This window comes from Chenopodium album, chromosome 1 (genome assembly GCF_948465745.1).
Source record: "Chenopodium album chromosome 1, dcCheAlbu1.1, whole genome shotgun sequence".
NCBI classification, from domain to species: domain Eukaryota; kingdom Viridiplantae; phylum Streptophyta; class Magnoliopsida; order Caryophyllales; family Amaranthaceae; genus Chenopodium; species Chenopodium album.
The window spans coordinates 87,957,470-88,235,101 of record NC_137834.1 but is presented as its reverse complement, the minus strand read 5'-3'; the positions used below and the strand labels follow the sequence as shown (position 1 = coordinate 88,235,101).

General features: G+C 35.6%; 29 protein-coding genes, 1 long non-coding RNA gene, 4 other non-coding genes and 6 pseudogenes across 43 annotated transcripts; 16 read left to right on the top strand and 24 right to left on the bottom strand.

The window, feature by feature from the left end:
* Positions 1 to 1,670: 1,670 nt before the first annotated feature.
* On the bottom strand, positions 1,671 to 7,566 carry LOC145625200 (uncharacterized). 2 transcript variants are annotated; one of them, XM_081678277.1, is made up of 6 exons: positions 7,121 to 7,566; positions 6,641 to 6,773; positions 4,923 to 5,525; positions 4,276 to 4,762; positions 2,995 to 3,085; positions 1,671 to 2,064 (listed from the first exon to the last, which is right to left on the bottom strand). In XM_081678277.1, the coding sequence occupies exons 1-6, from the start codon at positions 7,148 to 7,150 to the stop codon at positions 1,861 to 1,863; spliced, it is 1,548 nt and encodes a 515-aa protein (XP_081534403.1). In that variant the 5' UTR covers positions 7,151 to 7,566; the 3' UTR covers positions 1,671 to 1,860. The 2 variants fall into 2 exon arrangements, with proteins under 2 accessions (XP_081534403.1, XP_081534407.1); XM_081678281.1 differs by having other exon boundaries at positions 2,995 to 3,076; positions 7,121 to 7,526.
* Positions 7,567 to 10,932: 3,366 nt separating this feature from the next.
* On the top strand, positions 10,933 to 21,418 carry LOC145625194 (vacuolar protein sorting-associated protein 26A-like). Its single transcript, XM_081678269.1, has 12 exons — positions 10,933 to 11,195; positions 11,358 to 11,398; positions 11,512 to 11,586; positions 11,824 to 11,898; positions 12,017 to 12,089; positions 12,241 to 12,285; positions 16,031 to 16,142; positions 18,422 to 18,488; positions 19,606 to 19,650; positions 19,918 to 19,973; positions 20,283 to 20,458; positions 20,881 to 21,418. The coding sequence occupies exons 2-12, from the start codon at positions 11,396 to 11,398 to the stop codon at positions 21,060 to 21,062; spliced, it is 909 nt and encodes a 302-aa protein (XP_081534395.1). The 5' UTR covers positions 10,933 to 11,195; positions 11,358 to 11,395; the 3' UTR covers positions 21,063 to 21,418.
* A 5,032-nt stretch (positions 21,419 to 26,450) lies between these two features.
* LOC145561640 (WD repeat-containing protein 26 homolog) lies at positions 26,451 to 32,594 on the top strand. The gene is made up of 6 exons (XM_081621865.1): positions 26,451 to 26,593; positions 26,723 to 26,793; positions 27,913 to 28,779; positions 30,304 to 30,405; positions 30,795 to 31,424; positions 32,195 to 32,594. The coding sequence occupies exons 3-6, from the start codon at positions 27,982 to 27,984 to the stop codon at positions 32,408 to 32,410; spliced, it is 1,746 nt and encodes a 581-aa protein (XP_081477991.1). The 5' UTR covers positions 26,451 to 26,593; positions 26,723 to 26,793; positions 27,913 to 27,981; the 3' UTR covers positions 32,411 to 32,594.
* A 1,243-nt stretch (positions 32,595 to 33,837) lies between these two features.
* Positions 33,838 to 35,856, bottom strand: LOC145561624 (oxygen-evolving enhancer protein 2, chloroplastic-like). The gene is made up of 4 exons (XM_081621864.1): positions 35,465 to 35,856; positions 34,709 to 34,941; positions 34,552 to 34,602; positions 33,838 to 34,224 (listed from the first exon to the last, which is right to left on the bottom strand). Exons 1-4 carry the CDS (start codon positions 35,742 to 35,744, stop codon positions 33,964 to 33,966), a joined length of 825 nt encoding a protein of 274 aa, XP_081477990.1. The 5' UTR covers positions 35,745 to 35,856; the 3' UTR covers positions 33,838 to 33,963.
* A 20,777-nt stretch (positions 35,857 to 56,633) lies between these two features.
* LOC145561608 (large ribosomal subunit protein bL27c-like) lies at positions 56,634 to 59,116 on the bottom strand. Its single transcript, XM_081621862.1, has 3 exons — positions 58,668 to 59,116; positions 57,201 to 57,302; positions 56,634 to 57,133 (listed from the first exon to the last, which is right to left on the bottom strand). Exons 1-3 carry the CDS (start codon positions 58,965 to 58,967, stop codon positions 56,951 to 56,953), a joined length of 585 nt encoding a protein of 194 aa, XP_081477988.1. The 5' UTR covers positions 58,968 to 59,116; the 3' UTR covers positions 56,634 to 56,950.
* An 8,531-nt stretch (positions 59,117 to 67,647) lies between these two features.
* LOC145638461 (acetolactate synthase 1, chloroplastic-like) lies at positions 67,648 to 69,612 on the top strand. The gene has a single exon (XM_081689428.1). The coding sequence runs from the start codon at positions 67,648 to 67,650 to the stop codon at positions 69,610 to 69,612; it is 1,965 nt and encodes a 654-aa protein (XP_081545554.1).
* Positions 69,613 to 71,353: 1,741 nt separating this feature from the next.
* On the top strand, positions 71,354 to 73,888 carry LOC145638450 (acetolactate synthase 2, chloroplastic-like; annotated as a pseudogene).
* Positions 73,889 to 78,069: 4,181 nt separating this feature from the next.
* LOC145625185 (tryptophan aminotransferase-related protein 1-like) lies at positions 78,070 to 81,941 on the bottom strand. Its single transcript, XM_081678263.1, has 5 exons — positions 81,816 to 81,941; positions 80,445 to 80,766; positions 79,282 to 79,565; positions 78,574 to 78,911; positions 78,070 to 78,273 (listed from the first exon to the last, which is right to left on the bottom strand). Exons 1-5 carry the CDS (start codon positions 81,917 to 81,919, stop codon positions 78,083 to 78,085), a joined length of 1,239 nt encoding a protein of 412 aa, XP_081534389.1. The 5' UTR covers positions 81,920 to 81,941; the 3' UTR covers positions 78,070 to 78,082.
* A 1,892-nt stretch (positions 81,942 to 83,833) lies between these two features.
* On the top strand, positions 83,834 to 85,301 carry LOC145638439 (arabinogalactan O-methyltransferase 1 pseudogene; annotated as a pseudogene).
* Positions 85,302 to 85,337: 36 nt separating this feature from the next.
* TRNAL-AAG (transfer RNA leucine (anticodon AAG)) lies at positions 85,338 to 85,418 on the bottom strand. The gene has a single exon. It is a non-coding gene; the product is annotated as a tRNA-Leu (tRNA).
* A 176-nt stretch (positions 85,419 to 85,594) lies between these two features.
* Positions 85,595 to 91,297, bottom strand: LOC145561592 (uncharacterized). Its single transcript, XM_081621861.1, has 7 exons — positions 91,142 to 91,297; positions 91,015 to 91,055; positions 88,527 to 88,584; positions 87,246 to 87,339; positions 86,667 to 86,751; positions 86,527 to 86,592; positions 85,595 to 85,938 (listed from the first exon to the last, which is right to left on the bottom strand). The coding sequence occupies exons 1-7, from the start codon at positions 91,221 to 91,223 to the stop codon at positions 85,825 to 85,827; spliced, it is 540 nt and encodes a 179-aa protein (XP_081477987.1). The 5' UTR covers positions 91,224 to 91,297; the 3' UTR covers positions 85,595 to 85,824.
* Positions 91,298 to 93,406: 2,109 nt separating this feature from the next.
* LOC145625177 (ribonucleoside-diphosphate reductase small chain-like) lies at positions 93,407 to 94,735 on the top strand. The gene has a single exon (XM_081678256.1). The coding sequence runs from the start codon at positions 93,523 to 93,525 to the stop codon at positions 94,522 to 94,524; it is 1,002 nt and encodes a 333-aa protein (XP_081534382.1). The 5' UTR covers positions 93,407 to 93,522; the 3' UTR covers positions 94,525 to 94,735.
* A 405-nt stretch (positions 94,736 to 95,140) lies between these two features.
* LOC145625170 (uncharacterized) lies at positions 95,141 to 99,566 on the bottom strand. Its single transcript, XM_081678250.1, has 9 exons — positions 99,306 to 99,566; positions 98,171 to 98,286; positions 97,947 to 98,000; positions 97,835 to 97,859; positions 97,546 to 97,668; positions 96,592 to 96,758; positions 96,363 to 96,432; positions 96,067 to 96,165; positions 95,141 to 95,433 (listed from the first exon to the last, which is right to left on the bottom strand). Exons 1-9 carry the CDS (start codon positions 99,516 to 99,518, stop codon positions 95,380 to 95,382), a joined length of 921 nt encoding a protein of 306 aa, XP_081534376.1. The 5' UTR covers positions 99,519 to 99,566; the 3' UTR covers positions 95,141 to 95,379.
* A 960-nt stretch (positions 99,567 to 100,526) lies between these two features.
* Positions 100,527 to 104,307, bottom strand: LOC145561576 (mitochondrial import receptor subunit TOM20-like). Its single transcript, XM_081621860.1, has 6 exons — positions 104,067 to 104,307; positions 103,858 to 103,936; positions 103,402 to 103,571; positions 103,251 to 103,298; positions 101,026 to 101,121; positions 100,527 to 100,947 (listed from the first exon to the last, which is right to left on the bottom strand). Exons 1-6 carry the CDS (start codon positions 104,160 to 104,162, stop codon positions 100,822 to 100,824), a joined length of 615 nt encoding a protein of 204 aa, XP_081477986.1. The 5' UTR covers positions 104,163 to 104,307; the 3' UTR covers positions 100,527 to 100,821.
* Positions 104,308 to 105,107: 800 nt separating this feature from the next.
* LOC145561530 (putative NOT transcription complex subunit VIP2) lies at positions 105,108 to 112,761 on the bottom strand. Of its 4 annotated transcripts, none has more exons than XM_081621857.1 (14): positions 112,573 to 112,715; positions 111,408 to 111,549; positions 110,699 to 110,807; positions 110,437 to 110,612; positions 109,940 to 110,324; positions 108,951 to 109,160; positions 108,778 to 108,876; positions 108,138 to 108,226; positions 107,872 to 108,057; positions 106,140 to 106,562; positions 105,880 to 105,932; positions 105,738 to 105,779; positions 105,443 to 105,587; positions 105,108 to 105,370 (listed from the first exon to the last, which is right to left on the bottom strand). In XM_081621857.1, exons 3-14 carry the CDS (start codon positions 110,799 to 110,801, stop codon positions 105,311 to 105,313), a joined length of 1,971 nt encoding a protein of 656 aa, XP_081477983.1. In that variant the 5' UTR covers positions 110,802 to 110,807; positions 111,408 to 111,549; positions 112,573 to 112,715; the 3' UTR covers positions 105,108 to 105,310. The 4 variants fall into 4 exon arrangements, with proteins under 4 accessions (XP_081477983.1, XP_081477985.1, XP_081477984.1 ...); XM_081621859.1 differs by having other exon boundaries at positions 111,419 to 111,549; XM_081621858.1 differs by having other exon boundaries at positions 111,408 to 111,573; positions 112,573 to 112,711.
* Positions 110,699 to 110,779, top strand: LOC145566682 (small nucleolar RNA snoR35). The gene has a single exon (XR_014095472.1). It is a non-coding gene; the product is annotated as a small nucleolar RNA snoR35 (small nucleolar RNA).
* A 4,444-nt stretch (positions 112,762 to 117,205) lies between the features above and the next one.
* Positions 117,206 to 120,830, top strand: LOC145561504 (B2 protein-like). Of its 2 annotated transcripts, none has more exons than XM_081621853.1 (6): positions 117,206 to 117,297; positions 118,669 to 119,227; positions 119,409 to 119,509; positions 119,694 to 119,777; positions 119,888 to 119,998; positions 120,447 to 120,830. In XM_081621853.1, exons 2-6 carry the CDS (start codon positions 118,678 to 118,680, stop codon positions 120,486 to 120,488), a joined length of 888 nt encoding a protein of 295 aa, XP_081477979.1. In that variant the 5' UTR covers positions 117,206 to 117,297; positions 118,669 to 118,677; the 3' UTR covers positions 120,489 to 120,830. The 2 variants fall into 2 exon arrangements, with proteins under 2 accessions (XP_081477979.1, XP_081477978.1); XM_081621852.1 differs by having other exon boundaries at positions 117,263 to 117,400.
* A 1,192-nt stretch (positions 120,831 to 122,022) lies between these two features.
* On the bottom strand, positions 122,023 to 124,742 carry LOC145625165 (transcription and mRNA export factor ENY2-like). Its single transcript, XM_081678243.1, has 5 exons — positions 124,588 to 124,742; positions 124,380 to 124,467; positions 124,078 to 124,172; positions 123,606 to 123,682; positions 122,023 to 122,385 (listed from the first exon to the last, which is right to left on the bottom strand). Coding segments are annotated over exons 1-5 (336 nt in total). The 5' UTR covers positions 124,590 to 124,742; the 3' UTR covers positions 122,023 to 122,311.
* A 1,734-nt stretch (positions 124,743 to 126,476) lies between these two features.
* LOC145625155 (B3 domain-containing protein Os01g0234100-like) lies at positions 126,477 to 129,010 on the bottom strand. Its single transcript, XM_081678235.1, has 5 exons — positions 128,933 to 129,010; positions 128,694 to 128,844; positions 128,362 to 128,568; positions 127,510 to 127,600; positions 126,477 to 127,427 (listed from the first exon to the last, which is right to left on the bottom strand). Exons 2-5 carry the CDS (start codon positions 128,835 to 128,837, stop codon positions 126,736 to 126,738), a joined length of 1,134 nt encoding a protein of 377 aa, XP_081534361.1. The 5' UTR covers positions 128,838 to 128,844; positions 128,933 to 129,010; the 3' UTR covers positions 126,477 to 126,735.
* Positions 129,011 to 129,101: 91 nt separating this feature from the next.
* On the bottom strand, positions 129,102 to 132,109 carry LOC145625161 (uncharacterized). The gene is made up of 4 exons (XR_014110489.1): positions 131,782 to 132,109; positions 130,753 to 130,787; positions 129,322 to 129,408; positions 129,102 to 129,164 (listed from the first exon to the last, which is right to left on the bottom strand). It is a non-coding gene; the product is annotated as an uncharacterized LOC145625161 (long non-coding RNA).
* Positions 132,110 to 134,197: 2,088 nt separating this feature from the next.
* On the top strand, positions 134,198 to 138,677 carry LOC145561478 (plastoglobule-localized metallopeptidase 48, chloroplastic-like). Of its 3 annotated transcripts, none has more exons than XR_014094030.1 (9): positions 134,198 to 134,593; positions 134,677 to 134,734; positions 134,957 to 135,024; positions 135,498 to 135,677; positions 135,822 to 135,918; positions 136,540 to 136,649; positions 136,824 to 136,957; positions 137,054 to 137,252; positions 138,143 to 138,677. XR_014094030.1 is itself a non-coding variant. In XM_081621851.1 (8 exons), exons 1-8 carry the CDS (start codon positions 134,363 to 134,365, stop codon positions 137,187 to 137,189), a joined length of 1,014 nt encoding a protein of 337 aa, XP_081477977.1. In that variant the 5' UTR covers positions 134,198 to 134,362; the 3' UTR covers positions 137,190 to 137,254. The 3 variants fall into 3 exon arrangements, 1 of the variants encoding a protein (XP_081477977.1); XR_014094024.1 differs by having other exon boundaries at positions 134,199 to 134,593; positions 138,146 to 138,677; XM_081621851.1 differs by lacking the exon at positions 138,143 to 138,677 and having other exon boundaries at positions 137,054 to 137,254.
* An 83-nt stretch (positions 138,678 to 138,760) lies between these two features.
* Positions 138,761 to 140,416, bottom strand: LOC145625149 (pentatricopeptide repeat-containing protein At5g66520 pseudogene; annotated as a pseudogene).
* An 871-nt stretch (positions 140,417 to 141,287) lies between these two features.
* LOC145638428 (high affinity nitrate transporter 2.5 pseudogene) lies at positions 141,288 to 143,397 on the bottom strand (annotated as a pseudogene).
* A 3,280-nt stretch (positions 143,398 to 146,677) lies between these two features.
* LOC145561461 (sulfite oxidase-like) lies at positions 146,678 to 152,397 on the top strand. Its single transcript, XM_081621850.1, has 12 exons — positions 146,678 to 146,859; positions 148,291 to 148,406; positions 148,482 to 148,544; positions 148,749 to 148,785; positions 148,931 to 149,012; positions 149,373 to 149,491; positions 149,643 to 149,738; positions 150,627 to 150,737; positions 150,831 to 150,932; positions 151,073 to 151,120; positions 151,458 to 151,673; positions 152,030 to 152,397. Exons 1-12 carry the CDS (start codon positions 146,785 to 146,787, stop codon positions 152,144 to 152,146), a joined length of 1,182 nt encoding a protein of 393 aa, XP_081477976.1. The 5' UTR covers positions 146,678 to 146,784; the 3' UTR covers positions 152,147 to 152,397.
* A 227-nt stretch (positions 152,398 to 152,624) lies between these two features.
* On the bottom strand, positions 152,625 to 152,698 carry TRNAV-AAC (transfer RNA valine (anticodon AAC)). The gene has a single exon. It is a non-coding gene; the product is annotated as a tRNA-Val (tRNA).
* Positions 152,699 to 152,904: 206 nt separating this feature from the next.
* On the top strand, positions 152,905 to 162,710 carry LOC145625142 (ATPase family AAA domain-containing protein FIGL1-like). The gene is made up of 14 exons (XM_081678224.1): positions 152,905 to 153,192; positions 154,709 to 154,844; positions 155,199 to 155,579; positions 155,704 to 155,942; positions 156,397 to 156,524; positions 156,597 to 156,715; positions 156,801 to 156,893; positions 159,036 to 159,137; positions 159,376 to 159,478; positions 159,883 to 159,966; positions 160,043 to 160,138; positions 160,224 to 160,351; positions 160,451 to 160,570; positions 161,306 to 162,710. Exons 1-13 carry the CDS (start codon positions 152,918 to 152,920, stop codon positions 160,550 to 160,552), a joined length of 1,986 nt encoding a protein of 661 aa, XP_081534350.1. The 5' UTR covers positions 152,905 to 152,917; the 3' UTR covers positions 160,553 to 160,570; positions 161,306 to 162,710.
* Positions 162,711 to 167,191: 4,481 nt separating this feature from the next.
* Positions 167,192 to 167,265, bottom strand: TRNAV-AAC (transfer RNA valine (anticodon AAC)). The gene has a single exon. It is a non-coding gene; the product is annotated as a tRNA-Val (tRNA).
* A 1,392-nt stretch (positions 167,266 to 168,657) lies between these two features.
* Positions 168,658 to 173,882, top strand: LOC145625131 (uncharacterized). 2 transcript variants are annotated; one of them, XM_081678217.1, is made up of 7 exons: positions 168,658 to 168,810; positions 169,058 to 169,120; positions 169,667 to 169,785; positions 170,134 to 170,282; positions 171,381 to 171,528; positions 171,659 to 171,818; positions 173,423 to 173,882. In XM_081678217.1, the coding sequence occupies exons 2-7, from the start codon at positions 169,108 to 169,110 to the stop codon at positions 173,512 to 173,514; spliced, it is 681 nt and encodes a 226-aa protein (XP_081534343.1). In that variant the 5' UTR covers positions 168,658 to 168,810; positions 169,058 to 169,107; the 3' UTR covers positions 173,515 to 173,882. The 2 variants fall into 2 exon arrangements, with proteins under 2 accessions (XP_081534343.1, XP_081534338.1); XM_081678212.1 differs by lacking the exon at positions 168,658 to 168,810 and having other exon boundaries at positions 169,081 to 169,120; positions 169,582 to 169,785.
* Positions 173,883 to 175,340: 1,458 nt separating this feature from the next.
* On the top strand, positions 175,341 to 179,136 carry LOC145561445 (cytochrome P450 89A2-like). Its single transcript, XM_081621849.1, has 2 exons — positions 175,341 to 175,539; positions 177,381 to 179,136. Exon 2 carries the CDS (start codon positions 177,409 to 177,411, stop codon positions 178,954 to 178,956), a length of 1,548 nt encoding a protein of 515 aa, XP_081477975.1. The 5' UTR covers positions 175,341 to 175,539; positions 177,381 to 177,408; the 3' UTR covers positions 178,957 to 179,136.
* Positions 179,137 to 179,463: 327 nt separating this feature from the next.
* Positions 179,464 to 181,165, bottom strand: LOC145561429 (cytochrome P450 89A2 pseudogene; annotated as a pseudogene).
* Positions 181,166 to 181,674: 509 nt separating this feature from the next.
* Positions 181,675 to 184,538, bottom strand: LOC145638417 (protein GAMETE EXPRESSED 1-like). The gene is made up of 7 exons (XM_081689388.1): positions 184,505 to 184,538; positions 183,858 to 184,413; positions 183,201 to 183,788; positions 182,693 to 182,819; positions 182,405 to 182,591; positions 182,163 to 182,310; positions 181,675 to 182,047 (listed from the first exon to the last, which is right to left on the bottom strand). Exons 1-7 carry the CDS (start codon positions 184,536 to 184,538, stop codon positions 181,774 to 181,776), a joined length of 1,914 nt encoding a protein of 637 aa, XP_081545514.1. The 3' UTR covers positions 181,675 to 181,773.
* Positions 184,539 to 206,562: 22,024 nt separating this feature from the next.
* LOC145561413 (serine/threonine-protein kinase BRI1-like 2 pseudogene) lies at positions 206,563 to 210,365 on the bottom strand (annotated as a pseudogene).
* Positions 210,366 to 215,390: 5,025 nt separating this feature from the next.
* Positions 215,391 to 228,841, bottom strand: LOC145625118 (uncharacterized). Its single transcript, XM_081678200.1, has 7 exons — positions 228,084 to 228,841; positions 218,567 to 218,710; positions 218,213 to 218,285; positions 217,005 to 217,110; positions 216,830 to 216,926; positions 215,848 to 215,943; positions 215,391 to 215,720 (listed from the first exon to the last, which is right to left on the bottom strand). The coding sequence occupies exons 1-7, from the start codon at positions 228,795 to 228,797 to the stop codon at positions 215,589 to 215,591; spliced, it is 1,362 nt and encodes a 453-aa protein (XP_081534326.1). The 5' UTR covers positions 228,798 to 228,841; the 3' UTR covers positions 215,391 to 215,588.
* A 1,639-nt stretch (positions 228,842 to 230,480) lies between these two features.
* Positions 230,481 to 235,307, top strand: LOC145625110 (uncharacterized). Its single transcript, XM_081678195.1, has 5 exons — positions 230,481 to 230,874; positions 232,139 to 233,075; positions 233,516 to 233,611; positions 234,353 to 234,489; positions 234,680 to 235,307. Exons 1-5 carry the CDS (start codon positions 230,591 to 230,593, stop codon positions 234,858 to 234,860), a joined length of 1,635 nt encoding a protein of 544 aa, XP_081534321.1. The 5' UTR covers positions 230,481 to 230,590; the 3' UTR covers positions 234,861 to 235,307.
* A 524-nt stretch (positions 235,308 to 235,831) lies between these two features.
* Positions 235,832 to 237,630, bottom strand: LOC145561392 (small ribosomal subunit protein bS21c-like). Of its 2 annotated transcripts, XR_014093953.1 has the most exons (3): positions 237,142 to 237,630; positions 236,035 to 236,209; positions 235,832 to 235,947 (listed from the first exon to the last, which is right to left on the bottom strand). XR_014093953.1 is itself a non-coding variant. In XM_081621848.1 (2 exons), the coding sequence occupies exons 1-2, from the start codon at positions 237,573 to 237,575 to the stop codon at positions 236,098 to 236,100; spliced, it is 546 nt and encodes a 181-aa protein (XP_081477974.1). In that variant the 5' UTR covers positions 237,576 to 237,629; the 3' UTR covers positions 235,832 to 236,097. The 2 variants fall into 2 exon arrangements, 1 of the variants encoding a protein (XP_081477974.1); XM_081621848.1 differs by having other exon boundaries at positions 235,832 to 236,209; positions 237,142 to 237,629.
* Positions 237,631 to 238,453: 823 nt separating this feature from the next.
* LOC145625104 (uncharacterized) lies at positions 238,454 to 242,068 on the bottom strand. Its single transcript, XM_081678188.1, has 5 exons — positions 241,921 to 242,068; positions 241,703 to 241,805; positions 239,891 to 239,969; positions 239,697 to 239,778; positions 238,454 to 238,949 (listed from the first exon to the last, which is right to left on the bottom strand). The coding sequence occupies exons 1-5, from the start codon at positions 241,951 to 241,953 to the stop codon at positions 238,809 to 238,811; spliced, it is 438 nt and encodes a 145-aa protein (XP_081534314.1). The 5' UTR covers positions 241,954 to 242,068; the 3' UTR covers positions 238,454 to 238,808.
* Positions 242,069 to 247,921: 5,853 nt separating this feature from the next.
* LOC145625099 (F-box/kelch-repeat protein At3g27150-like) lies at positions 247,922 to 250,789 on the top strand. Its single transcript, XM_081678183.1, has 2 exons — positions 247,922 to 248,394; positions 249,104 to 250,789. The coding sequence occupies exon 2, from the start codon at positions 249,129 to 249,131 to the stop codon at positions 250,470 to 250,472; it is 1,344 nt and encodes a 447-aa protein (XP_081534309.1). The 5' UTR covers positions 247,922 to 248,394; positions 249,104 to 249,128; the 3' UTR covers positions 250,473 to 250,789.
* Positions 250,790 to 252,018: 1,229 nt separating this feature from the next.
* Positions 252,019 to 254,561, top strand: LOC145625093 (SWI/SNF complex component SNF12 homolog). The gene is made up of 2 exons (XM_081678177.1): positions 252,019 to 254,195; positions 254,300 to 254,561. Exons 1-2 carry the CDS (start codon positions 252,616 to 252,618, stop codon positions 254,370 to 254,372), a joined length of 1,653 nt encoding a protein of 550 aa, XP_081534303.1. The 5' UTR covers positions 252,019 to 252,615; the 3' UTR covers positions 254,373 to 254,561.
* A 3,250-nt stretch (positions 254,562 to 257,811) lies between these two features.
* Positions 257,812 to 261,372, bottom strand: LOC145625090 (signal recognition particle subunit SRP54 2-like). Its single transcript, XM_081678173.1, has 6 exons — positions 261,142 to 261,372; positions 260,925 to 261,024; positions 259,989 to 260,142; positions 259,496 to 259,896; positions 259,085 to 259,360; positions 257,812 to 258,241 (listed from the first exon to the last, which is right to left on the bottom strand). Exons 1-6 carry the CDS (start codon positions 261,370 to 261,372, stop codon positions 258,036 to 258,038), a joined length of 1,368 nt encoding a protein of 455 aa, XP_081534299.1. The 3' UTR covers positions 257,812 to 258,035.
* Positions 261,373 to 276,412: 15,040 nt separating this feature from the next.
* LOC145638388 (uncharacterized) lies at positions 276,413 to 277,039 on the bottom strand. Its single transcript, XM_081689360.1, has one exon. The coding sequence runs from the start codon at positions 277,037 to 277,039 to the stop codon at positions 276,413 to 276,415; it is 627 nt and encodes a 208-aa protein (XP_081545486.1).
* Positions 277,040 to 277,632: the final 593 nt, after the last annotated feature.

The window sequence follows — 277,632 nt, the reverse complement described above, 5'->3', positions numbered from 1 at the left end:
TGTACATATTAAAATATTTACGAAAAATATACTATATAATTATAATTATAAAATGTATGGAAAATATATTATAAAATGTATGGAAAATATATTAAAAACTTGAAACCTCTAAACATTTTAAACACATATACTATTTATTATTATTATTATTATTATTTATTGATGATTATTATTATTATTTATTGATTATTATTATTAGTATTATTATTTCAATTATTATTGTTATAATTATTATTATTATTATTATTATTATTATTATTATTATTATTATTATTATTATTATTATTATTATTATTATTGTTGTTGTTGTTGTTGTTGTTGTTGTTGTTTTTGTTGTTGTTGTCGTTGTAATAAGAGCTTAAAAGAATGAAATTTGGCTTTATATCATTAGCAATATCATTAGACATAAATTAAGAGTTGAGCTGAACTGAACTGAACTGAATTTCAACGGAACAAAACAGGCCCTAAATACTTCATGAAATAGTCACGTTTTTCTTTCTTTTTATACTGTAACCTTAATTTGAATTTCTTAAAAAGTAAACTTTATTTATTCTAAGTAATGATTATGGTGTGAAATAATGTAATTAAGTTGTTTTTTTAAATGAGAGTGAGGGATACCTTAAGTGGTTAGAGCTTCTATCCCGATTACTGGAGATTTTGGGATCGATTCTTACTCCGCCCTTGTGACTCTCTAAACATAATAGTGTTAAATTAAAGTTGGATAAAATTTTCACTTTCTTATCTTCTACTCCGTATCATTTTGATATTTTATGTAATTTACAACTCCTAATTTGATCCACTTAATATTTGACAAACATTCCACTTTTTTTTTCCGATTATTTTAATGTTATCTGCTGAAAAATCTAATACGAGTATATCTTACTAAAATCATATATGTCCAACTCTAATATAAATATTATTTGTTGATGGATGGAGTATTTTTATTGACTTATGTAATCGTACATTTGTACATACATTGATTTAAGCAAGAAAAGAGATAAATAATGTTGCATAAACCTTAAGTTACTTATAATAGGTGGTAAGCATCATGAAGTCATGTGATTTGGCACATAAATGAATCGTGATAGGTGGTTTATTTGATACATATAAAAATAATACTCCGTAGTAATAATAATAATTTGTTATATACTATTTTTATCTTAATTCTTGAAATACTTATTTATACTATTTTTTGTGGCTTTGTTTATTGATCTCCTTGAACATATTGGACTTCGCTTTCTCATCATACATGTATAGCTTTTCCTGTGCTCTAAATACTGTCATGATTGTGATGGTCATACAGTTGTCAACTAACTAAACTACTAATTTGGTGAAATAAACTTGTGGTGCAATAAACTTGGTTTTATAGAGCCACAAACGATATTACAAACAGGTTTATGGGTTGTTGTCCACTCCAATACTGCATTTTCGTCCGGCATGAAATTGAGAACTTCTTGAAGAGGTACTGCCGGTTTTCTTTCCTAATCGCGTTTTTTTTTTTTTTTTTTTTTTTTTTTGGGGGGGGGGGGGGGGAGGGGGAGCAAGAAATGTAATTCGACAGCTGTTTAAAATGCAAAAGGTTTAGCACAATGTGTATCGGTGTATGAGTTGATTTGGTACGAGGATTTCTTCCAGTGATTTCCCTCCATTTCACAATAGTTTGAGCCGAATTCATCAGAATAGGCCTAATTTGCCTGAAATAGTTCATGCTCTTGTATAACAGAGAAAATTGATTACAATTTCGGCTGCTGAGTAAGGCTCCACCTAATACCTAATTTCAAGTGGAGAGAAACCCCAATCAAAATAGAGATAGTTACAAAAAATGATCAAGGAATAGAAGAGAATGGCAAGCACAGAACATTAACAACAGCAGCTCCAAGACGAAAATTTGGAAGGTATTCGGCCAGTCTGTCTGATATACTCGGCCTGCTGCTCAGCCTTTGTTGCTTGCTTATTCATCTTCATTTCAGCAGCTGCCCGCTTTTCTTCAGCCTTGTGCCTTGCAGTAGCAAGCTTGTTCATGAACTTATCTTGTGCTTTGGCTTTCATTCTTTCCACCTCAACCTGAACAGTTAATTTTGGTGATGAAATTAAGACGAGTATGGCAGATTGGCAGGACCTCAACTAATCTTGTACATTATAAACAATCAAAAGACTTAAGTACATAGTATAAATTCTAACGACGGTAACAAATGGAGTACTCTGTTCCGAGATAATTAAATTAAATTGTATACAAATACAGGAAGATAATTTTTGGGAATCGCAATGTATCACTCCGTATACATAACATATATATGGGGCGAAATAATTAGCTTCTAACGTTGTAAAGGTTATACCATGCTGCCCTCATAGAAACCTGGATATACAACAGAAGAGTCTCCTGAACCAAGATCCCAGGAGGGAAACTACTGCTTTAGTCCAATACTCCAATGCTTGTAATTTTGAGCAGTTTGCTCCTGTTTTTCTCCTTAAACCATCATTGTGTCTCTGCAGTCAAACAATAACCCCCCCGGCCCACACACACACCAACCAAAAAAATTCTATTGTTTCTTCTCATATGCTACTAACTCCTATATGAATTCATTTCAACAAGGTTAAGAATAAAAAAATGGGCTATCCCTCAACCTCACACTATATGCACCTGTTATCAAATATTATTATTCCTGATTTGTTATCTTCCATGGCAATATTGCAAGCTATAATTTATTTTATTTTTTAAACCAAAAAATACCTTTATGTGATTTTATTTTTTTTTCTCGTAGCAAATTTAAATAAATAAATTTGTTTCTAACTCCTTATACACGCACCATCCATGAGGACTTTAAATTGGTAATTCAATGGAGTACCAAGATATGGGATGACAGATACAAATCAAAGCTAACTGGTCCAGGGAAAGCTTATAATTCAATGCAGACAAAAATTGTTTACTCCATAATGAATAAAGCAAACAATAAACAATTGGTAAAATATAATAACAGCTAAATCTTAAAGTACCTCGTTTTTCCTCATCTCAGCCTCAGTTTTAGCTTTTTGATGATTTTCCCATGCTTGGATCTTCATTTCTTCACGTTCAAACCTGAATAATCTATAACTATGTTACTTTTTGTCCAGATAACACTCAGAAAGGTTTTTAAGATATATAATAAATAATCAAATTTGGTTCTGTAGACTTGGAGTAAGTTTATTTGCTTTTCAAGTGTAAACCAATGGAAGCCAGACCAAAAAAAATCTCTACTGGCCTTGCTTCATTCGGTGATGTCTTGCTAGTTACTAGCCCTAGGTGGCTAGGCTCTCCGTATTACAAGCTCAAAGAGACAGATTCACCATGGGGAAACCAAAGATCCTAGGTTCTAAACCTAAACATGTACTCCAACTACCCACTATACTTTTTTTGGAGGGAAGTTGGTCGTAGCCTAATTGGTATTCAGCATACACGGCCATCAGAGAGAGGGAGAGAGAGGGAGAGGGAGAGAGAGAGAGAGAGAGATTCACATTGAATCTTTTTTTCAGAAGTTCAAGACAACAGAAGTTCAGAGCCGCATACATTCAAGACAACATAAGTTCCCAAGGTCAGATGTTACGAAGTACGAGAAGTATAGCATGAATATCTAATATCTTCACATTGAATCTTTTTTTCCCATTGACTTCCCCAGTTAACAATTTTTATAGCACGTATTCTCCCACTCCAGACACCAGCTTTGGACTTTGGTGAGACCTCTAGCTGGGTTCTTTGGATAGTCATAATGCATTGAGCTTCCCTAATAGTTTCTTTCAGAAGGAACATAAACCAGGCAAGTGGAGACCTATGTCACCTACCCTAGACTTCTATACAGTGGATATATTACCTTAGATTATCATGAATTTCTAATTTCTAGATGGCTAGATTGGCTACTTGCAAAAAAGGCCAAACATTTAAAGATAAAGTGCAGTCTTCCCTTTTTCTTCTACAAATACCAGCTAGATACTTTTGATGGAATATTAAACTCAGAAGCAAGGGCAGAATCTGAACCATCCCACTGCACTTGAGTGGGATGATCCTAACTAAAGGAGAACAGTATTCAGCAATTACGTTGCACTACAATGGAATACAGTAATGGGGGAAGATCACTTATCAATTTAGCAGAGAGGGCTATATAGTATATACCACATAAACCACTAATAATTCTGGATGCATTAATCACCAACCAAAATAAACCTTCAAAGACACACAACATTGCAAGAAAAAATTGGATGGTTTCACAAATATATGAACGCAAAGATAAGAGAATACAGTACCTTGCTGTGTACTTTGCTTTCTCAGCCTCCTCCCAGGCTTCCGCTCTTGTCTCAACAACACTCTTGGACGCTTGTCCTCCAGCCATTGTGTTAGCTGAAGACGATGTTTCTTCATCATCTTTACCAGCCCATGCAGCTATATTCACCTTACCAAGCTGCATGCCAAGTTCCATTATTTCTTTTCTAGTTTTCATCTGCATCTCCTTCTCAGAAAGTTCCTTTCTCTGCTGGTTTAAACTGCCATTTATCATACTTGTCTGTGCTGCTGAAAGATTAGCTCTTTTAGGCGTTGATGACCTTGAAGAAGTAGGACTGTGCATCGGTGATTTTACCTTAACAGGAGTTCCAGTTCTAGAAGGTTCCTGGCTTGCTATTGGAGTCATCTCTGTACCCATATCCCTCATGGAAACAGATCTGGCAAATGACTGTGGAATCATGGCTGTTGATGTTTGTATTGATATAGATGAATCATGTTGACTGAGATGGACTACAAAAAAAAAAAGAGCAATGTGTTCATTTATACAAGTGCCGTTGATGGTAAGCCATAATATAGTTACAAAGTAAAGTTGTAAAACTAGTAAAACTGAGCTTGACAATTATACAGATAAAGGAGAAACAAAATATTGAAGCCTTTAGTTAACTCTTACTTTCAGGATCGCCGATAGAATTTTCAATCATATCTGCTGCTTTTCCATGTAAATCAGCATGTGAGTATGGTTCTGACCCCCAGTTCACCATTTTTTGGGTGGCATTTGATTTCTTAGCTAGATTTGAATCCATCCTCTTCATATCGGGCTCTTCAAAAGCAACTAATTTTTCATCTGGAACTTCATGAACTACTTTCGTAGCAGTTTTTCTACCTCCATGGCCGAAAATGTTAGTCTTCCTAGCCCCTTGCACACCATGTGACTGACCAGTCTTTGGTCTGTTTGAAGTAGGGCTTGCTATCCACTTCTGTGCATCATCCCATTTCGATGGTGGTGGCTTTGAGAATGGTGCAGCTGGCACTCTTGGTTGCCCACGTTCTGTCTTCTGAAACTCGAAAGCTGACGATACCACACCCAAGTTGTCATGCCCGTTTTCATAGTCTTCCTCAAACTCTTCATTCAACCCAATTCTTGAGCTGACAAAATTTTGATCTTTCAACTTACGATCTGGAATCATTTCTGAATCCCCAGTTGTTGAGGTCGAGCATTCAACAAATTCACGCACAACGTCCACATCCTTGTAACTTTCAGAATAATCAGTACCTAAACATATTTGTTAGAATATGAACTTATACCATCCCAAGTACTAATCTATGGCATGATAGACTATAGAGTATTAAAAGTCTAACCGTGTCAAGATGCACCTTTTTGCAACAAATTATTGTAGCATTGGTGTCAGCATGGACTAAAGATAATAAGATATGACAAACATTAATTCTACCTGTACTAATAATTCATCATACAACATCACGGTAATTACATGAACTCTGATTTTGTCATTGAATGTAAAATTTGATGAACAAGCTCCCATAGTCTTTAGGGGTGATTTAAATGGGTTTTTTTTTCAGTTGAGTGTGGTGTGATGAACAGGCTCCCATTGTCCCTAGGGATGATTTCATACTAAACTAATCAGAACGGCTGCCTCCTAGTGGAGAATAAAGAGAGAAAAAGAACCATATAGTAGTATATTACCCAGCAAGGCAACAAATTTAGTTAAATACTATCCTAAGCACAGAATGTAATGAAACAATCCCACTAATTAGTAAATGGAATTGATCAACTTTATATGAACCTTAAAGGCTTTATTGATGAGCTCATTGCATAAACAGGTAAAGGCGATTCATTAGCTTTAAAACTAGCTGCACAAAACCTTTATGGCTTTAACACAAAAGTAAAAAAATTTGCCTTTGACTACATCCAAACTACCAGCCCCCTTTATAGAAACTTCAGGAATCTCTTTTAGTTCTTTCTCTGATTTTGTTCATTAATCTTTTATAAATATATAAAATGATCACACATACGAGTTTATGACCTTTATATTAATAATTGCACCTTTACATTTCTAAATACATAGTATCATTCAACAATAATTCAAAAAAATAGTTATACATTAGATAACACACATAAAATCCAAATCATAACATGTCAATAAAATTATACATTATCCAATAAATAAAAAACTATTCATATCACAAAAACTTAATTTCCCAACTTGATTTTGTACAAAAACAACACAGTGAAAGCAAAGTAGACGTCGATTAGCTTAGTTGATTAAATTCTTAGCCGTAGTACCAAGACCTAGGATCAAATCCCGCCTTGGGGATTACGACATCAAAACCCTTAGAGACTTAGAAAATCAGACAGTGTAGCAATTATACCTGGATCATCTACACCAGAATGCTGAGATCTTAAAGAACAAGATGAATCCACTTCTCCAAGAAGTTCCCTCCTCTTCTTCTCTACTCCCATTAACATGCTCCTCAGTTTAGCTGGTGACAACCCTCCTCCTTTCTATACCCAGAAAACTCAATTTCAAAAATCAAACTAAATACAAATAAATTAAAAAGAAAATAAAAAATTAATCCAAATACCAATAAATTAAAAAGAAAATAAAAAATTAATCCAACCATAAATAGGAAATTTGTAGAAAACCCCAGAAAACTCATAATCAAAAGCAAAACATAAAACCCATAAATTTAATATTGTATTATAAAAAGTCAATTTAACCATGGAATAGTGCAGAAAAACCCAGAAAATTCAAAATTACAAATCAAACTTAAAACCCCAGAAAAGAAAACTATTAATCCAACAAAAAAAATGGGGAATTTGCAGAAATTAAAAAAGGGAAATCAGCTAACCTGAGGTCTTTCAATCCTTTCGTACTCCATTAGAAAAGAAGTTTCAAAGATGAAATTTTTTCGCTTTCAATCTTCCATAAAAGGAATTTTCTCTCTCCTCAGTCAAAGAAGAAATGTAGCTTTTGCTTCCATGAATGAAAATGGCGTGTGTAACGGACAAATTATCAGCAAAAAAAATGGAACTCAGATTTAGCAGACCCTTTTCTCTGTCTTCTAGTGTGAGCCCTGTTTGTTTACACTGTTTTGAGTAGACTGTAGACTAATAAAAAATTAATAATTTAATTTTGTCATTGCTTTAACTTTAATTTAATTTAATTAAAATTAATTTTGTGTACTTTAATTTTATGGAATTTGGATTTGATTTGAATAATTATGAATTTTGTGGACTTTGGATTCCGATTTATTAGCCGTTTTTGGTTTGTAATTAAGTGTTAAAATCCTGATTTTAATATCCACAAATGAAGTAAAGATAATGGATTATTGATTGTTAAAAAAAATATTGGATTATTGAGAAGGAAATGGGGACAATGTCCTAGTAATAAGACCCCATCTTGATTTTGGATGATTAATAAAAGCAATGCACATGGGGCATGGAAAGACCGAAAGATGATGAACATAATTTTTGATTAAAAGGGGCTTTTTTTTTTTTTTTTTCCTTGTCTCTTTTGGAGCTTGGTTATTGGATTGGCTTCAAGAGGACTCTGAATGTCTAATCTTGAACTATTTTATGTGTATACTTTTGGTCACAAAGTGTAGTTGATCGTGGGACGGATTTGAGTGGGGTTAAGTCAGGACATATTTTTAAAAATCGACAAAAGACATTAGGGGAAATATGATTGATATTTAAAGCAATTAGTAGTTCAGTCATATTGATCGTCTTTAATTTCAAATAACTTAAATGCAATATTATTGTTTACCACCATAAATACCACAGTTTATATCATTCTTGTAGACCATCATGGCATCATACAAGATTGTCATATAACAATTGACAAATAAACGGGAATGCAATCACTCAACTTAGTGCCAAGCTTGAACCGTGTAATGGAGTTGAACAACTCTATTTGGACTCTTTTCATCAAGGCGTCTCGGCCTTGGCGGACATTGATATTTTGTGATTGTATGTGATTAATAATATGATGCTGCCCGTTTTTTTCTCTCATCAAAAAGTTCACCATTTGATACGTTATTTAAATGTTTACTGGAACTCCAATGGGAAAAAAAAAATATATATTCTTTGCGAACTAGTCAAAAAAGAATAAATGATGTTGATTTCAAACATTGGGCATCACCTATAATGTTTTAATCGGCTAAATTAGTTGATTCATTTGTTCCTCGTATTGTCATAGGGCTCAATACATTGATGAACGAAAACTCGTCCCAAAGCAAAATACCGAGTAACGTACATCAAAGCCTAGTCTTGTCCATCTTATTTCAACATGAGTTGTGGTTAATAAGTTAAAATAAGGGGTCGTTTGGTTCACACAGGGTAAACAGAATGGAATGAACAATGGGAATGAAAGAGAATAGAATGAAAAACCATTCTAATTGCTATAATGGGCTTGTTTGACATCAGTTTTTTTTTTTAGTTTTCTGTTTTTTTGAAAACCAAAAACAGGAAACAACAAAAAGGTGTTTCCACTTTTCTGTTGTCGGTTTTCAAAATTATCATAATCTTAATAAGTTTATATAATTTTTTATTCATTATGGGACACATATCATATACTTTTAGAAACCAAAAAACAGAAAACCACAGCAATGTCAAACGAACCCTATGTTGTTTGTTTACAAAAAAAACAAAGAGAATCCAACCACCATTCTAAACACTACACCCCCCCACCACCACAAACACAACACTTTCCCTTTTCCAGCCACCCCACCCCACCACCACCTTCGCGCCCTCCCCGGCCCCAAATCGCCCGCTCTCTCCCCAAAAACCCATCTTCTTTCCCGAAAAAACCATCCCCACCAATGAAAAAAAAACCCTAAAATCCCCTCCACCTCCACGGAAAATAGTCGACCACCCCTTCCCCACCCTCGAAACTAGGGATGGCAACGGGTCGGACTCGGAGCGGATTATGCTAAATCCGACTCCGACCCGACAGGAAGTCGGAGGTTAAATCCGACATCCGACTCCGACTCCGGCATCCGACTCCGACATCCGACTCCGACTCCGACTCCAATATCCGACCTCCGACTCCGACTCCGATCCGACCTGACTCCGAGTTTTTTTTCATTATTCAATATACTTTGAGATGTTGGGCTATTTGGGCCATTACAACCCACAGCCAATGCCACCATGACCCACACAAAAATCCACTTTCTATTGGAGTCGGAGTCGGATAATCCGTTAAAGTCGGACATTTGTCGGAGTCGGATTTTTTTCTCGGATTTTTTATAGGATTCGACTCCGACCCTCCTCCGACTCGGAGTCGGATTATTTTAACGGAGTCGAACTCGGATTACTTTTTTCTCGGACTCGGAGCGGATATTTTACCTCGGATCGGGGCGGAGTAGGGTCGGATCCGGACTAGATTGCCATCCCTACTCGAAACCCTTGGGCGAGGGTTTTGAGGGTGGGAGGAGGGGTGGCTGACTGTTTTTCGTGGGGTGGAGGAGTTTTAAGGGTTTTTTCATGAATTAATTTTTGGAGGGATAGAGAGGAGGGGCGACGAGAGGTGGGGGAGGGGCGGCGAGGAGGATCGGTGACGATAGGTGGGGTGGCTCGGCTATGGGGTAATTGTGTGATGGGGGAATAATTTCGAGAGGAGTGGTTGACTGTTTTTCAGAGGTGTCGGTGGGCTGGGGAGGGGTGTCGGTGGGCAGGGAGAGGCGTGGGTAGGCGGGTGGTGGGCTAGGGAGTAGCGGTGGTGGGCGGCTGGGTGGTGGAGGTAGATTAGAAGGTTGTGGTTGGTGGTGAAGTGGTGGGTAAGGAAAGGGAATGCAAAAGGCTAGGGGGGTGGGGAATCAATTTAGGATAAAAATGGGTAAACTCAAAAATAAAATGGGGGAAAGGGAATGGCAAAAATGGACAAGCAAACAACAACAAAGGGAATGATACCCATTCCCTTTGATAATTAACCTCAACCAAATGACCCCTAAGAGTTAGTGATTCCACGGAGCCAAAGATAAGGGTTAATTAACGACCTGTTCTCTTCCGCTTAATTTCAGTTCAATTCACTTCAGTTCTTAATTTATTTTTCTCATAAACAATTCATTTTAATTCAGTTTAGTTCATTAAATTTATCAGTACATAATTTTAATTATTAATCTATATAAAATAATTTTTGTTATATAAGAAATGTTAATTAACTTAATCTAATTGTTATTGATTGATCTACAGTTCTACACTAAGGGTTTGTTTGGTTCACCTTATTTTTTCTTATCCGATGTGGTCTGGTATGGTCTGATCTAAACTAAATGACATATTTGACCAAATTTTGACCTTAAATATACAATAATCTATACAGAAAAATATATCGAGTGGAGTCTTGTTAGATTCGTAATAATGTGTATTTTATTAATATGTGATTTTCATAATCTTTTCATTACGAAATAAAAGATATTTAGCGATAAAAAACTGCACATAAAACGATGATTTGATGTGAACCTTATTTTTCTAATTTGATCTGATCATAACTTATTATTTTTTTTTCTGAAACAAGTAAAAAGTATGGTAAATTAATCAAGACTTAATTTTAAGTACTCATATTTAAAATCCTCCCATTTCATAAATCCGAAAATACAATGATACCAAACGCGCCCTTAATTACGAGTAACAAAATTGTATATTTGTATGTTGATGATGGAAATACATTTTGCACAAATGCTGACATCCGAAGAGAATTGGCCCCACTCCATAACATTGTTCGCCAACGCTGTGTTGTTGGGCTGTTGTTGCTGATTTCTTCTTCGCTCCATTCTCCAACTCGCTGGATCTCGCTTCGTCAACTCATTCATTCACTCACTCTCCGACTTCTTACATCTTCTCTACTCCCATTTTCTTCTAATTTAGGGTTTCTCCGCCTTTAATTTCCAGGCCAATTTCTACTTCTCTTCTACGATCGATCATCAGGTAAACGTCTATGATCTCCTCGATTTTCTCTGTTAATTCATGGATTTTTGCCTTAATTTATGCTTAATTCGTCTTTTTTTGCTTCATTGTTTTGTTGATTTTATCATGCAGCTGAATTTTGTGCTAATTGGTGGAATTTAATTCATGTCGTGACTTTTTCAGGGTTTGAGGTTAAGGAATTTGGGGGTATTCTGAAAAGCATGGTAAATTTCTGCCATTTTTTTTTACATATGTTTTTCAATTTGATGGGTTGTAATCTATATTAGTGATTGAAGATGACCAAATTAATGAAAATTGGGTGAATTTTGTTTTCTAGAATTACCTCCTGGGAGCTTTCAAGCCTGCTTGTCATATTTTGATTGCATTTGCAGACGAAAAGAATCGAAAGAAGGTAACATTCTCGTTGTTTCAGTTCGTGGTGGAATAAGTAGCTGTATGCTGGTTGTTGATTGAGTAGTGTTATTGTTGATTTTTCGCATTTTCGCCATTGCCATCATGGTGCCAATGTTTTGAAAAAAAAAAATGTAGATCATTAACTCGTCCAAATTTGGGAAATTGAATTATGATGTTATGTTGCGTTGGCATTTGGTTGCTAAAATGTAATCGCTTATGTATCTTCTTGAAATAGGTTCCAATCAAGAAAGAAAATGGTCAAACTGTTATGGTTCCGCTCTTTCAAAGTCAAGAGAATATCGTTGGCAAGGTAAGGGTGTCAATCCAATTCAATATTATGCTGACTGTGGTATGAAAAAAGACCTTGAGAGTTTATTTGTTTCGTTTTTATTCTATCATTTCTGATATCTGTTGTTGGGCCTTCGTAGATCTCTGTAGAGCCAGTTCAAGGGAAAAAAATTGAGCACAACGGCATAAAAGTTGAGCTTCTCGGCCAAATAGGTAGGTAATCGTTCTAGTTAACCTGGTTTATGATTGATTCTCATTATTTGTAAGGATTGTTCTCCCATTTTCTTGTTATACGTTTTGAAGCTCATAAATATTATTAATTGGCAGCAATTTTAACATTTTTATAATCCTTTTTCTTTTGCAGAGATGTATTTCGACAGGGGAAACTTTTACGACTTTACCTCTCTAGGTAGGTGTTTATTTGTCTATAAATTTTCCATCTACATTTTCCCACTACTCTAGTCAACTTCATTTACAAGGTGATCTTTTGAGCTTTATAACCTTGAGATAAGATGTATCTTATGAAACATTAAATACTTAGCTTAGTTTTGGAGTCTATTGACCGTAAGACTTCGTTTTCTGCAAAATTTATAAGCATTAAGTATCTTGCACCTGTTTTGTGTATAAAAGATACATGTCAACACTATACAAATAGGAGAGCAAGAATAAAAAATTTCAATGCCTCAGTCTTTAGCCTCAATGCCTCATCAATCATGTGTGGTCTTATTAGCTAAACGAAGGACTAGTAACTGATGCTGTTGTGCATTCACATGATCCATTGTACAAAATCTTCACAAAATATGATCGAAACACCTGGAGTGGCAAATTGGCAATCCAAGGATTGCTGCTTGAAAATCTGCCTGTGCCTCACTTTTTATGTACACCACCAATTAGCCTATAGAACCCACCTTAGTGATTCTGTTGTCCGTTTTCTCTTCAGTCCCCTCTTCCAAGCTTCTCTAACATCCTAGGAGATGTTTGTAGGCGAGAATTCTCGAGGTGTTGCTTTAAGTCATATACCATTTATTGCTGTAGTATACTTGTATGCCAAAGATGGGCCATTATGTAGAAAAGGGATTGCAGGCCTATGCATCCTTTTTTTAAGTGGAATGAGAGAGAAAAAGTAGTTAGATGAATTGTAGGAATATAGGATTTGTGAGAGAAGTTGATGTGATGGAGAGTGAAATGGTGGTAAGAGAATAGCTTGGATGCACATCATATGTGAATGTGTGTTTTTTTTTTTTTTTCTTTTTTTAAGAATAGGTTGCAGAAAGATAATTTTGAGACATCCCCAAATGGTTAAGGGAAGACAATTATAGGATGGAGGAAATATTTGACTTTTGAGGGTGTCTAAGATAGGAAAGATAAGGTTGTTGCCTCTTGTTTTCTCTCCAGTTTCTGTAAGATGACTTGATGACATGAATTTATTGAGTAATGATAAGAAAGAAACTCCCTAGCTGCAATTAGCAATGGCACACAAAGTCGCAACCATGAATGGGTGGTCAAACAAACCTTAAGCAACTACAAGTTAATAGAACATCAAACTTTGCTTTTTATTAGCATAATAATAGCATATTAGATGTTAACTACTAACAATAATTAAATTACCAAGGCTAAACAAGAAGAAAGGTAAAAACTTGGAGCCAAAATAATAATTTGGATGATCTTAAATCACATCACTTGAAAAAGGTCAGGAATGTATTTACGAAGCTCATCTTTCAGGATTATGATTAATTAGAGTGAGGAGGCTAATATGAATTCCATTATTCTTTTTGGGTCCTTGTCTTTGATAACAACCATCCCTTACCCATAAAAACAAAAGAAATGAAATTATGATTCTCCTTAATTGTTTCTAGATCTCTTTTTGGGATTCCATAGTCAAATGAACCTTAGAGGTTTTACTTTTTAGAAAAGGTTCGCTTAATTCTCTTTACTGTCCAGTGATTTTATAAGAGGTTTGCACTAATTATTCTTCTTTTTGACGCGTGTGGCTGAATTTGGAGAAGGCTATGGTAGATCTTCTTTGGCAGTTGGAAATTAGGAGAGAGATCATCATGTAATTATGTGATTTGGGGCCTATGTTGGCCGTGTATATTCCCTAACAACAAAAATTCATCTTGAAGCCAATATAATGGGTGTGAAGCAACTAAGTAAATATGGCACAAGGATATGCTTAGGAACAATATCTAATTTGCAGTTGTTTATGTCAAGAGAGGGAAGAACTTTTGGTCCTTGTGGCTTGTAAATGAAGAATGAAAGTTTGAATGGTTATAGTGTCATTTTCCATTTGCTACCCAGGGATTTCTTTTTCCAAGGCTCTTTTATAATGGGAGTCAATCATTGCACCAAGCACCAACTATCCTCTGTAGATTTTGTAGATAAAATTATAGATGACAGTTTGAGGGCATGTCTTTCTTGATTCTACCTTCCTTTAGTACATAGGTGAAAGCCTTTGGTCTTTATTAATGTACTGACTTTGGCTGCCTCTTTTCAGTATTTTACTCTCTTGGCTTTAGCTATAAAGATTCAAGTTTCCCTTTCTGCTGGTTTGTTTGTCTATTTTGCTTATAGCTGCCTACTTTGTTTGATTCCTTTGCCAACCGAAAGAGGCAAATTAATACATAAAAGTGGTAAATTTTGGCCTTATATGTAACACTGCGTTTTGCTATATCACCTGCTCACCTCATGGAAATAAACTCCAGGTGTATTCTTTGTCACATTGCATAGTTATATATGCGGTAGGAATGTAGGATTTGGGGCAACTTTGTTTGGAAGGGGAAGGGATTGTTTATTTCGTAAAGTGGTATGGGTTTAGAATCAAGAATGAGATTAGATTAGGGTGGTATGGGGTTGGAACTTGATGCTTAATACCATGTGCTTCGTTTTGTTCGGAAATGGACAATTTTCTTACCTGATAGTATGTTATGAGTCATACCCACCTCCATTTTTGGGTTTTAAGCCCCATGGCCCATACCTTGTGGATTTAAGTTATGGCTTTGAATTTTTGTAAAACAAACACAAGGTATGGGTTTTACTCATCCTAAACCCATACCTCATACTAAAATTACTTAAACCTCGGCCAGGTGCTTCTCTCTCTGTTGTCTCTCAATTGCTACAGGCTTTCTGCATGGCCTTTTTTTTTTTTTTTTTGGTTGGGTAAGATGGTAGTGTTTCTTATGATATCGTTAACGGGGAAATTTAAAGCATTAAAATCGGATCACTGGGGGCTCAAAAGTTTATTCATGCTATTTTTGGGCACCCCATTACAGAGATTTTGTTTGGTACTTTATTAAAATGTCTTCCATAAACTTTTGCCATCAGGAGCTCTTAATTCCTCTCTTCTGTGGTTCTGTCCCAATTTTTCTTTCCAGAGAGTCAGAAACCAAATGTATGTGTGAGGGCTTTTATATTGATAATACCTTTAGCTAAGCTACATGTATATGGGAGGGTTTTATTGAGACATATGACGCCACTTCTACATTGCAAGCTTGCTACTTATGGCATTTTTTTTTTTTTTTGAGTTAATAGGGCCAGAATGGTATACCCACCTTTCAATTTTGCTCCCCGGAGGTTTCCTGCATTGTGTTTGGAAGGCTTAAGGTTATGCTATTGGGTGTTGAATTGTTGATCCAGTTACTTTTTTTTAGTGGGGACAAAAATTGTTACAACTGAGCTGAAACAAACTGGCCACATTTTTGAAACTTGGGCAGATACAATTAAGCAGCGGACATATGAACTAATCAACAATACACTTTTTTTTGGTGTTCCAAACGACTCAACAATACACTTTTTTTGGTGTTCCAAACGACTCAACAATTCACTTTAGTTGTATAAGACAATGTTGTTTCAGTTTTAATTACATTCCATCACATAGAATTTAAAGATTTTTTTTTTTTTTTGGGCACCAAATATAGTGGGAGAGTCAACTTCGTTGCATGGGGTGATTCAGAGTTAATATTTGGTTTGTATCCGGAGCATACTGGAACACTTATGTATGGAAATTCCAGGATTGATGGTCATGTGATCTTGTCATTGTTTGTCTTATGTTTACATGTTGATGATTATTGAATAGGTTTTATTTCTGCTACCATATCTGTCAGAACCTGATTGGTGAGGAAAGTTTGCCTACTAACATATTGATGATTTTTTTGCAGTTCGTGAGTTGGATGTCCCTGGTGAAATATACGAAAGAAAAAATTATCCCTTTGAATTTTCCACTGTGGAAATGCCATATGAAACATATAATGGAGTGAATGTAAGACTTAGGTATGTTAATATTTTGTAGTACCTTTTTTATTGGGTGAAAAAAGCGGTTTGTTGTTATTCTAGTTGCCCAAAGAATATTTATATAATTTTAGCTGGAGCATATATCTTGCATTATATCCTTGCTATCATATTTCAGTACTACCCACTTCAACCTATTTCTACCTTGTATTGACTCTGCTGAATGAAGTTTTATTGTTGGTGAATGCAATTATTGGGCTTTCAAAGTGTGAACACAATTATTGGGCTTTGAAAGTATTGGGGGATGTTTTTGCTTCTTAGGTGTTTGTTTCGTGCTGTGGTTTTCTGCTGATTTTTTTCTTAGTAGTCCTTATAGGACTGTATAATTCTAGAGAATAAATTTTTTTGCTATCTTACCAAGAAATGTCTTGGTTTATTTATTTTATTTTTTTTTTTGGAAAAATTGACAGCATAAGTCCCCCATAAGGTCCCAAATAATTAACTCAGAATAGTTCCAAACTCCCAACTTGTGTGTGCGCTTTTCTTTTCTCTTTTCTTTTTTTTTTTTTTGGGGGGGGTGGGGGGGGGGGGGGAGGGGAGGGCCGGAGGGGTTGTCAAGTGTTTCCCTAAGCAGTTTTGCATTCCTGCTTGATTTTGTAACATGTTCAACAAGCAAAGAAAAAGGAAGGCGGTGCCAGCTGAAAGGCTAGAGAAAGGAAGAGAAACAGGATATCCCTCAACTACCACCTCATTTTGCATACCTTTGAACTTCAGGCTGATTATGCGCTGTTTGGCTCAATACAAAACAAAGAAAGAAATTAAAAAAGAGAAATAAAAGGAAACAGAAACCCTCTAATAATTCTTTTTATTTGGTCACTTCTTAATCAACCATTTTTTCTCATCCCCTCCTTCCCCAAAATCAGATCTTCTATTTTCATCTTCACTGCAGGACATCAACAATAACCTCCTTTGTCATCACCCTTTCTCATTCTGCCGTCTCCTCCTTCATTTTCTTAGAATATTATGCTTTCAATTTACCCTCACCAAGTCTGCATGCTTATGCTCTCAATTACATTGGTCTGCGGTTGAGTTGTTGTTGGGTTCACTGTTGTTTTTGGCCTTTATGGTTAGGAGTGCTGTGATTATTAGTGTTGGTTACAGTGGAATATATGGTTTGATGGAAGATGGTAGTGAGTCGGTTAGAGATATTGAAGGTTAGGACTTAAATTTTGGTGGTTGGTGTTGGCTTGAATTATGGTGGGTAGGCAAAGGGTGGTTGTTGGCTGGAGTTTTGGCAGCATGGGCGGTGGTGGGTAATTGTTGGTGTGAATGGGTAGGTGGTGAATTAAAGAAAAATGGGGTAATTCTCAAGTCCCAAGGAAGAGGCAGGGGATAAGAAATTAAGAATTCTAAAAAGGAAAGCGGGGAAAGGAAACTCTAAAACAGCCAGCCAAATACCCTCAAAGGGAATTTAGTACATAAATTGTCTTTTCCTTTCTTGATTTCCCCAAGGCTCAAACCAAACAGCCCCTAAGAGTTTTGTCTTCTCCTTTGTCTTGTAACAGCTTACCAAAAAAAAAAGGCTTTTAGCTAATGGAGGTGGTAAAGATAGTATGTAAGGAGCATCAATTCCAAGGGGTTGCCATCCATCTGCAGACTAATTCACTTACCATAGCTGGGACATACTGACCTTTGAGGCTCAAGAATTGGACTAATGAATAATGAATGATTCATAGAAGCATAAAAAGTTAGAATATATGCTTGGGTCAGCAACCCTTGAAAGAAAGGACTAGGAAAAAAAATTATACTGCTGTGTATCTCTATTTAAGCTTACAAAATGTATAAGACACTTTTACTCTGGCAATCTGGCTTCCTAAACATAAGGTTTATTGCTTTTAAGGTTTCTCTTTCGTACTTGGAAGAAGTAACATGTTTCTGTCTTTTTTTTTTTATTCAAATTGGTTGGTATGGCGTCATTTGTATGTTGTGATATACATCATGCTGTCAGAGCTAGGCATTTGACAGTGTTGTATAGCTTACAAACTTGACTCGTACCATGCCTTGGAAAATGTTGCTACAGCTCTTAAACAAAATGAACTTTCTGATTTGTTTTGTATGAATAACTTTGTTAGGATTTGTAAATTTGTAAAAGTTTTATCTGCTTTAACTTAGTTGCATGTTTCAACATTTTGAGAGATAATTGTTAACTTTTAACTTTGATATATATGATTAATGTGTTTTAAATAATTTGCCCTTTTTTTATAGGACATATTTGGCATTTGAGTGATAGCTAATAAAATGCTCTGATGTGCTTACTCCAGGTATGTTCTCAAAGTAACAATCAGCCGTGGTTATGCTGGAAGTATAGTAGAATACCATGACTTTGTGGTAACCTCCCTGTCCCCATTCTTTATTATGCATCCCTTTGTTTGCATGTCTGATTCTGCATAACTTTGAATACTTTTTGTCTTCAAGTTTGTACTGGGTATTCTCACTTTTCCAACAGTTGTTTTTCCTCTTTTTTTTAATTACAGAGTTAAAAGAAGTTTAACACTGTAGCCATCTGTATTCTGCTGCAAAGACAGCTTCAAACTAAAGCTTTGTTTCTTCCAACTTTAAAAACCAAGCTTCATAAAATAAAGGTCACATAATTAAAGCAAGGGACAATAAGCTCTGACAAAGGCTACCATTTTCACTGTACATTTGTTGAATTAACAATATTTGAGAATGTGCATTTATTTGAAAGTGCCTTATTAGTATAAAATAAAATAAAAAGTGTGATATTATCTATCATTACCCATGTTCAGTATTGTCTTTTTAAACATTTAAACTCATCTTTTCATCACATTTGTTGTGATGAAACCTAGTTCCCAATTGAAAATCAATATTTTTGATCTTCAGTAGAGTGGCTTTGCAACGAACTAGCGTGGTGTTGATAAATAAAATGGACGGAAGGTTGATTTGGATAAATAAAGCTCGGAGCTTTCGTACAATCGTCAATGGCTTTAGGCCATCACTCTCCAAGACTCTCTAAACCTAATACTTTCTGCCTGCCTTCTCTATCCTAAACTACTACTATTTATACTACTACTACAAAGCATAAGATGGCAACAATGCCTTAATTACTTCTAGTACTACTCTTGTCTTCTTCCTATTTTTGCACACTACAAACAAATGGCCTAAGGAGGCCTGTCTGCCCTGCTGCTCCTCTGCCCTCTGTCTCTCTCTGCTTGATGTTGTTGTTTGTCTCTGTTGTTGTTGTTGGTCTGCCCCTGCTGCTTGCTGTAGGTGGGTGTCACGGGTGGTGGTGGGAGTGGGTTCATTGCAGGCTTTATGGTGTGATTGGTGTCAACTGTAATTAGCTGACAAATTTCTGGTCTTGCAGTATTTTTGTTAGCACTGTATATTACTGATTATCACCCAAGAGTTTCAGGATTCTAGCTTACTGTTATTTTTTGGGTTTATAATTTTATAGCATGTAGTAATTGTGTTTATTATGGATCAGGTTCGCAACTATTCTCCACTACCATCAATTAACAATAGCATCAAGGTCAGTTGGATGTAATGTTTGTTATTTTCTGATAACCTGTCTATTATATTAAGATTATTCTGATAGAAGGCTCTGCTTGTCGTATACTCTTGTTCCTGAATTTCTGATGCAGCTCTTTATCTTTGTTACCTATTGCTTACTACTGTGTTTGTATTGAGTGTTAGCAATATATGAAGTACATTTTTCTTTTTTGGTATGCCCTTCAATACAAGTTTTTGATTATGCCTCTGTTGGTGCAATGACTTACTAATATTACATTTTGTGTAGATGGAAGTTGGAATTGAGGATTGCCTGCATATTGAGTTTGAATACAATAAAAGCAAGTAAGTCGACACTTCTCCAACCCCTTGGTTCAGCTTTGTAGCTGGTGCTTTTGAGAAGAAGAGAGATACCGTGTGAATTGGTGATGTTGATGGATCTAGTTTGTTTTGTGATTCAATCAACTTCCCTATATCTGCTCTGGTTGGGGCTGTTTAGCCTGTGTCTAAGATGAGTTACCTATTTGAGTTTGTCCACGGGAGGGGAGCAGGGGACCATTAGGACAAAACCATTTTGGTGTTATCCCATACATTAGCTATTTACATATGATTAATGAGTATTAATTTGAGTTTTACAACTTTACATGCTTTCAGGTATCATTTGACAGATGTCATCATAGGAAAAATATATTTTCTTCTTGTAAGAATCAAGATTAAAAACATGGATCTTGAGATCAGGCGTCGGGAGTCCACTGGTTCAGGTGCAAACACTCATGTCGAAACTGAGACACTTGCAAAATTTGAGTTGATGGATGGGGCTCCTGTCAGAGGTACCAAGAACTACTAATTGTCTTAAATAGTTTTTGGCTATCTTTTGTTTTCTTATTTGCTAAAACCATAGTTTTTTGGCAAGCTTATCTTCGTTGTGCAATGAATTTTTTGTGCATATGTTCAGTGTTGCCTACTGTTATTTGCAGTTTCTGAATAATCTGATCAGGGCAATAAAACCAGGGGCTGTGCAACTCTTTTTCCTTTTTTTTTTACCCCATGCGGGAGCTTAATTTTTGTGTACATGTTGATCTTAAAGATTACAATGCTAGACTTCTGGTCAGTGATGATTTAGGGTTTTTAAAGTAAAGTAGGCTCCTTCCATGCAGTTGATACAGCAATGACAAATGCTTTTGGGATCAGTTAGCCCCACTATTGCTAGCATTTTATGTGCTTTCTGACTCTGCTGTGGTTTCCTGTACAGGTGAATCAATTCCCATCAGACTGTTCCTTAGTCCATATGAGCTGACGCCTACACATCGCAACATCAATAACAAATTCAGTGTCAAATATTATCTTAACCTTGTTCTTGTTGATGAAGAGGATCGTCGGTATTTCAAGCAACAGGAAATTACATTATACCGCCTTGCTGAGAACTCTAGTTAGCTGTTCCTTTGGTTTAATCTATTTCCATGATAAGCTATAGGTTATTCACTTATTCTGGATGGGAAAGGAAGTAGCTATTCCAAAATCTGGCAGATTGGAGTAAATTTTTTTTTTTCCCCCTGGAAAGGGTTTGGTCTAAAGCTGTATCTTTGACTCTTCGTGGTATATTTTTCCTTTTTTTTTTTTTACCTCGGTTTCCATGATTCTGTTTATCTGGCTTGTACATCAGGTGTGGTTGATGATTTAATAGCATATGTTGTTTTGAAATTGTATTCCCTATTTTTTGGTTATGGATTTTGCATTTCTGAAAATGTATGTTGATGGCTTGATGCCCACTCTTATTTGGCTACTTGCTACATTGCTGTGATTCAATTGATTATTATGATCCACATTGATATCTTTGAAGAGGAATATGTTATGCCGTGTGGGAAAAGAAAGATATCAAACGTTGATCATACGTTGTTTTTAACTTGATATTAAGTGTCCAAGTTAATTTCTCTTGCTTAAAAACATACACGTTCTGATCATTTTTATGAAAGACTTCCTAGGAAGTGCAACTTTGCAAATGATAAGTTACTGAGTCTCATGAGTTAAAATAACCATACTTGTTAGGCCGATACCTTCTCCCCTCCACCTGTTTCCCTGATGAACAAGTCCGACAAACCCCAATGTTCCCCCGAAGAAAACCACCACATCATGTCGCTGCCTGTGCACGGTGATCTGATGACCGAACCCCAACTTGCATTCCCTATCTTTGGTCTTCTCAAGCATATGTAAATGATCAGCCATGAGTTCATGAGAAAGTTAAATTAAATTGTTACTGATTTTGATTTTGTTTGTTTAAATCTCAAGTTGGGATCATAATTATCTAATGGTCAGCAATTAATTTTTTTTTTTTTTTTGTTGTCAAATTTCCACTTTAATGGTCGACCTCTTAACTCTATCACGTGCTGCTTGAAGGAATGGAGGACAAACCATGTGAGAGAACTACCAATGCACTTTACTAGTTTCCTTTCTTTGAGAAAATTTCCCAATAAATTCCCTACCAAAAACTCAATAAAGTTATTTTTAAATGCTTGTTTAATTCATGTAACAATACATGAAATAATAGAAGTATGTATGAAGTGGAAGTATGAGAAGTTTGGTTAACAAAATCATGCGGAATACTTGTACCATGAGGTTTTACTTTCTTCAAAATAGTAATGATTACTTACCTAATCGAGTAATCGGTAAATAAAACTTTTCCAAAATAACGAAATAACTCTGTAATTACACTACTTTGAAAAAATAGAGAAGTTAATTTGCAAGTAAAGTTGTTGGAAAGAACCATTAAATATTCTAAATTGAATAAAAGATTTACACATTTTTTAAAAATTTTAATTTTTAATTTTTTATTTTTTTTTTACTTTGGTTAGCTTGCATGATTGTGTAAACCATAATTGCTTCAAACACCCTTTTCCTTCTTTGTGTCCATGGAAAAAATTGCACAATAAGTCACCATTGTCTCATCCTAATACCACTCCAACTAAGCACATTTGGATTGTGGACTTGTGGTGTATGCTAGCATGGAACCTCTTGAAAACGAATATGCATATTTGTAGACTATATATAGTGCACTCATAATAAACAATAATTACATGGATAATTCATAGATTTGCACTAAGGAGCATTTCTTTGTTTATGAGAACCATATGACTTATGCATCATTGCATCCCTTTGACATATAATCAAAATTGAAATTGTGCTTGGGCATTAATCAAGATTCAATTTAATTTCATAGTGCCGGGATGACATTGTGCAACTCATTAATGTGTTATTTGAATTGCGGGTCAAGTTTGATCCTATACCAATGTTGCTGATGATTCTCCAAATTCCCATCAATTAGTCTAAATAACCTAGTTCTTCTCTTAAATTGATTATTTTTTTTGTTGATCAAACATTTAGTCTTACCACACGATTTTTTGTTGAGCAAACATTCAGTCCTGCATGTCAAAAAAAACTCGTTTAATTATTTTTTCTATTAATCATTATTTATAGTTTAACACTTTCCATTATAAGTTGCTTGATTTGTGGAAACTCATATCAATTTTACTAAATTCATGGGAAACTTGACTTGTTAGTTTTTTTTTTTGGAAGCATGCAAACTTGTTAGTTGTTATATGTTTTTTTTTTATTCAAAAGAGGAAAATAATTCCAAACAGAACAGAAGAACAAAATAAACAGAAAACAAAAAAGCAAACCACCTTAAACATACTACCTACGGAGGGACAAAGCGCGGAAAAGCCACACCTCTAGTATCCTCCTCTAAAATATGACCTAACTCTACCGGAATTTCACTAAAATTTTCACTTTGAGAGTCTTGAACAACTCCGCGGTTGGCCAACCAATCCGCCGCTCTATTTCGTTCCCTATACACGTGAAACACTTTCACCATCCACCTTGGGTCATTGATTTATCTCTGGCAATAGCTTATATCATGGATATTCTCACCTCGAGGGACTTCTTGCTTATGTAAATCTTGAACACATGCTAAGTTGTCTAGCTGAACTTCCATCTTATCTATTTGCAAATTTTGGGCTAGTTCCAGCCACCTTGTCAAAGCCAACACCTCTGCCCTGAATGTTGTGTTGTACCCAAAGTTGGTATCTACTGCCGAAACACACTTCCCCCTATAATCTCTTATTATTGCTCCACCTCCTGCTGGGCTTGGGCACTCCTTTGCCGCACCATCACAATTCAGCACATACCACCCATAAGGTGGAGTTGTCCACCTTATGTCCTTCTGAACTTTGTTATTGCTGCTGACTTCCTCGTCCTCTAATACACCCCTCAATGCTCTTCGAGCCTCCTCATACCGCACATGAAGAAACGCCATGAAATCTATAGGTAGTTCCTCTCTCCTATTAAACACATAGCAATTTCGCCATCTCCATATCCACCACACCGACACACCGTAACACCAAAGTAAATCACCCAACTTTCCTCCTCTTCATGATCCGGATTTTTCATGTTGTTGGTGATCCATTCTTTGATATTACCTTGGTAAAACTGCTGCACTATGTTTGGCGTTAATGTTTTTCTCCACACAACCTTTGCTATCGGGCAGTCCCTTAGCGTATGAAGATTACTCTCCTCATGATTACCACAAATATAACATTTAGGGTTGTCAGTTAGCTTTCTTTTGAAGCGGTTTAAATTGCCTAGCAGCCTATCATGGCAAGCCAACCACAAAAAGGCTTTTATGCGCTGCTGAATTGGTGCCTTCCAAACCGCTTCCCAGCATTCTTCATCAATGACCTCTGTTTCATGTTTCATTATACGCATAGCAGAGCGAATGGTGAACCTACCTTTATTACCCTCTTTCCAATACACAAGATCTCCCAAACTTGAGTCCAAGCGAAGCTCATGATTTTGCACCAATTTCATCGTATCAGCATCAAGGTAAGGAGCAATCTCATTCCATTTCCAACCCAAATTCTCCTCCCACATTTCCCAAACTGTTGCTCCTAACACCTCTTCTGGAATCGGCTGATTTGCAAGTTCACTAAGAGGTCTATCTGAGCACCACCTATGATCCCAAAAAAGAGTTTTCTTCCCATCTCCAACCGCTATCCTCACTCCTTCACCAATTACCTTCGCATTTTCCGTTATGCCGCTCCACACATTCGACATTCCCACCTTAGGTTCAAACATATCTACATCGCAACGACCTTTGCAATATTTCGCCCTTAAAACCCTCGCCCACAAAGCATTAGGTTCTGCTAGAACTCTCCATCCTAGCTTAGTCAAAAACGCTGCATTAGCTTGCTTTGCCGAGTTGATTCCGATCCCCCCTTGACTCACCGGCTTCTGTAACATTTCCCAAGATAGAAGGTGCACCTTCCTTTGCTCATCATTCCCTCCCCACACAAACTGCCTTGTCTTTCTATCAATTCGATCACAGATACTCCGAGGAATCTTAGCTGTTTGCATAGAATACATTGCCATAGTGTTAAGGGTCGACTTGGCCAAAGTAATTCTGCCCACAAGTGAAAGATATTTCGATTTCCATCCCGCCAAACGCCTATCAATTTTCTCACACAGATGATTATAAGTCTCTTTGGTGACCCTACTTGTTAAAGTAGGCATCCCTAAATACATTCCAAAGTCTTCCGTCTTTTCCATCCGTAATGCAGTACTTATTTCATCTTGCTCCGATGGAGAAATATTCTTTGAGAAGTATACTCTGGATTTCGCTAAGCTCACCTTCTGTCCTGAAGCATTGCAAAAGCGATTCAAACAATCATGAATTATTATTGCTTGTTCTACACTTGCCTCAGCAAACAAAAAGATGTCGTCTGCAAAAAATAGGTTCGACAACAAAGGGCCATCCCTACTTGCTCTGATCGGTTTCCATCTTTCTTGGATGATAGCCTCCTCAATTGTTTGGTAAAATCTTTCCATACACATTACAAACAAGTATGGAGACAAAGGATCCCCTTGCCGAATTCCCCTACTTGGTTTGAATTTTCTTGAGGGTTCTCCATTCCAAAGAACTTGTAAGGAAGTCGAGGTTACACAGTCCATAATCAATTCAATCATGAAAATGGGTAAGTTCATTTGTAACATCGTATCTCTGATGAACGACCATCTCAATCTGTCATATGCTTTTTCAAAGTCTATTTTGATTGCCATCATTCCCTTCCTTCCTTGTTTCTTCCTCATTGTATGTATCACTTCTTGGACAATAACAATATTATCCGTTATTTTCCGACCCGGAACAAAACTTGCTTGTGTATTTGAAATTACACGCGGAAGGATCGGTTTAAGCCTATTAACAATAACCTTAGTTACAATCTTATAAGCCACATTGCACAATCCAAGCGGCCTAAACTGTGGATCATAATAATCAATTGAATCAATTTTTTGAATGATATTGTAAGTTAGCTTATAAATTGATAACATTAACTCATTATGGCATACAACTCCTTATGGTATTTTGGAGATACGATCCATTAACAAGAATCACAACTCGAATCAATTTTATTTTATCTTAAATCAATCCAATCAGATGTAAGCTAGTCTAAACTTGTATCAATCCTCAAGTTAGTCAACTTATATACCAATATGTCGCCATATGTTTGCTTGTATACCAAAATGTCGCAGGTAATAACTCATACACGAATATGTCACTAGGGTGTTAACTTTTATACCAATATGGTCAATTGACCTTAGGTAGATCCATGATTGGGTGTCTACGAAGTTTTTTTTTCTTTTCATTTTTTATTTATTATTATGATAATGTTGATTACTCCGCATTATTTAAAGTTAATTGTACTATATTTTTTTCTGCTAAAAAAAAAATAAGTTAATAAATTATTTTATTTATAAAAGATACTAGGTAAATAAAAAGGGGAAAAGAATGAAATCCAAACTTGTTTAGGAGTTTTAGCCCAGAAAATAGTAGTAGCATTTGCAATGCAAAACTAACCCTCATCTTCTCTACTGTCGTGTCTCTCTTTCTCTTTCCTCTTTCTCTCTCTTCTTTCAAGGTTTGTTGATTTTTCCAGTTCTATCTATTCACTTTTTAAATCTTTAACAATTTGATGTTTTTCACTTCCCGATTCTTTGTTCAATTTCCCATTTCAATTGATCCCTCAATTTTGTAATTCGATGATTAGGTGATTGTTGGATTCATTTCGCTGATTAATTGGGGACAATTTCTGAAGCCGACATCGATTGATTCTTTGCGGTTAGTGTTTTCAATTCTTGATTTTGATTGTATAAAATAATCCCCAAATTAGGGTTCTTGATTAGTAAAAGAACTTTAATTTCAGCTTTTTGGTATGATTCTTGAAGAAAAAATTTAATTGATTGATCGGTTTGTTTGATTGGAATATGGAAATTGTCTTTCATTTCAATACTCGTGTTCTTAATTGGTTGGTTTTAGTAGTTCTTGGTTGTGTAAAAAGCAGTCATTTGGGAATTTTTAGGAGCTCTTGTGATTATGATTAAGAATTTAAAATAAATAAATACAATAACTCAAAAAGACCTTAATCGATCACCCCATCAATTTCGAGCTTATTCAATTGACTCAAGCTTGTTAAGTCGGGTTCGATCAGGTCGGGTTTGTCCCTCGAATCCAGTTTCATTGATGGATGGAAGGAGATGAAAGCATATAATGAGAAATTAGTTTGCCATTTTGCTTGTAGTATATTGTTTATTATTTTAATTTCAGTTAATTAGAGTATATTCTTTCTATTAATCCAAATTCTTAGTTTGATGGGGGATGGTTTGTTTATAATTGTTTGTATTATTTGTTGAAGTGTGGCATGTATTGTTGCTATTCATGATTGTTTTTATTAAATTGATTGTTTTGCGGAACACACCTCTGAAAACGCACTGTGAATGTTCTTTTGTTTGTGGAGAATTTTATGAAATGTGCCATGAAGACCATGTTTTTATGCCTTTATCTCCTCTGTGCTGTCGAGAAACAATGTAGTTTAGTTTCTACTATTCAATATCTTGATTATATGTAGTATTATATATCCTTCATGGAAGATTTGTGTACTGGTTGCTGTTATAATAGGAAGATTCATGTGCTCAGCTCCACATGGTTGGTGATGGTGTCCATTGGTTTGCTCCGCTGTGGAGTGTGGACATTTCAGTGATGACTGTGACTTGTGGCTGTATTGATGCATTTATGTGTTATAGTAGCATTGATCGGCCATACAGAAATGATATATGTCATGTTCTCTTTTGTGTTTGCCCCTGACTTTACTCTTATCTTCTTTAAATATGTGGAAAGGGGGGAAGATAAACCAATGGTTTCTGATTCTTTTGGTAACAGTCCAAAGATGATGTTATGCAGGGGCTACAACAACTTTTGGTCAATATAGGTTGCCCTTTAGGTATATGTATGGGCTGACTTGTACTTTTCATGGGAGGTGTAGAGGATGGCCAACCACCCTCAAAGCGGCTGAGATTATCTTGTGCAGGATCAAGCAGTCTTTCAAGTAGCTTAAGAGCTGAAGAAACCGTAGCTACTGGCTCTTTGAGGGATTTGATGGCCCGACCTATACAATGCCAAGGGGAAGAAGAAGTGATTGGTTCAAGAGGGGTGATCAAAAGGCTAGAATTTGTTAGACTTATAGCTGGTGCTTTGTATGCTCTTGGTTATGAACGTACTGGTGCGTGTCTTGAGGAAGAATCTGGTATACCATTGCACTCTGCTGCAGTAAACTTGCTTATGCAGCATGTTCTTGATGGGAGGTGGGATGAAAGTGCCTCGATATTGCAAAGCATTGGTTTAGAGGATGAAACTATAATAAAATCAGCCAAATTTTTAATCTTGGAGCAGAAATTTTTCGAGCTTTTAGATGATGGAAAGACAATGGATGCTCTAAAGACGTTGAGGACGGAGATTTCACCTCTACATATCAAGACAAGCAGGCTACATGAACTTTCTTCTTGTATTCTTTATCTTCCGCAGAGTGAGAATGGATGTGCTCGCAAGGATTCGCTGAAAGGAAAATCTCGTTCAGAAGTTCTTACTGAACTACAGAAATTACTTCCTCCCACAATAATGGTTCCTTCCAGAAGGTTGGAATATCTAGTAGAACAAGCCTTGAATTTGCAGCGTGGGACCTGCATATATCACAACTCTTCTGACAGGGAGATGTCATTGTATGCTGATCATCACTGTGGAAGAGACAATATTCCTAGTCGTACTTTGCAGGTTCGTATCTATTTCTAAGTTCCTCCTTTTCGCTTAGCTCCCCCCTTTCCTGTCCTTTTTCTCTGTGAAATTGGGCTCTCTATGTACTAAATAGTCATTGCTTTGTGTTTTGTTTCTCTTTGGTTAGATAGTAAATTGGTATTTTGCCTCAAATTAGCCTACTTTAAGAGATATAGTTTGTGTGATTTACTTATCAAGCTGTCATGTTTACTTTGTCCTCATCACCCCTCTCATAAAGTCTCATACATCAACTTTCATAAACCTTTTCACTTCATTAATCTCCCAAGTAATCCAACGGAAAAGAAGAATTTAATTCTAATATTCTGGCAGTTGCATGGCTTTATTTATCAGGTTATGGACCTGATATCATTGAGTGTTATTGATCTTTTTATGAACTAATAATCAATGGACTCGCTAATATTTCTTAACCAGTTGATGGTTAGGTCCCCTTTAATTTCCTTCTCCATCTGCTATGTGTTAGCTTTCATTCAAAATTTTCCTCCCATTTTCTTCTAACCTAGCCGTAGCCAGGTGCTGTGTTACCTGTCTTCCATCCACCGGTAAATCTCTTCCAATTTTTTTTTCTCTTTGTAATTTTTTTTGCTGGTAATCTGGTATCAAGATCAAGACATATTGAGTTATTTTCTATTGTGGTGCCAGTCACATCTTGGTACTGATGTTTATCTGGGTGTGAACTTAAGTGAAAAATTTTGGGTTGTTACCTAGTTGAAGAGGTTTAGAGCTCCTGTGTAGAAGCTAGTTTGACTTTAATGCAGTCCTGTGACTTTTGTCTCGGAGCTTCAGCAGGGATTAGATTGGAGATAATCACAGTGAACAATGGGTTGTTGAAGTTTATATAAAGACTGGGACACAAATTCAAGTTTTTTTTTTGTTTGTTTGTTTGTTTTTTTCTTTTTTTTCTCTCTTTTCATTTAATCATTGATGAGGTGTAATGCATCTTATAGAGGATGCCTGTCGTATTTCTGAGATTCAAGGCTTACCTTTTTTTTTTTCTCAAACTTGAAATGTTATTGTTTGGTAGAGACATATAGTACTTGTCACTTTATGTTTTTCCCTTCCCTTGTTGCTCCAACCCAAATGCAGATCTACATATTTGGTTGACTAATATTATTATGGTTAATTCTTATTTGTTAAACATAGCTTCATGTTAATGTCCAACATACAAATGGCTCAGGTAAAAATGTAAAATTTGATTTTTTATTTTTTTAAAATTTTTTATTTTTAGAAAGAGGAGGATTTTTTGCATATATGTCATCTTATGTGATCAGCGGATCATACTTTATACTTGGTGTGGTCTCTTAGTTTCTGAATATATCACTGATCTGTTTGTGGTTTTGGATCCCCATCTTCTCCCCTGTCTGGGGTGTGTTCTTCTCTTATTATAGTTTGAGAGAATGACATTTTGGCACTCTTGTGATTTCTCATTCAGATGTGACTGATAGCCTTCTTTATCCAATGTCGTGATCTGAAATTTATGGATCTGTTTGACTGTTATATGAGCAGATTTTAGAAGGGCATCAAGATGAAGTATGGTGCTTGCAATTTTCTCATAAAGGGAAATATTTAGCATCAGCATCAAAGGATCGATCAGCTATAATATGGGAGGTAAGCTGCCTCTCTCTCTCTCTCTCCACTGTTATGGGCAAGGAGTTGGGTGTCAGATAGCCAAATGACTCAAACTTAATTTTTCTATGTGTAAGATGTGGGCTTTATCCTGTGAGTTACCAAAATGAATTCAAAAGGGGGTGATACCAAAACTAGCAAACAAGTCAAGCCTAAATGCTTGTGTATGTATGGTGTGAACACATGCAAAACTAAAATCTTTTAGAATCAGGAACTTGTTTTAGGAATGTGTAACCCCACAAATCCACAATAGGCTCCTTGTTTCTGATATTCTGTACCTTTGGATGTCTGACACTTACACCTATGCTTACAATTCATATTTCTGTGAGTCTTGTCTGCGTAACATAGGTAAGTATTATTAATTGACGCAGGTCGGCGTAAATGGTGAAGTTGCGCTTAAGCATCGATTATGTGGCCACCAAAGACCAGTTTCTCAAGTTTCGTGGAGCCCAGATGATCAGCAGCTTCTCACCTGTGGGGCAGAGGAGACGGTGCGGCGGTGGGATGTATTATCTGGTGAATGTCTTCAAGTCTATGAGAAGGCTGGGATTCCTGTTGTCTCCTGTGCATGGTCTCCTGATGGGGAGTCTGTCTTTGCTGGCTTTTCGGATAAAAGCATAGGCATGTGGGATCTGAATGGAAAAGAACTGGAGTGTTGGAAGGGACATCGAACAGTTAAAATTTCTGATCTGGAAATAACTCATGACGGAAAACAAATCATAAGTATATGCAGAGAAGCAGCGATTCTACTCTTGGACAGAGAAACACAATTTGAGAGGTTGATTGAGGAGGACCAAGTTATAACTTCATTTTCTCTCTCAAATGATGGGAAATTTATACTGGTTAATCTTCTTGACCAAGAAATCCATCTTTGGACCATAGATGGCGATATTAGGCTTGTAGCCAAGTACAAAGGCCATAAAAGGTCCAGGTTTGTGGTAAGGTCTTGCTTTGGTGGCCTAGAACAATCTTTCATAGCCAGTGGGAGCGAAGATTCACAGGTGTGCTCTCTTTTCTGCTGTTTTCTCTTTCTTTCTTTTTAATTTATTTTATTTTATTTTATTGAAGGTCTATTTATGATTGCCCACTCTGTAGTATTTCTACCATTCGTTATCCACAAAAGGGATACTGAATCCTGGTTAATTAAGAGATCGGTAAATTTTATTTTTCATTGAGCCTCTTTATTATAACCTTTACCTTGTCCTATAATAGTACTCCAAGCGTGCTGCTGATGCACTCAAAAGGTTGTGAAGTGATGCTGATGCTTATTTTGGTTAATGTGTCTTGCATAAGTAGCATTGTGAGAAATGTTATTCTTGTACTCGTTGAAATATCACAATTTAGCAAGAAGGTGCAGTTTTTGTACTGGCTCCATGATGTGTCTGCGAAGATTATAAGCATCATGTTTGCTTTATAAGATTGTGTTGTTTTGTCAAGTCAGGCTGCAATATCTCTCATATTCTTCGTAGTTGTGTGCTTTAGTTGTTTGTCCAGCTTGTGTTTTTGGCTGACTGAACATATTGGATTTGCTGATTTTCATAGTACTTCCATTCATGCTTTTGTTAAATTTGTTTCCCATGGCTCCTTCATAGATGGTTTTTGTCCCTATTCTGACCTCTATATAATTTACAATAATGAGGATGCTTATAGATATTATCAGAGGAAACTGTTCTATTGGGTATTATATACTTAGTAGTTGCTGTACTTTGAACTCCTATTTACTGCTTGATCTGATATAAGACGATATTAATATTTTGAAATATATCTGTAGGTTTTTATATGGCATCGAAGTTCAGGACAACTTGTAGATATATTGCCAGGTCACTCTGGAGTTGTCAACTGTGTTAGCTGGAATCCAGTGGACCACCACATGTTAGCTACAGCCAGTGATGACCGTACAATACGGATATGGGGCTTGAATGGAGCAAATATGAGGCGTAGTGTTTGTCAGAGCAATGGCACCCATCAATGCAATGGAAAATTATGAAAGCTTTCCTACATAGAGCCAATGGAAAACGAGGCACGTTACCTTTGAATTTATTTCTATTCTTGTAAATTTTCCTTTGACTTGTCTCAAGTGAATATTCATGGTGATAAAATGAGGATTATGTTGTTTTTATGACAATTGTTTTGATGTCTGGTTCATTTTGGATTCTGAAATCGTTTTTTCCCTTAATGTGCTGATAATTCTTTTAGTGAACAAATGGAAAAAAGATATAACACACAATTTCTGTTAGACTTCATTATCAATATTAATTTTAAAACCTCTGAAGTGTTTTAACTAGTTTTTTTAGATTTAAAAAAAAGGAATTTAGAACTGAAAAGGGCACACCTGTAGCTAAATTGGGTCTAGGATCAAATGTATTCATTATCTCTTTATATTAAAGGTCTTTCAGATGGATTGATCCATAGGATTTTTCTTAGCATTCTCTAATGGGAGATTGCACCGATTTGCAGGATTTCTGTTTCTCTGTTAGATTATTTATAATGCAGCTGGTTCTTGTAGATTTAGTCTATGACTCTATGTAGATGCGTAGGAACTCTGTTTCTTGCCTGCAGAATGCACAATGCCTGCCATTGTGTTGGGGGTAATTGAATGAGAATGGTGATGATGATGTTCAAATAATAGTCATTAGACTCATTACAGCTTTAACTTCTTGGTCTTCATGAAATTCTATATTGTGCTAACAAAAACTATGTACAAACCCTGCCAAAGTCATAAGCTTGGCCCTTGTGAAGTCTAGATATGTTCCATTTTTACAATTCGGAATTTGAAGGACTCATTGCCGTTCTGGGTACACCATTATACAACACCTCTCAACACTTTGTTACTCACACGAGTTGTGACAAATATCTGAGTTGCCATGGCTGTCAGGCACAGCAGTAAGAAGTATTAGTCAATGAGCATAGAGGTTACAAATAGGTGGTTCAACTCCGGTTTGGTTTAGGTTAGTTTTTTTTTTTTTTGAAAAGCGGTTTAGGTTAGTTTGTTTTGAATCATATTCGAGTGATGTGTCATTTAATTTCAGTTCGGGTTGGTTGGAGTCTATGTAGCTTAATATGATAATTACTTATAGGATTTATTGGTTACAATCATCGCATTAATTTTGGATCAATTTGAATCAATTGCAATTCTGGTTCTTAACTATAGTGATAGTTGTATGCCTTATGATCAAGGATATTTGAGATTTTTTGCGCATGAGTTTTCTCAATACTCGTATCTATTAATAGGTGCCGAGATGACTGAAATGGGTGCTTGCATCCTTCCTCGCTTCAAACCTTAAGTTTTAGAATTCTATGCCTATGTGCCTGTAAGAGCATGATTTCAGGAAGTTGTGGTGACTGAATGTGGGTGGTCTAAGAGAGGAGATGACAGAGAGAGATGTATCGTAAGCCATTATATGCTATTTGCAATTTGAAAATCCGGTGTTTATATATAGTACCTTCTCCCTAGGCAACATCAGCAAGAAAAAAACTAGAAAGCCCAAAATAAGTAGAGAAGTTGATTTACAATAGAAATCTCTGAATCAGTTACATTATTTAAGCAACACTGAAAGAACTGACAGCATTCTCAACAAACTTCTTAGCACCCTTGAACCATCTCTTGTCTCCAGCCTGAGCCTTGCAGATGTAAAGCTTACCATCCTTGACAGTGGCTGTAATTACTTGGTGTTTGCCACCCTCATCACCATCGGCTGTTCTTGTCAACACAGTGATGCTGTAGTATTGTTTCCCATCAACCACTGGGGTGCTGCTTTCAAGGACGTTTGCACTTGCAACAACACCTGAATCGAAACCACCCTGCACACAAAAAATTACCAAATAGTAATTAGAAATATGGTTCCTCCTTTTTGTCCATGAAAAACTAGGTTAGAACTCGAAAAACAGCCAAATTTTTTTCTGAGATTAATTTGTGTTGGGAAATAATTTTTTCAGTATGAAAACTTATTTTTAGCTCTTGTTATCTGGAAAATAACATGTTTAAGCACTCAAATTTCTGCATGCATGGAGAATACTTTGTAAACCTAAGGGTTCGATTATTGTGTACCACTGAGAACATGCCATTAAGATTTGTAGAAAAGAAAAATATGTTAAACAAGGCAGTAGTCTGCAATGATGAAGGATTACCTCAGAATCAGTCTGTCCGAAATAGGCTTGTTTGCCCAACAAGTAGTCCACCTGTAGTAACAAAACACATGAATTAAGTTTTCTTTTCAGAATCAGGTACAGAAATGGAACAATAGTGCTAGGAGGCTAATGTAATATTGCAAAAAGGTGAAATTACTTGGGAAAGGAATTGCTCAGGGGAACCATAGTCTGTGATGGATTTCTTGTCAGTGGGGGTGACCATGACAGCTAAATTGCTGGTGGCATCGAAGTTGTCCTCGAACCTCAAAATTTGTCCAGGGTACTCTACCTCTCTGCTCGGGTTCCATTTTGAAGGAACCAACAACTTGAATCCATCACCGTTGTAGGGCATGAATTCGGTGTTAGTCTTTGGCTTCCCGAATACATTGGCTGCAATTCAATATTGTTGACTAGTAAATCAGAAATCTGAAAAAAGCTGCTTGCAGTTTTACACTGAGCAGACTAAAAGGTGTAAGTTGTACATCTAAACTCTAAACTCTCTAGATGCCTCAGCAGACTAAATACTAGATTGTGGCTATGAATATTAAGCTGATTTTTTTAAGTTAATAACTCTTGTCTGTTATCAACTTGAGTTGTTTAATCCAGCTTTTCTGAGAACTTCAATTATATTTTTGTATAGCATATATAAACCTTCTTTATGAACACCTTCATGCTTAGCATGGGCGGATCTATGTGAGAAGGATTCGTCTCCAGATGACAATATAAACACCATTGATCTGTTACTGTAATACAATCAGAGGACTTTTCCTAAGTCATCATTCTTTTGTGTGTCAAGTATACCATTATAAAGTACCTAAATTCATCATTGATGTAAACTATATATAAAGTTGGAAAACTGAAAACGATTCAAAAGAAATCAGTTTTTTGTAGAGCACGCAAGTAAAGTAATTACCAGCTTCACCATAGGCTGCATCAGCAGGGGAAACCTTAGAGCCAACAGCAGCAGCACCAATAAGAGCAGTAAGGGCCAACCGCCTTGACACACCGTCGCTGACAGAAATAACCTCGTCTTCTTGATTCTGAGCCTTGCAGACGATCTGATTAGGCTTATTGCTTGCGACCTGGTATTGCTGCATGGCTCTGCCAGCAGCTAGACCAGTGTTGGCTGCATGGTGGTGTAAGAAGCATCCAGTAGTAGCCATTTTCTTCCATGTTATCGCGCACAGAGTCATGATTCACTAACAACTTACAACTCTTTCTCTCTCTTTGTTTTTGTTGCTCTTGTGAATTATTTGTGGGTGTGAAAGAAAGTATAAGGTTGTTATGTGATGCTGAAATTTGGAGGAAATGGTTTTAAGATATCAGAGTTGGATGATGTAAAGATTAGATTATGAGGGAAAGATAAGGTTGTTGAGGACTCTATTGGTTCCACGTTGGCTTCTAATGGCCCACTTTAAGGCATCTAGATGACTAGATCTTTCTTTGTCCCTCTCTTTCTCTGGCTCCTGATTTTCTGACCATATATACCGTCTACTTCTACTTCTACATGGGGGTAGTCCCTAGAAGTATAATTTCATCCAACGTGGAAAAGGGGTGTGAAATATGAAGAAAAATTTGCGAAATATTACTCCTGTTTCTAATTAGTTTATACCATTGTACTTTTGTGAGTAAAATTGTATAAACTTGTACGCAAATTATCACTAATATGTAAGACATAATGTAGACATGTGAGATCTTGTTGAATTTGTTTCAAGGTATTTTTTTAGAATATCATAGTACATTCATAATGTTTTTATAAATGGAATAGGAGGTGTTTATGTTTAAAGACATGGGTTGGAAACATGGAAAGGCAAATGAGGCAAATAAAAGGGGACTGATGGAATATCTATGATATTAGTGATGATATACGTAATATAATCAAAATTGGGATTTTTTTTTTTTTTTTTTTTTATTATTATTGTTGAGAAAGTCATAAAAAGCAAATGATCTTTAATTTTGATTATCATCCTAAAATCTTGACAAATCACTAAGGCAAGAGAGGCTGTAGAAACACCCCCCTACCGGCTACCACGCCCCTTTTTATTATCCCTTCTTTTGCACCCTCTTCTCCATCTTCTAAGCCTTTCTCTTTGGTTTCTCCTCCTCTCTCTTTGACGGGATGTAGATATAAGGAATTAGGATTTTGCAATCGGCGCTACTTCATTCGTAGTCTTTATCCTTGCTTTCACTTCTTTTCCCATAATAAGAAGCACAAACTTTTGAGAGAATAATCATACCATATTAACCATTCACTAGCGCGTGCAAGTTTCCTTACCTTAATTACCTCTCCGTTCTCTCATGTGCTAGGTAATGGGGGCTATTTTCAACTAATTAGAGAGAATAATTAACCAAGTAGGGAGAGCAAGTCTATTAAACACTTGGACATACTTAAAGATAAGTGAATTCAAAACCAAAATTTAGAACTCTTGTATATCTTCTTGAATATAAATCATTACCTCTTATCTTCAAGAACAAAAGCTTATAGTGAAAGTTCACTAAGGTATGTTAGAAATTTTTACCACCCATAATTTAATGTGTTTAATGTACACTAATTGAGTATATAATGGTTTTTTTTTTGTCAAATGACGTGATAAAACACATCTGTCAAACGACTTACACCGTATTCAATTCATATACCGTTTATAAAAAGTTTTATTTTTTAAAAATAATTTTAACTCTTTATACTTCATATTATTGTTCATGCTTCTTGAAGTATGAACTTTTGACAATTTTTCTTCACTTTGGCCACTTAAACTAATTGATGATAAAATTGACGGACCATTTTGCCGAAGAATTTGTATAGATTATACTGGCAAAATTAAAACAATAAAAAGAAAAATCAAGTTAAGACAATAAATAAATTTTATCTATACTTGACTATATCCAAATATGAACCACCATTTAAACCAATGAATTTTAGTATTTTACCAAGAAAAATAAAATAAAATCCATCCATACTTCATTTCACACAATTCACATATATGTCACCTATACTTTCCAGTATTTATTCAAAATTGATTTTCATTGGAGGTGGAGACTGGGCCATTTAAATTGGGTTAATTCAAATTGTGTCATTTTCGTTTTGGGTTCAAATTGGTTGAGGCCAAGTCAAAACATTTACTGTTTCATTGCCAATATGCTTATTTTGATTAAACTAATCACTATTTAAAACGATTTTTTTTTTTTTTTTTTTTTTTACCACTCTCAAAATTCACTTTTGTGTTTCACGATTAGGGATGTCAGTGGGGGGGGGTCAAGTAGGAGACCCGCCCCATCCCCGTCCCAATGGGGCGGGGATGGATCTCGGTTTGGCGGGTGGTGGGGCGGGGATGGGGATAAAATCCATACCCGCCATGGGTGATGGGGCGGGGGTGGATTTTAAGTTGTACCCGCCCCATCCTCGGCCCGCCCCACTTCGTACCCGCCCCATCCCCACCTCATACCCACATCTATATATCTTTTAAAACAAAATTACATACTTTTATTCTATTTATAAAATAATTACATGAAATACAATATTAATTATAATACTTTGTACGACACTTATTATATTATAACACAAAAATGTGTATAGAATGTTTTATTTTATAATTCATATTAATTATGTAAGATTGTGTATTTGAGATACGGATATTAGGTGGATCTTGGGTGGGGATTAGGTGGGTCTTTGGTGGGGATTAGGTGGGGATGGATATCCAAGTGGGGGGTGGGGCGGGGCGGGGATGGTTTTGGAGTTGTACCCGGTGGGGCGGGGATGGGGATGAAAATTGGACCCGCCGTGGGGATGGGGATGGGGATGAGATGAAAATATTAGGTGGGGATGGGGATGGGAAGGTCAACATCCGCCTCGCCCCATTGACATCCCTATTCACGATCTTTAAGAATAAATTAAAATAAACATTTACTGAGTTACTGTGTTAAGAATAATTAACATAGACGTAAAATGTATGTTAATTGAAGGCAGAATGTATGTTTTGTTATTTTGTAAGACGTTAAAAGTATTAAAACACAATTAAAAAATATATTTAAGCTAGTAAAGCACAAAGTAGGCTTTTCAAAGGTGGTTAAAAAAAATCTACGCTATTAAATAAAATTATTACTCCGTATTTGGTTTATTTCATTTGAGTCAAATCAGATCGAGTTAACTGGAAAAATTAGGCATTAAAGGACCGAATTGAGCTCGGAATTGACAAAAAAAATAATGTAAGTGCCTCGTTTTGCATAACAAAAATGTATCGATCAATGGACAGTTATTTTTTGTTGTAAAAACGAGGCACTTACGTTAATTTTTTTGCCAATCCCGAGCTCAATTTGGTCCCTCAAGAATTAATATGGTCCCTAAATCCTTAATTGAATATTTTTCGACATACAAACCGATGAAAATATTAAATTCGGTTGCAATTTGTAATTTATAAAAACTTTTACAATTTTTTTTTTTTTTTAAAAAGTTGCAATTTATTTATAATTCGTAAATTTTCCATTTATTTTTTAAAAGGATAAAATCAATGAAATAAGTTTCCTATCCTAAAATGAATTGGAAAAAAAAAAATTAAAAAGCAAAGATGAAATTAGGAAAGTTTATAAAAATTTGACGGTGTACGTGGAGCAAACTCATTGGCTCACACACGTCTACGCTTCCTACTTGACTTAGAATTATAATTTCACTAAAAAAAACTTTATAAAGCAAGCAGCTGTAATTCTTTAATACTTCTCTCAGATCTACAATTCTCGAAAAAATCCCTCTTTTTTCAGTCTTAATTTTCTCTCTCTTCAATTTCATCTTCATCAATGGATGCCCTAGATCAAGTTTTCGATCCTTTGAGAGATTTCGCCAAAGACAGCGTTCGTCTTGTTAAGCGTTGCCACAAACCCGATCAAAAAGGTATGTTAATTTAATTCAATTTTCTCTCTCTTCGGGTTTTTAGGGTTTTTTTGTTTTGGATCTTTTGATTGTGATTTTGATTTTGATTTTGAATTTGGGAATTGTAGAGTTTACGAAGGTGGCTTTCCGTACTGCTGTTGGATTCGTTGTAATGGGTTTCGTGGGATTCTTCGTCAAGCTCATCTTTATTCCGATTAACAACATTATTGTCGGATCTACTTAGATTGATTGGTATTTTTACTTTTCTTTTGTCAAAATTAGATTTTTGAGTTCAATTTTATTTTCTTGTTCAATGTGGTTGAATTTGATTGATTTCTACATAATCTGGGAAAATTTTCATGGATTTTGCAAGGTTTTATATTGTTGCTGTTGATTGTGAGAAATTAAATGAGAATTGGGAAAATTTGGAAATTTAGTAGTAACGAATAATGATGTTTGTGTTAAATCATTAGCTTTATGTTATGGATTTGTTTGATCGTGTTAGAACGTGGGTTTTGGGACGGATCAAGGCTGTTCTAGGAAATAATTACTGACCGAAAGCTTCCAAGATTTGTGATTACGCTATTGATTGATGTTTAGAAGTTAGAATTGTATTTTAAAAAGACTTAGCTTAACATGCATCAAAATTGAATGTTTGGCGGTATCAAAGTAAAGCATTGGGGTGCACTATTTCATGTACTCGTTGGGGTGAACTATGTCATCTACCCCATCAAAGACATTGTGTTGAATAATGTCATCTGCCTAATAAAAAGATTGGTTTCTTAGCTTGTGAGTTGAATTAGAACTTCCAAGGTATCTTGGATGTTATTGCTTTAATACTCGCGGATTAGCTTCTAATTTGGGTTGGGATGGATTTTGTTGATGTTTTTAGCTAGAGATGGATCCGTTAGAAAGCAGTAATGTTGTTTGTTTTGTGCTATATTATCTTTTATGAAGGTTTATGTTGATACATTTTACTCTATACGAAGGTTTTTGTTGATACATTATAAATAGGTTTTTGCTGATACATTATAAAAAGGTTTTTGCTGATACATTATCTGAATATGGTCATGATTTTCTCCCCTATTTTCTTTTCATTTATACAGAGTTTGGGAGGCTATTGACTCTGAGATATAACATTAAGAATTGAATTCATCTTAGGGTAGTTAAACATACACTCTCTTCTATCTATTGGTGATTTTGGCAAAACCAGATTTTAAACATGCACTCTGTTTTACCATTTTGGACATAAAAATTGTAACTTTTGCATGTAGAAAAGGTCATACTCATGTAGTTTGAGCACTTTAGCCTGATTACAATGAAGTGAAATATAGTACGAAAGAGCTTTCACAATTTTGCTTCTTTTATCCCCAGTGTTAATGTATTATTCGCATTCCAGGGAAACTGTACCTGGTTCATTTAACTGTTTTTCATGAAAGCAATTATATTATGAATAGCTGAGTTTAGTGTTTGAAAGATGTTAGAATATTACTCAACTTCACCAGATGATCCCACTCCATGCAATATACTTGTGTACTGCTTTTCATAAATCCAATATGAAAATGATCTCCGAGCCCTGGTAGTTTTACTGTCCTTTTACATAGGAAAAGATGTGTCTTTCCCCTAAGATCCCAACTCAGTTTACTAAAGCCTCTTTCAGGATTTTCATTGGTGTGACCTGGTTACATCTGAGTGAATTCTATGACCTGGTGTGAAGGGTCTTTGTAGCAATGAATTTTTTGTGTTGATGTTCATGTTTAAAATAGCTAAAATAGATCTACATGCATAAATACAATATATATATTTTTTTTAAAACTCTGTATTATACTGGTTGGTTTATTAACTCATCTGAGGTGTCTCTTCTACTTGGTCTTTGAACCATAAAATTCATTACTTAGTTGATTATGTGATTGTAAATTAACCCCTCTCTCTTGTGCAGGTTATCTTGCTGCAATTTTGTCTGTTAGAGAGCAACAAATGAAGAAAGAATGGACATCAAATGCTTCAAGATTTCTTTTGACGTATATGTTAATGTAGACTAAACAATTTCATTAAGTAGAACTCGTTTTACAGTCAGGATATATTATGTACTTTTGCAAGGCTATTCAGTTTCTCAATGCCAGTTCAATTTTTATGACCTACTTCTCTGTTGTTAGTATGTAGAGCTTCAAAAGTTGACCCGACCCGAAGTACCGACTCAAACCCGATTATTATCCGACCCATTTGAAACCGAAAAAATGGTGACCCAAACCCGACCTGAAACCAAACCTTGACCAGATTATGTAAGACTCGAACTCGAACATGAACTGACTTGGAGATGACCGACCCGAATGTAACCCTTAAATTATTGACTTGAACCGAACCTGACTTGAACCGAAATTGACCCAAACACGTTTTAACCCGTCAGAACCCGAATTTAACCCGAGTTGTTACTAACCTGACCTGAATTCAACACGATCCGTTCCTAGCTCGACCCGAATTTAACCTAACCTGTTACAAACCCGACCCAAAATCAGCCCTACTTGTTATTGACTTGACTCAAATTCAATCCGACTTGTTATTGACCTGACCCAAATCAATCCGACTTGTTATTGACCTGACTCGAATTTTACCAGACCTATTACTAACCCGACCAAAAAATTCAACCCGATCTGTTACTAACCCGACTCGAAAACAACACAACTTGTTATTGACTCGACCTAAATTCAACCAAAATTGCTCCTGACCTGATTTCAAATCACCTTAAATGCAATTTAGACCACCTTATTATTGTTGATCAAAGCATTTTGTATAGGGAGACCAAGTCGGTCCAGGCCGGGAAAAAAAAAGAGCATCATCCTCAAATTTAAGAGTTAAATATAGTAGGGAAATTCTCTCTGGTAATCACAAACATTTTTTATTTCTCAATGGTAAACTCTGAATTTTTTCGTTATCAATGGTAATCAATAATTTATATTATTAAGCAAATGGTAACATTAATGAAAATAAAACATCATTAAACAATTAACCAGGGTTAATATTGGTCAAATAACAATGAATTTACATTAGCACCCTTTAATTTTTTTTTTTAAAAAAAAACCCAAAACCCATCCCCACCCAACCAGGCCAATCCCATCCTTGCCGGCGTTCAGCCTCGGACGGCGGCGCCAAGCCTTCCCGACATACGGCGGCGGCCGTAAACCCCTAATTCCCTCCTCCCTCTCTATCCCTTCTTCTTCTCTCTCCTCCGCCACCAAAAAACCAGTTTGAGATGATGGGTTTTGATGATGAAAAACAACCTCTATCGCACTCAGTTCCCAGCCGCAAGTATTAATTTCAAACCACTAAAACCACTTCTCGGGGACACCAGAATCAGCCACCCTCCCTTGCCGGAATCAACCACCCTCCTTCCTTCCCCGATTCCCTCTAATCTCCTTCCCCGATTTTTGGTTGAAATTTCTAGGTTTTTGTAAGTGATTTTCGGGTCAAATTTGTCGAATGTGTTGATTTTGGGGTCGAACTTGTTGATTTTTTTGGTCGAATTTGTCAAATTAGTGGTTGAATATGTCGAATTAGTGATTGAATTTGGTTGATTATGAGGTCGAATTTGTTGATATTTGGGGTTTAATTTGTCAAATTAGTGGTCGAATTTGTGATCGAATTTGTCGGATTTATTGATTTTGGGGTTGAATTTGGTGATTTTTGGGGTCGAATTTGGGATCGCTGATCGAATTGTTGATTTTGGGTTGAATTTTTCAGGGGTTTGCTGTTGAATTTTTGGGTTTTGCGGTTCGAATGGAAGCAAGCTATCAGTAGAATTTCTGGGTTGGCCGGGATAGATTTTGCTAGGTGTCGCTGTCTGGAGGTGGGGGAGGTTGGTCACCGTCCGGAGATGGGGGAGGCTGGACGCCCACAGGGGGCGAAGGTGGTTGCAAAGGGAGTTGCAGCAGGGTGGAGGAAAGAGAAAGGAAGAAGAAAGAATTGGTTGGGGTACTTTTGTCTTTTTGTAGTCCAATAGTTTAATCATGGTTAAGGAATTATTAAATTGTTTAACTTAATTTACCATTGAGTTAATACTATTAATTTATGATTACGATTGATAATTAAAAAATTTAGACTTTACCATTGAGAAAAAATAAAATTTTGTGATCACCAAAGAGAATTCCCCAATATAGTATATATTTGTTGTATGGTCAAATGAGATAATTATCTTCCTAAATTATAGACCATAGTTCCCTATTATATGTCATATATATTATAGTCAAAGGAAGTAATTAGCTTGATAAAAATGATAATTATCCATTTATAGTTAGCTGAACCCGAACATGACCTGACTTGAATATGATCCGACCTGATTGTAACCTGCAAATTATTGACTTGACATAACCCGACTTGAATCCGAGAATGACCCGACTTGGAAATGACCCAACATGATTATAACCCGCAAATTATTGACTTGAATCGCACCCGACTTGAACCCGAGAAAAACCCGACTTGAAAATGACCTGACCTGATTATACTCCGCAAATTATTTAAATGAACTGAACCTGACTCAAACCCGAGAATGACCTGACCTGATTCGAACCCGCAAATTTTTGACTTGAAACGAACCCTAATCGAACTCGAGAATTACCCTAACCCATGAAAATCCGAATTAAACTCGACCTATTATTCACCCGACCCGAATGTAACCCGACCTGTTATTAATGTGACCTAAACCCGACCCAAACCAGATAAGAAGTATGACCCGAATCAAGCATGACCCAACCCAAACCTGATTCGCATAGGTTATGGAATTAATCCTAGTTGACCCGACCCGAGTTCACCCGACCCACTCATACTGACTCAAACCCGACCCATTTACCCGAATTAACAGCTCTACTCGAAACCTCCAAAATTTCTCAAAAAGCGTACCTTCAATTTTGGAATTTTTTGACTTTTTTTTCCATCAAGAAATGAAAATTGCCGAAATGTTTACCATTGTCCCTAATATCCTCTAGGAGTCCAATTGGCTGGGTGGAACCATCCAATTTGTCTTTAAACGACCAATTTACCGGTTTACAACTTGCATCGGTTCATATATGGATCCAAACGACATTATTTGACCTCGAGATGTATCCCCTAAAATCTCAATGCTTTCCGACACCGAGCCCCGAAACATTCAAAATTTCTCGAAAAGCGTGGATTAGCCATCGATTTTGGAATTTTATGAATTTTTTCGCCCAGACATAAAAAATTCTGAAATGTTTACCATGGCCCCAAACACCCTCCGCGAGTCCAACTGGATGGGTGGAACCATCCAATTTGCCTTTAAACGACTAATTTACCGATTTACAACATACACCGATTTCATTAATTCAAACCTAACACAAACATTTATGACAACAAATAAAGATCAAATATGGTTCCAAGCGACATTATATGACTCCGAGATGTATCCCCTAAAATCTGAAAGCAAATTCTCAAAAAGCGTGGATAATAAGCCTTCAATTTTTTAATTTTTTGACTTTTTTTCGCCTGAAAATTAAAATTACCGAAATGTTTACCATGGTCTCTAATACCCTCTGGGAGTCCAATTGGGTGGGTGGAACCATCCAATTTGCCTTTAAACGACCAATTTACCGGTTTACAACTTGCGTCGATTTCATTAAATCAAGACTACCACAAACATTTACGACAACATATAATGATCATATATGGTTCCAAACCGCATTATATGACCCCGAGATGTATCCCCTAAAATCTGAAGGCTTTTTGAAACCGAGCCCCGAAACCTCCAAAATATCTCAAAAGGTGTAGATATTAGCCTTCAATTTTATTATTTTTTTTTCGCCCGAAAATAAAAATTGGTGAAATGTTTACCATGGTCCCTAATACCCTCCGAGAGTCCAATTGGGTATGTGGAACCATCCTATTTGCCTTTAAATGATCAATTGATCGGTTTACAACTTGCACCGATTAAATTAACTCAAGCCTACTGTGAACATTTATGACAACATATAATGATCATATATGGTTCCAAACGACATATATGACCCCGAGATGTATCCCCTTAAACCTCAGAACTTTTCGACACCGGGCCTCGAAACATCCCAAATTTCTCAAAAAGCGTGGATTTCAATTTTGGAATAGTTATTTTTTTTCGCTCAGGAATAAAAATTGCCGAAATATTTACCATGGTTCCTAATTCCCGCCGGGAGTCCAATTGGGAGGGTGGAACCATCCAATTTGTCTTTAAACGACCAATTTACCGGTTTAAAACTTGCACCAATCTCATTAACTCAAGCCTACCACGAACATTTATAACAACAAATAATGATCATATATGGTTCCAAATGACATATGTGACCCCGAGATATATTCCCTAGAATTTCAAGACTTTTCGACACCAGGCCCCGAAACCTCCAAAATTTCTCAAAAAGTTTGTACATTAGCCTTCAATTTTGGAATTTTTTTGACTTTTTTTTTTCCCGGAAATAAAAATTGCCAAAATGTTTACCATAGTCCCTAATACCCTGTGGGAGTCCAATTGGTTGGGTGGAACCATCCAATTCGACTTTAAACGGCCAATTTAAAAACTTGCACCGATTTCATTAACTCAAGCCTATCACGTACATTTATGACAACATATAATGATCATATATAGTTCCAAACGGCATTATCTGACTCCAAGATGTATCCCCTAAAATCTCAAGCCTTTTTGACACCGGGCCTCGAAACCTCCAACATTTCTCAAAAAGAGTTGATATTAGCCTTCAATTTTGGGATTTTTTTACTATTTTTCGGCAGAAAATAAAAATTTCCGAAATGTTTACCATAGTCCCTAATACCTCTAGGGAGTACAATTGGGTGGTTGGAACCATCCAATTTACCTTTAAACGGCCAATTTACCGATTTACAACTTGCACCAATTTCATTAATTCAAGCCTACTACGAACATTTATTAAAACATGTAATGATCATATAAGGTTCCAAACAACATTATATGACCCCGAGATGTATCTCCTAAAATCTCAAGCCTTTCGACACCTGGCCCCAAAACCTCCAAAATTTCGTAAAAAGCGTGGATATTAGTCTTCAATATCGGAATTTTTTAACTTTTTTCGCTTGGATATTAAAATTGCCGAAATGTTTACCATGGTCCCTAATACCTACTAGGAGTCCAATTGGGTAGGTGGAACCATCCTATTTGCCTTTAAACGGCAAATTTACTGGTTTACAACTAGCACCTATTAAATATTCAAGCCTACTACGAACATTAATGACAACATATAATGATCATATATGGTTCCAAACGACATTGTATGACCCCGAGATGTATCTCCTAAAATCTCAAGCCTTTTCAACACCTGGCCCCGAAACCTCCAAATTTTCTCAAAAGCGTAGATATTAAATCTTTAATTTTGGAATTTTTCAACTTTTTTTCGCCCGGAAATAAAAATTGCTGAAATGTTTACCATGGTCCCTAATCTCCCCCGAGAGTCCAATTGGGTGGGTGGAACTATCCGATTTCCCATTAAACGACCTATTTACCGGTTTACAATTTGCATCGATTTCATTAAATCAAGCCTACCATGAACATTTTTGACAACATAAAATGATCATTTATGGTTCCAAACATCATTATATGACCCCGAGATGTATCCCCTATAATCTCATTTCTTTTTGACACCAGGCCCTGAAACCTTCGAAATTTCTAAAAAAACATGGATATTAGCCTTCAATTTTTGAATTTTTTTGACTTTTTTCGCTCGGAAATAAAAATTGCCGAAATATTGACTATGATCCATAAGACCCTCCCGGAGTCCAATTGGGTAGGTGGAACCATCCAATTTGCCTTTAAACGACCAATTTACCGATTTACAACTTGCACCGATTTCATAAATTCAAGCCTACCACAAACATTATGACAACATATAATGATCATATAAGGTTCCAAACGGCATTATATGACCCCAAGATGTATCTCCTAAAATCTCAAGTCTTTTTGACACCGGGCCTCGAAACCTCCAAAATTTCTTAAAAAGCGTTGATATTAGCTTCAATTTTGGAATTTTTTACTATTTTTCGGCCGAAAGTAAAAATTGCCGAAATGTTTACCATGGTCCCTAATAAATTTAGGGAGTACAATTGGGTGGTTGGAACCATCCAATTTACCTTTAAATAGCCAATTTACCGATTTACAACTTGCACTGATTTCATTAATTCAAGCCTATTACGAACATTTATTAAAACATATAATGATCATATAAGGTTCTAAACGACATTATATGACCCCGAGATGTATCTCCTAAAATCTCAAGCCTTTCAACACTTGGCCCTGAAACCTCCAAAATTTCTTAAAAAGCGTGGATATTAGTCTTCAATTTCGGAATTTTTTAACTTTTTTTCGCCCGGAAATTAAAATTGCCGGAATATTTACCATGGTCCCTAATACCCTCCAGGAGTCTAATTAATTAGGTGGAACTATCCTATTTGCCTTTAAACGACCAATTGACCGGTTTACAACTTGCACCGATTAAATATTCAAACCTACTACGAACATTTATGACAACATATAATGATCATATATGGTTCCAAACGACATTTTATGACCCTGAGATGTATCTCCTAAAATCTCAAGTCTTTTCGACACCTGACCCCGAAACCTCCAAAATTTCTCAAAAAGCGTGGATGTTAGTCTTCAATTTTTGAATTTTTTAACCTTTTTTTTGCCCGGAAATAAAAATTGCCGAAATGTTTACCATAGTCCCTAATATCTTCCGAGTGTCCAATTGGGTGGGTGGAACTATCCGATTTCCCATTAAACGACCTATTTATCGGTTAACAACTTGCACCGATTTCATTAACTCAATCTTACCATGAAAATTTATGACAACATAAAATGATCATTTATGGTTCCAAACATCATTATATGACCCCTAGATATATCCCCTATAATCTCGTTTCTTTTTTACACCAGGCCCCGAAACCTTCGAAATTTCTAAAAATACATGGATATTAGCCTTCAATTTTTGATTTTTTTTGACTTTTTTCGCTCGGAAATAAAAATTGTCGAAATATTTTCAATGATCCATGATACCCTCCTGGAGTCCAATTGGGTAGGTGGAACCATCCAATTTCCCTTTAAACGGCCAATTTACCGATTTACAACTTGCACCGATTTCATTAATTCAAGCCTACCACAAACATTATGACAACATATAATGATCATATAAGGTTCCAAACGGCATTATATGACCCCAAGATATATCTCCTAAAATCTCAAGCCTTTTTGACACCGGGCCTCGAAACCTCCAAAATTTGTCAAAAAGCGTTGATATTAGCCTTTAATTTTGGAATTTTTTACTATTTTTCGGCCGAAAATAAAAATTGCCGAAATGTTTACCATGGTCCCTAATACCTTTAAGGTGTACAATTGGGTGGTTGGAACTGTCCAATTTACCGATTTACAACTTGCACCGATTTCATTGATTCAAGCCTACTACAAACATTTATTAAAACATATATTGATCATATAAGGTTCTAAATGGCATTATATTACCCCGAGATGTATCTCCTAAAATCTCAAGCCTTTCGACACCAGGCCCCGAAACCTCCAAAATTTCTTAAAAAGCGTGGATAAGTCTTCAATTTCGGAATTTTTTAACTTTTTTTCGCCCGAAAATTAAAGTTGCCGAAATGTTTACCATGATCCCTAATACCCTCTAGGAGTCCAATTGGGTAGATGGAACCATCCTATTTGCCTTTAAACGGCCAATTGACCGATTTACAACTTGCATCGATTAAATATTCCAGCCTATTACGAACATTTATGACAACATATAATGATCATATATGGTTCCAAACGACATTGTATGACCCCGAGATATATCTCCTAAAATCTCAAGCCTTTTCGACAACTGGCCCCAAAACCTCAAAAATTTCTCAAAAAGCGTGGATATTAGTCTTCAATTTTGGAAATTTTTAACTTTTTTTTCGCCCGAAAATAAAAATTGCCGAAATGTTTATCATGGTCCATAATACCCTCAGAGAGTCCAATTGTGAGGGTGGAACTATCCTATTTCCCATTAAACGACCTATTTACCAGCTTACAACTTGCACTGATTTTATTAACTCAAGCCTACCATGACCATTTATGACAACATAAAATGATCATTTATGGTTCCAAACATCATTATATGACCCCGAGATTTATTCCTTATAATCTCATTTCTTTTAGACACCAGGCCCCGAAATCTTCGAAATTTCTAAAAAAACATGGATATTAAACTTCAATTTTTGAATTTTTTTGACTTTTTTTGCCCAGAAATATAAATTGCCGAAATATTTACAATGATCCATAATACCCTCCCGGAGCCCAATTGGGTAGGTTGAACCATCCAATTTGCCTTTAAACGACAAATTAACCGATATACAACTTGCACCGATTTCATTAATTCAAGTCTACCACGAACATTTATGACAACATATAATGATCATATATAGTTCCAAATGGCATTATCTGACTCCAAGATGTATCCCCTAAAATCTCAAGCCTTTTTGACACTGGGCTACGAAACATCCAAAATTTCTTAAAAAGTTGATATTAGCCTTCAATTTTGGAACTTTTTACTATTTTTCGCCTGAAAATTAAAATTGCCGAAATGTTTACCATGGTCCATAATACCTTTAGGGAGTACAATTGGGTGAGTTGAACCAACCAATTTACCGATTTACAACTTGCACTGATTTCATTAATTCAAGCCTACTACGAACATTTATTAAAACATATAATGATCATATAAGGTTCTAAACGGCATTATATGACCCCGAGATGTATCTCCTAAAATCTCAAGCATTTTCGACATTTGGCCCCGAAACCTCTAAAATTTTTCAAAAAGCGTGGATATTAGTCTTCAATTTTGGAATTTTTTAACTTTTTTTCGCCTGGAAATAAAAATTGCCGAAATGTTTACCATGGTCCCTAATACCCTCCGAGAGTCCAATTGGGTGGGTGGAACTATCCGATTTCCTATTAATCGGCCTATTTATCGGTTTACAACTTGCACTGATTTCATTAACTCAAGCCTACCATGAACATTTATGACAACATAAAATGATCATTTATGGTTCTAAACATCATTATATGACCCCGAGATGTATCCCTATAATCTCATTTATTTTTGACACTAGGCCCAGAAACCTTCGAAATTTCTAAAAAAAAACATGGATATTAGCCTTCAATTTTTGATTTTTTTTTTTACTTTTATCACTCGGAAATAAAAATTGCCGAAATATTGACCATGATCCATAATACTCTCCCGGATTCCAATTGGGTAGGTGGAACCATCCAATTTACTTTTAAACGACCAATTTACCGATTTACAACTTGCACCGATTTCATTAATTCAAGCCTACTACGAACATTTATTTAAACATATAATGAACATATAAGGTTCCAAACGGTATTATATGACCCCGAGATGTATTTTCTAAAATCTCAAGCCTTTCGACACTTGGCCCCGAAAGCTCCAAAATTTCTTAAAAAGCGTGGATATTAGTCTTCAATTTCGGAATTTTTTAACTTTTTTTCGCTCGGAAATTAAAATTGCCGAAATGTTTACCATGGTCCCTTATACCCTCTAGGAGTCCAATTGGGTAGGTGGAGCCATTCTATTTGCCTTTAAACGGCCAATTGACCGGTTTACAATTTGCACCGATTAAATATTCCAGCCTACTACGAACATTTATGACAACATATAATGATCATATATGGTTCCAAACGACATTGTATGACCCCGAGATGTATCTCCTAAAGTCTCAAGCCTTTTCGACACCTGGCTCTGAAACCTCAAAAATTTCTCAAAAAGCGTGGATATTAGTCTTCAATTTTGGAATTTTTTTAACTTTTTTTCGCCCGAAAAATAAAATTGTCGAAATGTTTACCATGATCCCTAATACCCTCCGAGATTCCAATTGGGTGGGTGGAACTATCCGATTTCCCATTAAACGACCTATTTACTGGTTTACAACTTGCACCGATTTCATGAACATTTATGACAACATAAAATGATCATTTATGGTTCCAAACATCATTATATGATCCCGAGATGTATCCCCTATAATCTCATTTCTTTTTGACACCAGACCCCGAAACCTTCGAAATTCCTAAAAAAACATGGATATTAGCCTTCAATTTTTGAATTTTTTTGACTTTTTTTGCTCAGAATTATAAATTGCTGAAATATTTACCATGATCTATAATAACCTCTCGGAGTCCAATTGGGTAGGTGGAACCATACAATATGCCTTTAAACGACCAATTTACCGACTTACAACTTGCACCGATTTCATTAATTCAAGCCTACCACGAACATTTATGACAACATATAATGATCATATATAGTTCCAAACGAAATTATCTGAATCCAAGATGTATCCCCTAAAATCTCAAACCTTTTTGACACCGGGCCTCGAAACCTCCAAAATTTCTCAAAAAGCTTTGATATTAGCCTTCAATTTTAGAATTTTTTTACTCTTTTTCGCCCGAAAATAAAAATTGCCGAAATGTTTATCATGGTCCCTAATACCTTTAGGGAGTACAATTGGGTGGTTGGAACCATCCAATTTACCTTTAAACGACCAATTTACCGATTTACAACTTGCACCGATTTCATTAATTCAAGCCTACTACGAACATTTATTTAAACATTTAATGGTCATATAAGGTTCCAAACGGAATTATATGACCCCGAGGTGTAACTCCTAAAATCTCAAGCCTTTCGACACCTGGCCCCGAAACCTCCAAAATTTCTTAAAAAGCGTGGATATTAGTCTTCAGTTTCGGAATTTTTTAACTTTTTTTCGCCCGGAAATTAAAATTGCCGAAATGTTTACTATGGTCCCTAATACCCTCTAGGAGTCCAATTGGGTAGGTGGAGTCATCCTATTTGCTTTTAAACGGCCAATTGACCGGTTTACAACTTGCACCGACTAAATATTCCAGCCTACTACGAACATTTATGACAACATATAATGATCATATATGGTTCCAAACGACATTGTATGACCCCGAGATGTATCTTCTAAAGTCTCAAGCCTTTTCGACACATGGCCCCGAAATTTCCAAAATTTCTCAAAAAGCGTGGATATTAGTCTTCAATTTTGGAATTTTTTTACTTTTTTTCGCCCGCAAATAAAAATTGCTGAAATGTTTACTATAGTCCCTAATACCCTCCGAGATTCCAATTAGGTGGGTGGAACTTTCCGATTTCCCATTAAACGGCCTATTTACCGGTTTACAACTTGCACCGATTTCATTAAATCAAGCCTACCATGAACATTTATGACAACATAAAATGATCATTTATGGTTCCAAACATCATTATATGACCCCAAGATGTATCCCCTATAATCTCATTTCTTTTTGACACCAGATCCTGAAACCTTCGAAATTTCTAAAAAAAACATGGGTATTAGCCTTCAATTTTTGAATTTTTTTGACTTTTTTTGCTCGGAAATAAAAATTGCCAAAATATTTACCATGAACCATAATACCCTCTCGAAATCCAATTGGGTAGGTGGAACCATCCAATTTGCCTTTAAACGACCAATTTACCGATTTATTACTTGCTTCGATATCATTAATTCAAGCCTACCACGAATATGACAACATATAATGATCATATATATTTCCAAACGGCATAATCTGACTCCAAGATGTAACCCCTAAAATCTCAAGCCTTTTTGACACCGGGGCTCGAAACCTCCAAAATTTCTCAAAAAGCTTTAATATTAGCCTTCAATTTTGGAATTTTTTACTATTTTTTCGCCCGAAAATAAAAATGTTTGAAATGTTTACCATGGTCCCTAATAACTTTAGGGAGTAAAATTGGGTAATTGGAACCATCCAATTTACCTTTAAACGACCAATTTACCGATTAATTACAACTTGCACCGATTTCATTAATTCAAGCCTACTACTAACATTTATTAAAACATATAATGATCATATAAGGTTCCAAACGGCATTATATGACCTCGAGATGTATCTCCTAAAATCTCAAGCCTTTCGACACCTGGCACCGAAACCTTCAAAATTTCTCAAAAAGCGTGGATATTAGTCTTCAATTTTGGAATTTTTTAACTTTTTTTTTCGCCCGAAAATAAAAATTGCCGAAATGTTTACCATGATCCCTAATACCCTCTAAGAGTCCAATTGGGTGGGTGGAACTATCCGATTTCCCATTAAACGACCTATTTACCGGTTTACAACTTGCACCGATTTCATTAACTCAAGGCTACCATGATCATTTATGACAACATAAAATGATCATTTATGGTTCCAAACATCATTATATGATTCCGAGATGTATCCCTTATAATCTTATTTCTTTTTGACACCAGGCCCCGAAACCTTCGAAATTTCTAAAAAAACATGGATATTAGCCTTCAATTTTTGAATTTTTTTTTTATTTTTTTCGCTCGAAAATAAAAATTGCCGAAATATTTACCATGATCTATAATACCCTCCAGGAGTCCAATTGGGTTGGTGGAACCAACTAATTTTCCTTTAAACGACCAATTTACTGATTTACAACTTGCACCGATTTCATTAATTCAAGCCTACCACGAACATTTTTGACAACATATATTGATCATATATGATTCTAAACGGAATTATATGACCCCGAGATGTATCCCCTAAAATCTTAAGGTTTTTCGACAACGGGCCTTGAAACCTCAAAATTTCTCAAAAAGCATGGATATTAGCCTTCAATTTTGGAATTTTTTTACCTTTTTTCGCCCGAAAATAAAAATTGACGAAATATTGTTATGGTCTCTAATATCCTCCGGGAGTCCCATTGGGTGGGTGGAACCATCCAATTTGCCTTTAATTGACAAATTTACCGATTTACAACTTGCATCGATTTCATTAACTCAAGTCTACCACAAACATTTATGACAACATATAATAATCATATATGGTTCCAAACGGAATTATATGACAACAAGTTGTATTCCTTAGAATTTCAAGACTTTTCGACACCGAGTTCCGAAACCTTCAAAATTTCGCAAAAATGCGTTTTTATTAGTCTTCCATTTTGGAATTTTTTGACTTTTTTCGCTCGGAAATAAAAATTGCCAAAATGTTTACCATGGCCCCTAATATCGTTCGGGAGTCCAATTGGCTGGGTGGAACCATCCAATTTGCCTTTAAACGATCAATTTACTGGTTTACAACTTGCACCGATTTCATTAACTCAATCCTACCACGAACATTTATGACAACATATAATGATCATATATGGTTCCAAACAGCATTATATGACCCCGAGATGTATCCCCTAAAATATTAAAGATTTCCAATACCTAGCCTCGAAACCTCCAAAATTTCTCAAAAAACGTGGATATCCTTAAATTTTGGAATTTTTTTTGACTTTTTTTCGCCTGTAAATAAAAATTGCCGAAATGTTTACCATGGTCCCTAATACAATTCGGGAGTCCAATTAGGTGGGTGGAACCATCCAATTTGCCTTTAAATGGCGAATTTACCGGTTTACAACTTACACCGATTTCATTAACTCAAGCATACCACGAACATTTATGATAACATATAATGATCATTTATGGTTTAAAACAGTATTATATGACCCCGAGATGTATCCCCTAAAATCTTAAAACTTTTCGACATCGGGGCCCGATACCTAAAAAATTTCTCAAAAAGCGTGGATATTAGCCTTCAATTTTGGAATTTTTTTGACTATTTTTGCCCGGAAATAAAAATTGCCGAAATATTTACCATGGTCCCTAATACCCTCCAGGAGTCCAATTGGGTGTGTGGAACCATTCAATTTGCTTTAAAACGACCAATTTACTGGTTTGCTACTTGCACCGATTTACCTGTTTACAACGACCAATTTAATTAACTTGCACCGAACCCGACTTGAATCGAAATTGACCCAAACCCATTTTGACCCGTCAAAAGCCGACTTGTTACTAACCTGACTTGAATTCAACCCCATCCGTTCCTAACCCCACCCGAATTTAACCCAGCCAGTTACAAACCCTACCCGAAATCAATCTGACTTGTTATTGACCTGACCCAAATTCAACCCGACTTGTTATTAACCTGACCCGAATTTTACCATACCTATTATTTACCCAACCCAAAAATTCAACCCGATCTGTTACTAACCCGACTCGAAATTTACACGACTTGTTATTGACCCGACCTAAATTCAACCCAAATTTTTCCTGACCCGATTTCAAATCACCTTAAATGCAATTTAGACCACCTTATTATTGTTGATCAAAGCATTTTGTCTTGAGAGACCAAGTCGGTCTAGGCCAACAAAAGAAAGGAGCATCATCCTCAAATTTAAGAGTTAAATATAGTATATATTTGTTGTATGGTCAAATGAGATAATTATCTTTCTAAATTATAGACTATTGTTCCCTAGTATATTGCCATATAGATTATAATCAAAGGAAATAATTAGCTTGATAAAAATGATAATTATCTATTTATAGTTAGTTGAACCCGAACATGACCTGACTTGGAAATGACCCGACCTGATTGTAACCTGCAAATTATTGACATGACATAACCCGACTTGAATCCGAGAATGACCTGACTTGGAAATGACCCAACCTGATTATAACCCGCAAATTATTGACTTGAACCGTACCCGACGTGAACCCGAGAATGACCCGACTTGAAAATGACTCGACCTGATTATAATCCGCAAATTATTGACTTGAACCGAACCCGACTCAAACCCGAGAATGACTCGACCTGATTCTAACCCGCAAATTAAACTCGACATATTGTTCACCCGACCCGAATGTAACCCGACCTGTTATTAACCGGACCCAAACCCGATAAGAAGTATGACCCGACATAACCCGACTCAAGCATGACCAAACCTAAACCCGACCCGCATAGGTTATGGAATTAATCTGAATTGACCCGACCCGAGTTAACCCAACCCACTCTTACTCGACCCGTTTATCCGAATTGACAGCTCTATTAGTATGTGACTTGTGTGTGCCTGGACTGCCCAGTTTCCTGTGATTTGCTGAGTTTGCATTACATGTTATTAACTTGGCTTAATTTTCTGGCGGGATCCTAAATTTGCTCAAGTGCTATTATCAATGTATGGCTAAGTGTTAAACTGGCTGGGGAATTATCTTTAACAGTTCTAACTTCAATAGTATCAATACATTGTGAGTTGAGACTTGAGAGGTCTTCAAGAACTAGCAGAATAAACGTAAAACTGAAATTATTAAAATGTGATACAATAAAAGTGCTATACATTTCAGTACTTTAGATCCAATGTTCCAAAAACCTCTTAATTGTCAGCCGCCTTCCGATTTAGAATTGGCAAATACTTAATTCTAACAGCTTTTAATCAAAGTAGTACATATCTGCATTTGTGAAAAAGATCTACAGTAGACATTGGAGGGTAAACTTTTAATGTGGTGACAAACTTGGTTACAACAACTAATTGAAAACCATGCCAAAAAGAGGGAAATAGGATGCAAAACCAAATTTTAAACCGTCTAAATAGGTCATCAGCAGACTGGATTATCATCAGCATTTTCAGAGGCAGCAGATGCCAGAATGAGCTGTGGTTCGATAGAATATCCTTCCCTTCTTGCCTTCCTCTTCTCACGCTGTAGCCTGAAAGCCTCTCTTTTCCTTGCTCTGTAACTGTTGGGGTTTTCAGGCTGTACTTCTCGTGGGTAAACACTCACCTGGCACAAACTTGATGTCAATTGTATGAATGCTACAGAATATACTTGAAAATTGCTGAAAACTAACCTTTTTCTTGTCAGGACCAAACTTCTCAAACTTCACTAATCCATCAATTAGAGCAAAGATTGTATGGTCCTTGCCGAGTCCAACATTCTTCCCCGGATGGAACTAGAATGAAAAAATAAAATCAATATTGTGGCACACGTATTTAAAAGTCTATATAATCAGCATAAAAATGGTTACAGTCGCACTCAATGACAGTATTTCCCTTATGATAGTTACTGGCTTACTGTTCATAAGGCTTCATCTTTCAGTTGTTTAAATGGTGTGCTAACGAGTTTAAAAATGCTAGTTGGGTGGAAAATGCACAAGATAGGATACAGTGCAAAAAATAGCACCGTGAATGCAATTTCACAATGCTTCCCAAACTAAGAACCTTCAAATTAACAATAAGAAAGTGTTCTTCACCTCACGACAGGACACCACTTACACAGCATTTTTTTTATGGGCAAATCAGTTAAATCCAACACATCGGTTCTTAAGCAGACTTTTCCCGTCTATTACAAATCACTAATGAACTCAAAATTATAGTCATTCATAGTTCAAACCAGCAAAAGATGCACCAAATCTCCTAATAAATTGGAATTTTCCCTCATTCTCTTAGGTTGTAAACTCATCAGTACACTCTCATGAACTCTCATGAAGTTATTGCAGAAAGATATCCAGAACCATCTTCCAAATTCTTATGTATAGAATGCCTTCTGCTCAGTGATTACAATACTCGGAAATGCTATAAGTTATGCCTATATGAACTTATGAAGTACATGGAATGTACTATAAGAACCTATGGAAAGACGACAAACTACTACTCATCTTCACCAAGACAACCCATAGAAAGATGAAGCATGACCACAAAATTTTACTGCAGGACGATTCGTGAATGTAGCATCATAGAAGCCATGGAAAAATAATAATCCACTCATCAACTACAGTAAAATCATTCTGCAAAGCTTAAGCTCTGCACTATCCAATTATCTCTACCATTTTCGCCACCAGGAACAAGGACACAAAACATGCAGTAAATTATTTGATGGAAATATTTTAAAAAACTATCACCTCTCTTTTCACAACCACTTGAATTAGATCAAACAATACAAATAAGCCATCACTAATTCACAATCATCAAGAGCAATCCTATTTCCAGAAATTTTCATACTAAGCAAGAATAACAACAATTATAATTCCATCTCACTACTATACTAACCTAATCATATAATTTCCAGAACAATTCAATAGCAAAATAAATAAATCAATTACTATCAACAGCAGAAAGATTTACAGATTAACAAATTCAAGTTTAAATGTGAAAATTGCAAATTAAATGAGCTCATATAAATTGATTAGCTATAGATTGCATCAAAATTTACACAAAAACAACTCGCAGAATCAAAATTGACCAATATTAATGACAATTCAACAAATTTCTTCCTCCAAAATTAATTAATTCAAAAAAATTAGGTCAAAACAATTCACCTTAGTTCCTCGCTGACGAATAATAATGGCGCCAGGTTTAGCAACTTGGTCGCCATAAATCTTGACACCGAGCCTCTGACCTTTAGAATCTCGACCATTCTTAGTACTTCCAGCTCCTTTTTTGTGAGCAGATTCAATCGTCAATGGAAATGGCAAAACTGAGAGAGGAGAATTTTTAGGAAGAGAAAGAGAAGAAGCTCCAAATTCGCCTTTAAGGAAGGATGATGAAGAGCTTGAAGTCAATGAAATTCCTCTAAATGAAGCGATTAGATTGAAGCTCATTGCAGTAGTGACCGCCATTGTTGAGGTGTTTGAAGCTCTAGAATTGAGGTTAATTTGGAGTGAATTTCATCAAAGAAGATGAACAGATGATGAGAGAGAAAGCGTTACCTTATCTTTGTGGCTCTTATTAGGGAGTGTAGTTTTGAAGGAGGCCCGTTTATTTGTGGGCTATTATTGCATCATTTTGTGGGAATGAAACTCATTGATCAAACATTCAAACTAGTACATGAATTCATAGATTAGAAATTTAGAATAATCTTTTTTAGCCATAAATTTTTTTTTGAATCACTTTTTAGTCATAAACTAGTGAGTAGTCCGGGTGTTGCACAAAATTACGCTCACATGACAACATTAATATTTCATGAATTTCAAAGTAGAGTCAAAACTCATTCTTGGTACTTTATTTACATCTTTATCAGTGTCTTATGGTTTCAAACCTCCTTATATGACCCCAAGATCCACCCAACACATTTAGTTAATTTTTTGAAAAATGTCAAAAATTGACCCGAAATCGTGTATTATAGCCTTCAATTTTGGAAATTTTTCGCTTTTTTGACCTGGAAATAAAAATTGTCGAGATGCTTAACATGAACTCTAATACACCCCAGGAGTCTATTTGGGTGGGTACAACCATCCAATATTCCCTTAAACAATCAATTTACCCGTTCGCAACTAGCACCGATTTCATAAACTCAAGCCTACCACGGACGTGTATGACAACATATAATGATCATATATAGTTTCAAACGACATTATATGACCCCGAGATGTATCCCTAAGGGTCTCAAGAGTTTTCGCCACCAGGAACCAAAACTGCAAATTTACTCAAAAGCATGGATTATAGCCTTCAATTTTGTAACTTTATGACCTTTTTTCGCCCGTAAATAAAAATTGCCGAGATGTTTACCATGGTCCCTAATACCCTCTAGGAGTCCGATTGAGTGGGTGGAACCAGCTAATATGCCCTTAAACGATCATTTTACCCATTCGCACCTTGAAGTGATTTCGTAAACTCAAGCCTACCGCGGACTTTAATGACAATATACAATGATCATGTATGGTTTCAAACGACATTATATGACCCCGAGATGTATCCCTAAGGGTCTCAAAAGTTTTCGCCACCGGGCACCAAAACCTCCCAAATTAACTCGAAAAGCATGGATTATATCCTTCAATTTTGAAATTTTATGACCTTTTTTCGCCCGGGAATAAAAATTGCCGAGATGTTTACCATGGGTCCTAATACCCTCCAGGAGTTCAATTGGGTCTGTGGAACCATCCAATATGCCCTTAAACGATCATTTTACCCGTCTGCAACTTGTAGTGATTTCGTAAACTCAAGCCTACCAAGGACATTTATGACAACATACAATGATCATGTATGGTTTCGAACGACATTATATGACCCCGATATGTATCCCTTAGGGGCAAAGGGTCTCAAGAGATTTCGTCACCGAGCCCCGAAAACTCTAAATTTACTCAAAAAACATGGATTATAGCTTTTAATTTTGTAATTTTATGACCTTTTTTCACCCGGAAATAAAAATTGTCGAGATGTTTACCATGGGCCCTAATACCCTTCGGGAGCCCAATTGGGCGGGTGGAACCATCCAATATGCCCTTAAACGATCATTTTACCCGTTCGCAACATGTAGTGCAGTGATTTCATAAACTCAAGCCTACCACGGACATTTATGACAATATACAATGATCATATATGGTTTCAAACGGCATTATATGACCCCTGAGATGTATCCCTTAGGATCTCAGGAGTTTTCGCCACTAAGCACCGAAACCTCCAAATTTACTCAAAAAGCATGGATTATAGCCTTCAATTTTGTAATTTTATGACCTTTTTATGCCCGAAAATAAAAATTGCCGAGATGTTTGTCATGGACCCCAATACCCTCCAAGAGTCCAATTGGGTGGGTGGAACCATCCAATATGCCCTAAAACGATCATTTTACCCGTTCACAACTTGTAGTGTAGTGATTTCATAAACTCAAGCCTACCACGGATGTTTATGACAATATACAATGATCATATATGGTTTCAAACGACATTATATGACCCCGAAATGTATCCCTTAGAGAATCAAGAGTTTTTGTCTTTTTTCCACCGGGCACCGAAACCTCCAAATTTACTCGATCAAAAAGCATGGATTATAGCCTTTAATTTTGTAATTTTATGAACTTTTTTCGCCTGAAAATATAAATTGCCAAGATGTTTACCATGGGCCCTAATACCCTCCGGGAGCCCAATTGGGTCGGTAGAACCATCCAATATGCCCTTAAACGGTCATTTTACCCGTTCGCAACTTATAGTGATTTCGTAAACTCAAGCCTACCACGGACGTTTATGAAAATATACAATTATCATATATTGTTTCAAACGGCATTATATGACCCCGAGATGTATTACTTAGGGTCTCAAGAGTTCTCGTCACCGGCCACGGAAACCTCCAAATTTACTCAAAAAGCATAAATTATAGCCTTCAATTTTGTAATTTTATGACCTTTTTCCGCCAGTAAATAAAAATTGCCGAGATATTTACCATGGGCCTAATACCCTCAGGAAGCCCAATTGGGTCGGTGGAACCATCCAATCTGCCCTTAACGGTCATTTTACCCGTTCGCAACTTGCATTGATTCGAAAACTCATGCCTACCACGACGTTTATGACAATATAAAAGGATTATTTATGGTTTCAAACGGCATTATATGACCCCGAGATGTATTCCCTTAGAGTCTCAAGAATTTTCGACACCAGGCCCCGAAACCTCCAAATTTACTCAAAAAGCATGGATTATAGCCTTCAATTTTGTAATTTTATGACCTTTTTCGCCCAAAAATAAAAATTGGCGAGATGTTTGCCATAGTCCCTAATACCCTCCGATCCGAGAGTCCAATTAGGTGGGTGGAACCATCCAATATGCCCTTAAACCGTCATTTTACCCGTTCGCAACTTGAAGTGATTTCGTAATTAAACTCAAGCCTACCACGAACGTTTATAAATATATTCAATGATCATATATGGTTTCAGACGAAATTATATGACCCTGAAATGTATCCCTTAGGAAATCAAGAGTTTTCGCCACCGGGTATCGAAACCTCCAAATTTACTCAAAAAGCATGGATTATAGCCTTCAATTTTGTAATTTTATGACCTTTTTTCGCCCGAAAATAAAAATTGTCGAGATGTTTGCCATGCTCCCTAATACCCTCCGGGAGTCCAATTGGGTGGGTAGAACTATCCAATATGCCCTTAAACGGTCATTTTACCCGTTCGCAACTTGAAGTGATTTCGTAAACTCAAGCATACCACGGACGTTTATGACAATATACAATGATCATATATGGTTTCAAACGACATTATATGACCCCGAGATGTATCCCTTAGGGTCTCAAAAGTTTTCGCCACCGGGTACCGAAACCTCCAAATTTACTCAAAAAGCATGGATTATGGCCTTCAATTTTGTAATTTTTTGACCTTTTTTCGCCCGGAAATAAAAATTGTCGAGATGTTTACCATGGGCCCTAATGCCCTCAAGGAGTCCAATTGGGTCGGTGGAACCATCCAATATGCCCTTAAACGGTCATTTTACCCGTTCACAACTTGTAGTGATTTCGTAAACTCAAGCCTACCACGGACTTTTATGACAATATATGATGATCATATATGGTTTCAAACGACATTATATGACCCCGAGATGTATCACTTAGGGTCTCAAAATTTTTCGCCACCGGGCACCGAAACCTCCAAATTTACTCAAAAAACATGGATTATGGTCTTCAATTTTGTAATTTTTAGACCTTTTTTCGCCCGGAAATAAAATTTGCCGAGATTTTTACCATGGGCCCTAATGCCCTCCAGGATTCCAATTGGGTCGGTGGAACCATCCAATATGCCCTTAAACGATCATTTTACCCGTTCACAACTTGTAGTGATTTCGTAAACTCAAGCCTACCACGGACGTTTATGACAATATATGATGATCATTTATGGTTTCAAACGGCATTATATGACCCCGAGATGTATCCCTTAGGGTCTCAAGAGTTTTCGCCACCGGGCACCGAAACCTCCAAATTTACTCAAAAAGCATGGATTATAGCCTTCAATTTTGTAATTTTATGACCCTTTTTTGCCCGCAAATAAAAATTGTCGAGATTTTTTACCATGGGCCCTAATAACTTCCGGGAGCCTAATTGGGTCGGTGGAACCATCCAATATGTCCTTAATTGGTCATTTTACCCGTTTGCAACTTATTGTGATTTCGTAAACTCTACCCTACCACGGACGTTTATGACAATATATTTAATGATCATATATGGTTTCAAATGATATTATATGACCCCAAGACGTATTACTTAGGGTCTTTAGAGTTTTTGCCACCGGGCACTGAAACCTCCAAATTTACTCAAAAAGCGTGGATTATAGCCTTCAATTTTGTAATTTTATGACCTTTTTTCGCCCAGAAATTAAAATAGCCGAGATGTTTACCATGGGCCCACTACAAGAAAATAACCTTTTCGTAGCGATTATTTTAACCTTTAGTATCAATTGTAATTGCAACAAAAAGCTTTCCCAACGAATGGTCATTCGATACAATATCCCCCGTTGCCTTAGCCTTTAGTAGTGGTTTTCAATATCGTTGGGGTTGGCCTCAATAATCGATACGAAAAAATACATCCAATCGTGGTGATTATTGTAGCGACTACAATCGCTATAAATGATTAACTCATTTTTTTCAAAAAAAAAAACATGCGTATGATCTTTACAAGATTCGAACATGCAACCTCAAACTCTTATATTAAATGTTTCACCAATAAGCTATGACATATTTTATGTATTCTTTGTCAAACAATATTTATACTTCGTATAACTAGTGTTGAAAAGGCTTTTCATATCGATTTTTAGGATTTAGTGGCGATTGTAAATGATACGATTTCTCAAAATTATATAAATGTGTAAAAATATTGTGGATATGTATTATTATATTTTCCGTATCGATTTTATGTGGGAAAACCATGGCGATTGTAAATATGATACGACATCCTTAATTAATTCACAAACATACTTGCATATTGTAGCGAATGTACAATCGCTACCAAATAATCGCTACGAAAAGAGATTTTTCTTGTAGTGGCCCTAATACCCTCCTGGAGTTCTATTGGGTCGGTGGAACCATCCAATATGCCCTTAAACGGTCGTATTATACCCGTTCGCAACTTGTAGTGATTTCGTAAACTCAAGCCTACCACGGACGTTTATGACAATATACGATGATCATTTATGGTTTCAAACGGCATTATGTGACCCCGAGATGTATCCCTTAGGGTCTCAAGAGTTTTCGCCACCGGATCCCTGAAACCTTTAAATTTACTCAAAAAGCGTGGATTATAGCGTTCAATTTTGTAATTTTATGACCTTTTTTCGGCCAGAAATAAAAATTGCCGAGATGTTTGGCGTGGTCCCTAATACCCTCCGAGAATCCAATTGGGTGGGTGGAACCATCTAATATGCCCTTAAACGGTCATTTTACTCGTTTTCGTACCCGCCTCATGTATTGGCTATATGCTTTCACGGGGCCTTTATATAGCCGAATAATGGTCATATATATGGGTCCACATAACATCATATGATTATGGGATTCTTCCCGTAGTGTTCCGTGAAATTCCGACACCAGCCCCTGACACCTTCTAAATCGCTTCGGTTTCGTGTATTATAGCTTTCATATTTGGCTCTCGTATATTATTTTTTTTCACCCGGCGAGATTATGCATCCAAGTACTTATTGTTTTTTTTTTTTCTAAGGATTTTGAATTTTAATATGGACATTGTCAAACCAAACTATATATATCAACTTATATCCCAAATTCAAAGTCATTAACAAAACATGCATCAATCTTCTTGATCATGGTTACTACACTCATACTCCGTATAATTAATTGGTTTCACCATGGTTGAATCAATTTTATAAATTACTCCGTATAAGATAGCTCTAGCTCTTCAATTTTACAATAATGAAAAAAAGAGTAAAGGTCTTTTTTTTCAAAAAAATAAATAATAGGGAATAAAGAGTCAATCTGTCAAAGTAATTTCAATACCCACCTTAAAATCATTAATAAGGACAACGTCTGCTTGTCATTTTTTTTTTTTGAATGAATGTGCGTGTGTGTGTTTTTTAAACTATGTGGTTTATAGTTCGTTATGTATATTTCTTTTTCATATTTGCAACATGTTTGATAATTGGCTTAGATAGTTGAGTAGTCGTCAATTTTGTTGTAAGTGGTATATGAATTGATGGTGTGGCATGCATGATTAGATGTTAGTAGCTGATGTGGCATCATAAATGTGTTTATGAAGTGACATGGCATCAACAAGTGTTTGTGAAGTGAAATGACTAATTTGGAGGAGTCTACGTGGCGCATTGACATTTTTATAAACGTCTTTTAATATATTAGTATAAATTTTGATTAACAATATCATTTATTATGTTTAGTTTTAAGATCAATGTAGTTAACTTGGTGAGGCTGATGTTACTTATTCAGAAGTAACTATTATGGTCCATTTTTAGGCGCGTTTCGACGCACGACAGGTTGCACGACAACAAGGGACGACACGCGAGAGCATAACTGATCTAGCGAAAGATAAGGATCGACTAGGTCTCATAAATATCTTTGCCCAGCAGCATCTTTATCCTATTTCAAACAGAATTCTGTTCAAGACTATCCTCACCAAGAAGATAAACTCAAGACTTAGTCCAAGCAACGGCTTCCGAAATTCAAGGAGAACGTTGGCTGCTTCCAACGGCTCTCCAGCTAGGTCTAGTTGTTCAGTATAAATAGCCTAGCAATTGTATTCGGTAGCTACACAACTCACTCGCATTCTACTTAGCTTCTAAAGCTCTCCCACTCATTGTGATCAACAGTTTTTTCATAGTGAATCGGTGGTCTTGCACCAACCTGCAGTTTTTCCCGCATTTGGGTTTTCTGCATCACCAAAACGCCTAGTCCTTTATCGTTTTTAATTCGTTCTTTACATAATATCCATAGTTAATCCTCTAGCCGTCGTACTTCGTAGCCTTAGGTCGCCCTTAGGCGAAATTTGGCATAAACAGTAAGTTGGTCAGGGGTTACTCAATTACTTAGGTATTACTTGATCAGTCAAGAGCTACCCAATCGATAAGTTTTTAGTATGTGTCAGCCGGTATCACACGATGTGGCCAGTCACACATAAAACACGCTGAATAATATAGGCATTATTAGGGACTTGAATTAAAAGTACTCCGTAATTAAGGGTTATTTAGAGAGTAATTTTTAAATTAAATTAGGGAAATTGTTAGGAATATAGGAAAATATATTATTGATGATATATTTTCCTAAGAATCCTAACAGAAATGTCACGTTATCAAGGGACAATTTATTGTATAGGTTGTTAACATGATCGAATTTGCTTGTTGGAAATAACGAGTCTAACAATTTTGCATAATGTGGGAAGAGTGTACGTGATGATGATGAAGAAATCAATGCCATAACTCTTACATAGTATTTGTATTTTATTGTACTTTTTTTTTTTTTTTGAAACGTTGTATTTTATTGTAATTTGCAGCTTTGCTTGTACTACTTCGTATGTTTTTAATGTTGTTGGAAAATCGACACAGATATGATCACATACTTGGTCTCTTAATATTAGAAATGAAATTAAATTATTGCTAACTTGCACGGCTCACCTAGAGCGTATGTAATGCCTTCATCTGAACTTGCCTGAACTTTATTTCGTACATTTGAGTTTTACCTTATGTTTAATAGAGCCTAATTAACCATGATAATACATAACTGTTATAGAAGAGGGATTGAGGGAACGCACCCCCTAAGCTAGTCACCTATATTATACATGAGGCTATATATGTCGTAGCTATATGATCCAATATCAAGAAAGTGCACTTTAATTAGTATACCGCTATAGTATATGACATACTACGCATATTTGAACTACACCTCTAAGATATCCGGGGGGGGGGGGGGGAATACTTCTAAAAAAAAATCTAATTGATAATAATATGTAGTTGAAGATTTTTATAATATAATCATGAAATTCACAAATTGTTATGCACGCTCAAATTAACCACAATACTTTGACTTTAACAATGTAATAGCTTTTATTATTAATATTAATAATATCTTTAGTAATTTTTTTAAGTAAAATTAAGTATCAAAACTATGAATTGAAATTAATCTGGTAACATTCAAAATAATTACATTTGCGTTCTGTAATAAGCACTAATTGAATACTTAAATTATGCAAATATGAGCTCGGGAGGTCATTATTGCATGTTAAGGTTGTTAGCATGAATTGCACGTTTGATACAATGAATTTAAGTGTTTTTCATAATGAGAGTTGAGTGTACCTAATGAAGAAATTTGTACTAATGTGTTTAAATTATTATAAGAAGCTAGCATGTTGGATGCATTCTATTCACGTATATTTGTTTGTACTTAATTTACGTTACATCACTACAAGATTACAATATATCTTAAGGAAAGCTATATTGTTCTAACAAAGGGGCAACTTAACATTGATGCTTAATGATCAATTATAAATAATCATACCAACTAGCAAACCTCCTACAAAATAAAGAAAAACTCGAACTTCCACACACCAAAAAAAAAAAAAAAAAAAAAAAAAAAAAATTGAAAATGACAATTGCTGCTTCTAATCTCCTCTTCTCAAAACCACTCTTAACTACTAATTCCTCATTAACCCTTAATAACTATCTTTCCAACAACAAAATTATCACATGTTCTTTACATAACCAAAAACCAAAGCAATATAAGGCCAATACAACCTCTAATTCCTCCATTACCATATCTTCACAAAACCCCATTACTCCTCAATATGACCCTAATGAGCCCCGTAAGACAGCCGACGTGCTAATTGAAGCTCTCGAGCGGGAAGGGGTGACCGATGTGTTTGCCTACCCAGGTGGGGCGTCAATAGAAATCCATCAAGCTTTGACTAAATCCAAAACCATCAATACAATCCTCCCTCGCCACGAGCAGGGAGGAATCTTAGCTAGTGTAGGCTATGCACGCGCCTCGGATAGACCAGGCGTGTGCATAACCACGTCTGGCCCCGGAGCAACTAATCTTGTCACTGGACTAGCTGATGCAATGGCGGACAGTGTCCCCGTTATTGCTATCACGGGTCAAGTGCCCCGTAAATTGATTGGCACTAATGCTTTCCAAGAGGTTCCAATAACAGATATTGCAAAAAGTATTACTAAGCATGTTTACCTTGTACTTGACTCGAATGACATACCTCGGATTGTCAATGAAGCCTTTATTATTGCAACCACGGGCCGCCCTGGACCCGTGTTGATCGACATTCCTAAGGATGTTCAACAAGAAATAATAGTCCCTCGATGGTTAGACCATTCTATTCCCCAAGGGTACATTTCTCGATTACCAAAACCGCCTAAAATCGAGGCGGTCCATAAAATCGTGGAAATGATTTTTGAGGCTAAGAAGCCGGTGTTGTACATAGGAGGGGGTTGTGTAAATGCAAGCGAGGAACTAAGGAGGTTTGTTGAATTAACCGGTATACCCGTTGCGAGTACATTGATGGGTTTAGGAGTTTTCTCGCCGTATGATAATAATGATAATAATTGTCATGAAATGTCACTAGGAATGCTAGGGATGCATGGTACAACATATGCCAATTACACAATTGATAAATCAGATTTGTTGTTGGCTTTTGGGGTAAGGTTTGATGACCGAGTGACGGGCAAAATCGAGGCGTTTGCAAGCCGAGCTAAGATTGTCCACATCGACATCGATGCTCGTGAGCTAGGAAAGAACAAGCAGCCCCATGTCTCGATGCACAATGACATAAAGATAGCATTACAAGTAATCAACTATATCTTGGCAAAAAGAGGGGAAACCTCGAAAAAGGACTATTTCTTAGAGTGGAGGAATGAGCTACGAAAACTAAAACTAAATAGCCATCCAACAAACAATAATGTTGTCTACGATGACACAATACAATCTCAGTATGCCATCGAGGTCCTAGACGAATTAACCAAAGGAAGCGCGATTATAACCACAGGAGTCGGACAACACCAAATATTTGTCGCGCATTATTACAAATTTAAGTCCCCTCGCCAATGGATAACCTCAGGAGGGATAGGCACAATGGGGTACGGCCTTCCAGCAGCAATGGGAGTCGCGGTTGCAAAATCGGGGAGCCTAGTAATAGACGTAGATGGGGATGGAAGTTTTCTAATGAACATCCAAGAGTTAGCCACTATAAGGGCTGAAAACTTGCCCGTTAAAATTATGATCCTTAACAATCAACACTTAGGTATGGTGGTTCAAGAGGAAGATATGTTTTACGAAGGGAATCGAGCACAATCATTTTTAGGGAACCCGAGAAAAGAGGGTTACTTGTTCCCTGACATGGTTAAATTTGCTGAGGCGTGTGACATTCCGGGTGAAAGGGTGAGCAAGAAGAGCGAGCTACGCGAAGCAATCGAAAGAATGGTGAAAACTCCAGGACCATACTTGCTTGATGTTGGTGTTGCACACCATGAACATCTCTTACCTATGATTCCTAGTGGTGCAACTTTTGCTGATACCATTACCAAGAAGGTAGTAAGAGACTAGGAGGAGCTAGCTTCATATATTTGAATAATAGTCTTGAGTAAAATTTACTACGATTACAAGTTCATTTACTGTTCACGTGGTCAAAATAAATAACTTCAACTGTAATTTCTGATTCTTATTAAAGAAACTAAATTGGATGAATTCATTTCAATGCAAATAATTTTCGTAGGATCTTCCTAACGAGCGCCCCGGGGCGTTAGATAAGGTTAAATTATATTGGTTGAAATAGTATTAAGTTAGGAATTCATGACAAAATCATGCGTCGTTCGGTGCAATTTATGTTAATTTTACTCTAATATTTGCACTTTAATTCTCTTATCTAACGCCCCGGGGGCGCTCATTAGCTTTTGCCATTTTCGTAATTAATTACGGAGTAGAACTTTCTATAATTTTTCATTAATATGTAGTTGAAGATATTACTTCCTCCATTTTCTTATTTGCAATATTGATTGTCACCGTAAATGAATGTTTGACATCACGAATTTTGACTGTTACTCCCTCCGTCCTCGATTGATAGTCATTTTTGAAAAATAATCACGGGAATTAAGGAGAATTAAAAAAAGTACATTAGAAAGGTAAATTTACATTGGGTATGCAAAAAAGTAGAGAGAGAAAGTAATTAAAGTACATGAAAAAGTAAAATTTACATGGAAAATTTAAATTTGCACAAATATTTTTGCAAATGTTAGAGAATTTTGGTAAAAAAAATAATATTAATGATACTTGAAAAAAGCAAATGTGACTAACATTTTGAGTCACCAAAAATGAAAAAAGTGACTATCAATCGGGGACGGAGGGAGTAATATTTTTATGTCTTTGAAGGGTTGACTTTTAATGTTAATACTAATTGTTAGTTATCAATTAATATTAATTATAAAATGTTAGAGATTATGAAAATATACATTGTACTCCATAATTAATCTAAAATTACGAGAATATAACAATTATTTTTCATATTTGTACATTTGTAAATGTATAAAGTGTTGCAGCTGAATAAACCAAAGATATATATAATAGTCAAAGATTGCATTAAAATTGTGCAGAAGTCAAATGAATTAAACGTATAGGAATGAACATGGCATGTAATTACATTTTATTCTTATTTTTGACAAGGTATGTAGACAATGGTTCAATGAATAAATGTTTTGTTAAAAAAAAAAAAAAAATATTGGATACATGTTTTGTACTTATAATATAATTGAAAATTAAGAAATCAAACAAATTAATTTCACTGAGAAGTTTATTACACGATATAAAGCAAAAATAACTACAAATGAGGTATATCACATGAATCTCTGTCGTAAATCCACGTGAATGGTGGTGTTCAATCTTGAATTAAAACATTATTACACCAATAATCTCCATTATTGGGAAATAATAAATCATCTTATGTTGGCAAATAAATTAAATAAATAGCTTACTACTTCAATCTCCATTATTGGGAAAATTATAAATCAACATTTTATTCCATAATACTTAGATATGAGAGTTTTTCGATGAAAAAGTTGAAACTGTGATATCTCCCACCATGCTAACTCTTACATATTTTCTAGAAACGCTAACGCCGAACTTAGAGCCATTTCTTGCTTGGATCTTCATCTTCCTTGTCAGTTGTTCAACATCTTCACACGTTTTACACTCCAACCACGCAAGTGTTACCATAAATTGGATCGGCTTGTAAATTTATGATCGGTATAAAGATCAAAATAAAAAAAATATATCATTGGTACATCAGAGTAAAATGAGTATTGATACACCTCCTCAACCAATGCAAGTATAATTGGGGAGATGTATTAATAATTTAATATTCTTATTAGTTACAACTTTAGATTTTTTTTTTGTTGAAGGGTTGACTTTTAATGTTAATACTAATTGTTAGTTATCAATTAATATTAATTATAAAATGTTAGGGATTATGAAAATATACCTTGTACTCCATAATTAATCTAAAATTACGTATCTTATGTAAGAATATAACAATTATTTTTCATACTTGTACATTTGTACCAAAGATATAATAGTCAAAGATTGCATTAAAATTGCGCAGAAATCAAATGAATTAAACGTATAGGAATGAACATTTGTAGGTTGGATTTAGCTAAGCTAGTACCATACACTTTCACATATTGACTAGTTTAGCTAGTTACAAATTTACAATAGTATATCCAGCTCCACTCAACAACTAACCACGTCAATGCTACCATTGCACCACATTAGTCAAGGACAACTTGTGTATAGCACAAAGGCTTTTCCTCTCTCTCTAATTGTTTGCTTTGGGAAGAAAGTTGATTGAAAGCACATGTGAGTGATTGATAAAAATTGATTGCATTTGTTTATGTAGAACTGAACCTATGCTGCACCAAAAATAATTATACTATATGTTGCACCAAAAATAATTATACTATATGTTCTTTGAATAACCCCAAACCAAGGCCATATAAGGCCACTACAACCTCTAACACCCCCATTAACATATCTCCACAAAACCCCATTACTCCTCCATTTGACCCTTATGAGCCTCGTAAGGCGGCCGACGTGCTAATTGAATCCCTCGAGCGGGAGGGGGTGACGGATGTGTTTGCCTACCCAGGTGGGGCGTCAATAGAAATCCATCAAGCTTTAACTAAATCCAAAACCATCAATACAATCCTCCCTCGCCACGAGCAGGGAGGAATCTTAGCTAGTGTAGGCTATGCACGCGCCTCGGATAGACCAGGCGTGTGCATAACCACGTCTGGCCCCGGAGCAACTAATCTCGTCACTGGACTAGCTGATGCAATGGCAGACAGTGTCCCCGTTGTTGCTATCACGGGTCAAGTGCCCCGTAAATTGATTGGCACTAATGCTTTCCAAGAGGTTCCAATAACAGATATTGAAAAAAGTATTACTAAGCATGTTTACCTTGTACTTGACTCGAATGACATACCTCGGGTTATCAATGAAGCCTTTATTATCGCCACAACGGGCCGCCCTGGACCCGTGTTGATCGACATTCCTAAGGATGTTCAACAAGAGATGATAGTCCCTCGATGGTTAGATAGTGACCATACTATTGCCCAAGGGTACATTACTCGATTACCAAAACCGCCTAAAATCGAGGCGGTCCATAAAATCGTGGAAATGATTTTTGAGGCTAAGAAGCCGGTGTTGTACATAGGAGGGGGTTGTGTAAATGCAAGCGAGGAGCTAAGAAGGTTTGTTGAATTAACCGGTATACCCGTTGCGAGTACATTGATGGGTTTAGGAGTTTTTTCGTCGTCTGAAAATAATAACAATAAACGTGAAATGTCACTAGGAATGCTAGGTATGCATGGTACAACATATGCTAATTATGCAATTGATAAATCAGATTTGTTGTTGGCTTTTGGGGTAAGGTTCGATGACCGAGTAACGGGCAAAATCGAAGCGTACGTTTGCAAGCCGAGCTAAGATTGTCCACATCGACATCGATGCTCATGAACTAGGAAAGAACAAGCACCCCCATGTCTCGATGCACAACGACGTAAAGATAGCATTACAACTAATCAACTATATCTTGGCACAAAGACAAGAATCCGCGAAAAAGGACCATTTCTTAGAGTGGAGGAATGAGCTTCGAAAACTACAACTAATTAACCATCCCACAAACAATAATGTTGTCGACAATGACACGATACAATCTCAGTATGCCATCGAGGTCCTAGACGAATTAACTAAAGGTAGCGCGATTATAACCACAGGAGTCGGACAACACCAAATGTTTGTAGCGCAATACTACAAATTTAAGTCCTCTCGTCAATGGATAACCTCAGGAGGGATAGGCACGATGGGGTACGGCCTTCCAGCAGCAATGGGAGTCGTGGTTGCAAAACCAGGGAGCCTAGTGATAGACGTCGATGGAGATGGAAGTTTCTTAATGAACATCCAAGAGTTAGCCACAATACGAGCTAAAAACTTGCCCGTTAAAATTATGATCCTTAACAATCAACACTTAGGCATGGTGGTTCAACATGAAGATATATATTTTGAAGGGAATGCATCACATACGTTTTTAGGGAACCCGAGTAACGAGGTTGATGTGTTCCCTAACATGGTTAAATTTGCTGAGGCATGTGATATTCCGGGTGAGAGGGTGAGCAAGAAGAGCGAGCTTCGCCAAGCAATCGAAAGAATGCTGAAAACTCTAGGACCATACTTGCTTGATGTTGGTGTTGCACACCAAGAACATGTCTTACCTATGATTCCTAGTGGTGCAACGTTTGCTGATACCATTACCGAGAAGGTAATAAGAGACTAGGATTACTTCGACCGTAGTTTCTGATTCATGTAAAAGAAATTAATTAGAATCTTGTTTAATTCTTTTCAATGTAAATAATTTTTGATGTAAAGATATTACTCCCTCCTTTTTCTTATTTGCAACATTCTGACCGGACATGTATGTTTGATAATACGCAATTTCGACATTGTATAACTAATCCAAAAATAGTTAAAAATATTGATAATACGCAATTTCGTATAATTAAAAATTTTAGTTGTCAATTAGTGTTGATTAATTATAAAATATTGATATAATGAAAATGTACATTGTATAACTAATCCAAAAATACACTATGTAAGTGAATGACATTAAAGTCAAAAGAACTAAATGAACTACGCAAAAGGTTAATTAAAGTGTTGCACTTAAATAAACGAAAGAAATTATGGTCAAAGATAGATATGCACTGAAAATAGGGCAAAAGTCAATTGAATTTAACGTTTAGGAATGGGTATAGTATGTAGTAACAATAGATACATGTTTTGTACTTATAATTTGCTTGAAAATTAAGGAATCACACAAAATAATTACATTGAGTAGTTTATTATACGATATGATTAACACACACACTTGCTAGTTGCTACAACTATTGTCACTCGATTGCAAAAATACTCCAACTAAGGATTATTACATGAATTTCTCTATATATATATCCACGTGAATGGTGCTGTTCAATCTCGAATCAAAACATTATTACTCCAATTATCCACGCTTTTTGAGGAAATTTTGAGGTTTCAGGGCCCGGTGAAGAAAAGCCTTAAGACCCTAAGGGATACATCTCGGGGTCATATAATGCCGTCTGAAACCATATATGATCACTATATGTTGTCATCAAAGTCCGTGGTAGGCTTGAGTTTACGAAATCACTACAAGTTGTGAATAGGTAAAATGACCATTTAAGGGCATATTGGGCGTTTCCACCGACCCAATTAGACTCCCAAAGGGTATTAGGGACCATGGTAAAAATCTCGGCAATTTTTATTTCTGGGTGAAAAAAGGTCAAAAAATTACAAAATTGAAAGGCTACAATCCAAGCTTTTTGAGGAATTTTTGAGGTTTCAGGGCCTGGTGGCGAAAGGCCTTGAGACCCTAAGGGATACATCTCGGGGTCATATAATGTCGTTTGAAACCATATATGATCATTATATGTTGTCATAAATGTCGGTGGTAGGCTTGAGTTTACGAAATCACTACAAGTTGTGAACAGGTAAAATGATCGTTTAAGGGCATATTGGGGGGTTCCATTGACCCAATTGGACCCCCAGAGGGTATTAAGGACCACATTTACATCTCGGAAATTTTATTTTTGGGAGAAAAAAGGTCAAAAAAATTACAAAATTGAAGACTATAATCCACGTTTTTGAGGTAATTTTGAGGTATCAGGGCCCGGTGGCGAAAAGCCTTGAGACCCCAAGGGATACATCTCGGGGTCATATAATACCGTTTGAAACCATATATGATCATTATATGATGTCATAAACGTCCGTGGTAGGCTTGAGTTTACTAAATCACTACAAGTAGTGAACGGGTAAAATGACTGTTTAAGGGCATATTGGATGGTTCCACCAAACCAATTGGACTCCCGGAAGGTATTAGATAGGGACCATGGTAAAAATCTCGGCATTTTTTATTTCTGGTAAGAGTAAAAAAAATTACAAAATTGAAGGTTATAATCCACGTTTTTGAGGAAATTTTGAGGTTTCGGAGCCCGGTGACGAAAAGCCTTAAGATCATAAAGGATACATCTCGGGGATATATAATGTTCTTTGAAACCATATTTGATCATTATATGTTGTCATAAACGTCCGTGGTAGACTTGAGTTTACGAAATCACTACAAGTTGTGAACGGGTAAAATGATCGTTTAAGGGCATATTGGGCGGTTCCACCGACCCAATTGGACTCCCGGAGGGTATTAGGGAACATGGTAAACATCTCGGCAATTTTTATTTTCGGTCGAAACAAGGTCAAAAAATTACAAAATTGAAGGGTATAATCCACCGTCCAATAATCTCCATTCTTGGGAAATAAATAAGGAAAATTTGATTTTTACCACCTTCAAATAACGACTTTATTGAATTTACCATCTCCAAAAACAAAAAGATTAACTTTACCACCTCATAAAAAAAATACCACCTAATCCTAACTCCGGTGACGGAAATATCTACACAAATTTAGTAGCAATAAGCCAATAATAACGTGGTACATTCCCATGATGTAATAATATAAGTACGGATTAGATGAGTGACAAATTAATCAAATCAAATTAATACAATATAGTATATGGATTTCTACGGCTAGCGCTATAAGACCTGAACTGCACATCAAACTTTAGTAATAGATGAGTGACAAATTAATCAAATTAATGCTTTAGCTAGTCCAAAATTAAGTATTATTATTAAGTATATATTTGAACTTAAACTTAGGATTAAGCGAACTTGCAAATTAAACTAAGTACATTAAGAACTATGCAAGTTACTCCAAATCAATACTTTAGCCCAAAATTACAGTTATTTAAAATTATGTATCTTAGGTAAGAATATAACAGTTATTTTTCATACTTGTACATTTATACCAAAGATATAATAGTCAAAGATTGCATTAAAATTGCGCAGAAATCAAATGAATTAAACTTATAGGAATGAACATTTGTAGGTTGGATTTAGCTAAGCTAGTACCATACACTTTCACATATTGACTAGTTTAGCTAGTTACAAATTTACAATAGTATATCCAGCTCCACTCAACAACTAACCACGTCAATGCTACCATTGCACCCCATTTAGCCAAGGACAACTTGTGTATAGCACAAAGGCTTTTCCTCTCTCTCTAATTGTTTGCTTTGGGAAGAAAGTTGATTGAAAGCACATGTGAGTGATTGATAAAAATTGATTGCATTTGTTTATGTAGAATCGAACCTTAATTAGCTTACTGTCAAAATATATATATATATATATATATATATATATATATATATATATATATATATATATATATATATATATATATATATATGCCACTTTCTCCTAAGCCTAAAACCTTCATAATTCTAGGACATTCTAGCCTCAATATGAAGAGTTCTACACTCACGTACAACAATTCCCTACAACATTCTACACATACACATCTCATAAGTATACACAATCACACTTTCGACACTACCAATGAAGTAGAATACACAAGAGCATACAAAAATTCTCCAAATAAAGAGTCTACAACATTGCAGATAGTATGATTACTTGATTTATTGATTAGTATCCATCTTTCATGCAGGCACCACCAACTGACATTTCTAGATCTCCTTCTATATAATAGTAACGTGACCATTAGCTTCACTGCGCCAAAATATAATGGTCACCAAAATTTAACCACTTTGGGTCCTAAATTGTTCCATTATTATGTCACTGTAAATTGGATATTTCACTGAAAATACATGGTGTTTTAAAAAAAAAAAACTTTATAGTCTAGGTGATTGTAGCCTTGATAGGCAATTAGTTGATAGCCGATTGATATAATTGGTTATATTAACTAGCTTGTTATATTAGTTGATTTGAATAATTGGTTGTATAAAAGTATTTAGTAAACAACTGTTAATTATTAACTGTTTTAGTGTATGTACTAGTATAATACGAGTAACTAAAAAGCTAATATTAATAAGCTCATTTAATCAAACATCTAATAGGAAGGAAGGTGGAGCCTATTAGCCAACTTTTTTTCGCCGATGATAGTTTGCTTTTTATTAAGATTGCATTAAAATTGTGCAGAAGTCAAATGAATTAAACATTTTATTTTTATTTTTTGACGAGGTATGTAGAACAATGAATAAATGTTTTGTTTGTCAAAAAAAAAAAAAAAAAAAAAAAAAAAAAAAAAAAAAGATATATACGTGTTTTGTACTTATAAAGTTATAATATAATTGAAAATTAAGAAATCAGACAAATTAATTTCATTGAGAAGTTTATTACACGATATAAAGCAAAAATAAATACAAATGAAATCTATCACATGAATCTCTTTCTAAATCCACGTGAATGGAGTTGTTCAATCTCGAATAAAACATTATTACATCAATAATCTCCATTATTGGGAAATAATAAATCATCTTATATTGGCAAATAAATTAAATAAATAGCTTACTACTCCAATTTCCATTATTGGGAAAATTATAAATCAACAATTACATAATACTTAGAGATGAGAGTCTTTCAATGAAGAGGTTGAAGCTGTGATCATCTCCCACCATACTTACTCTTACGTATCTTCTAGATACGCTAACGCCGAACTTAGAGCCATTTCTTGCTTGGATCTTCATCTTCATCGTAAGTTGTTCAGCATCTTCACCCGTTTTACACTCCAACCACGCAAATGCTACCATAAATTGGATCGGCTTGTAAATTTATGATCGGTATATAAATCAACATAAAAAAAAATGTCCTAGGTAAATCAGAGTAAAAAAGCATTGATACACCTCCTCAACCAATACAAGTGTAATTGTGGGGGCGTATCAACAATTTAATATTCTTAGAAATTACAACTTTAGAATGTACAAATTTAAATTATGCGTGATTTGAACCAAAAACCTAATCTATCTATAAGGTAATTTCAATTAAAGTGTAATTTAATATTCTTGCGAGACAATAATATAATTGAATTAATTAATTTAGATACCTGGAGTAGGATAAGTGAGCTTTCCCTTAAAGTTACAAAATTCCGGAGAAAAGTCTGGAAGGCTAACTACTTCACTGCGTTGGGCAATAGCTCTAAGCCTCTTCCAACGTAACGCCAAGATACGGTGGCCGTAATCGAAGAGCCCCTCGGCTTCAAATAGTACAGGCACCTTTGGAGGCTTCACAAGCATATAATCTACATCATGCTCATAACTATCCGCCACAAAATGGATGATTTTTGTAGCTCGAATAAACCCTTCTTGGCAACTTCCAATGCTCATCAAAAATAAGTGTTTGTGTATCTTTTTGGCAATCTCTTTGTCCTTTACAATGGCCCACCTTTTAACAAAATAATAACACCCTAAATAATTAGCTCTTTAAAATTACTGATTTAGACGGATTAAAACTTACTTTCACTAATTAGCTAAACTTATTTTTATTGAAATGGAAGTATGATTACTTTTTTTTTTTTTTTGAGGGCAATGGAAGTATAATTACTAATAAATACTCCATCCGTCCTATAATAGTTGACAAACTTAACTTTTTTAACTATTCATATATTAAACTTTTAACAACAGTTTAATCTATTAAACATAGCCTTACTCCTCCGTTCCACAATAATCCGGGATCCTTTAATCCTTTAGAGCGGTACTTACGTTCAATGATCCTGGGATCCGGAAGTACGCTTATTAGGAATGAAATGACTTACCCTACTCGCGATCCAGCATGACCGGTTGCCTTAGACAATGTAAAGAGCATAACATCATAGTCAGCTGGAGATGTTATGGGTGTATAGTGTGGCCAGTAGTAAGCAAGGTCATGTATCACCATCCCTTCTTCCCCCTTAAGTACCGGCTTTCGAGTTGTACCATCAGGGTTATTTGGAGATGTCACAATTTCAATGTATGGACCAGATTCAGATTGGAAAGTATTAGCATCTCCTTTCCATTGATAGAGTTCTGATCTCTCATGCTCTATCACATCTTTGTAAAACTGTCCAACAAAATGAGATAGGTCATATTTACTAATTATGATTTGGTCATTGGGTAATGTTGTTTGCAAATTAATTAAATGTATGCATGGGTAAAAGAGCTAACGACAAATCAATGGCTCCTACACCCGTGTGTATCATAGAATTTCCATAGAGCTGGCTAATTAGTTAGTTAATATATTTGGATCTGCTTATTGCTCGCGGTTAAACATAGCCGGCACTGGCTCATCATAACATTATGTAGCCGTCTAATTAGCTAGACGAGGATGGCTTGTTACTATTTTTGAGGTAACTTTAATGTATCATTTATTTCATTATAATTGGGAAAATTTGTCAATTACTACGCAAGTTAATACTACTTTGTAAATTACTACCGCAAATTAAAAAAGTTGTGAATTACTACTGCAAAAAAATTTAAGATGTTGCGATTACTACCAAACCTCCATTAAACCCAACTATGACGTCATTATATCACTTTAACTCATTGTTAAAGCCCTTAACCATGACGTCATTATATCCCTAATCCATTTTCTTTTTTTTTAGGGGGTGGTTAAAGCCCTTAACCATGGTCAAACACGGGTTAAAGGGATATAATGACGTCATAGTTGGGTTTAATGGGGGTTTGGTAGTAATCGCAACATCTTAAAAATTTTTGCGGTAATAATTCACAACTTTTTTAATTTGCGGTAGTAATTTACAAAGTGGTATTAACTTGCGGTAGTAATTGACAAATTATCCCTATAATTGCTCGCCTTAATAATATACAGTAACTTTAATTATTGTACAAGAAAAGGACAAATTAAAATAAAACAATGCTAGCAATCTAGCATGCATGTTGATTCAAGTTTTATAAAACAAAAATGTACAATAAAAAAATTTACCGAGTAATAGGGCTCAGCACAAACAACGGGTATGTGCTTCTTGTTACTAGTAGTCTCCTTGGCAGTACAAGCCAAGGCACGAAGCGCAGCGACGAACAGTTGAGATGATCCTGTTCCTCCGATGATATACCGGCCCTCGGTCACTGCATTTCCGACCAGTCGATGCACCCTATGGACGGCGTCTAGGAACTCCGGCATCTGGCAGAAAAAGTCAGCATCTTTAGGGTTTGGGAAGTAGCTTATTAGCTCTGATGCTTTGATATTCACCGAGCATTCATTGTCCACTTTCTTCCAAAATGTATAGAACATCTTAGGGTCACCACTGTATCAATTGAGACATATATACCTTGAATTAGATAACTCAACTTCAACAAATAAATCTACAAAATTGATTTTTCTTAATTTAAAGATGTATAGTAATTAAACTACTCTGTATCTATAATTCATTAGATAATACGGTGTAATTTGTTATAATGGCATGACCTCATCGGCTCATATTTTGAATAGGAGCTGATGATGTCATTTTTTAATTCATTACACTTCGTAATGATTTTCAAATTCTTTTACAATTGTAACAATAAACTACACGACCTCATTTGATCAACTCAAAGTTTAAGGATACGTACTAATCATGCACTTAAGCAACAAAATGAAATACGGAGTACTTCGTATTATGCAAATATGAGCAGTTGAGGTCATGTGATGCATTTATTGTTGTGGCTGCTTGAAATATGAGATTGATAGTTATGCATAATTACTAATTATTGAATAGTGTACGTAGTTATAACTGATTAGAAATTTATTATTATGGTTGTTACATAAATTTGCATGACTAAATGGCAAATAATTGATTGATTAATGTACGTAGTGATAAGAGATTTATTACGGAGTACTATTATGGTTGCGTTACATGAATTTGCATGACTAATGATTTTATGATTGATCTACCCATTAGTGTACGTAGTGATAAGAGATTTATTACGGAGTACTATTATGGTTGCATTACATGAATTTGCATGACTAATGATTTTATGATTGATCTATCCATTAGTGTACGTAGAGATAAGAAGTTCATTATGATGGCTATTACATGAATTTGCATGATGACTAAAGATTGATTAGTGTACGAAGTAGATAGTAAAATTAGAAACTTAACATCTCAATTAGGGATTAGGGTACGTTCTCTTTACAAAGAGCACATTGCACGTACTATAAATATACGACCTTCATATTATTTGCAACGATTACACATTTTTCCTCTCTACTTTATGTCAAATCGTTACAAATAATATGAAACGGATGTAGTATATAGAATATAGATGAATTTCAAATAAACACCGTAAGTAATATAGCAACCATATATGGGCTTACCGGTCAAGATCGATAACAACATCTCCGCCATTGGACAGGTTGTGATCCTTGGTTTGCACCATTATTTGCTTTGCTCCATCATTTAACAACTTTGTTGACTCCATAGTTATTATATATGGTGATTGGTGATTGCTTGCTCTATAAACAATCTCTTTCCCTCTCCTCTTACTCTCTCTCGATGCCTTGAGTTGGAGCTCATAATACTATCGATCTATTTTTTTTATTTATACTACTTATAATTTGTGACTAATAAATGACTAGTGACGTACTCACCATACATGATTGCAATTGTGATCCCAATTATTAGAGGGGCACCTTTCACTAGGGCTATTCAGTGGGCCGAGTTATTTTGAGTGATTAGTTATTAAACTTAAATAACTCGATTGACTTATAAAATGTTGCTGCATGATTATTAACTTTGACTAAGTGTTAAGTTAAGACTTAAGAGATAAAAATCTAAACCCCTTTGATATTTTAGGCCAAGATCCACTTTTAAATACAATAATAACTCGCCATACCTTAATACGAAATACAGAGTACATCCGTTGTGATTGTAAATATTATTTCTTAAAAAAAAAAAAATACTTACTCCCTTGAGTGCTTCATCTTGAATTCTTCACTATTCAAATACACCACTTTAAGCAATGTTAGTATTATATATTTATGCATAATGCATAATACTTCTATTAAACATAGACTACATAGTCATGTGAATTTGTTAAAACCTTCTCAAGTCTCAATGTCTTTTTTTTTTTTTTTTTTATATCAACTATTTATCAATTATTAGAGATATTAGTAGTCAAAATTTCGCATTGATAAATTAGTGCATACATTATGTGCATATAGAACTGGTATTAAATAATACAGAGTATTAAAAGTTGTTGAGTGGTACACCAAAGAATTATCAACACTGCAATGTATTTTGAGTAAAACCCTAACACTAACACAAGTTATGTTGTTAGGAATATAGGAAAATATATCAATAAGATCTGGAATATCACAATAATATATTTTCCTATATATATTTCTATTCCTAACACATGTTCATAATAATATCAGATCGTCATTTAATTTGTTATGTCGGTACAAGCAAACAAATATCAAGATTTCATAGCGTTGTATGGATTCACGTTGAATCAATATTTTCCTAATTAAATTATACCATTATTCACGTTTGTCGTTGACGTATGACATAGTAGGTTCATTATTCCAGCACGTTGAAAGATCTAGACACCAACTACGAGTAGCACACATTTATCAATAGCTTAGATCATTAGAGTAAGACTAGACATTTATCTATCTATATGTTTATGAGTATTACTTGTATTCGTAAGTCATAAACATTAAGTATCAATTGGTTGTTGGTGCAATGGCGATTGGGACTGCACTTGGTAGTGTAGTAGGAAGAACCGCGTGTTTAATTCCCCGCAACAATAATTAGGAAGATATTGGAATCTAATCACTCAGAGCTAATCATATATAACCCCAATTCCAAATTAGCTCAAAAGGATAAGGAGAGTTTCTTTTTTAACAATAAAGAGAGTTTAGAAGTAAGAGAGAACCTAAATTTTTACGTCTAAGCTCACCAACTTATCAGTAAATTAAAGAGTAAAAATATTTATTTCATCAAGTGTCTTCATAATTTGTAGGATGAACTAAAAAAAAAATGAGTAATTACCCTACAAAAGCGCATGAAATTTGAGCCATGAATTAAATTAAATCCAAACAAAAAATACAACATTTATAAAAACAATTAATTAATCATGACTATTATACGTGTTACCTAACCAAGCACCTTCCAACTCCGAACATCTAGACAAATGTAAATCTCGTTAACTAACAATCAAAAACATCTCCTTAGACATGAATGAATTACACCAAAAATATTACAAACAACAACAATCACTAATTATTCACCTCACTTTCATTTCGTACTATAAAATTTCTCATCTTCGTTGTAAATAAGTTATTTATCTTTCAACATAGGTCTCACAAATTAATTTTTTTTTAAATAAAAAATGAAGCCACGGCGATTACCACTAGACAGGCCATGGCTAGCGGTACCATTAGTGGTGGCAGTGATGATCGCCGTGGCATTTTTAGTCGTAAACTTCAAGGTGGTCACGACGAAGGCCGGGTTGTTCTGTGGGACGACATCAGCGATTGAGAGAAATGTTATACCAATACAACTTCATGCCGTGTTACATTATGCTACTACCCGTGACATACCACAACAGTCTACTGCTGAGATCCGGGTTAGCTTTGATGTGTTATTCTCTCTTTACCCTTGCAATTTCTTGATTTTTGGGCTGGGCCATGATTCGTTAATGTGGGCCTCATTTAACCCAAATGGGTTCACTATGTTCCTAGAAGAGGACCCTAATTGGATCAAGACGGTTCTAACCAAGGCCCCAAATATTAGGGTCTATCCAGTGGGCTATAAGACACATCTTTATGATGCTAAGAATTTGTTGGCCCATTATAAGGCTGAGCCCAATTGTTTACCCCCTAAGTTGCATCTTCAAGGTAACACCAAATGCAGGTTTGTCAATCTTATTAATCCTTAATCTTCATTAATTAATGCATGTTAATAATGCAATGTCATAATAGATGTATATGGATTTTGATTGATATTTGAAAATGGTTTAAATTATCGGAAAAGTTTAATTTGATGATGTATTTTCCAATTTAATGAATGTAGATGTATTACAACGTAGATCAAATCAAGAGTAAAACTTAGAGTTGGTTGAGCGCAGTTGTGGCTCTTATTTAATTAATATTATATTCTTTAATTAATACAGAGTACTCCGTATTAAAAAGTGTTCAATTTTTTTATTAGTGTATGGACCCACCTCAACATCAAGAGTTAGTTCTAATGGATTTTATTATGGATGCATGACCAGGTTAGTCCTAAGTGATCTACCAAATGAAGTGTATGACAAAGAGTGGGATGTGATAATGATAGATGGACCAAAGGGGTATCTACCGGACTTGCCGGGGCGGATGGCAGCAATCTACACGGCGGCAGTGATGGCGAGGATGAGGGCGAGGCCAGGGGTAACCCATGTAATATTGCATGATGTTAATAGGAAAGTAGAGAGAGTATATGCTCAAAGGTTTCTTTGTAGAAAGTATTTGGTAAAGGCTGTAGGTAGGCTTTGGCATTTTGTTATACCTCCTGCTTCTAAAGACCAGGATCTAACGCCTAATACATTTTTCTGTTGATCACATTTTTTTTTTATGTATCAATTGATTCAAACTCAATGGAAAAAAAATTATATCTTCCGAATTGATTAATCATTGTAGCCTCTTCAATTATAGGCCCTCTTAAGTTATAGGTCCCAAGTTATCGCCTTTTTAAACTAAACTCGTGAGTGGTGATTAGCTCTAATTGTACAAGCTAAGCAGTTTGTAAGCAAATGTAAATAGCCGCTCTCAAGTATGTACAGATGTGAACAAAGTGACAAAGAATAGAATAAGGAATAGTTAATGTGTGGGAAAAAGAAAAAAAAAAAAGAAATTTGTTGAGAGTGGGATTTGAACCCACGCCCTTTCGGACCAGAACCTTAATCTGGCGCCTTAGACCAACTCGGCCATCTCAACTTTGTTGTACTTTAATTGAAAACAAAGAATATATTCTGTTATTTGTTTTTTAAATTTTATATTTTTTTAATTTACTACTGTACTTTTTTGTAAAAAAAAATAAAAATATAACTCTAATTGAAGATTGGATTGGTCCTTTCTCATCACAAAATGAATAGATGCCATGTAACGCGAGATATTGAATCCGAGTATAAATTGGCTAATAAATGACAGGAGTAAGGGAAAAAAAAACTCTTATTAACACTTTGAAATTAAGTCCATTTGCAGCTAAAGAGATTTTTTTTTTTTTTTTTAATTTCCCTCAAAAAAAAAAGATTTTTTTTTTAATAATACAAATATACAAAGTGCAAGTTCCCAGTTCAGCTGAAAAAGAGTGTTGATGATATGGTAAATTCTCAAGCAACCATTAGTTTGCTCTTGCTATTGGCACATTTCTCTTTCTAACGACCTCCTGAATTTGTTCCACAGGCATGACAGATGCCCAGTTATCGAAATCTGAATTTTGCAGTTGCTCGTGTAACTGCAAACAAATTACACAGTAAAACACTTTAGAAAACGGTTGACATGAAATGGGGAGGGGGGGTCATGTAACTGCAAACAAATTACACAGTAAAACACTTCAGAAAACGGTTGACATGAAAGGGGGAGGGGGGGGGGGGGGGGGGGAGGTGCTCTAGCATACACAGCATGAGTGGAGATAAGGATATCAGATGATAAAAATATACTCATCAAAAATCATCAGAACTCGCATTAGTGACTAGTGAGTATGAAACACCAAGAGCCCAAGCCTATACGTTCTATAATTATGAGCTTACCTTCTAAAAGGAAAAGCTAATAAAAGTACACTGAGAAAGAGAACTGATAAAGATCTCTACTTCAAACATTGGTCAGTTAAATTATACGACTTGGTACTTCTAGGTGTTAGGTACTTAGCTGGGAGGGGGGATGATCCAGAAATTTGTACAACAGCAGTAAATATTTCAATAAAACTTGTCAAAAGCATATTCGCACTGAAGAAATTGAAGTTCTGTGATGATTTTAAAGAGGATTGCAGCTATTGTCAGAAACAGATTAGCCTCAATACAACCAAGGTGAAGAGAAAGTAAACCTTTCCAAGAATAGCCGACTGGTCGTCCGTGTGAAATTTACGCATATGCTTTAACATCTTTAGTTGCTGTAAGAAAAATTCACCAGACACCTTTCAGCAATAATTCCTCAAAGCCATTAAAAGTGTTAAGTGAACTCTACCTGTGCTTGTAGATCATGCTGGTTACGCATCTTTTTGGCAAATTCATCTGTTCCAAGCTCAGCTTCATCACAGGCTATCTCTTCCCTGCAATTTACACCTTATCAAATCTCCAAAATCAGATTCTTGGTACATAGATACTGTCACTGTCAGTAGGATGAGAACTAGCATAGAAGAAACAGCAAGGCGAGGAATAGAAAATTGCTAAACAGAGAATTGTATAATGTCCCTGACTTTGTTATATACATCAGCCACCACGAGAACAATGATAAGGAAAAAAAAAATTGGGGGGGGGAGAGCAATTAGACTCCTATGAGTTAGCAAAGAAGCAAATGTGCAAGCCTATAGCCACAAAATTATTTTATCATAGCTATTACTACAATCACAACAGGCTATAAACTTCACTAAGAGAAAGATACAACAGCAGATATGCAAGATTTTTTCGTTTTTCCCCTTTTCATCCTGCAGCATAAGACCCTAGCCCCTAGATCCTCACTCCAAGTAATTTCAAAAAAGAATAATTTAGCTTGCGCAAAGAACAGAAAGGGGAACAAAACAACTTAAAGAAAAAGAAAACTTACTTAGCCACAAATCCATAGAAGCGAATCATCAAGTCCCGGTCATTCTCATATGCCATATTCACTTTTCCCAGGCAGCCAATTCCAAAGCTAGGATCTGCAATATTGCCAAAAAGTCATGTCAAAGTACTTTTTATTCAAAAAATGATATATAATTCACAAGCGAGAGTCCAAAATACATCTGAGAGAAAGAGGGCAGGGATAAGTAATAAGCTTGTACTTTCCTAAGAACACATGACTGCTTGCATATCGTGGTCGTCAGTGCTCATATAATAAAGCCTAGAAGACAGATGCACATCAATCAAGGAGTTTGACAAATCAAAAGAATTTGGGGATATTGGAGAGTGAGCTGACATATAAAAATGTTTGAATCTCATGTAGTGGCCCAGCAGACTGAACCAGGTCGATCAAGAAGTTTGATAGTCCAAAAAGGATTTGAGGAAAAACATTTGATAGTTGAGCAATGCATCTGCTATGTTATGCTATGAGATGGATGACCATAGTCAATTACAATAAATTCAATTTTGCAGCTGATATGGATAATTCACGAGTAACCCAGCCCTTAACCTTGATCTGAAGGGCATGGATAAGTCTATAGTTAATCCACAAACTGCAAGAAATGAGGCTTAATTAGGTTCATTTCCAAAAAAAGCTTCAATGAAATTTGTGATAAGTCCATTAATTTTAAGCTTTGGGGAGAAACAAAATATCATAAACTACATTGGTACTTCAACCAACCCAAAAATTGAGCACGTAACTAAATGACTTTGTAACCTGGATACCACAGTACAATAATGCTTTCATTTTCCTCTTCAGAATTGGTTTTCCCATTTTGGTAGCAGTACATTAAGCTGAGTCCATAAATATAATTGTCCCATAAAACTTCGCCTTGATTCAGGATGCAAACACAGTCTAACAGATAATCCTATGCAAAAAAGCGCCTAACACTAGCAATAATAAATTTGCTTTGGCTGGAAGCTCAAAGCAAATAGCTTATTTAAAAAATGGCTAAGTGAAACAGCATACAGAAATCATAGCAATAGACCATTCTGATTATCTAATTTTAACATATATGGCTTCTCAACACCCAGTAGTAGATCCTTTCTCTTAACAGATCACTGCCAAGGTCAATGTATAGAACTAGCACAGTAGCGCAACTGCACAAGAGTGCAAATTTATTGACATAGTTAGTTCACCCCTCATAGGTTAACATCACAATTATGTGGGAAAGAATGCAAAAGGCTGGTGAAACCAACACAGAGTAAATGATTACAAAAAACTAACCAACACCCATTTCTAAGAATATCTCCTCTTGGATTGCAGTTGTCACAGCAACAGCTTCCTGCAGTATTTCAAATTAGATTATAGTTACACTCTACCAAGGGCCATGAAAACAGCAGGATCTGTATCTAGAAAAGGTGTTTTTATTACAAAAAAAGAAAGTTTTCAACCAACTTATCATTGTCAGTAAAACTTACCAACTAGCACAGCATGGGCATCAATTCAAAGTCCAGCAAATGCTTAGGCAATGCCCAAGATAAAAATCAGATTGAATTCACAGAGAAGGAAAACAGCATAAGCAAATGTCAAGACTCCAGCCATGTTAAAGCAATGAACCTCCTATTTCGAGGATACAAATCACCATCTAGAAGAACCTATGTCTTAAGCACAAAGCTTTCCATATTACAGAACCAAGTAATGGGCCGTTTTCTTTTATGACACTAGGTGTATACATTAACACTCCACTGAGTCACTGATGTCCCTAAAGCTCCCCACACATGGTACAAAAGGCGTCTTATGACACTAGACTTGAGGTTTTAAAATGACCTTAATGGATCTTATTATGAAGGATACAGATCTCAGCCATAAATTTCAACTAAAAATAAGTGAAAGCCTTTGAAAATTGGCACGAGTACATGACAGATAATGCCCTTATATGGACAGGTGCCCTTATATGGACAGGAATAAGGTTTTAATGCTCCCAATAAACTTACAAGTTATGCTGAAGGGGTCTTGTTCATTATTCACGTGTTATGATGTTAACAGAACCTAAACACACCCAAGCCACCTATAAGGTGCAGATGAACCACATGATCATTCGGGTCATAATTAGCATCAAACATAATATAGCCACAACACAATAGACCCAAAATTTCAGTAAATCACACCCAAGAAGCTTTATCAGGGTGGAAATTTTGAAACTATATTGTCTTAGATCTCTATAGGATACAAGGGGAACGATTACTTGCCAACAGAAGCAAGAATTCATACCCTACAAAAACGAATAGATATAGTCCAGCCTTCCTAATAGTCTTAAAAGGCCGTTGGCAACTTGGCAATATAATGCTGACATAAACCATGGGTGACAAAACACTGAAAAATGTCACAGTAAACTCCATTCGGATGCTATAAATCCACCCTATGAAAATTGTTTGTGACCACAAAATTTACTGTCATCATTCATCACCATGCAATTATGCAAGCTTCTTCTAATATAAGAAAGTCAAATCAACGATAGTTAGAAAACTATAAATACCTTCCACTTAATCTCATAAAAAAAGTAAAAAATAAAAAATCGTTCAAATAAATTACACTTATGGCGTAAATGACCTTGAAGCTATAAATCCCAAGTGAAGACCCTTTAAAGGCTGGAAGATGAATGTAGATGAAAGCTGATAAGAGGCTTTGAAGCTTTGTAGGATTATTTGATGAAAAACATACTGGCAAAGGCTTACTGTTCCTTTGTTTATAATCGAGGTTTAAATTGGCAAGAATCCTAAAAAAGAAGAGGAATTCCTTGAGCAGCCTCTGCGACTCTAATGGTAATATGTGATCATAATTACAATAAATTTGTATGTAAATTTCCAAGGGAAGTTCTATTTCAATACTCATGGTAATCTTAGTTCATACCGAAGTATCTCTTTTTCGTCACAACATACATTACCACTTGGGAGATGATATTGAATGGAGATGAAAACACATGAAGAAAAACATATGGGATATGCCAGGGTATGGAAATATGGGGCTGCACTACCATGGACATTGGCATGATATCTTCCTTGCCAATATAAATCTAAATCTGTTCTTACTACTTCCTTCATTACCACCTACCATACGGGTTATAAAAGTCACCAAGAGGCTATATTGTCAGTGTGTCACGCATAATCGAGAATGGCTCTGATAAAGCCTGTATCTACAACAAAATGACCCTTATCTACATTGTTGACAAAAAAAAACTTCATGCAGTGGCCCAATGTTCATAGAGTTCTTAGATAACCCAAAATCAAAGTCTACTGCTTCTGACAATAAACCTAAGCCATGCCAAGAAGGCAAGAAGTCCCATTTCGAACATCATGCAGTGAAAAACCTTAGCACCCTCGACAAAAACATAACACATGCCAATGGAAAATCTCAAATCTCAAGCAACTTCTAAATTTGCATGTGTAAATTACATACAATACTTAAATAGTGACTATCAATCACAAATAAGATATTCTTGTCCCAATAATTAAACAACTTCATCCCAATGTCACTAATCAGGCTGTTATATGACATTAAACCTGAAATTCATTGCCAAACATTCCCAGAAAAAACAAGTATTTGACCACAAACTCTTTAATAGAGCAATGCAAGGTATTCAAAATTCAGAAACCTCTAATTTCTGCTGTAGTCTACTATTATTGCAAAAAATCAACGATACCCATGATTCAAAAACCTTCAAATTATGCTTTAATACTACCATTAATGCATAAAATCGAGAAGAGAAAAGTACCTGATTATCTAAAACAGCTTCAGCTATGCGTTTCTTGACATCTGAGCATCAACAAATTGAACATGGAATTAGAAAATTAAAATTCAAACAAAAAATAGAGATAAATATTGGGGATAAATTAAATTACCAGGAAGAGAAGTGAGATAATCGAATCGATCGAAAAGGTAGAGTAATTGATCTCTGGATAACATTCCTGTGTTCTGCGCCATTCTTTCTTACTCCCCGATTTTGAGATTTTCCTTTCTCTTTTCTTTGCTTGACTTCACTAATGTAGTAATGTCACACATTTCTACCCTTATTTTTGTTTCTTTGTTTCTCAATAGTGAGGGGTATTATGGTTAATGTACTTATTGTAAGGTTCTTTCAAACCATACAAATATACAATCAAAAAATAAGGTTGGATTAGACATTTAGACCTTAACATCAAATATCATACCCAAATCCGTAAAATGTGACGAGCCTGACGGTCTTGTCAAGCCAAGGCAAACTTTCTAGGCTATTTCGAATCGAGTTCGAGTTGCTCACTCTTTTTTACGGATCGGATCGAGCGATGATGTTCTCTAAAACATATCGTGAGTATTTTTGTTTAATACGAGAAAAGGAATATCATTAAATTATTAATAATAGTCATACTCTATATTGCATCTACAACAATTGTCAAGCTTTGCGAAACATGTATGTATAAAATTAACTCAATTTTCATAATCAACACAATTATTTTGTTTAAGCATACTTTAGCAGTTTAGCACAATTAGTTCCAACTCCATGGCCCCGTTTGGTTTAATGTAAAACATTTTCAATGGAAAATTAGTTTTCATTGGAAACATATTTTCAAGGAAAAACACAATTGCAAATTAGTTTTCCTTTGTTTGGTTGCATACAAGATTAGTCCAAGAAAAATAAAAAATAAGAGTGGAAATGTAAGGATGAATGAGAGGGAAGTAAAAAAAGAGGTAAGGAGGAGAGAGGAAAATGTGGCTTCCCTTGTTTTTGGAAGGAAAATGTTTTCCATCATTAAGGATGAAATTTTCCACCCTTGAAAAATTGTTTTCCACTCCTTAACAAACCAAACAAAGGAAAATGGGAAAAAATGGAAAATTCATTTTCCATGAAAACATTTTACATCAAACCAAACAGGGCCCATGTTTCAAACTTGACACACTATAGTACGTGTTTACTATGTCTTTACAAAGTATTCACAATGGACAAATTAAAGTTAAGGTCCTTTACAACAAGATGAGAAGAAAATTGAAGAGATATCCTCGCAAACGAACAAATAGCTCTTATCATATTAGAAAAATCAGTGACTTTTGCAATTTCGCGTAGTTATTCACCAATCAAATAGTTTTAGAATATTTGGTCATGAACAAGATGAAATGTAATTCGAAGTAAAAAATACAAGTAAATAACAACCAAACAATAATAATGTCATTCCAATAGTTTTTGGTCATCCATTAATAATACTTTAAGGCATGACACAAATTGTGAATATTTAAAGATATGGACCAATAATACCATATGTAAATATGTTCCATGTACCAATGTGCCACGTCACAAACCTCATACAGGTTATCATAATATAAGGTTAATGATAAAAGAATAACACTAACATTATTACAATACTACTAATAACAATTATAATCGATTAATCGGTATATTTTATGACTAAATAATTTTTAGTCAATTTTTTTAAAAGAAAACATTTTTAGTCGTCCATTAATGATAATTTAAGACAACGTTAACGAATTATAGTTATTCAAACATATCGACCAATAAAACAACCCATGTGCCAACGTGCCATGTCATACTTCACACGACCTAAACCTCATACGAACACAATCCGTTCTCGCGTCATCCCATCAATCCCATGCTAGGCTACTAACAAGCACAATTGCATAATCCAAGACTCCACTAGACCACTACCACCTTATTGTAAAAAAAAACTTGCTGAAAACAAAACAAAACAAAAAAGGCTGTAAAACTTTAAATTTTATATTTTCAAACCCTAAAAAAAAGCGCTAAAAACAATATCCCGCCTTCCAATAAATATCAAACCAAACACAATTAATTACTTCCCTCCTTTATTTCAAAAAATATCCACCAATTTTTAAATTAATTTCGTGGACTTTCATCAAGCTTCTCGTGTACGCTTCCATTTCCCCAAATTTTCAAAAGGGTAAAATCGGAATTTCATATTATAACCAACCACAACCCCTTCAAATTCTTACACGTCACCAGAATATCACCTACCTTTATATGAAATCCCCAAAATACCCTCATCTTCTTCCCTCAGATTTATTCTCCCGCAAGCTTCCCACTCAAAATTTCAAAACTCCCCCCAAAATTTCAAATCCCTAATTTCCCCAATTTTTTCTATAAAAACCACTCTAAAATCCCCATTATTCTACATTCCCAATTCTCAAAACCCTAAAAAATCCCTCCAATTTCTCAATCAATCTTCAATTCTTCCCCAATTTCGTCAACTTCTTCTTCAAATAAACCCTAAAAATGCCGGCGAAAATCGAAGAAACCGACCCACTTCTCACAGAAAACCCAGATAGATTCTGTATGTTCCCAATTGAATACCCACAAATCTGGGAAATGTACAAAAAAGCTGAAGCTTCATTCTGGACTGCCGAAGAAGTCGATCTTTCGCAAGATGTTCGTCACTGGGAAACCATCTTAACCACCGACGAACAGCATTTCATCACCCACATCCTCGCCTTCTTCGCCGCATCAGACGGCATCGTTCTCGAGAATCTCGCCGGAAGATTCATGAAGGAGGTTCAGGTTGCTGAAGCTCGCGCTTTCTATGGCTTCCAAATCGCCATTGAAAACATTCACTCTGAAATGTACTCTCTTCTTTTAGAAACTTACATCAAAGATTCTAACCTTAAAACCCATCTTTTTCGTGCAATTGAAACTATCCCTTGTGTTAAGAAGAAGGCAGATTGGGCTCTTCGTTGGATTGATGGTGCTGAATCGTTTGCTGAGAGGTTGATTGCTTTTGCTTGTGTTGAAGGGATTTTCTTCTCTGGAAGTTTCTGCTCCATCTTCTGGCTCAAAAAGCGTGGGTTAATGCCGGGTTTAACCTTCTCAAACGAGCTGATATCGCGAGACGAAGGGCTTCACTGTGATTTTGCCTGCCTGCTATACAGCTTACTGAAGAAGAAGCTGAGTGTTGAGAAGGTGCAGGGGATAGTAAAGGATGCAGTCGAAATCGAGCGAGAGTTCGTAACCGATGCGCTTCCGGTGAAGCTAGTTGGGATGAACTGTGAGCTGATGAGCCAGTACATTGAGTTTGTTGCAGACAGGCTGTTGGCTGCACTTGGGTGTGAAAAGGTTTACGGAGTTCAGAACCCGTTCGATTGGATGGAGTTGATCTCTCTTCAAGGGAAGACTAATTTCTTTGAGAAGAGAGTTGGGGAGTATCAGAAAGCTTCTGTTATGTCTAGCTTGAATGGTGCTAATGGTGGAACTCATGTGTTCAAGATGGATGAAGACTTTTAGGTTTAATGATGGGAGTTAATTATTATGTGATGTTTATTTAGGTTAATTTTTATGATAATCTTTTAGAGTATGGTACTATTACTGCTACTAATTGGTGCTTTCCAATATATGTATAATATTATTAGTATTACGGAGTACAATGTTTGTAATTTTACTTGTTCTTTTGTATTAATTTTGATGCCTACTGAAATAAAATGATGTTTAGCTATGAGTAATTGGTGTGATTTGGTTTGTTTATTTAGCTGACTGCAGATCTGATGAGGGAATTTCATTCGTGTATCGATTTTTCCGAGTAAATGCTTCAACAATGTCTTGAGTGATGAATTATGATTGATGGAGTAATTTGAACGTATTGCACAAATTATGTCATTTGTTACATTGTATGGAAATATCATAGGATTACAACAATGTATGCCTTCTAGGCTTCTAGACATTGAGAAACAACCAGTTGAAGATTAAGATAGAAAGACGACTTTCTGCAGTAGGCGGTGTGAAAAAGAGAGCATTACTGCAAAGTGCAAACAGGACAGGGCTTGGATAAGACTTATTCAAGTACCAAGAAAACCTTAGACCAATTTGGCCAAGGTAAATTTACTTTTGCATTTGCAAAAATCTGTTGAAGTTAAGTTGCTGTATTCATAAGACAGATCCTCACTATACAGTATACCGGCATGTACAAATTTAAATTCGGCTGACGGAATTAGCTAATGCCTAAACTCAGATAGTACTCCGTACGAATGTTTATCATTATAACCATGGTGAACAAAATTTTTACACGAAAAAAAAAACAGTTTACTTCTGAATCTGTACAAAAGTTGTGAGCATTAATATGTTCAGATGCTTCAAGTAGCAGTGTCAGCCTCTAAGCACCTCCTCGTCTTCAGATACCATCCAAGGTTGTGGTGATCCCTGCAATCCATTAAACCAGTAAGTAAGAGTCTAGACCTTGATGAAAGACAATACAACCTTTCTTTGCTCCCAACTACAAGAATGCTTATGTGCTTTTGGGGTCCTAGCAGGTTTGACTTCCCAAAGCAACCTTAACATTCACAAGCATGCAGCAATTGACACAAACAGAAATTACACACTGATATACACGCATGGCTATGTGTTATGTCCATGTTCCATGATTCCGCAAGCTCATGTACTGGGACGAGACAATAGCAGATAATGATCAAAATCTTCAATTAGCCGCACATGTTATCCAGTAAGAGAGAATAAATATAGCTGAAACAAATATCAGCTGGGATTTATATAAATTATAATCACTGACAATCAAGAGTTTTAATTTGATACATGTCCTGAAAATTGAGAACGGTCCCCTGAGTTGATTTACCTATTTATTGTTAAAGATATAATTATAGCCTTATAGGAATCAACAAAAAGAGAAACACAGGATCACAAAATAAGTAAATAAATTCCCTGGAAACCTAAATCAAATTTCATCAACTGATGCAAAGATATTAAGATACCATTACGAATGCAAAATTAGGCTTGTTAACAAATGAAAGTACGTAGCTTGTTGCCACAAATTTAACATACCTTTCCCAAACGGATGATTTTTGGAACGCTGCCAGTCATGTCAACCACAGTAGATGGCTCAGCTATTCTAAGGCCAGCATCAACAATAAAATCAAGGCCCTGAGAAAGCACAAACAAAGGAGCTATTAGCGACACACGATATGACGATACTAATAGTGGCTCTTTTCCATACACCTCTGCAATCATACGTACTGCTATGTATTTATCATATATCCACTTCAGGACCCGGAAAAAAGTTTATTGCAACTTTTACTACAGCCTATATGAACTTTAATAAACTATATGAGAAATTATACCTCTTTTCCATACACCTCTGCAATCACAATGGGATCTAAAATCCACTGATCTTCTTTTGGAGCCTTAACACTGCAACAGGTATAATATGAGAACACAGACAGAAAGAATAACCAGGTCAGGGAAATCAAGATGCAGGAAGCCATTCAATTTTCTCGTAAGTATGGGTACACCAAAATCATCAGCACTCGTAATTTCAAAAGAGAAGAAATTTCAGAGGTCCAAACAAACCTGGTAGATATCAGAGGTGAATCTATTTTCTCAAGAATAGCCTTAGTTACAGGATCATCAGGTATACGAACACCTATGCTCTTCTTTGGTGTATATTTTATATTTCCCGGCTCATGATTGAGACATAGCTTCGGTAAATTTTTGCTTGCAGTTAAGATGAAAGTGTACTGCCACATGGAACATATCAGCCAAAAATGCAGACCTTTATGCAACAGAAGTTGAGGATGTTCAGACAGTGTTGGGCCAAAAGGGAAAGGAAATGAAATTTCTGAAACATATGAGTTAAGAATAGCTAAAACTTATTTGACATATGTAAGGTAACCCTTTGCTTTTTACCTATCATAAAGAGCAAACTTTTAAACTTAGAATCTTAAGAACTAAGCCTCATATAGACCGATAGTAATCATTATACTAGTTCATTTATGTTTGATGCTTTCAAATCTCCTACCTTTTGTTGTTTCATAAAGCCTTCTCCGATGAACTACCCTCAAAGTTGACTACAATGGCATTGACAGATAATAAGAAGGAAAAAATGAAAAGAAAAAGAATGCAGAATGGGAGGGATGAAAGAATAGGAATCAGAAATCAGGAATATGCTTCAAAATAGTATGATCTCCTGTGTCTCCAACAGCTTTCTCACATATGCATGCTATACAGACAACGTGGGCTGAAATTGTAACATACTGCACAAAGGCAGTTGTTATGTTATACTATTTGTATGTAGTATCAATGAGAGAGCTTAGTTGTTGGTGACCATACCCTCTCATCAGTCTCATGTTTAAAAAGTAAGAAAAGAAACAGAAACAGGGCATCCATATAGCATCGGTCATCAAACTGCAACCTTCAGGACGCTTTCTTAGGTTCACACCATACTCTAGCCTCTAAAGGAAAGATAATATATGGAAAGAGGAAAAACACCCAGTAGCAAAGATTAGTAAGTGACATCATACGTACAGGTCCAGGCAGGCATTGCTTCACAGCTCGAAAAATGTTAGGATGGCCAAGGCTATCACCACGAGGGAAGCCCATTGTATATACATCAATATCATGGAATGATCGACACAAAATGCTAAGTGGCTGCACGGACAACATAAGGTAAGTATCTTATGATCAAATTAATACACACACATACGTAAATCAATCCCAATTCTATAAAGCAACATTCAGCCCCAATGCAAATTAGCTATTTGCTGGACAGAGGACAATTAACACTTGTTCAGAAACTGTCACAAAAATGTCTCACCTTGGAAGTTTCAATATTCTTAATCCTGCAAAAGAAGCCAAATAAAGTCAATCAAAGAGGAAGAGATGTTGAGGAATTATCAACATTCAAATATAGAGGGGAAACGACATACCTCCTAAGACGCTCAATTGCAGAGGGATTATTCATATCACAGACAATTGCATACCTGAAATGTTTGAAAAGCACAAGACACATTAATGTAGAAGAAAAATAGGTACGTGCCATCAAATTCCAAACCGACATCACCTCTAGAACTACTAAATTCTTTAAGAAGCACATGCACAATAACAGTAAACCATCATTCTCAAAACACAAATGAGACGAAGAGCAGCATACACTGTGTCTGTGGGAATGACACCAACAGCTCCTTCCTTCAGCTGCTGAATAACAGGTTCCAGCTTCCAACTGTCTATTCCTGATGGATCAACTTCAACATAGAGCACGCCACCATCCTGGAAATTAGAAACTCTTTTCTTAATAAACATTTTAGTTGGAAGTACATCAAGGATTTGGCAATCTACCTAGAACAACATGGGGATCATGGAGGATAAAGATTTACTTCTCTCTTAAGTCTTAATTGCTATTGTCTAACAAATCCGTTCATATGCACAAGTCAAACAATTTGACACATATATCGTAGAGTAAAGGCACTAAGAGAGTGTATATATTAGGAGGAAAATATTTTCATTTATGTAAGAAAGGGAAGTCATATTTCCTTCTATTTGTTAATCCTTTCTTCTTCTTTCTCTCCTCTCACCCACCCTCCGTTTCCATAACAATTATAATCTATACTTCCTCCCCTAACTATTCTTGCAGGGAACCAAACAGAGGAAAAGTAATTTACAAGTGTTTTTTTCATGACAATTTGTTTCCATTGTAAATAATTCTTGTTCAAACCAAACGGAGCCTAACATTGTAAAACTTTAGCTTTAATATATAATGAGAATTATAGACAATTATCTCACCTTTTGCCAAAATTTCATTTTCTAGCGTCATAGAGTTAATCTCCTAGATTATGGTATTCAAAAGTTCAAAGCATATCAAGATATTAGATTTTGCATTTTACTTTTAGGCATTATTCAACTACGGTATGACTAATTGACTATATATCCACAATTTCAATTACAAATATTTAGAAATCAAATTTTATCAATAAACATAATCAAAACACAATTTTCAAGACTACAAATTCAATCATTACAACCGTATATTTCTTCAATTTAATCACGCTATTGTCAATTGACAAACGTTTCATCACTACCATGGAGATAAGTCAAGAATTTTCCTTCAATTTATTTCAAATTTTCAGAATTGCAACAAAGTCATTGTTATCTACAACACACAATTCAGATATTTTCGAGCACATAATTCCAAATTCAACACTTCAAAACAAAAATGAGAGCAAATTACAAAAACGATAAGAATTGAACTCCATAATCAAAGCCTAGAAGAAGAGAGAGAACAGGAGAACCTTCGAGAAGCGAGGAGTAGCGTATTTGAGACGCTTAGGGCTTCGTTTGACAGCTCTAACTTGGAAGCGGCAAGGAAGAGGTAGAAGTCGGCGGAAAGAGACATTTATGCAGCGGAGAGGAGAAAGAGAACGGCTGAAGGAGAGAGAAAGTGGTCGAGTAGAAGTGTAATCTCTTGAGAAATTAGCGCCGACTTTCATGGCGACTGCCGCCATTTTTGAGCTATCTCGAGCTCCTTGCGCCACGAAGTTAGTGAGAAAGAAAGGGGCAAAAAGTGGTAATTTTGGATTGTTCTAGTAGGAGGAGGAGAACAATAGAATATACGGAGTACTTAAATTCAATTGTAATGATAGTTGTAGTATGTTCTTTTATTTAAGTTGCTTATGGAATACGAAAATTGCTCTTTTCGTCTTTGAATAAAAGCTCTCATTTTTTTTACGGAGTAGCAAATTATGTATTCATCATAAATTACGACCCTGTTCACTTTATTTGATTTTTGCGGATTAAAATTAAGGTTTCAATAAACAATTCTTACTACTTTATGAAGTCTGAGTAACTAAGGCAATGCTTTGTATAAGAATGACCATACATGATTAGATACATACTTTGTAATCCGTATGATTTAAGTGGATTCATATTCATAACTTGTTTGGGAATTGTACTTGTCAAAAAAAAAAAATTGTTTGGGAATTGTAATATATGGTGATGTACAAAGTAGGAAAACTTACCCTTCACAATGATTAATTTTCACTTGGTTGAGGATATATGATGGGAACAAATTTATATTTCTGCAAAACTCACAATTGTTTCAACTCAATGTCGTGACTGGCATTTTAATTAGCAGTCAGTCAGTCACTAGATACACAAACCATGTCCTTTATACGTAGCATTTAAATAAATTATCCTGTTTTCCTTCTTTTGTTACTACTCCGTACATATTTTAAATAAACCAGGTCTCTTTCTCGAAAAAAAAAACAAAAAAAACCAGGTCTCTCTCCCTCTCCCACATCCTTTCATTCTACAATTGGGTAGACAATGGATGAGTGTGAGGTTGAGAGAAACGTCTTGAGTGTGCTCATGCAAAAACATGACATTACTAGAGTACCAGAATTTAAATTCTTTATCACTGTAGTTTACGAAGTAATTATTTAGCAAGCAAACAACTAAATAAGCTGGTGTGCAAGCTGATTAAACATTCAATAACACTGTAATCAAACAAACTGTGAAGCAAGTACTTATTTTGTATACTGATTAATGAAACATCGTACAATTTAGAATGGTCCGTATAACCAGTATAAATCAACGAAAATTCGACCTTGTAAGAAAACTCCAGTCACAAATAATTTTGAACTAAAGCTAACAAATATAGCTAAACTACAGCTAGACAATATATTTAATGACGACAAATGAACTGCAACCCTGAGAACTCTCAGGTGTATTCCACGCAAAAATCCAATCAATCTCAGCTGTCGGCCCCCAACTTCTTGACAAAACTTAGGCCACGCTAAAAAAAACAGATTACCTTGGCTGAGGAGGAACTTGGTTCTTCGCAAACCCTAACCACACCACAATACCAGCCGCAAGAATAACCCACCCCGCCACATCATATAAGAAATCATTGGATTTCTTCTTTTTGGTGGCACTCTGAGAAAGGAGAAATATCAATTAACAATTGGAAGATTAACACAGCAATAGTACACATCCAAAAACACAAAAAATTACCTTAGTGGAAGCAGAAGATGAAGCTCCGCCACCCATAGACTGTTGGCGTTGGCTAAACGCTTGTTGCTTGTGGATCTCAGCATGTAGCTCCGGAGCCTAAAGAAACGTTGTGCAATCCCATCAACAACATAATTCACAATAACTACATTATATAACAAGCAACATAATATAGATACACTTCCGTAGTTCTGTTCAACTAAATTATGAGAAAATAAGAGCAGAAAGGTACTCAAGTTTACTTCTACCGGTCTTTAATGAGATTACATTATTTTTACCAAACCTCATAATTATTCAATCCATATTGAATTAGTTCTATAAATTTAATGATTTTATCCATTTTTCCAATCAGTTCAGATCAGATAAGGTACTACTCCGGAGTACTATTTTAAAAAGTAAAATTCAAGTAAATAGAACACATCCCAAGAAGTAAAGCTGTGGAATTGCAGCATATCCAGCAGCTTTAAGAAACAGGCCACAATATCTCCTAAGCCTGCCAAAACATAACTTTCATTGTACCTTCATGCTTTCCGTACTTTTTCTTAAGTTAGTAAAAACATGATACTACAAAGTCTCCCCACATCACATCAACCATTTTTTTCACATCAACAGAACAGCAATTCCCACCATTAAAGTGGCCTCCATCTCAATACTCTCATCCTTTTATTCTGCCCCTACCCATTCTCAGTTATGAATTCTACGTTATTACCTGTTTAGTTCTATGTTATTAATCATTCTGATTGCACAACATTTATATCAAATAAATGCACAAGACAAATGGCCATTTGTTTCTTAATGAAATATTATTGATTTGAAATTATACATGGATATGGTTTTGTCTCATTGTGATAAACTTATCATAAAGGCTTCAATGGACAAGCTAAAAGTTCCAGGAGATTACAGAAGATATAGTACATAAAACAAACGGATTTTTTTACAAGTTTCTTATAGAAAGATTTTCAATAAATTACATTGAGGAAAACAAAAATATTATTAGCAGGACAACATCGACTTCAACATTAACCCAATGCCTCTGCAGGTCTCTTGTCAGGGTGGAACTGTGGAAGTAAGGACCTAAACACGACTGGACAATTTGGGAGATTTTGGAAATGGATATTATTTAGCCTTAAAACAGAAAAGGAAGTAGGTTGCAGTTGACCTTTGGAAAGCAACTTAATAGGATAAACCGATAAAATGTTCAGACACAGACTACATTTAGTCAAAAGCAAGCACGGAATATTCAAATTACCAAAAAATAATACCCAAAATACATACTTTCTCCATTTCTTTTAGTTGACATGTTTTGACTTTATGCACTATTCACACTACTAATGATTTTGCAAGTATCTAATTTCTATAATTTTTGCTAACATGTAACTTTAGATATTTGCAACAATACATATATAAATTTCAATTCCACTCCGGAGTAAAAAAAACACAATAGCTAAACCACAAATGAAAGTTTTTTTTTTATAGGATATCACCAAGGCCTAACCCTAGCAGCTCAAAGGAAATAAATACTTGATTTGAAAACATATTAAAAGTGGCTTGAGAGTCAACAAGTTCCTTCGAATACTCCCCATACATCATTAGAACACTTAACACCCACATAGAGCTAGTATCAGCTCTAAAACTTAACACTATTAGATAAGAATGTGAATATTAAAAAATTAAAGATTTAACAAAGCCACAACTCAAAAGTTATCGACTTGGAACACCAACAGTTTAAAAACACTAATAGGAAGAAAATCATTGTAAGGAAAAAAGTCAACTGGACAGGCCTTTTATTAAAAGCAATGGTGATAGAAGATAAGTTCAGCAAGCCTATACGCATGAATGCAAAATTTTGCAGATATTAAAAGAAATTCCAGTAATTCAACCAAGGTCTTAAGAATTAAATGGCACTAATTTATAACCCTTGATTTTGCACATACTAACTAATCGCTTCACAATTAATAATCCAAGCACTTAAACAAGGTCACATAGACAACCTAATCCAAACCATCAAAGATTTTAGTCACGATACATGACATTGGGTTCGTTTCTATGATTTCAAGTTACACAAGTCATTTTCGGGTTGAAATTCGTAACCTTAATTTGGGTTCAGGTTGGGTTACCTTTACCAGCCCTACTTTTACATAGAATCTTAAACAAGAAATCAAAGTTATTTTTCACCATCAAATATAATACAAAAAATAATTTCAATGAGCAAGATAAGAAAAATGTACCTTTGCAGAAACTTCCAAGGATTTCCTATACAAATCATTATTAGGATCCTAACAAAAAGAAAACATAATCTTTAGTGAAAGAATCTCACAACCAAAATCCAAATTCATAGAAACAAACCCATATCGAGTCGACGATAGTACAATGCTATACCTCATCAACAGCTTGTTGAAAGAAGTCAGCAGCCTTCTCAAAGTAAGGTCGAGCCTCATCAATGTCAGGAACCATAAAAGCATGTGTTGTATGAGCATTTGCCAAACACCACATTGTATCATGTTTTTTAGGATTAATCTCCAAAGCTTCCTCTAACCTCGACACCGCATCTACAATTCACCCAAAATCATCATAAAATTTTTACCCTTTTTTTAGGAAAAGACAAAATTTAATCCTTCACAAGAGCTCAAAAAATAAAAATAAATACCAATTAATTCAATAAACTATACAATAAGTTAAAATTCATATTATTTCAAACTGAATTCATAGCTGCATCCTAAATACTCACGAAAAAAGCCCCCAAAATCCCTCAGAAATTAATGAAAAACTGAATTAATTATTTTTTATATATAAAAAAATTCTGAAGTTTAAAAATCAGAAAGAAAATCAAAAAACCTGAAAGCATCTGCTTGGAGTCATCGGGAGTTTGAAATTGAGACAACTCAATCAAAGCTCCACCCCATCTCGTCAAATTCTGTAACAAAAAAATCAAAAACATAAAACATAAACAAATTCAGCAAAGAATAAAGATCTCAAAAATAAATTACTCGAATAAAATAAAATAAAATAAAAATAAATTGATTGAGAAGGGAACAATTGAATACATCAGCATCGAGAGGATTTTTAGTGTAGGCGGCTTCAGCGGATTTGCGAGCATGCTCGAAGAAGAGAAGACGATCGAAATCACTACCCATATCCATGACTTTGTCTGGTAATGGAGGTTTATTTTCTCTCTCCTGTTTTAGGGTTTGCGACTTTGAAGATTGGAATAAACGAGAAGAGAGAAGAAGAAAGAGGGAAAAACTTTAGGCGTAACTCGCAAGGGTTTTGTTGAGGGTTTTGGGTTTGGGAATTGGGACTTTGCTTTTGTTTATTTGGACTTGGTTCGTTTGTTACGGGGTTTAAAATTGCCTAAATTAGGTTAGTTCCCGTGTCATGCACGGTAATCTTTAATAATCTTTATTAAACCATCATTATAATTAGTTTATATATATATATTTGTGTTAAAGATATGTCAAACCTTTTTTTATTTTAAGTAATTAAATTTAATTACGAAATATAATGTTGGATAACGATTGGGAGTAGCTTGTACCAATACAACTCGATGCGATTATATTTATCTTTAAAAATATCTTATAAGAGTCATGGCATGCATGTCATACTCCAAATTATGTTCATGTCAATAGTAAAGATGTAATTTGCAATTGTATAAGCGAACATATTTCTCTACATGAGAGTCAACTCTTTTTCTCCTCGAGTCTTGGCATTTAGTCTTCGTTTGCTTAAGGTAGAAAATATTTACCTACAGAAGTGTTTTCTTGAATTTCCATTGTTTAGTTTGGTGTAGAGTAAGAACACAAACATCTTGAAAATCACAATTTCCATATGTTAAAAAAAATAATTTCCTTCGGTAAAAATTACCAAAACTACTTATTTATTCTACGCATCCCCGAGTTTTAAGAGAGATACTTAACATAAGGATGGTGAGAAAGATTCAAACAGTCATTACACAATGCAACCAATCATTTAAACAATAACTGATGTTCGACATACAACAATGAGTATGTATGTGACCGCATTTCCAACAACAGGATAGATCTGCATTTCTTCTATGCATAATTTTCTGAAACTGAAGATAACATGAGTAAATAAGAACTTTTTTTATAACTTTGGGATTCGATTACAATCTGATACAAGACTATTTGTTGAGGCCAAACTGAACTACAGCTGAAACAAGATCAGTTTTAAAATACTTTTAACTGTTAAATACAAGACTTGTAACAATGAACTATCTCATCTTCTAACAACTGTGCTAATAGTCAGGAGAATTTACATTCAACAAGTATAACTACTGCTGATGAAGGGTAGGTCTTTTCTCTATTAAGTCGTACTGAAGAACAAAGTTGTCCTGTAAATTGCAAGAAAACACATTAATACTCATTGTTATAACCAAAAATGGATTGTGATTATAAGACAGTACCTTTTTCTTTGTTTCCCATGTACTTGGATCGAAGGAGAGGTAAGACCCTCTCTCGTATGTAGGTGTCTTGACAAGAGGTTCCACACTGGAAAACCTTGATAACCACATCCGGAGCTCTTTATGATAGAACCATCCTCTTCTGCAACTGCAAACACAAGTAGAATTACCTTTCAGCAAAATCAGAAATTCAGGAAACATTGGATGAAAATTTGAAAAGGATACATAGCTTAAAACACGGAAGGGCTAGAGATTAAATGATGTGACACAAGGTCAGTCATTCGGTCAAAGAGCTTACAGTTCATTCGCTGCATATAACTGTGCTTCATCCTTCGGCATGCTGTGAAAAAAAATTGGAAGAAAAAAAAAAGGCACCATGGAGCAATGAGTTCAAGATGTAAAATCATAACAAAGGCATGACAAAAATAAGACAGCTCCACCTGTAAAAGATGTAGAACAAAGTCTCCATCTGAAACTTCATGAAGTAGAGATGCTGCACCAAAGCAAAAACTCACAATAAGTGAGCAAGTGACATGAGAAGTAGCAGGAATTACGTAATCATAGATTAAAAAATTAAAACCACATATACAACAACAACAACAAAAAATAATTTTTTTTGAAAAATCTAAAATATATTAATCAGACGAAACAGATTAATTCATCAGTAAACAAGAATAGCCCATCTCAAATAGCAGCTCACATTTAGGGATGGAGTGGATTCCACATTATAACAATCAGGAGTAACAAACTCTGGATCTCCCTTTACAGGTTTGTCAGACCAAGGGGAGCCAAACGTTTTGTGAAGGTCTTCAGAAGAGTTCAGATTCAAACCCAGCATTGTCAGGTCCATTCCCAGAGCAAGGGACGACAGATCAAGATCAGTCATCCTTACGATTTTCAACAAACCCAGCAATCCATATTTATCAGTCGCAGCTTGTGTAGCCTGATTAGACTTGATTCCCTGATCTCGAAACGTCGTGTCTGTCGTTGACATCTGCCGTAGATGGAACTGGGATGGACTTTGCTGTTGATATTGCTGCATTTTTTGGTCATATGAAGGCACACCGGACATTGCAGCTAAGTTGTTCATAGATCTCATGCCATTATCTGGAGGCCCGTTGCCCTGACAGAAATATTGAGACAAAGCACATTTGTCACTTTGTCAGATTGGGTGGAAAATCTCATCTGCAAAATCATTGAGTAAATTCTTTTCCCACTAGAACTTTTCCTTACAAAAATAAAATCATTGAGTGAATTCTTTTCCCACTTGATCTTTTCCTTACCCCCCCCCAAAAAAAAAAAACAAAAAAAACTACTCCCTCCGTTTTGAAATACTTGCTCCACTTTCCTTTTTCGTCTGTTTTTAAATACTTGCTTCATTTCCTTATTTGGAAAGTTTTTACAATATTAATTAATTTCTATTACTTAATAGACCCGCCATGATAATTTTTTTATTATTTTCATATTTTCTCTCCTCTAATTCTCTCCACTACTTTTGCTTTTTACAATTTTTTATTCTTCCACCTAACCTACTACCTTCATATTTTATTACTTTCTCCAATTTCTCCTAAAACTCCGCGCATGGAGAAATGGAGCAAGTATTTAAAAACAAAGGGAGTAATACGTATTATAACATTTATACAAGTTTCTCCTACACCCTTTGTACCCCTCAAATAAAGCAATCCTCTAAAACAAACACGCCCATAGTTTCAAAAAGGAAATCATCAAGACTTATTTTCCATGATACTACTAGATGAATCAACAATAACATCCCACGTTTTGCTTCAAATCATTGACTATCCCATCTACTATTCTAGTGTTCTTATGGTACCAACCTATAAATCTGTAACCATAACCACTATTGGCAATATGTTATCTACCTCATTAAATTTCACTAATATTTCTTTTTTTTTTTTTGAGGGAAAAAATTTAGCAATAATTAACAATACGTGTCTTGATCAGAGAAGATAAATGTTCCCTCCATTATTATTATTATTAATTTTCCATATTGATTTTCTCGTCTCGCATAATTTGACTATCAATATCTCTAAGTAAAAATTATAAAAAGTTGACATAAAAATTATATATTGACATTTGAGACAAATCACATAACAACATTTGAATTAGTAAGACTGTAAGAGAGTATGGTTAAAGTGAGAACTGTAAGTAGTACAGAAGTCTGAGGAAAAACTAAGGGAAAATATTTGAGGGAATACAAATCTTAAAATCATTAAATCTGCAATCTGAATTAACTTATGAAATCTAAGCAAGTGCCTTCAAGTACCTTCCAAGACACTTTAATGAGGTACAAGATGAAACAATAAGAACAGTAAGGAAATAATTTAGTATCTGACAACTTTGTGAGCAAGATACAGATTCTAGGGTGAAAACTAGTCTAGCAATGAAGTCTTTAATGCAACCAACAAGCAAACCTGTATATGATATGTCGAATTTGAAGATGAAAACATATCTGATCCGTGCAAATGCTGAAGGCCTTGATTATTTACAGTCACAAAAGAGTCGCTGCCACCACTGACTGACGGCATATGTTGTTGATGCTGCTGTGGGCGAGGTGATGGGTATGAACCACCCACAGTGAACCCAGAAGATCTTCCCATCTGGATATTACACCTTATGAGTGCAAGAAAAACTTATTAGGCAAAAAAAAGAGCCATTAAAGCGTTCACAAGATACATACTGAGAAATGCTGATTTTGCATCATAGACACACTGCTATCACGAAGTTGATCTTTTTGATGAAAGTCCATGCCATACTCAGAATTTTTTCCTGAAAAGAGTATTACCTTAATAAGATGTACAAAAAAGAGGTAATAATAATAATAATAATAATGGATTACAGACAACAGTTGCCAACACAATCACAGTTTCTGATAGCCTATCAACAAGCTTATCCTTTTTTCTTTTTTTTTTCTTTGAGGAAAAGCTTATCTTTAGCTTCCAGGTAATAATAATAGTATTGGACTCGTTTCTTTGAATAAGGCATGATTCAACTTTGACTTTTGGAGGACTGGGTGCGGTGGCAGTGACATTATTCAACAAGGAACTAAAAATTTACACCAAATAAATGATTTTTAACTTCTATAGTTCGACGCTTTGTTTGTTTCAAAACCCAATACAACAAATTAACTTTTTGGACAAAACTGACATTCCAAGAAACGAGTCCAATACTACTAATTGCATTCTCCAGCTCTAGGCTATGTCAACTCTTTAAAATGACAAAGATGCTAAAGAACACTTTTTAAGTGGACAAGGAAAAGAAACGGACAAAGGATACAATCCTTTTCAGTCCTTTCAGCACAAATAAAATTAAATACTAACCTTTTTGTCCCGGTAAAGCAGGAAAATCTTCACTCTGGATGCTAAATTCATGGTTCTGTTGACTTGCCGGACCACCAATACCTTGTTTTCTAATCGATCCTGTAATTATTTCTTGGAAGTCAAGCCAAATACCAAGCAAGAGCCAGAAATAACTTTCAAGACTCTCAGATTACCTATTTGTCCATGAGCCCCTCCAGCAGAATTAGGTCGACTTGTTAGCAGAGGAAAATCTTCCACACCAAAAGGTGAGTTACTATTGTTGTTCACTTCATTCAGCATTCCCATCGAGCTCAAATTATTAACAGCTTGGGCATGATTTTGAGATAAAGGACCTCCACCAGAAGCATAGGAGTTTCCAAGCATGGACATTACATGTGGTGATGCTGAAAGCAGATATGACTATTTTAATACCAATGCCAAATATACACAGCACTTAATGTAGATCCATTAACTATGATCCCCTAACTAAAGGAAAAATATTAGGGCTTGGAAGAGTTCGTGTTGATCTTACACTGCATTAGAGTTTTGGACCCAAAATAATTGAGGCTCTAATGAGACTCCATCACAAAACCAATGTCAAAGAATATAGTATATAATAACTCACCAGCTTCAACAAGTGTCAGCTAGAAGCCATCTATAACATCTATACCAGACATTCTTGTTTATATTATAAATGTATACAGCCAACATAGCTCATCAATGTGTTTGCTTTTGTGACAACAAAAATATCATTAATACATTGGTAAGATCAATGCCCTCGATTTTTCATAAGTTCAAAAGGTATTTAAATTATCTCAATGGTTCAAAAACCAAAACTTTCCTCAAGCCTCTAAAAACCATGCAAATATTTGTTCAATCGTTTCAAAGAGGTACTATAGTTTGCCTCTATGATCAAAACGTAGATCTAATGGTGAAGCACATTATCATAAACAACTTTACAAAAATATCATCAGTAAGGACAAAACTTATTAACTAATAGAACTGAGAGCCCTTTTTCAAGAGATGTCACTGTCACCAAAGTAACCTATATTCCAATGATACTAAGGATACATGACAGAATGTGACCAAGAAGACTAAAGCAAAAAGTGAGCTTGACTAAATATCAACTGGCAGCGTTGTGAATGCTTTCTTGATTAATAAGAACTTTAAATATTTATTATACCTTGTTGTTGAAGTCCACTATTCATTAATCTATTTGATCCTTGTAAACCTAAACTTCCAGAGCCGCTATTGGAACTCAAATTTAGACGAGATGCAAGACCAGGCATAGATAAAGTCCCACCAGAACTCCTACCAATGTAGCCAGATCCAGAGCCAGCCACATTTCCCATTGAAGTTGTTATTTGAGAACCTGCATTTCCCAGAAAAGGTGATAACCCAATGCCTGGAACACCACCACGGTTACCAATGGAAGCAGATGTTGGAAGTACCCCAGGAATCGAACCACCAACAGCATTTGTGCTATTATTATACACAGGACTTCCGATAACATTCATACCTCCTCTATTCGTAACTCCAGAATGGCCATGTGAGCTAACATGAGGAATCTGCATTGAGTAGTGACCATTACATTTCAAAACTCTCACTTCTAAGTTAAAGCAATCTTTTAGTTGGTTCGAATAACAGATGGTTCAGCTTTAAAAAAAAATATAAGAATACCTGAGAAAGACCCATAGGTAGATTATTAGACCCAAACCGTCCAGTAAGGAGGTTTCCAGTAGATTGTTGCATACTGCCTGGAGGTACATTTATTGTTTGATTCCTTGATGGAAGCGTACCAGCCATGTTAGGAACATTGTAGCTACCATGCATGTTGTGAAGCCCTTGAAGTGTTCCTGCAAGAAAAAACAATCCAATTGAACACATGAAGGCATGAACTGGGAAGAAACTCAAAAGCATGAAACTCGAAAGCTTTATTTACCAGTGTGATGAAAACCAGGGGAGCCAGCACCAGACTGGACAGAATAAGGTGAAGGAAAAGATCTTCCAGTGATATCTGGAATGTTTGAAGGTGATCCGTTCATAGATGACTGCAAATAGAACAATGCTACATTTTAACACCCCCGTAAATCAGGAAGAAGCTCACCAGGATAAGCAACAATACCAATCACCCAAATAACAAACTTCCTTGCCCACTGAGTGGGGTTGGACACAATCTACAGGGATTTATCGGCATTATCGCCATAAAAAGGGATTCAACAGAGAATGCTCCACTTAATCACAAACTCGAATTTCATGCTGGAAATAGACATCCTAAAAAATAGACATCTTAAAATAAACCTACTAAGGACGGGTATATCTATGTTATGATAAACATAATCTACATGAAATTAATTAAATCGTGAGATGCCCTTCTTGTACAAAAAAAGGAAATACAAAATGCATGCGACCCCATTGTCTAATTACTCTCGTGCATCATTCATCTCCCTTTCCCTTAATCAAAAATTTTAAGTTTCTTATAGCTCAGTACCTATGATGCCAGGTCCCAGGGCCTACAATCAAACTAAGCAATTCCAGTGCAAAGAAAAATTAAAGACATATCTACATACAATTTAAGAGGCAAGTCACCATAACCTAAATTTTTTTAAGCACAGCACAATGTCAAACAATAAATTTTATTTAATACATACATTCAGCAAACCTGACACTGTGAAATTTTATGTCATACAGGAAGCATTCCCAGCCTAGCAGCAATATCTCCTCGTTCAGCCTATTGCCAGTGAGAAAAAACTGGTTTCCACTTTCCAGATGCCTTTTCCCACACAGTAAGATCTATGATGTCATAAAGGAAATAAACTGGATGTATAATAGCCCATAGATCAGAGAAAGATAGATTAAAACAAAAGAGCAACCATGTTTAAGCAATCACATATTTTACAACATCAGGATCTTATTGCGCAGATGGTCTCAAGACTCTCAACAGTTTAAAATGTCTATAACTCTAAACCAAAAAACTTGAACATTCAAAAAAAAAAAAAAAAAAAAAAAAGACAAGTTAAGTAACAGAAATCACAACAACCCAACATGAATCCCATTGCAAGCAAGGTCTCAAGATCTTAGTATGTCCACAACCCAGCTCCCAATCACTTGAATCGAATAATACATTGATACGTGACATAGAAAAGAAAGACAGCAGCAACAACAACAATCACAACAACCCAACATGAATCCTAATGCAACTTTGCAAGTAGTCTCAAATGTTCAAATACTCTAAAACTGTACCTCTTAGAATTTCAACAAGCAAACCAAACAACCATGTATCAATGAAATTACATTGGTATTGAAACATTGCATCTAGACTATCAAAAAAACTAATAAAATTCAACATTCTAGCGCAAATGTGAGCAAAATTCTAGATAGAAAACACAGTCCCATACTACATAACCACATCTCTAGCCCAACTATTACAAAACAAAAAACTAGTTCAGGAAAAAAATTCCCATTTCTAGTGCTTCATGATCCATAAATAACATTAAGTTCGAAATTCCTCAACCCCATTAATATTCATATCACACAATTCTTATAAAATACTAAAAGATCATTTAGCTACCAACGAATTGTATGATAAAGAACGAATAATCGAACCAAAAAAAAACCCAGTTGAAGAATAACGACCTAAAATTTAAGAACAAAGGGAAAATCGAAAATTTTCAAAAACCCAGAAATCAAAACACCAAAACAACAAGTATAAATTCAATAAAACCCCAGAAAATCCAATACAAATTACAGAACAAAAATACAAGAATTATGCAAAATTTAGGTAAATAAACAAAGAATTAGAGCGTTGATGTAGACCTGGAAATCGGAGGAGAGAGAATCGAAAAATGGTGGAGGAGGTGGGAGAGTTGCGAGAGAAGCAGAAGGGTGGTTTTGGGAGGGAGGGTCAAAGAACATTTGACTAGAACAGTTTGTGAATGTATGAAGAAGGTGTGGGCCTATTGGTATAATTGTGTAGATAGTGATGACCGGCAGATGGAACTTGGAATATGAACCCACTCTCTATATCAAGGTTTCTATGAGAAATGCATTGAGATGAGATGGGGTTGGTTTTTTGGACGCATTCACGGCTCGATAAGAAAGGAGGGATCGAGTATCAACTGGTTTTGTGTGCGACATGTCACATGATATTTAGATGTGGTCACTTTTGAATAACTTTATATTTGCTCATTTGAATAAGATAACTCCATTTGTTTCAAGTAACCTCGATTCTATAATTCCGTACATTATATAGAATTCATCCTCCGTTCAAGTAGCTCTATTTGAACGTAAGCTTAGTCTACATTGGCCATTAATCAATTGATTGTCTTATATGTGAAGTGATCACACCGTCAACTAATGATGTGGCTGACCACATATAAGAATTTGTGATCGTTTGTCTATAGTGATTGAGTACATTGAATTCCTAAGGGTTCGTTTGGCATCGTTGTGGTTTTCTGTTTTTTTGTTTTTGGTTTTTTAAAAGTATACTATATATGTCACATAATGAATCAAAAATTATTTAGAATTATTAAAATCGTGATAATTTTGAAAACTGACAACAGAAAAGTGGAAACACCTTTTTCTTGTTTCCTGTTTTTGGTTTTTAGTTTTCAAAAAAACAGAAAACTGAAAACAAAAAACGATGCCAAACAAGCCCTAAATTAAAGATTTTTGGTATGTTGTTGATGAATCTTAAATGTGTTGGCTGTTTAAGACCATTATATTAAAGAATAATGGGTATTTAAGAATTTTAAATGGTTTGAAGTTGGGCAACATAGATCAAAATGACAAATATATGCGTATAAATCAAGAACTTTGGGGTTTGGACTCAGAGAGTTATTGCGTGATAAGAATGTGCCGTTATCACGTATTGTTGTGTCATTTCGATTACACTTTTTTTTTGTAAGAATTTTGGTGTGAAATTCATGTTTCCTGTGGATGTGAATATTTGACTTTTGTGTCGTTGTAAGAATGTAAGTATAACTATGACTTTTACTATAACTTTTAAAAGAAAATAGATAATTCATATTTTCATAGATTGAAGAGGCACAAAGATAAGGCAAAAGAATCACAACTGATTTATAAAGTTCAATGTATGATTCTACTAAAAATGATAGTGTACGAATTGATGGTAACACCTTCACCTCCTAATAAAAGGTGCAAGGTATTGTTATCATTAGGGGTCAAGGGGTAATATTGATGATACCTCTGCATGTTGTAGCTAGACTTTTGTAGGTTGAGCCTTGAGAGCGGACGACCAAGAGAACCTTGGTTTCTCATTCAACCATCTGATTAAAATAATAAAATTAAAAAATAAAAAATAAAAAATGCACCCTATAAGAAAGAAATGAGCAAGCTCTCGAAAACAAGATAAGTGTGCGGATATATCCATTTGTTCAAGCACTAAGATTGAAAGATCAAAGATGGGTGGACTAATAGAACTTGTTCATTTCTTCCATGGATTACACCATATATATACCTTTGAACACAAAATATATTACTTTTTACATAATGAATTTGTTTTGTTGTTCACTGTTGGAAATAAAGAAAGGGAATTCAAAGGTTAGATATGAGTGACATTGCCCAACTCGCCCGATCGGGCGCGAGAAGAGTCGTAAAGTCCGGAGTTCTGCTGCTCAACCGGGCGCGAGAAGATGCCTGCAAAAAGGGAGTGTCTACCCGACCGGGCGCAAGAGCAACCTAAGTTATAGCTGGGTGCTCGTCCGATCAGGTGAGCTCCGCCCGATCCGGCGCGAATTTGTCGGTTGGACTCCAACAGTCCCCTTGGATTCCTTTTCTTGATTAATTTCTTGTAACCCCCCATTTAAGAGGTTGATTATAGTGTTTTAATCACCATGATTATTCTGATATTATTTTCCTATTGATTAAAAAGATTCCTCCTTGGTCTTCCATCTTCTTCAATCCTCATTATAAATTGGAGGTCAATTTTCTGATTATATAAACAAGAAATACATATCGAACACAAGCTAACGCACATATATACTCAATATTGGACATAAGTTACTTGACTCTAACCTTCCACCCAAAAGTGCCTTTAAGTAGAAGTGGTGTGTAAAGTTAGGGATCGTGCCGACGAATACATGCAATTGAGCACCCCGGCTGCGTCGGAATTTCGTTTTTAAGCCAGTGAAATTGCTTCACGACACACCCTACTCTTCCTATTTTGTAGGATCATCTTTTCGATTTTACTTGTTACTTTTTATACTACTTGCTCTAGATTTCTCATTTATTTACAACATCCACGATAGATTCGTCTGAATCATGCAAATTTATGTACTTTTAGTACTCGTTTCTTCATATATAGCAATGTTTATGAAAATATTAAAAAGTAGATTACACTATATCAGCAAGATTGATGCAATTTTAGGGTCTGTTATTTTCAGCTTACTTTCAGTTCACTCAACTCCAATCAGTTTAGTTCAATTTCTAATTTTCTTCTCTCATAAACAATTCACTTCACTTTAGTTCATTTCAGTTCCAATTAATTCAGTTCAGTGAATCACAACAGGCCCTTAGTAAGTTCTTCAAACATATTCAATTTACATGATGTGTGACAATGTGAGTATAGTAGTTTATACACTAGATCTCCAAGATTGATGCCATCTTAGTAAGTTAATATAAGCCCATTTTTTAAATGGATATTAATAAAATTGTATTATAGCTAGACACCAAAAATTTCGGCTAAGGGCCTTTTATGATTATTTAATTGAATTGTTTATGAGAGAAGAAAATTAAAAACTGAACTGAAATTAAGCTGAAAAGAACATGCCCTAAGTTGTTTTTTTTAAAAAAAATGCTAATAGAATAAATTTTTCCCTATGAAGATAATGAATTTGTACTCTGTACAACATTTACCAAAAGAATTTATTCGTGATAGGTCGTGATCTATTTTTTATGTGAGATCATCTAACCGAACACTTGTATTGTTCGTCATACTAATTATTTTTTTTACCTAAATCTCTAAACTCTCTAATTAATTGACTTGTAACCATCAAATTAAAACTCTTTAATTTGTTTCAGATTAATTTCCCCTTACATTATTAACATCGACACCTTAATTCAAGACTTACTTATACGGGGTACTTTCTAACAACACTTAATGTTGCTAGCTATGAATGCAAATACATAAGAACCTTTAAGCTTTAATTTAATTATGAAGAATACGTTGTAAAAAAAAATTCATACATATTACATACGAGTACTAGTTTGTCAATTTATATTTTTCTGGTACATAATATGGTAAAATAAAATTTATCTGACAAACGTTTATTAAAATTAGTCGTAACCATAGTAGTTGAGACCAAAATTTATCACCACCAAAGATCTAAATGACCACCTCTATTTTGTTTTCTTGTTAGTTCATTAATATGAAACAAGCATTTAATGTAATTTGTACCCTTTGATTTCAATTGTCTTAACTTGTCATGGAGTGTTTCACGATATGGGCGTGAGAGCAATCCAAGTATCCAACAATAAGCTTACATGTATGCTTTTTTTTGGAGAAACATTTTTTGTTGCTTTGAATTAATTTCCACCACCTATCATGCACTTAACTTATCGATTTTCACGTGTATTCTAAACATTGCAATTACTTTCACCATTTAAGCAGTGAATCTACTTGGAGGTGAAAGGTATTGTTCATCCCTTTTTAACCTTATATCCATGTTGACCATGAATTATCTCCATTGACCATTGTAATAGGAAGACTGTGGATATGTGAGATATTGCTATATGTATCTCGTTAGTGTGTATCAACTATCAAGCCAACCTTGGTCTAGTGGAAAGGAGAGTACCTTTCAACCTTGAAATTGGGGGTTCAATCTCCACTAGTGACAATTTGGAGAAGTGAGATTCCCTTATCTTCCCCCACTCTTCCAAGTTGTCTAGCCCGCTAACCTGAGTCGGGAGGATATGTAAGAGGTTCTTACAGAGTGTAACAAAAGAGGTGTAGATCATAAGACTATAGTTTAATCACATATCAAAAAATCTAAAAACCAATTACCAAACACATACATATGAATATAATCTATTCCATGATTAGATCTAAGTTGTACATCTATTACATTACACAACACTTGATCAAATTATCATATATCATTCTAAATGTAAAGAGAGGTAAAGAGACACTAATGTGGAAAAGATTCGACTCAGATTATTACTCGTACGAATATACTCCATATTATCATTCTAGATGATGAGAGATTCAAAGGACAATAATGTGGATAAGATTCGACCCAATCCCGTATTTTGAATATTGCCCAAAAAAATTGACCAATTAATCCAAATTTTAATAAATTATTTACTACCTCCGTTACATATTAGTTGCAACTTTGGAATATTTTATATCTCACAAATAATCCCCAAGTTGCAACTAATATGTAACGGAGGTAGTATTTATTTTTTTTAAAAGTGAAAAAAAAAAGTAAAAGTAGTGGGGTTTGGGTAATAAAAATTCGATTAGTAACACTCTGTCACGTCTTCCGATTTCAGCTGCGGAGAAAGAGGGATAAAGCTTCACAGGTACTCTCTTTCTCTTCTCTCTCCTCTTCCTATTCATCCTTTTCTCCCCTTTCCCTCTCAATTTTGGGGATCCCAATTATCTAGGGCTCTTTTGATTTTCTGGGTATGTTCTATTTTCTCCCGATCTATTTAATCATTCCTTCATTTTCACTCTTTTTTTTTTTTTTGAATTTTTACTTCTTCTGTTTGATGCTTATTTTAGCTTATGTTCAGTTATGATTAAACTTCTGTTAATTACTATATTAGGGTTTAATTTATGTTTTCTTAGGTTATGATTGTTTAATTTGTTCTGGGGTTTGTTTAATTTTTGGTTTGATGTTGATATTATTTGATTGTCGGTGTGTTTGAATTATTTGGTCAATGAGATTTTTTTGTTAGTTTGAAATATGTATGAAATAATTTCTGGGTTCTACTGTATTGTAAATGGGTAATGCTGGGTTGGGGTGTTTTTGTTGCGTGATTGTGAAAATTGAAGAGTAATTAATTAATTATACATTCAGTATTCGTCTCGTTCGGATTTAATTGTCACGTTGCTAGTTCGAATTACACTATCCGCTTGAATTATTACTTTCGGATGGAGAAAGGGAGTATAATCAATATTTAGGAGATAATATATACAACTATACAAGTAGGAGATATTGTTGAAAATATTGATTGTTGTAGTACTTTTTTCTTTATGTATTGTTGTTTGGGTTCAAATCTTTAAAATAATAGCAACGATTAAAGTATGAAGTAGGTCTAGCTAAGCTTTTGTCATAGCATTAGTAGATACAAAAGTTATGCTGGTAGGATTTTTTCCTGCTTATTTTACAACATAGTGCTCCGCAAGGAAGATTTCGAGTCTGTAAATTAGATTAAGAAAGATAACAGCATTTTATAGGTTTTTAGTATGATCTATTAACTTAAAATCGGGTTGATTTGTATGTTCTTTCTGATCATAAATGTTTGACTTGAAGATTGTAATTAATCAACATTGATTTGGTTAGTCGTGTATTTTGACATAGAGAGTAAACATAATAGTAGAATTACTCGAGCATTTGCTATCAATCTTTGTTGCAATGCTTGTTCTTTTAGTAGGTAATCACGTGCTATTTGAACACTTGAACCACGTTATTGGAAAAGTGTTATAACCTTCTCATCACATATTTACAGCTTTAACTGTACACAAATTTCACTTCCTCAGTCTTCTCCTATATTCTTTGTTGGCTTTTGGATTCGCTGTAAGTTGTTAAGCTTCCGAAATTTAGGGTTTTCTTTTTTTAGGTTTCTATGTGATAGATTTTCACTTGATAGATCTCTTTATCACCATCTCATTTGCTGAGAAGTTACATATCAAAAGTCATAACACTAAGCTGTATAATGTGTTAACAGGATTGCAGGATGGACGGTTTGAACAGCTTTTGGCAACTAGGTGATGAGCTTCGTGGACAATCAAGAGTGTCAGAAGATCACAAATGGCTGATGGCAGCTTCAAAGTTAGCTGAGAAGACAAGATCCAAGGGGGAGCGCATGAATAATATTGATTTTTCCAAGGGAGCGGCGGATGTGAGGCCAAGGGGATTTGGGTTCCAAGAAGATAACAAATTTGAAAGTCTCAACTTTAACATGTTGAGCCTAGACTCTAAGGGGCCTGAAAATTTGAGCAAAAGCTCCTTTAGGAACAATGTTTACAATATGAATGCTGTTTATCAGAAGAGCAACACTAACATTGTTGAAAACATGCCCATTAACAAGTCTATCATCAACAATAACAGCAACAAGGAGCCCAGCAACAACAACAATAACAACAACAACAATGAAAGTGCAAACGATAAAAGGTTCAAGACCTTGCCTGCTGCAGAGACACTTCCTAGGAACGAGGTGCTTGGTGGATACATCTTTGTGTGTAACAATGATACCATGCAAGAGAATCTCAAGCGACAGCTATTTGGTATGATTTCTTTTTAACTCATGCTTGTGAATTTAGGATTTCAATTTAATCCTGGAATTTCAGTCAACTAGAAGTAGATATGGCTGGAAATAGTATGTCTACCTGCATTCAAATTTCATCATGACCAGTTGATTTCAATTTACAGTGATGAATGATTGCTGATTGTAGTTCCTTCATTCAGGTTTACCCCCAAGATACAGGGACTCTGTTCGCGCAATAACACCTGGTTTACCTCTATTTCTGTACAACTATACAACTCACCAGCTTCATGGCATATTTGAGGTTTATATTAAACCTTACTCTACTTCCTTTATTGTCCTTGACCTATATGAGCCACTAGATTTTAAAATTCGAGTTCTTTTCCCCCTGATAACAGTTGATTAAAATTATTAACAGACTACCTATGAGTTTGATATGGTAATTTGTGCAAAAACCATAGTTCCTTAATTGTGCAATGAATTTACAGGCATCTACTTTCGGGGGCTCAAATATAGATCCAACTGCATGGGAGGATAAGAAATGCAAAGGTGAATCAAGGTTTCCTGCGCAGGTAAAATGAAGATCATAATGCTTAGATTTCTCTTTCGATTTTTTTTTTTTTGAAGTGCATAATGTTTCCTAACATTTGCATTATGGTTACCTGTTCCCTCCAAATTTCAGGTGAGGATTCGTATTAGAAAGCTTTGCACAGCCCTGGAGGAAGATTCCTTTAGGCCTGTCCTGCACCACTATGATGGTCCCAAGTTCCGCCTCGAACTTTCAGTGTCAGAGGTAACATTACTCATTACTCATTTCATTGAGACATTATCCTAAAATTATTGGCTCTTAATTTCTTATCCTCTGTGTGGTTACTTATTCTTGCCATTCTGCAAGTCAAAATAAATTCACTTTATCACCTTTTTTCGTACAAAATCTACGGATAGGTGATAAATCAAAGTATTTTAAAGGCTTGACACCTTAGCACATCAACCTTGTCAGAAAGTTCCTGATCTCTTAATCCCTCTAAGTAAAAGGCATGTGTCAGTATTAATTCAATAAGGTAGTTTTACAGTATCAAGTGAAATGGGTGCTGTATTGTTAAGTTGTTTAGAAGTTATGTTTGTGGCCCAGGTGGTGGTTGTCTGAACACTGAAATAAACAGCATGTAAAATCGTTGGTGGTTGGTTGTTTAGACGACCCGTTTTTTTGACCCTTATATCTATTTGTCATTGTCTTGCAGACCCTGGAGCTGCTCGACCTTTGTGAACAAGCCGGAATGTAATCTGCTTTCTGCATAAACTGTTGTCTGTAGATTGCGCCAGCATATTGTAGATTTCACGTTGTATCTGTAATATGGTGAGCCAAATTTTCCGCAAAGCGCAAGCTTGGAAGATGTGTTCTGGCTTGGGTTTATTTATCAAAATGTAGGGAAGGTGTTTGAGTAAAATAAATGTATTTTAAGAGTTCGTGATCATATATTGTATGTTATTGCAGAGGAGTGATTCTAGCTTGTATGATTTGATGGCTGAATTTCAATGAAAATGAAAAATGAGACGAGAAAATCCATGTATCTGTATTTTGTGACTATAAATACTTAATCTACTATTCAGTGTGTTAAATGGAATATTGCAATGGGTGACTGACTGGCTGATGTCTTTTTCCATTTCTTCCTTCGGATCAACATATCCAAGCAAATTGGGAAGTACTATGTTTGTTCGGGTTGATTTGAAGATTATGTATGTAATATCATGTTATATTCTCAATAATAAGAACAAAATAAACTAGTAATTGTCTAGCTTTCACTTGCAAAATAAATCTTTGTAAAATAAGCAAACTTTTGAGACTTCTAAAATTAGCTATTGTCTAGTTCTCATTTAGGTAAAAGTAGGATCTTTTTGTAGCAAACAAAATTTGAGACTTCTAAAATTAGCTCTCTCTAAAATAAGTAATTTTGTGATTTCTTGGTTGACAAAACTTTTGGACTTTGCAATATTTGGATTGGTAACTTTCTAATCCAATTGAAGGATCATGGCATGTTTGCTAATTAGGTAAATGTCATGACAAATTAGAAGTGCGGGTTCTTAAGAAATGCATACATGACAAATTGTTTGATTGCCATAAAATAAACGTAATGGGTGAGTGGAAATTCCTCATGAAAAATGGCTCAGTTATTCATCCCTTGGCAGTTCATAATTCTCAAGAAATACTTCAAAGTAATGCTAAGTGCCATCCAAACATCATCAAGCTATATCCTAGAATGTTGACGAGGAAATAGCCTCCCTTAAAATGATTAATACCCATGTGAATTAGTGGTTTCTCCCTAATTTCACTTCCCTAATAATGCAAAATTGTGAATTAGTGGTTTCTCCCTAATTTCCACTCCCAAATAATGCAAAATATTGTTTGATTGAACATTAAAAATTTTGAATTTTACTTGTTTCCAAAAAAAAAATAAAATAAAATAAAATTTACAGATAGTTTCCCTACATAGAGTGATAGAGCAACTGATTTCCTCTAATTAGTGGTAAGTTAAAAATTTCATCTCCCTACATAGAAAAACCTAACTAATTTCCTCTAATTAGTGTTAAGTTAAAAGGTTCATTTTTTGCCAACCCAAACAAATCCGCTTATTTCTCTTTTCAAATGATTTTCAATTGCCATGTTTTTTTATGTCAACACAAGCATCAAGTATGGTTCTCAAATATTACAGAGACAATGGACGTTCATTGCAGTTGGTAAGACTTACGAACGCCCTTTTTCAATACACCAAGCATGTAGATTATCCCTTGCAAAACTTGGTAGGCAGAGAGCAAAAGGAGCACAAATTCTTTAATTCACAAGATATAACTATATAAGTTCTACAATTACAAGCATATAGATTGTCCCTTGCAAAATCTAACCCCTGATACAAATTCCGCGCATGTCCTTGCCCACATGAGGTAAGTACAGTCAGACAGGTAGCAATGCATTACTAACCTAGGTTGAAGCATTATAAAACACAGGAGTGACTCTCCCACCAAACTCTGTAGCTTTTGCTACACTAAGACTTGGTCAAGCAACATATTCTGAACCTCTTCTTTATCCTGATGGTAACAATCCCTCGCATCAAAGTGAAGCTGCATTTAGAAAAGCCCAAATTCGCTGCAACAACTCAGCTTTCACGGGATCAGGAATAGATGCTGCATGACAAGATCACAACACATTAAGTAAAAATGTTAGCAACTATGAGTAATGATTACAAACAAAATGCAGGTGTTGAACTACAGCAAATAAAATCGCTACAGGTGGAGAATCCGTCTGTTTAAAATTTCCAATCACTTTCTCAGATGTAAAAATACAAAATGTCAGATTGTCAGAAATATTAAATCACTACACAGCATGATTACAGGTTCTGCAACACAAAGACCAAAGAACAGTTCAAGTATTTAGGCTCTAATTGCTAATCATTCATCAATATGATGCACATGACTTGTCATTTATTAAGACCAAAAACAAAGTTAAGGTGGTGAACATCCTAGTATTACATAATATACACAGCTAAATATCATTTTCGCTGATTCTAGTTTAGGTTAGTGACAAAACAGAACTGTTACTTAAGTTATACTTCTGTTCCATAAACTTCATAGCACAGCTCATTTTGATTCTCCCTTTCAAAAAACATATAAATAAATCGTTGTTCCCCTGACAGCCTTGGAGTTGGAGGCACTCCTTCATTGTCTGATCTACTCCCCATTTTGTACAATAAAGATTTCTAAGTAGCAGGGCTTGAAAAAGGGAATCACCTTGTTTTCTTGTTCCCTTTATAGTTACTCTGTAGATCACTTATCAACACCAATTTTCCCAACAACTCCCCACCACCCCAAACCCTTCCAAATAAAAAGAGACGAGAGATTAGTGTGAAGATGATGCAATTCATTAAATTGCCAAAAGCTTCTTACTTGTTCTGATTTGAAAACATCTCATTTGTAATTAGATTGATAACAACCTCTATCTTAACAAAGTGCTGCTGCACATATCTGTCCCTCATCTACCCCACTCAATTTGCAAGTCTCTTTGGAGGCATTGGGGTAATGTTCATCTATGTAGAGAATAACTGCAAGCTAGAAATCCTCTACGGCTCTAACCCTGGCTCCACATACTACCAGTAGCTAAAAACCCATTAACACATTAGAGCTAAAACACCACATGCCTCACAACCCGCAAGACAGCCATGCTAATCATTTACCAATTCAAACCATTCTACAACATGCTGTCAACTAAAATTCTTCCAACAGTAGTAGGACTATGGAGTTTATTTAGTAGTATTACATGTCAAGAGTTAGCTTTGACATAAGAAAACACATACACAGCAAGAGAAGCAACACATGAAGCAAGATATGAGTGATATAATCATCAATACCTCTTCCTTTTGGAGTTATTAAATGTACTAGATCATCAACAGTTACATTATTCCTCCCTTTCTTCTTTATAAATGCCCTGAAAATAGAAGCAAATCTTAGAAACTCAAGCATGGCAAATCGCAAGATTACAAGACATTTGAATCAAAAGCTTCATAGTCAAACTGTACTATAAAGAACAACCTTGATCAAAACAAGATAGCTATAATTTTTGTCTCTCAACTTCAATTTTGGAAATAACACATAATTTCCTAACAAAAATACTACAATATGTCAATATTGACATGAATACACATAATATCCTCTTTCCCTTACAAAAAACTACAATATTGACAGAATTAAAGTATTCCCTCCGCCCAAAATTTAGTTGTCATGTTGCGGGTTCAAATTACACTATCAACGTGACTAATAATCCCGAAAACAGGAGTAGAGGATATGAACATCTATACTATAGAGGGTTCAAAGTCTTCAAACCTGCAGATCGATTTCATTTCATCCTTCCATCCACACTCAATGAGCCTTTCCCTCAACAAATCCATCAATCTCTCCTTTTCTCCACTCTCAATCAACTGTAAAGTCAATCAACCAAAAACCCATTTCAATAATCAACCAAATTAAAAATTATATTCAACAAAATCAAAATTCACAATTTTGGGGGTGCTCAAACAATGATTAAAATAAAAACCCCACAAATTTAACGATCTGCCAACAAACAATCAGCAAAAAAGTAAGATAATCTTTTCCAGAAACAGATTAGTGGGGTTGAAGAAATAGACCTTAATGTTGATTTTTTCTGAAAGGGAAAGTTCTTTTTCTTGTTCATCCCCTGCATCTGGTGTTGGTGGACGATTCACTGAATGCCTCCTAAATAATTTGAAAATAAATAAATTAAAACCCAGAAACTATAATACAAAAAGGGAATTATAACAGTGAAATACTAGGAGAAAAAGGTAAAGATGAGAGAGAAAATTGAACAAAGATTACATTGGTTAATCAAAATGAAGGAATTTGTTTGTTTTGTTAGCTCCAGTAATTTTCTAGAATTTTATTTTTAGTTAATTTGAAAACTAAATTTGAAGATTATACATATATATAGATATATGAATAAGACGACAAGGTGATGAAGGAAATTGGTATGGTATGCCGCCTTTGTTAGGGCTGATATTTCAATTTCTGAGCATTGAGTAAAAAATTGATATGGGATTTTTTTTTTTTTTTTGGTTTGAAATTATGTGTGGAATATTATGTGAGCCGTAATTAAGAATCCTGATTAGACATGTGGCGAGCGTATTAAATACATACCCTTTTAAAAATCTTCTAAAGAAAGCTCATAACAAACGCTCTCTCTCCCCCCCAAAAAACCCAACCGTCTTCTCAAAATCGCTCCGGCCATGAGGCTCGCCGGCGGGTGTGCGGCTCACCGCCCATGCCATTATGTTGGCGAGCCTCCGATCTACCTCCTTGAGGTGTTTTTTTTTTCTTTTTTCGCTTTGATTTTTTGTCCGGTCGACCTAGCTTTTTGCGCCGCTTCCCCTCTCCGGCCGCCGCTATTCCTCACCGGCCTTGTTGTCGGCTTGCCGCCGCTCTTATTCCCCGCTTCCCCGCCGTGTCTCTGCTCCACCGCCTTGGCCGTCGTCGTCACGACGTTTTGCAGGAGAACGGGGAGGGAGAGTTATCTCCCTCTAAGTCCCTCACGTAGGGCCGTTCTCAGTCTGGTGTTTCCAGCCGTCGTTGCCGCGGTTCAGGGTTGTGTGGGGTTTGGGCTTCTCGGGCGGGTTCCTGCGGGTCGGGCTTTCCTGTACGGTGGTTTGTGGGTTGGGTTGGTGAACCTCGGTGCTTGGATGGTGGTTCTCGGATTGGCTGCGGGGTCGTTTGCTAGGGTTTCGTTTGTAGTTCTCGTTTTTAATTTTCTGTCTGTTTCTTATTTTAGTCGTTGTGTGTGTTGTTCTTTAGGGTTTGTTATTTTTTCTTCTTGTGTGGTGCGTTTGTGTGCTATTGGGTGTGCAGATCGGTGTGCCGATCTTCTGGTGCATGTTTTGAACCGGGTTTTTTAGCTATGGGGCTTTGGTTTGATCTTCTGTTGGTTTGGGCTGAAGGGTTATGCTTCCAAGCTGGGGTCCGTGTTTGAATCAGAGATTGTATTGTCAATGGTGAAGTGCATGGCACCAAGTTTGATTTCTGGTCGAGGAGTACGGGATTCTGAGTCAATGAAGGTTCACGTCAGAAACTACAACATATTGCCAGACCCCCTTGCAAGAGGCTGCATAGGACAGCGTTAAATGAGCCAAGGGTATTTCAGAAAGTCATTTTGCACGTGCAATTGTAGTTTCCTTTATTTCGAACTTGTAATTGGTTCTTTTGTCTTTGTATTGTTCGATTACAATTTCTTATGTAAGTGCCGTATGACTTATTATTAATGAATTTTAATCTCCCCCTTCAAAAAAAAAAAAAAAAAAAAAAAAATACATACCCTTTTATATTTACAGTTTACACACTATCCTAATTCAACCCTCATATCATTTTGTTTAATTATATTATTAGAACCTCAAATTATCATTGACTCGTACCTTCTAATGTGAAATTTTGATCCTTTCACAACTCAACTTAGATAAAAATAAATAAATAAATTGGATCATACAATATCACAATACACGAAATCCAATCAAACAGAAAGATGAGGGAGAAAAGTGTTTTTTCCTTTACAAAAGTTTGATCGAAAATGCATCAAGGAAAACGGTTTTCATCCTCAAAAGCTAAGGTACGAGCTAACAATATGCTCCATATCTAGTCATGAATCACAGTGATTGTTACAAAATGAAGGTTAATGTTATAAACAAGATTTGATCCAAAAAGACACTAACTAAGTTGGTTAGCAAGGCAATAGGATGGAGGAAAAAGTATCCTACCAACCTACACTTGTAAACTTCCCTGTTCTACTTTGAATTGTGCTCTAGATGATCATGCTCACAATAGAGGAGCTACTGACTACTGTCAAAAATTTATCACACCAACATTTCACCATATGTTGGTATGGTATACAGATATGATCAGTGAATTTTAACTATACAAAAACAGCAGAAATTGCTCAACTTTGAGGGCAAAAAACTGCTTAATCAACTGATTCTCCTAGTGTTAATCACCACACTGGCACACAGCAGCAGGAATACCCTCAACCTTGGATTCCTTTTTCCATGAACTTGCCATTGCTATCTCCATGTCCATCTCAAAATCGATCTTCTCCATGGACTCTTTAAGCTGTCTGAGTTTATTATCAAGCGCTTTCATCCTCTCCCCAGCTAAAGACCGATTAATTATTTTTTCTTTCAACATGTTTGATACATTAACTGCTTCAGATTCCACAGAATGGCCAAGAAGTTTGTTGATCGAAGCAAGCAAGAACTCTACCTTCATGCCCAGCAACTCGAACCCTCTCAATTTTATCTCCCAACTCTGAAGATCTTCATGAGATGTAGGAGCTTCCTCATATGATCTGATGGCATCCGCTATGTTAACAGTCTCTAAAATAATCCCAACCACCAAATGGCAGTTCAGTCCCTTCAGAAAGTGCTCATGCAGAAAAGATTTTTGGTTGCAACAGAGCTCATAGTACTTCTTTCGTGAACTGTCAGTGAATTTGGAGTCTAAGATGAGGCCATCGACAATGATGCTAAAGTTCTTGAGGTCACTCACTCCTTCAAACTTGATGGAAGAATCTGATAAGCGGATCCCATCAAGCACTTCAGAGCCCAAATCAATGTCACTGCTGCTTAAATGGTCCACTGCAGTGTAGTTGTCTTCAGTTTGTACCATTTGACTATGGTCTTCTGCATTTAAATGGTTGTGAAGGTTTTGACTGTTAATATTATAATTTTGACACAGAAGCGGTCACAAGAACAAGCTATTTACCTGATTTCCGCTCTCCTACCCCTGAATCCAAGGTTAGGAGCCCTAAAGCGCCATCAACTTCACCAAAACTCTGTTCTCTTATTATATAAATCTGTAGAAGCATTGCAATGCATGTGATGATATGTAATGTAGCAAAATTTTGCATAGGGAAATGGGAAGGAACCTGGCTTTGCAATGTATGCATAGTAGACAAGGAACATAGAAAAGGCTTAGTGATTGTTTGGTTATCATAGAAATTTTTAGGATTGCACAAATTGTAGAGAATTTTTAGAGATTACTTGGTTGGCAAAAGACACAAGGGGATGCTTAATTGCTTACCCAGTTTCCTCAATATAAGTGTGATATTGCAATTTGCAAATTCCTAAGATGTGTAACAACTTATGCGTAACCAGAGAATTAACAGTCTGTTGGGCATAGCTAGACCAATCAAAGGCAGGCATAAGTCGCATAACTAAGCCTAAAGAAAACCCAGAATCTGTACTTAGTAGTACAACAAAACTATGAAGGGCATGAACTTCAGGATTTTAATTACCATCAAATTACGCTCTTGTTTGTGTTCAGTTCATTTTTATAGTTGCCCATGTGCTTTCATGTCATAACCATATTAGATACCAGAAACAGAATGTTCTAGCATGAACTATCAGCGAAGACTCAGTGTATTCCCAGTTAATCTCCTAGATATGCACATCACTCTCACAAACTTTGGGATTTCTGCTGCCTAGGTGTAAATTTAGGAAATTTTGATAAAAATTAGTGAGAGTGACATGCACATGTAGGAGGTAAACCTGCATTTTCTTGTCAATGCTCAAGTATTTCTGTACTTTTTAGAGAGTATATGTCTGACAAACTTGCCTTAAATTTTGTACGTTCAATCAGATGAAAGACCAACACATCGCCCTCAAGCAATTCATGATAGATAGAAAATCCCCTCCATCCACCACTAAGACCTGCTTTCCCAGCTAGATAAACTGTGTCGAATCCCTTTCCAGCTTCATCCACCAACACTACGGTACAGTCACGAATTGGCAGATGCTCATCACAGAATTTCCTCGGAAGACCCTATCCATCACAAAGCCAAGTAACATCAGATGCATACACATAAATACCTAACTCCAGATCAAGCCACAAATCTGTGAGCTTTTAGAATGGGGGAAATTCATGTATTACAAATTTCACTGGCTTACCAACCAAAACCCCCCAGTAACATGTGATTTCAACATTGTTTTGAGAAAGCTAGGAGATTCAGCTGACAGATTTGCTTGGACCTCTTCTGCTCGCTTCATGGAAGAGGACTTGTCATCCATTGATAAAGGAACACTTAAGTCCATTCTTTGACTGTCCATATGCAGCTACATTAATTTGCATACATATCTAGACATGATAGGCCATGCAAGGCATAACAAATATAGATGCATAAACTTACCTCTTTTTCACTCTTGAATGGTAAGTAGCCTTGACATTCTCATTGATAGATAAATCATTGCTTTTGATCCTCTTCTTCTTACTTCTTCAGTAACCCCAAATTGCAGCATCATTAATATGCATATATACTTTAGCATAAAAAAAGCTAGAAAATTAGTTGATAAACTTACAATTTTGGCGTTCTTGGATTACCAATAGCCTTCACAATGCTTTTGATTCTCTTCCGCTTAGTACTTCAGAAACATCCATTTTGCGCAAATTTATCAGGGAAAAAATTTACAAATAAAATTGATAGGCTAATTGAGCATACCATCTCCACAGTCACCAATTTTTTTTAGTTCAAATTGCCAAGTACGCATATAAAAGCTGGTTTTACATGAAGAACTTCACCTTCCTTTCTTTTGCGGTGGAGTAGAAGTTATGAGTTCTTCATCTTCTGAGGACTCATCATCACTTACAATCCTCGCTTGCTTGTGTCTTTTGGGATATATAAGTCAAGCAAAAGATCACACATATCAATAAACATGACCAATATCCAAACAAGCATACACTATCCATATAATGTAGCTATTGCTAAGTAAACATCAGCTGACCTTCCAAATTTTGTTCGATTTTTCGAAGACTTCAATACTACATTGTCTTCATAGAGTGAACAATCGTTAATCATCATCAACGACATGGGGCTTCAGCAATCATACATGACTTAATTAGCATTGTATAATTTAAACATGTCATCTAAGAATGTTTAAAAGTAATTAGCCTTAAACTTGATAAACATGAAACTTTGCAAATGCAATATGAAAACATTTTAACAAGTGCCTGTAAGGCTATAAAGCATTATTATACTTCCTCCATTCTATTTTACTTGTAATACAAAGAGTTTCACACTTACCAATACATTTTGATAAAAAAGTTATAAAAATAAGACTTTAACCGCACAAACTGAGACGAATCTTACAAGATTTCACATAACTATATTTTTTCTTCTATATAAATCACAATATAACATAATAAGAAAGAGTAAGAATAGTGCCAAAATCCTATTGTTAAAAGTAAAAGGAGGTTAAAGAAGTATAATAATTAGGAAAATGATATGTATAAGGAGATAAAAAAAAAGGAAATATTAAGAATAAATTTACATTAATCACACCAATTTGCGCGTCATTTTATCATGAATTCCCAACTTAATTCCATTTTAGGAAGTGAAATTTAAGTTCACCAATTCCTATGACTCTTTATTATAGGGTTTTCAATTTAATTTGATATTAGCCAAAAATAAATACTCCCTTCACTTTCTTTTGTTTTTTCAGCATTCCTGATTGGGAAATTTCAAAAATTTCATCGAAATATTCCTATCAATATCATATTTTTTGTAAGACATAAGTTTTTTAATTAATTTTTTAATTCCAATTACTCCCTCCAATCCTTATTGATGGTCTCTTATGGCCAAATTTAAGTCCCAAAATAAAAGTCTCATTTGTTTTTTCCAACCACTATTAGTACTCCTTATTAATGTTTACCAAAATTCCATCCAATTTGCAACAATATTTGTGCAAATTTAGCTTCCCTATATAAACTTTGCATTTCCATATAATTTTCCATGTAATTTTATTACCTTTCCAATGTACTTTTACTATTTCTTATTTAAGTTTTTTAATTCCCGTGAAATTCACTATAAAGGACTATCAATAACGGACAGAGGGAGTATTTATATAAAATGCACAAATAATAATGGTTTCCACTATTCAAAGTGTTTTAAATGCAATTAAGTGAAATCATGCGGAAAAATAAATTACTTGGGCCTTTTTTTATATATAATACCTTTCACATGGTACTGGATTCACTATAGATAATACCTGCAAACAAACAAAATTTAATAAAATTTAACATCCATCTATATATTCAAACCCCTAATAGTTCAATCCTTGCCATTTCTACCTAAACTCTTTAAATAAAATAAAAAATAAAAATAAAAAACATGCATTGGTCTAACATTACCGTCCCTTGATTTTTTTGAAAATTTGATATGTCTTGTGAATGCTAATGTATTACTTGGGATTGCATATATGTTGAGACACAATTTTAACTATCAATTAATAATAAAATTATACTCCGTATCAAATAATTATAAAAGTGAAAAACTATAATAAACAACATATTACGAATTTACGATTACATAGTAATATAACATTTATTAACAAATTTCTAAACGAAGGGTATTCACAATAACATTCTTTTTTTTGTTTTTTTTTTTTTTTTGACAGCCATGAAAAGGGAATTACCCCCTACAAACAATAGTATTCACAATAACATTCTAGTTCACTGATTGTCATAAAAAAATAAAAACAACATTCTATGCCCCGCTTTTAATGCGGAAATGTGGCCCACCACCCTCCACTCTCCCTCACCGCTATGGATTAGTTTTCGTAGCATACTAGCATAGCAAAGCACGCTGTTAATATGTGATAGTGGGAAGTTGACGAGTGTTTATTTTGATTCTGATTAAATTCATTCTCATAATCAAACTCAATCATCAAAATAGTAATAAAATTCGGAGTACAAAATAATTAAAAAATAGGAAAAAGTTCAGTTCTAGTGTAAACATTTAAGAAAACGCTTAATCTTCAAAAAAATTATTCCTTAACATACAAATTTCATGTTCAGAATACATCTTTTCAATCCATAAATATAAGTTTTAATCGGGTAAAATTTATAATATGTGACCAACAACACTATTTAATTGGTATAAATGATTACGGACTAGTAATAATAAAAAATCAGGTGAATTGAACAAACACGTACTCGGGTTTATTTTACCATCTAAGAATACACGGAGACGCATAAACTTACCGGGGGAGTAAGTTGATCATCTTCAAGCATAGCAAGTCTTTTCGCCACTAAGGCAGCCTTCGACTCCGTCTTTGATATTGCTGTTTTTTTTCTGCTTAAATAAAAAAAATAATAAAAAAAAAAGAAAAAAAAAGTAAAACAGATATTGCTAGCTACTTGAGTTTATCCAAACAAATGAAGGGAAAAAAAATAATGTAGTTGAATAATCTTCAACCCAGAAAAAACCCAGAAATGAAGGGGAGAGAAAATTAAAAATTCATTGTGGGTAGTAAATGATCTTACAGAAGAATTATCAGCACCCATTTTTATTTTTTTTTTTTTTTATCTTTGCTACTCTTCTTTTTTTTTTTTTTTTTTTTTGGAAGCATTGAAGGTATAAGAACAGTGGAAATGGAGGAGAGAGAAACAGAGGGATCTGATCTATGAAATGAGGGAAAATTTTTAAGGGTAATAAACTCTATAAGAGGAAAATAGCCGTTTATAGTTTTGAATTCAAGCTACTGTGTTTGTGTCATTTCTGTGATGTGATTGAATCTGAAATCTTTTTTTACCATTCTGGAGAAGGAAGGAGATGAATGGATTTATATTTTTTTTTTTATAATTTTTTGAAATGTTTCTTAAATCCTTAGGTAAGTTAAATAGAGAGTACAGAGACCTATATCACATGAGATAAAAAGAAAGCGGGGACGGGTTTATGAAAAGAGTTGTGGAACCGATAATTCTGATTATTTGGGTTGGGGTGTAATTACGTGAAAGAAAGTGAAGACGCGTATGTGAAAAAAGTTAGTTGAGGCGATTATTCCAATTATATGTTTTTATTTCCTAAATTGAATTTAGTTTATGAACGAACACAATGACGTTTAAGTGTTATTGTTGGTGTTCTACCTGATTTATCCAATACATTACCATTTGCGAATTTTGCATTGAATTTTATGTTAATATTACATTGCCTTTTTAACCCAATCCTCCTTCACTTTGTTTGAATGATTTGGTAATGACAATCCCCAAAGGTATAAGGTGTCATTTGTTTGCAATCTTGCATCAAAAACCACCATATGTACAATGGATAAGGTGACTACTCCAAGTGACCTTATAACAAAGAATTCAGAACATATATTTAGGTATTGCATGTATTGTTATGTTCATCTTATTCTTTATTTATTTATGCTTTAATAAAGTACATGAAAATAAATAGGCTATAATAAAGGTTGATAAGGGTTATATATGTTCACATTGCAATTAAAAATAAATAAATTTTAAGTATTTTTTTATATGTTAATAAAATAAAATAAGTTCAAATGATTGAAAATCAAGTGTAAGCACACAGCCTATCTTTAATTCACCCCAACTTCATTTTATAGATTATATCCGACAACGGTGAAACTTCGGTTTGCGGTGTATTTTTTAGCCCAAATCGATCGAAACCAAACCACATTAATTTATATTGAACAGAAATTATTTTTATTGAATTAAGTTTTTTTTTATTTTAATATTACATTTTAAAAAATGAAGTGAACATTAGTTATAATTTAAATAAGGGATATTATCAATGGTACACCCAAGGTTCGGGCTTTTATCAATGGTACACCAACTTAGTTTTTGTTTATCAGCGGTACACCCAAGGTTTCACACGATTATCAACTATATACTTAACGTTAAACAAACGTTAAGTAAAGGTTAAGTTGGGGTTTAATTCGATTTTTTTAACTTAAAAAATTCCCTCCCTTTTTTCCCCTCTTCATTATCCCTCCTTTATGTACTCTACCCTACCCACCCCTCTTCCTCTATATATAGTTTTCCTCCTTTTTGATTTTCCCTTTTCACACACAAACATACATATATCTACTCAAACACACCCAATTCGAATTATTGTGCAAAAAATACAACAATAAAGCAACAAATAATAATCTCAGGAACATTGTGCATAATTTAAACCATAATTCGCTAACAATTAACCAAAATTCAACCATTTAATTAAACAAAAAATTCATATACTACCAAAACTAAGCGAAAGTCAGAAAATCAAAGACTAAGATGAAAACTTACCTTAAGCGATCAACAATGAAGTGCAAAATTTGCTAGAATTTTGTTCAATTCGCCCGTCGATTATGGAACCTCACAGCAGAAGAAAAAAGGGAGAGAGTGATAAGGAAGAAGAAGATGAACGATCGTCTGACTTAGGAGTTTTTAATATAGGTAGTTGAGATTTAAAAGGAGCGATTTAATGTATTTGGAGTAGGGGGGCAAATTAATCATTTCATTTCAAGTGGATTAACCTAAAATTAACCTTTAATTAACGTTTGATTAACGTTAGGGTTACTGTAGATGAATGTATTAAACCAAGCCCGAACCTTGGGTATACCATTGATAATTTCCCTTTAAATAATAATGGGAACTAAAATTTAAGTCGAGCAAATAATGTGAACTAAGTTAACAGAAAACGAAGTGGCGGTAAAGCATAACCATAAATTTGTTCAATTCTCTCACACTCATTCATGGGGGGTGAAGAACTGAGTTAACTCGACTACAAAACTCAGTTCTTTCAATTTCTACTGTTTAATTTTCTTTGGGTTAACTAAAAATGGCGATTTCTTTTTCTCTCTCCTCATTATCATTCTCTTCTCATCCTTCCATCCGTTGTTTCCCCCCCAAATCAACCCCTAATTTCTCCAATTTTCGATTCCCGCCAATTATTGGAAACCCTAGGGTTCATGTTTCTGTTTGTACTGCATCTGCTACTTCTTCTTCATCTTCGAATCTTGTTTTTCGCAATCTTAATGCCGATGATTTCAGACATCCTCTTGATCAACGAGTAACTTTCTATCTCTATTATTTAGCTTCAATTATATATTGATTAAATTTTTGATTTATTTGTTTGATTGATTGTCAAATTAGAACACAGTGATTTTGAGAGCAATTCCTGGATTAGATGCAATCGGCAAAGCTTTATTAGGTATTTTTTTTGTACTAATTTTGGTCAATCAATTTAATTATTTTGTATACTCATTCTGAAATTAGTTGTTGAAATTTCCTAAAAAAAATAAAAAATTCTGGTTATATTGCAGAAGCCATAAACATGATGAGTAATGTTTACTGTCATTTTTAACTTCATAATTCGGACTCCGTTGGGATTAAGGTGATGATATTGTTGATATGTTTGTCTTTATAATGTCAGGATCAATTGCGGAGCAGGTTATGTTTCTTGAGAACATAGGTACTTCATTGCTTGTTTCCAAAAACCAGGTAATATTAATAACTTATCGAAATTGGAGTCGAATTCTGTTCATACTGTAATATTAATAATTTTATCATTTAGTTTGTAGGACTTAATTAATTAGTTTACACTTGCCTGCATCCATAATAGATTCTTGTACATTTGACGCGAGTCACATGTTTAGCACCTTGAAATTTCCGGCTGAGATGGAGACATACTTCGTATTTGATTATATGATGTAAAATCTGTTTTAGTTGATATGCATTGTGAAAGTTCAGCACCGATGATAATGTTTGACTATATTTTTAAATCTACACAACTATGTTACTCTTAGTTGAGGCTGGATAAAGGCATGCGTTAAGGTGTCAAGACTCGGTCAAATTTTTGAAATTTTGCAAAAGCAAAATGCTTAAACCTTTTTGTGATTGCTGAAGCTTGTGTTGCCTCAAACAATGTGGATTTAGCATAATTTAGACTCTGACATGCTATGCTTGCGTTTCAGCTTCCTGAACTGCACCAGTTGATGCTTGAGGCTGCTGAAATATTGAATGTTGAGCCTCCTGATTTGTATGTTCGTCAGAGTCCTACACCAAATGCATATACCTTAGCCATCAGTGGTAAAAGGCCATTTGTAGTTGTCCATACAAGTCTTATTGAACTTTTATCGCGAAAAGAGTTGCAGGTACTGATGTCGTCTTCTTTTCCTTGCTTTTCCTGCCTCGTTTCTCCCAGTATTTCTGTAAATATATCAGTTTTTATCGAGCATTGAGCCATCATTCAGATGAATTTGCTACTATCTTTCTTGACGTATTGTAAATGTCAATAGGCTGTCATGGCCCATGAGTTGGGTCATCTGAAATGTGACCATGGACTGTGGCTGACATATGCAAATATCCTCTCTCTTGGAGCATACGTCATACCTGGTAAGCTTAATGTGCATTTCTACTAGAGTTGCAGTGGCTGCATAGGTATACTGAAGATAAATTACATAGTTTTTTAGATAATAAAGATTGTTATCATTGTAGGATGGCTCGATTGAGCTAGTCAGAATCTTACATGTACTACTTAATTTCTCATAAATTTTTTGGCCTCATGTGTTTTGATTGTCACTATTAGTTGGAGTAGTAACATTTTCCAGTGTCTTAGAATGGTTGGACAGTGGGCTTGTAAGAATCCTGGCAGTCTGTATAGGTAAATGATGTAAGAATCCTGGAGATAAGGTTCTCAACATCTCAACTGTTTCGCTTGAATTATCACTTCCTGAGATTGATTAATTTTAGCTTGCTTCCAGGACTTGTTTTTAAAGTAAATAGCATCTGATATCTATCATCTTTGCATAGAACTGTAGTTTAAAATATAAAATAAACTTGGTTGCACTACAAATTGCAAAAATGCGACTCTTAAGGTTATTTTTAAATTTATACCACTAGAGAAAACTTGGTTTTGCGGAAATCTTGTCTGATTTCCTTATCTAGGAAATGCTAAAGTTTTAGTGTGAAAATTGCTACCCTAATGCAAGAATAAACCTCTTGTTTCATCTGTAGGTGTTGGTGGATTTATTGCTAGTAGCATAGAGGAACAGTTAACCCGTTGGCTCCGAGCAGCAGAGTTGACCTGTGATCGTGCAGCCCTTCTTGTTGCTCAAGATCCCAAGGTATGGTGATGTGAGTTATGTGACCTTTTTCAGCATGTTTTATACAAGTATTTTTTTTATCCTCCTTTTTTTTGGTTTCCCAATATTAGTGATTGTATATATTACCAAACTAATCTGCATTCTTTTCTCGCCTTCTGTTGGATCCCTTTAATATACTTGGTGGTATTACAAGAGATTGTCGTATCCGTCCTGATGAAGTTGTCTGGGGGATGCCCTTCCTTGGTGGATCAACTAAATGTGGATGCATTTTTGGAGCAAGCTCGTTCTTATGATAAAGCTTCTTCAAGTCCAATGGGGTGGTATATAAGGTAACGTACAGGCTTAGTATAATAAGTCGTGCACAGTCACCAACTTTTTTAGTTAGGATTCCAAAAGGATTAACAACCCCTTTATATCCTTTACAGTAATGCTCAAACAAGACAATTGTCACACCCTCTTCCAGTGCTACGTGCTCGTGAGATTGATGAGTGGTCAAGAAGTCGAGAATATAACTCTCTTATGAAACAGGCAATGCCGATGAACACCTTGCATAAGGCTTAGATTTTTGGGCAGGACAAATGGACAAATATCCAGTAATCAGTTTCTACTAGTTTCTTTCACACGGTTAGTAACTTGGTATCCTTTTTTTTTTTTTTTAATAATATATTCGGAAAAGTAGTAACTTAGGGCCTGTTCCGATTGGCTGAGCTGAGCTGAACTGAACTGAACTGAACTTATTAATTAGTGATTTTTAACTACGGATTAGTGATCTTTGATTATTTATTGATTATTTATTACTATACATATGTGTATATACAAATGTACATATTATTAATAATAATATTATTATTATTATTAATTATTGATTATTATTATTATTATTTATTGATTATTATTAGTATTATTATTATTATTATTATTATTATTGTTATTATTATTATTATTTATTGATTATTATTATTAGTATTATTATTTCAATTATTATTGTTATTTTTATTGTTATTATTATTATTTATTGATTATTATTATTATTATTATTATTTATTACTTATTGATTATTATTATTATTATTGTTAATATTATTATTATTATTATTATTATTATTATTATTATTATTATTATTGTTGTTGTTGTTGTTGTTGTTGTTGTTGTTGTCGTTGTAATAAGAGCTTAAAAAAATGAAATTTGGCTTTATATCATTAGCAATATCATTAAACGTAAATTAAGAGCTGAACTGAACTGAGCTGAACTGAACTGAACTGAACTGAACTTCAACGGAAGAGAACAGGCCCTTAGTATCTAATTGCTAATCTATTTTCATATCATGCATTGTAAATAATACTATAGAGTCAAAATGGCATTCAATACTGAACCACTTGCATATACTTTATTTTTTTCAGTAATTTACTCTGTCCATGAGTTCTCAGTGAAGTAGATCGGTACATATTAGTTGATTATGGAACCCTATTAACTAGTGACCATGCCCATGAAGATGTGCTAATATCATGTCTCAGCAGGTAAACCAAAGAAATTGGAGATTTACTGATTTACCTGCGGGAAGATTCATATTGCCATATAGAACAGCTGCTGCATGTCTTGGTTCAGTCTGATACACTACTTTACTACATGGTTGCTATGTACATGATATTGCAGCCACTACAGGATTCTTATAGGTAAGCACCTTGTATGCTGTAAAAAAGGAATATTGATGTAGTCTCTTGACTCTGCCATTATAGGTAAATACATGGTGCTAAGGACTAAGGACTAAGGACACATTTGTATGATAGTCCATATTTACTGTATATTCAGACAGTTCACACATATCAGTTTTGATTACTGCATTCAAAGGTTCATGTAATTATGTTAATATGTAAAATAGCTGCATTATATAACATAGGATATTTTGTTCTTCTGGTGATAATAATATAACGGATCAGCAAATGTCTGTTTATGGATTTTTACTGGGGTTGAATTCCTGAAACTTATCATTTCAATGCTTGTATACCGGGAACACATTCATGTATTTAAATTGTACTGTTTACTGAGATATTGGTAGTCTGCATGGAATTGATTTATGTTTTGCTATGAGTTTGATCAATTAGAATAAAAGAATTGAGAATAAAAGAACTATAGACATCCATCTTCTCCTTTCCTTATGTTAGTAATGTAAGTGCTACAAGTGATATCTTTGGTAGTAAGTACAACATTTTTCTGTCAATGAAGATAAGTTTCAAATGAAATGATGAATAAAAACTTGTATAAAGACCTTGAATATTTTACTTGTATTATATCACAAGCAAATTATAATGTACAAATCTGATGAACATTAAGCACCATCATCAACTGAACTCCAACCGGGTACTTTCTTCAAGTTTCCTTCCTTCATCACCTTTCTTTGACTCAATACATCTTCCCACCTACCATCCTCTGCATACATATTAGACAAAATAACACGAACTCCATGATTGTGAGGATCCAATTCTAAAATCTCATTTACTACTCTTTCAGCAACAACAATATTCCCACATTTCTTACAAGCACTCAACAAAGCTCCCCAAATCATCACATCTGCTTTCCATTTCATATCTCGTATCAATTGCTCTGCCTCAATTAACTTCCCTTCTCGACCAAGAAGATCAACCATACAGCTAAAGTGCTCTAGTTTCGGCTCAATATTGTAATCTTGTTTCATAGAACGGAAAAACTTTCGACCTTCTTCAAGGAAACCCCCATGGCAGCAAGCAGATAAAACTGCCACAAATGTAATGCCATTAGGCACGATTCCCTCGATTTTAAGCTTTCGGAAAAGCTCCAGTGCTGCTTCAGCGTGCCCATGAACAGCCAACCCATGAATCATAGCATTCCAAGTTGCAACATTCTTCTCCTGCATACTGTCAAACACTTCTCTAGCCTTACTCAAAGCTCCATTCTTTGCATACATGTGAACCAATGCAGTCCCAAGAATCACCCCCAATTCAACACCTTTTTCAATCATAAACACCTCAATCTTCTCCCCTATCATCAAGCACCCTTCTCGAGCACAGGCCGATAACACCGACGCCAAAGTCGCGCCATTCGGCTCAAGTCCATGATCAACCATTTGATTAAACAACACCAAAGCCTCATCTGAGTAGTCATTCTGAGCATACCCACAAATCATACTAGTCCAAATACTCAAATTTCTCTCAGAAATTTCATCAAACACTTGGCGTGCATCGCTCAAACTTCCTGAAACACTATACCCCCTCACTAACCCATTAACAGCATGCAATTCCAAATCCAACCCAAGTTTAATTACATGCGAATGAACCTGTTTACACCCATAAATCGATTTCATATTCGAACACGCCTTCAAAAGAAAAGGAAACGTATGTTTTCCGGGCAAAACATTCATCCTTCTCATTTGAACATACAATAACAGAGCATTTGAGGGATTTTCAGTACTAGCTTGAGCTCTGATCATGGTATTGTACATAAAATTATTGGGTTCTTGGGTGTAATTAAATAGCTTTACGGCGTAATTGATGTCGCCGGAATTCGATAAGGCGCAGAAGGAGAGCAACCGGCTGGCAGCGAAGGTGTCGTGAATACGAGCCGAGGTGATCATCTGAGCATGGACTTGTTTGAGTTGATGCATTGAAGTGCATCTGTCTGCTAGGATAGAGAGAGATGGAGGTGAGTTTTGGGAGAGAGAAGAGAAAGAAGAAGATGAGTTGGTGAAATGTTTGATGATGGAGGGTTTTGGCGGGAACATTGAATTTTGGTGGTTTTACTAGTTTGGGCATTGGGGTTGGATGTTCTAGAGAACAAAGATGGTATTCATGGGACGAGAGTATATCGAGCGGAAATGTCGTAATGAAATTGAAATAAATCTGTAGTCGAAAGAGACTTTATAACATGAAAATAAGTGCATAAAATGAGGACATCTTTTCATAATTTTAGGCGAAAGGAGATTACATAGACAATAGAATGTATTCTGGAATAGAAAGTTATATTCTACTAAATATGAAAATTGCCATTATGCTACATTACATGCAACTGTTTTGGTGCTTCCTATGTAGTGATTATTTTTTTTAAAAAAAAACATTTCTCAAGTCGATAACTAAAATGAGTTAATGATTGAACATTGCCACCTTTTTTAGTATCCTTAGTAAGTTCTGCTGCAATGCTTGATTTATATCATTGTACATAGATAAACTTGTTCTCATTGTACGTTTAATGGTATGCTTTTACAAACTTATTAGTTTAGATTTCCATGTATGTGTGAATGAGTAGATTTTAATCTCACATCCTAAGTCGTGTAAGAAGAAATACCTCAACTTCTTTTCTCTCTCTCTTTTTCTTTTTTTTTTTAGGTGGGGGGATGGAAGTCATGGAACTATGAATTTAGATATGAAAGTTGGAACAAAAAACAAGTGGATATATTTTCACACACATTATACATATTCTTGAACCTCGACGACTAGTTTAACATGTAATACAAACAAAAGGCTGGTGTAGAAGAAGGAAAATACAGGGGGGGGGGGGTGGGATTGGAGGAAAATATTGTGAACATGTTTTACAGTATTGCCAATCATAGAAATTTTACATATGTAATAAAGTAGTTATCTGAATCCAAAGATGTGATTCAAGATAAATTTTGATAAGTTAAGATGGCTGTTAAACACCATCTGGTGCGCTCATTTCAGCTTCTTTGGTTACAGACTTCCCTTTTGTACTTCGCTCATTCCTACAGCTCCCTGCGAATTTCATGCTCACATTATGAAGGCCTCTCTTCTGTTCCTCTGCATCCCATTCCCTCAGGTAGTAGCCTTCTTCTGTAAAGTTTGCTTTAGGACCACAAAAAACACCTCCCCATTGTGGGAAGTATATGGAAACTATGCCGAGGGAGCATGCTATGATCATAACACCCATGTATGTTATTCCTCGTTCTGTTGTGAATTGAGATCCTCTAAAGAAGATCACTTGAGTAAGGACTGCACCCACATTTCCGCCAGCACCAGTCATCCCCGAAACCACCCCCAAAGATCTGAAGAGTGACGTAGAGTAGTTAGGAATATACAATATATTTTTATGTAAGCTGTAAGCTTGACAACCATCTGACAAGTTTATGGTTTTCTAAGATTTTATGTATTTTTACAAGGTTTATTAGCATATATAGAATTTTTGAATCACTCTTTAAATGTCTAATTAATCATATGATCTGATGTAAATTAGAAGGTTAAACCTACCATCAAATCCAATATATTTGCTGAATCAAAATTTTGATTTCTAATTTACTCTAATGAAATAGTTGTATGTTATACTATTTTTATTTTACCTTGCATTCTAATATACTTTTACAGTTGTACATGTTATCTTTAATTTGGTTTCGTATGGCTGAATTTGGTAAATGCAATTGCAGGTTAAAGTGAAAGAAACATAACGATGTATTTACCTTCTGGAGACGAAAGGAACAACCCCAAAGGTAAGTCCTTCGGCTGCTTGAACAAATATAGAGAAGATAATCATCACTGCAATAGATGCAGCTAAAGTTTCAATCAGTCCCAAAGCAATGCACAATACACCACTTATCGTTTGGACAATCCACCAGCTCCACAACCTTCCCCTCATTCCATACTTTTTTGCCATGAAATCTGACAAGCCTCCACCTATAGGTCTGGAGAAAAGATTAACCATCCCAAAAGTGGCTGCAACAATTCCCGAAAGGTTAAGGTTAAGATTAAATCGGTCATAGAAGTAGTAAGCAACGATATTGTTTACAGCTAGCTCTACCCCAAAACAGAATCCATATCCTAGAGCAGTGATCCAGCTCCTGTAATTGGTAATTCCATGATACAAAACCTTTTTCGCGTTATCCTTGTGCATATTACCAGACTTCTGCAGCTGGTGGAAATTTCCATCAGGTAGATCTTGGCCGAGAAGCATTACTGCGAATGCTGAAGACATCTGAAAGAGGACAGGTATGAAGAATGCTATCCTCCAGGCTACAAAATTTGTGGCTCCTGTCTTAAGGATAGCAGTATAGACTAGCGGCATAACCAACTGGGCAACCCCTCCCCCGAGGTTGCCCCATCCGGCTGACTGCCCATTGGCTAGTCCAACTACTGTTGGAGAGAACATTGAGCTCATCCAGTATTGGGTTGAGACAAAAGTGGCTAAAGCAAAGCCTGTGAAAAATCACATAGCAAAAAAACCCGGTGCAGAATCTGCTACAGCAGACAGGTAAACTGCTGGTGCGGTGAGCAGGGTTAGGGTTGCAGAAGCTAGCCGTGGCCCAAACAAGTCACAGGCAGTACCCATGAGAACGCGTGCAAATATTGCTCCTGAAACTGACCCTACTCCTGCATTGCCAATATCATTTTGTGTGAGATTGAGGTTATCACGAATGATAGGAAGCAGAGGCGGGGCAGCAAAAGTTGACAGGAAGCAGGAGAAGAATTGTATCCAGCATAAATGAAAGGCCCGCATATGAGGCTTTGCCACAGATACGAGTGGAAAGACTGTGGCCTTGTTCTCTGCATCCACTGTAAGAGCAAACTTTTTTGTTTCGATCTCATCCACTCCATTCAAGGTTGGCATCGGATCACTCATATTAATTGCTCTACTATTATGCTACTATTGTGTTTAAACTTATATGTCACTTATTCTCTTCTATTGCACTGAAAAGATGTGTGATCTTGCAAATAAAAGGCTTCACCCTACCATGCTTATATACTGAAGCATACTGTCCTAGATTGACGCGGTCAGTAATACTAAACGATTATGTTGCTGTACTTTTTTTTGTATCAGCTGTTTCTCAGTCTGTCTCAATCATGTAAGCTGTGTTTATTAATGTACGATGTCAGCTCAATGAATATTCACTATCTCGCCAAGTCAACAGTTTAAGGTTACGAGAGTACAAGGAATCCGTATACTGTTGATTTTTTGACAGTAACATATCATCTATCACAGAATATTCTGCAAGTAAACTGTTCCTCAGTCTGAGACTTGGCGGATGGTGTATGCATGCCCTTTGCATAACTCTACGATTCTTTTCTTCTGTCTGACCGAGTACTAATTTGTTAGCATCTTGTTTATGCAATGTACAATGTAGTAATGGTGTTATTAGTTATAGATGATTAGTTTTGAGCGAGAGGTGCAAAGATTCAAATCTCAGCCCCTCTAATATTTTCGGTCAAGATCCTCCACTGCTTACTAAGTTTATTGTTTTTTTTTTTTTTTTTTTTTTGTTTTTGACGGGTACTAAGTTTATTGTTTGAAAACTATTGTTTTATACGATTGATGATCCCAATTTTTTGCTTGAGTCATGAGGGTATTATAGGCTTATACAGATATACTTAAGTATTTTAGAGGTATTACTTCGTATATTCTATGAATCCTATTACGGACTATGTAAAATAATTAATTTTGTAAATGCCATTTTATTCTTCTCAGTTTGTTTATATATGCTAGTGTTGCAAGTCAAAGGTGCCGTTTCATGTGAAACAAACGAAGATTGCGACTTATGATCTTTTCATGTATGAAAAGGGTTACCCATTGGCTACTATGAAAAATTGAAGATGGTACGGAGTACTTTGGTATGTACTTGTTTACTGTGACATGGCTGCCTATGAATAATAATAATAATAATGCTTCCTAGAATCCTAGTACTCAAGTTTTTTCGCCGACTCTGTGTAGTGAGCACATTTTGATTTTTGGAGTTAGTGCAATAACTTAACCCGTGTTCTCTTCACCCGAAATAAGGTGTTTTACACTGATTTATGTTGTGTTTGTTTTAGCCTAGTTTGAATCACTCTATGTATGGTTTTGATTTATCTCTTGGTTTTAATTAACTTTGAATGTAATTGTATGTTGAATGTTGATACATATACTTCGTATAAGAAATTATTGTTGAGGTATTGTTTGATTTGTTTAATTGTGTATTTTCTACAATTTGAATTAGTAAATGATTTCAGATAATTGGCAAATATGCAACACAATTAAGAAAAATTTCTAAAATCTTCTGATCGGATTTGATGAGATTTGAATTTATTAAAAATAATTACTCCATAGTATGTAATATAATGTCATTCATAGGTAAGGTGATGTTACTCTTACTTGTAATTAATGAAGGATTACATGTTTCTTGTTTATTTGGGCATCATCATTATACTTGGTGAACATAGTAATGTAATTCATATGCAATTGACTGATCTTGCTTTGTCATATCTATACATATTATGGAGAATTATTGCATGTAATGGTATAATCTTTGTAAGAAAATCCACTATTCCCCTTTCTTCTATAGTTCTATTCCATCACAATCAATTTACTTGCAAATAAGCACATACATTGGTTCTTGAACACTTGTTGCTAGATTAGGAATGCAAGTATAATAAATGTGAGATAATTACCCATGAGAAAAATTTGGACAAGTAAATATATAGATCCGGTACACCTAACTACCCAAGCGTGTTTGTTTGGTCATTTGATGATAAAATGAGCAATAATCATCGAAATGAGCAAACAATACCTTCGGGTGCACCGTGCACCATGATGTATATAACAATTTCAATGTGGTCTTGATAAGCTCTAAGGCCTAGAGAGTGCCTTGGGCCGAGGTAGGCTTAAGGACCTCAGTAGTATTCAATTATTTCATGGTTTATCATGATCTTTAATTGATGCACACTTGACAATTAATTATCATTATTTACACATTAGTATAAATTTTTCTCCACGTAATAAATGTTTGATGTTCGTATGAGTGATAATATTCATTATTTTTTCAAGTGCTACTCATATACAAATACTTGAATGTGTTAATTTTTCCCAATTCATAAAGATGTATTTACTTTCCTATTTGAATATTTTTAGCATTTACTTTTTCCACACAAATTAGAACAACTAAAATGTGAATGTTAATATCATGAGTATAAAAAAAATGCGAATAAAGTATAAGAGAGTGACCAGAGAGAGAACAAAAAATATTTATGTAGTTCTCTCTTAATTGTGATCATGTTTTGACTTTTACATTGCACACTGCATAATTTCAACCCTTTATATCTCCAATTTAAACAAATGTTAATTTTAATATCGTAAAAATATAAATTAAATAAATCTATTAAAATTTTACATGACTATATTTTGTACAAATATAATTTAACATTAAAAGGTGATAAAAAAAAAAAAGAAAACATGTTAAACTAAATGAGAATGGAGGAAGAAAATATAAACAAAACATTAAAGAAGGAATGAAAAACTTTTTTGTTTGGATAGCAAAGAAGGAAGGAAAAGAAGGGGAGGGAAAATGGAGGAAGGGAAGGGAAAAGAAAGGGAGGGGGAGGTGAACTCTATTTTCCCTCCAAATCTCTTCAATTTTGGAGAGATTATGCTTAATATAGAGAGAGGGAAAATGGATCCCTCTCTCTCCTTCCCCTTCCTTCTTCCAATCTTTTACCCAAACTAGAGATTTTGTCCCCCTCTATTTCTCTTCTCTTCTTTTCCTTCCATTTCTTCCTATCCAAATAAAGTGTTATAGAGTGAAATCAATTAAAGAAAAACGTTAAGAACAAACAAGACAATACTTATTTTATTTGGTGTTAATGAGAGCAGAGGACGAGTGAAGAGAATCGATCTCATGATTTCCTAAAACAGGACGAAAGCTTTAACTAAATGATGTATCCATTACTCTCAAAGTGTATACAAGTATATATCATTGATCCTTGCCAGGGAGGATCTTTGTTTCGACGGGCAAAGACCCGACCCCCTAAGTATTTTTGAGTTGTTGAGAATGATATGTGATAATGCATATGAAAATTAATGACATAAGATTCTTAAAAAAAAAAAAAAAAAACAAAACAAAACAAAAATTAACGACATAGGAATAGTGATTATTATTATATATATATATATATATATATATATATATATATATATATATATATATATATATTTTGAGCAAAAGTTAGGATCAAATCTTCTCGACCCCAACTTTTTGGCCTAAGCAAAGTTGACAGGCTTTCAGGCAACTCAGGCCCACTAGATATTACTAAATTCCAAAAAAAAAAACCAAAAAAGAATAATTTTCTGTTTCAAAAAAAAAAAAAAAAAGAATAATTTTCTCTCAATCTCATCCCAGAAACACCAGTCGAAAGAGTAATTGAGTCGCGCAAAAATGCCGGGGTTTCACGCGCCGTCCGATTACTCCAATGAACCATCTCGTCATCCTTCACTTAAAATCAATTCCAAGGCAATTTTCTCTCTTTTATTATTGATCATGATGTTAATTTGTTATGTATTCAGCAAGTTTGATTTTAATGATTATTTGTTATTTTACTCTGTTGAATTTTGCTGGAGTTTGAATTAATTCATTGATATTGCATTTTATAATTTTATTTTATTTTTGTTTGAAAATCATACTGTTCTATTTAAATGCACGAATGAATAAATGATTAACTGATTGAGTTTTTGGAAATTTGTTTAGCTGACGAATTAGTGATATTTTTTATTTGATTAGTTGATTTTACTTTGACGCAATTTGATTGATTATTATTGTTTGTCTGTTTTTTTTTTTTTTTTTTTTTGGGGGGGGGGGGGGGGGGGGGAGATTGTTATCGGCAATAAAACATCTAGAGTTAATTTGGTAATTGATTTTTTTTTTTTTTTTTGAGAATTGTTAATTGATTGTTAATAAAAAAATATTTGTGCTATGTTAAAAACAAAACTGTGCTAGCTTAAGTAAAATTGGAGTAATTTTGGAAATTGTTGGCAATAAAAATCTAGAATTAATATGGTAATTGATTGTTAATATTAAAATATTTATGCTATGTTAAAAACAAAACTGTGCTAGCTTAAGTAAAATTGGAGTAATTTTGGAAATTGTTTAAGTTAGAAATATATTTTTGATGAATTAAGTGATTTAACTGATCATATCATACTTGTATGTTAACTAAATTCAAATGTGGCCTGATGGTAGAACCATTGATAGTACTTCTGTTTTAGCAAAGAGTAAGTTGTCTAAATAGTAGATACCGCTTGATTATGCATGTTTCGGACCAACTTGGAGTCATACGTTGTGTTAACAACCTTAGAAGTTTAGAACTATACTAAATCTTGAAAGTAATCAAAGAAAGAAAATGATAGTAAAATTACTCAGTCTAGGAAATGTAGAAAACCCTTTCCTGGATTGAGAGTATATTGAAGATTGTTGATTGGCCAAATTCAGGCTAGGTTGTTGAAGGAAAGCAGGTCCGGGAAGACTTGTCAATAGTCATATTCATATGTTAATAGTATCAAGGATTATGTCCTTTGGCGATGATTTTTATGTAGTAGTACTCTCTACTCTCTAGATGGTTTAAAGAAATTACTGTATCAATGACTTACAGAATTTTGAAAAGAATTTGGCAATTTTGTGTGACTTGCACTTTTGGAGGTAACTTAACACGTATTCATCTTCAAGGAATCGAGGTTGTTTGTTTTTGCTTTTAGAGATGGCCTAAAATAAAGTCAATTGGGAGAGGATTAACATTCAATTTATTCCAGTGTGAAGGCTTTTTGCATGCTGCCATTAGCTCAAGAACCAGGCAATTTATTTCGGCTATGGATGTAATGTAGTATCACGTAACTAGCCTTGTTTTTATTGGCTAGTAAAATTGTAGTCAACATCTTTATTACTGTGCAGGAGCCTTTTAATGCTGAACCGCATCGATCAGGCCTCATATCCTCCTATGTGACTCCAGTGGATTTGTTCTACAAAAGAAATCATGGACCTATACCTATTATTGATGACATCGAAAGGTTATCCTTACTGCTATAATCTTTGCAATACTTGGTGATACTTCTGTACTGATGCAGTTGTATATTGTCTTGTAGGTATCGACTTTCTGTTACAGGCCTGATCAGCGTCCAAAGGGAGCTCTCCATGAGAGATATCCGGTAGGCAGGGGTTTGCAATATTTTGACTGCATTACTTTATAGAGAATATGTCATACGCGTTATATCTTCAATTTGCTTGACTGGTCGCAAATTAGAAATTTTATCTTGTAGTTGAACTGACATATGTGATCTACCTGATGGTTACCCTCTCTCCTTTCCCCTCCAGTTCGTTGTCATGTGCTCACATTGTTTCTTCTGTTTTAGGGACCTGCCCAAGTATACCGTAACAGCTACATTACAGGTTGGTTTTAAAATTTCAGTAATGAGAAATTAAGTGGGCTGTTGGTGTTTGATTTTGTGACGTGCCTTATTCTCCCAGAATAACTGTAACGTCCTTTTGTTCAACAATTAAAGCTGATGAGTATATTGATCTTTCAATGCTACAGTGTGCAGGAAACCGCAGAACAGCTATGAGCAAAACGAAAAAAGTGAGAGGAGTTGGATGGGGCATTGCTGCCTTAGGAAATGGTTTGTGCTTTTCACATTGAATCAAATGAAGTATTATTAATTTCAGTAATATTGGGGCAATTTCTGTTCCTTCATTATATGCTGTAAACTATCCATGCTTTTCTGTAGGACTTCATCAATTTGTAAAATTAGAGAAAGAAGCAAACACGAGTTTGGCTATATTGGATAAGCAGGCTTTCTATAATGCTTATTTTTATGGAGTATAGTTTGCTGAATATAGTCTGCAGACTACTGTCTTTTTTATGCCTGTTGAAGAACTTGGTGTATACTTGTTAGATATTTGCTTGCATAAACTGATGCTTAGAGAGTTCTGCTCAGTCCACCTTCCTAACCTTTTATTATTTTTTAACTTTAATTCAGCTGTATGGGGTGGAGCTAAACTAGCAGATGTGCTTGAACTTCTTGGTGTTCCTAAGCTAGCGAGTTCCACAGCAAGTGGGGGAAAACATGTTGAATTTGTCAGTGTTGACAGGTGCAAGGTAATGCTTCTTTCATTCTCTGTTTTGACTTTTGAGTGTACGTTTTTTTCATCATTCTTCAATAATTGGTGGGCTTTTTATTTATTTATTTATTTCTAATTTAAAAATCTCTTGATGGAGAGTTTCACCAGATCTATTTGTTATTGAGTAGGAAGAGAATGGCGGTCCTTATAAGGCATCAATTCCGTTGAGCCAGGCAACTAACCCTGAGGCCGATGTATTACTTGCCTATGAAATGAATGGAGAGGTAATTTTTCATCTAAGTTTTTACTGCCTCTCTTCTTCTTCAAAATCTGAATCTCTACCAAGCTTGCATCTAACGCAGGATTTTTCTAACACTCGTGATAGAATTCCAGCTTAATGACTTACTCATCAAAGAGAGTTTGTTGATTTGTTCATTGTATTATTTGTAGACTTCGATTATATTAGATTTTAGAACACAGAGTTAATCTATGTTATATTTTTCTACATATCTACTACGTATAAAGTAAACTGTCCCTGCTAGTTAATCTGCAGCTAATGGAGTCACTCTATGTTGTGCCTTCTAAGGTCCTATTCTATCTGACTTATTTTTGGCTCAAATAAGTTCACATAAATCTAGATAGTTCAGATCAGTTGAAACAAAAATAATCACCCCCCCCCCCCCCCACCCCAATGCAAAAAAAGAATTTAGATAAAATAAGTAAGTTCAAATAAGATAAGTTTAGGCAAGATGATTTGAATAGAATAAAGCATAAATGTAGAGATGTGGGCATGTTTTGACATAGGATGTTAATCAGGGCTCATTTTATTTTTGCTTTCCCCACTCCCTAGTTCCTGTGTTAAATCAGAGAAGAAAAAGGCTGATCAACTGCAGTAGAAAGCTCATAGGTATTGTGTTTGTAAAACTGATTTGAGCCTGATTTTCTTACTGTCTTCTCTTCTGTGTGGAGACATCAGGCATTGATAATTTGACTGCCTAGAATTTCCATCATCTTGAGAAAAAAGATAGTGAAAAGATGAGAAAAATGGTTGTGCTATTGATTTTCCAATCAAGCTTCATTCATGATCACAACTGATCACATGACCAGCATTAAGTGTATTTGAGTGCAGTATCAATCTAACTTGAGTTTATCTGTTTTTGATATGACCTTAGCCTCTTAACAGGGATCATGGTTATCCTTTACGTGTAATTGTCCCGGGTGTTATTGGTGCTCGTTCAGTTAAATGGCTGGATTCTGTCAATGTGATTGCTGAAGAATCTCAGGTTGGCTAATATAGAGTACTTGGTTTTTTTATAAGCTGTTACATATTTTCTCTTTAGGGGACTTAGTGGCCTATTTCATGTTGCTATCAACAGGGTTTCTTTACGCAAAAGGATTATAAAATGTTCCCTCCTACAGTTGATTGGGACAATATAAATTGGTCAACGAGGAGGCCTCAAATGGATTTTCCAGTTCAGGTATATGTATTCCTGAAAGCTGATGTCCACCTTACTCTGACATAACTTGTTCAGAAATACATTTGGGCAGAATGTGATTAGATTTCTGAACTTGAATTTGTGGGCATAATGAGAATTAACTGTTGCTTCTTTTTTTGCAGTCCGCCATCTGTTCCTTGGAAGACTCTAATGTTCTGAAGGATGGCAAGGTAGTTTTGCTACATTTCTTCCTTCTCACTCAATAATACTTCGTATTTGAAGAATGGGCAAAATATAATTACATATGCGCTTTGTTCAAACTACAATATCAACAATTTAGCACTTAACATTCTGGAGAGTGGAGACCCCATCCAATGGCAAAATATCTCGGAATGTTTGCACTCTTAAGATATATTTATAAATCAAATGCACAAATATAGAAAGGATTTTATGTTCTTATAAAATATCTCCTGAATTCCTCTTTGCTGAATTATGGCTTTCTTGGAATATCTCAACATTAGCAGTATCTGGTAATGGTATCTAAAACTTCTGATTATCTGGGTTTAGGTAACAGTCAAAGGATATGCACTATCTGGTGGAGGTCGTGGGATTGAAAGAGTAGATATATCCATAGATGGAGGTAAAACATGGGTAGAAGCCTCCAGATACCAGAAACCAGGTGTGCCGTATGTTGCAGATAGTTTCAACTGTGACAAGTGGGCGTGGGTATTCTTTGAGGCCGAAGTTGAGGTACAGCATAGAGCTGAGATAGTTGCAAAAGCGGTAAGGATGTGTTATACTACGTAGTACGTAATTACATTCCTTTGTCTCTTCTCTTGAAGATACTTTGGTCTTCTACTTTTTTTATTTATTTATTTTTAATTTATAAATTTTTATACAAACTGGCTTGATGTATTGTGGTCACTGAAATTTTTTTAATGAAAAAACTTTATAAGGTTGTCTCATGTGTAACTTTAAGTTTCTGTTTTCTGTCTATGTAGAACACTAGAACAGCAGCTTAACTGCTATTACTTCTGTAATATAAAATCTTTTGATTAAACTCATTTCATGTTCAATTATTGTTGTGAGTTTTTCTAATGGCGCTGTTTGTGCTTGATGTTTTCTTTGATTTGTGGTAGGTGGATATTGCTGCAAATGTGCAGCCCGAAAGTGTAGAAAGTATCTGGAATCTGAGAGGAATTTTGAACACATCATGGCATAGGGTTGATGTTAGAATTGGTCACTCAAGTATGTGATATCTCAAAGTCTACCTTATTGTATTTGGGTTGACAAAATTTTAACCATAAGTGGCAAGACGTCCAATTCTATTTCTGGACTTGGTGAATAACCTATAAGCTACTATGTATGGTTATTGTATGTACTGTATCACAGCTAGATTTTATGTTTTATGTGTGTAATGTTACTCATTAACTGCACAAGGCTAGTCTCTGGTGAGGCTCTTTTTTCGTGGTTTGAAGCTCTTTTAATCAATCGTTTGATTCGTTTCTGTTCCTTGTCTTGAACCTGTCACATACGGAGTAACTATTTTTAGCTTTTTTAAAAAATTACACCTTTCTCTTAAAATGATGAGGTACGTCACCTTAGTAGATCTGCCTATACAGTTATTAGAATGAACTAGTGATGTATACAATGGTTATTCAAGCTGTTTAGCTTATCAATTAGCGCATTAAGATTATCCCTTGTGCTCGTTAAAAAATATATATATATAAAAAATGGCTTCGCCCAGGTTCGAACTGGGGACCTTCAGTGTGTTAGACTGACGTGATAACCAACTACACCACGAAACCTCTTCTGAACAAAGTGCTCAAAATAAATTAATTATTCTTAAAATCTGCAATAACACCTACAAAAGAAAATAAGCGGGAAATGTGAAAATAAAAGCATACAAGTACTGTAATAAAAATTAAAAACCCTCCAAAATCAGGAAAACCTTCACAAAATCCTTCTCTCTTTCTTTCTCTCTCCTGAAAGTTACAGTAAGAGAGGAGGTTGAAAGAGGTGCAACAATGGCGAAACAAGAGGAGAGAGAAGAAAACCAGCAAAATTGGAGGAAAGAAGTCGATAACAACATCAACCGTCTTCAATCTCTACTCTTCGGCGCCGATTTCGCTTTAGAGAATCGCGATTATTCTTCCGCACAACTTCTCAGTCTTCGTCTCCTCGGTTTTCTCGATTCTCGCTCTCAAAACGACATCGATTCCTCGTTTATTCATCCTATTCGCCGCGATGCTTTGTCTAAGCTCGATGCTTCTCGCCGTCAACTCACTCCCGTTTACGACCGGTAACTCTCTCTCTCTCTCTTTCATGTTCTTCGGAGTTATTTATAATTTCTAGTTTTCCAGGTTTTTTTTTGTTGATTTTGGTGAATTTTTTGTTTGATGATGAATTTTTGATTCGAGATGATGCAGAAGTGCTGAATGATTTCGTTTTTCGAAAATTTTGGTGAAAAAATTGTACACATGTGCTTAATTTTGTTCGATTTTGCTGTTCATGAAATCGATTACTGTATTTTGATATTGAATGGAGCTGCAATTTGAGATAATTTGATTTTTATCCATTTTTCAAAATTATTGTTTTGTTTTTGAATTAGAGGAACTCTTTTGGTGTTAGGTTTTGTTTTAGAAGTTAAATCTCTATATTTTGATGATTGCGAACATTGTTTAATTGATTATAAGAGATGAAGCTCTAGTGGATTTCACTATTTAGGCTTTTGGAAGCAGGATTAGGACACATGTGAATTGCAATTTTGTTGATTGGATAAGTTAATGGTGTTTATTTGAAAAATTACTTATTTTTAAATTCTGTAACTAAACCAGAAGAACTTCACGTCATTGATTGGAGGAACTCTTTGTTGTCCGGGTTTTGTAAGGAAAACTAAGACATACTTTGTATGTTGTATTGCTATTTGTTGATTGTAGGAGTTTGTTGGCCAACACATATGATACATAGCAATGAATTTTTCTCTTAAATTGATTGCTAAGGTCATCTTATTCTTACAACCTCAAAAGAACTTAGTTTGAAATATGTCTAGGCATTAGATGCTCCAAGAACTATAAAGGAAAATAAAGCTTACGTCTTCCTTAAATAATTCAACATAACCCTATAGAGATGGATACTTGTGACACGACATGCCTTGCGCTATTTTTGTACTCTATATATAAGTGAAAAATACCTTGAAGGAAGATTGGAGAGTATAATTGTATCCATGAAAATGCTCACTGTATGTGGTCATAAAAGGGAAAGGATTGCATGTGAGGTCATAGAATGTTGTATTCTCTGTTTGCAGCTACAAGAGAGAAGCTATTAGTGTCAAAAAACGAGAAATGGGATTTATTAATGGCTTTCTGAATGACCTAGTCAGAGATTATATGTAGGAAACACTGGTTCCCTCAGAAGCCATTGTGTCCCAACCTATCAAGATGGTGGGGAACATATCTGCATTTCCTCTTTCTTACACATTTTCTGATGCTCTAACTGTTGACAACAACAACAAGCTATTTGTCAAAAAAAAAAAAAACAACAACAACAAGCTAGATGGCAATTATTTCTAATGTCCATAATGCAGACTCTACTCTTAACATATGATCCAATAAAGTGTTATGGAGATATTTCCCTTATCCTTGACAATAGTTGTGATTGATATGTAGGTTTAATGCTTTCTTTTCTTGGCAGAATCAATTTATTTGTAATTTTCTCTGTGCAGCAGTTATCTGTTATCCCGTGGAAGTTTGTGTTTCATCTCTACTGTTTCAATTTATTTTATTTTTAAGTTTTACTATGTGTCATTTGTGTAACAGCCAAGCATTTGAAGCAGCAGGCATACCTCCTGGAAAAATTTTCTCCATGAATGCAGACGTTGATGTCAAGATCAAGCAGTCAAAATATTTTCGTGCCCTTATTCAGCAGTCTTCCAAAGTAAATACAAGTGGATTGGTATGTTTGATCTACGGCCTTGAAAATTTCATCTTCTAGTGACTCACATGTTTACATTACTGGTTCATTTCAATTTGCAGATCCTCACATCTTCCGATTTTCATACGAATGTCTACGATACTAATTATACCTTACGTTTTCTTCATTTTGGTGAGGAGGGCAATTAATGTAGTATAAGCACCTTGATAGATCTTTAGAATCACAACTGATTGAATTTGACTAGTGCTGTTATGTGTCTTCTAATTGTGCAACTTTCCAAGGTTCCTAGTTAGTTATGTTCATTGTGTGGCTTCCTAGCCAGTAGGGAGCAGTACTTTTGATTTAAGTGCTCATTGCTATCTACACCTTGTGCAGGGAGGCCAAGGAGACCAATTTGAGAGACTGACTAGGAAGACCTCCAAAACTACTCTTGAGTCTGACTTGTCATCTTGGCATGGGAACAACATGATGGGTAGAAGTAATGTTGGTGTAAAAGGTCCTGTTACATCCAAAAATAATGGATCTGATGACTGCATTATTTTGGGCAAGGCATGTGCATCAAATAATCAAGTCAAAGGGAATTCTTCGTTTGCACACGCTGAAGAAGAAGAAAGAATGCTTGGAAACAATTTGGGAATAAAGCGTCCTCACATGGAATCAAGGTATCCTAGAAATGACATCGGATCAGCTTTGAGCAACAACGAAACTAACAGAGAAGTCTCTGGAAATGCGTTTGTGACTGCTAGAACCAAATTGGTATTTTCAATTACGTCTACATCTTGAAATTAGACTTCAGCCTTCTTAATATATCGGAAGCCTGGGACTTGTTCCAGTTTCCAAATTATCTTATTGAAATTTATATCTTGTTTTCCTATAACAGGAAATGGAAGTAAAGCAAAAGAAAGGGTTGGGTGGTTCACCAAGCTGTTCTGTCTCTCCCATTAGTGATTACAATTCCAACAGCCGGAGTTATAGTGGAAAATCATATGGTGTATCACGCCGTGGGGTCCGTGGTAATTTTATTCCCCCAATCAGATCCAATGGCAACAATAGCGGGAATATGACTGCACGAATTGGTGGCAAATGTGATGATGCTGTGGAGGATTCAACCAGAAAATGGTATGTCCTCACAAGTGTTTTATTAAACTTGGGTTGATAACCAGCTTTTCACAGTTTTTTGCTTTCATTTTAATTTTTGTTTTTGTGTTGTTTTTTTGTTGTTTGTTTTCCCTGTCATGCTTCGTTATAAGATTATACTAAAGTGGTAGCTCTTTTGACATTGGATTACACAGAAAGTTGTACTTTTGTAGTTGAAATTTGAGGATTTTTTTGGCTGACAAAAAACATAGGAATTGTTCCTGGAAAGTTCTGTGCACAAAATGAAGAAAATTAAATAACTTAATTCTACCCAGTTTAGTCTATTCCTCAAGGCCCACCAAATAGTTTTTTAGATGTCCTGGCATCCAGCCAAATGTCCACTAAGTAGAGCTTCCAACACTACACTTTCTGTAGTCAACTGGTGGAAGGTGATCAGATATTCATATTTGCTAACAGCTCATTTGTTTTGTGCTAGTTTGGAAATGTTATGTGGTCCTGATGGGGAGCTGCCGGAGAAGCTGAGAAATTTGGAGCCTCGTCTAATTGAACATGTTAGCAATGAGATTATGGACCGAGATCCCAATGTGCGCTGGGATGACATTGGTAATTTGCATTTGTTATATGCAATGCTCCTTTTTATGAATAAATCTAGCATTCATTGTCTTCTTGTTACAGCTGGTTTAGAGCATGCCAAGAAATGTGTGACAGAGATGGTGGTTTGGCCTCTATTGCGTCCAGACATTTTCAAAGGATGCCGTGCTCCAGGAAGAGGTCTTCTGCTCTTTGGTCCACCTGTAAGTACTGCAGCTCTTTACTTTTGAAGTGCAAGTGGCCTAAAAGGTACTGTTTCATGAATATTGTCTCATATATTTATTTCAGGGAACTGGTAAAACAATGATTGGAAAGGCTATAGCTGGAGAGGCTAAAGCGACATTTTTTTACATATCTGCCAGTTCACTGACTAGTAAGTGGGTAAGTTTAAAACCTTGGGTCCAAAGATTTTTGCATTGTTCACTCTGTTTTGTGTTTTCTGCTTGCTTTTAATTCTAAGTCATGTTCTCATAAAAAATACGGAGTTTTTCAGTTCAATTTGCTGCAGACTATACATTTCTCTTGCCACCTTAGAATTTTGTTGCCTTTTTCCTAGGTACTCCTTATCTACTCTCCTTATATATAAAACTTTATTCTCTGATGAATTTAAATTCATTTCATCTGATATGTAGAACTTAGTTTGTTCAAGGTTCAAGTGTGGCTTGTTAATCTGTGTGTGTTTTGAGATACCTGCTTGCTAATTGTGCATTCAATGACATATGAATCTCATGAAACATGGAAGGCATTTCCACTAATTTCTTGTTTTCCAGACTCCCTTCATTGGCACTTGACATAGTGAAGAAATGACCTTTGCATTAAGCTGTTAATTGACAGTATATTACTAATATGACTGGGGGGGGGGGGGGTGCTTGGATTGGGAGTGAAGAATTAACGGTGTTTAATAAGAGATAATAAAGAAAAGGAAGACAGGTGTAGTTTGCAGTTGTGGTTGAGAGGGGAGGATGGAGGTGGGCAGTGGGGGAATCATTACCTCTTATATATTACCGTCTAGTTTAAGCATCCCTTCCCCCCTCTCCCCGGGAAGGTTTCAATCAATCAATCAATCAATCAAAGCCTTAATCCCAAAAGTGGGGTCGGCTAACATGAACCAAATTTGATTATTCCGTGTAGTCATCAACATAAATCTTTCTCCTCCATCCCTTACGATCCAAAACTTCATCCTCACGTAAATCCATGCACTTCATATCCTTCCTCACTCCTTCCAACCAAGTCATCTTTGGTCTCCCTCTTCCTCGTTTAATCCCTCCATGGTCCCACTCTTCCACTCTTCGCACCGGTGCACCCTCGGGTCTCCGTCTTACATGTCCAAACCAACGCAGACGATTTTCCCTTAATTTATCTACAATGCCCGACACACCTACTTTCTTGCGAATAACCTCATTTCTGATTCTATCTCTTAAAGTGTTTCCACACATCCACCTTAACATGCGCATTTCCGTAACCTCCATCTTTTTAATATGCTCTTTCTTAGAAGCCCAACATTCTGTACCATAGAGCAACACTGGTCTTATGGCAGTCCTGTAGAATTTTCCCTTCAACTTTAAGGGAATGCTGCGGTCGCATAACACTCCCGTGGCCGCTCTCCATTTAAGCCACCCTGACTTAATCCTGTGGGTCACGTCTTGATCAATGTCACCATTCTTCTGGATGATCGACCCTAGGTACTTAAAACATTCACTCATGGTCAAATCCTTTCCATCCAAACTCACCACTTCATTGCTTGTCCCCCTCTGAGTGCCAAAACGACATACCAAATATTCAGTCTTACTCCGACTTAGCTTAAACCCTCTAGATTCCAACCTTTGCCTCCATTGCTCCAACTTGACATTAACCCCATCCTTAGTCTCATCCACCAAAACGATATCATCTGCGAACAGCATACACCATGGAACCTCATCTTGAATTGGTCTAGTTAATTCATCTAGAACCGTTGCAAAAAGAAAAGGGCTTAATGCAGACCCTTGATGCAATCCGATTGTAATAGGGAAATCTTTTGTCAACCCTCCGCATGTCCTCACATTTGTTGACACATCCCGATACATATCCTTAACTAGGTCTACATACCTTCGTGGGATACCTTTCTTCAACATTGCCCACCAAAGTATCTCTCTTGGCACCTTGTCATATGCCTTCTCTAAATCAATAAAGACCATATGAAGATCTTTCTTCTTTACCCTATAAAACTCCATCATTTGTCTTATCAAATGGATTGCCTCCATCATTTGTCTCCCCGGGAAGGTTTAAACCCTCAAAATAAAGATTATAATCGCTTCAACCCTCCTTTAACCACCACCACCTGTCTCCCCCTACCAATCTTCCTTGGCTTGATTCTCTCTTATTACCCCCACTTTAATTCGTTAATTCCTAATTCAAGCTTGCCTTAAAGATTCAGATTGAGACAATCTGCTATTATCTTCTGAATTTTATGTTCAAGAAGTGCAAACTGGCGTGTGATTCATTTTTATGTTAGAGCTAAGATCTTGATGTGTTGATAAAATGCAGATCGGGGAGGGTGAAAAGCTAGTGAGGGCTCTTTTTGGAGTTGCCAGTTGCCGTCAACCAGCAGTTATATTTGTTGATGAAATTGATTCCCTTCTGTCGCAGGTAATCTCTAAGCTTTAGCTTTGGAGGAAGAGGGATTTTATTGTTTTTATTGCTTCTATATGGACTTGACTGCAGAAGCAAATATTTGGGGTTTCAAATTAATAAAAAGGAGGCTTGAACAGAAAAATGTGACCACATTTTTTATTATATTTTTTGAAGATTAATTAATTCAGTTCCTGCATGAATCATAACTTTCTCTATTGCTGAGAAGTTTTATAAAAGTTTTTTTTTATGATAGCGCAAATCAGAAGGTGAGCATGAAGCAAGTAGGAGACTCAAGACTCAGTTTCTTATCGAGATGGAAGGCTTTGACAGTATAAGTGAACAGATTCTGCTTATAGGTGATTGTTCATATTTTTATGGCATATTATCAAAGTTGACTAGAAATGCTCTTTTATCGTACAACCTGCCACATTAGGTGGAGTAATCATTAGATAAACTGCTAAAGATTGCTATTATTTTAAAATTTACAGTAAATATATAGAGAGCTTTGACTTCAAGCAAAGATGTTTAACTTTATGACTATCATGTAAAAGTTGGGCTTCCCTAACCTCTTATTTTATTCTTGTGAAGTCTTTGCTGATGCCAATTTGTTTTCACTTGGATGCCAAGGTCTAGGCTGTTGCATCAGTATTTTCATGGGCATGGCATAGTGGCCTCTTTATGCTTAGGCATTGCACCCAATGGTCTTGTTCATGTTTTTGTTTGGGTATCAATTAACATGTAAATTATGTGTACTATGCAGGAGCTACAAATAGGCCCCAAGAGCTTGATGAAGCAGCAAGGAGGCGGCTTACAAAACGACTGTACATACCACTCCCTTCTGCAGGTCTGTGTCTCTGCCCTTTGCTTGTTTTTCCAGCAGATATCACTGATAGGTTAATAAAAATATTTTGAATGCACAGAAGCAAGAGCCTGGATAGTACGCAATCTCCTGGAAAAAGATGGGCTGTTTAGACTCTCAAAAGAGGATATGGACATGATCTGCAAATTGACTGAAGGTTTTTAGCTTACTTACTATTTACCAACTTTGCGATCACACATCATCTGTTTTGTTTTTACCATTTTTATCTCACCCCATCCCAGGTTACTCTGGATCGGATATGAAAAATCTTGTGAAGGATGCTTCCATGGGTCCACTTAGAGATGCTTTGAGGCAGGGCATAGAAATTACAAAGCTGGACAAAGAGGACATGAGGCCAGTAACTCTGCAGGTAAGCACGTCTTGCTTGAAATAGCTTATTCAATACTCATGTTACAGTTGGTAAGTTTTCTTTAGCTATCTAAGCGATGACTCTGCTTTTATTTTGTAGGATTTTAAAGATGCTTTGCAGGAGGTGAGGCCGTCAGTTTCACCTAATGAACTTGGTATATATGAAAACTGGAACAAACAGTTCGGAAGCTTGGCAGTCTAGTAGTAATCAAGATTCAAGGTTAAATTCCGATATTCGGTGAATTTGGAGCTTCAGATTTTCAGTTTGATTATGAGCATTTTCCCAATTTCCTTCAAAAAATATATGTAGAGAAGAGTATAGATTTAAAAGACAGTGAGTTGGCAAATTAGTACACATAGTTGTCTTGCATATTTCATAAGAGCGAGCTCGGAGTTTAGCTAAGTGATTAGATTTGCAGATATAAATTATGACGGTAATTAGCTGAATTTTATGGAAAATGCTATACATAGCCCTAAGGGCTACATATAAGCATTTAATTTACTCTTGAAAATTGTTTAAATTTAGAAAATCATGACAAAAACATACTAATTACACCGATCTGCGCGTGTTTTTGTCATGAATTCCTAACTTTATACATTTTTCAAGAGTAAATTCAATGCTTATATATAGCCCTAAGGGCTATGTATAGCATTACCCTAATTTTATTAGCTCTTGAAAACCTTGGCGGGAAATAAGCTTTTACTTTATTGGACATGTGTCACACATCCAATAGTTCTGATCTGAAACATCGCGTATTCCTGGCCGCTTATTCTCCGTCATAAATGTCATGTCAACCGTGTACTTTATTTGTTTGTTTTGGCTCCAAAGTTTCCTACAAAATTTAAGACATGTATATAAATTATACTCGTATCAGTCAATGAGTTTATATTATTTGTTTCTTTTCTACAAATGTACTTAATAACCTGAGCTTCCAACATTGATTTTGAACTACAGGCCAAAAGATTGTGAGCCTGCAGTAACTGTTCCTGTTGCTCCTTTAGTTCTCGGTGTTGCCCCTGTGCAAATCCAACCATCTGCAGTAAAGTAGCCCTGTAAGAAGATCACACGTCTTAAGTTTCAGCAAAGAAAAAAAAAATCAGTATTCATTTTTGAAAGAGCATATTATCAGAAAAGTATAAACCCTACAAGATGTATGTATTGGTAAATCTATGCTTATACACAATGAAATAGTACATGCTTCGCATATGTTAGGCCACATACTTGAGACAAGGCATTACACGTAGGAAAAGGATCCCTCCCGGAATCTCTTTGGAAACAATCGCTAAGAAGCCAGGAAAGCCTACTTCTCTTTTCCTCTGCAGCAAAAATCTCTGAGCACGAAAACAAACAAGGATCATCCAAGGCTTCCAAAGAAAACTCAGCAACCATAAGGCATAAGGTACGTACCATTTAAATTTGTGTTCTTTAAATCCTGCACAAGTACAACAACGATTCCCCATCTCCGACTTGATGGATCAAGGCCACTAACGGCAATCCTTATGAAGAAAACAAATAATCCTGCATTTATGTTTTATAAGAAGGTAAATAATGCTATATAAGATATACATATCATTTTGCTTCATATGAGAAAATTTTATTCTTATAATAAACCAAACATGGGATGTATATTGTATATATGAAAAAAGAGCTAATTATTACTAATAGCGTGAAATTAAAAAAAAAAAAAAAAAAAAAAAAAAACGTTCCTTTGTATCTGATCAAATGAAATGTGGTCGAGTAATATTAGCATCTTTGATTCCTTGACTGAGTAAATTTTGGTAGTTTATTTTATATAATTGTAGTCTTGTAGAATTAATTAACTACATAATATAGAAGGTATAAAGAATAATGTACTATATGTGGATATGCAACAACAATAAAATTATGTTTATTTGAAATAAACATGGCCTTCGTGGGTCCGCCACTGCATGTGAATTGCAATTTTGTTGATTGGATAAAATTAATTGTGTTTATTTGAAAATTGCTTTTTAATTTCAGTAACTAAACCATAAGAACTTCACGTCATTCATTGGAGGAACACTTGCTGTTTGGGTTTTTGTAAGGAAAACTAAGACGTACTTTGTATGTTGTAATGCAAATTATTGATTGTAGGAGTTTGTTGGCCAGCACATTTGATGCATAGCAAAATGATTTTGCTCTTAAATTGATTGCTAAGGTTATCTTACTCTTACAACCTCAAAAGAACTTAGACTGAAATATGTCTAGGCATTAGATGCTCTAACAACTAGCTATAAAGGAACATAAAGCTTACGTCTGCCTTAAATAATTCAACATAACCCTATAGAGATGGATAATTGTGACACGTCATGCCTTGTGCTATTATTGTACTCTATATATATAAGTGAAAGTACCTTTAACATATGATCCAATAAAGTGTTAGGGAGATATTCCCATCCTTGACGATAGTTGTGATTGATATGTAGGTGTAATGTGTGTAATGTGTAATGCTTCCTTTTTTTGAAAGAATTGATTTGTTTGTAATTCGCCCTTCTCATTGCAGCAGTTATCTTTTATCCTATGGAAGTTTGTGTTCATTTCTACTGTTTCAAAATTTTTGGAAAGTTTTACTGTGTGCCATTTTTGTAACAGCCAAGCATTTAAAGCAGCAGGAATGCCTCCTGGAAAAATTTTCTCCATGAATGCAGATGTTGATGTCAAGATCAAGTAGTCAAAATATTTTTGTGCCCTTGTTAGTAAATACGAGTGGATTGGTACGTGTGATCTAAGGCCTTGAAAATTTCAGCTTCTATTGACTCACATGTTTACGTTACACTGGTGCATTTCAATTTTCATATCCGTCCCATCTCCTGATTATTAATTTGAATGTCTGTGTCCCAATTATTAATGCTAATTATATCTAACTGTCACAACTCAAGCACCACACCCATAAAGACATTAGCAACGTCACTTGGGAGTTGCCCATAGGTTCTAGGAAGCACCTCTCCCCTATAGAGCTTTATTTAGCTATGGGGCTGTTTTCCTAGTGAACACCCAAATGATAGTAACGCACACAATAATGGGCCATTTGGGGGCCCAAATGAAGGCCAAACTGGCTGAAACTTGGGGGGGCCCGCCGTTTTTGGGTCCAATGAAGATGATGGTCGAGACGGATTTTGGAGATGGGACACATAACGTTCCAGATTGCACTACAAGGTTTGTGAGTCTTCTAGATGCTTCTAGAATCTTATATCTTGTATATTTTTTGTAAACTAGAGTAGCCTAGATCATTCCGAAATATTGCACATAGAGAGGAGTAGAGTAGAATGGTGTAGAACTCTCTAAATTAACCTTGTTCTAGGACCCTCCATTTGAGGAGGTTAGAACTTTCTAGGCTAGAAGTCTCTAGGCCTTGGGAAGCACTATAAATAGGAGCTTCCCCCTCATTTGTACATCGATCCACAAATTTGCAAAGTTCTCTCAAGCAATACAAAAGCATTCTTAAAGCAATCTTCCTTGTTCACTCTTGCTTGCTTACTTAGCCATTTTCTAACTTCACTCACATAACTTTGAGCGTCGTACTTAGCCTAGCTAAAATACAGACCAATTTGAGAGAATGACTAGGAAGACCTTGGCACGCATATGATAATAAAGAAAAAGAAGACGTACAATATATTTTTTTTTTTTTAAACATTAACACATACCATATATTATTACCTATTAACCAAAATACTCGTTTCATATAACGTAATGTACGGTGCTAATAAACTATACAATAGCACGTAGTAGTGCAATATCATTATTGTACCACTATATCCCTTATTTTGTTGTAACAAGCTAAAACATCTCAAAAAATAGCTAAACTAAAAAGAATAAATAAGACCTAATTATCCGACTTTTAAAGCCTTAGCAGCAATTTTCTTGTAAAAAAAAAAAAAAAAAAAAAAAAAAGCATAGAATCAATTTTCGAATATTTCAATTCGATCTTTTTAATCGTTGCATTATCATTGAATTCTTTAATTGCGATGCTTTGTGATTGGCCTCGAAAAATCGGGTTGAATATTATAAAACTCATGCCATTTATCACCAAAAACCAATCCGGAAATAATATAAGCATTCTCTTTCCTAAATTTATAGTACATTTTAATCTCATTTTTTAGCTTATGGTCATGTTTCAAGTGATGCGTAACCAAGCTTACCCTCATTTTGTGTCGTCAACAAAGGAATCTCATTAATTTTTTCTTGACCTTGGAGTACTCGTCTCAAATCTTGAATATACAACCTATATCGTGCTTCTCGATTCTCCAACGCAGAGATTAGATTAAATTTGAGAGACGTAGAAAGGTTAGGGGTGGTATGGGAGGACAAACCTTTGTAACTTGAGGTATTTGCCGCACCATTGATAGGGTTTCTTTCGAAAAGATTATTGAAGACTTGTCTAATCATATTGAAATTTTGGGAAGAATTTGTGTTATGAGTTTTAAGCAATTAGTGTTCTTGAATTAATAATCAATTCAAAAGGAAATGAATGTAAAATGTGAACTCTAAAAAGGTATATTTATAAAAGAAAATAAATGGCTAATTTAGGAGAAATCGTCAAGTTTTTGGAGGTAAAAAACAAAAAATTGTGGCAAGTAAGTCGGTTAACAAGAAATTGGAATAAAATTTTCTTGGTTTTCTTGACCTGTGCTCTTATTTGCCCTATGTTTTTTTGCTAATTATTTATCATTGAAGCATGGGAGATTTATCTATTCTAGCGTGTTTCAAAATTCATTATTGATATAATAAAAAAATGTTAAAAATTACTCTAAAAAGTTTGTTTGAAACTTGGCATTAATTAATGAGGATGATTAAGTGTGATTGAATGAATTATTCTATGTTTATACAATTTTTGTGAACTACTTAATTTTCTCATAGTTTTACACTGTGTTTGGATAGAACTTTTGGAAGGAAAAGGAGGGGAAGGAAGATGAAGGAAGGGGAAGTGAAGGAAGGGGAGGGGTGAAGAAAACAAAATCCCTCTTTTGGATAACGGGGAAAAGGAAGGTAAAGAGAGTGAGGGAATTTGCTTGTTCTTGTTAATTTTACTCATGGCTACATTAATGTGTTTGTTCTTGTTATAATATGAATTGAAGTTCTCAATTTTTCAAAATCAATAATTCACACATCAAAATTTCAAAATATAAAATTCTTACATATTAATTTTCCAAAATCAAAAATTCTGAAAATAAAATTTTCTTCCCTGTAAGTTTCCAAAGCAAAAAATGCCATGACCAAATAAATTGAACCTTCAAGAGGTATGATGAATTCCGTAAAACTTTTGGATGGAAAGTTTTCCCAAATGATGGTGGCTTGTTAAGACACTCTGATTAAATATGCCTAAGGCCTTAAAAATGCCATGACCAGCAATGTGATTAATCATCCTCTTACAAAGATATCATCTAATGTATCATTGGGCGCTATGTGCCTTGATAAGTAATATGCTCTGATTATTAAGAGTAATTTTAATGGTAAGCTAATTAACTTGTTAAGTCACATAAGATCATAAGTTAATCTGTTTTGTAGCTAATTTGTGCCCCAATGGTTAGCTAGTAGCTTGTGATTAAATTGAACCTCAATTTATTAATTAGTTTTTTACATTTAATTTTATTAATGTATCAACCTATCGTTTTGGCAAATTTATTTCTCAAGCACTAAGCTAATTTGCTTGACCAAGGTAATTTAATTTTTTAGCTCCAATGGTTAAGCTAATAGCTAGGGGTTTGTTTGGCATCAGTTTTGGTTTTCAGTTTCCTGTTTTTTTTAAAACAAAAAACCAAAAACAGGAAACAAGAAAAAGGTGTTTCCACTTTTCTGTTGTCAGTTTTCAAAATTATCATGATTTTAATAAGTTCAAAAAAATTTTGATTCATTATGGGGCATATATCATATACTTTAAAAAAAACAAAAAACCAAAAAACAGAAAACCACAGTAATGCCAAACGAACCCTAGGGAATTTAATTTTCTAAATTGCAAGTAAGTACCTATCTACAACCATTAGAATAAGACCCGTTAACAAAATTACCCTACAACATTGATAAGGAGATTCCAACCTTGAACAAGTTAACAGTAGCAATACACAAGGTGTTGGATAAAATAAAAAAAAACCAAGAGTATAATACTTGCGAGCAAAGCTTTAAACTTGCCTTAGTCGTGGCCGCATCCTTTCTCTTTTTCGACGGCGCGGTCGAAAAGGGGTAACGGGCACTGCCATAGCTGGAAGTAAAGGATGTACAACAATTTCTGCGGTTGAGACAAACCAATCGAGGAGGATAGATCAAATAAACGGATTTTGCAATTTTTGAGAATACTGTAATTGCGGCCATTAAGTTATCAGTCTGGTCGCGTCACAAATAATAATGAGGCTTTGTGCTACTATTCAAGATTAAACCTCATTTTTTAGGGAATTTCTCGTTAGGAACAAGATTTTTATCTTTATTACTTGTATATAAACTAAGAGGGAAGGGATGACTACAAAATTAGTGTCCAACTCTTAATATCTCCAAAATCAGATAATATTAATTATTCAAGCTTATATATAAGGGTAATTTTAACAATTTTTTTAAGTAGTAACTTTAATCCAATTAAGAATAACTTTTAATTTGTGACAGTTCTATTTATTTTGATGTGTATTTTCAAATGAACGGGGGTTATAAAAACTACTCCGTAATATGATATAATATTTAATACATTATAAGTGTTTTTATAGCTGTAAAATTTATGTTAAGAAAATGATAAGTTTTATAGTATACTATATGCCCGTGATTGATGTTAAGGATTGATCTTCTCAAAGTAAATATCTTCTATTGTTTTGTAGATAAAAACCAAAAACAGGGGAAAAATGGCTTCGCCCAGGCTCGAACTGGGGACCTTCAGTGTGTTAGACTGACGTGATAACCAACTACACCACGAAACCAATTCTGAACAAAGTGCTCAAAATACAAAACTTAATTAAACTTAACAGTAACACCTAAAAAAAAAATTAGCGGGAAGATAATTATATTTACAAATGCTTTCTTTTTTTTTTTTTTTTTTTTGAAGGAATACAAATGCTTTCTTTGAACCGGTGAAGTTGGGGTTTCTCCTGCGCAGCGTAGTGTCGGAAATTATTAGTTTCGCTTGTTCAATTCCACTGGTTTGTTAATCTACTGAACTTGAAATTGAATTGTCCCTAAATCAATCTAGTATTCTAGTGGAAGGAGATAGTATCCAAAAATGGAGGTCCATAAAAGGAAAAGATGATTACTATTTCCCAATAGAATAACAACTACTCGCTCCTTCCAATCGTTGGCAAGTGAACAAAGAAAGCATTACAAATGCGCAGAAGTCAACCACTATATTTGGGTAAGAAAATCAAGGGGACAAACTTTAAAATTTCAGATAATCATTGTTGAGCTTCTCAGATTCTCTCCCCTCCTCTCCAGTGTTTTAATGAGACAACACTAAGGGGCCGTTTTATTCACCCGGGGTAAACGGAATGGAATGAACAAAGGGAATGGAAGAGAATGGAATGAAAATACCCAATTTTCTCTATGTTGTTTGTTTTCAAAACCAAGGGAAACAAACCCATCATCCCACCACCACACAACCACCCCACAACCACTACACAACCACCTATTTCATTCACTTTCCACCTTTTCTAGCCAGCATTCGTCCACCAAACCACCAGCCGCACCTACACCGCCGGTCGCCTCACCTTCGCCGCCCTTCGCCGGCCTCGCGCAATGATCTCTTCCCCACAAACACCCCACGGGATGTTTTTGCGTGAGGAGAATAAAGTTTTTACGGGGAGGGGGAGAGTCGTCGGAGAGGCGGCGAATCGTGGGTAGGGCGGTGGTTGAGTTTTCTCTGTGGTGTGTGGAGGTAGGAAGGTGGTGATGTGGTGGTGGTTAGGGAATGGAATGGAAAAGTCTAGAGGGGTGGGGAATGAATTTAGAGGGATTTGGGATAATAAAGAGGGGAGAGGGAATGAAAGAAAGTGCAAAACAAACATCAACAAAGGGAATCGGGTCAGTTGGTTCCCATTCCTTTTCTTGATTACCCCCAAGACCCCAACCAAACGGCCCCTAAGCTTTATAATTGTACTCCGATCTTCTAACTTGGGTTAAATATGTCATCAAAATATGTAAGGAATGTCATGCTATAGAGATATATAGGGTACATAGAGTTAATAATGCCTATAGTTTTTTTGTGACACGTCATGCCTTGTGACCGTAATTGAATTCCATCATTTCTCACCCTCAAACATTCAACTTTCTTTGTCAAAAAAAAAAAAATAAATAATAAAATAAATAAAATTAAAACATTCAACTTTTAACACTCATCACTTTCCACGAATTTCTACCTCATCCATACTCCACATCAACATTCTACTTCTACACTTCTTGTCTCCAATTTCCCCAATTTCATTCTTTACTTTTTTTTTTCTTACAAATCACAACTTCGTCGTTACAGCTTACAGGTTTCTCCCTTCTTCTCTCCTTCTAGTCTGTTTGATTTTAATTAAATTTTAATCTTCAATTGATTCATCTTTTGCCACTCTTTAATCTGTGATAATTTAGCTATTTAGGGTTTCAATTATCTCAATCAAACTGAATTACATATTGTTGAGGTTTTAGGGTTTCCGTTTTATGCAATTAATTGAAGTTATCGATTGCTCTGAATTTGTAGTAATAAATTTCTTAACTTAATTGTTTAACTTTTTGCAGTGACATCAATAGTTGAATTGTGAACCAACTTTTCAAATTAGCAAACGATCATGGATGATTGGGGTATGATTTTGACGATTACTTTAATTCATTGATTGACTTTTATTTTCTCTTTCCGCTTCGAGTTTTGTAATGCTAATGATTTTGAGTATTGAACTGGTCTTGATTATTTAGCTAAACTTAATTTATTTATTTTTTTGGCTTAAGCTGTAATATCCTGTTTTTTCTGAATTTGTTACCAAAATCGTAGATTAAGTTATCTTCACTGTGGTTAAATTTAGGTGTGTAAAATTTTCCGAAACCCGATTTTGAACATTGCAGTTGAGCAATGCTTGTGTTATTAAGACCTTGCCTGAATTTTGGATAGTGATTAGGAGGGAAGCTTTTATCAGGGTAATTGATTGAAGGGTATATTTGATGAGGGTAATATAATCATTAGTTTTTGTATTATAATGTGAATTGGAGTATAACATAGAGTTACTTTACAGTATAAATTGTTGAAAAATGGGTTTTCAAATTTGCAGTAATAAGAAGGCATGATATTTCCTCTGTTGCTCGTGAAATATTTGTTGGATTTTTGGCTAAGTATAATGTATGATGTTGATTTAGAGGACGAAGCAGTGCCACAACTTCTCAAAAAGGATCTGCCAAAAAGTAGATGGGATGATGAAGATGTTGATGATGACGAAGTGAAGGAATCCTGGGAGGATGATGATGAATCTGCACCGGTATGTTCTGAATGGTGATGCCAATTTGTGCCAAATTTGAACTGTCTTCAATGGTGTCACCATTCCTTGTAAGCTTTTATCTGTATTTTTTTTTTTTTTTTTATGACCATTCGTCATATCTAATATTTTAGCAGATTTGTTATAAGGTTTAAACATGGTTTAATATTTCGCTTACATTGTTGTCTGCTGTATGATTATGACTAGTTTTCTGTTCTTAAATGGTTTATCTATCATCCTAGCTCGTGAGTATTGTCCTTTTATGCTCTGAGTCTTCTCATTTGATCTGTACCCTCCTGCTCTAATCATGGTTCAGTTTACTTTCCTGCACTCATGTGTGATGTTTCTCAGGCACCGACACCAGCACCAGCAACAGGAAAAACATCTGAAAAGCCTGCCAAGAAAGCTGGATCTAAGGAAACTGGGAAGACAGGAAAAGATGTAGAATTAGCTAAAGAAACACCATTGAATCCGGTAGCAGAGAAACTGCGCCAGCAAAGGTTAATTTCTGGATCATACCACAGTCAATTCTATATCAAGAGAAATGTTTAATTTGAGTCTTTGTTGCATTTTGAAACCTAAAGTTGTAGATGCGTTTAAGGATTCCAATAACGAACAAACTTAGATTGAGGAAGTGTTGGGACTAGTATTGATTTCTTGATTAGCTTAAGAAAAAGAATTTATTACTTTTTATTGGTTAAGTAGAACAAAAGAGAATATTAATGCATTTCAGCTGTGCCTAGGTTTACCCCTGTGACTTTATCATTAGCACTATGCTTATTCTTTTTACTAAAGGTATCATACATTATTGTACACAATAAATAATCATATTGGTCAAAACTTGAAAGACAGTGGTTAATCTAACACAAAATTAGAGTTTCAAACTTCCAATATGCTGAAGTTTGTACTCATACTAACTATTTTAGTCTGTGAAACAGTTTTTGGTATATCTTCCACCCTGGTAAGTTGGCCTATTGCATCAATATCTGTGTTGTTGTGTGTAACATTGTAATTGTTGAATTGAGAAATGTAAACATCTACTTCTTCTGCTCTTAAATAATCATAACATTTACAACAGGAAGAAAATGTATAATTTCAATATATACACACTTTTACAATTATAGTATTTCAAAAATATAATGATCATGAAACTCCAACTGTTATGTTGCAACTTTTAAGAATGTAGGAAGTTTATGGTAAAGGCGATAAAACACTGGTAAATCACCCCTTAAAGTTCAAGAACACAGAAGAGCCTTTTATGGCTGTCTAGATTAAGTTTTATTAGAAGAGGTCAGAAAACTTGATTTTGGAGAGATTTTTAGGGAATTTTTTTGGGGGCTTTTGTAGTGCTTGTTTTTCCTTTAGATTAGCACGCATGTGTATGCTACTGCCGTGCATTGTCTGTTGTTCACTTTCATTTGTACTATTGCAAAGATAAAAAAAGAATCGCTATTTTATCACTTTGATATCTTGTATGCATTTCTGCTTAGTATTGAAGGACTGCATATTAATTGTAGGTTCCTTAGCAGCTGAAGCTAGTCGAAGAGTTAGCTTTATTTTAATACTCTTGGTTTCATTTTATTCTTTGTGGTTTGCAGGCTAGTGGAGGAAGCGGATTTTAAGGCGACAACAGAGCTGTTTTCTAGAAAAGGTGATGGCAAGACTTTGGACAGTTTCATACCTAAGTCTGAAAGTGATTTTTTAGAATATGCTGAACTGATTTCTCATAAGCTTCGTCCATATGAGGTGTGCTCTTCTCATATCCATTTTTTACTTGTATTTTTTACATGATATTGTTTAGCTATTCACTCATATCTTCCTATTTCATCAATTATGATGGATCACTAACTTAAAATTGACCTCTTTCTCAATGCAGAAAAGTTACCACTATGTTGGGTTACTAAAAGCAGTAATGAGGCTGTCAACAGCCTCTTTAAAGGCTGCAAATGCAAAGGAAGTTGCCGCCTCAGTTACAGCAATTGCAAATGAAAAATTGAAGGCAGAGAAAGAGGCCAATGCCGGTAAAAAGAAAACAGGTATTCTTCTATATAAAAGCCGCGCATTCGTGGCCTATGTTGCCCAGAATGGTTTAGACTTTAGACGAGGAAGCAAGAACTGAACTTGCCAAGTATGCTGAATGGTTTAGATGAGGAAGCTAGCAATTAAACTTGTGAATTTTTTGGTGTTGGTCTAAGGTTTTTTTCATCCTTGGCCTTGACTAGACCTGGCAATCCTGACCCAGACCCGATGACCCGACCCGAATGACCCAACCCATGACCCGAAAATGACCCAAAAAATTGACCCGAAACCCGAAATTGACTCGACCCAACCCGAAAATGGAGTTGACCCGATCCTGACCTGACACCCGAAGTTGACCCGACCCGAAATTGACCCGACCCGAATTGTTTGACCCGAACAGACCCGATACCCGAAATTGACCCGAACGAACCCGATACCCGAAATGTCTTGAATTAAAATTACCTTACAATTGAACTTAAAATGTCTTGTACCAAAAATAACTTAAATTGTTCATCTTTAATCGTAGATAAGCTCATTAACTGAATTGGTAGTGTTTTTATAACAATAACAAAATATATACAGCTTATAAAATTATTGATTTGAGCTTGATTCACAAATAAAACAACCCGAACATGACCCGAACAGATTTGACCTGACCTGAATATGATCCGAACATACTTGACCCGAAATTGATCTGACCCGAACATACCCGACCCGAAATTGACCTGACCCAAACCGGACTTGATTCCTGACCCGAAGTTGACCCGAAACCCGAAATGACCCGACTCATACCCGACCCGAATGTTAGCTGACCCGAAATTACCCGACCCGAAAGTAACCCGACCCAGACTCGACCCGAATGACCCATTTGCCAGGTCTAGCCTTGACCTTCTCTTATGCTTATTTGTTGGTGAATCTCTCATAATCTACATCATTTTCACTTCATATTTGTCAATTTTGTGTTGCTTATTCCTTAGTTTAGATTAGATTTATGTACAGAAAATTTTTAGCCTACGTTTGCATCACTAAGAGGCAAAGATTAACTACCAGAATTAGATCTTGATGGGTTGCTTCTGAAGTGCAAGATGCTCTTTGTGCAGTACTGCAGTCACCTTCAGTTCTCCACGCCCATCATTTTCCATTAATGTATCTGTTGCTCATTTTCAGTTCATTATCTTGCGTTCCATTTGTTGTTACATGAGATTTATAATTTTTATCAGTAATCTTCAATATTTATTTTACTAAGGCCCTGTTTGATTCACCTTAAAAAAATAATATTAAGTAAAAATAATTTCAGTTCAGTAAAAATAAGTTCCGTTCAGTAAAATTAATTTCAGTTCAGTAAAAATAATTTCAGTTCAGTAAAAATAAGTTCAGTTCAGTAAAATTCAGTTTTCTTAAAGAAGAATTATAATAGAAAATCAGTAAAAATAATTTCAGTTCCAGTAAAATTAATTTAAGTTCAGTAAAAATAATTTCAGTTCAGTAAATATTAGTCCAGTTCAGTAAAAATAAGTTCAGTTCAGCAAAATTAAGGTAAATCAATAAGGGTCTAAGTTAAGGTCTATTTTATACCCGTTAATTTTCTTAAAGCAAACAACCTTTTGATTATGTCTTGCAGGCTTAAAGAAAAAGCAGCTTCTTGTTGATAAGCCTGATGATGATTTGGCTGTTGCTGGCTACGATGATAATGATGATTATGATTTCATGTGAGCACATAATGATTCATATATTCAAGCATTCAAGCTGAATCCTTTGATTGTTCGAGATTGTGAAAAAATTTCAAGTCCCTTCTCCACACCAACTTTGGTATACACTATTCGGTATATAGTTATGTAACTTACGTTATGTCTGGACTGGAGATGAAGACCGAAGAGATATCCTCAAGGATAGCGTCACATTGCCCAGTTGAATTCAGCTGGTGCTCCTCGTTTGGAACTGAATTTTTGTATGCTAGCATAATTATTCTGTAACGATTAGTTTATACATCGATTTTGTGCAAACCTGTATTTGATTGGTTCACACAAGTTGATTGCTACTTATAAATTATACGGAGTAATAACCAAGATCTCTGTCATTTCTACGCATATTGTTATTCATACAAACATCTAAACATTCCGCTTTTCTTTTCCAATGCATATACGTAGTACTTAATTTCAATTTTACACGACTTAATACATAGTCCAACTTAAAATGTGGAATAAGCATGGATTGAGCTCCTCCCAGGTTGACATTCTTGGGCAGTAAGAAAGACATATTTGTGGCGATAATGACAACAAACAGTAGTAATTACGTTTAAACCACAATAATTAAAATATATTAATGTTGCATTCAATTAAAATTATCCACTTCCTTTTCGTTTGTCGCAAGTAAGTTTGTTCAATTGTTTGTGTGGTTTAAATTTTTTTCAATTTATTTTTCTTCTTGGACTTCAGTTAAGGGCTTCCTGACGTTTGCTGTGATGTGTGGTAGAAACTACACAACTCCGTCCAAAATTAATTGTCGTATTATCCTTTTTTTTTTTTTTTTTTTTTTTTTTTTTTTTTTTTAATTTTTTTAATTTTTTTTGACATCATAATTGTCATATTATCATTTGTACCCTGTGTCTTCGTATTTTATATTTTAAAATTAAAACTTTTAAGGATTATGTTGTACATATAAAATAATTCAAATATTTTTGTTATTGCCTTACTTTGATTAAATATACTCCATCTGTTTTAATATGATAATCTCATATGAAATCAATCACGTAAAATAAAAAAAGGAGAATATTTGGAATCTAACAATAAAGTAAAACAATTTACAAATCAATTCACAGTCAATTAATTTAACCAAATACGGTATAATTAAATATGTATAAAACAAGAAATAAAAGTTAAGTTAAGAGTGGAATACATTTAATATGGATAGATTTTTTTAAGAAGTCGAAAATAGTATATGGGACTAAGAAATTGAAACGGAGGGATTATTTATCATGTACTATTTTGATAGTTAATAACTCAATTGTTTTGGTGTTTAGAGAGCCACAAGGGCGGGGGTGAGAATCGATCCCAAAATCTCCTGAAATCGGGAGGGAAGCTCTAACAATTTGAGCTATCCCTCACTCTCTCAGTTAACAACTCAATTGTGCTTTTACTATTAAATTAAAAAAATTAAAATGTGATAACAATGATATTAATGTTTATACTCTAATAAAAAAAATATGGTCTAACTTAATACTATCTCCGGATCATAATATATGCAACTTTAAAGTTTTTATTAAAAAAATTAAAGTGTGATAACAATGATATTAATGTTTATACTCTAATAAAAAAAAATGTGGTCTAACTTAATACTATCTCCGGATCATAATATATGCAACTTTAAAGTTTTTTATATCTCATAAATAATACCCTAAAGTTACATATAATACGATCTAGAGGTAGTATGTACTCCAAAGAAAATAGTCCGTTATTGTCTTGGTATGAAGATAAACTTGATTATTAATTCCGGATAAATATATCTTGAGTTTGTTTGGGCAGAAAGAAACCACCGGTATTATTCACACTCTTTTATAAACCTTTAAATCTTTTTGACACTATCAACCTTTAAATCAATTAAACCTGACTTTGCGTTTGTTCGTCCCGACTTTGAGAAAGTCAGACGACAATTCTTCTCCATCTTTCTCTCTCTTTCTCTGTGACTTTACGCGAAGGCTTGTTCAGCACGCCTCTGTTTTACATTCCTCCAAACTTAAAGGTAACCTTTTTCACCTCAACCTTAATTTCATTACTCAAGCTTCATTTTTCTGGTAATTTTCTAGTAAGTTTTATCTTAAATTAATTACTTTCATGATAGTTTTGATTATGATTATATGTAATTAAATTGTTTGATAGTGTCATAGTGACTGTTTTTTGAGGTGATTGTTTTTGGAAGGATTATAGAGGTGATTGAAATTTGAATTTATTATTGGTTAATTATGATTTGAATGATCTTTTCGTTCATTGTGAATTTGTGAAGTGATTATTTTGCTTAATTTGAGCTTATTATGGATTATTGTGAAAATTTTGTATTTAATATTTAATACTGCTTAGCTGCTAATTACGGAGACTGAGGATTAAAATTTACTTCGTATTTAATTACAGTAGAATATTTTATGGGTTTTATTGAGCAATTTGATTGATAAATTATTACGGAGTAATTTTTTATACTCGAGTGTTCCCTTCCAATCTTCCAACAATTCCATGTGTACGGCATACCAATTACCCATGTACTGTAGTGTGTAGGTGTTAATGTACCCAAGAATATTTTTTTATGGAGCTTTTCCTTATTTGGCGGTCCAAACTCCAATTAATGAAATAAATATTATAATCCGATACTTTGGGGCCCCTAAATATTTATTTATTTACCTCATTTTTTTTTTTTTTTTTTTTTTTTTTTTTTTTTTTTTTTTTTATTGAATTTGCTTTGAAAATTCATTTGCTAATATGGTACAGATATACTGTGTTGATTATTTGATCCTTATTTTTCTGGGTGAAATTATATGTTGTACCTTGTACTTGTTAGAGCATGTGCCCCTTAGAATGTGAGAAAGTGTAATCTTAAAGCTTTTTTTTTTTTTTTTTCTTTTTTTTTTAAGGAAAGTGTGATTTTGCACAACTAAGAACAGGAAGTAGGATAGCAGTTGTGCTTTAAAAAAAATAAAAGAAAGAAAAAATGTAGGATAGAAATAGAGGTGATCAACTTCGGCCTGGCTTGATCGGGTAGGCGCCACATTCAATAGAGTAATATTTCTATATGCTTGTACCTTCTTGTTAATTTTATTTCTTAGATGGTTCAATTACTGGTTTAATACGGATTGTATGTTTTTTTATACTCCGTAACTAACAACTTGGATGATGCGACGTCATTACTGTGAAGGCTTTGATATGAATTTTAAAGTCTAATTTGGTTTGGTATGAATTTTTATGTTTTATATATTGTATGGTCTAAACTCTAAATGTATTGTAATTGTCATCTTTATAATTTTGTCCAAGTAGTTCTGCTTTAGTCTAGAATGAACTATTTTGATTGTAATGAGATTTTGAAAATCAATACTCCATAATACGAAATATAAGTGATAAGAACAAAGCGAAGATAACAAAACTCTACTACAAAGTGTTTTAAATGTTAAGGTGCAAAAATCTACACATAACACTAAATAAAAAGAGAACCCCATGTACCATCTTAATTTTTTGATTGTATTTTATTTGGGTGGTGTTGGTTGTTGCTCTTGTTTGCCTCATCTAGAATTTTTTGGGGATAGTGTAGCTCAATTATTACGAATTGTTATTTTTAACTTATTTATTTTTTGTTGCAAAGAGTCATACAATTCAATGACTATCAACAAGTGGGGACTGAGCATAGTCATTTTTGTAAAAGTGATTTTCATTCACTAGAACTTTAGCTTTGCATGCTTTTCCTGGGCCAGAATTCCACTGACAGTATTCACATTCATTTTATAAACTCTGATAAAATCTGTGTCTTTTACTGTGTTGTACACTTTAGTTGTGCTTCTATAAAAATCTTTGATTATGAAAAACATCTCTAAATTGTAACAGATATTGAAGAGAGGAACATACTGCAAACATGGAGACATGGTTTTTGATCATTGTAACAGCTTGCATTGCAGCACTGCTTAAGGCTTTGGTTTCCTTGGTGGTGTCTAAATCTAAACCAAATATTCCTCCGGGACCTCGTGGTTTTCCCATCATTAGTCGTATCCAATGGCTAGGGAGATCATCCACAGATATGGAAGCAGCCCTCAGGAGACTTTGCTCCAAATTTGGGCCAATTGTCTCCCTGCCTATTGGTCGATATCCTGTCATCTTTATTTCCAGCCGTACTTTGGCTCACCAGGCCTTGGTTCATGATGGGGCTGTGTTTGCTGATCGTCCTAAGCCTCTGCCTACTAGTGAGATTATTACCAGTAACCAGCATAATGTCAGTTCAGCTAGTTATGGTCCGAATTGGAGACTATTCAGGAGAAATCTTACTGCTCAGATCCTTCATCCTTCCAAGGCTAAAGAATTTGGTCATGCCAGGAGTTGGACTCTTGAAATCCTGCTTAATAGTCTCAGGGCTTCCAGTGGACAAGATCATGCTGATGCTGTCAATGTGATGGATCATTTTCGCTTTGCCATGTTCTGCCTGCTTGTGTTCATGTGTTTTGGGGATAAGTTGGATGAATCCCAGATCAAAGAGATTGAAGAAATTCAGTACCGGTTATTGACATCCTTCAATCGCTTTGCAGTACTTAATTTATGGCCTTCAGTGACTCGGATTTTGCTCCGCAGTCGTTGGAATGAGCTTATCAACATGAGGAACAAACAGGAGGAGATTTTATTTCCTAAAATTAGAGCAAGGAAACGTCTGTTAGAAGAGGCAAAAATCCCTGATGATCAGAGCAAAAGATTGGTCACTTGTTACGTGGATAGCTTGTTGACACTGGAAGTCCCAGAGGGGGACAGCAAGAGAAAGCTGACTGAGGAGCAACTGGTGAGCTTTTGTTCTGAGTTCCTTAATGCCGGAACTGATACTACCTCAACAGCCTTGCAGTGGATTATGGCCAACCTTGTCAAATACCCGAAAATTCAGACTAAGCTTTTTGAGGAAATCAAAGGAGTTGTTGGAGAAGAAGCTGTAGAAATTGGAGAAGATGAACTGTCAAAGATGCCTTATCTTAAGGCTATAGTGTTAGAGGGACTGCGAAGGCATCCACCAGGTCACTTTGTTCTTCCACACACTGTAACCCAAGATGCAGAGTTGGGCGGATACACAGTACCTAAAAACGCAGTCATAAATTTTATGGTTGCTGATATTAATTTGGATCCTGAGGTCTGGGAGGATCCGATGCAATTCAAGCCTGAGAGATTCCTGACAGCAGAAGGGAGCTGCGAAGAATTTGATATTACAGGAAGTCGTGAAATAAAGATGATGCCTTTTGGTGCAGGCAGGCGGATTTGCCCAGGATTCGGCTTGGCTATGCTTCATCTGGAGTATTATGTGGCCAATTTAGTTTGGAACTTTGAATGGAATGCTGTGGACGGTGATGAGGTGGATTTATCTGAGAAGCAAGAGTTTACTACTGTGATGAAGCATCCACTCCAAGTCCATTTGTCTCCGAGGAAAAAGTAAATAAGCAGCCCTTCCTTTTATTTTTGATCTTGCTTGAACCCCATTTATTACCTATAATTTATATATTGCAGTTTGCAACTTTGCAGTTTTGCAGCATTGTAATTTTTCTTTATCTCAGCTGTCTTTGTATTCGAATATTGACATGTCTATGGAATATAAATAAATCATATTAATCTCTCAGATCATAGAACTTGCTGCTGCATCATTTTTCAGAAGAGATTGTCTGCAACTGTCAGTCTTAGATAATACTTCATTTATTACATACTTTCCTTCTTACCAGTGTTGGAAGTTGTTTTGTTTAATCTATCTGTCTACCTTCTCTAGTCCTTTTTTAACCTACACGCCTGTTGCAATGAAAAAACGAAGGGAGTACATTTACAGCAACTTTATATATTTTTTTAACTGAGATGCAAATAGAAAATTTGGGTTATTATATGTCAACCAAGTAGGTTCAGGTTGAACTAGTATAATACCATGTTGCTCTGAATCATAAATTCTAGATCAATGTAAACAAAGGGCTGCATTAATTTATTTTCTTGGAGAAATATGAGCATGAAGTGGATTCTTCATTACAATGGTAAACTCTTGCTTCTCAGATAAATCCACTTCACTTCCATCTACATCAGTCCATTCAAATTTCCATATCAGATTAGCTACAAAGTACTCCAAATGAAGCAGGGCTAATCCGAGGCCAGGACAAATCCTTCTTCCTGCACCAAAGGGCATCATCTTTATTTCGCGGCTTCCAAACCCTGTAATATAAAACTCTTCATGATCTATATCGCGGTCCATGACCATCCCCATGAATCTCTCAGGCTTAAACTGTAAGGGATCATCCCACACCTCAGAATCCTTGCCTATCTCAGCAACAGCAAAGTTTAAGGATGCATTTTTGGGTATTGTGTAACCACCTAATTCCACCTCTTGTGTCACCCCATGAGGCAAGACAAAGTGACCTGGGGGATGCCGTCTTAGTCCCTCTAATACTACAGCCTTGAGATAAGGCATCTTCGAAAGTGCAACTTCCGGAACTTCCTCTGCTTCTTCTCCTATGACTCCTCTGATTTCTTCAAAGAGCTTAGCTTGGATGTTTGGATGCCTTACAAGGTTTGCCATTATCCATTCCAAAGTCGTCGAGATTGTATCAGTTCCTGCATTAAGGAATTCAAAACAAAGAGACACTAATTCTTCTTCTGTCAGCCTTCTTGTTCCTGCTGTAGAGTTCTCATTACTAGATGGGATTTCTAGTTTCAGCAAAGTATCCACATAACAAGTACTTAGTGTTGTACTTTCGCTTTTATCATCTGCTGTTTCGGCACTCTGATGCTGTTCCTGCTGCTGCTGCCGGGCTCTGATGTAAGGGATAAGCACCTGTTCCTGTTTATACTTCAAGTTAAAGAACTCATTCCAGCGTTTTCGAAACAATATCCTTGTCAACCAAGCTTGCCTTAAATTAAGTACTCGAAAGCGAGAAAGCAAGGAAGTCAGTAGCTCCTGAAGTACAGCTTCAATCTCTTTGATCTGAGATTCTTCCATCTTATCCCCAAAACACATGACTACAAGTAAATGAAACATAGAAAACCGAAAGTGATCCATCACTTTCACCACACCCGAATCTGAGCCTGAGCTTGAGTCTGAGCCAGCACTAACCCTGAGACGATCAAGGAGGATGTCAAGGACCCACTTGCGAGCCAAACAGAAGTCCTTGACTCTTGAAGGGTGGAGGATATGAGTTGTGAGGTTGCGACGAAGGATGCGCCACAAAGGCCCATAACCTGCTAAGGTGATGGTGTGCTGGTTGCTGCTAAGTATCTTAGGAATAAGAAGTGGCTCAGGTCGATCAGCAAATAAGGCCCCCTTCTGAACTAGAGCTTGGTAGGCCAAAGCGCGATTAAATATGAATATCACAGGGCGTGCAGGATTTGATGAGAGTGTTACTATTGGACCGAACTTTGAGGTAAGTGTTCTAAGGGCTGTTTGTGATTCTGCAAATGATCTTCTTAGCCATATAATCATGGTAATAATTGGCACATATTGGGGTCCTGGAGGCCATTTTTTCGATTTCAGTTTCGGGTTTAAGGATAGGTAAGTGATTATTAAGGCTGTAATGCATGTTGTTATAGCAATCACAAACCATAGCTCCATTTTTGTTCTCTAGTTGTTTAGCTTTCTTGCATATTTGTTATGAAGCATCTTGTTCAAGGGTATATTTCTGATTTAGCAATTTTTTTTTAAAAAAGAAAAAAAAAATTCTATGTTTGTGTGCTGATATATGAGAAAAGTCATTGATGAAAAGTAAACCTTTCATATATTTGATTGAGTGGCTCTCCTTTCATTATATTCCTATCACCTAATTTAATTGCATCTAGCTTTTTGATATGCTTACTTTTTTTAAATTGATTTGGACAATGCTACATGGGTTTATTTGTTTTTTTTAATTTTTTTTTTTAAAAAAAAGTTACGCATTCAATTTCATTAAACAACATTGATCACAATAGTAGAGAAGTTGTTTTAAATTGACCTTTGGTCGGATGTACAAGTGTTATGTTCTACAAACTTACAAAGTATAACCTTAGTTGAGGGAAGATGTAGCTTTGACTCCATTGAAAATGGACAATGAAAATGCAACATTACAAAACCTATCTATGATAATCTTATGTAGTTCCATACATAGTTTATCAGCATGTTACCTATTTGTTATCTCTCAAGCATAAGCAACTAGTTACTTTGTTAGTTGTTACATCTATTGAACATTTTCATCATCCTTTGCTGTTACAAACAAAAAAAAATCAACAATTACTTTACACATGTAAATTATTATATCAAATGCTTGCGATTTCGGAGGTTATACTTTCGTTCAGCACAAATCACAACAGAGTTTTCTGACTTTCTTTCCTCTTCAACTGGTGGCATATAGTTTGGATCTTCATGAATGCTTGAATCTTCCGGCAATTCGGTCTCCACCCATGAAATCCAATCAACTTCACTATCCACTTCCTCATCATCTGAAGGATAATCTCTTACTTTTTGAATGTTGTTTACCTTTTCAATCAAAGTTGCTAACATATTGTGATTTAATGCTTCATAGTCCCTGCAAAAACCCATATTATTTAGTTTGTAAAACTACAAAGTCATCTTAAATATTTGTAGTAATTCAAAAAGAAAATACTCTAAGCTTGTTGTTTAAAAATATTTATTCTGTATACCTGTATGTAACAAATGCATACAAAAGCTGGATAACAGCATAAGCGCCAAGAAGTGATTTCACTATTGTTCTGAGTCGAGTTTTCTGTTCAATTTCGATAGATGTAAACTTTAGTATACCACACTCTATTGTAAATGCAGTGCATAGACCTGCACAATTAGTGATATATTGTTTCAAGTAAAATTAGCTTCTTCATATATACTTAAAAAATCACTTAATTTTCTGCAGGTAAGAAATACATGCCTAGGTAGAGACTGCATCTGACAGAGTAGGTCTGCTTTGTGCTGGTAAACATGTAGAAAACGACGATTAGGAGGGAGTAGATGAAGAAAGCTTTAATAAGCCTTGACTCAAGCAACATGGCATTGTGCAGGGCAAAGAGCTTATCAATGGCAGTAAACATATTTGCTTGTTTCGACTCAAAAGTTTCCTACAAAATTTAGGACAAACAGATAAATGATTTCAGTCCATAAGTTAATATTGTAAGGAGAAAGTTACTTTTCGTAAAATGTACTTAGGGTAAATAATAACCTGAGCTTCCAACATTGATTTTGAATTACTAGCCAAAAGATTGTGAGCCTGCAGTAGCTGTTCCTGCTGCTCCTTAAGTTCTTGGTGTTGCCCCTGCGCAAATCCTACTATCTGCTGTAAAGTAGCCCTGTAAAATATCAGAAGTCTGAAGTTTTAGCAAAGAAATATATATCAGAAGTCGCATTATTGGAGGGGGAATTTTATAAAGGGGGCACTAACCCTACAGTGTGTCTGTATTGCTGAATTCGTGCTCATACACGGTAAAACAGTATGTAATTTGTGTATGTTAGACAAAATACACACAATATGGAGTGCAAGCAACTATGCAATACAGCCTTTAGTGTTTCTATACATGATGCTATCAGGAAAAATTATACTTCGCAGTAAACAAAATTTACTTATGTGCTTGTGTGTGGATGAATTAGTCTAGACACAATGTGCAGATGAATAGTCCATAAATTTTGTGCAGATGAATTCCACATAATTTGTGCAGTGTATCACTTCTTACCTGCTCTCTTGAAGAGCATTAGACTGAAAATCAGTAAGAGACTGAAGACCCTGAAGAGCCTCTGATTGGCTTGCAAGAAGTTGCTGTTGCTTCTCTATCGAAAGTCCAGCCATATCAGCAATATCATCAGTTTTTCCCTGAAGGTTATGCAGCCTTAAAGACAACGCCTCTCCAAGACTAGTAACCTCCTTTTCAACTTCAGATGCCTTCTTCTGCAAACCTTCAATGTCCTGTCTAAGATGACTATAAGATTCTTCTACTCTTGCAATACTTTCTTCCATTTTCTCCTTCATTAGCCCTTGTCCTTCTAATAACTCTACTTGAGACAAGGCAATACCCCTCGCTTGCTCGTTAAGCTCCTTAGTGTGCTTCATGACAATGCCTAAGTCACCTAGCATGTTCTTAAGGTTATCTCCCACCTTTTGTGTTTGTTCATCAATCGACGTTATTGATTCTTGGATTTGATTCGAGTTATAGAGCAGAGTATCTGATTTTTCTTCAATAGTTTCTAGTTTTTCTTCTGTTGATAATGCTGAATTCTTCAAGTCATTCACCAAACTTTCAACTTGAAGCTTAAAAGCCTTAGACCTGCCAAAAACTGTAATTAGAAAAAATAAACACCACTAATGTGTAATAATTCGAGTATAATAACTTAACTGTAACTGATGGCAAATTGAGTTGGTCTCAAGGTAAAATTCCAAATAAGTCTTGTGATCATCATTGTTCAACTTTCGAAGACAATCAACCATGAAAACTTCCGCGTTACATGAAGGAAAAGGATCCCTCCCGGAATCTCTTTGGAAACAATCACTAAGAAGCCAAGCAAGCCTACTTCTCTTTTCCTCTGCTGCAAAAATCTCTGAACACGAAGAAAACAGATTCTTGTACGCGTAAAACCAACAAGGATTCGATCCTCCTAACTTCATCCTTGCATTTTCAATTAGTTCAACCGCCTTAGGATCATCCAAGGCTTCCAAAGAAAACTCAGCAACCATACCATTTATATTATTCGCGTTCTTTGAATATTGGTGATTATTACTAGAAGATGAGGAGGTTTTAGAGGAAGAAAACCAGCCCCATGAAAAAGAATGGCCTTTCGACGAAAATGTAAGAAACATTAGCAGGATATATACACAAATACGACGATTTCCCATCTTCAACTTCATGGGTATATCAAAATAACTGGCGACAACCTTATGATACAAATTTAATCCTGCATTTGTAATGATAAGTATCATAATTTCAATTTTATATATGCTGCATTTATGTTTCATATGAAAGAAATAATGCATTAGTGTACTTACCAAACGTTACAAGATATGCACTTTTATGCTTCATGTATCAAAGTTTTCTTAACCAAGCAAGTACTAATTAGCTTAAGGAAGCAATTTTATGCACGATTACTTTTTTGTAAAAAAAAAAAGTACTTACTATACAAAAACACAATATATAAAATATACAAGTATCCAAGACATTGATTTAAATATCGTCTACATTATCTATTCCTTAGGGCTCTTATATATCAAAACATATGCGAATTCTACGTATACTTTACATATGAATATAATGTAAGTCATAATACATCCCCTTAGTCTCCAGAATTTCAAACTATATCAATGACTAAAAACTGTGTGTTCATACAAGTTCGGTAAACTTTGTTACAATATTCTAATTCATGAATTTTCTTTTCGATGAAACTTACAATGGACAACATGTTTGTAAGGTACACAAAAGTTTTGAGTCACAAAAAAACAGAGTTTGCAATTAATCTTTAAACAGGTTAAAAACTCATGATTAAAAAAAAAAAAAAAAAGCAAATTTGTAACAAATATTCATGTGTACAATATACCAAGAAAATGAATGAATTAAACAAAGAGTGGATACCTGATAAAAGAAATTGCAGGGGAATATGAAAGAAAGTTGAAAGTAGACGTTGTATGTAACAAATTAACGGTGGCTTTTGATAGGGAGACTCTTGAAGAGGCGCGAGGATGTTTGGCGCGCGGGGTAGAAAGACACACAAGAGTCGTCAGTTATTTTGTAAGGGCATTCTTGTCACATTTTGTAGTTTTCTAATATGGCAAGGTAAAAAAGGGTCATTTTCAAGGTCAAGGTCATATCCGTTCTTTAATCGCAACTTATCTCTTTAGTTAAAATTTAATTACAACATTGTTTTCTTTTGACAGATTTTCTCAGTCTCTCTCTCTTCATCATATGCATTATGTATACGCCTCTTTTTTCTCTTTCTATACCTCTCCTCTCTTAAAATACTCTACAACTGTAAAAACATTAAGGAAATATTTTATGCCCTATATGTACGTGATGCTATGAAAGTGTTTGGAAACTATAATTATTTTGCTTTTTTTACAAGATTCAATTGGACTTTTTGTAATATCCACTTAACCAATTTTGACTAATGTTAGTAATTTATACGGAGTAGATAAGAAAAAATATAGTATTGTGGGTTTTTGTTAAAATCGTCTTAATGATTAGTTATATATTTAATTGTTATATTTATTAAATAATTAAATACATTATTGGTCAAATTTCTAAATCGACTTACAAGCCCAATCAAAATAAAACACTTAATAAAAACAAAGAGAGTGATACATTAACCTATTTTACACATCTATCCAAAAAAAAAAAAAAAGAAAAAAAAAAAGAAAAGAAAACATTAACATGTATGCCTTTTTAGACATTGCACTAGAATGGGGTGGGCTGGGGTGTGCAAAGGGTCTTTATTTCTAGATGGTCCAATAATTTGGCCCAGTCATTTTAATAAGAAAATGAATTCATTGTGCCCATCTTTTCTTTGGCTCATTCATAAATTTTTTTTTTTCGACAAAAGTAACTAACATTATAAATTAGAGTTTTTTTTTTTTTTTTTTTTTTTTTTTTTTTATGTAAACGGAATTTTATTGAATGTCACATTTTAAAAATTTAATCAATTAAGCTAATTAAACGTCATTGAACTACACATCTTTGGTACAATTGATCGCATTATGGTCGTTCTTCACACCTTCAAGTGTGGCGCAAGACATATTCGTCTCCAAATCAAGATAAAAAGTGATGATATTGAGAGAAAAGGAAAAAAAAACTTTGGTTTTGCCAAATGATTCGAATACTGTTTAAACTTACACTCCATATATATGACAGTATAAGAAGATTAAAAAGGAAAAGATACCCATTGAGCATTACGGAGTAATAACTTCTTTTTTTTTTTTTTTAAATAAAATAATTATAATTGAATAACCCATGTATTGATAATTGATGTACCAATACCATTATAAACAATATATTCAATCTTACAATAACCATTATAAAGAATTTGATTGTGCTTGACACTTTTTTTTTTTTTTTGAAAAAGAGATTATGCTTGACGATGTAATATGTTCATTTTAATTTAACAAGAGGCATGGACGAAAACGAGTAAATTGATAGTTTTTATTTTCACTGGTCAGAGATGTTGTTACTAATATCAAAACTGAAAAACAATTTAAGAATAACAATGTGATAAAGAAATTAGATATAAGGTATAAAGATGTGTGGGCTATTATTTATATTTTAAATTGTGAAAATACAAAAAGTGGATAAAGGCTATTATGCAATATATATATATATATATATATATATATATATATATATATATATATATATATATATATATATACATACGAAAAGGTGGATAAATTTTAATACTTAATAAATTATGTATTACAAAAAATATTATATTTTACATTTTTTACATATATATAATCACGTGTGTTGATACGGATTAAATATTAGAATACTAGAGAATATGTATTGTGATTTTGTTCGGGATTTTAGAACAAAATTAGGGATGAAATTGTTTCAAGGCGTACCAACTTTGTCAAATGAAAATCAAGATTAATACATCTATGCTACTTTGACAATAAAAAATGATGGTATTGTACCTCATGCAAACTAAAGGATGATAAAAATTGGTTTTGTGCTCCATTTATCAATTATGACTTCTCACAGCTGAAACATTAGAGAATTTGATAATCCAATTGTATTATATTTTAGAGAGAGAATAAAAATTTGACTTACTTTCGTCAGTTTTTTCAAGCGGTGATTATCCACATTATAGAAGGGATTCGGTTTAAGGAATTAGACTGATGAAGAGAATGAGGGTTGTTTTAAATGAAAGACAAAAATAATTAATACATAAGAAAGACCAGATATTATCACTGGTCAGAGATGTTGTTACTAATATTAAAAATGAAAAACAATTTGAGAATAACAATGTGATAAAAAAAATTAGGTATAAGGTATAAAAATGTGTAGGCTGTTATTTATATTTTAAATTGTGAAAATACAAAAAAAAAATCCAAAAAGCAAGATCAGGAAAGGCCCAATTGGACGAAAACGATGTAATATGTTCCATATTGGACACACAGAGGCATGGACGAAAACGATGTAATATGTTCCATCCACCCAATTGGACATCCAGAGGGTATTAGGGACCATGGTAAACATCTCGGTAATTTTTATTTTTGGGCGAAAAAAAGTCAAAAAATTCCAAAATTGAAGGCTGTTATCCACGTTTTTTGAGAAATTTTTGAGGTCACAGGGCCCGGTGGAGAAAAGTCTTGAGGCCCTAAAGGATATATCTAAGGGTCATATAATGACGTTTTGAACCATATATGACCATTATATATTGTCAAAAATGTTCGTGGTAGGCTTTAGTTCACGAAATCGGTGCAAGTTTGGATGGGTAAATTGATCGTTTTAAGGCAAATTGGATGGTTCCACCCAACCAATTGGACACCCAAAGGGTATTAGGGACCATGGTAAACATCTCGGAAATTTTTATTTCCGGGCGAATAAAGGTGAAAAAATTCCAAAATTGAAGGCTATTATCCACGCTTTTTGAATAATTTTTGAGGTCACGGGGCCCGGTGGCGAAAAGTCTTGAGACCCTATGGGATACATCTTAGGGTCATATAATGACGTTTGGAACCATATATAACCATTATATGTTGTCAAAAATGTCCATGGTAGTAGGCTTCAGTTTACGAAATCGGTGCAAGTTTGGAATGGGTTAATTGATCGTTTTAAGGCAAATTGGAAGGTTCCACCCACCCAATCGGACTCCCGGAGGGTATTAGGGATCATGGTAAACATCTCAGCAATTTTTATTTCCGGGCCAAAAAAGGTAAAAAAAATTCCAAAACTGAAGGCTATTATCAACGCGTTTTGAGGAATTTTTTAAATTACGGACCCAGTGGCGAAAAGTTTTGAGACCCTAGGGGATACATTTTAGGGTCATATAATGACGTTTAGAACCATATAAGACCATTTTATGTTGTCAAAAATGTCCGTGTGGTAGGCTTCAATTTACGAAATTGGTGCAAGTTTGGAACGGGTAAATTGATCGTTTTAAGGGAAATTGGATGGTTCAATTGGACTCCCGGAGGGTATTAGGGACCATGGTAAAAATCTCGGCAATTTTTATTTTCAGGCCAAAAAATTCCAAAATTGAAGGCTATTAACGACGCTTTTTGAGGAATTTTTTAGGTTATGGGGCCCGATGGAGAAAAGTCTTCAGACCCTAGGGGATACATCTTAGGGTCATATAATGACGTTTAGAACCATATAAGACCATTATATGTTGTCCAAAATGTTCGTGGTAGTAGGCTTCAGTTTACGAAATCGGTGCAAGTTTGGAACGGGAAAATTAATCGTTTTAAGGCAAATTGGATGGTTCAACCCACCCAATCGGACTCGTGGAGGGTATTAGGGACCATGGTAAACATCTCAGCAAATTTTAAATCCGGGGAAAAAAAAAGTCAACAAATTCCAAATTTGAAGGCTATTATCCACGTCTTTTGAAAAATAATCGAGGTCACGGGGCGTGGTGGCGAAAAGTGCTAAGACCCTAGGAGATACATATTAGGCTCATATAATGACGTTTGGAACCATGAATGACCATTATATGTTGTCAAAAATGTCTTTGATAGGCTTTAGTTCATGAAATCGGTGCAAGTTTGGAACGCCAAATTGATCGTTTTAAGGCAAATTGGGTGGTTCCACCCACCCAATTGGATTGCCGGAGGGAATTAGGGACCACGGTAAAAATCTCGGAAATTTTTATTTCCGGGCGAAAAATGGTCAAAAAATTCCAAAATTGAAGGCTATTATCCACGCTTTTTGAGGAATTTTTTAATTTCCGAGGCCCAGTGGCAAAAAGTCTTGAGACCCTAAGGGATACATCTTAGGGTCATATAATGATGTTTGGAACCATATAAGACCATTATATGTTCTCAAAAACGTTCGTGTGGTAGGTTTCAGTTTACAAAATCGATGCAAGTTTGGAACGAGAAAATTGATCGTTTTAAGGCAAATTGGATGGTTCCAACCACCCAATCGGACTCCCGGAGGGTATTAGGGGCCATGGTAGACATCTCAGCAATTTTTATTTTCGGGCTAAAAAAGGTCAAAAAATTTCAAAATTGAAGGCTATTATCCACGTTTTTTGAAAATTTTTTGAGGCTATGGGGCCCAGTGGCGAAAAGTCTTGATACCCTAGGGGATAAATCGTAGGGTCGTATAATGAAGTTTGGAACCATATATGACCATTATATGTTGTCAAAAATGTCTGTGGTAGGCTTCAGTTCATGAAATCGGTGCAAGTTTGGAACGGGTAAATTGATCGTTTTAGTGCAAATTGGATGGTTCCACCCACCCAATTGGACTACAAGAAGGTATTAGGAACCGTGATAAACATCTCAACAATTTTTATTTCCAGACGGAAAAAAGTCAAAAAATTCCAAAATTGAAGGCTATTATCCACGCTTTTTGAGGATATTTTGAAGTCACGGGGCCCAGTGGAGAAAAGTCTTAAGACCTTAGGGAATACATCTTAGGGTCATATAATGACGTTTGGAACCATATATAACCTTTATATATTGTCATAAATGTCCGTGGCAGGTTTCAGTTCACGAAATTCGTGAAAGTTTAAAACGGGTAAATTGATCGTTTTAAGGCAAATTGGATAGTTCCACCCACCCAATTGGACTACAAGAGGGTATTAGGAACCATGATAAACCTCTCGACAATTTTTATTTCCGGGCGAAAAAAGGTCAAAAAACTCCAAAATTAAAGTCTATTTTATCCATGCTTTTGAGGATTTTTTGAGGTTTAGGGGCCCGGAGGCGAAAAGTCTTGAGAACCTAGGGAATACATCTTAGGGTCATATAATGACGTTTGGAAACATATATGACCATTATATGTTGTCAAAAATGTCCGTGGTAGACTTCAATTCACGAAATCGGTTCAAGTTTGGAACGGAAAAATTGATTGTTGTAAGGCAAATTGGATGGTTCCACCCATACAATTGGACTCCCGGAGTGTATTAGGAACCATGGTAAACATTTTGGCAATTTTTATTTTTGGGCCAAAAAAGGTCAAAAATTTCCAAAATTAAATAATCCACGTTTTTTGAGGATTTTTTTGAGGTCACATGGCCCGGTCGCGAAAAGTCTTGAGACCCTAAGGGATACATATTAGGGTCATATAATGACGTTTGGAACCATATATGACCATTATATGTTGTCAAAAATGTCCGTGGTGGCTTCATTTCACGAAATCGATGCAAGTTTGGAACGGGTAAATTGATCGTTTTAAGGCAAATTAGATTGTTCTACCCACCCAATTTGACTCCCGTAGGGTATTAGGGACCATGGTAAACATCTCGACAATTTTTATTTTCGGGCGTAAAAAGGTCAAAAAATTCCAAAATTGAAGGCTTATTAACCACGCTTTTTGAGGATTTTTTGTGGTTACGGGGCCTGGTGGCGAAAAGTCTAGAGACCCTAGGGGATACATATTAGGGTCATATAATGACGTTTAGAACCATATATGACTGTTAAATGTTGTCAAAAATGTCTTTGGTAGGCTTTAGTTTACGAAATCGGTACAAATTTGGAACAGGTAAATTGATTGTTTTAAGGCAAATTGAATTATTCCACCCACCCAATTGGACTCCCGGAGGGTATTAGGGACCATGGTAAACATCTCGACAATTTTTATTTCCGAGCGAAAAAAGGTCAAAAAAATTCCAAAATTGAAGGCTATTATCAATGTTTTTTGAAGAATTTTTGAGGTCATGGGGCCCGGTGGCGAAAAGTCTTGAGACTCTATGGGATTAATATTAGGGTCATATAATGACGTTTGGAACTATATATGAGCTTTATATATTGTCAAAAATGTCCGTGGTTGGCTTTAGTTCAGGAAATCGGTGAAAGTTTAGAACGGGTAAATTGATTTTTTTTTAGGGCAAATTGGATGGTTTCACCCACCCAATTGGAATCCCAGAGGGCATTAGGGACCATGGTAAACATCTCAGCAATTTTTATTTCCGGGCCAAAAAAGGTCAAAAAATTCCAAAATTGAAGGTTATTATCCACGTTTTTTTAAAATTTTTGAGGTCACGGGGCGTGGTGGCGAAAAGTCTTGAGACCCTAGGAGATACATGTTAGGATCATATAATGACGATTGGAACCATTTATGACCATTATATGTTGTCAAAAATGTCTGTGGTAGGTTTCAATTCATTAAATCGGTGCAAGTTTGGAGCGTGTAAATTGATCGTTTTAAGGCAAATTGGATAGTTCCACCCACTCAATTGTTATCTTGGAGGGTATTAGGGACCATGGCAAAAATCTCGGCAATTTTTATTTCCGGGCCAATAAAGGTCAAAAAATTCCAAATTGAAGGCTTTTTGAGGAATTTTTTAGGTTATGAGGCCCGGTGGCTAAAAGTCTTGAGACCCTAGGGGATGCATCTTAGGGTCATATAATGATGTTTGGAACCATATAAGACCATTATATGTTGTCAAAAATGTCCGTGGTAGTAGGCTTCAGTTTACGAAATTGGTGCAAGTTTTGAACGGGTAAATTGATTGTTTTAAGGCAAATTAGATGGTTCCACCAACCCAATCAGACTCCCGGAGGGTATTAAGGACCATGGTAAATATCTCAGCAATTTTTATTCCCGGGCCAAAAAAGGTAAAAAAATTCCAAAATAGAAGACTATATTATCCACGCTTTTTTGAGGATTTTTTGAGGTTATGGGGCCCAGTGGCGAAAAGTCTTGAGACCTTAGGGGATACATCGTAGGGTCATATAATGACGTTTGGAACCATATATGACCATTATATGTTGTCAAAAATGTCCGTGGTAGGCTTCAGTTCATGAAATCGGTGCAAGTTTGGAACGGGTAAATTGATCGTTTTAAGTCAAATTGGATGGTTGCACCCACCCAATTGGACTCCTGGAGGATATTAGAGACCACTGTAATAATCTCGAAATTTTTTATTTCCAGTCGAAAATTGGTTAAAAAATTCCAAAATTGAAGGCTATTATCCACGCTTTTTGAGGAATTTTTTAAGTTCCGAGGCCCAGTGGCGAAAATTCCTGTGACCCTAAGGGATACATTTTAGGGTAATATAATGACGTTTGGAACCATATAAGACCATTATATGTTGTAAAAAATGTCCGTGTGGTAGGCTTTAGTTTACAAAATCGATGCAAGTTTGGAACGAGAAAATTGATCGTTTTAAGGCAAATTGGATGGTTCCACCCACCCAATCGGACTCCCGGATGGTATTAGGGGCCATAGTAAACATTTCAGCAATTTTTATTTTCGGGCCAAAAAAGGTAAAAAAATTCCAAAATTTGAAGGCTTTATCCACGCTTTTCGAGAATTTTTTAAGGTTACGGGGCCCGGTGGCGAAGAGTCTTGAGACCCTAGGGGATAAATCGTAGGGTCGTATAATGAAGTTTGGAACCATATATGACCATTATATGTTGTAAAAAATGTCCGTGGTAGGCTTCAGTTCATGAAATCGGTGCAAGTTTGGAACGGGTAAATTGATCGTTTTAATATAAATTTGATGGTTCCACCCACTCAATTACACTACCGGAGTGTATTAGGAACCATGGTAAACATCTCGACAAATTTTATTTCCAGGCGAAAAAAAATCAAGAAATTCCAAAATTGAAGACTTTTTGAGGTCCGGGCCCTAGTGGCGAAAAGTCTTTAGACCCTATGGGATACATATTAGGGTCATATAATGACGTTTGGAACCATATATAACCTTTATATATTGTAAAAAATGTCCGTGGTAGGCTTCAGTTCACGAAATTGGTAAAAGTTTAAAACGGGAAAATTGATCGTTGTAAGGCAATTTGGATGGTTCCACCCACCCCATTGGACTACAAGAGGGTATTAGGAACCATATTTAACATCTAGACAATTTTTATTTCCGGACGAACAAAGGTCAAAAAATTCCAAAATTAAAGACTATTTATCCATGCTTTTTGAGGATTTTTTGAGGTTACGGGACCCGGTGGCGAAAAGTCTTGAGACCCTAGGGAATACATCTTAGGGTCATATAATGACGTTTGGAACCATATATGACCATTATATGTTGTCAAAAATGTCCGTGGTAGACTTCAATTCACGAAATCGGTGTAAGTTTGGAACGAAAAAATTGATCGTTTTAAGGCAAATTGGATGGTTCCACCCACCCAATTGGACTCCCGGAGTGTATTAGGAACCATGGTAAACATTTTGGCAATTTTAATTTTCGGGGGAAAAAAGGTCTAGAATTTCCAAAATTAAAGGCTATTATCTAATGCATGGTTCGTGCAGGCGGTGCACGATCCACATGGTGCATCTCTTCCAAAAAAAAGCGGAAAGAACCATAGAAATATAAAGAACATTTAGTTTAAGTGAAAAGAACATACTATAGAATTGTAAAAAACATCGTATAGAAATGTAAAGAACATTCAATTAATAAAGTGCAAAGAACATGTTATAAAATTGTAAAGAACATAACATCTAGTTAAATAATGTTCTTTATCTTCATGTTCTTTGATTTTCAGAATAATGTAATTTATTTGTGACATATGTTAATTGTTTATTTTGAATGTTCTTTGAATTTTATCTTTAGATTATGGTGATTGAATAAAAATAATATTCATTACATTATATTATCATTAGAGGTGATAAAAAATTCGGGTCGTACTGGGCCTTAACATAATATCTCGTGTCCTAAAAACCCGGAAAATGTAGTGGGCTTTTCGGGTTTTTATCGAGCCGAGCTTAGATTTTTAACTAAAAATGCATTTTTAGGCTTGTCTAACCCACCTTATTTTCGGGCCAGGCCGGGCCGAAGTTGATCACCTCTAATTATTATGTTTTAAATTAATATTACAAATGTTCTTTAGATGTATATAAAGAACATGAAGTTGGATGTTTTTTTTTTTACAAAATAGTTATATGTTCTTTATAAAACAACTATATATTCATTACAATACAGCTAGAGGTGTCCACCGTGCGAGTCGTGCGAGCTGGGTTAGGGTTAGGTGGGTCGCGGGTTGGGGTTTCATGACACACGACACGACACACGTTAGGTAGGGTGGGCCGGGTCGTGGGTTGGGTCGGAGAAGTTGGACACACTAGGGTTAGGTTCGTGGGTTAGATGGGTCGTGGGTGGGTCGAGCTGGGTTCGTGGGTTAGACGGGTCGTGGGTGGGTCGAGGTGGGTTCGTGGGTTAGGGTGGGTCAAAGGGTGGGTCGAGGTGGGTTAGGGTGGGTCGAGGTGGGTTCATGGGTTAGGGTGGGTCAAAGGGTGGGTTTGGGTTGAGTTGGGTTAGTGTGTTAGGGTCGGGTGGGTTCGTGTGTTAGGGTCGGGTGGGTGAAACGGCTAAATGGGGTGTGTGATGTTTTAATTTTTACAAAATTAACAATTTGATGACTTGCTCTTAATTAAGATGCCTACGTATCCTTATATCACAAAATAAGGAATCAAAGCCAACGTAGTTCTTATATTGTACTTATTTTGGAATTTGGGGGAGGAAGGGGGGCTTGGACCTATCTTTAGAAAATTAAAATTTAATTTTTCAATTAAATTCTAATTTTCGAAAAATAAGTTGCCTACGTATCCCGAAAGAATCAAAGCCCACGTAGTTCTTAGCGTACCTGATTAAGACTTTTCTAGCCACCCATGTTTGTTGCATCATCATCCCCGGAAGCTGCATCATCCGTTGACGACTCCAATATCATCACAGGATCATCTTCATCGTCTTCGTCTTGCTTTAAACCTTGAGTTCTTCTTTCAGCTTGATCCCAATCTTTCTTACAAACACAAATTTGAATGCTTTCCGGAGTTAAGCGAGATCTTTTTTCATCTAACACTCTTCTACCTGCACTAAAAGCAGACTCGGAAGCAACTGATGAAGCGGGAACTGCAAGTATATCTTTTGCAATTCTCGCTAATATAGGAAAACTTTTTTGATGTTCTTGCCACCATTTTATAATTTGAAAGCTGTTGTTGGTCTCATGTTGATATGACAAATAATCATTAATAGCAAGTGTTGAAGAAGATGATGATGAGAATGATGTAGATGCTTTGTGTTTTTTTTTCATAACTTTATCAAGAAAACCAAATCTAGAATCGGAAGTACTAGTATTAGTTGGTGTAGCTAAATCAAAACCATAAATAGATGCATAATGATCATAAAGGTCTCCCAAAACAGATTTGCATTTGTTAATATATTCACTAACATCATAATCGATTCCTAAACTTGTATAATAAAATTCTAAAAGATTTTCCAAACCTTCAGCTTTGACACCGGGGTCAAGAATAGCAGCAATTCCATAAATAATTGGAAATTCACTAAAATAAGTATGCCACTTACGTTTCATGCTATCAAGAACGGGACGAAGTTCATCAATCTTCATATGCTCTTCGATGGTGTGAACAACTTTAACACACTCAATTACTACTAAATGAATGTTAGGCTCGTAGATATAAGAGAAAATATGAGTTGCACTATCAAAAGCATTTAAAACATCACGAACAAAAGAAGCATTAGTCCATTGACTTTCGGTTAATAACTCAGTAGGATCAACACGAGTCTCGTTGTAAAGTTGGGTCAAAATATCACGATACTTTATAGCATCATTCAACAAATTGAAAGTAGAATTCCAACGGGTAGGGGTATCAATAGACCATTGTCTTTTCTTAAGACCTCTTTCTTTACACATAGCTATGTACTTTCGTCTAACTGACTGAGTTATCCTAATCCATTTTATAACTGTTCTAATTGGGTTTAGCAATGGTTGCAACTCAGCGAGACCCTCTTGAACAGACAAATTCAAAATATGAGCACAACATCTAACATGCAAGAGACTACCACCCAACAACAAATGCAACTCGGAGTCATTTTTCAAATAGTCAATACACTTTGTGTTTGCAGTTGCATTATCAAGAGACAAAGAAAAAACTTTATTATTCAAGTGAAATTCTTTTAAACAATCCAAAATACGAACTTTGATGTTAAAACCGGTATGCCTTTCTTCCATAGCTTGAAAACATAGTATACGTTTTTGAATAAACCAATCATCATCCACCCAATGAGCAGTAATGCAAAGAAAAGGTTCGCCCATACTAGAAGTCCATGTATCACTTGTAAAACTAACACGACCATCAAAAGTACGAAATAATTCAATCAAACCACTCCTATATTTATAATAAGAAGTTTGTGTATAACGTCTTAGGGTGTTTCGGGGGACACGAGTAAATGCAGGTTGTAATGCAACTTTATTAAAATGCTCAACATTTGCATTTTCACCATAACTAAAAGGGTATTCATTAGCAATAACTAAAGTACTCATTTCATCAATCATTCTATCTTTATTATAATGGAAAGGTGTACCTCCGCCTGGTAGATGGCTCATGTATCCACCCAATTGTGTTTGGACGGGCAACTTACCCCCCGAAGGACGGGGGCCATTTTCGAACAAGTCGTGTTTATTTTGCAAATGCCGACTAAAGGTTCCGGTTCCATCTCCCGTTTTCCAACTATATGACTTGTCATTTGCACCTAGCGCCTTGCAAACTAGGCATGTATACGTGAACCTCTTTGGTTGACCGGGTTGCCATCCCGGGGGTGTGACGTCAACACCGTCAAAATGTTTCCACACCCAAGAAGTGTGTCCTCGACCTCTACTTTCACCGCCACCACCTTTCATAAATCAAATTATTGAAATTAATTTTTAAACGCTATTCATGAAAATAAGCTTTTAAATTTTAAATATTTTAATTATAATTATTTAAACGCATTTTTCATGGTAATTATAAATCATAGAAAATTGGAACTAAACGAACTTTATAATCATTAATAATAGTTTTTTTCAAATATTCATAACAATAAAAATTAAATTAGAAATTACCTTGAGATGAAGGTTGAGATGTTGGTTGTGATGGAGGTGGCATAGTTGAACTCGATGATTGGTGGGAGAAATGTTGTGGTGGAGACGTTTGAATATTTTGCCCATCTCCTAAACCATAATCTCCATATTCATTGACAAATTGGTTTAAATTTTCCGTATTAATTTCATACGAAAAATTTGCACCACCACTCCTTTGGCCACCACTTCGACCACCACTTTGACTCCTTCCCATTCCTCCTCTTGAGCCCATTTTTTTTTTTTATGATTACTAATTATAATATGGAGAAGAACTTTTTTTTTTTTTTTTTTTTTAGAATCTTAAGAATACTAATAATAATAGTAAGGAGATTTTTTTTTAACAAAAATAAAACTCTATATAACACTAAATAACACTTGAGAATTTGAGAACAATTAAGAATTTTTGAGTAAGAGAGAAAGAAAGCTTGAGTTGTGTGGAAATTTCAATGAAATGGAATTGGTATTTATAGGAAAAATTGAGGGGATGATCATACAATACAAAAAAACTAGCCGTTAACATTCTTCATCAAATTCAAAAAAAAAGTAGCCGTTAGTTTTGAAAATTATTTGGAATATGGCTGTTAGGCTAGGCGGGTTGGGCGGGTTGTGCGGGTTGTGCGGGTTGTGCGGGTTGGCGGGTTGGGCGGGTTGTGCGGGTTGTGCGGGTTGGCGGGTTGGGCGGGTTGGCGGGTTGTGCGGGTTGGCGGGTTGGGTGGGCTGGCGGGTTGTGCGGGTTGGTGGGTTGGGTGGGCCGTGCGTGATGGGTCGGGTTGGGTGGGTTCGTGGGTTGGGTGGGTCGAATCACGTGGGTCGAAATGGGTTGAACGAGTTGGGCCGAATCATGTGGGTCAAAATGGGCTGGGTCGAAATGGGCTGGCCTAGAATTTTTGGACCCATGACGCACCCACCTTTTCAAACGGGTTGTGCCGGGTTGTGCCGAGTCGGATCCGGGCTGGACCCATTTGACCCACCAGCCGTGCGGGTCAGGGTGGGCTGGGTCCAACCCGGCCCACTGGCCACCTCTAAATACAGCTATATGTGATGTTCTTTGTGAAATAGCTATATGTTCTTTACAAAACAAATGTATGTTCTTTACTGAACAACGAAATATTTATTCCGCCTTTTTTAAGAGAAAACGGATGCACGGAGCATCGTGCATCCGCCTTCGTAGAGAAAATTTCACTATTATCCACGCTTTTGAGGAATTTTTTAGGTTACGGGGCCCAGTGGCGAAAAGACTTGAGACCCTAGGGGATACATCTTAGGGTCATATAATGACGTTTGGAACCATATAAGACCATTATATGTTGTCAAAAATTTTCGTGGTAGTAGGCTTCAGTTTACGAAATCGGTTCAAGTTTGGAACGGGTAAATTGATCGTTTTAAGGGAAATTGGATTGTTCCACCCACCCAGTAGGACTCCCGGAGGGTATTAGGGACCATGGTAAACATCTCAGCAATTTTCATTTCCGGGCCAAAAAAGGTAAAAAAAGTTCCAAAATAGAAGGCTATTATCCACGCTTTTTAAGGATTTTTTGAGGTTACGGAGCTCAGTGGCGAAAAGTCTTAAGACCCTAGGGGATACATCGTAGGGTCATATAATGACGTTAGGAACCATATATGACCATTATATGTTGTAAAAAATGTCCGTGCTAGGCTTCGGTTCATGAAATCGGTGCAAGTTTAGAACGGGAAATTTAATCGTTTTAAGACAAATTGGATGGTTCCACCCACCCAATTGGACTCTCGGAGGGTGTTAGAGACCATGGTAAAAATCTCTGTAATTTTAATTTTCGGGCGAAAAAAGGTCAATAAATTCCAAAATTGAAGCCTATTATCCATGCTTTTTGAGGAATTTTTTAGGTTACGGGGCTCGGTGGCGAAAAGTTTTGAGACCCTAGGAGATACATCTTAGGGTCATATAATGACGTTTGGAACCACATAATAAGACCATTACATGTTGTCAAAAATGTCCGTGGTAGGCTTTGGTTCACGAAATCGGTGCAAGTTTGGAATTGGAAAATTGATCGTTTAAATGCAAATTGGATGGTTCCACCCACCCAATTGGACTCCCGGAGTGTATTAGGAACCATAGTAAACGTCTCGGCAATTTTTTATTCCGGGCGAAAAAAGGTCAAAAATTCCAAAATTGAAGGCTATTTATCCACGCTTTTTGAGGATTTTTTTAGGTTACGGGGCCCGATGGCGAAAAGTCTTAAGATCCTAGGGGATACATTTTAGGGTCATATAATGACGTTTAGAACCATATATGACCATTATATGTTGTCAAAAATTTCCGTGGTAGTAGGCTTCAGTTTACAAAATCGGTGCAAGTTTGGAACGGGTAAATTGATCGTTTTAAGGCAAATTGGATGGTTCCACCCACCCAATTGGACTCACGGAGGGTATTAGAGACCATGGTAAACATCTCAGCAATTTTTATTTCCGGGCCAAAAAAGGTAAAAAAATTCCAAAATAGAAGGCTATTATCCACGCTTTTTGAGGTTATGGGGCCTAGTGGCGAAAAGTCTTGACCCTAGGGGATACATCGTAGGGTCATATAATGACGTTAAGAACCATATATGACCATTATATATTGTCAAAAATGTCCGTGGTAGGCTTCGGTTCACGAAATCGGTGCAAGTTTAGAACGGGAAAATTGATCGTTTTAATGCAAATTGGATAGTTCCACCCACCCAATTGGAATCCTGGAGGGTGTTAGAGACCATGGTAAAAATCTCTGTAATTTTAATTTTCGGGCGAAAAAAGGTCAATAAATTCCAAAATTGAAGGTTATTATCCATGCTTTTTGAGGAATTTTTTAGGTTACGGGGCCCGGTGGCGAAAAGTTTTGAGACCCTAGGGGATACATCTTAGGGTTATATAATGACGTTTGGAACCACATAATAAGACCATTATATGTTGTAAAAAATGTCCGTGGTAGGCTTTGGTTCACGAAATCGGTGCAAGTTTGGAATCGGGAAATTGATCGTTTAAAGGCAAATTGGATGGTTCCACTCACCCTATTGGACTCCCGGAGTGTATTAGGAACCATAGTAAACGTCTCGGTAATTTTTAATTCCGGGCGAAAAAAGGTCAAAAATTCCAAAATTGGAGGCTATTTTTATCCACGCTTTTTGAGGATTTTTTGAGGTTACGGGGCCCGGTGGCGAAAAGTCTTGAGACCCTAGGGGATACATACATCTTAGGGTTATATAATGACGTTTGGAACCATATATGACCATTATATGTTGTCAAAAATGTCCGTGGTAGGCTTTAGTTGACGAAATCGGTGCAAGTTTGGAACGAGTAAATTGATCGTTTTAAGGCAAATTGGATTGTTCCACCCACCCAATTGGACTCTCGGAGTGTATTAGGAACCATGGTTAACATTTTGGCAATTTTTATTTCCGGGCGAAAAAAGTCAAAAAATTCCAAAATTGAAGGCTATTATCCACGTTTTAAAAATAATTTTTTAGATCACGAGGCCTAGTGGCGAAAAGTCTTAAGACCCTAAGGAATACATCTTAGGGTAATATAATGAGGTTTGGAACCATATATGACCATTATATGTTGTCAAAAATGTCCGTGGTAGACTTCAGTTCACGAAATCGGTGCAAGTTTGGAACGGGTAAATTCATCGTCTTAAGGCAAATTGGATGGTTCCACCTACCCAACCGGACTCCCGGAGGGTATTAGGGACCATGGTAAACTTCACAGCAATTTTTAGTTGCAGGCCAAAAAAGGTCATAAAATTCAAAAATTGAAAGCTATCCACGCTTTTTAAGGATTTTTGTAGGTTACGGGACCTAGTGGCGAAAAATCTTGTGACCCTAGAGGATACATCTTAGGGTCATATAATGACGTTAGGAGCCATATATGACCATTATATGTTGTCAAAAATGTTCATGGTAGGCTTCAGTTCACAAAATTGGTGCAAGTGATCTGGAACGGATAAATTGAACGTTTTAAGGCAAATTGGATGGTTCCACCGTACCCACCTTATTGGACTCACGGAGTGTATTAGGAATCATGGTAAACATCTCGGCAATTTTAATTTTTGGGCGGAAAAAAAGTCATAATATTCCAAAATTGAAGGCTACGAGGTACGGTGGCAAAAAGTCTTGAGACCCTATGGGATACATATTAGGGTCATATGATGACGTTTGGAACCACATATGACCTTTATATATTGTCAAAAATGTCCGTGGTAGACTTCAGTTTACGAAATCAGTGAAAGTTTAGAATGGGTAAATTGATCGTTTTAAGGCTAATTGGATGGTGCAACCCACCCAATTAGACTCCCAGAGGGTATTAGGGACCATGGTAAATATCTCATCAATTTTTATTTTCGGGCGAAAAAAGGAGAAAAAATTCCAAAAATAAAGGCTATTATCCACGTTTATTAATTTTTTTTTTGAGATCACGGGGCGTGGTTGCGAAAAGTCTTGAGACCCTCGGAGATACATATTAGGGTCCTATAATGACGTTTGGAACCATGTGTGACCATTATATGTTGTCAAAAATGTATGTGGTAGGATTCAGTTCATGAAATCGGTGCAAGTTTGGAACGTGTAAATTGATCGTTTTAAAGCAAATTGGATGGTTCCACCCACCCAATTGGACTCCCGGAGGATGTTAGAGACTATGGTAAACATCTCGGAAATTTTTATTTACGGGCCAAAAAAGGTCAAAAATTCCAAAATTGAAGGCTATTATCCACGCTTTTTGAGGAATTTTTTAGGTTATGGGGCCCGGTGGTAAAAAGTCTCGAGACCCTATGGGATACATCTTAGGGTCATATAATGAAGTTTGGAACCATATATGACCATTATATGCTGTCAAAAATGTCTGTGGTAGTAGGCTTCAGTTTACGAAATCGGTGCAAGTTTGGAACGGGTTAATTGATCGTTTTTAGATAAATTGGATGGTTCCACCCACCAAATCTCCGGAGGGTATTAGGGACCATGGTAAATATTTCAACAATTTTTTTTCCGAGTTAAAAAAGGTTAAAAAATTCCAAAATTGAAGGCTATTATCCACGCTTTTTGAGGATTTTTTAAGGTTACGGGGCACGGTGGCGAAAAGTCTTGAGACCCTAGGGGATACCTCTTAGGGTCATATATTGACCTTTGGAACCATATATGACCATTATATGTTGTCAAAAATGTCCGTGGTAGGCTTCAGTTTACGAAATCGGTGCAAGTTTGGAACTGCTAAATTGATCGTTTTAAGACAAATTGGATAGTTCCTCCCACCCAATCGGAGTTCTGGAGGGTATTTGGGACCATGGTAAACATCTCAGCAATTTTTAAATCCGGGGAAAAAAAAGGTTAAAAACTTTTAAAATTAAAGGCTATTTATCCACGCTTTTTGAGGAGTTTTTTAAATTACGGGGCCCGGTGGCGAAAAGTTTTAAGACCCTAGGGGATACATTTTAGGGTTATATAATGACGTTTGGAACCATATAAGACCATTATATGTTGTCAAAAATGTTTGTGGTAGGCTTCTGTTTTGGAAATCGGTGCAAGTTTGAAACGGGTAAATTGATCGTTTTAAGGCAAATTGGATGGTTCCACCCACCCAATCGGATTCCCGGAGGGTATTAGGGACCATGGTAAATATCTCAGCAATTTTTATTTCTAGTCAAAAAAATTCCAAAATTGAAGGTTATTATCCACGCTTTTGGAGGATTTTTTGAGGTTACGGGGCCTGATGGCGAAAACTCTTGAGACCCTAGGGGATATATCTTAGGGTCATATAATGACATTTGGAACCATATATGACCGTTATATGTTATCAAAAATGTCCATGGTAGGCTTTTGTTCACGAAATCTGTGCAAGTTTGGAACAAGTAAATTGACCGTTTTAAGGCAAATTGGATGGTTCCACCCACCCAATTGGACTCCCGGAGGGTATTAAGGACCATGGTAAACATCTCGACAATTTTTATTTTCGAGCGAAAAAAGGTCAAAAAATTCAAAAATTGAAAACTATTATCCACGCTTTTTGAGGATTCTTTGAGGTTACGGGGCCTGGTGGCGAAAATTCTTGAGACCCTAGGGGTACATCTTTGAGTCATATAATCACGTTTGGAACCATATTTGACCTATATATTGTCAAACATGTCTGTGGTAGGCTTCAGTTCACGAAATCGGTGCAAGTTTGAAACGAGTAAATTGTTCGTTTTAAGGCAAATTAGATTGTTTTACCCACCAAATTGGACTCTTGTAGGGTATTAGGGATCATGGTAAACATCTCGACAATTTTTATATTCGGGCGTAAAAAGGTCAAAAAATTCTAAAATTGAAGGCTTATTATCCACGTTTATTGAGGATTTTTTGAGGTTACGGGGCCTGGTGGCGAAAAGTCTAGAGACCCTAGGGAATACATTTTAAGGTTATATATATAATAACTTTAGGAACCATATATGTCCATTATATGTTGTCAAAAATGTCCGTGGTAGGCTTCAGTTCACGAAATCGGTGCAAGTTTGGAATGGGTAAATTGACCGTTTTAAGGCAAATTGGATGGTTCCACCCACCCAATTGGACTCCCAGAGTGTATTACGAACCATGGTAGACATCTCGACTATCTTTGTTCCCGGGCGAAAAGAAGTCTAATAATTCCAAAAGTGAAGGTTATAATCCACGCTTTTTGAAGAAATTTTTGAGGTCACGGGCCCGGTGGTGAAAAGTTTTGAGACCCTATGGGATACATATTAGCGTCATATAATGACGTTTGAAACCATATATGACCTTTATATATTGTCAAAAATGTCCGTGGTAGGCTTCAGTTCACGAAATCGGTGAAAGTTTAGAACGGGTAAATTGATCGTTTTAAGGAAAATTTGATGGTTCCACCCACCCAATTGGACTAACAGAGGGTATTAGGGACCATGATAAACATCTGAACAATATTTATTTATGGGCGAAAAAAGGTAAAAAAATTCCAAAATTGAAGGCTATTATCCTCGCTTTTTGATGATTTTTTGAGGTTACGGGGCCTGGTGGCGAAAAGTCTTGAGACCCTAGGGGATACATCTTAGGGTCATGTAATGACGTTTGGAACCATATATGACCATTATATGTTGTCAAAAATGTCCGTGGTAGGTTTTAGTTCACGAAATAGGTGCAAGTTTGGAACGGGTAAATTGACCGTTTTAAGGCAAATTGGATGGTTCCACCCACCCAATTGGACTCCCAAAGTGTATTAGGAACCATGGTAAACATCTCGGAAATTTTTATTTCCGGGCGAAAAATGGTCAAAAAATTCCAAAATTAAAGGCTATTATCTTCGTTTTTTGATGATTTTTTGAGGTTACGGGGCCTGGTGGCGAAAAGTCTTGAAACTTTAAGACCCTAGGGGATACATCTTAGGGTCATGTAATGACGTTTGGAACCATATATGACCATTATATGTTGTCAAAAATGTCCGTGGTAGGCTTTATTTCATGAAATCGGTGCAAGTTTGGAACGGGTAAATTGTCCGTTTAAGTCAAATTGGATGGTTCCACCCACCCAATTGGAATCCCGAAGGATATTAAAGACCATGGTAAACATCTAGACAATTTTTATTTCTGGGCGAAAAAAGGTCAAAAAATTCCAAAATTATTGAAGGCTATCCACGCTTTTTGAGGAATTTTCGAGGTTACGGAGCCTGGTGGCGAAAAGTCTTGAGACCCTAGGGGATACATCTTAGGGTCATATAATGACGTTTGGAACCATATATGACCATTATATATTGTCAAAAATGTCTGTGGTAGGCTTCCGTTCACGAAATCGGTGCAAGTTTGGAACGGGTAAATTGACCGTTTTAAGACAAATTGGATAGTTCCACCCACCCAATTGGACTCTCTGAGGGTATTAGAGACCATGGTAAACATTTCGGCAATTTTTATTTCCTGGCGAAAAAAGGTCAAAAAATTCCAATATTGAAAGCTAACCAATCAAAAATTGTTATAAGATGTTTTTTTTTTTTTTTAATTTATTTTTTTTTAAACGCAATGTTTAAGCTAGTGAAGTTGTACTTCGTATGATAATGTATTGATATTCTAGTTGACATACTACCTCTGATCCAATTTACTCGCAACAAAGGGGTATTATTTGTGAGACATAAAATATTCGTTTGTTGCGAGTAAATTGGACCAGAGGTAGTATAATTTATCTTTCAACAGATTTGTAAAACATACTAGTAGTGTTAGTTCTTACTCAACTTTTTTTATTATTACAGTTTACGCTTTTACAGTAATGAAGAATGTGATTTTTTTTTTTTTTTTTTTAATAGTATGATAAATACGTGATTAGTAGCTATAGACTTGGCCAATAATTAAGCCAGGTAAAAAGAAGCTTAGTGAAGATGTTAAGCTGTCAATCAAAATGATAAATTAGGGTGTGACCCTACCTTAATGATTTTTGATATCAACTTTTTACTCTTTTATAGATTTATTTTGACCCTTTGGCTCTCCACGCCTTCAACCCATTATGTTTCACTAATCACTATCACTATTCTCTCTATCAATTTAAAGTGCCTTTAAACATTATTAACTTGGCTCAAAGCCTCAAATGTACTTCTAATTTCAATTCTTTCCATGAAACCTCTCTCCAAATGTATTAGCGCGTAAAATTTTAGGAAATTCTTATGATTAACGCTAATATAAGGGATGCAGATGTTGTACCTTTTCTAACAAAGTAGTAAGTATTGTGGAATCAGACGGTCTAATAATCTTTCCTACCTATTACCTATGAATTTACTCGAGCTTTTCCATGATGATGTTTTGGAAAGTCCGTCTAATTTGAAAACCAAATAACAGCAATGTGTGCCTAGCAGCCTAACCCAAGACAAATCATTATCTCAAATAAAACTACACCATGCCTCCTTTGCTCGCCAATGCTTCCTGCACCAACGTTATTTTTTTTGTTAATCCCGGTACGTGGAGGGGAGCACTACACAGCAGCCGAACACCTTCATATTAGTGTTGCATATTACTTACTCCTATTTATGAATGTTAGTCTTGTTACATGATAACAATGGACCTCAAAGTAAATATAACATTTTCTTCTATAATTACTGCTTAATGGAGCAAAAAGAGTTAAAATTAATTAAGTAATTGACATTCTTTATACAACATCATCTGTTGATCTTACATTATATGTACATACATTGTCAGATTTCGCACCTTGGAATCAAGTGCATGATTTACAGACTTATATCATCTAAGTCTAGCAATCCAAACACATTTTATACTTAAACTTATGATCATCAAGCAGTAGGAGATAAAATCTTAGAGAGAATTTTGCAAGCTTATACAAGTATATGAATACAAAAAACACTCTTCATAACAAACAGAAGAATTTTTATGCTGAAATCTGAAAATTTTTATTAGCTACTATTGCTGGAGCTTGATGAACCAGGCACCAGCTCCCTCAACAAGGCGACGACCTGCAACATATTAGGCCGTCTGGAAGGGAAATCATCAACACATCTCATCGTGATGTCGAGGTATCTCACCATCTCCTTCATTTCCTCTGCATCTGCCTCAATTGATTTTTTTGTAACTGACAGCAACTCTGAATCAATTACTTCAGGTCCTTTGCCTTCTCTGACTTTCATTTTAACCCATCCTACCAAGTTGGTGTCTCCGAAATCCTCTTTATCAGTTGGCCTCTTCCCTGTTAGGAGCTCTAGCAAGACAACCCCAAATGAGTAGACATCACCCTTTGCAGTGCATCGGAAGCTCTGATAGTACTCAGGTGGAACATACCCTGGAGTCCCGGCCAATGAACTAACACTCAAATGAGTATCCAGGGCACTTATGAGCCTTGCCATCCCAAAATCAGACACTCTAGACTCCATTTCATGGTCTAACAGGACATTGCTAGACTTCATATCGCGGTGTATAATATGTGGAATGCAGTTGTGGTGAAGGAAGCAGAGTCCCTTAGCTGCTCCTCTCGCTATCTTCTTCCTCTCTTCCCATGTAAGGATCCTCCGATCTTTCCCTCTTTCTCTCCCATGAAGCATGTCTTCCAAACTACCATACTCCATGAATTCGTACACAAGAAGTCTCTCTTCTCCGACCTTACAGTATCCTAAGAGTGGGACTAGATTCTTATGCTTGATCTTCCCTAGAGTTTCCATCTCGGCCATAAACTCCCTATCACCTTGATGACTAAGCCTTATTAACTTCTTGATTGCAACACTTGATCCATCCTTCAACGTCGCCTTAAAGACCTCCCCAAATCCTCCATGCCCTATCATACTCGCCGCTGAAAACCCATTAGTAGCCTCAATAAGCTGAGAGAACTTCAGCTTTCTTAGCTGCCTCTGAAAAGTAGCCACATTAATGCTCAATGGTTCCCTCTCTTTTTCTATCTTCCATGTTGTCGCGGCATGTGCTGCCTGTAAACTATGCAGCATCTTAGCATCCTCTTTTTCTTTCTTCTTCACTCGTATTGCAATAGCTGACACAATCAAAATGCACACAGTTGCAATCGCAACCAACAATCCTATAACAATGCTGTTAGTCAACGACGATTTAGATGACCGCCCTTTATCTCTTCCTGTATCATCCTCCACCGGCGTACTCCCTGCATTTACATCCTTGCATTCAGGCAAAGGCACCCCACAAAGGCCAGGATTATTTGCATACTGAGTAGCTGGAAGTGTACTAAGCTGCCCTCTCTGCGGAATTTGTCCTGTCAACTGATTATTCGACAAATCGATTTGCACCAAAAATGACAGATTGGAAAATGAATCAGGAATTTCACCCTGCAGCCTGTTATAAGATGCATCAAAAACACCCATATTCTTCAGATTCCCAAGACTTGCAGGAATTTCCCCTGACAACTGATTGTGGGAAATCTCAAGCACTTGTAATGCCACCATATCCCCTAACTCATCAGGAATTTTCCCATGAAGTTGGTTATAAGAAAGATCAAGATACTCCAAAGTTTGATACTGAGTAAACAAACTCAGGATCGCCCCCGAGTACAATCTAGTAAAATCACAGTTCTTCAGGGATGGTACTTGAAGCAGCCTCTCAGGTCGAATCCCCGCAAACTCGAGCAGCCCACCAACACCTTTGCAAGTATTGCCAACATTCCTCACAAACACCAAAGTGTTTCCTGATAAAATCCCATATAATTTGGGACTTCCTGGCTGTCTTCCTAGCCTAGGTGGGATTTCACCAGTGAGATTATTGCTATTCAAATCAAGCCAAACTAAAGTCCTACAGTTTGCCAATTCTGTAGGAATTTCTCCTGTAAAGAAATTATTTCCAAGCTGCAAAACAGCAAGCCTCTGCAATAGCCCAAATTCTTTTGGGATATGCCCTGTGAGCTGATTTGATGTCAGAGAAACCCACTCCAAGTTAGTGATATTGAACAACTCCTTCGGAATCTCTCCGCTTAGACGATTATTATTCAGTATAAGATCCTTCAGCTTACTACATTGCCCGATTTCTGGTGGGATTTCGCCTTCCAACCCATTATACCACGCAAAAAACTGTTCAAGATTTTCCATCTTACTAATCTCCCCAGGAATAGTCCCATTCAGATAATTCAAGCTAAAATCCACCGTCTTCAGACTCGAGCATTTAGCCAACTCTGGCGGTATTCTGCCTGCTATTAGATTATCAGGCAGCCTAAGCTCCTCCAGAGAAGAATTTCCTGCACACAAATCAGGCGGGATCGCTCCAGACAGCCTGTTAGAGCTAAAGTCCACTACCCTCAGTGCTGCACACGACGATATAGTCCCCGGAAAAGAACCCGAAATCACGTTGTTGCTCATCACCAGTGTGTCCAGAGACTGCAGTCCTGACAACGCCTGTCCCGGGAACGGCCCTGACAGGTTGTTGTTTGACAGGTCCAGAATCTGAAGCCACTTACAGGATGACAGAGAACCAGCAGGAACAGCACCTGATAGATTGTTGTAGGCAATATGCAGCTCTGTAAGGGACCCACAGGCCTGCCATACTTCTGCAGGAATTGAATCTGCAAGATAGTTATGAGACAGGTCGATTACCTGTATACTTGGCAGACTACCTAAAAAGGGAGAAATTTTTCCACTGAACTGATTCATGGACAGATTCAGAGTCTGAAGATTAGTGCAGGAATTAGCAGAAATGGCCTCGAAAAATGGAAGCGGCCCTGAAATTCTGTTAGCAGACAGGTCAAGAACCTGCAGTTTACTGATACTACTACTGCTAGAGGTTGAACTCAGAAAATCTTTTGACAGTAAACCAGTCAGATTATTACCCGAAAGATCGACCGTATTTAGATTTGGGTACAGCGTGAGTAAATTGACAGGAAGAGCTCCCCGCAGGCCAGACGACGACAGCAGGAGCTGCTCGATCGAAGGCGGAAGATGAAGGAGGGAAGAGGAGTTAATAACAAAAGAATTCCCAGACAAGTCTAAAGACACCAACATGTCTAAAGATGTTAAAGCATCAAATGTGATATTCCCTTCAAGGAAACGCCAACTGAGGTCGAGTTGCGAAACTCGACCATCAGATGAGCAGTTAACACCTTGCCAAGTACAAAGAGGAGTTTTCTTGCTCATTTGCCAAGTTTCAAAGACTTTACTAGGATCATTGTCTATGGATTTCTTAAAGGCTAACAACGATTCGGCGTCGGTTAATGGAGTACTAGCAAGAGATGATCGACAAGTAAATGTAAATGATAATGTAATACATAGAATAGAGAAATTGAAAAAGTATAAGGAGGGTATTTTCATGTTTGAAAGAAGAAGAAGAATATTTAGTTTAGGAATTTTGGTAGAGTGAAGAAGAAGATTAATATGAGTAGAAAAATGGTAAGTGAGAATAATGTTTAGTTGTGGGCGTGATTGAAAGAGGGGCCTTGAGCGTGGGAGGAGAGAGAATGAGAAAGAGAAAGAGAGAGAGAGAGTGGTTAATATGATGACAATTCCATATGTTATTATGCCAAAGCAAAAGGAGCATTTTGGTGGTGAATTTGAAAGGCTTTTTCAAAAAAGCTGCCTTCTTTTTCTCTGCAACAACATTCTTTTTACAATTTGTATCTGATTTTTAGTGAATAAATTTGATAATTACAGTATTATAATTCACTAAAACAAGAGAATTAAGTTGCACAGGAAGTTCTTGAATGTATCAGTATATCAGATATTCAGATGTATAACAAATTAACAAGTACAACAACTAAAAAATACTGTATTTAACAATCGCTCTAAAATAAAAATGTATCGCTGTACAAATGTATCCCCGGTTATAGAGGGATCAATTATATCATCGTAACATCATAAAATTAAGGATGCATAACATGTAAAGAGTGATTTAGTTGGTTACAAAGTATAAACCACGCGTAATTTCAATAATTCATATCCATGATCCGGTATTATATTACTACTACTCAAAACATTAAATACTTCTCATAGTTGACTACAAAAAGTAAAAACTCTTGCAAGAAATATTACTCGCTCGTAAAGGATTAGGTAAGAAAATTCACCCTCTAATTGGTATGAAAATTATCATAACATTAAGGTTTTTTTAATATTTTAAATCATCCAAAAAGTAACTTCATGCCTTCATCTGAATTATCATGTTAACCAAATGAAAATTAAAAAAAAAAAAAACATAAAGTAAACCAAAAAGGGAGTAACGTGAAGAGGAATAAGAAAAAGCAGAGTCTAAGCAAAAGCTAATTGATGCATAGTGACATGCTATAATATGATTAGTAAATTTAATAGTAAGCCGACTATAGAGTAGACTTACTTTACACCATAATTTCAAGAATAAGGATAATAGATTTATATATTATTATACAAAAATACAAAGTGCCAAATTTTGAGGGAAATTAGGAAACTAAGCACTATTTCAAAGTTGTCAAAGATCAATTTCTGGGGAGATCTTTGGTGGGTCAAAAGCTTCTCCGAGGACCCTCCGACAAAGTCTATCCAAAAACGGCGCCTTTTTTGTATTTCTAATTTCATGAAAAATATGTCATTTTTATAAGTAACACATTCTTCCTTTTTCGCTACCGGATCTCACACACAACATACGTATGAATGGTTTATTCATGTTAAATCACGATAAAGTCACCCCTTTATAAGTTAGACTCTTAATACTCTACAAAGTATGTCATATACAATACATCCCGTTATAACTAAACTCACATACAAAAGACGCATAAAAGGTCTATTTACGTATGCAAGTCACGCACCTCTTTACGTACAGAATCGACTTTTATTACAACCTGTATTGTATGACTTGACTACATATATTGTATACAATACACCCGTGTATGCAAAATTTCACATATCTCTACTTTCGATCCGGTTATAGGTATAAACATGAATGGGTGTAAAGGGATCTAAAAGATGGGACTTGTCTGTCACTGTCAGAAAACAGGGGGAGGAATGTTTTTGTGTTTGCTTTCTTGGGTATTATAATTTAAGATAGTGTGAGCAAATTCAAGGTACTCGTACAATATAAGTAATGATAGTATAAAATGTGACAAATGAATGATGTTATACTTCTACTATGTATAGAATGAGTGAAAATAGTAGTGCTTATAATTTGGAGGGCCACATTTTCTTAGGCGTGATCATTTGAATGCTTGACCATAGGTTAAAATCTCATCATCAAAGGTTTAAAGTTTTATGTTAACTTGGTCAATTTTATGGTGGATAATATCAAATTAGTTGAGGAATATGATCCACAGACAAAATCTATATTGTGGCAAATTTTTCAAAAGGTGAAATGTAGTCATTTAGATAGGTAGCATCTTATACATTCAAAAGTATAATAGCACTTAATTTGGTACTATTGCAACTTTGCAAGTCACATTCTCAAGAAAGAAAAAATTAACGGTGCCTCTATTGACTAGGTAATTATTCACTAAATAAAATCAAGTGCATACAAATTGGAATGATTCTCTATATCTAAAAAGATCCACGGACAAATAATCTTCATGTTAGATTTAAACACACATATTAAATAAGTTAGCTAGATGAGATGAAAATGTGAAAAAAGTGAAAGTTAGTTGAATGGTCCACATCACATGAATTGAGTGTAAAACTTATTCATTTTTAGTAATGAGAATTTTTTTTGACAATTTTTTAAAAATAGGAATACAGAAAGATTATTTGTGAACGAAGGAAATACTTCATAATTTATGTAGAGATTAAACCTCTCAATAACCAAGGGTTAGATCGTAATTTAGTAGTCTAATTAAATTCTTTCTTGTTCATGTTCTTTCTCTCCCTTCATCTCTCCTTAGCTTGCATAATTTCCCTAAGGGACCAAACTTGGTCATTGTTATTGAGGTCCTTTTCATTAGAAGAAGTTTCGGCTTTCGAGTTTGATATAATCTTATGTATCCTTAATTTTACCAGCTAAACTAACTAGTATTTTCAGTAAATCCTTACGATTTCGGTATATTTAGTTATTTACCCAAAAAAATGACTGAGAGTACTAGTGTAGAATATATGAGGATCTAAGAATAATAGTTTTGGGGCAGAATACTTAAATAATTCAAACACAAGTGTGTAATTATACCACTTTTGCATGTGAATGTAAATAGATATGGCAAGATTAGCCCTTTTCAAAGGAAATCTTAACAGTTCCCATGATATGAAAATAGTATAAAAACAAACAAATAAAACAAAGACTTATAACAAAATTAAAATTGTCCACGAGCTAATCCAATAGACTTTCATCACTTTGGAGAGAGAAAAACTATAATTAAAAGTTGAACTTAAGTGTGATTTGGGACCCAATAATGAATTTTAGGGGTGGAGAGAATCAAAATTAATCCTAAACATATACATAATATTTCAATAATAATTTAAAGTAGAATTAGTAGATTACTAGGCAATTAACAAAGTGAAATACATTACTTCAAAAAAATTAAAAAGGAAGGTGGGTCCATGATTCATGAGGAAAAATATCAATGAGTAAATGTGGCTTGTGGAATTGGAAATTAGAGGGGTTGATGATGCCACTTATTGGTCCAACCTTTCTTTTAGCTTCACTAACCAAGTTTAATGGACTGTCAATGCTGTAAAGTTTTTTTTGTTAATTTATTATTATAAATTTAATAAAATAAATTTAGAATAATATTAAGATAAAGAGATAAATAAACTCGAGTGAAGTAGTGAACTTATATTATAATTATACTCTACTGTAAAAATCATAATTAGCTTGATGGCCCGTGCAATGCACGGGTTGTTCATAGAAAGTTGCATTGAGAGATGAGTGAGGCAAAACCACTAAATCATTAAAGGGTGTAATGCGTAACTGAAAACATGATTAAAGAAATTAAATATTTGGGACTTTAATTCAATATGACGCTTGAAAAAAAATGGAGAGGCTAAAATTAAAGAGAGAAGAGGAAAAGGTTGAATTGAAGTGTTTAATAAAAGAGTTAAGAAAGATAAAGGTAATAAAAAATGAAAAACATAAGACGACTTGTGGCATATTGAGTCGGAAAAGAAGATAAAGAAGTGTAATAGGATAGTGAGTAGTGACATATGTCTTTTCCGGTTTGAGTTTTTAAATATGAATATAAAAGTAAAGATTTGCTACTTGCTAAAATTGACCTAATGGAGTCATGGATCTATTATGAAATAAATTAATTACGTCGTAATTAATAACCCTTTTTTCCACAATTAAATGTCCCAATTTTCCCACTCCAAAAAAGAAAGTCCTGTTTTTTAAGATTAGGAGGCCTAATTTTTCCCTAACAAATAATTACCTCAAAATTCAACAAAAATATAGCTTTACCCCTTACTAAAATATTAAAATAAATATAAAATAATACGTATACAAGTTAAAAAATAAATGTACTCAACAAAAATAGGCATCGTTTAAAAAATGTTCAACCAATATTCCAACAAAATAAATCAAGTTCAAGTGTTCAACAAATTAAAGCTTATCAAAAATACAATAAATAATGGAACACATCCATAAAGTGCATTGGTTATAAATTTGATCATATAAACCTTGAGATCATGAACACAAATTCTTAACACTAAACCATATAATTACTCGATAACGATAAAACCCAATTCATGTTTAACTTTTACACATTTCAAGACAACAGCAAAACTGATAATTAGTACAAATAATAATCATCCTAAGATGTTCTTTCAAAAAAAAAAAAAAAAAAAAAAATCATCCTAAGATAAACTTTAAGTAGTCAATTTTCAAACACAACTTTATTCCCTCCACTCTTTCTACTATTTGCTCAGAATTTGACAAAACATACCAGTAACTTTCTCATTGATTCATCAACGTTAAGTCCATTATTCACCTTCACATCTCTAAAATGATACTGTGAATAACCATGTCATTGTTCGAATAATCACAGTCATGAACCCTACATTTTAATTTTTTAGGGAAAAAAGAGAGAGATGCAGAGCCCTATTTTTCGATTTTCGGGTTGAAAGTGATGTGCACAGCCCTGCGCTTAATTGGGGATAAAGTGAGGTAGAAAAATAGTCCCTTCAATTACAAACTCTGATATAATCCCTTCAATTATAACATGTCAAGACCTTACCGATCAATGGTGCTCCCAAACCGGTGGGTGCCATCACGCATGCACATTAACTTGTGCATGACTCAAATCACTCAATGCCATGACACATCACATGTGAGTTAAACATGCAACTGTGCAAGCCATCCTCGGCACCCCCGGGTGCATGAAATTATTTGGAGGTTTTTTTATTAGGATGGTACTCCCACTCCGACAATCAGTATATGACTTCCAAACATGATTTCAATTCTATGATATCAGTCTTGTCACTAAATTGAAGTTATAAATGTCACCAATAAAGCTCTATTTTATATAACAGCTACTATTAATTTAAACTTTCCCGTAGTTAAACTGCAATCATGCTACTAAACAGACTAGTAATGATACAACACTTCAAATAAAATTGGCTGTAATTTTCTATTATATACATTTAAAAAGTCTGATGTGTGCGTACAATTGTTATAATAATTCTCTTCAACTAAGCAAGTGAGAACATAAGAAATCGAGGATCACGCTCCAACAATTAATATACATGTTGCAGCATGTTAAAAAATTGTGGGATGTCAAAAAAAAAAAAAAACTTACTACGCTCAGGGTTTCTCTTCCTGAAGTATCATATTCACTGGGTTCTCCTCTGCCCAAACAGCGGCATCTGAGTATCCAAACTCAAAGAGCTTGTCAAGCACATAATCATCTGCTGGCTCAAGCGCCCAATTAAAAAGCTACAAACAATTACCATTAACTGAATCAGTTCTCCTACTAAGTACTAACTACTGTATTAAACCTTAGACCTTTTGCTCGACCTATCTCTTAAAAATAGCATAGAAGTATACAACTTTAAAAGCTTACCTGTCGAATAGTAAGCCTACTCTCGGGGTTTAAGTCTGGACTAATCCCAATGCCTTTCATTCGTATACTACTAGCAGGGAAGGCACAAACACGAACCTGCCAGTCACCCAATAAATAAAAAAGGGGAACCTGATTAATTATATTTAAGCAAATCAATATATATATTTTTAAAAAGGTCAGAATTGCTCTATTGAAACGGGTAAGGCATCCCCACCCTCAGAGTGCCCCTAATGGGGATTGACCCCCCAACCTTAAAATTAGAAGATACAACTCCTATAGACTAAGCGATATGCTTGTATGATTCAGAACAACGCGCCCAATTCCTAAATAGGCAGAAACTGTAGAATACAAACCCAACAACACTAGTTCAACTAGGGGCACATTGACAACGTAGCATTGGAGCCTGTGTGGTTTAGCCATGGCTCAATGACAATGTAGCATCTACTCAAAATCCCCAAGGCAAAAACTATGTTCCCTCAGTTCCAAAACCTGACAGAGAGATCCTTCAATTTGAGAGCCAGGAGAACAATTCTACACAATTCCTTAGCTATAGTGCAATTCCAATGAACCTATTCCAACAAGAAAATCCTTGACTGAAGTTAAGGGGTCAAAAGTTTGTTGCCAATATATTAGCATATTTCCTAGTCACCCATACAATCACCTACATCCTAAAATTCCCACATAACAGCTTTCCCATCCTTCTATTCCTTAACATTCCAAAGATAATAACTTATACCCCCCATCATTAAATCACAATAGCACTATTATTGTTACTCCTTCAAAGCAGCCCCTACTGACTGTCAAGTATACATCAATTCAGAATTTTCAATATATTATTCTAACATTCCTCAATCCATGATTCTGCTACTACATTTCCAAGGAAATTTACCCAACAATATGACAAGCAACAGTCATGCCATAATAGTATCACCACATGGACAACAAAACACCAAGCAGAAAAAAAAAGCACATAAAAGCATACCGTCTGAGGTGCAGATGTTGGTGGCATGAATAGTGTCAAACCTCCATCTATGCAAAGCCGGTTCCTAAACATAGTTGCTGGTCTTGGAGCAAGATAGCTGAAACCATATCAGATCGGTTTAGCATTCCAACCGACAGAGAATCAGGATTATGAGAAAATGTCATATGCTACTTACCCAGGAATAAAGGAAGAGGTGAACAATGCATTGATGAGATCTTCATTGGAGTCAAACTGATCTATCAGCAGCCCCCTTGGTCTCCATACAATTTGTGTTATAGCCACTGTGGATTACAAAGAAACTGATTATAGAGGTAACCATTTTGTAAGTAGTCAAACAGACTTAACAAACAGCAAGATTTTCACCGAGATGGGGAAACCATCAGCATCCTAAGGCTACACTACAAGAAGTTTTCTGCTCGGAATACATAAGAGAAATCTAGAACAGTGTGCATATCAATGAAGCACGGAAACTCTTAATTTTAGCCACGTATCGTTTTCGAAACGTTTCCGAAACCTCTTACGTTTCGAAACCCGTTTCGAAACGGCTCATGGAGTTTCCTTGTTTTGTGAAGCGTCTCGCATAATTTAACAGTTCGAAAACCTATGGAAAACTTAATTAAGGATATAAATAAGCGTTTCCCCTTTAATAGAAAGCAATTAAACCCTTATATTCACAAATTACGAGCAGTCAAGCAGCATAGTTATTTGAGTTGTTTCTATAATGGTCGTTTCCATGCTTTGGAGATCCATGTTTGCTGCCATCACCGCCTAGCTAGAACAAAGTCGATCTAACTACCACCGAACGATTTCACTAATTTGATGTTTTTCTTGTATTTAATTTGGAAAAAAAGGAGTTCTTGCAATTTACAGAACGAAGTATCTGTTTGTTTTTATTTTTTTGCAAGTTTATTTGGTATTTTATTCTGATTAAATGTATTTATTTATGTATTTTTAATGCGTCCCCGTTTCCCATAATTTTAAAATTTCCGTTTCCCCGTCTCCGTTTCCGTTTTCCGTTTCCGTGCAACCTAGGTGCATATCTACTCCACTAGATGGACCAAGTTCCCTAATTCAACTTTGAGTGAAACTTCAAATTTGTCATATTTCTTACAACCTTACTGACAGAAGTCTAGCTACATGCCTACATATTAATTTTATGTTTTCCAATCAGTCAAATATTTTCAATAGGTTATCAGAAGCCCAGGGCCCCAGGAGCTCAATCGAGAAACGTGGGGGTGATAAGAGAAAATCAAGGCCAAGGTACAATCCCTACTTGACAAGAGTGAGTAAAGTAAAGGAGGCAACACTGCCTCACCAAATCACAGCCTAAACAAACAAAACCAAGTAAAAATTTACAACTATAGACAGGAGGTACATTCTTACCTCGCACTCGCCCATTGCATCTGGTAAAAGCATCTTCTGGAAGAACCTTTTGTAATACATCTCTAAGAACAGCCTAAACAGAAAATTTTAATAAAATAATTAAAAACTTCAACTGCAATTAATGATAATCTATCAATGACTTTGAATCAGCAGAAATTAAAAACACAAACAATTTGAGTTCAATTTCACAATATACAGTCCCCTTTTTTTTTATCGAGAACCTAGTTATCAAAATTTATTTGCTTGAACACAAATCATCTTCAAAGGGAATGAAACAGTAATAGGACAGGATACTTAACCTGTAATGAACTAAAAATATACTCCTAATACATTTATTTTAGGAAGTGCGTATACCCCAAGTCGAAATGCTGTTCCATTTGTCTGGCAATCTTCAGCCAAAATTTTGGTAGCCAGTAAAGCATCCTGCATGCTGCTTCCAGAGGCAATCACTGCACAAACAATCGCACCAGCTGAGGAACCAGCTAAAGGAGTTGTTTCCTGTTCTAAACAAATATAAAGGAAAAAGCATCTAGTTATTGAATGAAAAATAGAAGCCAAAGCAGCAATTTCCAAGTCAAAGCAGCAATTTCCAAAAGATGATTTGATCAGATTGATGTACAAAGTTACGCATAATGAGTAATGACAGAAAGCACGTTAATACACACAGATATTCCCGTCCTACAATGCAACTGCCCAAAAATGAGCATATACTAGAGCCTGCCCAGAACCACTGTTATGAACTGAGTCAACGGGGTCAACACCTCAAGTCAACCACCAATATTGGTGTATACGAGGCGCAGAAAGGGAGAGCAGCAAGGGTCCAAGGGGTTTAGACAGCCAAGATCAGAGGAAGCAGTAAACAAAGAGCAACAGGAAAAGGGCAATTAAAAGAAATTTAAGGAAAGAAAGCAGCCTCCTTTAATCATGGTCATTGTGGGTTTCCATTTTAGTTAATTAATGTCACATGTATTATCTAAGCCTTGAGTACAAGTATTGTAATCTAGGAGCAGTAGTAATCATCCAGAAAATTGAGTGAAGTTATTTGAGAGATTTGTGGCCTAAAGTCACTGAGAGACTCATAGCCTAAAGTTATGCCTATCCATTGTTTGTTTGTAATCCAGTTGCTCATTAATCAAATACTCAAGCTTACCTCTTAATTGTGTTAAATTAATATAATCATGTCACAAGAATCCGGTACATAACATCTTGGTATCAGAGCACCGATCATGGAGGCCGGAACACCACAACGCTTGGCAGCTGTGGAAGAGGCTCTCACCGGCCTAACGACTAATTAGCCGCCATCGAAGAAAAGCTCCAACCGCAGGGAGACTCCCTCACGCGCGTGGTTGCAGCTGCAGTGAAGGCAGCCATGGAGGAAGAACGAAAGAAGATGGAGGACGACCGGAAACAGATAGAGGACGCCCTGACGGCAGCCACCACTCGGCTAGAGGGCCACATAGATCGTTTCCGTGTCGACGTGGAGACTCAGGGGGCCATTGATCGTGCCAAAATCACAAAATTACAAGGGGACCTTAAAGCAGCGCAGCAGAGTCAACCGCGGCAACCCAGCATCAAGCCGGTGTTCCACCTCGACGGCGAGAACAGCTTACAGGAAGAGGGGAATAGTCACGGGGATGGAGAGCGGATTCCAACACCAGTGGGGGAGAGGCCGTATGATGAACAAGGTTGGCCACCCCCTAACACGGGAGGGTGGCACGGTGGCTGGAAGGGAAGTGGTGACGGCGGCGGAGGTCACTAGAAATACATAAAATTGGAGATGCCAATTTTCGAAGGGGACGACCCCGATAACTGGACCGCCTGAGCCGAAATGTACTTCGAATTTTATCACTTAACTGAGAGAGAGAAGATGGAAGCATCGGTGGTCGCCATGGACGGGGCCGCGCTCACGTGGTTTTAGTGGGAGCAGAAGAGGCGGCTGTTTTACGGTTGGCCGGACCTCAAGCATCGAATCTTAAACGAATTCCGACCATCCCACGTGGGAACTTGGCACGAACAGTGGTTGGCGGTTTCTCCGGTCCGGTGGCGGAATACCGTGGGCGCTTCATTGAATTGGCGGCACCGTTGGAAGATGTCCCCGAAAGCTTGATGCTCGGCCAATTCATTAATGGCCTAAGCAAAGAGATTAAGGCTGAGCTAAGGCTGCTTAATCCCCCTAATTTAGAGAAGGCCATGGAAATTGCAAGTAGAACTGAAGAACAGAAAAGGGTGCAGCAAGGTAAAAGGCCCATCATGAATTGGAAAGGAGGGACTAGTAGTGGGCCTCCAAACATGAGCTCAGCCCACAGTGGGTCCATAATGAATAGAGGGGGGCTGGTTCAGACGTACGGGCTACCAGCAATAGTGGGCCGCCTAAGGTGTGGCCCAAAGCTCCTGAATCTCAAGGGTCGGTGAATGTGGGCCGAACCAATCCAGCCAGCTCAAGGGTTGAGTGGAGGAACACGGCGACTTACCGAGTCCGAGCTAGCGAAAAGGAGGTCAAAAGGGTTATGTTTTAAGTGTGACGAAAGGTGGGGTGTGGGCAATAGGTGCAAGCGGAAGGAGCTTAGTATCTTAATCGTGAGTGAAGGGGCGGATGAGGAAGAAATCATGAATGAAGAAGAGCCGGTGGTGTACGAACCGCCACCGGTGGAGGTGTCCTTATGTTCGATAGTAGGATTATCTAATCCTAAAACGATGAAATTGAAGGGTATGGTACAAGGAAGAGAGGTGGTTGTTATGGTAGACCCGGGGGCTACCCACAATTTTATTTCCACCAAGGTGGTAGAAGATGCGGCCATTAGGGTGGAGGAAGGTGGGGAATTCTCGGTGGCTTTGGGAAACGGGGACACGGTTCGAGGTGATGGAGTATGTAAAGGTGTGAGGGTGGAATTGAATGGGGGAGTCACGGTAGTGGAGGACTTCATTCCTTTAGCCTTAGGCAATGCGGAGGTGATCTCGGGGGTTCAATGGTTATAAAAACTCGGTTCGGTGGTCACTAATTGGAGAACCCACGTGATGAAGTTTGCAGTGGGGGGAAAACCGAAAACACTCACCGGCAATCCGTCGTTGGAAAAAGCTCAAGTATCCTTGAAGGCCATGATGAGAGTGCTGTCAAAGGAGAGGCAAGGAATTTTGGTGGAGATTAACAAGTTAGAAGAGGATGGGCTAGGCCCACCTGAATTCTTGAGTGAGATGTTGGGTCAGTTCAAGGGGGTTTTTGAACTACCTAGTGGGCTTCCCCCACAAAGAGGCCATGAACACTCTATTCTCTTAAAGGGGGGCTGTGATCCAATTTTAGTAAAGCCCTAGGAGGACGAAATTGAGAGGATGATCCAAGAAATGCTTGAGGCAGGGATCATCACCCCATCAAGTAGCCCATTCTCGATCCCGGTGTTGTTAGTCAAGAAGAAGGACGAGTCATGGAGGTTTTGCGTGGATTATCAAGCTTTGAACAAGGAGACCGTCCCCAACAAATACCCGTTTCCCGTGATTGATGAGCTACTAGATGAATTACACGGTTCAAAAATTTTCTCCAAGCTAGATTTGAAATCGGGGTATCATCAAATACGGGTTAGGCCGAAAGATACACACAAAACGGCGTTCCGTACTCATAAGGGGCACTATGAATTCCTAGTAATGCCTTTTGGGCTTACTAATGAGCCGACAATGTTCCAATCATTGATGAACGATGTGTTTCGACCGTTCTTGAGGAAATTTGTGTTGGTCTTTTTTTACGACACCTTCATATATAGTAAGGGAATTGAGGAACATCGGGAACCCCTCAAGTTGGTGTTACAAAAATTGGAAGAGCATAGTCTCTATGCTAATTGGAAGAAATGAGAATTTGGCAAAGGGGAGGTGGCTTATTTAGGCCACGTGATTTCCGAAAGAGGTGTTGCCACGTATCAAGATAAGATTAAGGCGGTTATCGAATGGGGGATACCGAAGAATCTCAAGGAACTCCGGGGGTTCTTGGGGCTTACGGGAAATTACCGTAAGTTTATGCATCACTATGCTCAAATTGCGAAACCTTTGACTTTGCAATTAAAGAAGGATTCATACGGTTGGACGGAGGTAGCCACTCAAGTCGAAGGTAGCCATGACTACTGCACCCATATTGGCCATGCCCGACTTTAGGGAGAAATTCATTGCGGAAACCGATGCCTCGGGTTTTGGTTTAGGGACGGTGATGATGCAAAAGGGGCGCCCAATTGCCTATTACAGCAAGGTTTTGGGGGTTCGAGCTCAAGGAAGGTCCATTTATGAAAAGAAGCTTATGGCCATAGCTATTGCGGTGACTAAATGGCGGCATTACTTGTTGGGTAGGTCGTTCGTAAGGAAGGGAGGCCTTGAGTTGAGCTTTTCCACCTAGCCAAAGCCAATCTCCCATCATAAGAAAGGTGCCTTGAGGCCCACATTCGAACGGACCAACAAAGTTTGAAGTTTTTGATTCATCAACATGAAGTGGGGAGCGAATACCAGAGGTGGATTCAGAAAATCGTAGGATTCGACTTCGAAATCCACTACAAGCTCGGAGCCGCGAACAAAGTCGCTGACGCTCTGTCTCGCAAGGGGAAAGCAGGGTGCGAAGAAGAAGAGGAAATGGGAAGGGCTGAATTAAAAGCCATGGTCCAATCTCAATTCGTGGACTGGGCCGAATTGGAGAAAGAGTTGGAAGCTGATAAATGGTTAGGCAGCATTATTTTGGGCCATAAGGAAGGGAAGGGGACCGAGCCTTTTATAAGAATAGAGTTGTCCTGCCAGTAACTCTAAATTTATCCCCCTCCTCTTGAGTGAGTATCACAGTACTCCGGTGGGCGGCCACGACGGGGAGATCAAAACGTACCTCCGTCTAGCCATCGATTGGTTTTAGGCCGGAATGCGAAAGGCGGTCGGCAAATTTGTCAGAGAGTGTGAAGTAGGGGTGTTCAAATCCGGGTACCCGGAGTTTCGGGTAGTTAATAATTTGTCCCATGTCCCGACCCGAATATCTCGGGCACCCGAATTATTCGGGTCGGGACATCGGGTACCCGGATTCCTTAATTAAAATCTAATGCAAGACTGCTTCTTCATATCAAGTTTTTAAAGTCCCAAGCTCATCATAATCGTGGTCTTAATAGACAAAAAAGTACTCTAATTATATTAAATTATTAATCAATCAAACAAAGTACAAATTAAGTTTAATAACAATTTTTATTAAAAAATAAAATGAAAAATTAACTACACTTGCATAGCATACCCAACAAACAACAAGATTCCAAAAAAATCAATCAAATTTAAACCAAGAAGTAGCAACAATCCAACATCGGCGGCCGGTAGAAATCACCAAATTGAAGCTCACACACATAGAAACAGCAACACCCGCATCGCACCAAGGTTGTTTGTAAGCGATTATCTATCACGAACTCACGACTCCTCATGAGATGGATGGGTTGTCTATAATCCATATAATACACAAAATAAAGGGATGAAGATGAAGAAAGCTAGAAATCTAGGAGTGATTAAGGAGTGAATTGAAGAGCAAAAAAGGAGAGAGCATGAGGGGGATGACGGCTGTAATGAGGAGAGAGAATAGAAGTAAAGATAACCCTAAGTCTCTAACACTTTAAAAGAACAAATAAATAAATATTAAAAAACAAAATACTAAACTTACGGGTCAGCGGGTACCCGACACCCTCACAACTCGGCCCATGACCCGACCCGAAGACCAGCTTATTTTTTGGGTCGGGTACCTGGCCTGGAAATTTCAGAAAAAAAATATAAAAATACCCGGTAAAATTAAGCCGGGTCAGCGGGTCGTCGGGTCGGGTCAGTCGGGTCGGGTATTTTTTAACACCCCTAGTGTGAAGTATGCCAGCGAAGCAAATCCACCGCTAAGAACCCACTCGGGTTGCTCCAGCCGCTCCCGATTCCCGATGCAATTTGGGAAGACATCTCCATGGATTTCGTGGAGGGGCTGTCGTGATCGCGAGGGGTTGACACCGTGCTAGTGGTGGTTGATCGGTTGTCGAAATATGGTCACTTTATTGGGCTAAAACACCCTTTTAGTGCCCTTAAGGTGGCCGACTATTTCATTAAGGAGGTTGTGCGGCTTCATGGTTTCCCTTCTTCAATTGTCTCCGACAAGGACCGTGTTTTTATGAGTATCTTTTGGAGGGAACTTTTCCGGTTGCAAGGTACCCACCTCAAGCGAAGCACGGCCTACCACCCCCATACCGACGTACCTTAGGTGTTTTATTGCAGAGCAACCACAAACGTTGGCTAAGTGGTTGTCGTGGGCAGAGTATTCTTATAATACGTCTCCTCATTCTTCAACCAAAATGGCTCCATTCAAAATCGTTTATGGAAGGGACCCTCCAAACTTGTGGCGTTTAGGAGCTAATGAAACGGTGGTCAGCAGCTTGGAAGAGGGGATGAAGGAAAAAGATGGAATTTTGGATGAGCTTCGGATGAACCTCAATCGGGCTCAACAAATCATGAAAGGCAACGCCGACAAGAGCAGGGTGGAGGAGCAGTTCGAGGTGGGCGAAAAGGTGTTTCTAATATTGCGCCCATACCGCCAGAAATCCCTCGCAAGAAGAGCCTTTGAGAAACTTGCAGCAAGGTTCTATGGGCCCTTCGTTCGAGGTGTTAGGAAAAAATTGGACGTGTGGCGTACAAGCTCCAATTGCCAGACAATTGCAAAATTCACCCGGTTTTTCATGTATCTCAACTAAAACGTACCTTGGGGAACCTCTCCAGCCAACATCTTATTCCACAACAATTGTCCCCAGATTTGGAGTTGATTGTCGAGCCGGAAGAACTCCTAGAAGTGTGCCGGGACAGCAAAGGACCACTCCGAGACTCGAAGTGTTAATCAAATGGAGAGACCTGCCGAGTTTGAAGCTACATGGGAAGACTATGACGACATTCAGCAGCCTTTCCCATCATTCCACCTTGAGGACAAGGTGAAAATCAAAGGGGGGAGTGATGTTAAGAACTGGGTCAACGAGATCAACACCTCAAGTCAACCACCAATATTGGTGTATACGAGGCGCAGCAAGGGTCCAAGGGGTTTGGACAGCCAAGATCAGAGGAAGCTGTAAACAAAGAGCAACAGGAAAAGGGCAATTAAAAGAAATTTAAGGAAAGAAAGCAGCCTTCTTTAATCATGGTCATTGTGGGTTTCCATTTTAGTTAAGTAATGTCACATGTATTATCTAAGCCTTGAGTATAAGTATTGTAATCTAGGAGCAGTAGTAATCATCCAGAAAATTGAGTGAAGTTATTTGAGAGGTTTGTGGCTTAAAGTCACTGAGAGACTCATAGCCTAAAGTTATGCCTATCCACTGTTAGTTTGTAATCCAGTTGCTCATTAATCAAATACTCAAGCTCAACGTTACATGGGACGGGATTCAATTCGAAACGTGGTACGGAAACGAATACGCGGAACGCTACCCGTGGTGAATCCGGTACAATTGGGTACGAAATAAGTAAATTAATAAATAAATTATATAGGTGATTTTTATAGATAGATTTTTATATCTAGGTGAGTGGATTGCTAAAAAAAAGTAAATAAAATAAAAAGCCCAAGTTGTTTATTTAAAAAAAGCCCAAGTTGTTGATAGACAGATATAGGTTTAAGGCCTTTTAAGCTTTTTACCAATTAAAACAAAACCCTAGCCGCCACCCTTAGTGTGCACATATAAAAAAAAAATGTTACTGCTAGGTAAATCAGGAGAGAGGAGGGAGAAAAAAGTCAAAAACTTCATAAATTAAATAAGTAAATACACGTGAAAGAAGAAAGAGAGAGAAAACTGCATTGAAAATGTCGGGAAACAAGCCATTAAAGGTTGCAGAGGAAGAACAACCGTGTTTGCTCAGCCACAACTAGGAGTCGCCACCTTCAGCGTTTGTTCCGCGTTCCGGTTCGCATGAATCAGATCGCGATTCGTGGCTCCGTACCGCGAACCTTGTAACGTTGCTCAAGCTTACCTCTTAATTGTGTTAAATTAATATAATCATGTCACAAGAATCCAGTACATAACAACCACAGAAGTAAAATCAAAAGCATATAGTGGAGGGACAGTAGTTGACAGAAACCATGCTTTGATACATTATAAACCTCAATCTTTATAAAGACGGTGTTAGACTGAGGACAAATTGTACTCCAATTTTAAAATCAAAATTTAGCTTTGACCATTGTTTGCATAAATATATAACACTAAATAATGTAAACAAAATGAAAATGCTTTTCTACAAATGTTAATTTGACATTATAAATCAAAAGATAATTTGACTTAGTTCTGGTCTAAATTAGTCAGCTATTATGAACAAAATCATATGTGGCAAACTAATTTAAAAAGGAGGCAGAATTTCCAAATCAAGAAATAAATACTGCTTCAGTTAATACGCACACCAGGTAACCAGACGTCCAGACTTCTATGATTTTTAAGTAATTGACCATTGAATATGATAGATGAATGATGCATTGTTTCAAAAAATATTATTGAATTCAACAATCCAAAATTCTGCACATTTCTTTCACCAATTATTACCAGAACAATTTCTCGATCAACATAGATAAAAGGTGTTAAATGGTGTTTTGGTGTAAAAGGAGGAAAGGTTATGCTATTTTCAATACCCTAAATGATAAGCTGCTTCTTCAAATAGAGATATGGGGAAGACATCCACATTCCATAATCCTCTATTCCAAAAAGTAGTTAGGAGAGTCAATCTTATAGAGTGAAATCTCAGTATCTTTCACCAAACAGTTACTGATCTGTAACTAGTAATCCTACCCTAATTAGATTTACACTCTTCACAAAAGCTATACAAATAACAGTACAAGTTCAAACTAGCATAGTTCTTAGACAGTAGTAGTTTTTTTTCTTTCTAATCCAAGTCGAGGAGGGTGTTCATTGCTCCACTCCCATAAGTAGATCATAGTAGAAAAAGGAATATATCAATATATCACATCACAGAAACTTCCCCTAGAACACATAAGCTAAAGCACCTAGTGACAAGCACTCACAAACAAACACAATAAGCTCATAAATCTACATGCTTTTCATGAAGTAAACAGACCCCTTTTATATCTTCTAGAACATGAATCCCAGGCTTCAATTACAGAAACATTTAATGCATGCATAAACTTGGTATTCTTTTTATCTCTGAAACACAATCATGTACCCAACCTAAGCTTAAAAGCATTTAAGCAATAGCAACTCATTTGAAAGCTTCAGCACATATAATTCTATTTTATCACAACGACTCTAATGTCTAACATGTTGAGATATATACTGTGGACTTGCTACCCCCAAACCTCCATGATGAACAATCCTCTAAATTCGTAGGTGTTCAACAGCCCACCAATCATTTATCATGTAACTGCCTAACAGAAAAAACAATGCTTGACATCTTCATGAATTTGTTCACACTATTACTCCCTCCCCTCCCTCCCTCCCTCCCTATATCAAACCGGCCATAGACGCCTATACAAGTTAAAGGCAAATAAAACCCTTCAATTCCATCATATCTATTTTCCTGAGCAATCTCCTTGAGAGCTCGAGTCACTGTCAGATACTAATTTTATCAACAATGACATTCCAACAACACATTAGTGACATCACCGTGAAGGTATCTTTGCAAATGACCTAGCTATAAATTCACATAATTCAACTTCCTCCACATCCAATTATTCCAATCAAACATTAAACAGAGACACTGCCCAGCAATTGTTTGGTCAGTAAACAAGAAATCAAACAAAAACAAAGCCAAAACAATTTGGGGTCGGCTAACATGAATCGTTATAAAGAACCATCCTCGAAAATAACCAATCAAACAAAAAATAAACACGATAAATAGAAAGAGAAAGAATTCAACAAAATACCTTGATATAACCCTTTTCAATTAGAAATTGAGCAACTCCAAGATGATAGGGAAACAAAAGCCCAGCAGCAGAGAAGCTAAACCCAGGACTAGTCACCAATTTCAATCGCTTTTCCTCTTCAACATCCTTCTCTCTTTGTTCCCAAACAACCTCAGGCTCCAATGAATCCTCAATCACCTTCGCAATTCTCTCTCCACTTTCCGACTTCTCACCGGAAACTTCCCTCAAGATCGTCGATTCTTCATCCATCAAAACCGTCGTATTCTCCCCCAAATTCTTAATTTTCCCACTAAAATTAATCAAACGAGAAGCAATCCCAAGAAAAATCTCTCCAGTAGCAACCCCAAATGACCGTTTCGATGGGTAAGACAGAAGAACGTTTTCTCCTCCTCCACCTTCGTCTGGTTGCTGTAATGGTGGTTCCGGTGGTGGGTCTTCGTCAGTTTCGATCGGAGATTGGTTGGAATTGGAATAATTTGGGGAAGATTTGAAAGTGCGAAGAAGATTAAGGGATTGGGAAATGTTGATAATTTGGGGTTTGTGAAATTTAGGGTTAGGGTTGAAATTGGAATGTGGGGAGGAGAGAAAAGGGGGAAAGTGAGAGGTGTAGAGAGAGGAGAGAGAAAATGAGGAAGGTGCAACCATGGCGGAAGAAGAGGGATGACGAAGGAAGTTGGTGGTTTGGCGGTATAAACGTAGGCTTTGCATTTGCATTGCTTTGCTTGCCTCTTCTTCAACCGTTACTTCTTTACTTTATTCTAATTGATTCTCCAATGTAACGGGGCGGGGCGTTTTGGTGGATGGTCCGTAATCCGTATGAGTGATAATGTGATATCCACCCCGGTTTCTAAAAGTCGAAATGAGATTATCGACCATAATTAGGGTCTGTTCCATTTACTAAGCTGAGTTGAATTGAATTGAACTAAATTATTTTTTATAGAAGGAAATTAGGAACTAAACTGACCTGAATTGAGTTGAACTGAACTGAACTGAAATTAAGCTGAAGAGAACAAGCCCCTAATATGCCTTTGGTAATACACGTGATATTAATAGTTTATTTTTATTTTTATTTTTATTTGCAATGAGATGATGGGATTTTAACAAGTAATATAACAACGAACTTATGATATCTATATCTATACTTCTAAATCTATACGTAGTATTTAAAAACACAAACCATAATTTTTCATATGACACATGTCATCACAAGTTACTCTCTACCACAGTACCACATATGACACATGTCACATGTCACCCCTTTTGATTTTTTTGTTTAAGTCTTTATACATTCTATAACTTGCAAATTCAATTAAGAAAATGAAGTGTTTTATTTCCATCATAATAAAATAAAGTTGAACCAATTGATATACATCACATAAACATATGAATTGAATTATATTAAAATTGTCTTTTCAATTAATAAACTTAAAATATAACTTAAACCAATATGTCATTTCATACCCTACAATCTTCATGTATATATACGTATCTAAATTCCTTTATCTTTTTCCACAGTTCTACCCTCATTCTTTTTTTTCCTTTTAAGTTTTAGCAATGAAACAATTACTTCACCATTGAAAAACATACCTACATATGACATAACCTAGATAAGAGCCCGTGCATCGAACGGGCCAAAAGGCTAGTTTAGTTTATGTAACTGATACCATAAAATAACATAAATCGATTACTCATATACTAAAAATGAAAGTGAATCAAATATATAGTTGTACACACTATAAATGATTCAATGTCATTGCTATTAGAACACACATTGGTCATATGACCTAATGACATTAGGATCTCTTTGACTCTTTCCATCCAAGTGAACCAAAACATTCATCAATATTATGCACCACTTACAATATACTCCTATACCACACTGAAAAGGTGAAATATCTTCTAATCTTGTTGTACATTGAAATATTTATTTATTTATTTATTTTTGTGAGGGATTTATTTTAGTGTCAATTCATTGCTAGAAATTTGAAGCTAATTCTCTTCAAACAAAAAATCAATCTCACATTGGTAATTCTTTAACAAGTTTTATTAACACTTTGTTCCTTCACTAAAAGCTCCGTTCTCGCCAAATGTTCAATTAAACGGTTCATTTTTAATATATATATATATATAAAGAATTTAGATAATCTCTCATCTAGTAAGATGATACAAATCTAATTTATGTTTATATTTATATTTATGTTGTGCTTATTATAAATCAATTCTTACTATGTACTTATAAACTACTACGTATATAATCTCGGGTGCACCTAAGAAATTGCACCCTTGCAATCACACCCTTAAAATAAAATCCCTTAAAATAAAATTCCCTTCTAGATCCATCAAACCACCACCAATTAACAAATTGACACTAGACATATGTTCCTGACTTCTTACTCAACCTCACTTCTCAAAGTCATTCACTTCTCAAGTCACTCACTGAACAACTAGTTTATTTTTTAGTTTGGTGGCCAAATCAAACCATACCAAACCCACATCAAGCTTTCGCCATGGAAATCGGGATCCATGATCTTAAACATCCCCTTTCTTTCTCTCTCCTAAAACTCCCAAATTTCATACTACTACTTACAATAACTATACTATTTTCTTCACATTTTCAATTCTCAAATGCTTCAATTCACACTTATGACCGACAAATTTTCAGTGAAGTCGGCAATTCTTACCTTCTTGCTGGTGGCAGTGAAGCTATTCGTGCTTCTCGTTCTTCCTTTTCTTCTCCCATTTCTACGCGTGTCGTTTCTCACTCTCTTAATGATGGTACCTCATTTATTCGGTATTTTTCTCTCTCATTTCATCGATCTGTGGATACCCTTTTGATTGTTTGTCTTAAATTTTTTATTTTGTGAACTGGGTTTGTTTGTGATTGATTTTTAGGGTTTAAAGTTTGGATCTTGGTTTATGTTTATGCTGTTTGAATTCAATTCTTATTGGTTGCATATTAGTGATGTTATTGCTTTAATTTGGAAAATGTATAATGTGTAAATGTCAATAGGAAATTGTGTTGTGTATTGAAAGAAGGGGTAGATAAATCTATTGAATCGAACCGTTCCGTCTAGATGAAGCTATTTTATTTTATATGGGAGGAACGTAGACAATGAGGTTCAAACTTGGGTAGTATTTGATTTATTAGCTAAAGAGTGGAGATTGTTACAGCTTGTTTGGTTATCTATGTTGATTGGAATGGGTAGGGAATCGCAGGAAATGAGTTAACTTTCCTGTTGTAGGATTTGATAGTGATTTGAGTGAAATCCTTCTTTCGGTTAGCTAATACGGAGTATCAAAGAATTGGAAATTATCGTTGTTCGGAAAACATGGGTGGAGGGAAGGGGAGAGGAGGAGTAGACTGGCATTGTTTGGAAAAGTTTTTCAAGCATTTGAAGATTTGGTTTATTAATAGAGGAAGGAAATGTAACCTAAATATTATAATGAAGCCTTCCTGTCAATGTATTTCTATACGTAAACTTAAACCAAATGTAAGGAAAGGGATACTTTTTATTCCTTCTTATTTGATCAATTCCTTCCTGCCAAGCTAAAGGGAGAGGACTTATCTTTCTCTTTCCATGAAAGAAATGTGATGGAATTACAATCTAGAGGAAGGAAGATTTGAATAGTATTGATTTATATCCATGCTACTGAAAGAAGAATGACAATTAGAAACTTTTTGCTTGTCATTCAGGCTACCAAGTTATCCAAGGTAGAGTTCCCACAAGAGGTCAAGAGCCACAACCCCTTCAAAGTTTTTATCTTTAGGAGTTCGGAGAGTGATGCTTGATAAATAATTTAAATCAAGCTATAATTTAAACTTACCATGCTTGGGAAGAACTTTGAGTATGTGTCAATGTATGTTGCACCAATATGAAGAGCTTCAGAACTTATATTGTTTGCCTTTTGCATGATTTGATCTTTGTTGCCACCTCCAAAAAAAAAGTTATTATGCTTATTTCTTGTCTCTTTGTAAAAGCATAAAGAAGCTTCTCACTGGCTAGTAGTAGTGTAATACAATTGTACAATCATCTGATATTAGTCATTTTGTTTAGATTTGAGAATATCACATTCTGGAGAAGTAAGGAAGCTGCTCAAAAACAATCAAACACGGAACATGGCTCTGGACTTGTGCAAATTGTGATTTTTGAAGCAGCTGATCGTGATGATATTGGTGGTTCTGCTTACGGTGGGCAGAGGTCTATTTGCTGCACCCCTGATCTTGCCAAACTTGAAGGATGTAAACAAGGGGAAGTCTTAAAAATACGATCATCAACAGATAAAAATTGGCCTGTGATTTTAAATGTGAAGTTTAAAGGGCGTTCTTTAAAAACTAGGATGCGTCGGCAAGAGGTGTACGTGACAAAGACAGGAATGTACAACTTGTTCTTCATTTCTTGTGACCCAGAGTTGAAAGGACTAGTTATGAATGGGAAGACCGTGTGGAAAAATCCTGATGGCTACTTACCTGGTAGAATGGCCCCATCCATGAAATTCTATGTTTTCATGTCTCTCGCCTACCTGGTGCTCAGCTCAATATGGTTTTTTCAGTATTATAGATTCTGGAATGAAGTACTTCAACTTCAACATTGCATCACAGCAGTTGTTGTCCTTGGATTGTTGGAAATGTTCTTTTGGTATCTTGATTATGCTAATTTCAACAGCACAGGCATTAGACCTGTTGTACTTACAACTTGGGTTGTAACTCTTGGAGCTGCAAGAAGAACACTTTCACGTCTACTTATTCTTTCATTATCAATGGGTTATGGTGTGGTGCGGCCTACTCTTGGTGGTCTTACCTACAAGGTGCTGGTTATTGGGGCAACTTACTTCCTGGCAACTGAACTGCTAAACATTACAGAGTATGTGGGCACTGTTAATGATGTATCAGGAAGAGCAAGAATACTTCTTGTCCTTCCTGATTCATTCCTGGATGCTTTTCTAATCTTGTGGATTTTTACTTCTCTTTCAAAGACTCTGGAACAGCTACAGGTTTGTTGCAGTTTTTTGCATGATTATTTTTTTTGGTTGCTCGGTTTTTGTTTATGAATCCATGTGGCCAGCTTCTTCTAGTGGGATAAAGCTTTTATCTGGTTTGTTATGTTAGTAGTAGGGAAGATTAATATGGTGAGTGAGCTCATAACTATTGCATAGACTCAATTTCATTTCCATTGGATTGAGATTAGGGACCAATATTGCATTCCTATGGCCCACATCCGCCCCCCTCTTCCCTCCTAAATTGATGCTTTCTCAAGACTCTTGCTACCCTTGTCATACAATCTGCATAGAAGCTCTAAATGCAGCTAAAAAATTTCCCTCCTTTTATGGTTGCTTCCAGTAAATTGTGGTTTTTTGCCTTATTTTTCTAGGTTAGTCAGAATAAGCCTTGCTGGAAGTGATGGTTTCTTATTAGACTAGAAATTTGTTTTCAGGTGAAACGAAGCTCTGTGAAGTTGGATATCTACAGGAAGTTCTCGAATGCATTGGCCGTTTCAGTGATTGCTTCTGTCGCATGGATAGTATATGAGGTATGTTTTAAGTTTATAATAATAGACATAAAAAGGTATATGGTCAATAAAGTTCTGTATCTTGATTAGTGTATATAAAATGAGGAAGATTTTCTGGTGCCTGCATGATATTATGGCCTCTGAAATCTATTTATATGTGGAATTTAGGCCTCTAGGGAGATAAAGATGCATGTATCTAGTCTAGGGAGATAGAAGAAGTCTGTGAGAGATCTATTCCGAGTAACTTTTTCAACTTTAGGGAATATGAGCACTTGCTAAAAGAGTAATGTAGAACTACTAGTTTTATTTTATTTTTCATTTTTTGGACGTAGTACAAGTAGCAATGCAATAATATTGAAAGCACACTATTCTGATGCAGTAGTCTTATCTAATTGTGTTTTGTTTGTAGATCTATCATGGCCATTATAGGGCAAATAATGTATTGGATATGTAAAAAATATACCTGTATCTGGCAAGGGCTAGAAAAGGAAAACATTAGATATGACTCATATGCGTTAGAAGTAGATCTCTCTAAAGAAAAGTGAAAAGATGCTTTCTGGATGTCTTTTGCATTTAAGTATCACCGGAAAAGAAAATAAAGAGGTTAGTATTGATCATGTTTTAGTTTGGGTAACAAAAGGGATGACCTTACAATGAACAGATCAGTGCTTTTTTAGTATCATTTCTCTGCTTAGTTGATTTTTGGGATGTGGCTACTGCCCTGTTGCAAATATAATTATTCTGGTAATTTGCCTCTTACAGGTGTATTTCAAGGCTACAGATCCTTTTAATGAGCGGTGGCAGAGTGCTTGGATTATCACTGCTTTCTGGGACATTCTGGGTTTTGCAGTGTTAAGCATTATTTGCTATTTATGGGCTCCATCTCAGAGTTCTCAAAGGTAAGATGAACTGTATTCATTAAGGTGTCTTGTGAAGCACCCCTCCTCATCTTGGAAACTGCCAGCTGAGCTGAATTTGTGAATATTTGTTTTTGACATTGAATCAAGAATAATTTGTGATTTTGTGCTCTTGGTCATTAGCGATTTTGTTACTAGCGTACAGCACTAAATCGTGCTTCTCTCTTTACAGGTATGCTTATTCAGATGGAGTTGGAGAGGAATTTAATGACGAGGAAGTACAAGCACTAACTAAAGGGAAATCTGGGGGTGATATTAATTTGGTAAAGCAAGGGCAGGATGCGACAATTGGTGGAAATGATGACGTTTATGATTCAGAAGAAGAAGATAATCAGCCTAGTAAGGGTGAGTAGTGAGCAGTCTGAGCACTAAAAGGAAGGAATACATTACAGTAAATTGGGAATTTTGCTTTGACTTCAACCTGTAGGAATTTGTTGAAGAAGCTTTTAGAATTTGGTTGATAGATGCCATTTAAAGATATACAATTCTCGTCAGAATTCTTGGGTTATATAGCAAGAGGTACATATCAAGTAGTGTGCAAGGCATTATCCCAGTGCCAAATTGCCAATACAAAAAAGAAGTTGGCTCCAACAAATGCTATTCTGTAATCTTGTATCAGAGGTTTAACCATTCAAACCACATAGGAGGTGCCCTAGGCAATTTTGATTGCCTCTCATGTATGTATGTTATTATTATTATTATTTTTTTCTTATCTATTGTTGCTTGATTACATGTATAACATTCAATTTTATTGATTGGCATTGCTTTACCTCATCTGTAATACTAAACTCAGTTCTACCTGATCTTGTCCACTATGTGGTTTTGATTAGTTAATGTACTACCTCCGTTTCTTATTATGTGCAACAAAAGGGTATTATTTGTGAGATAAAAAATATTCCTTTGTTGCACATAATAAGAAGCGGACGTAGTATATATCAAGCAACCAAATTGAGAAGATATTGAACACAGCCCCAAATGGGGAGAAAAAAAAATCAAAACACTCCCTTACCTTCATCAATTCAGGAGAAAGTACCTCGAGAAAACAGGGGTTTGGTCTGAGCTGGTGATTCGTTATAGTTAATTTATGCATTTCAGTAAACAAAATTACAAAATACTACCAAGGGCGGTATGATCTGGATTATACTGCAAGCTCTGAGCCTTAATTAGTAAATTTATCAAATAGTTAATTAGAGAGTACAAAACAATTGCAAAAATAAAGCTCTACAGGAAAACATGGTGGATTGTAAAGCGTAAACCCTTCATTCTACCTTCCCCAATTCGATCAGCAAGTCCTGCAACTGCTTTGAACTTACAAAACAACAGGTCAACTAATAAGTACTCGTAAAAATTACAGGCTTCTGTAGCCAAAACTGTTCTGAGGTCTCATCAAATTCTCTGATACAATTGTAAATGAAGTATACGCCACCAAAACACAAGGATCTACAGAATAATACAACAAATTTATCAATAAATCCTTTATAAACACGTTGAAAATTTGGCTACTGAAAGCACAAACGCCTAACTTACACAGAACCTAAACCTCTCTGACACAAGAGAAGTCAGTGAAAGTGAGCAAAATGCAAGATGCTCTTAGAATGGAGCATCTCCTTCCGGCATGTCCCAGTTATCTTCATCATCCTCTTTTTTCTCAACCTTCCCCACCTCTTCCTTGCCTTGGAATGGAGCTCGGAATGGACCACGTCTGTTACCAGAAGATTTTGAGTGAAAAAGTGAACCACATATATATACACAAGAAGCAGAGACAAGAAGAAACACCCCAGGAAACTTGAAACCTTTACAACAATTCAAGCAGTAAGCTTGATGAAGTTCAAGTTACTAATCAGAGTAATCACAATATGCAAAATCTGAAATCACACAGAATTGCCCCTCATTAGTCCTCCAGAGCCCTAAAATGCCTCTCTATCAGTTCCTAAGTTCCTCATGATCGATCAATCAATCAAGGCAAAATATGTAATCTGTAGTCTGTAGATAACCAGTTTACAACCAGCATGGTAAATGTGAAGTAATGGGGAATACGAATTTTCCTATGCTTGTATTTACAGTAACGAAAAGCCTAAGCCCAACGATACGTAGCTAAATATAGATGCTAAACACACCCATGGAATGTATAGGCAAGTTAAACAAATTAGTAAACGCACTCCAGCCACCGCAAATTCACAATTAAAAAGTGAACATGAAGACATTGCATTTAGTTACGGAGTACTTAACAATATTTTGCTTCAAAGCTTCTAAGAATTTCCCCTGTTTATCCAATATATAATTAGATAATATTAGACAATACATAATTCCTGAATGAGCTATTGACCTATTATCCTGTTAGTCTGTTACTCAAATTCACCTTACCATTGTTCACTAGCTTAGTCAATTAAAGTCTTTTGGTACAACTGTACAAGGATGGAAAGTGTACACACATACCCGAGATCAAATCCCGTCTACATTATAACTCTGCGACTCCTTAAGTCCCTATACACCATATGCTTAACTTAGCCAATCAATATCAAATAACATAAAATTTACAATTTCACAAAGCAAAGAAAGCAAAATTAAAACCACACCAAATTATAAAAAGATCATAGTATATAAACATGATAAATAGAAGAAAAAGGAAGGGACCTTCGACGACTGTTACGCTTAGCAGCTTCACGATGCTTACGCTTCTCCTTATCCTGCTTATTCTCAAAGAAACGACGTCGTTTACACTCCTGAATAACCCCAGCTCGCATAACCTCTCTCCTAAATCGATTAAGAAGCCTTTCTTCAGGTTCATTGTCATCAACTAAAACCTGAACATTATAAGCTGATCTGAAGTAAAGGGTGTTTGAATACGCAAGAGATGGGCATACAACCGCCATTACATCACCTGGGTTTTCTTCATTCTTTGAAATTGCAGCATTTTCATGGTGTTTAGGGGAGGAGAGAGAAAGGGAGTTTGATTGGGAGGAGAGAGGATTAAGGTTGGGGAATTTGGGGTTGGAAGGAGGAGGATGTGAGGTGATTGACTGAAAAAGAGGAGAGAGAAAATTGAGAAGAGATGAGGATGAAGCCATGGATAACTAACAGGCTATACTGATTAGTGAGTCACAGAAAGAGGAAATAAGAGGGAGGTTCATGGTTTTTATATTGTTGGATAGAATTCTTGTTGGAGGATAAATGGATAATATTGTATTTTAAGTCAGTTGGGTTGGGTTGGGTCGGGTCGGGTCAGTATGGATAACAGATATGGGTTGATTTTAGAGCTGGCAATCTCTGACCCGACCCAAAGTTACTAAGAGAAATCCAAACCCAACTGACCCGACCAACCCGAATTCGACACCCAAATTTCATATTTCATAATAATATTAAGTTTTACACTATTTTTGATAGTTTCTAAGCATAATCCGAAGCCGACCTACTGACCCGAATTGCCACCCCTAGTTGCTTTTAATAGTTCAAACCCAGTGAGGCAGTGAGAACTAAGGTAGAAGGTGACCGACCACAGTCCAACCTAAGGATCCGAAATAAGACTTGTTTTTCCAATAAAATTGTGGCTTCTCAACTCGAATGGTTGTGTCAGGTTTTAAAAATGTATTTAGTCACATACTAGACTGGTTTTTTTTCCGTGTATAAATTTTAAAAGATAATTTAATGAGATTATTTCAATAATGTTTAAAAAAAAGAAAATACTAACTAAAAAAACTATGGTACGGACAAATAACTAATAAGTCAGAATCAATATATATTTAGAAGAATACAGTAGCCTGTAGTTTAGTTTACCGTCTAATTTGGCTAGGCTCAAGCTGACATTACTTGGCCTACGGACTACAGTTTCATTGAGCCAATTGTTTGGGACACTATGTTTATCATGAATGTCTCAAAATAAATAAAGAAAACTTTACGATTTTATACATTGGATAGTAACCTAAATCTTGAGACCAAGTAGCATAAGTCACAGAAATATCTGTAGTTCCACGATGAAAATTGAATTAGAATATGAAGATACAAAGTACAAACAGCACAAGTCTCAATTCAGCTGCAGAGGAAGACCATCCAGACAGCCAGTAAGCTAATCAAGTTATACGACATGCTACATGACATCGATATTGATCTTGTAACTGAATACGTAGTACATGCTCAAAGATCATCTCTTAGCCTTTCTTCACATAAACACACTCACTAATTCAAGCTATCAGCATGATGGTGTGTACCTTATTGCTACAGTCCTTTTAATACAAAACTAAGCCATCTCATATTTTGCTAACTGAAAGTCATTCGACTCATTCCCCAAAATAGTGAGCAGATGTTCACCCAGTTGAACCTAACCCAAATGACTTGACAACATTGCTGACACTTTCAGCAAATGTTCGAGAGGTTATCTTTTTGCCGGGTACGTGGAAAGGATTTGAAACTGCATCCACATAAGCTTCATGAAATTTCCTGAAGAACTGTTTTCAACCAAAATACACATGATCAGCTAAAAAAAACAGGAAACACAAATGGTTTCAAAAGAATAAAAACAGGAAACACAAACATAATATGTGCAAGTGGCCAAGTGAGAAATATAATACTACATATATACAAGTGGCCGAGTGTGCAACTCACTGAATGAATCCACCAGGATCCTTTGTAATGAGAAAGCACCAAAATCCATTATAAAGCTCCAAACTAAGTCATACTGAGTTTATTGGACAAATACTCTCATATAATACACAATGAAATCATCATAGTAGCTTGTCATCCAAGGAGATGATTTCAATGGAATAGAGAGCAGACAAGCTGAAAACTCCAGCACCACCTACTAAACCGGTCATTTGATTTTGTTTCATAATGAAACTACACACCTTGAGCTTGACAATCAATAACAGATCACAGAGCACAGCTTCCTTGGGTAGATAAATGAAACAATGACTCCTAGATGCACAAGCACCAAATTGATTAACCAACTCAGCCGCACACACTAGAAAGTCCTCAAAGCTAGCAATATCCAGTATTCTACAATGCTAACCCACAATTATTCCTATACCAAGTAGAATTATCACCAAGTGCAACAAATTTACGAATGAACTCCTAGTGAAAAAAGGAGACTTTATATAATGCACCACATGATGGACAAAAGGCACAATGTAAAGCAACTTCAAGCACGGCTTTTGTTTGGCAAAGTTTCCAAGCTTATTGCATATACTTATACTTACAATTCTCACATCAGCATCTCTGACCTCTAAATCAGTTGTCACCAAAATGAACTTCACCTTAGTGTTAGCCAAATAGCCATACCTACAAGCAACAAAAGGTTGACTTCATCAGTATCATTATTTCGGCTGCCAAAACCACATTATTAGCAAATTGACAGTCCATCTTGGCATAACTCAAGAGGAAAGATGCCTACACTTTGTAATTCTCAGTTGGGTAAAGCAGACCTAAAAATGATTCATTCAGCACAGGCCCAGATTTCTTGGGATTGTTCACTGAGATGTAATAGTAAGTCAGATAACATAAACTCAATAAATTAGTCAAGCATGAATTCCACAATTAGTGGCAGAAACATGATTAAATTATCTCCATACATCAAATGGCTATGGCACTGTCAACCACAGTAAGAATATAAAAATTAAAAAAAAATCCACCCTTCTATTCATACACTAAGACATCAGAACACCTGGATAAATGTGAATATCAAGCTATCTGCATTTTATCAGCACAATTAAAACTTCAATCAACTTGAACAAGAAATTTAGGATTAACGCTAAATGAATAAACATGACAAAAGACCAAAAAATTGAAACCAAAGGTACATTTGAATATTAGATGACCAAATGAAAAGCATTAGGGTTGTTCTTACAAAAGACGATACTAAGTAATAGAGTATCATACTCTGTCACCAATAACTTGTAACTAAACTAATTTAAATGCGTAACATACTCCGTAGATGTATAAGCTTTAATACACATTGTTAGTGCCTCTACTTTATTCATGTACTCTCTCTCTCTCTCTCTCTCTCTCTCATCATTTCTTCAAAATCCAACTAATCCAGCGATTTAAAGGGCAACTTTTCAAGGTTATCATAAGTGACCTTTCCAATATATGAGTGCAATTTGCAATAACACTGAAAGGACAACAATCTAATTCCGATTTATGGTGTTAATAAATATTGGTTACTCTTTAAACGTGAGTGGGATGATAAAATGATAATCCATACTTAAAGGGGTGACTTTTGAAACTAAAAAAGGTAAATTCAATATATTTATATATGTTAACCTACTATGGCTTCTAATGCTTTGATTCAAGGGAGGCTATTCAAGCTTAAACATCATTTAAACAACAAAGATCCATGCTATGATAATTTATGAGATCCTAATCCTCTATGTTTTTGTTGTTCGGCAGACTATGGAAGTAACCAAGGCTTCTTTATTTCCTTCTTTGTATTGTTCTATGAAATGTAGCTCTCACTTGTAATCAAATAAAAACAAATCCAACATATAGTAGTTGGAAGCAATATTTAGTGTATAGTTAGATGTTCAGTCAAGAAATTTTAAAAGAATGAGAGAGCAAGAGATATACTGTAAATTCTGATGAGTCTCATGTTGAAATCTCCTAGAAAAATAATAATTACCTCGAACATCTAATTCCTACATTCAAGCAGCAATGTTTCACACACTAAAAGGGCGCAGAAACGGCTAACTCCAACAGCAAAATCTGTGATTGAAATCCAAGTTTCAACAAACCATACATAACCTTGGCTCCAATCAGGCAATCCAAACCTGAAACCTAAGTCCCTACATTCGGAAATGCCTATCAAATCTAGGGTAATCATTTTGCCAGCTACAACAAAGAACTAACCACCAAATCAAATCTCAACTCTAAAATCCAACCTTTTATGTTCAATCCATAAATGAAACCCAAAACCTTAAAATTTTCCTACTTGCAAGAGTTGCAACCTATGTTACTCATACTCGGGTCCGGCTCGAGTACTCTGTCAAAGAATTTCCATAAGTTTGACCCTAAATGAAGTGTCCAACTGTCCATATTCAAAACCCTCGTCGGATTAGATCAATCCGACAAGGGTACTAAATCTAAATTGAAGAGTCCAAGTAACGTAATAACATTCAACACAACCCAGATAAACAAATAAGCAAATTATGAGCTAAAAATCATCCAAATTAAGAAATCAAATCAACAAAATCGTAAAGACAAAAGGGACCTCGTTCGTCAATAGAATCAAGTGAGCAGTGAACAATGTGATGAAGCTTGAGTGCATCATTATCATCACCCCCAGTAAAACTTTGAATGTAGAGAGGATTATTCTGCCAAAATCACCCTAATAGTCAGTTTAATTTGCCCAGAAATTAATAAAAAGACAGAAATATAGTTAATTAAATTCATCAAATTTGATGTATAATGAAAGAGAGAGAATGAGACCTGGTGACCGACGACTGCGACACAGACGATCATCTCCAAACAGTGCCGGATTCCTCCGTGTACGGTGGTTTAAATAGGTCGGAGGGTTGGAGCTGGGAAGACGAAAGATTATGTTCGGAAGTTGGATGTCAAAAACTGAAAAAAATAAGAAAATGGAAATAATTTAATACATGTAAGTGATTTTTATGCGTGTTTTTGTCGTAAATTTCTAAAATTATACGGTACAATTTTTAAGAGTATATTTAATGTTTATATTAAAGGCGATCAAAAATCGGGTCGGGCCAGACTTTACCATAATTTCTCGTTCTCAAATCCGTAAAAAGTAGTGGCTTTATCGGGCTAAAACGGGCTTTTCGGGCTGAGTTCGGGCTTTTTAACTAAAACTGCGTTTTTAGGCTTGCTCAAACCCGCTCTATTTTCAAGCCGAGCCGATGTTGATCATCTCTAGCTTCTATGTAGTCGTAAGGATTATGTATAGCATTACTTTTAGTTTAATTATTGTCTAAAAAAAATTATTTTCGAAGCAAGTTCAAGTAGTTCTTTGCCCTACCTTACAAGTTTTACAACCCTTGCTAATTTGCGCTTTGGCATATTCTTCTTCTACGACAAATGTTCTTAGCTCATGTTTTGTGGTTTAATTTCATACTAACTTTCTTAAAGAGATTTGTATTTACCCATTAATTAATACTTGCATAATAGTGAAAGTGGAGTACAATATAAAAGAATATTCCTATAAACGTAGCAAAATCCTTCTTGACATTGTAGTTATAAAATGTTTATAGAAAACTCCGGAGTGAGTTAATTAAGGTAGCTATGTGAGTATTGTACATATGATCTTGTTTACCAATCAAATGTTAGCTTATTTACTTGGATTGGCTGAGTAGCTAGTTGATAATTCATAATAGTTGTTTGTGTATGTATGTGTTTTGATAGAGTATAAAACATATTTCTGGGCCTCAACCATTAGCTTAAGCTTTTGGTTGAGTTGGTCCTCTAACATTTTTAGTTAGGCATTGTGTTTTTAGCATTGTTCGTGTTTAGATATGTACGATAAATGACATATTTAATTGACAGTTAGTTGCTAACTAATACTGATGATCGATGTATTTTATTATTAAAAGGGACTAACTTTATCATTTTAATTGGAACAATTAACCAATTAGTTGCTCCCATTAGCCTTTTCTATTTGGCTGAAAGCCCTTTTATCAAGATTTGATTTTCGTCCATGGCAAAAAATTATAAGCCAAAAATCATTAAAAAAAAAAAAACCAATCAAGAGTCTTATTGTACACAACTACTTACCAAACAAGGCGCTTTTTTAAATTGATCAAATCATCTTCACAATTCAATTTCTACAATTTTTTTTTTCCAAAATTGTTGGCATCAACAAATTAGGTTTCATACAACTTTATCCATCCTATCATGCTTAATGCTTAATTCTTAATTAGTAAAAAATAACTTAAGGCACAGTGGCAACAATCTACCTATAAAATGTTGACATAACTAAGACAACGACGGTATTATTATTGTTTTAATTAGTATAAAGCCGAAAATTATGTGCTTAGATTATATACGTATACATGATAAAACGCCAAATAATCCACGACTTACACTAATCCGCCGCATATTAGCCATGGAAGCCTCTTAATTAAAATAATTAGAGATAAAGGCAGTTAAAAAAAGAAGCCTTATCCAATCAACTCCCATTTTTGAGTTTGGGACGTGTCAATATCGTTGCTAATGACCTAGATTAATTGAGTTGATTAGCCAGCCAAATTACTTTAATTATATCGTACATGCATGCCTTTCTACATATACTTGGATTTGATATGATATTAAATGTTATTATGGGCTTATGTTACAATGATTGGATTAGAAGCTACCACTACACTAGAGAATTATAGAGGTTGCGTATCTGATTTTTTTCATATTTATACCATTAAATATAAGGAATTTATGCTAAACCAGAAGCTTCCTCAATCAAATATGTATATACAAAAAAAATTCATATTCGAACCTTGTTATACTGGCATGGTTCTAGTGATTAGGGGGAGTTTTGGAGTCCAGGTGACACGTACATGTTCTTATAAACGCTTTAATTTTAATACATAATTAATTATTTAAGATTTTCGAGCAATATAAGAATCAATTTAAGCTCGATCAAAATAGGTCGTTCTCAAGTTCAAATAGTGAGCAATGATATAATTACTAGAATAAATAAACGACAGAGAAATATACGAAAAAAAGTTACAAGAACATAATAAATCAGCTAATTAGCTAGTGAATTAGTAATCTTTACAGTTTCTATCCATGTATGTAATTTTTATAACTTTTGTAATAAATACGTACTCTAGAATAAAAAAATTCATAATAATCGTATACCTAGGCTATATATATATATATATATATATATATATATATATATATATACACGAAGTATATATTGCTCGTACTAATTTGCAATTATTACATGGAAAAACTATATATGAAGTATCGGTTGAATATATATATACGAAGTATATATTGCTCGTACTAATTTGCAATTATTACATGGAAAAACTATATATGAAGTATCGGTTGAATATATGCATCCTAATAGTACACTAAGTATGATGCATTGGTCGATTTGATTAATTACGTACACCATGATGCCATATACCAACTTATATCGTCACTTGTTATTACAACCCTCCTTTATTTTCTCTCTCACGGTACGAATCCAAAAGATATCACAACTACTATGAAGAACCATATTTTTTAATAATGTAGCATAAAGATCTTATTATTAATTAATATACATCGATAATTTATTTTGATGTGAACTAATTAAAGAGTATTATATAGATAATGGAATTTAGAGAAATAACTCAAAGATGGTATATTCATGTAGTTCTTACAAAAGTGCCCAAGGATATTCGACTTTTTCTTGCCTTAAAATTTATTTATTGGTTGATTATAAATTGTGGAAGTGGCGGTTTAATTCTTGCTAATATAATTTTAAACAAAGTTGTTGTTGGGTGCGTTAACTTTTTTTTTGTTTTTTGATAAGTTGTGTCATCATGTGTCGTGTAATTGTGTTTGTATAGTTTAATTTCCTACTTGAGTTCTACTTCTTCATGTTACACTCTTTTAAATGAGCATGGAAATAAAAATTTAAGTGTTGATACTTGATAGTTATGTGGATCGGAAGAAGATAAAGTAAGATAATAAAATATTCAATAACGCAATATATTAAGGACGGAGAATAATGTTACCAAGTCATATATTTAGTATTTACTCATTTAGTGATATAAAATTGGCTCACTTGTAATTAATAATGAAATTAGGGCCTGTTTATATTTACTGAATTGAACTGAAATGAATATTTTATGAGAGAAAAACGAAGCTGAACTGAACTGAACTAAACAAGACCTGAAGCTTAACCATCATGCTTGATCTAGAACTTATGTGTTTCATATATATTATAGAACGACTATTCCTATTTTACTATATCAACTTTCTCCTAGTAAAAACATCAAGTTTGGGGTGGCTTCATATGCGTGTTAAATGTGTGTCAATGAATTATTTAGACAACAAAAAGACTTGCGTGGACCTGGTCCACAATAATATTATTGTGGACCCGATATTTATACACACGCAACTGACGTTATATTGAACATAGGGACCCTTATTTTTAACATAGTAACCTTATTTTTAACATAGTAACCTTTATTAAAACTTGTATAACATTTATTATTATTGTGAACTTGAATACAACGTTATAACCCTAATTTTAACATAGTGACCTTTATTTTTCATATTGACCAGTATATAATATATTTCATTAAAAAAATTAACCTCTTTTAACCTATATATTACCAAAATAACTTTTATTTCAACATACTGACCTTATTTTAATTATAGTGACTTTTTTAATAAAACAATCATAGTTTCTCTAATATTAGTGGTCCACAATAAATTAGTGTGAACCAGGTTCATTTAAGAATTTGTATTCCTGGACTTATACTTCGTTCTCCTACAGTAAGTTTTTAAGATGAATGGATCGGATGCATGCATGCGATAACTTATCTATATATCCATGCAAATTCAGTAGAGATTATCATGTTGTTTAGATAAGTTCATATAATATTCGTCAATAAATCATTCAAACGATAAAATAAAGAAAAAAAAAAACTATTTATATGCAAAGCAAATCTAAAACAGCAAAGAAATCACTAAAATTACCTAGTATAGTTGTTATATTCCTTGCCACACATAAAGTGTTTATTTTAAAGGTTTAGATGATTATGGTCGTTTATGGAGTACAATTATAAATTTTTAAAATTTGTTCTTTTTTGCATTGGTGACAAATAATTAAGTATCAAAATTAAGTAAAGTTTGTAATTAATTAATTTAGTGGTCCAAAGGCTCATAGTAAAGCTGACTAAGCATTGGGGACCTTTTCTCCATTGAATCTCTTTCATCCTCCAATACTTGAAAACCCCTCCAAATTTGACTAAATTCCTATTCATAATTCACCATCTCATCATCATAATCATCTCATGCTTGAAAAAAAGTTTGGGAGTTTTCCTCTCAAGATTGAATGTAGTTAAATTGCGGCCACCAACTTTTATGGATTTTTTTAAGAAAATGTATTCAATTTAAATCAACAATCAAAGAGGAAAAATATTTACAAAATAACCCAAATAGTTATAAATAAATAAATAAATAATTTTAAGGTCTTTAAAAGTGACTTAGGTGCCATTCTTTTGAACTTATTTTGTAATTCAGTTAAGCTAATTTTGTTCACAATTTCACTTCAATTTAGATCTAATTCAAAACCATCACAATTCACAACTAAAGGCTCCTATTTATACTGTATGGTATATTTGTTTTGTAGCATTCCTTACTATACAAATTTTCAATGGTCTTGTCTATCTTATGTGTAATTTGTACTTTCTCAAGATCAATAAAAAAAGTTGCTCTTTGTATGTCATATGTGAATGTGTAAAATACGGGTTTGGGCCACACACTCCCCTTCACATAGACCAACTCAATTTGGCCTAGTGAACTTTAATAAGCTATTTAGGGTTCTACAGTGGGTCTGACTGTGATACCATGTTAAATATATGTCTGCACCGTTTTCACAACTTAGAGAGATAGTCCACTTCCCAAACCAAACGAGATCCATTCCAAAATCATATGACAATAACAGTAGTAGCTTCTTAGGGCCTGTTCACATTTACTTAATTTCAGTTCAGTTCAACTCTAATTAGTTCAGTTCAGCTCCAATCAGTTCAGTTCAATTCAGCTCCTATTCTCTCTCTCTCTCATAAAATATTCATTTAAGCTCATTTCAGTTCAGCTCCAATCAGTTCAGTTCAGCTCAGTTCAATAAATGTGAACAAACCCTTAATCTTATAAAGTGATTACCCTCTCTTCTTCACGGCTACAAAGGATCGTTAGATTGTATCTCCAACAAGGCTGTAATTTTCAGCGATATAAGCGGGAGATGCTTCGCAGTGCAAGATCTACTCGACGATCGTAGTTTTTAAGAAGGAAAGTTCTATTTGATTCAATATCTTATGTATTTGTTAACGTCGAATCTCTATTGTACATGTCGTATGACTTTTAATTAATGAAATATTTTTGCTATTTAAAAAAAAAAAAAAAAAAAAAAAAAAAAAAAAAAAAAAAAAAACACTTATCTGAAGCACTTATATATGGTTATAATTGAGAGGTCTATTCTTTAATAGAATGTAAATAGCACATTGTTAAATCTATTATTTCTTAAATTTACTACAAAAATATATGCTCAAAAGCTAACAATTCCTCTATTTGCAATACTTGTACGGTTAAAATATAAGATATCAATTACGAGTAAGAAACTTATTTTTTTAAAAAAATTTGGGGATGATAATTAAAATATGAAAAATTTGGGGATGTTATTAAAAAAACAAAATAAACGGTTTGTCACTTTTAACCCTTTTTCTTTAAAATAAAATTGGAATCCATCACTGTTCACTGCCCATAAATAGTTGGCTGTGTTTTTCTCCACTAAAATATTCTAATTCGACGGAAATTGCCGTTCTCATGTCTCATAAATTACAGACTATTTTAATGGTGAAAAAGCCAAAGTTTTTGCAGAATTTTGGACCAACCTAAACCCCCATTAAAATAACCCAAAAAAAATTTAATTGAAAACTATTTCACTAATTTACTATTAATGGGTTGAATTTTATAGATTCACTTAAAAATTAATAGCCACCATTCCCACTAATTATAATTCCCCTTTTTCACAAATACTTATACTCTTTAAATTTTCTTGTTTTACTCTCAATCTTCTTTTTCATGGCATCTCAACCTCCATTGATGATTTCTTTCTTCTCTAAAGCCCTGTTTGTTTCTCTGCAATTAATTTCTTCCTAAATAAATTAATCAAAAATTAAATAAAAATTCCCCCTTTAATCCATTTTTCTTCTGTTGACTTATTTGGTACGCTTCTCTCTTTCTCTCTCTAATTTTTGATGTTTTTAATTAAGGGTAATTAATGGGTAATTAATTATTTTCAACATTTCTTTAGTACTATCTTTGACTGTTTTGTATTGGTGGGTATCTTGTCTTTCAATCTTTGTTGATTCTGTACATTTATTTATATAAACATATATAAATAGTAGTCTTACTAGTCTAAACTTTGTTTTAGTATGTGGGTCTTTGAGATTTGATAGAAATAATTAAGCTAATTAGGAATCACTAATCATCATTTGCTTCTTAATCTCCTTTTTTCTGATTTGGGTAAGGTCTAAAATCCTTCTAATTAGCTGTAATAATGATTATTATATTATATATGCCTCATTAGTCTTTAATCCTATAGTTTAGTTGTATAATTTTTATTTTTAATCTAGCATATTAGAAAATATTTGATCTAATGTTTTATAACCCTAGCTTATATGAAGTTAATTTGGGTAATAGAATCAAGTATTTTGTCAGAGTGTAATATATGTCTGATTTTTCAGGCAATTTGTTTGGATTATCTTCAGCTTAATTGCCTTTTTAGCTGTTAATCACTCTCACTTTAATCTTGTAATTGGTTAGAATGTTGTTTGACTTGTGGTTTATGTGATGTTGAGGTTTTTGAAGAGAGTTTTTCTGAAGTATGATACTGTAATAATGTCTTACATATTATATTGCTGTGATTTTGCAGGTTTCCAAAGGTTTAAAGTTCTTTGATGTCCAAAGGCAAAGAAATTGAGGAAAAACAAGTTGATATGGAAGGCAACGAATTCGATGAACAAGAGTATGAAGAAGTTGGAGATAATTTCTACTACTGTGAATCCGATGAAGAGGAAATCATTCATGTCATTGATTTGAATTCCTCTGCAGCAGCTTATTCGATTGTTTCGGATGAGCTGCGGCCTGAGAAAATTAGGAAGAGTAATGCTTCTTCCTATGTTAATTTCGGGCTTGATCTATCATTAGGTATCAAGCCTCAGGATGCAGATTATTTACACTGTCATGTTCCTCAACTCAGTGATGAGTTGGAGAATATGATAGTAGCAAGAATTCCGCTTTTGGAATTCAGGAAATTGTGCTTGTTGAACAAAAAGTTCTTAGCTCAAATTAAAAATGGGGATTTGTTGAGAGAAAGGAGAATGATTGGTGTAAGAGAAGCATCAGTGTTCATGCTTGCCAGTGGGGAGGATAATTGGTGGGCATTTGATCAGCAGTTTACATTCCATAAGGCGCTTCCTGTATTACCTTGTGATGGTGTCTTTAGACTCGGAGATAAAGAGTCTCTTTGTGCCGGGACTCATCTTCTTGTTTGTGGGAATGAGTTGGATGGACCTGTCATATGGACTTATGATGTGATCATGAACAAATGGTTCAAGGGTAGTTCCATGATTCAGCCTAGGTGTTTGTTTGCCTCTGCATCATCTGGTGGCTTAGCCTATGTAGCAGGAGGCATTGGTCTGGAGAGTGGAGGGATTTTGAACTCGGCTGAGAAGTATGATCCTATGACCAGATCGTGGGAGCCGCTCCCAAGGATGAAAGTAAAAAGGAAGATGTGCTCTGGCGTTTACATGGATGACAAATTCTTTGTCATCGGAGGACAAAGCCAAAATAATGAAGTTCTAACCTGTGCTGAGGTTTTTGATGAGAAAAGAAATATTTGGGTGGAAATACCGGGGATTTTGAATGGTTTAACACTACCCTCTTCTCAGTCTACCCCGTCTCCACCTCTAGTTGCTGTTGTTAACAATGAGCTATACACTATCGAAACTTCAACAAACAGCTTGATGGTGTATCTGAAAACCAGCAATTCTTGGAGGGATTTGGGACCTATTCCTGTTCGAGCTGATATAAACAAAGGTTGGGGTGTGGCCTTCAAGTCTCTTGGTAACGAGTTGCTGGTCATAGGTGGATCAACTATATCTCTGTCAGGCCGTGGTATGACTATTTATACTTGCTGTCCTTACCCGAGTGCTGAAACCTTGAATTGGAAGCTCCTTGATGATGGTGGTGGCAATAGACGAAGTCATTTTATAATGAACTGCACTGTTATGGTTGCTTGAAGGACACTTGAAGGCTCAAACCTTCTTGAGCCATGGGATGGAATATCATGGGCAGTAAATTACAAAATAACTAATAAGGTTATGTGCCAGTAATTTAGGCACTTAACCTGTATTATATATCTTTGTTTTAAGTTTTTTGTGTGTTGTTTCAGCTAATGTGATTCGAGTGACTTGTATTCATATCGTGGTTGGGTTGTGCTTCATTTTACCTTTGAGGTATTTGGATTCAGTTCCCTAAAAAGAAAGCTCAACTAACATGTACTTGTGTTATTCGAAATTTGTCTTACGAAATTGCATAAAATTCCTTGAATAATGCACATCTTCCATGTCTTCCTGTCTGCTGCCAATCTGCCAGTCTCATGAACTCTAGTATGGATTTTCATCATTTCACACTTTCCTGTATTTGTAGAAGTGTACAATTCTTATACATATTCTAGTGGTGGTTTATTCTTCTTCAGAATTTGGGATCTGTATCATCACAGCAGATTTTATTCACTTTTGGCCTCTGTTAGACTGTTACGACTGTTTCATTCATCACGAATGACTCGTAATTCTCCTCCATGACAAGCTAATGCTATGAACTGTTGAATGTTTGTGTATAGGATAATAAGTGTCCATCTAGATCTGCTACCATTTACCACTCCATTTGATCAGGGCAACCATTTTGAAGTCCTTATATTTGTTGTAGTTAACTTGTTATAGGTTCCTGGGAAATTAGGCATTAAACAATGCATAGGGAAACAATCTCAAAATCAAAAGCTTTTGAAGAATGTGAAAGTTGTAAAAAGTAGCTTGTAGATTGTATGGCGCGGTATCTGCACATATTAATGTAAAAAAGATTGCATATATGAGTTTAGAGCTTTGAAAACTGTTAGAATCTGATAATCAACTTTTGTAAAAAGAAGAGATTGCAAGCCTCAAAAATACGAGTGTCTTTATGTTACTTGATGAGTGTCTTTATGTTACTTGATCTTGTATACTTGTGTTAGACACGTATATGGGAGTAGTTGTTTTGGCTTTTGAGTAAAAGTTCATAAGTTATAGCTAGAAATATTTTGAGACTTTTAGTAAGCTTGCAAGATATGAAAGAATACATAGTAAAAGGTGATTTTATTCTGATTTTATTAGCTTGATTTGAGGTAAATTGAGTCAACCTCGGCATTCATTTGCAAAACTATTGATCAGTATTTAAAGGTCGTATGTATTAAAAAATCAATATAAAAATAAATTTTAATCATTAAAATAAATAACTTTTTAAAACCTTATCAAAAATAATTTGAATATGAATTTAATTTTCAATTAATGTGTGGCCCGAGCGATGCACCAGATTTTATTCAGAATATCCGTAAGTATTTCATAGTGGTTGATAGAGTAATGTAGTCTTTAAGATTTTGTTTTATTTAGAATTCTTTTTTAAAATTATTACTCCGTACTCCGTATTAGTTACATATAAAAATCTATATACTCCGTATATTATAAGTTAAAGTTATACGAAGTACATTAAACGCAATAGGATACGGAGTAATACGAGTAAAGACCATAAACTTTCAAACAGCAATAGTTACCAAAAAGAAAGAGAAAAAAAAAAAAAAAAAAGAAAAGAAAACAAAGTAGGAGAAGGCAGCTGAAACGCCCCGCCTTTCTTTCCAACTCTGAACTTCTCTGCTTCTTCCTTCTCTCTCTTCTCCACTCTACATTTCACTTCTACTGCAATCGCATTCATCAAAGAGAACCCTATTATTTCGTCAAATTTTTCATCTTTTTCCCCCTTTTTATTGTCAATCGATGCCATAATTTCCTAATCTAGGGTTTTTCAGTTTAAACCCTAGATCTGAAAATCACTTCTAATTTTATTCCCAATTTTAAATCTTGGTTCTTTGTGATTTTCGCATTTTGGGGTTGTTGGTCGCATTTCTCTGGTAATTTAATGCTGAGGAGAATTCAAGCTCAGGGTTTTGAATTCTGTAGTTTGTAACAGTGTGCGTGAGATGAGGTAAAGCTTCGAACTTTCCCCCTTTTTAATTTCGAATTTTTGTTTATTGTTGTTGAATTTGAACTTTGGGGAACTCAAGAACATAGAATAAGTTGTTAGGGTTAGAGAATTTGTTGATTTGAGTCTTGTTTTGTTAGTGGGATTTTGGAAATGTCTGCAAATACTAACAATAATCAACCCAAGAATATTGGGGGATCAATGTCATCCCCATTTGGAAATGCTGGAATGGTAAACCCTAATTTGCCCCCAAATTTTAACCCATCATCATCATCTTCCCAACCTCAAGGTCAAAATCAGCCTCATCAGTTAGGGTTTGGGTTTCAGAATCAGTTTCAATTAGCCCAAGCACAAGCTCATGCCCTGGCTCAAGCGCAGTCGAAAGCGGCTGCTGCTGCCCATGCTCATCTTTTGCAGGCTCAGGGTATGTCCCTTAATCAGTCACAAGCTATGGGGATGGGTAATTTAGGGGGTAATTCATCTCCTTCGATGTCAGGACCGGGGAATTCGGGTATTAAAAGGGTCCCTCAGAAACCCCCCGTTCGCCCTCCAGGACCCTCAGGTGGGATTAATTTAATGTCCCCTATGAGGAATATGATGGACCTTACACCTGCAGCTGCTGCTCGGAGGAAGAAGCAGAAACCTCAGGAGAAGCATTTGAGTGATAGGGTAGCTCCTATATTGCCTGAATCTGCTTTATATACTCAGCTTCTTGAGTTTGAGTCTCGTGTTGATTCTGCATTGACAAGAAAGAAGATTGATATTCAGGAGGCTTTGAAAAATCCTCCCTCTGTTCAAAAAACTCTTCGGATCTATGTGTTTAATACATTTGCTAATCAGAATCAATCTGCTCCGAATAAGCCAAATGCGGAGCCACCTACTTGGACGTTGAAGGTGATAGGGAGGATATTGGAGGATGGGGTGGATCCCGAGCAACTTGCTGCCATGAAACCAAATCCAATGTACCCAAAATTCTCTAATTTCTGTAAGAGGGTTACCATTGCATTGGATCAGAGACTGTACCCGGAGAACCATTTAATAGTATGGGAAAATTCTCGGGCATCTGCACCCACTGAGGGTTTTGAGGTGAAAAGGAAAGGAGACAAGGAATTTATGGTCAACATTCGATTTGATATGAACTATATGCCTGAAAAATTTAAGCTTTCCCCACCTTTGACAGAACTTCTTGGTATAGAAGCTGAGACTCGCCCTAGGATTATAGCTGCAATCTGGCACTATGTTAAAGCCAGAAAGTTGCAGAACCCCAATGACCCAACTTTCTTCAATTGTGATCCACAGCTTCAGAAGGTATTTGGAGAAGAAAAGATGAAATTCACCATGGTCTCTCAGAAGATATCGCAGCATCTGACTCCTCCTCCGCCGATACAGGTGGACCATCAAATCAAGCTTTCAGGGAATAGCCCTGCAGGAAATGCTTGTTATGATATATTGGTGGACATACCTTTCCCTATACAGAGAGAGCTCTCCATGCTGTTGGCAAACACTGAAAAAACAAAGGAAATCGAGGTTTGTGATGAAGCAATTTGTGCAGCTATTAGGAAGATCCATGAGCATCGCAGAAGGAGAGCGTTCTTTCTCGGTTTTAGTCAGTCACCTGTAGAATTCATTAATGCGTTAATAGAATCCCAAAGCAGAGATCTCAAAGCTGTGTCTGGGGAAGCTAGTCGTAGTGCAGAAAGAGAACGTAGATCAGAGTTCTTCAACCAACCATGGTATGTAGCTTTATTGCAGTATTTTGTAAGCAATAGAATAGTTGCATGTTATTGATGCATATTCACTGAACATATTTTAATGTGACATTGTGATACTCAAACAGGGTTGAGGACGCTGTTATTCGCTACTTAACGCGCAAGCCAGCCAATGCACCTGATGGTCCTGGGAGCACGTAAACAAGGTGGTTGCTGAATGAGCTGTAGGAATTAGCCTCTCTTCATTTACCACTGGAAGGTCAAAGCTTGTTTTCATGCTTCTCTATTGTATAACCATCTGATGTATCTTAATGCTATAATAACTGCAAGATCACATTTTGCTTCTTTGCCTATCTGGTGCATATCTAAAATCGAGCTATTACTTGTGAAGGGATGTTATTTCCAAACTCTCCCAGAAGGGGGTGTAGTTTTAGTTTTGTGCGTTGTTTCCTTGCATATGCCTGACTAGTTATCACCAAAACAAAGCATGGATTATGGCTTCAGCCTATGCTTGTGGTACATAGCCATTCAAGGTGGCTTACTGTGTAAATAGAACTTATGTGCCTGCAGATGCAATTAATTATAAGTAGAATAGGTTGTTTTGGGTGCCATTTTAGGTCCCTGGATATGTTACCGCTAGTTAAATGAGCTTTGTTGATTCATTAGCTGTGATAAGCGCTTGTTAGCATCTTAGCATGATGCTTTGGTTGGCTTCATGTTTGCATACACGCCAAAGTCAGTTTGCTTAGCCACTCATTTAGATCCTTTCCATGTTGCTGATGTTCTGCATCTTCACCAATGCAGGTCCTTTATGCTTGGTTCTCTGGTCATCATATTTTTGTATATTCATATTTTTCGCTCTTTATTTATTCAAGCACTTACGAACTAGTAGAAATTATTATGGATAATAACATAGGAATTCTTCATGAAAGAGAAAATACAAGTTCATTTTGATGATAAACAAAATTTGTTTATCTAATGGCATTTTCGTAAATAAATTACCATTTGTGGGACCTGCATATTAATAAAAGTTGTTCACTTATTTACAAAAATGTCATGCTGACTGGAGTGAATTGTTGATATATTTACGAAAATGCCAGATTAACAAATTTTGTTTATCATGAATATGAATGGGGGCTTCATGAAATTGTATTTATTACTGCATACCAAATGGACTGTAAAAGTACCGTCGGAAGATTTATATAGTAAGTCATCCATATTCCATATACATATGCAAAATTGCAAATTACTCCCATCCCTACTCCCTTCTCGCCATTGGCCCAGCAACATTCACCTTCAATCGTCCAGTGCAAGGAGGCTTCCAGTTAGCAGCACCTCGATTCTACGATTCCCTATGCAGCCTACTACTCTGCCTTGACCTCTCTCACTCACCTCCTGTAAGGAAGTGAGTAGCAAAACTGCACCAGCAAGGCAGCAATAACTTCTGACGGATGGCGTCTTTTACGGCCGTAAGATGTCACCGATGAGAATTTATTTTGTATTATACTCCCTGTATATTTCAAAGAAAAGTAAAGTACATACATTAATTCCAAATCAATTAAAATAAAACAAGGTTTCAAAAAAAAAAATAATAAATAAATAAAATAAAACAACATCGATTGTCAACTCATATTTAACATGGCCACATGGGTAGCGGATATGTAATGGGTTTTGAGAGCTTAATTCTCAATACTAATACGGCCATACCATACCCATCTATGTGCAATTAATTTATTATAAAACTGATACTAGCTCCGTTACATATTATTTGCAACGATTAGATGTTAAACACAAGGAGATACGTTTTCAAGGTTTTTCCAAGAATATTCATGAGGTATTGTCAATCAAAGATTCAAATCGGTTTTATGTTGTTGCTGTAAAAGTCGAAGAGGGTCAAGACTTTGATCGTGTCAAAGTCGTGGAACATCAGATTAAGAATGGTACCTGCAGAGCTCTCATTACTGGACTTGATCACGCCTCCCTCTATTTTCGTACTCCTCCTCCTAAGAAGTCTCCTCCTAACCCGTTCATATCTGAGGGAGTATTTGAAACAACATTGAATCGGATGAACGACGACTATTACATGTACTTCCGTTTGGATATGCCGGATTGCGCTAAGAACCTTTACAAAGTGGACACATTCAAAGGTGGAAGGGAATACTTGTGTAAGATTTCACTGAAATGTGACTGCTGTTCATTTGATACTCGTGGCATGTACAACATGCATCAACTACTATACGAGACGGGGTTTTATCGTTACTTGTTAGGATTATTGGCAACAATAATATGGTTATCAAGGAAGATCGTATTAGCAACCTACCAGATGAACTATTGAGCAAGATTATGTCTTTTTTACCAACTAAAGAAGCTGTGGCAACTAGTATATTAGGTCGAAGGTGGCGTGATCAGTATATTGAATATGATCTATATCAACTCTTAAATGAGATTCAATTTGTTGATTTTGCTTGTGATTCTATAGGGGAATATGATCTATATCAACTCTTAAATGGAATTACTACTGTTCAATACATGACGCTCCACTTGTCTCACATCATAAGGGTATGTTGGTTGATTATTCAAAGTAGTTGCTATAATTTAGGAGTCATGCATTCTTAGCTATACTTTATTTGTTATGCCTATATAAGGTCTTTTAGTTTTAATTGAATTGAATTCAAATTAGTTTTTGTAATTCTTTCCCTTCTCTTAGGTACCACGCCACTTTGATACGAATCGTGTCCGCTTGATGAACTTGAAAAGGATGTACTTGTCAATACCCATTGAGTTTACTGACTTCACCAAACTTGGTGGTCATCTCACCAAGTCTTCAATATTTGTGCTACTCACAGGTTAGTAATTAAGTTATTTAGTCGAGTTAATTAAAATTTGTAGTCACCTTGCTTAGTCTTTAAAATACTTATAATAACACTTTATTAAAACATTTGATCAGCTTGGGCAAACCTCAAGCAATCCAACTAATCTTTAAATGGTCTCACAAATCCTTGCAAATGCGGGGAACCCTTTGTGTTTCACCTCAACTTTCTCGTCCTTGGAAGTAAGAAATTATGTGGATTCTAAACAAGCAAGGGCCCTCATCACTCGATTCTTCCTAAAAAAAGCCAAACTTTTAAGAGAGATCAAGGTTTATTTCAAGGATTTGGATGAAGAAATAGAAAGACAATTCCATAGTTTCAACCTCCCTTCGGAAGCTTGCCATTTATCGATAGAGGAAGAGGAAGAGGAAGAGGAAGATGAAGAGGCGGGGGAAGAAGGAGAAGCTTAGCTTGTTTTATAAATATTATGTTGTTGCATAACGTACTCTTGTAGTGTATTTCTTTTTATAAACTTGTGCTTATATGTGTTGACGTAGTATTGTTACGGTATTGAACAATAATGTTTCTGTGTTTGATTCATAGGTATAATTCTCTTGTGTTGTTTATTATTATTTTTTTTTGAGAACTTGTGTTGTTTATTATTATGTATTGTTTAATGTTCTCATCTGAGTGGGTTGACCTAGCTCTTTAGATCTTGTTACATACAATTAAGACCCTTTATAATACTATAATAATACTACTTGTATTACTTACAATTAAGGCCTATAATACTGATATTGTTAGTACTTACAATTACACGCGTGTATCTTCCTTATGAATCACAAACCAAAGTAACTAGATGGATCAAAATGTAATTGGTTTACACTACAAAGTCTTGAAAATCATTTCCAAAACAATCCTAAAAATTATACTCGATGGTAATTCATAAAATACCAACAATAGTAATGGTTATTGCCAAAAAAAAAAAAAAAAAAAAAACTTAATTAGAGAATGATAGTTCATATACTAGTGTATCAATTTACTCGAATATAAACTAAGTTTGTAAAGTTTTCATCAAGCCTTGTAAACCACCCATCCGCTTCAACATATGCGGAGTGTTAAGAGTTTTGACTTTGCTAAACATCTTAGCAAGGCGTTTGTACTCTTCCAGTAACTTCGTAACTTCTTTAACTTGAAGCCCAACTCCACGTGCAACCCGCATGATTCGTGACTTGCACATATCCTTTTTACAATCTAACTCTGCATCACCATAGTCAAGTCAAATCAAAGTCAATTACGTTTCAAGACTTTCAAAATAAGGAATAATATATATATTTCATCATACTCACTCTCTTCTTCCTCAATAATAATTTAGGAAATTTTATTAGAAAAAACCATGTAAAAAACTTTTTAAAAAAAATTGGCAGAAAGAAACCAAATTGCAAAATATTTTTGTTGAAATAACCCAGGTGGACAATCTGGCGTTGACTAGATCTTTTTCGACATTGACTCTTCCCCCCCTAATTTCCCTCTAATTATTTTGTTTTAATTTTCTCCCTTTTTCTTCTAACTTCCTCCTGCTTATCTCTCCTTATGAGAAGTGAGAAGAGAGAAGAGAGGAGAGAAGAGAGAAAAGCAAGAGGGAAAATTAAAACAAAATAATTAGAGGAGAATCAGAAGAAATTGGGTGGGATTAGTAAAAACTAGGTCACGTGTCCGGCACATGTAGAGTCAATGCCGGAAAAGAATCAGTCAATGCATGATTGTCACCCTTGGTTGTCTTCAACAAAATATTTTGCAATCTGGTTTCTCTTTGTCAAAACATTTTTATAAGGATTTTCCTAACAAAAAAGTTATTATAAACGGTTTTTTTTAACAAAATTTCCAATAATTTAATGTATTCAACTCTTTTCTCTTAAACTTGAAAGAAGACAAACTAAAACATTTACTCATAAACTTGAAAGAAGACAAACTAAAACATTTACCCTTTTTTTTTACAGGAACTAAAACACTGACTTGGTATTAAACAAGATAGGAAGTATATACAGGAGGTATTTTTAAAACAAAAAAAGCAAATCAAGGTATGGATCAAGAACAAGTTACCTTTATTTGTCATTGAATCCAAAATGGTCATATAGCGCTTAATCTTAGCCTGGGCATCCTTTTCTTTAGTTTTGGGCATCAAATCAGATTTGAATCCAGGAAGCATTGATAAAAGCGGAGACATAGGACCCATGTTGAGGATATTCTGCAACTGCTCATACATCATTCTAAATGTAAACTTCCCCTTGGATAAATCTTGAGCCTGCTTCGATTTCTCATCCTTGCTAATAACCACTCCATTTATCTTTTTCATAAACCCTGGCAAGTCACTCATACCTATAAATGCAACCAAATAAATAAATCATCATATATATATCGATCATATACTACAATACGTACTAGGAATTGAAATTGGAATACACGTGTACAAATAAATAAATAAGGGCCGGGGGAAGTATATATGTTACGTACCTAAAAGGCGTAAAACAAATGATTGGGTGTTGAACTCCTCAAAGTCATCCATGTGTTCCCCTGTCCCGATGAATATGACAGGACTGTCGGTGGCAGCCACGGCACTAAGAGCACCACCTCCCTTTGCGTGACCATCCAGTTTAGTAATAATCACGGCTCCTACATCAACACTTTGCTTAAAGGCTTGTGCTTGGTCAAATGCAGATTGACCAATGCTACTATCCATCACAAATATCACTACATCTGGTTTCGTTGCCTGTTCAAGCTGACGCATTTCTTCGAATAGAGAAGCCTCTTGTTTGTGTCGTCCACTTGTATCAATTATAATCAGATCATAAACTTCCTTTTTCAACCTTTCCACACCTTCAACTGCAACTTTCACGGGATCTAATTCCGTGTAACTGTTACCAATTTCACCACTTGTCAATGCATAATCATTACTAAATAAACAAAATCCCCTAGTACCATAATTCAAAGAATTCAATATACATACCTTCCATAGAAGGGAATTTTAGCCTTAGTTGCGTTTTGCTTCAACTGATCAAAAGCACCGGCTCGAAAAGTATCAGCACAAATAAGAGCTGGATTCCAACCATTTTTCTTATGATGACGGGCATATTTTGTACATGTAGTCGTCTTTCCGGACCCTGCCAAACATAATTGAATTAAACATTTATTGATCGATGTTAAGAAGCATTGTAATTAAATTTAATCTTAGCCCTTTAAATGTGTAGGACCAATCTTATACGTTTATTATATTTAACTTTTAAATTAATTATATACTAAAAAAGTAATATTCAAAAACAGTTTTCAATTCCTCTTAATTATCTCTGAAAAAAACTACCGATGGCCATACATACAAATATACAATTTCATAGTTTTTGTTACTGTATCTTCAAACAATTGAGATTTCAATTCCCTTTTATAGTTGTCAACATAGTCATGAAATCAGATCAATTTTTTTAGTTGTTCTTTATAATAATATGGATTAATATGGCTAGAGGCCAGATTAGCGTGATTAGTTCTTTCGTCAAAATGAAAGAACAAGTACACAATATATAATTATTCATCTTCAATTTAGTTCTTCACCCATTTAAAAATAAAATCATCTTCTTATTAGTTCCAAAATCAGCAATAAGCAAGATGGGACATTAAACTATCAACAATATCATCATACTAAAAACCACAAATCAATCATCAATGGGAGGAATTGAGATGAGCATTGTTAAAGGAATACAAGGTAGCCGATTAGTTTTTTTTTTTCTAAATATAATATCATAAATATATTTTTTTTAAAAAATAAAAATTGTCCTCAATGTTAGTGGTTTAAAAAAAAAAAAAAAAAAAAAAAAAAAAAAAAAAAAGGTAGGGTTGAACGTAACCTTAGGAAATTAAAGAGAAAAAAAAAAAAAGTGCATACATAACATACCTTGCAGACCAACAAACATAACAATACTTGGTTTGCCTTTCCTCGGAGTAAAAGATGGCTTCTCCGAATTCAACAAACTACATAACTCATTGAATACCGCCTTTAAAAAACAAATATCAAGTTAAAAATCGAGCAGCAATATTATAATTAAGTAATTGATATTAATAGACAATATAATCAAGGTTTTAAAAAGAGATACAATAGAAAAGTATAGTACCTGTTCTATAATTTTGCGCTTATTAAGACCCTCAGAAATATGATCAAGATTGATATTGTTCTTAATATTGTTAATGTGGCGATTGATAAACTCGAAGTTAACATCAGCATCGCGAAGAGCATGAGTGATCTCATTCAAGCATTTACCGAGTGCCTTCTTATCGATCACACTTGAATTATTTAGTTTCCGAAGAGCATTAGATATGCACCTCCCTAATTCTGCTAACACCATTATTGCACCTTTTTGTCTTATGAAGGCCAAAAAAAACACTACTGCTTTAATTAATTTTATGTAAAACTGTAATTTTGTGATAAAGCTTTGGCTTAATTCTCATTAACACATGGCAAAGCCATTAAATAGCACAAGGCAGAGAGTTTCCTTAGTCGTATCAAACTAGGAAACATGATAACTATGGGAATTAAATATCCTAGCATAATATCTCTTAGATAAAATATATTTTCCAAATCTAAATATTCCCTAAATATATCGTAATAAAAACCTAATGGTGTTAGGATACCTATGATAAAAAATCAAGCCCAAAATTGTTACCCGTTTTTTGTTTGTTAAAAATCAATACCAATAGTTTACTTCCAACTCCAACAAGGTCTCATTCTCTATAATACTAGTTTATTTAAGCTCTAGCAAAATTATCAAATAATCCATTCCAGATAGATTTGTTATTTTGAAGATATTACTAAATTTCATGCTACAATATATAAAACCCATAAACAATAGGAAAATCCCCAATGAGGCAATAAAAATTAGTACGATGTATGTTTTTGCTAACAGGAAATAAAACTTGACAAACTATACGTCCAATACACACATCTAACACCCAACTTCCCAATTTTTCTATGTTCTTCAATTCAATCAATAGATACAGCCTACAATGTATATTCTTCACTGATCCTCTAAGTCCTTAACGAACTGTAAAATGACAAATCATGAATATCAGCCTAAAGAAGAGCTCAACCAAATAGCTAGAGGAAAAATTAAGTCAACATCTTATCTGAGGCTATAAATAAAACCATAAAAGCACAAATGGAGCTCTTTAGAGATGTGTCTATACCTAAAACCCACCCCCCAAAGGACATGGACCTCTTTAGATATGTACAGGCAATACTTTATATTTTTTATTAATGTTTTAGGCTTTTAGCTAGACTAAATTGAAAAGAATACAATCATCATGGAGCTAAGAGTAAAAATAGAATGTTGGAAGGACATACTGCGACCCGAGCTGGCTGTAGTTCATCATTGCAATAGTCCAATATCAACCACGATAGGCATCAGCTAGAAAGCCACCGAGCACAGACAACACTTGTGATATTCGCAGAAAGTTATTGACAGCACTGGCAGAAGCTCAAGAATGGCCAGTGTATAACAAAGAACATAAAAGCAATCATGTTCACTGATGCATTTTCTCAGCCCTTATATTTTGTAAAGTGCCAAGATTTGTTAGTTATTGGAATTAATAGTGATTAGAATTCAGTTGAGCAATATCCTGATGACTTTCTTCAGCATGTAATTAAACTGAGAAGATGCAAATAACAATTTAAATGGCCGAATGTACAATTAGAGAAGGAAGGCAAACAAAAACATGCAAATTGAAAATTACCCCCTCCAATGTGGTAATCGTAGAATGAAGGTTTGGTGTACGTGGAATTTGCACTTTCAATCTTCAATATAACATCAATATATATCAGCACATCAACCTACAATATTGAAAAAAACACATGATCCAAAAGATAAAAAGCTACTTCATCTTTACTTTTAAGGTAATCTTTCAACTCAATAACTGTAGCATCCTTCACAAACAAGGAATCTATGGTTTTATATTTGCACTCCTCTCAAACCTTCGCTTTAAATAATCCTTCACAAGCGAGAAATGATACGAAGAATTAATTCCAAGTTCAATAATTCTGCATTGTAAAATGAGATTTGCTAATAAATTTACCCCATCACCCAAATAATGGTGAAAAAAATCCTAAGCCTATAGCAAGCATTAATTTTCCAGTAAGATGAACTTAAAGAGACGCAAGAACATATATAAAAAAGCTTGTAGTTTTAACACACAGTCTACATATCAGAATAGCCAGTCGTATATACAGAAGAGCGAGAAGGAATATACTGATCCAAATCCAACAATGAACTCTCTCCTCGGCTATATTGCAATCAACATCACAGAGGCTGCTATCTGATTTCAATGTAATACCATACTCTGTTGAGATAACATGTACTTCCTCTGTTCTTTTTTACTTGACCTGTTTCTTTTATCACGTTTGCCAATGTAAAACTTTAACGATCAATAAGTTAAATTCTCCATAAGTAAAAATTATAAAAGTTATATATTATGATAGTACTTATTGAGACGAATACAAAAAGATCATATATGAATATATTTTTCCTTACATATTATTCACAAAAGACGGTCAAAGGAAGGGTGGTGAATAGTGTAAAAGTCAAAGCGGGTCAAGTAATAAAGAACGGAGGAAGTAGCTGTATTCTGTAGATAACCATTACCTCTCTCTTCTCTCCTCCTCTCTCTCCCCCCCTCCCACGTACCTATTTATATAAACTTTATCCTTGTATAATCATTACCTTTCTCTTCTCTCCCCCCTTTCCCCCTCTCTCCTTCGCTCCTCCCCCTTCCCCGTACCTATTTATATAAAATTTATCATTGTATAACCATTACCTTCTATAATTAGAGGTATCAAATATCACACAACTAAGATATCTAGACATTTTCAGAATATCAAAACCAATTTTTAGACTCTTATTAACTCAAAAAGATACAGAGTTCCTCCTAAGAAATTGGAATCTAACATTACATGCATCAACCGGAAATTATCATAATTTGAAAAAAAAAAAAAGAAAAGATATTCATGATACTTTTTACATCCATTTCAGAAAGATAACAAACCATCACAATCTTTTATTGATATTTTGATAATCCTACCAAAAACTAATTAACAAAAACACTAACACTGGTTGGAACATAAAGAAAGCATCATAGAACTAAAAACTAAACACTTAACTGACAAGACTTACCAATTAACAAGAAAAGTTGTAGCCAATTTATCTTTCACATCATTAACAATATACATATATTTTTTTTAAATGGAGTTTATGCAATGATACTGACAAAAATGACTCGACTATTGAAATAAGCCAAAAACATTATCATTAACAAAGGAATGACAAATACCTCTATGAGTTTCGAGGCACAGAGAGAAAAAAAACCTTCTGAAAAAACACAATGGATCTCGTGTTAAAAACTTCATATTCAGAAAAGAGTTATACAAGAAATTGAAATTGTCTGACAAAATAATTTCTTATTCACAATAAACTCCCTGCATTGAACCTCTCCCATTTGAAGCACCTCTAAATCTCTAATACCACTTTGTATTGTTGTGTTTTCATTAACTGCTTTCCTTCTGTATATATGGCTATATGCAGCATAAGACCCATCATTATTGCCCTGTCATATACAAAATATAAGGCAATTTTGCACATACAGTTACTTTTCGATAATTGAAACTAAAGAGAGACTTCCAAATGGTGCATACAGTAGCTTGCTATAAGCAAACACATACCTTTGATCTGTAAAAACCCATATTAACCTTCAGCACCTCTTTGATCCTCCAGCTCAATGTTGTAGACATCAATAGGTAGCAATCCATCAACATGTCTTTTGACAAGCATAGCAACAGCCATCCTGGTAAAGTTAAAGAAAGATAATTTTCAGGAATTAATTTAAGCAGTAGAAAGACAACAATCAAGCTAAGATGGTGTTCTGTTATAACCAGTCATTCTACTTTAAATTTACATCAAGCAAATTAATGTATGTTCAAACAAACGATTGTTAGCCATTTTTTAAAAGCATAGAGTCCCAGTTGACAATTAAAAAAACTTTGAGAATAAGTTGATGATACCACAGGTCCGCAATATTATGATCCACAGACAACAGATCGCAGACCTTTATAAACCAATTCAGTTCAGAATCAAATCCTCTGATAATTTTATAGCTAGCAGTTTAGCACATAACAAAAAAAAAAAAAAAAAAAAAAAATAGACCCAAAGCTTTCAGTTATTCTCACTAACATTACTAAAGCACGTCAATGAAGGGAGTTTATTGTGAATAAAAAAGTATTCGGTAAAAGGAAAACATATCTCCGGAAAAAACAATTATATACACTTAAAATGCCAAAACACAAATTAATCAAAGACATCAATAACTGACTTAATATGACACTTGAAAAACGTCACAATGTAATTTTCCCATTGGACAATGAAGATAAAAAAAAAAAAATGCCTTTAATTTGAAACATATTTCGGATCAACTTCCCCAACTCATATAAAATTATGATAACCTGAAACTGAATAATTGAAATAAATATGATGAAACCTGTGATAACCTGCTAAAACAGCAATAAGCGACAAAAATGAACAACTTTATAAAACTCTCTGAAACCAAAGCAAATTGATCATCACATAGAATCCTCAAATAAGAGAAAAGCACACTTTCAGATAACTAACTAAGATAACACCTACCTTTGCAAATGTAAACCTGAAATTCCATCAAATTCACGTACTGTATGATAATTGACAACAAAAACTCAATTTAACAGGAAGGTCTCAATCAGAATAACATTCAATTCGAAAGAGTTATACAAATAGTGATACCGCCTATCCTACATGGACAATACTTACAGCAATCAGCTTCTGCTTTAGGATGCATGATATGTAATTATGTAAATTTCCAATTTTAACCTAAAACCCACCATTGAAATGCACCATCTTACCAATAACAACATATATGTATATGCTACCCTGACTCTACACTTTACTTAAACTACGTACCTGTTAACCTGAAACAAATACTCAACACTCCAATACAAATACTCCCTCCGTTAATAGTTATGTGCAACTTTGCACATGATTACGGTTACCAAGGCAAAATTTGGATGGCAAAGATTAGAGGGATTTAAGAGAGTTAATTAAAGTGAGTGGAGAGAGAAAGGTGGTCCCCCCACTTGCAAATAAAGAGGGGAAATCTTATTTTTTTGGAGGGAGTATGTTTCCCCCCCCCCCCCCCCCCCAAATTTTCTTAAAAATTTTGATTTTGGGAAATTTAAAATTCCCTCTAACTTTTTAAAAAACAAAAACTGAAAATCCAAGTTTTCTGATTTCTTCACAGCATTTATGAGGCTTATAAATACAAGCCTCCATCATTCATGAAGCATTGAATGCTTCTCAATAATTACATACCAAAGTTTGTTCAAAAGCTAGCTGAAAATCACCAAAAGTTAGCACTAATTACATACGTTTAGCTAAACAACCCAAAAAATTACTCCTAATCTAAAATTAGTGCTAAGCTGAAGTTAGTCATCAAATCATCAAGGCTTCAACTTGAGGGCTGCATCATCTCTTCAAAAACCTTCATCAGCCGACCCCCCTTCACCATCTACAGCAATCTACAAGTGAACACAGGAAACAAAAGACATGGCAGCAATAGATGAAGACCCTTTTTTCGACATTGAACACTTAATTTCATAGGAAGAAATTGCAGACATGTACTACGATTATGAAGAGCAGCTGCAAGATGCAAATTTTGAAGCATACAACTCAGACAATGAGAATATGCAAGAAGAGGCAGAAATAGAAGACACAACCATTAACAACAACAATCAAACTCAGCAAGATGAAACACTAGCATCATTGTTTGAAGAAGGGACTCATCAACCAAACAGAAAACAGCTAAATATGCATCAAAAGAGAGAGATTGTGGATGCAATGCTGTTGAAAATGCAAGATGGTAACCTACCAAGAGGCTACAAGGTAGAATTATCAATCAAGTTCAAGGTTTATAAATCAACAATCACAAGACTGTTCAATGAAATAAAAAGGCAGATGGCAGAAGGGAATTTGATTGATGTCAGGTCCAAAAAGATAGGAAGGACAGGTCCAAAGCCAATGGAATTCTCTGATGAATTCCTACAATCAGTCCCACTTCACTTAAGGCAAACAGAAAGATCATATGCTGCAGCACTCAAAATTTCACATGTTACTCTTCATTATTTGAAGAAAAAGGGGAGAATCAGAACACACACAGCAAGCAGCAAGCCAATACTAACATCAGATCACAAGGTGGCAAGAATGAAGTGTGTTTTGTCTCACATAAACCCAATCCAAGGGAATGAGAACCTCACATTTGATGACATGAAGTATTCCATCCACATTGATGAGAAATGGTTTTATCTAAACCCAAACAAAAGAAGATTTTATCTGTTACCAAGTGAGGAAGATCCCTATATGGCTCAACAATAAAGGAGGTTCAAATTAAAAGCTATGTTCATGGCCATTATAGGAAAGCCTCTGTATGGGACACATGGGGAACTCCTACATGATGGGAAATATGGGATATTCCCATTCACACAGCAAGAAAAGGCAAAAAAGTCAAGCAAAAACAGACCAGCTGGCACATTGGTCACAAAAGCACTTCAAAATGTCAACAGAGATGCAATAAGGGACATGCTACTTCACAAAGTCATACCAGCAATAGTGTCAAAATGGCCAGCAAGTTTGCCCAAAAATGTGGTGATTCAATGGGATAATGCAAGGCCACATCAAATACCAAGAGATGAAGAGTTCATTTAAGCAACACAAGCAAATGGATTTAACATTGAGTTTGTGTTCCAACCAGCACAATCACCAGATTTGAATGTGTTAGACTTAGGTCTATTTAGATCTATTTAATCTTTGCAATATCAATCTTTTCCAAAGAATGTAGATGAACTTGTTGAAAAGGTCATTGAGTCTTATAACAATTTCAAACCAGAAGTAAACAAGTATATTTGGGTGACATTACAAAGATGCATGATCAAGATTCTAAAGGCAGAAGGAGGGAACAAGTATAAAATCCCACATATGAACAAGAAAAAGCTTGAGAATTTAGGCATTCTCCCAAATCAGATTGAAGTAGAAAGGAGTATAGTGGTGGAAGCTGTGGAATACCTTAACACAATGTTCAGGCCAGCACCCCAGGGAAATCATGAAGCAGAAACAGAAGACATGGAGGTAGATGCAGACTAAGTACAAAGACACACAGCAAACAACCACACACTGCCACACATAACCACTTAGTAGTCAACAATGATATGTTAAATTTCACTTTTGTTTAGTTATTTTTGTGTACCAATGAATAGGTGGTTAGGTGTATTTTGTATGGTAGAGTATTGAAACACACATGAAAGGCAATGGTGGTTTAGTTCTAGTGCATTTGTAAGAGGCTTTTTGTAGCCATTTTATCAAGTAAGTGGAAGTACTTAATCACATGAATCCATCAGGAGATCAATTTTTTTTTAAACACAACCTTTCAAATATGGTTACCTCAACATCAATCACAATATATTGATTGGTGGAGCTATACCATTGTTCAAATAGTATTTCATAGGAGTCCCTTCATCATTTGGATTCAACACACAACACAAATAGTCTACAGCAGCGCAAATGGGGACTGTTAAACAATAACAAAAAGGGGCATGTGCAGGGAACTCCATTAGAAAATGTTCTCTACACAATGATCATTGAGAACATTTTTCACACAACAACCCAAACACCCAAATCAAGAAACCATCATAAAGGATCATCATTCAACAACCAAATTCCCATATGCCATATGCCATGATTACAACATCAACCATATCCAACATAATATCCAACATAATATCCAACTCTTAAAATGCATCATTATCCAACTCTTAAAATGCATCAATAGCCAACATAATATCCAACATTAATAGGATAGAAGCACTAAAACCATATCCAACATAATATCCAACATAAAAAGGACAGAAGCACCAAACCCATATCCATCATAATATCCAAGCATAAAAAGGACAGAAGCACCAAACCCAAATCCATCATAATATACAAGCATAAAAAGGACAGAAGCACCAAACCCAAATCCATCATAATATCCAACATAAAAAGGACAGAACCAAGAAACCCATATCCATCATAATATCCAACATAAACAGGACATAAGCACCAAAAACATATCCATCAAAAAATCCAACAATAATAGGACAGGAAAACCAACACCATGTCCATCAAAATTTCCAATTATTAAAGGACATAATCACAAACACCACATACAACATCACAGCACAACAAAGCCACCACAACATAATTAAATTCGGAGTATATGTGCATAACACAACCACCATAAACAAATCATGTCACAAGCATACACAATCAACTTAAAAATGGGACTCAATAACAAAAATTAAATAAGTTAGGGTTAGGAAGCGTTACGAGTGCAGCTACTCAGAGGGTTGAACCGTAGGGTTCATCCGCCTCACATAGCACGTCACAAACGGAACAGAACAAGAAGGCACTTCTGGTTTCTTGGCTGGAGGTTCCTCATCAGGCTCCTCATCAGAAGACAGCACAATCAACTCATAGTCAGGGAGGCCACGCATCCTTCTCAGGGCAACACGCGCGGCCTTCCTGGTGGCCTTAACTCGAGGGGGTGGCCTTTCCCTCTTAGATCTAGGCTTAGAGGGCACAACAACACTGCCCTCACCTTGCTCAGCAGCCAGATCTACAGCCATCTCTGAGAAATCAAGCGATTTACGACGGGAATCACCAACACCCTCCTCTTTATTCGCTTTTTCTTCCTCATCGAGGCTTTTGAGGACTTGACCAAGGGCTCTGTAAGTGTACAGAGAGCAGTACGCACCCGTCTCAGTAGACTCGTAAAATTCACGAGGAAAAGAAGATCCAACCTCGAAGCAGTGCATAAAATTGAGGATCAAATTCTCCTCTCCCTTGTCATTCGTAGCCATGTAAGCATCCTTAAGAGGATCTAAGTTCAACATTTTTAAGGAGGGAATTTGATTGAGAAAGAAACGAGAAGAGGAGAGTATATTTGGAGTGAAAAATAGAGAAAATCGGAAGAATAGAGGAGAGAGAAAAACCCAGAAGATGAACTAGGGTTCATCTTATGAAGTATCCAGAAGATATAGGGAGAACGAAACATCACAATTAATTTGGGTAGTTGGGAAGTTGTGTGAATGAAGAGAGAGGAGTGGAATTGGAAGATAAAAGGAGGGAACAATTAGATTAGGTGAATCTGATTAGTTTAGGTTAATTTAGTTTAGGATATTATAATGGTATTGATTAAAAAATAAAACAATTAAAATTAAGGGTAAAATTGTAATTTTGCCACTTTTTTTTTTTACTAAAAATAGAAAGAAAATAGAAAGTTGCACATAACCCCGAGCGGACAAAAATGGCAAAAGTTGCACATAACTATTAACGGAGGTAGTACAACACTTAGACACGGACCAAAATCATGCAAATAAGAACTGAAATCGACAAAAAAAACAACTAACACACATGCAACATTAATTAATAAAATCAAAAGAGGGAGAATTATACCAATCAAAAGAAAGATGATATAACTGACCGCGTTGTTTAGATAAGTTAATTCATTCAGGGGAGCCTGGTGAGGTGAGCCATATCAATGCTTGGTTGACTGCTTGTTTACCACCTGTTATAATGCCATTTTTTGTGTGCCTATACATATCTCTTTTTTTTTTGCATGGAGTATTAGACCAATATTGTCTAATTTTTAATTTGTCTCATGCATCTTATTTTATTAATCATGGTGAAAGGGAGTTGAGTAATTAAGTAGGGGCACTTTTTATTTTGCAACTAGTGAGTAGTTCCGGCGTTGCCCCGAGATACTACTTTTATAGTTGTGCAAGTGCTAATTTTTAAGAATATTCCTCTGTTTCAATATGATAGTCTCATATGAAATCAATCACATAAAATAAGAAAAGGAGAATATTTGGAATCTAATAATAAAATAAAAAACAATTCATAAATAGTTTTGCCTTATTTAAATTTTTTTTATTTTTTTAGGAAAGCATTAGCCATAATTTCATAAATCAATGGAGTAATTTCTTTTCTTAGAGTTATGTCATTAAGGGGGCGTTTGGTTCGCAAAGAGGAATAGGTTTGGAATCAGGAATAGGGTTAAGGTGGTATCAGGTTGGAACTTGATACTTAATACCATGTGTTTGGTTTAATTCTGGAATAAAATATCATCCCTTAATTTAATGTATTTGATACCTAAGTGAATGGAATGAGCCAAACCCCCCCCCCCCCAAGGTTTCCAAACCCCATACCTCATGGGTTTGAGGTATGGGTTTAAAAATCATATTTTTGACAACCAAACATATGGTATGGGTTTTGGTCATTCTAAACCCATACCTTATACCTAATCCGCGAACCAAACACCCCCTAATTCACAATCAATTAATTTAACCAATCAGAATTTATTAGGTATAAAATAGGAAATAAAAACTAAGTTAAAAGTGGAATACATTTAATATGGATAGATCTTTTTGAAACGCCCAAATTAGTATATGGGACTAACAAATTGAAAGGGAGGGAGTAGTGTGTATGTATATTCAATATATTTATAGTAAAAGAGTATTTAGTGTGAAACATTAAAGCATAATTAACAATTCGCCTAGATTGTTAAACAATAACATTTCTTCAAAGAGGCTAAGGGTTCGAACCTTTTCATCCAAATATTTTTTTCAATATAGTTGAGGCAACATTAAATATTGTTGGTAGTGTGGATAATGTGGCATATTAAAGAATTGAGTGGATGACGTGGCATAATAAGGAGTTTAATGAGTGACGGGGTCTACGTGGCGTAGAAACTTTTTAGAAACGCCTTTTAATATATAGTATAGATATGTTTGGTGTTGACAATGTGGTATTTCGTATTTGAAATATATTGTTTCCGATAAAATCTAACTAACAAGTTTAACCCGTGCAATGCACGGGCCTAAATACTAACATGAACTTTTGCAAACAAATTAGAGTGCCACGTGGCCATATTTACATTTCATTTTTTACCTTTGTTTTTTTTTTTTTTTCCCAATTTACCTTTAAAAAAATAGTTCTTTCTATCACAGTATCATGTTGTTTCATGAGGGTAGTTTTCCTATCTTCTTTTAATCCTTTTCCTCTCATCCTTTTCTTATTTTTTTTTATGGAAGGTCATAAGACACACAATTTTCATTCATAGGGAAATCAAACTCCAAATAGGAACAATACAATCTGGAAAATTACTAAACCAAAAACGACAACTAGTATCACATGGAAGACAATAAGCCAACTCATGTGAAACCTTATTACCCTCCCTACGAATGGGAAGAAAATCAGAGTGTATTTGGTTTTGTGTGTTCAGCAAGAATGTTTTGTTAGTGAATGGAGGCGGAAGAATAATTTCTAGGGCTCTCAACCCTAGAAAGATCTGCTTCTCATTAATATATACACACCTTGATCACTACAAGACAAAGCTACAGCTCATGGCTACTGTCAAGGAAAGAAACAGACAAAAATAAAAACTACTCCTGCACTAAGTATAGCTATACACATATTATACAAAAACTATACATATTTCTACACCCCCCCCCCCCCCTTCAAGTTGGACTTGGGACAAAGTAGCAAGTCCTAACTTGGACGATATAAACCAATGTTGATGTGCAGGAAGGGATTTAGTGAGAATGTCAGCCAACTGAAGAGAAGATTTAACATGACAGGTAGTAATGGTACAACTGAGATAGCATGGATAGCTCGAATATAATAGCAGTCTAATTTGAGATGCTTTGTTCTGTCATGGAGTGCTGGATTATGTGCAATATACTCTGCTGATTTATTATCACAAAATAAGGTGACAGGAAGAGGCAAATCCTGTCCCAAATCTTCAAATAAACCAGCTATCCATGCTATCTCACTTGTGGTTTCTTACATACTTCGAAACTCTGCTTCACAAGATGATTTTGAGACTACCTTTTGCTTCTTCGTTTTCCACGAAACCAAAGCACCTCCCAAGAATACACAAAATCCAGTCAAAGATCTTCCACTAAAAATACAACTTCCCCAGTCTGCATCACTATAGGCTGACAATGTATGATCAGTGTTACTAGGATAAAATAATCCTAGATCAACCGTTCCTTTAATGTATTTCACAACATGCAGAGCAGCCTGCATATGTGGCTTTCTAGGACAACTCAAATACTGACTTAGTTGTTGAACTGAGAAGAACAAATCAGGTCTTGACATGTTCAAATATAGCAGCCTTCCCACCAATCTTCTATAACTCTCAGGATCCTCAAGCAATTCTCCTGTTTCTGTTGATAACTTAACTCCCTTTGGAAAAGGAAACGTACATGGTGTACATCCTTCCATTCCACTATCTCTGACAATGTCCAGAGCATATTTTCTTTGGTTGATCATTGTACCTCCTTCACCTCTAGCTATCTTAATTCCCAAAAAATACCTCAAGAATCCCAAATCCTTTATAGTAAAGGCACTATCCAGTTTGCTTTTCATGGAAGCAATTGTTTCTTCATCATCACCAGTGATAATCAAATCATCAACATACACTAAGATGATACAAGTTTTACCATTTTCTGTCCTCAAAAACAAGGAGTAATCTCTTCTGCACTGCTTGAAACCATTTTCTATCAAAAATGATTTGAGTTCAATATTCCATTGCCTTGAAGCTTGCTTCAACCCATACAAACTCTTCCTTAATTTGCATACTTTATCCTTTGTTCCATTCATATATCCTTCTGGTATCTTCAAATATACTTCTTCTTCTAAGTATCCATGCAAAAATGCATTATTTACATCCAATTGATGTAAATTCCAGTTTCTTGCTGTTGCTAGTGCAATTATAAGTCATACACTTGCAAAATTAGCCACTGGTGAGAATGTGGCCTTGTAATCCTTCCCTGCCACTTGTCTATCTCCTCTGGAAACTAACCTTGCCTTCAGTCTCACAATCTTCCCATTTGGATCCAATTTCACAACATAAACCCATTTACTATCAATGGCTTTCTTTCCCTTTGGCAAGTCAACTATCTCCCATGTTCCATTGTTTTCTATTGCCTGTAACTCTTCTTGCATTGCTTTGACCCATCTTGGATCCTTTGAAGCTTCTCTGTATGTGTTTGGTTGATCTATCTTCATCACATTGTTAAGGGACACAATGTAATTTGGTGTATAGTACTCCTTGTTATCAAGAGTAATATGCACTAGATTGACATTTCTTGGCTCAGCTTCTTGATTTATATAATTGAATTGTTGCAGCCTTTTATCACATTCAAAACCCTTAAATTTTGAAGGTGCTCTTCTATCCCTCACAGATCTTCTTAAAGCTTCTTGTTCCATGTTCTGTTCATGATCTCTATGATCATCCTGATCTTGATCTCCCATCTCTTCATTTATGTCTTCTTCAAGGATCTGAATCCCGTGTTCTAACACCTCATGTTGCACTTCAGGCACAACTTCAGCTTGCTCTTCCTCTTCTCTTAAAGGAATTTCTTGCAAAATATTGTCAGTAGACATCTGATGTCTCAAAATTCAGATCAATGCTTCTAGGAATTTCAGCATTTTCTTTGTCACTTTGCTTACAAGAAGGAAAAATATTTTCCTTGAAACTTACATCTCTAGATACAAATATTTGTTTTGACTCTAGATCAAATACTTTGTATCCCTTTTGATCACTAGGATATCCAATCAGAACACATCTAGTTGCCTTAGCAACAAATTTATCCCCTTTTCTATGCATGTTACTAGCATAGCATAGGCACCCTATCACTTTCAGATGCTCATATCTTGCCTTTATCTTCATCAGTCTCTCAAAAGGTATCTCCCATTTCAATACTGCACTAGGCAACAAGTTGATGATATGAGTTGCTGCTAGCACACACTCTCCCCACATATTCTTGGGTAACCCAACATGTATTCTAATTGCCCTGGCTGTCTCTATCAAATGCCTATGTTTTCTTTCAACTCTCCCATTCTTCTGAGGGTTTCCTGCAACACTCCTTTGATGCAAAATTCCCTTTTCTTTCATTATTGTGGAACACTCTGACTGAAACTGAAATATTTCAGTCCCATTGTCACTTCTTATCACTTTAATAGAAGTATTAAAATGATTCTGCACATATGCAATGAACATTTTCAGCACCTGTCTAACCTGTTCCTTATTTGACACCAAATAAGTCCAAGTCACTCTTGAATAATCATCCAAGATTGTGAGGAAATAACTTGCCCCTGTGACATTCTTAGTTCTATATGGTCCCCACAAATCCATATGAACCAAATCAAAGATAGCATTTGCAATTGAAGAACTTGAATTAAAAGGTAATTTGTGGTGTTTTGCCAAACAACATGTATCACAAAAATATTCAGAAACCCCATTACAATCACAAATACCCAAATGTTTCATCTTGGATAAAGAAGTATGTCCTAATCTTGCATGTAATAAATCTAAATTTCCTCTAGATTTACTACTCAAAACTTTCTTACAAGCCATTACATTAGCCTTATTCTACTCCTTCTCTGCTCCATTTCTTCTTTCTTCAGTTCTCTCAGACCTCTTGTCCAGCTTTAGCTTGTAAAGTCCTCCACTCTTCTCTCCATATCCAACTACCTCTCTACTAGAAGGGTCCTGAAATAGACACCCATAATCAGTGAACATCACCTTCAATTTTGTTTGCTCCATCAACTTACTCACTGACAATAAATTATGCTTGAACTCAGGTATATGCAGCACATTTCTAAGAATTATATGTTCATTCAATTTCACAGTTCCCATTTCATTCACATTTCTAATTGTTCCATCAGGCATTCCAATACTAACATGCTTTCTTAAATTTCTTATGTCACAAAATAATTTCCTACCACTAGCCATGTGATCAGATGCTCCTGAGTCTATCAACCAACAACTTTTATCCACATTCTCATAAAGTGCACAAGCATTTAAGGTTGAAACAATACCTGTAAAATTGCTCATACTCACTGCATTACTTGAACTGCTTGCCTGACCTTGCTGCTTCTAATTCATCACCTTCATTACCTGCTGCACCACTGCATTCAGCGTCTCAGAATCTGGTTTCTCACTATTGCTCAACTGTCCTTGTTCAGATGATTCAAGAGGATCATCCTCAATGCACTGTCCTGTTCCAGACACATTTGCAGCATATTTCACTCCTGTCTTTCCCTTTGGGTTGTTCTTAAACCAATCTGGATAACCATAAATCTTGAAGCATCCATCTATTGTATGTCCCTTCATTTTGCAGTTTTCACACCACTTCTTTTCCTTTTCTTCCTTGGTCTTTCTTCTCTAATAATTACCATTCTGATAATTATTCCTGTGATTCTGATTGTTGTTCTACCTATTTCCATGGAATGGCTTAGCAACTAGTAAAGCACTTGCTTCTGATCCTATTTCATCCAAACCTGATATTTCCTTCTGCTTTTCAACTTGTAAAACCATCTGATGTGCTCTATTAACACTAGGCAATGGATCCATGCCTATGATGTTTTCTTTCTGGTTATCATAACCAACATTCAATCCCATCAAAAAATCCATCACTTTCTTCTTCTCTTCTCTTTCCAACAGCTTCTTCATTACATTACATGTGCATTTATTAAAAATATCACATGTGCATTCAGGCATTCCTTCCAGACTACTAAGCTGATCCCATCCAGCCTTAAGCTTCCCAAAATATTCTGAAACACTCATGTTGTTCTGTTTTAACCCATTCAATTCTTTCCTAAGCATATAGATCTGAGGAGCATTTGACTGCCCTAATCTCTCAGCTAATTCAGTCCAAAACTCTCTAGCTGAGTTCACTATCAACATTTGTTCAACAATTTGTGGTGTTACACTGGCAGATAACCAACATCTAATCATGCAATCATTCCTTATCCACTGATTATAATCATCAGAAGAAACATTTGGTTTAGATATCTTACCCTCGATGAATCCAAGTTTGTTCTTTGCCCCTAGAGCCATCCTCACACTTCTGCTCCAGTTGACATAGTTTTTTCCATTGAAGACAATCGTTCCTAATGGTGTGTTCGAGTTATCCGAGCTTCCCAAATAATAAGGATCAACATAAGGAACAACTTACTTAACCTCCATTATGTGTTTCTATTTCAGGAATTTAAACTTTTAAGATCAAAGATTAAAACTTTGATATACGGTTCAGTGATTGGCTAAAGATTCAAACTTTCTATTTCAGAAAGCTTCGATTTTGTTCAATCTCATAACCTGGTGAGCTCTGATACCATGAAGAAAATCAGAGTGTATTTGGTTTTGTGTGTTCAGCAAGAATGTTTTGTTAGTGAATGGAGGCGGAAGAATAATTTCCGGGGCTCTCAACCCTAGAAAGATCTGCTTCTCATTAAAATATATACACACCTTGATCACTACAAGACAAAGCTACAGCTCATGGCTGCTGTCAAGGAAAGAAACAGACAAAAATAAAAACTACTCCTGCACTAAGTATAGCTATACACATATTATACAAAAACTATACATATTTCTACAGAATGAAACTCCAAGCTACATACTCTAGCAAAGAACAGACATGATAGATATCATCC

Bases quoted from the DNA above. Each gene is read 5' to 3' on its own strand.
- LOC145625200 (XM_081678277.1), bottom strand. From the start codon at position 7,150: ATGGAGTACGAAAGGATTGAAAGACCTCAG. The intron at 5,526-6,640 runs GTATAATTGCTA...AAATATGTTTAG, and splicing joins TTCTGGTGTAGATGATCCAG to GTACTGATTATTCTGAAAGT. The intron at 2,065-2,994 runs GTACTTTAAGAT...TTAACTGTTCAG, and splicing joins CTGAGATGAGGAAAAACGAG to GTTGAGGTGGAAAGAATGAA.
- LOC145625194 (XM_081678269.1), top strand. The intron at 19,974-20,282 runs GTAAGTCGACAC...ACATGCTTTCAG, and splicing joins TTTGAATACAATAAAAGCAA to GTATCATTTGACAGATGTCA. The intron at 20,459-20,880 runs GTACCAAGAACT...TTTCCTGTACAG, and splicing joins GGATGGGGCTCCTGTCAGAG to GTGAATCAATTCCCATCAGA.
- LOC145561640 (XM_081621865.1), top strand. From the start codon at position 27,982: ATGGGAGGTGTAGAGGATGGCCAACCACCCTCAAAGCGGCTGAGATTA. The intron at 28,780-30,303 runs GTTCGTATCTAT...TTATATGAGCAG, and splicing joins TTCCTAGTCGTACTTTGCAG to ATTTTAGAAGGGCATCAAGA. The intron at 31,425-32,194 runs GTGTGCTCTCTT...ATATATCTGTAG, and splicing joins GTGGGAGCGAAGATTCACAG to GTTTTTATATGGCATCGAAG.
- LOC145561624 (XM_081621864.1), bottom strand. From the start codon at position 35,744: ATGACTCTGTGCGCGATAACATGGAAGAAAATGGCTACTACTGGATGC. The intron at 34,942-35,464 runs GTAATTACTTTA...ATTGAATTGCAG, and splicing joins TGCAGCCTATGGTGAAGCTG to CCAATGTATTCGGGAAGCCA. The intron at 34,225-34,551 runs GTAATCCTTCAT...TTTTGTGTGCAG, and splicing joins TCGGACAGACTGATTCTGAG to GGTGGTTTCGATTCAGGTGT.
- LOC145561608 (XM_081621862.1), bottom strand. From the start codon at position 58,967: ATGGCGGTCACTACTGCAATGAGCTTCAATCTAATCGCTTCATTTAGA. The intron at 57,303-58,667 runs GTGAATTGTTTT...TTTTCATTCTAG, and splicing joins TTCGTCAGCGAGGAACTAAG to TTCCATCCGGGGAAGAATGT. The intron at 57,134-57,200 runs GTTAGTTTTCAG...AGTTTGTGCCAG, and splicing joins TTGGTCCTGACAAGAAAAAG to GTGAGTGTTTACCCACGAGA.
- LOC145638461 (XM_081689428.1), top strand. From the start codon at position 67,648: ATGACAATTGCTGCTTCTAATCTCCTCTTCTCAAAACCACTCTTAACT.
- LOC145625185 (XM_081678263.1), bottom strand. From the start codon at position 81,919: ATGGAGTCAACAAAGTTGTTAAATGATGGAGCAAAGCAAATAATGGTG. The intron at 80,767-81,815 runs GTAAGCCCATAT...CAATTGATACAG, and splicing joins GTTGTTATCGATCTTGACCG to TGGTGACCCTAAGATGTTCT. The intron at 79,566-80,444 runs GTAAATTTTTTT...TTTGTTGGACAG, and splicing joins GTGCTGAGCCCTATTACTCG to TTTTACAAAGATGTGATAGA.
- LOC145561592 (XM_081621861.1), bottom strand. From the start codon at position 91,223: ATGGCGCAGAACACAGGAATGTTATCCAGAGATCAATTACTCTACCTT. The intron at 88,585-91,014 runs GTACTTTTCTCT...GAAATACTGCAG, and splicing joins AAGCTGTTTTAGATAATCAG to GAAGCTGTTGCTGTGACAAC. The intron at 87,340-88,526 runs GTTAGTTTTTTG...GCAATATTGCAG, and splicing joins ATTCTTAGAAATGGGTGTTG to ATCCTAGCTTTGGAATTGGC.
- LOC145625177 (XM_081678256.1), top strand. From the start codon at position 93,523: ATGCCGGCGAAAATCGAAGAAACCGACCCACTTCTCACAGAAAACCCA.
- LOC145625170 (XM_081678250.1), bottom strand. From the start codon at position 99,518: ATGGCGGCAGTCGCCATGAAAGTCGGCGCTAATTTCTCAAGAGATTAC. The intron at 98,287-99,305 runs GTTCTCCTGTTC...TCTAATTTCCAG, and splicing joins CTACTCCTCGCTTCTCGAAG to GATGGTGGCGTGCTCTATGT. The intron at 96,759-97,545 runs GTACGTATGATG...TCCATGTGGCAG, and splicing joins AGCAATGCCTGCCTGGACCT to TACACTTTCATCTTAACTGC.
- LOC145561576 (XM_081621860.1), bottom strand. From the start codon at position 104,162: ATGGATATGGGTAGTGATTTCGATCGTCTTCTCTTCTTCGAGCATGCT. The intron at 101,122-103,250 runs GTACATTTTTCT...ACGTTTCTTTAG, and splicing joins CCTTGGAAGTTTCTGCAAAG to GCTCCGGAGCTACATGCTGA. The intron at 100,948-101,025 runs GTAATTTTTTGT...CTCCTTTCTCAG, and splicing joins CATCTTCTGCTTCCACTAAG to AGTGCCACCAAAAAGAAGAA.
- LOC145561530 (XM_081621856.1), bottom strand. From the start codon at position 112,671: ATGTTCTTTGACCCTCCCTCCCAAAACCACCCTTCTGCTTCTCTCGCA. The intron at 108,058-108,137 runs GTATGTATCTTG...TGTAATATCCAG, and splicing joins TGCAAAATCAGCATTTCTCA to ATGGGAAGATCTTCTGGGTT. The intron at 105,588-105,737 runs GTAAGCTCTTTG...TTGTGTTTGCAG, and splicing joins TTATATGCAGCGAATGAACT to TTGCAGAAGAGGATGGTTCT.
- LOC145561504 (XM_081621853.1), top strand. From the start codon at position 118,678: ATGGACGGTTTGAACAGCTTTTGGCAACTAGGTGATGAGCTTCGTGGA. The intron at 119,778-119,887 runs GTAAAATGAAGA...TCCAAATTTCAG, and splicing joins AATCAAGGTTTCCTGCGCAG to GTGAGGATTCGTATTAGAAA. The intron at 119,999-120,446 runs GTAACATTACTC...ATTGTCTTGCAG, and splicing joins TCGAACTTTCAGTGTCAGAG to ACCCTGGAGCTGCTCGACCT.
- LOC145625165 (XM_081678243.1), bottom strand. The intron at 123,683-124,077 runs GTTTGAAGACTT...TTCTATTTTCAG, and splicing joins GAAATGAAATCGATCTGCAG to GGCATTTATAAAGAAGAAAG. The intron at 122,386-123,605 runs GTATTGATGATT...CTTGTCATGCAG, and splicing joins AATAACTCCAAAAGGAAGAG to CATCTATTCCTGATCCCGTG.
- LOC145625155 (XM_081678235.1), bottom strand. From the start codon at position 128,837: ATGGACTTAAGTGTTCCTTTATCAATGGATGACAAGTCCTCTTCCATG. The intron at 127,601-128,361 runs GCAAGTTTGTCA...ATGCTTCTACAG, and splicing joins TTGAACGTACAAAATTTAAG to ATTTATATAATAAGAGAACA. The intron at 127,428-127,509 runs GTAAATAGCTTG...ATTTAAATGCAG, and splicing joins GGTAGGAGAGCGGAAATCAG to AAGACCATAGTCAAATGGTA.
- LOC145561478 (XM_081621851.1), top strand. From the start codon at position 134,363: ATGGCGATTTCTTTTTCTCTCTCCTCATTATCATTCTCTTCTCATCCT. The intron at 134,735-134,956 runs GTATTTTTTTTG...TTATAATGTCAG, and splicing joins AATCGGCAAAGCTTTATTAG to GATCAATTGCGGAGCAGGTT. The intron at 135,678-135,821 runs GTACTGATGTCG...AAATGTCAATAG, and splicing joins TATCGCGAAAAGAGTTGCAG to GCTGTCATGGCCCATGAGTT.
- LOC145561461 (XM_081621850.1), top strand. From the start codon at position 146,785: ATGCCGGGGTTTCACGCGCCGTCCGATTACTCCAATGAACCATCTCGT. The intron at 148,786-148,930 runs GTTGGTTTTAAA...TCAATGCTACAG, and splicing joins CCGTAACAGCTACATTACAG to TGTGCAGGAAACCGCAGAAC. The intron at 150,738-150,830 runs GTTGGCTAATAT...TGCTATCAACAG, and splicing joins TGATTGCTGAAGAATCTCAG to GGTTTCTTTACGCAAAAGGA.
- LOC145625142 (XM_081678224.1), top strand. From the start codon at position 152,918: ATGGCGAAACAAGAGGAGAGAGAAGAAAACCAGCAAAATTGGAGGAAA. The intron at 154,845-155,198 runs GTATGTTTGATC...CACCTTGTGCAG, and splicing joins AAGTAAATACAAGTGGATTG to GGAGGCCAAGGAGACCAATT. The intron at 159,138-159,375 runs GTAATCTCTAAG...TTTTTATGATAG, and splicing joins TTGATTCCCTTCTGTCGCAG to CGCAAATCAGAAGGTGAGCA.
- LOC145625131 (XM_081678212.1), top strand. From the start codon at position 169,594: ATGATATTTCCTCTGTTGCTCGTGAAATATTTGTTGGATTTTTGGCTA. The intron at 170,283-171,380 runs GTTAATTTCTGG...TGTGGTTTGCAG, and splicing joins GAGAAACTGCGCCAGCAAAG to GCTAGTGGAGGAAGCGGATT. The intron at 171,819-173,422 runs GTATTCTTCTAT...TATGTCTTGCAG, and splicing joins TGCCGGTAAAAAGAAAACAG to GCTTAAAGAAAAAGCAGCTT.
- LOC145561445 (XM_081621849.1), top strand. From the start codon at position 177,409: ATGGAGACATGGTTTTTGATCATTGTAACAGCTTGCATTGCAGCACTG.
- LOC145638417 (XM_081689388.1), bottom strand. From the start codon at position 184,538: ATGAAGCATAAAAGTGCATATCTTGTAACGTTTG. The intron at 184,414-184,504 runs GTAAGTACACTA...TTACAAATGCAG, and splicing joins TGCATATCTTGTAACGTTTG to GATTAAATTTGTATCATAAG. The intron at 182,820-183,200 runs GTAAGAAGTGAT...GATATTTTACAG, and splicing joins AATGCTCTTCAAGAGAGCAG to GGCTACTTTACAGCAGATAG.
- LOC145625118 (XM_081678200.1), bottom strand. From the start codon at position 228,797: ATGCAAATGCAAAGCCTACGTTTATACCGCCAAACCACCAACTTCCTT. The intron at 217,111-218,212 runs GTAAGAATGTAC...TGTAATCCACAG, and splicing joins ATGCAATGGGCGAGTGCGAG to TGGCTATAACACAAATTGTA. The intron at 216,927-217,004 runs GTAAGTAGCATA...ATATGGTTTCAG, and splicing joins ACCTCTTCCTTTATTCCTGG to CTATCTTGCTCCAAGACCAG.
- LOC145625110 (XM_081678195.1), top strand. From the start codon at position 230,591: ATGGAAATCGGGATCCATGATCTTAAACATCCCCTTTCTTTCTCTCTC. The intron at 233,076-233,515 runs GTTTGTTGCAGT...ATTTGTTTTCAG, and splicing joins AGACTCTGGAACAGCTACAG to GTGAAACGAAGCTCTGTGAA. The intron at 234,490-234,679 runs GTAAGATGAACT...CTCTCTTTACAG, and splicing joins CCATCTCAGAGTTCTCAAAG to GTATGCTTATTCAGATGGAG.
- LOC145561392 (XM_081621848.1), bottom strand. From the start codon at position 237,575: ATGGCTTCATCCTCATCTCTTCTCAATTTTCTCTCTCCTCTTTTTCAG. The intron at 236,210-237,141 runs GTCCCTTCCTTT...TTCTGGTAACAG, and splicing joins AAGCGTAACAGTCGTCGAAG to ACGTGGTCCATTCCGAGCTC.
- LOC145625104 (XM_081678188.1), bottom strand. From the start codon at position 241,953: ATGATCGTCTGTGTCGCAGTCGTCGGTCACCAG. The intron at 241,806-241,920 runs GTCTCATTCTCT...TGATTTTGGCAG, and splicing joins TCGCAGTCGTCGGTCACCAG to AATAATCCTCTCTACATTCA. The intron at 239,970-241,702 runs GTCCCTTTTGTC...ATTACATCTCAG, and splicing joins TGATTCTATTGACGAACGAG to TGAACAATCCCAAGAAATCT.
- LOC145625099 (XM_081678183.1), top strand. From the start codon at position 249,129: ATGTCCAAAGGCAAAGAAATTGAGGAAAAACAAGTTGATATGGAAGGC.
- LOC145625093 (XM_081678177.1), top strand. From the start codon at position 252,616: ATGTCTGCAAATACTAACAATAATCAACCCAAGAATATTGGGGGATCA. The intron at 254,196-254,299 runs GTATGTAGCTTT...ATACTCAAACAG, and splicing joins GAGTTCTTCAACCAACCATG to GGTTGAGGACGCTGTTATTC.
- LOC145625090 (XM_081678173.1), bottom strand. From the start codon at position 261,372: ATGGTGTTAGCAGAATTAGGGAGGTGCATATCTAATGCTCTTCGGAAA. The intron at 260,143-260,924 runs GTATGTTATGTA...TATGTTTGGCAG, and splicing joins TATGTTTGTTGGTCTGCAAG to GGTCCGGAAAGACGACTACA. The intron at 258,242-259,084 runs GTAACTTGTTCT...ATGGTGATGCAG, and splicing joins GGATTCAATGACAAATAAAG to AGTTAGATTGTAAAAAGGAT.
- LOC145638388 (XM_081689360.1), bottom strand. From the start codon at position 277,039: ATGGCTCTAGGGGCAAAGAACAAACTTGGATTCATCGAGGGTAAGATA.